General features: G+C 41.4%; 1 protein-coding gene across 3 annotated transcripts; it reads right to left on the reverse strand.

The window, feature by feature from the left end:
• Window positions 1–44,219: 44,219 nt before the first annotated feature.
• On the reverse strand, window positions 44,220–229,281 carry MIPEP (mitochondrial intermediate peptidase). 3 transcript variants are annotated; one of them, XR_002800956.2, is made up of 20 exons: window positions 228,967–229,276; window positions 225,641–225,814; window positions 222,186–222,274; window positions 219,373–219,459; window positions 211,649–211,712; window positions 206,974–207,156; window positions 206,261–206,417; window positions 201,738–201,786; window positions 200,217–200,277; window positions 195,590–195,642; window positions 159,246–159,399; window positions 157,483–157,560; window positions 155,709–155,913; window positions 154,179–154,288; window positions 115,221–115,295; window positions 112,096–112,215; window positions 71,980–72,101; window positions 68,820–68,893; window positions 67,334–67,497; window positions 44,220–44,477 (listed from the first exon to the last, which is right to left on the reverse strand). XR_002800956.2 is itself a non-coding variant. In XM_023621392.2 (19 exons), exons 1-19 carry the CDS (start codon window positions 229,153–229,155, stop codon window positions 44,380–44,382), a joined length of 2,142 nt encoding a protein of 713 aa, XP_023477160.1. In that variant the 5' UTR covers window positions 229,156–229,169; the 3' UTR covers window positions 44,220–44,379. The 3 variants fall into 3 exon arrangements, 2 of the variants coding, with proteins under 2 accessions (XP_023477160.1, XP_070096200.1); XM_023621392.2 differs by lacking the exon at window positions 67,334–67,497 and having other exon boundaries at window positions 228,967–229,169; XM_070240099.1 differs by lacking the exons at window positions 67,334–67,497; window positions 68,820–68,893 and having other exon boundaries at window positions 228,967–229,281.
• Window positions 229,282–231,693: the final 2,412 nt, after the last annotated feature.

Below are 231,693 nucleotides of genomic sequence, written 5' to 3' on the forward strand. Positions count from 1 at the left end.
AGAGGAGATTTTGGGTTTCATGACCATATTGTGCCGAGTGAAGACAAAGGATTGTTCCAACAGAGCAAAGGACTCCTTGCTTCACCTTACAGCTCTGGTCTAGAGCTGGAAGGGACTGCAGCAACTGTCTGGTCTAGCAGTTTTAGCATGGTGATCCATGGAGTCCCAGAGTTCTGAGGAGGCTGCCCCAGGGAGCGAGAGAGAGGCCTGGGGAGGGGCAACATGGCGGCTCTTGGCCTTCCTCTAAACACAGGACCATTAACCTCTTCACTTTGTAAATGGAGATACGTGGACCTAGAGGATCCCAACTTCATCCCTATTCCGGCTCCAAATCCACAGCTCTTCCTCCTACTCCAGTCTGAATTTCATCCTAAATTCCTATCTTTTCGGTTAGTGGAGAAGCATCAAGTTCCAGACTACCACGGCCCATGGCCTTTCTGATATGATTGTGGTATGATTATGTACCTCCTTCTCCGACCCTGCGTGCCTGGCCAACCCAGTGTTAAGTCCCGACTCCTTAGCAGAACACTTAAGACTCTTTGTGATCTGGCCCCCGTTCACCAGCTCAGCTTGGTCTCCCTCAGTCTCCTGCTCCATCTCAATCTCTCACCCCTCCCCACTCCATATGTGCTGTGCTCAGCCCGCAGCACCTTCATCAAGCTCTCGCCTCCTGGTCTCCTCGGGGAGTCCAAGTCTCAAATCATAGACTAATCTCCATGTAAAGTTTTCCCTAAACTCTTTGCACAGTCTACAACCTTCTCCTCCCTAAGGGGCCCACTGTTCCACCTGTACTCGAGCACTTGGTGTATTATTTCATGATGGTTTGTGTGCATGTCCTTCTCACTAGGCTGCGAGCACGGAGTTTGCCTCTCTATTTTTATATTTTTAGCCTAGAATAGTGCTTGGCACATAATGGGTATTTATTTACCCAACACTTATTACTGTATATAAATATTTGTCTAATTAATATGTATTAGTTATAAATGTTAATTATTCATATAAATATCTATTTATTGCATATACATGTAAATAAATATATTTATTTACATCTACTGAATGAATAAATGACTCTCAGATCCCTCAAAGCCCCATGGTTCTTAGAATAAGTTACAAACCCTTTATCCTGGCCTTCAAGGTCCCTCCTGATCCAGTCCCTGTCCCTCTGTCAATCATCTTGTGCTGCTCCTCCCCTGACCCCCCTCTCCTATACCCCTGGGCATTTGCACTTGCTCTTCGCTTGGACTGTGAAGGCTGACTCAGTCTCATCCAGGGACTTCAGGTCAGGGGCACCTGCAAGAATCTTTCCCTGTCTGCCCCTTAAAACGCATGCGCCCCTGTTACAGCCCCACCAGCTAATTTACTTTCTTCACAGTGCTCAGCATTTTTTAACGTATAACGTTTACGTACTTGTCTATTCATCATCTGCTTCTTGATATAATGATTAAGTGCAAAATAGGGAAGAACGTTGTCTTATTCATCATTAAACTCCAAGGCTGGAATGTTACATGGCACATGGCGAGGCCTAATGAGCATTTGTTGGTCTGTGTCTACACGAGCTGGGGCAGCGGGCGGTGTATTGAGTTATTGGCTCACTGTGGCCCCATCGAGTCCTGACGTATTCATTTCCAACCTTTATTCACATTTTCTGAAGTCAGTTCAGCATCAGACTAGACAACGTGTTGTCTCACTTATGTTTGAGGATGACAGAGTGACCTGTCGGACTCGTGGGGATTTTCCCTGGAAGAGCTGTGCAACCCTGTCAGTGTTACTTAGCCTCTCTGAGCACCAGGTTCCTCTACTACCAAAGAGAGACAATAACTGTCCCTACCTCCCAGTAGAGTTGTGAGAATGAAATAAGAACTTAACGCACAAAAGCCCGGATGCCATACGGAAAAGTTCAACAACCTCCCATTATTATTGCACATATTTTTCCAGGATCCCAATGACGATAGCCCACATGTCCAAGAAGGGAGGCAATGGCTTGATGAAAATGGGCACTAAGACACAAACAAAGAGACCAGATTCTAATCCGAGTTCTGCCACCAGCCAGCCAAGTGACCTTGGGCACCTCACTTCTGTGGATCTCACTTTTCTTTATTCTACAAAATAAAGAAATCAGATTCCATAATCTCTTTCAGGCCCTGGGTTCTGCCCCCTGAAATTCTGGGGGTGGGGACTCTGATGCGCCACACACGGGGTGACACACGCCATCCCTGCTCGCGCCCGCCCTACTCACCCTCCACACCCGTCATGTCCCCATCTGCAGCAATTTCCAGTTCAAACCCCAGGATCGCATCCTCCTTTTATAGTTACTCCAGGAACACAGCGGGAACTGGCTGTGACGCCCCCGCCAACTCTTTCTGGATGCTGCCGGAGCAGAAACACTCCAGGTTCCTATAAAACGTTCACAGACTACAGAATGCCAGCGCTGCCGTGGCTCCTGGGGAGTCATCTCATCTTTTTTTCCCTCTCTCAAAAATGTCTGTCCATCAACAGATGAGTGGATAAACAGCATGTGGTACATACATTCGATGGTATATAGTTCAGCCTTAAAAAGGAAGGAAATTCTCACACATACTACAACATGGCTGAATCTTAAAGACATTATGCTAAGTGAAACAAACCAGTCACAAAAGGACAAATACTGTATGATTCCACTCACATAAAATACACTGAGAGCAGGCAGATTCAGAGGGACAGACAGGAGAATAGAGGTTTCCAGGGGCTGGAGAGAGGGGCATGCGGAGTTAGTGTTTAATGGGCGCAGAGTTGCTGTTGGGGAAGATGAAAAAGTTGTGGGTATAGACGGCAGTGACGGTAACACAACATTGCAAATATATTTAATGCCTCTGAACTGCAAACTTACAAATGACTAAAATGGTAAATTTTATTTTATGTATATTTTACCACACCAAATTTTTTTTAATGCAGTCTATTATCTAAATCAGGACTCCCTGGGGCCCAGCCCAAACCATCTGACTCTCCGGGCCGCCCTGGAAGCTGCGCATCAAACAAGCTGTCCAGGTGATTCTAATAAATCTGAAGCTTGGGGACTGCTCACCCAAGCCTCTCGTTTTAAAGATGGGAAGACAGAGTCCAAAGGCCTGCCCACTCCACCTAAAGCCGTGCAGCTGCGGGGAGTGGGAGTGGTACCAGACTCCCAGCGTGTGGTCTCCGAAGGGCACTTTTTGAAACACCTCCCCAAGATGCATGGATTTGTGGACAGGGCTCCACCAAGGAGCAAGACGAACGGCAGGAAAGGCCTGCAGACGAGAGGTGGTGGTGCCTCGCTCCGTGTGGCCGCTTAGCAGGATCGCTGTGCAGGTGCTCCCTTGCCATTGGCCGGCGGGAGCCACCATGCAGCTCCGGACACGTGAAGGACAGTCTCTTCCAGCTTCTGGTGCTTGGTCTCCACCCAGGGTGGCCACAGTACATTGGAAAGTGAGCCGGGGCGCCAGGGCTGCGGCCGAGCTCCGCCATCTCCCGCAGGGGCTGACCTGGCCACCAGGGCGCGAGAAAGAGCAGAGGGGCCACCCTGCTCTCAGCAGCTCCCTGTGCATCCATCCCATGTCCCCTTCCTCCCAGGGTCAATTTACTGAGCGCTGTGGGGACCAGATTCAGGCTTCCCGGGGTCCAACATGCATTTTGCCTCCAGAATTCCTTCCTTTTTGTTTTTTTTGAGGAAGATTAGCCCTGAGCTGACATCTGCTGCCAATCGTCCTCTTTTTGCTGAGGAAGACTGGCCTGGAGCTCACATCCATGCCCATCTTCCTCTACTTTATATGTGGGACGCCTACCACGGCATGGCTTGCCAAGTGGTGCCATGTCCACACCCGGCATCCGAACAGGTGAACCCCGAGCCGCCAAAGCGGAATGTGCGAACTTAACCGCTGTGCTGGGCTGGCCCCAGAATTCCTTAAGACCCACTGCCGGCCAATCTTGGAGGGAGGCAGGGTCACGAAGGGTTCCAAAGGGGTCCCGGTTCCCGGGAAGACAAAGAGTCCAGCAGTGGAGGATAAGCATGTCCGTACAGGGCAGGTCCTTTAGTGACCCAGTGAGATCCTGTGTCCCGCCCTCAGGCAGGGTTGCCCTAGCCCAGCCCTAGTGATAGAAAAAGACAGCTTTTCCATTCTGTTCACAGTCACTCGTGTGTGGCCACTGCTTCGTTGTCTGATTACTCTGCCAGGTCTGTGCTGTGCTCTGAGGTTCAGAGGAGGTAAGAGCGCTTTGAGGCAGAGGGCAAGGGGTGGTCATCCAGCAGAGTGGACAGGTGGTGGCCTAGGAAATGGGCGTGGCTTGGACTCAAACAGAGCAGGGTCAAGGGCAGGCTGCGCCCCTCACCTGATGCAGTGATCTGAGCAAGACATTTAACTTCTCTGAGTTTTTTCACTTGTAGCAAAATATACACAACATACAACTTCCCATTTTAACCATTTGAAGTGTACAGTTCCAGGATATTAAGTACATTCACACTGTTGTACGACCGTCACCAGCATCCTTTCTCCGTCCCATCTGAAACCCTGAATCTATGAAACTCCCCATCCTTCCTCCCTCCAGCCCCTGGCAACAACCATTCTTTCTGTCTCTATGAATTTAAGTACCTCGTATAAACAGAATCATACAGGGTTTGTCTTTTTGTGTCTGGTTTGTTTCACTGAGCATACTGTCCGCAGGGTTCATCCATGGTGTAGCATGTGTCCGACTTTCATCTTGAGCCTTTTTAACTACTTCTGTGCAAAATGGTGATGATTTATAACTCTCCAGAGGACTATAGTAAGAATCAGAAATAAAATACGTAAAGCTCTGTCACAGAGCAGGTGCTCAGTAAGTGAAAGATGTTATTTCTACCTTTATTGCCAGTGTAATGGGGGGTGGGAGGAATCTGCAAAATGGAAAGAGCCAGACCTGCCTGTCATTCTGGGGCTGGGAGGTTTGGGGAGTAACTTAGGGAGCTGCCCACAGTCACACGGAGGTGGGGAGAGCACGGCCAGGCTGTGGTTTGGGGGCTTGGCCTCGTCCTTTCCAGGCCACGTGTGTAGGGTAGCAAGGAGTGGAAGGGAGGCAGGGTACGTTTCATTCCCGAGTCTGTGGTGGTTTTCCAAGACTGCTGCCAAAACTCCTCTGGGCCAGCCTGGAGACAAAGGGCCCCCAGGTGTTGAATGCAGAGACGCAGAAGTGCGGAGGTGAAGACAGCAGCAGCGAGAGGCCGCAGCTCCGCGGGCTGAGGGGGGAAGTGGCAGAGGCTTCCCAGGGGAATCTCCCAGTACCTGGCATCTAGGAAGGAAATGACAGCAACGAAAGGCCACTGCCTTTGGGTGGGCTGTGGGTGCCAGGCCAGCAGATGTGGAGGAAGCAGCAAGGGGCAGAGGCACAGGCAGCAGAGGCGACAGCAACTAGGAAATAGGGTGTTTGCTGTGATCCCCGTGTTCTGTGGGGAGCCTGGATTCTACCAGCTGCTGGTGGAAAGCTAGCTACACGCCCTTGGGGCATGGAGATTGGCTTGGGAAAATGAGTTACTGGGAAGAACCCAGACAGCCAGGAGTGCAGCAGCACCTGCCTCACCCCAAGAGGAGGCTCTGCCTAGGCTAATATCTAGAAAGGTCTATTTGCAGGATCAGAGGAGCCTCTGATGAAAGAACCAAGGGAAAAAGGGACCAGACATGACAATCTGAGAAAGACAAACATGACGCCCTCCTGCCCTGTCTGCCCCCAGAATGTCTCACAAGAGAAAAGCAGCTGCCACAAGCAAGAAGCAGCAGACACAAGAGAGGGCAGGGCCGCATCTCCAAGAGCTCGCCTTCATGCAGCCAGTCTGGAGGAGAACATGGAACCAACCTTGTTAGATCACTAAAGATATCAAAGGAGAAACTTTCACATTATGGGAAAGTGAAACAAGCAGATTTGGAAAATAAATAGAACTTCTAAAAATGTAAAATATAATAATTGAAATTTAAAACTCAATAGCTAAAAAGCAGAAGAGATATAATTAAAAAGAAAATTCGTGGACTGGAAACTAAATCTGAGGAAATGGAAGGGATGCGTGATAGAATTGTGAAAGATAAAATGAGAAAGTCTAATATATATCTAATAGGAGTTCCAGAAAGAAGCAGTGGAGCCGATGAGAGAAAGAAGCTATTCAGAGACCGTTTTCCAGGACCAGGTGTGTCTATCGACAGTGCTGCCCCTTGACGCCAGCAAGCAGGGCCCTGCCCTCAGGGAGCCCCATGCTCTGGAGGCCTGCCTTGAATTTCCTCCATCTCCCTCAAAGGCGAGGATGGGGCAGGGCTGGCAGGGTTTAGGCAGGGGGCCCAGAGCCTGGAACAAGGCTTGTGTGGACCACGGTCCTATTCCTCCCCTTCCAAGCCCTCTCTGACTCTCTAGCTAATGGGGACAGATGCTCCAAAGGTCTTCAAGCCTCACCCCTGTGGGTTGTCCTGGGGGCCTGGAGCCGAGCGCTGGCCCCAGGGAGGCAGTCTGGTGAGTGGATCACTTCCATTGGCCAAAGCAGAACTTCTTTCTTGGGATCACATGTGATTGAGCTGCCAAAATGATGCTGACACACTGATATTGTTGACTCGTGATTTATACAGACAAGGACCCCACAAAACATGTTTGCTCAGAACACCACACATCCTATCATTTATCAGTGATAACAAATAGCCATGAGTAAAACCATTAATGTGAGCCTGCAGACCATAAACAACAGAAAATATCTTTAAAGCGATTCAGATGAAAAACACTGCCAGGAAGGGCTCCCTGGCCTGGAGCCTCCCGCACAATGGCGGGCTTTGGAACAGCGCTTTCAAAATGCAGAAGGAAACTGTCAGCCTAGAATTCTGTATCCAGATAAAGTCTCATTTAGATGTGAGGGTCAAATAAAGACACCTAAGACAAAGACAGAATTTACCACTCCTGGAGGCTCACTGAGGAACCAAAGATTCTTATTCAAGAAGAAAGAAATTGGGGCTGGCCCCGTGGTGGGGTGGTTAAGTTCATACACTCCGCTTCGGTGGCCAAGGTTTTCACTGGTTTGGATCCTGGGCGTGGACATGTCATCACTCATCAGGACACGCTGAGGCGGCATCCCACATGCCACAACTAGAAGGATCCACAACTGAAATATACAACTATGTACTGGGGAGATTTGGGGAGAAAAAGCAGATAAAAAAAAAAGAGACTGGCAACAGTTGTCAGCTCAGATGTCAATCTTTAAGAAAAAAAAAAGAAAAAGAACAAGACATTAACCTGGATGGAAAGACTAAGGTGAAAGAAGCAATGGGGAAGAAATAACGAAAATAAATATCTGTGCAAATCAATACAAATTTGCCATATAAAATAACAATGATAATTATGGCCGAAGGGGGTTTGAAAACAAAGTGGATGTTTATTCTCTTGATTTTAGGGAGGTGTGTACACATGTTAAAATCTGTCAAACCTTGTACTTTAAGTGTGTCAATATTATTCTGGCCAATGTACCTCAATAGAGCTGTTTAAGAAAAGAAGCGAAAGTGGAACTAAAACTTCTCCACAGTCATAACAGGAAAGACGGGGGCAGGAGGTCGAAGTGAAAGTTTCTAAGGCCTTCCTGTGTTTGAGAGGAGAGTTGAAGATGTGAACACTAGACTTTGCCAAGCCTAGTATTCATTTAAAATTTAAGTGTAACCCATTAAAAGAAAAGAGAGAGATCCCGTAAGTCCAAAGGGAAAAATTTGTAATAAAGAAGACTAAAAAATTTCTTTCTTTTGGAAAACTGAAAAGAAGGCAGGAATGAGAGAAAAAGGATGGTAAATAGAAAAGGCGAAATAACATTATTAATATCTTAATAACCACAGTTAGTATAAATTGTCTAAATTCAACATTAAAATGCAAAGACTATTGGATTAAATAAAAAACAAAAACTAATTATGGATTTTGTATTTCACAAGAGACATACCTAGGGGCCGGCCCCGTGGCCTAGTGGTTAAGTTCACGTGCTCCACTGCGGTGGCCCAGAGTTTCGCTGGTTCGGATCCTGGGCGTGGACATGTCATCGCTCATCAGGCCACGCTGAGGTGGCGTCCCACGTAAATATACAACTATATACTGGGGGGATTAAAAAAAGAGAGAGAGAGACATACCTAAAACAAAAGAATGAAAGAATGATTAAAGATACAGATAGGAAAAATATCCAGGCAAATACTGCTCTGACAAAAGCTGGGATCGCTGTATTAATAGGAGACCAAGGGAACTTTAGGTTGTGAAAGAGGATCATTGTATAATCATGAAAAACAACAGGAAAATATAGCAATGTATGAACCTAATAGCAGAGGCTCAGATATATAAGTAGGCAAATAAAATATGGACAAAATATATAATACGGGCAGGATTACACAGTGAAGTTGATTAACTGACTTTCACAGTGGGAGATTTTTAACACATTTCTCACGATAGATTCAATGAAGCGCCATCAAAACCCTGATAGTTTTTAATGGAACTTGATTGTGCTGACGCTAAACTTTTTCTGGAAGAGCAAAGGGTCAAGAATAGCCAAGACTTTTCTGAAGATGAATAAAGTAGAGCACTTACCAGATCTCAAGATGCTCTAAAGAGAAAATAACTAGGACAGTCCAGTATGAGCACAAGAGAAGCCAGTCACCAGTACACGATAGTGTGATGCGTGACAGGTGGCACTGCAGGTCCAGGGCGCTGGACAGGGGGTATCTGTATGAAAAGTTCAAATAAAGCTGGGAACCTGGCTCATGCCATGCACGAAAATAAATGCCCTGTGAATTAAAGAGCTCGATGTTCAAAGCAAAACTTGAAACTTTTAGGATAAAATCTATTTCAGCACTGGGTGGAGAAAGATTTCTTTAACAAGACATAAAAAAACACAAACTGTGAAGGAGAAGATTGACAAATTTGACTACATTCAACTTTAAAACTTCTCTATGACAAAAGCCACCAGATGCAAGTTGATAAGCCAAACCACAGACAGGGAGATGTGTGCAAAACGCGCAGCCAATAAAGGACTGATGTCCTGACGGATGAGAAAAGAAAAGTATGCTCTTAAGATGGTCAATATATTTACTTCTCAAGAAAAAGGCGGGATAGAGGGTTGGGGTGGAGGTGGAGCCTGGCTGAAACTGATTTCTTTAAAGACATCTGAAGCAACTATAGAAAAATATGAACATCTACTTACTCTCAGGTGTGATTGTAGAGGTGTCTACTAGCCTGTTACTGTCTATATGTTTACCATGTATTAAGAGAGGATACAGGAGATGCTTTGGGAAATGAGTAAGGAATGGGCAACTTTAGGGAGCAAAGACACAAATTAGTGTTTGAGCATCTTTACCATGAAGCCAACTATCTTTGTAAGCTGACTGTCTGTGTCCCCACCTTTTCAATCATCATCTAATGCTCATGGGGAATCCCCCGGCCCAAAGGTGCTCTGTGAGTGCAAGAAAACGAGTGTGCGTCACGTGTAGTTTGAACAACAGAACCAGTCAAGCTGCGAGCAGGGTGAGGAAACCCATAGTGACATAATTAGTCATTATGTTGTGTCTAGAGCTTAGGCCCATGGGTTATGAGCAATGCTTGCTGCTCCTAAGGACCCAGTACCCCAGACTCGAGCAGGCTGTGGTCGGAGGCGCCTCACGGAGCTGCCCGCCCGGCCCCAGAAGCTGCTCCTTCCCAGAGGCGTTTGGAGAAGCAGCCACAGGCACCCCTGGGGGCTCGATTGGCCACACTCATTGGAGTCCCTCAGTGACAGCCTGTTGGAAGGTCACTGAGCAGGGAGCGGGAAGCCTTCGCCCTGAGGTTAAGGCCAGGACCCAGGCCTGGGAGGGGTCCCTGTCCCGGGAGAGGCCCACACCCACTGCCTCAGCGCTTAGCACCGAGACTCCATGCACATGGGCGTGGCGGGCCGAGCCTTCTTGGGGAAACGTGTTCTAAAGCGTGTGGGGAAAAACAGTTGTTTGTTTCATTGGTTTGTTCTGGTTTTCATTTGATTTTTACTGTGGAGGATAACCTGGGGAACATCCAGAGAAAGCCTGCTGATGACACTCATAAGCTCGGTTCCTGGCATGGCTTTAGCAGGGCCTGGGCAGGAGTTGCCGTCCCTATCACTTGCAGTGTTCCCATCCTCCCAGCGGGAGGGCGTGGGGCTGTGGAGCACCTGCTCAGACATGGTGACCAAGCCAGTTGTATCTTGGAAGTCACCTGAATTGCCTGCGGGTGCCTTTTCCCACTGACTGATCCCTCCAGGCCCCCGGTGCTGGTGTCCTAGGGACGGTGCCAGTGTCCTGGGGCCGCCTGGGTCGGGAAAGCCCAGGAGCCCTCTGGCCCTGTGGAAGCTGTTAAGCCGGCAGTGCGCAGCTGCTTTCAGCAGGTAAGCTGGGTGATTACTCTGATCCCAGTCGTCCTGGGGCGAGGTGAGGCGAGGAAGAAGTCTTCTTTGTTGTGGCTTCTTTGAGGGCCTTCGGTTCGCGTTCCTGTGAAGTCCCTCCAAGCAACAGGCCACACGTGCTCGCTCCCCCTCCCTCCCCCTGCTCTGCTCGCTGAAGTGCAGAGTGCCACCTGCAGCCCCCTCCCTCAGACCCGGCTGCATTTTCTCATCAGGGCCAGCCTCCAGGGGGAGGAGCAGGCAGGGGCAGGCAGGGCCGCCATTCCAGCCTCACAGCAGCACTCTCTGTGGGAGGGGGCAACGACTTCCGGCTGAGTCTAGGCCTGGGTGCTGACAAGCCTGCCTGGCCTTGCCTGGGCCACACAGCTATTCCGATGGTGTCCTGTGATCAGGGGTGGCTTCAAGACTGTGCGACCCGTGAGTCACACGGCCCTGTGTTCATGGAGGGGCGAGGACCGTGCCTGGTTCATGCTCTGCCGCTGTCACCCTCTTGAAACTCTTAGTAATGTTTCCAACAAGGGACCCCACATTTTCATTTTGAATTGTAACCCCAGGGGGGTAGAAGCATTTTCATCTGAATGGTACAACTGGGGGAATGACCAGACCAGGGGAGACGGAGGGAGGGGTAGGAAGGAGATGGAATGAAGTGGTGCTCTGCTGGGACGAGCTGAAACTTCACTTCCTCTTCTGCCCTCTCCTCCCCCTGCGTCAGCCCTCCCTGCGTCCCCCAGCTCAAAATGCCTGGCATGCCTACTGGACCCCGTGTCTGGAAGGGTGTTAGACAGCCCTGTCTGCTGAGCCCAGGGGACAAGGAACGGACACCACTGCCTCTGGTTTCACTGTGTTTGAAGCATTTCAAATCACTGTAACCTGAAAATGAAGACGAAACCTCCATCAGAATTCCAGATACAACCTAATGTGGGAAAACCTAACGCCTTCTGAAGAATAGCAACAATGTCTGGGACGGCCTCAGAGAGGCTGGGCGATGCTCGGAGATTAAGAACCGGATGGCGTTTGTAATGCTCTGAGCTTTGAGGTCCAGGTTATCTTGAGAAGGCTTAACTGGTGCCTCCACCTTCTCTGACTGTGGATTTATGATAACTGCAGTTTTGGAGAAGGTTCGGCTCCGTCTTTACTTCCTGTGCTTTACAGACAAAGGGGCTCTGACGGCCAGCTCGGGGAGCAGGGGTAGGAGAATTGGGGCAACCTCCAAAGATTGGTTGAGGGCACACTAGAATCCTGCCCCTTTCTCAGCCCTTACAATACCTCAGTTCTTTCTTTCTCAAACATTTAGAGGCTGGAAAAGCAGCACTTTCAGGAAAGTTTAGCATTTTGAAAAATCTACCCCATTCCTTGAAAATCCACCTCGTTCTATGAGCCGCAGTCAGGTGGGGTGGGGTGAGGTGCTCTGCCTGGCCCACTTAGACCTACAGAGTGAAAGGACCTTATAGATCGTGAAGTCCTGAGTATAAATATGTCAGTAGGGGAAAGTGAGACACAGAGAGGAGAACAACTGACTGAGGGCCGTGCCTGTCATCATTATCGTCACCACAACCCACCAGCATAGTCATGAAGGGCTTAACCAGTGCCGAGACAGCCTCGGCCCCTTCCCCTGCGGGGCCAGCGCAGGCAGCAGGCAGGGGGGTGCAGCAAGAAGTGTCAGCGGTGGAGGGATTCAGCTCAAATGGCCCCACAGCTGAGACCCCTCCCCGCGGTTACTCACTGCCAAGACGGTGGATTCTGAAGCTGTCAGTGTAAGGTGGGACAGAGGCCCGAGTCAGGTGGCATGTGGAAACCATCTACAAGTGAACCATTTTCAGAGTCTGAGATGAGATGTGTGGAGATCAAATAAGTTTTGAGGATCAGGAACGCCGGTTGTAACCCTGTTCATTTGCAATTTAGAGCATGCTCCTAAACCCAAATAACTCTCCAGATACTGAGACAAACGGTTGACAAGGAACAGAAGGAAAGAATATTACTGAGAACAATGTCCGAAGGGCTGGAGTCGAAGCCAGAAGACGTTGACAGAGTCTCAATGTATTAAGGATCCCATTTTACAAGGGTTGGACTTGAGCCCTTCTGGACTGAACAATCCCCATTTTATTTTTAAAGATCATGCAGGAAGAGAATCCCCCCCAGCCCCGGGAAATCCTTCTTTGTCCCCCATCCCATGCCTCAGGATTAACCATTGAGAAGCTTTATCTGAAATCCAATGCAAACCCTTCTTCTAGCGCTAACCCATTTACGTCATGTAAAAAGACGGAAGATGGAGCTAATCTCTGTTCTCTGTGTAGTAACGCCTCCCCCGTGAGAAGGACACAGGGAGGTCAGAGCGTCTGTTTCCCCGTTAAGCAGGCCCAGTTACTTTGTGTTTTCATCACAGACCGCATCTCTGAGTCTATCCATCAACTGCCACGGTGGGCCCTGGTTGGCAGGACCTGCAGTCACTGAACAAGCGGCACTTTCTGAGGCGGGAGGGGAAGGCGGGATGCCACTGGTTCCAGGGCGATGTTAATTCTCTTTGACATTGCTCGCTGTTGAGAAGACTGGGATAGGCAGCTGTCCATTAAGTGAAACTAAATAAGCCTCCCGCTCAAGGATGAGAATAGGATATGAATAGCAAGAGGCGACAATTAAGGGCAGTAAATAAAAGGAGGTCAAAGGAGGCCCAACGTGGAAACAATCCAAGCGATTACACTAAGGAGGACAAGAATCCCAAACACAGTTATTAATGGCAAGGAGATAAAGGATTTGGAAAATACAAACCCTGACGGAAACCTCAGGGGAATGAAAAAAGGCCAACAAATTATAAGTGAGCTTGTAATGTGATACAACTGAAGCAACCACACGAAACACAAGTCATTCTGAATTGCATAGTTGCGGTATCGAGTCATGGACCAAGGAAGAGCCAGCTCTCTCCAGAGCCCCAGAGCCCACATCCAGGGCCCTCGGACAGGAGAGACTAGGCGAGATGGAGGGAACTGGAAAGAATGCAACCACAAAGGGCAAGGAGTGGGAGGGATGGGTTTGGAGCAGAATAACCAGCAGGGATTGTGCAAGAGGTGACTAACAGCAGCGGGGACCACGCACCAGGGCCCGAGAGGCCTGCCCAGGGGACAGCAGGTCAACCAGCTGGGGTGGCCACAGGGGGCTGGGAGGCAGCCCCATGAAGATACCCAAAGGCCATGGGACCATTGGCTGGAATGGCTCTTCTATGTGTGTTGGAGGCCAAGCAGCCTCACAACCCCTGATGGGGTCTGCACAGCAGCTGTGGCTGCAAACCCGCTAAGAGCCTTGGGTGTGCTCCGTGGAGAAGGGACTGCGGATGTTCCTTTCCAGACAGCCGCTGCCAGGACACCGTCAAAGGCTGCAGTTCTCAAGGACTCACTCCCGTTCCCACTTTGACTCCCAAAGCCCCTGACTTTTGTGAGGCTGCGTGACGGAGACCGTTTCTCGCTGGTTGCCCTCCCACCACGCATGGCCTTTCTATAATTTCTTGTGGTCTATTTTCTGCCCATGTTTTCACAAAAAGCCAAGAGAAAAGCTGAAAGCAGTGAAAGACAGAGGGGACAACAAAAAGAGGTGCAAAGAGGGTGGGGAGCCCCTTGGGCAGGGGGCCAGGGCACAGGGGCCGCCATGGGCCCAGAGCAGCACAGGAAGCTGGTGGAGAGCCATGTGGGAGGACAGCCCGGCCATCCAGGCCTCGAGGGCTCCGGGGGAAGAGCCAGCTGCCCCCAGCAGCCTCCCCGGCATCCGCCAGCAGGCTGAAGGCAGGCAGCCCTCCCCCGGGGCCTGTGCCCCGTCTCAGCCAGAAGCAGCTGAAAGGCCCCAGCTGTCTGTTCACAGTAGCCTCTCCTGCCCCCAGCGAATGAACGGCCCTGAGCCCCACGGGCCCAGCCGCGCTAGTCTCAAAGCGCACAGATGAACAGTGCGAGCCTCAGCAGGCACATGGCAAAGGGAAGATGGAAGGAAAGCCAAGTGCGAGCACTGAGGCGGGAAGGGAGACTCTGAGCAGGGACGGAAGAAGCCGCTCAAGCCAGCAGGGAAGATGCCTCTCCCATACAGAGGGAGAGGCACGCAGGCTCCTGCAGAAGGAGCGGGTCTGGCCAGACAGGGGCAGGGCGGAGGGCAGCTGAGGCGAGGGCCAGCTCTGCAAGGCATGAAGGGTGACGTGGTGAGGAAGGCGGGACACTGGAGTCACTTTGTCTGGACTGGAAGCTGGGTGACCTTGGGCAAGCTACTTAACTCTGTGCCTCAGTTTCCTCATCTGTAAATAAGGATGAAAAACAGTAGCTACGCCCCAGGGTTGTTCTGAGTGTTAATGTATGTGAAGCTCTGAGAACCCCGTCTGGCGCAACAAAAGCACTCTTTAATACGAGTGGTTGCCTTTTTGTCCTGTGATGGGAGAACCTGGAGAAATTAGGATGACTGAGCAGGACAGGGAGACGGTGAGCTCGGCAGCAGCGCAGCTGGAAGGGGATTGAGGGCGGGCGAGGCCGGGGAAGGGCACTGCGGGCTGGCACAAGGAGAGTGAGAAGAGAAATAGCCTCTGCTTCTTATTTTATAGATTTAAAAATACATTGCTTTTGGGCTGGCCCCTGGTCGAGTGGTTAAGTTTGCGTGCTCTGCTTTGGCGGCCCAGGGTTTCGCTGGTTCGGATCCCAGGTGCAGACATGGCACCGCTCATCAGGCCATGCTGAAGCGGCGTCCCACACAGCACAGCCAGAGACACTCACAACTAGAATATACAACTATGTACTGGGGGGCTTTGGGGAGAAGAAGAAAAAAAAAAGGGAAAGATTGGCAACAGATGTTAGCTCAGGTGCCAATCTTAAAAGAAAAAAAAGTGGTTAAAAATACATTACTTTTTTCTTCATTATATTTGAAATCATTTTCCAATTACATGACCTACAAAACTAAAATTAAAACACACTGGTATTTTTATATTGCATAATTCAAGAGCTGTAGGAAGCCATTGCTTAAACATGTATTTACTTGTGGCCAAAAGAACAAACAGAAAACAAACGTCAGAGTTTAATTATTTGGCTCAAAAAATACATAATGCTGGGGCAGCTTAAGGAGAAAAAATGAGTTCTACAAAAATAGGTTCCCCCAGATGGTAAATGAGTAATCAAAGCAAAAATGTTGCCGTCTGAGAGTGGACGAGTCCCTCAGCTGAGTGCACGGCCCGCGTCCACTGCCAGCCCGCTCCACCCGGGTCCCAGAGGAGCATGCAGGGCCGGGCGGGGTGCACCATCAAAAGGATGCCAATTCCCAAATCAGGCAAAATCTCAGTAAACCTCTTGGATAATGAGGAGGATGCTGATCTTTAAATTAATTTATAATACATTCACCCGTGCTTCTTAAAAATATATACATCCCTTCCCAAAAAGCTACATTTCTACTAGTGCGGGATTGAGGGTTGAGCAGCCGTGTGTTCTGGGCCTCAGTGGGGGGGACACGACCCTCTCTCTTCCCAGCTCTCCTCGAAGGAGCAGGAGAGCAGGTGGGACCGGGTCTCAGTGGGTCCACGCATCCCGGGAGCAGTCAGTACCTGTTCAAAGTCCTCCACCTTCCTCTGACGCCCTGCCCGGCGCGGTGACCCCTGGTGGGCCCGCCTGGCTCTCTCTCTTTACTCTCCAACGCGCATGGCCCCTCCTCTCTTCCATGCATTCCGGAAGCTAAGATTTGGGTTGAGGCTGGGAAAGAGGAGTCCCCATCAGGCCTCAAGCCTTAGTCACACGCTTCAGCCTGGTTTCCAAGGAGCTTTGAAGCCCAACAAGCAATTACGTGCTACTTTGGTTTACTGGGGCATCACGTTTTGGGCGAAGGCCTCCTTTCTGGAGTTCCTGCTCAGAGATGGCTGGGTCAGAGCCGGATGCAGCATTCCTGCGACCACGGCCGCAGAGCCTCTTGATACCATCAGAACCGCCCAAGCCCAAGCCCACCCAGCAGTGGCAGGTCTGCGGTCACAGCCGGGCCCTGCAGTGCTGGATGGTGCCCCCTCCATCGCCTCGTTGCTGATGATGGGGACATGAGAAGGACCCAGCCAACGCCCGGAGAACCGGCCGCGACCACCGCCAGGCACCCTTGTTCCCCGGCCTCGCTCCATCTTCACTTGACTTTCAGCAAACCACATGCTTCCTTCACAGACCCAGAGAATGTGCTCCTGCTCCCTGGTGATGGTGCCATCCGCTGGGCCTCCTGTGATGTGGGAGCCAAACCACAGGCTCTCTCTTGGGCAGAGACTGATTAAGATGAGTGAAGTGTTTCGAACGTGAGAACAGTGATACAACAGACGTCAAGGCCTGGGAATGGGAGCTCTTGCCACAGGCCCAGGACGGCCTTTGCTCAACTCCCGCCAAGTCTCCAGCTGGTCAACAAAGAAGCAGCGTGACCAGGCCCATGAATGCCTGCACGGCCTCCTGAAAGATTTATGTGAACTTCGGGCCTCCCCTGTACCACTTTCCACTTCATAAAAATTATAAGCTGCTTTATCAGGCGATGCCTGGAAATTCTTGAGGCCTCTTAAATGCTGAGGTTTGGAGAAGTGACTCCGGTGGCAGGAGGTTTCTGAACGACTAATCATCAAGTTGGCAATTTCCGGGCAAAATGCTGGAGGTGCTACCACCTTCGAGGTAGGATGCCACCGAGAAGGATCCCTCCTTTGACTGCAGCCACTGAAACGTAAAGAGTTAAAAACTACCCGAGGTCGGGAAATTCTACACTCCATTCCAGCAGCAGCCTCCCCTGCCCACACATTCCCACTAACCAGCCGGCAGCAGGCTGAAGGGCTGCCAGAGCCCACTTGAAAGAGAGTGGTTAGCTCTGTGCTCCTAGAACTGCAAGTCTGCAAATGCAAAGCCTTTGATAAATATTTGACATGCAGCCCCGGCATCCCTCCCCCTCGCTCGGGGCCTGGAGGAAGTGCAGGGCGCCTGGGTCTCCTGGGGTGAAGGGGCAGCTCCTTGCCACAGTGTCCTCGACATAGGCCGGCTGTGCCCGTGGCCAGGGCCCCCAGCGACCTCTGCACCATGACATTCCAGAGGCTGAAGATACTTCTCAACACACATGCACGGCCAGCGCGCGTGGAGCAGTCACCCAGCGCCTGGCTCTGGGCAGGGAATTGAAGGAGACTGGGTCACCCGGCGATGGCTTTCTGCTGAAGGCCCATGATGCCCGAGGCGGCTGTAAGGCTGGGGATACAGTGACAAACACAGCAGCACTTCCTCACCAAGGCGTCACGCTGTGAGTGAGGGAGACATTGGCAAGTCATCCAGGAAAGGACAGCTGGGTGGCCTTTGGCGCCGGCGAGGGCTGTGGAGGAAACACCGCAGCGATGGTGTGGAGGGAGGACGGCCACGTGAGCAGGGTGCTGGCGGTGCCGGCGAGCAGGTGCTGAGCCTGCAGCTGACACCCGCTGGAAGCGGTCACTTGGAAGTATTGGGCAGAGCCTTTCAAGAGCTTCAGAAGGGAAGCAAGAAAGGTCCTAAGACATGTGATTGGAGCCCCAGGAGCCGAGGGCGAGACAGCGAGAGCCGGCTCCGAGGGAAGGACAGTGCTCCAAGCTCGGATCTGTTTCTCCCGCGCTCTGGGTCCCACACCGGGCAGCACCATAATTGTGAGTGATCACGTCCCATTTTACGGATGAAGGAGCCTGGTGGAGAGAGGCGGGAGGTGAATCGCTAAGGGCCGCCTACCTCACTGAGCTGAGCCAGATTCCAACCCAGGTCTACTTGTCACAAAAATCCACGCTCTTGCCCGTGTGCTGCCCTCAGAAGACCTCAGACAACCCCGACTTCTGGTCAGACGAACCCAGCAGATGCGAGCCCCGTCGTGATGCAACAATGGCAGGGGCCTGGGTGAACCTGGAGCAGGTGGCTCTGGTGGGAGCAAGTCAGGGGAAGCGTCCAGGAGGACGGGAACCCAACGTGGAGCCCAAACGTTGGGAGGGATGAGTTGTGCGCCAGGAGGTGGGGAACAACCCGTTCTTCGGGATGAAACCCCGATCTGCAGCGTTTGCCCATCTGCGTGGCATAAACTCTCACGCGTGGCCAATTGCAAGTTACCAAGGTGATGCCACTGAAGATGGAGTTGGAAGAGCTGCACACAATTGGCTCTTGGGAGCTGATCCAGGCCAGGTCCAGCTCACCAGTGGGAGGGAGATGCCCCTTTCAGAGGCTACAGAGTGTAGAGGTGAAGAGCATGGACTCTACGGCTGGATGGACTGGGTTCAAATCGCAGCTCTTGTGTTTATTAGCTGTGTGATCTTGGATAAATAACCCAACCTCTCTGTGCCTCAGTTTATCCCCCGGAACAGTACCTACCTCAAGACTGTTATGAGGACTGAGTTTATATTCTTTAAAGTGTTTAGAAAAGACCCAGCACGTAGTAAGTGATATTTAAATGTTTTCCAAATAAAATACAGAAGAAAGAGGAGCATAGTGGTCTGAGTTCATGTTATGGTAAATTTCTAGGTCCAAGGACCAATTCACAAAGAGGTCCTTATGTTATAAAGGCAGCAGAATGTCAGACAATAGAAAGTGTGAAAGGAAACCTTTTGTTTTTTGCTGCTTAAAATATAGTGTTATGGGGGAGGGCACAAATGGGGAAGTGGTGTACCCACAACATGACTAACAAAAATGTACAACTGAAATCTCACAAGGTTGTAATCTATCATAACATTAATAAAAAATATATATATACTGTTAGTATTTAGCAGAGTTTAGTGCTTTAAGACAGTCATCTCCCACCCTCAGAGGGCCAGGCTCTTTTCTACCTCAGAGCCTTTGCACATGCTGTTCCCTCTGCCCTTCCCCAGGCATACCATGGCCCTTCTACTGCCCTCTGTTAAGTCACTTTACCGATGCAGCTGCCTCAGACCACCCAACTTTAAATTGCCTTCCTCCCACATCCCATATTCCCCTCTCCTTTTTTCCCATAGGAGTTGTTACCTTTTAACCTGTTACTTGTTTGTTTTATTTTCTGTCATTTGCTACTAGAATGGAAGTGCCCTGTGACTAGAGAGTTCTGGCTGTTTTGTTCACTCCTCTGTCCCTGGTGCCTCAGACGTACCCAGTGCTCAGCAGGCACTTGGTAACTCTTTGTGAAATGAGTGGAGGAATACGTCTCTCTGGGCTCAGCTAAATTCTCCACTATTAACTTCACAATAATCATGCCAAATTGCACTCAAACTTCAGCTACAAATTTTAGTTGAATTTTAACTCAAAAATCAAGGTGATTCAGGGGCCAGCCCTGTGGCCTAGTGGTTAAAGTTCAGCATGCCCCACTTTGGCGGCCTAGGTTCAGTTCCCAGGCACAGACCTACACCATTTGTTGGCAGCTATGCTGAGGCAGCAACCCACATACGAAAATAGAGGAAGACTGGCACAGATGTTAGCTCAGGGTGAATCTTCCTCAAGCAAAAGAAAGAGGGAGATTGGCAACAGATGTTAGTTCAGGGTGAATCTTCCTCAGCAAAAAAAATAAGAAAAAGAAAAGAAAATCAAGGCAGTTCACTAAGACTCATCAATAAGATTGCCATCATGTGATGTGCCATGACTTCAACCCAGATAGCCCTCCATCTGTGTGCAGTTGCTTCTTTGAACATTTTCATCTCACAGGCTTTTCTTCATGCTCACCGCTCTAGCTGGACATGGGCGACTGATGATCAGGCACTGAGTAAATACATTTTCTTTAATTTTTAAAGGTTGATTCTGAAACTCTAGTTTTACACACAAGGGACCCGAATCCATACAGACAATTAAATACATTACATTACAAATAAATTACAAATAAAATTACAAGTAAAATACAAATAAATTACATACAAGTTTGCATACAGGGGACCTGGATCTATCTGAGGTGCCACAGCTAGTGAATGGCTGATCCAGGAAATTGCCCGGATCTATCGAACCCTAAACCTGTGTTTCTCTGCTGTGTCTGGTGCCTCCAAGCGTAAGGTCCAGCTTCCTCGGTTCCTTATTGATTGTACTTCTTTTCTTCTACAATAAAGTAGAGTCGATATATTCAATGTAACGATGTATTCAAAGCCCAACGTGGTTCTCCTCCAGGAAATGATACGTTTTAGGCATCATATCAGTAAATTAATTAGATATATGTCACTTTCCTATTTTCTCCCATTTTTCATAGACCTCGGGGTCTTTTGGTCTTAGCGTTTTTTCATTTGTCTGCTTTTCCCGCTGGTTTGTCTATCTCTGTCATTTATCTAGGGTAACTGCGTGAGATGCACGGTCCCAGGAAGTCGTGTGCAGTGATGGGCAATGCGGTAGCGTTCTCACGGCACTTTCATCTGAAGGTAAGTGAAACTCCCTAACGTTCATTCATTCATTCATTCATTCAACCAAGTTCTGTTGAATGCCAGCTGTGTGCCAGACACTGTGTTAAATACAAGAGACACAAAGACATGGTCCTTGTCCTCAGAAGAGTGTTCTCTATAGTAGGAGACGTGTGTGTAAAGAATTTAATGACATATGGTACAAAGTTCTGCAGATTCTCCAAGTCATCAAATTAATAACAAGTGGTAATTACTTACCGTGGAGGTGATCTAGCTTTTCTGCAGCAGAGTCCTCAGGCGATCAGAACCTCTGCCTCTGAGATACCAGGAAGGCTTACACACACACACACACACACACGTTGAGCAGTAGTAGAGAGACTGAATCAGGATTTCATTTAATCCATCAAATGATGTGCACATTCACATCTGTGTGCACACGCTTCCTACTACCACATCCTTCAGGTGTTCACAGTGTCTATAATATAAACACTGTGGTTACTGCCATCAGACATCTGTGAGCTCTGATGGACTCTTTCAGTAACAGCCATGATTAATTCACAATCATCTTAACTCACCCATGACTTCCCGGGAAGTCAGGCTCACACTCTCCGGGTGCATTTCAGAATGCTCTTGCAAGATTTGCATAGCATAACACAATAGGCAAATTTAAAAACCATGATCTGAATAGACAGTATATCTACCTGCTTAAAATTTTAGGACACTCTTATCCTGAGGTCTGTCCTGGCACATTTGGACACCAACTGGATGCCATGAGCCAGTGACCTGTAGATCTATAGCTAGTGATCTCTGCATTGGTTGGGAGGCTGACCACATAACCTCAAATATTCCAAACAATTCAAGAGTTCCAGGAATCCCTAAAATATGGCTGAATGGGCATGTTTTGCAAAGTTTAGGCAGGAAGAGCCTGCCCTTCTCCCTTATCTTCTCGCCAGAACATCCAGGGGCCCCTGTCATCACCACTACCGTGCTTGGCTGCAAAGGGACCCTGAACCAACCCCTCTACAGGCCTTTAATTCCGAAAACTATCTCTTTTGTGCTTGACAAGCCAACAGGGTTGGGTTTTTTTGAAGAGTTACCTAGAAACTAAAGTAAATTAAAAAGTGATAAAATATTCATGTGTGACAAAATTATATATGAAGGAGGAGAAACTACACAATAACAGGGTTTAGCTGGGATGAAGCTTGGCCTGAAATCGTCCTACTGCATTCAGAGCTGGTAGACTCTTTAATAGTTTTCAGAAAACTTCTAGTCCGATTTCCTTGTATGGGGACTTGATAACCCCATGGGTCCTCTAGGATTTGCCTTAACAGTACCCTCCCCAACTCCCACCCCAGGACTTGGGCCTCCTCTCTTCGCTCTCTGATTGGTTTCTATAAATCCTCCCTCTCCCATCATCCAGAACTCTCCACTCTGACTGGTGTCCCACACCCAGTCAAGCTGGTTGTCAGGACTGTCCAGCCCCTCGGTCGTAGCTGGCGTCTAGTCTGGACCCCTCAGCAGCACTGGAGGTGGCGTGAGCCTTACAGAGACCTTCTCCCTCACCCGCCGCCTTCAGCTTTCAGAAGCCAACTCATCCCTCACCCTGAACCAAATATACCCCGCCTCAGTCCACCACTAAGTCACGATGTCCTCCCTGACGCTCACACCATTTGCAGGGCAGACGAAGGCATCTGCCTCGTTCTGAGCTCACTGAAGGAGTGCAGCCCCCAGCTCCGACCGTCAGCGCCCCTCCTCTCCCTTGGCTCTTTCTGTTTTTGTTTTCGTTTTTATTTTTGAGGAAGGTTAGCCTTGAGCTAACTGCTGCCAATCCTTCTCTTTTTGCTGAGAAAGACTGGCCCTGAGCTAACATCCGTGCCCATCTTCCTCCACTTTACATGTGGGACGCCTACCTCAGCATGGCTTGCCAAGAGGTGCTATGTCCTCACCCGGGATCCCAACCGGCGAACCCCAGGCCACCACAGCGGGAGGTGCGAACTTAACTGCTGCGCCACCGGCCGGCACCCCCTGGGCTCTTTCTGATGGCTCATTTCACAGGGGAACGCCGCATCCTTCCTTCAGTACCTTCAGTACATCCTTATAGTCCATGATAATTCGATACATGTTAGAATCACATCCACACACACACTGTCCCACAGTGGGGGAGGGTCTGTGCGTTTCCGCATAGGGAGATTTCCGAAAGTGCCAGCTCACAAGTGGTTTGTGTAAAATGAACATAGCAGAGGGTGAAACAATGTTCCAGTAACAAGACATAAAGACTTTTCTTAGGGGAATGGCATGAAAGTGAGACAGTAAATTCAAGCTTGTAAGCTTGTAAAAATTAATAATTTAATAATCTTTTCATTATGGCCTTACAAATCATTGGAAAATAGCAAAAATGTGTATTATCCTTAAAGCTGCTGCCCTAAGAAATCTGCTAGCCATTTGTCACATTTCTTCCCTTCTCCTTAAATGCAGACGCTAAGGAGCTGCCAAAGTGAGTTAGAGACACAAGAGGACAAACGCTGTATGATTCCATTTAGGCGAGGTTCCTAAAGTAGGCAGACTCACAGACACAAAGTAGAACGGGGTCTCCAGGGCCCGGGGGAGGGGGCCCGGGGAGTCAGCGTTTATGAGTCAGGAGTCTCAGTTTGGGAAGATGAAAAGTTCTGGAGATGGACGGTGTGATGGTTGCACAACAGTATGAATGTGCTTAATGCCACAGAACTGTGCACTGAAAAATGGTTAAAATGGTAAATTTCATGTTATGTATATTTTACCACAATTTTTAAAGAGTGAGAAAATTGAACGCTCAGAACTCAGAAGTGTTCTCTTCAAATGAACCATCTATTTTACTGCAACTTAACAGACGAGTAAGACGTGCTGGGTGAGGGAGAAACGAAGTGGATGGCCAGGTGTGCGATGTTGCACCTTCACAGTTGGCCTTTTGAACGTCCTCTCTGGGAAACAACCGGAGAAAATACTGACCACGTGCACGTGTGGCCGCTCTTGGACGCCGCGAGGGCGCGGTATCGGGGTGCTCTCCTCCGCTGACCCCGGGCCTGCGAGGGCCGAGCAGAGCGCACCGCCCCAACACCGAATGGTGCCTGTTTGCACGTGTGCTTCACGAAAGGTTATTTCTCCTTAGCTGTCATTTTTCTCCTATTCCACAACATTCATCTCAAGGTAAGGCATATTTGGCAACTTTGTTTTTTAAAGAAATCTGACTACCTTACGTGGAGAATTTCACCCCAAATCTCTTTGAGGGGAAGAAAAAGTTGATATATTTTCATTATGGGGTTATATTTGAGTTGTCTAAGCCCAGTTACATATAAATAGTAACGGTTAATACATTTATTTCTGGAGCACTGATTGCGTCCGTGGGAAATATCCACCATCAGGAAAATCTGTTTACATTGGAACACTCACCATTTTGTACGCAGAGTGCCTTGAGTTTCACTAACCATGAAAAACCTCCCCTTCTTTTAATGAAGTAATAATTCAAATCAGAATGTTATCACCGGGGCCGGCCCTGTGGCCTCATGGTTAAGTTCATGTGCTCCGGTTCGGTGGCCCAGGGCTTCGCCGGTTCGGATCCTGGGCGCGGACACAGCACTGCTCATCAGGCCATGCTGAGACCGTGTCCCACACAGCAGAGCCAGAGGCGCTCACAACTGGAATACACAACTATGTTCTGGCGGGCTTTGGGGAGAAGAAGAAAAAGATTGGCAACAGATGTTAGCTCAGGTGCCAGTCTTTGAAAAAAAAAAGAATATTATCACCTTAGAAAAAAGAGTCCCTTCCATATACTATGAGGCAGTGTCTGTGACACCACATTAATTTTCTTGGAAGGGACATCTTATAAGTGACAATGTGGTTGTCAACATGTGTGTGTGTGTGAAAAAATCCTGCTTCGAATGGAGTAAAGCCGGCCCAGTGCGCTCTCTCTTTCAATTCCAGCGTCAAACACTGGAGTCAAAATAATTTTCAGTGTTATGGATAATGTGATTTAAGAATATAAGTTAAACTTTTAAAGTAAGCTTTGTGAGCTTTTCTTTTAACTGCGGTCTTTTGATTGTTTAGAAGTAAAACAGTTTAGAGAAAGAAATTATGGATAAAAGCCACAGTAAATGTAAAATATGAGGTGATACAGGGGCCGGCCTGCTAGCGCAGGCGCAGTGGTTAAGTGCACACGTTCCACTTCTCAGTGGCCCGGGGTCGCCGGTTCAGATCCCGGGTGCGGAGATGGCACTGCTTGGCACGCCATGCTGCGGCAGGTGTCCCACGTATGGGCACAGATGTGAGCTCAGGGCCAGTCTTCCTCAGCAAAAGAGGAGGATTGGCAGCAGTTAGCTCAAGGCGAATCTTCTTCATCCCGCTCCACCGGGGCCAGTGGGGTCCGGCCACTTGGTGAGTTGTCTGCTGTAGGCTCTGCCTGAGGTGGGATCTTCCCAAGGTCTGAACAGAGGGACGGGTCGCCAGGCCCGCTTTGCCGCTCGATGTGAGTGACACCTCCCAGGGTAGCCTTAATTAGGAATAAGGTGAGTTTGGTTCTCCACTGGCTGCCTTCGCTCTCGATTGATCTGGGCAGGAAAGATGGGTGTTCCTTGCTGGTCTCTCTCAAAGATCCTCAAAAAACATTCAGCAGAATCCTGTGTTGCCATTAAAACTGGTATAGAAAAACACTTATGATTCAAATGGCCATATTTTAAAGCAAAAAGCCAGTTAAAAAACAATATGTAATACACAGCCAAGAAAACTGGGTGGGGGGGTACCAATACATTGTGGTTATTTTCTTCTTGCTGATTTTGCATTCTCTAATTTTTTTACACAAATTTGTGTAGTTTTGAAAAATAAGAATAAAATCTATGTTTAACAAATGACTCTGCTCAACCATAATCTCCTCGCGCTCCTCCTGACTCCCTGGCCCCCCAGCCCTCACCTGCCAGCCCTCACCTGCCGTGCAGAAGGAAATTCTCCTACCTCGCTGTCTAAGACTCATTTACTTAGGGGCCTCTTTCCCGCTAGACTGTGAGCTCCTTGGGGCTGGGACACTGTCTTATCCATCTCTGTGACCACAGCAGCCAGCAGGGCATTTGGCTCATAAATGGTGCTCAGTTGATGTTTGTCTCATGTGCTGGTGAGCAGAAGGATAAATGACATTTAATAAAGTTCCCATCCCCCGAACGGCGGTGACAGGGGAATGGGGAGCAGCTAGCTCTTCTTCAAGGCTGAAGAAAGGGAGGTGGGCCGGAAGCAGGAGGAGGAATGAGCTCTTTTCAGTGGCAAGAGGCGGCATGCTGCTGACGGGGCTGCTGCGAGGGAAGGCAGACGCTCCTGTCAGCCGTCTCGGGCAGATGTGCCTTTGCCTTGGGCAGGGAGTGGCCTGGGCGAACTTGGGAAGGCCTCTCCATCCTATGAGTCCAAGGTTGGGTAAGAGAGACTTTCCTGCTCATCACGCCCACAGCGCCACCCCTCACCGCTGAGTGCCGCCTCTTACCCAGCGGGCAGGTGTCCCGGGGAATGAAGATGTTGCGGGCTGCTTGGACTGATCTCTCTGGAATCCCGAAACCTTTTGGCTCCACCACTCCCAGGCTCTGGGGGCTGAATATCTTTGCCTCAGCGCTACAGAAGAGCAGCTGAGCAGGACAGCTGTCCATTCTCGTAGACCCTGGCTTCTGAGCGCACACAGCCCTTGCACTGGGCCTCTGCTCCACAAAGCCTGCGTTTCCCTCAGTGTAACTGCCCTCCTTCCTGCTCAGACCTCATGCTTCCAGCTGGGCTGCCTACCTCTGCCTCCCAGGCGGACATGTGACCCAGACCTCACGTGATCCTCACGTGACCCACACGCACACCAGAGCCAGGAACTCCTCCAGCTACAGCGCTTGGCTCAGCGGTGAGTGTGTGACCAAGGCTGGTCCAATCAGAATCAACCCAGGGGCTCACTAGAGTTATGCGGAGGTGGTCTTCTCTCCCCACTGTGGTTCAAACTGCAGGACTGGGACCTACAGCTGCTGATGCTCTCTTTGAGAGAGAGAGAGAGAGTAACAGAGAAGTGAAAACTACAGGACATAGATTGTTTGGAAAGTACAGAATTTGGAGATTGGTAATTACTTTTTATTGGCTTTTTGGTCTTGGACAAAGTTAAATTGTGTAAGGGTATTCTTGGTTAATAATGATAATTATTGGGCCGGCCCCAGGGCCCAGTGGTTAAGTTCGCACACTCTACTTTAGCGGCCAGGGGTTCGCCTGTTCGGATCCTGGGCGCAGACCTACACACTGCTCATCAACTCATGCTGTGGTGGCATCACACGTAGAAGAACTAGAATGACCTACAACTAGGATATACAACTGTATACTGGGGCTTCAGGGAGAAAAAAAGAAAAAGAGAGGAAGATTGGCAACAGATGTTAGCCCAGGCCCAATCTTCCTCACCAAAAAAAGTATACTTAAAAAAAAATAAAAATGATAATTATCATGCAGTGCTTAAGTGAGGATCAGATAAACTAACGTACATGGAACACAATGTAAATTGTAAAAAGCCATTTTCTTAAAAGTTAATTTTCATTGCAAGGAAAAACCGAAAGGGAGAAGAAGAAATTGCAAAGAGTTGAGACCAAGAGACCAGTTTTTTCCCCCAGCACTTAGCATAGGGCCTAATGCATAGCAGGATACACAAAATTAATTAATGTTTATTAAATGAATGCATGTGAGGCAGAAGGATCATTGCAGAAGAACAATGCTTTCTCTGAAAACCATTTCATGCAAATGTGATGTGATTGTTCGCGGTTTCTGTGGGGGCTGTGGAAACATGCTGTTCAGCTCTTCAAGAGAATCTGCCACAGGGATTATAGGTGACTGACAGCCCCAGTTGCTAAGCCTTGGGGTCCACCACAGTGTTCCAGGCCAGGCTCCTTCTGGGCTCCTCCTGGGCTGTGTGTGGTGAGGGTACTACTGCCGGACCATTTCTTTTTTTAATTTTTAACAGCTTAATTGAGATATAATTCGTATACCACAAAATTCACTCATTTAAAGTGCATAATTCAATGGTTTTCAATATATTCACAGAGTTGTGCAGCCATCACCACTATCTAATTCTAGATTTTCATCATCTCTAAAAGAAATCCCTTACCTCTTAGCACTCACTGCCCATTTTCTCCACCTCTGGCCCTAGGCAACCACTAATCTACTTTCAGTCTCTATAGATTTGTCTGCTCTGCATATTTTACACAGTTGGAATCTCATAATTTGTGATCTCTCACTTAGCGTGATGTTTTCAAGGTTCATCCATGTTGTAGCATGTAACAATACTTTGTTTCTTTTTACTGCTGAATAATAATTCCTTTGTATGGATATACTACTTTTGTTTATCCATGCATCTGTTGATGAACTGTGGGTTGTTTCCACTTGTCGGCTATTATGAATAAAGTTTCTATGAACATCTATGTACAAATTTTGGGGTAGACATATTTCACAAATACATATGAATGGGTTATATGCATATATATTCCTATTTTAACATATGAATAGTCAATATATTTAATATGTTAAATATATTCATATTTCATTTCTCTGGGGTGTATACCTAGGAGTGGAATTTTTAAGTCATATGATAACTCTATGTCTAACTTTTTGAGTAACTACCAAACTGTCATCCATTTCACATTTCCATCAGTAACGTGTGAGGGTTCCAGTTTCTCCACATCCTCATCAACACTTGTTATTGTCTGTCTTTTTTCTAGCCATCTTGGTGGGTGTAAAGTGGTATGTCATTGTGGTTTTGATTTACATTTCCCTAATGATCAGTGATGTTGAGCATCTTTTCATGTGCTTATGGCTATTTGTATATCTTCTTTGGAGAAATGTCTATTCAGATCCTTTGTCCATTTTCTAATTGTTGTCTGTCCTTTTATTGTTGAGTTATAAAGTTCTTCATATAGCTGAAACAAGTCCCCTATCACAAATTGGATTTGCAAATTTTTTTTCCCATTATGTGGGTTGTCTTTCCGCTTTCTTGATGATATAATTTGCAGCAAAATTGAAAAACTTTAAATTTTGATCATGTCCAATTTATCTACTTTTTCTTTTGTCACTTATGCTTTGGATGTCACATCCAAGAAACCATTACTTAGCCCAAGGTCATAAAAATTTATACCTATGTTTATATTTTTAGCTCCAACGTTCAGGCTTATAATCCATTTTGAGTGAATTTTTGTATATGGTCTGAGGTTGAGGTCAAACTTCATTATTTTGTGTGTGGATTTCCAGCTCTTCCTGAACCATTTGTTGAAAAGACTGTTCTCTCCCCCATTGAATTTTCTTGGCACTCTTGTCAAAAATTAATTGACTATAAATGTAGAGCTTTATTTCTGGACTCTCAATTCTATTCCATTGGGCTACATCTCTGTCCTTATGCCAGTCCTACACTGTCGTGATTACTGTAGCTTTGTGGTAAGTTTTGAAATTGGAAAGTGTGAACCCGCTGACTTTGTTTCCTTTCAAGGTGTTTCTGGCTATTTAGAATCCCTTACATTTCCATATGAATGCTGGGTAATTTCTGTGGGATGCAGAACCCCTCTGATGGGCAGTTTTGAATTGGGGACTCCCCACTGCCTGCCCAAAACTTTCTCAGAGCTCTGCGGAGTTGAGCCTCTTCTTGCCTGTTGTTCCCTCCCTACCCCTCTCCTTTCACAGGTGTCAGACCTGCCTCAGTGTCTAAAGGCTCTCCCTGCCCACTTCTGCTACCTCCTGTTCATCCTTCATGGAAATTTCCCCCAATAAATCTCCTGTACATCTAATCCTGTCTTGACATCTGCTTCTCAGAGGACCTCAGCTTCCTAAGCTCAGAGTTTCTTAAACCCATTCCAAACCTGTTTGGTATACTTGGAGATAAAACAATTAACTAAGGAAGGCAAATTTCAACTTTTAGAAGACACTCCTTCTTTTAAGAGATAGGAGCCCAGGTTCCTCTTCATAAAGAGAGTAAACAGATTCAGCTCTGAATGTGCTCACCTGTAGTCGTTCAACAGTGAGAGATGAAATGGCCAATTTCTTGGGTGGAGATGAAATATGTCTTTTTGGCTACTTTTCACTTGATCACCCAAAACCATGTGACATGACAGTTCTTCCTTGTGGTCTCACCCAGTTTGATTCTAGATTTAGCTTACTTGCAGCCCAAAGCATGCTGACCTCTGTTGGCAGTCCTTGGGTGCCTGTGAGACATCCTAACGGTATCTTGTAAGAAATCAACCACTTTACTTAACCTAGTTCAAGTTTGCATTCTCTCATTTCAATCAAGAGAGTAAACAAACAAATGTTCATGTTTCTAAAAATCCTGTAGGAAGAAGATAAATTGACAGAGTTATTTTGCATAGCAAGAAAAAAACCAATCTTCATTCTAATTTTCTCTATATGACAATATTTCATCTATCTCTGAAGATGTAAAGATTAAATAAAAAGTGTTTATGTAGACATTAAAAAGAAAATTTGAGGGATGTAGGAAATATGAGCATTAATATGCACTAGGAACTTTTAGGAAGTCACAATTTCATAACAAAATGGAAATGTTTACTCAATCGGGAAAGCATACAGAAACAATTGCACTTCCAATCAAACATTATCTTTTTTAAAAAAATTATTTTATTATAGGGATGAGCATAGCTGCCTTCTAAACATTATCTTTGGAAGCCTATCACCCACATGAGTAAGGAAAGAAAGTAAAGCTATCTGCCAGACTCAGGAAGAAAACTGTTATGGCAAAAGATCATTGAGCAAGAACTTGCTAATCACCAGTGAAGCTTCGCTGAAGATGCAGCCTGCTGGACTCCCACGGATAAGATGCTCCATTAGTCGCTGGGTAAATAAAGACGAAAGGATGGATACACGTCCTGGCTTCAGTTTGTCACAGTGTAGTGAGGAGATAAATATCGATAAAGTATAATTACAGATTTATTTTTTTTTAATGGCTTTATTGAGATATAAAGCCTGTGTAGTGTATAATTACCCTGTAAAGTGTATAATTCAATGATTTTTTAGGTATATTGCATTATAAACTTTTAAAAATTGTGGTGAAATATTTATGACATAAATTTAGCTATTTTAAGTGTGAAATTCAGTGGCATTAATTTATATTCAACCATCACCACTAGCTATTTCCAAAACTTTTTCACCTGAAACAGGAACTCTATAACCATCGAGCAATAATTTCTCCATTACTCCACCCACAGCCCCTGGTAACCTCTACACTAATTTTTGTCTGTATGAATTTGCCTATTCTAGATATTTCATATAAGTGGAATCATACAGTATTTGTCTTTTTTGCCTGGCTTCTTTCACTTAGCTTAATGTTTTTGAGGTTCATCCATGTTGTAGCATGTGTCAGAACTTCATTCCTTTTTATGGGTGAATGATGTTCCATTATATGGATATACTACATTTTGTTTATCCGTTTATCACTTGATAGACAGTTGGGTTGTTTCCACCTTTTGGTTATTGTCAATAATGCTGTAATGAACATTGGTGTACAAATATCAATTTGAGTTCCTGCTTTCAGTTCATTTGGCTATATACTTAGGAGGGGAATTGCTAGGTCATATGGTAATCCTGTGTTTAGTTCTCTGAGGAACATCATTACAAGTTTCTGATAATGCAGAATTAGGAATTTGACTCAACACTCCCAGAGAAGACAATTTTTAGAGGGGTGAGCTTGGGCACTCACAGTGTCTTCACCCTGGAAGTGTTTGCCAATCTGGAAAGGACAGCTATCAGATTGAACTGCACTTCTGACAGCCCTGCAGGGCCATCCCAAGGAGTAAGGGTAAACTAGAGGTATGGGTAACTACCCCTCTGCTTTAGTATTGGATGCTGAAGGGGGTAAGAGAGAACTAGAAGTAAAGTAGCTCTTGCATGGACTGCAGCCCAGTTTTGAGTGTTCCATGTTGCCCAGAAAAATCACTAGTCCTGGGGCTGGAAGGATGTGATCCAGATTACTCATGCTTTGTGTGCTTTCTAGAGAAAGATGACATCATCATGGACCTCAAATTACTCCTAGAAATAATTTTGCAAATACCTCCTCCAGTACTCAATGAAAGATAAACAAGCGTATATGAACAAGAACCAGAGAAACAACAGATACTAGAATTATCAGACAAAACTGCAGAGAAACTATGTTTACCATATGCAAGAAGATAAGAGCCAAGTTTGAAATTTTCAGGAGGAAATTGGAAACTATTAAAAATGCCATTGCAAATTGTAAAAAAGAACCGAAAACAAATTCCAGAACTGAAAACATAAAATAATTAAGAACTTGGATAGATTTAATAGCATACTAGATACAACTGAAGATAGAAGTGGTAAATTGAAAGATAGACCAGGTAGAAACTACTTAGAATGAAGCAAGGATAGACAAAGGATGGGAAAAAAGAGAAGGGAAGGTAAGAGACATAAAGGACATAGTGAGAAGGTCTAAGACACATTTAATTGGAGTCTTAGAAGGACACTGGCCAAAACAATATCTGAAGAGATAATGACTCAGAATTTTCCAAAACAGATGAAAAAATAATTAATCCACAGATCTTAATAAATTTCAAGCCGTCCAAGTAATAAATAACAAATAAAATAAATGAATCTACAGCTAGATATATAGTAGTGCAACTACAGAAAAACAAAGAGAAAAATCTTAAAAAGAGCCAGGCAGGAGGGAATAAAAACAGATCACTTTCAAAGGAGCAAGATTCAGACTGACAACTGACTTTCCAATAGCAACAATGGAAGCCAAAAGCTAGTGGCATGGTACAGTTAAAGTGATGAAAGAAAATAACCGCTAACAGAATTCTGTACCTAGTGAAAGTATGCTTTTAAAATGAAATGAGACATTCTCTTAATAAAACATTGGAAAAAATAAATAATAAAATAAAGACTTCATAAATAAATGAAAACTGAGAGAATCTTCAGCAGACCCACATTAAAGGAAATTCTAGAGGTGACCTTCAATCCCACGTGGAAAGTGAGAGGTGCAGGAAAGAATAAGGAGCAATCAAATGGTAAACATGTGCTTGACTCTTAATGAATACCAACTATATGAGTAATAAAAAATTATGTATATGTATATGTACACATACATACACAACAGAGAATATATAGTTTCCAAACTAACAGAGGAAATAATACAAAATGAAATAATAAAATAATTAATGCAATAATAAAAAATATTAATAAAAGAATGCAAGAAAGGAGAGAAAAGAAAACATTAAATAGGTAAAACAAACAGAAGTCATATAGCCAGATGATTGATTTAAACAGAAGTGAATGAGTATTTTACATGAAATATATATGAACTAAGTGATCCAGTTAAAAGACAAAGAATATCAGAATGAGAAACAGTATACTGTGTATAAAAGACACACCAAAGATTTAAGGGTAGAGTAAAAGAATGGAAAATATATCATGAAAACATTAATCAAAAGAAAACTTGTATAGCTACAATAAATCAGGAAAAAGAGATTTTAAGCTAAAAGGTATAACTAGAGGTAAAGAGAATCACATCACAATGATAAAAAACTTTAATTTACCAGGAAGCTACAGGGATCTTAAATTTGTTTGTAGTTAGCAATATTGCCTCAAAATCTATAAAGCAAAAACTGACCAAATTACAATGATAAATAGATAAACTGACAACTATGGCAAGAGATTTTTAACACATCTTTCAGTACTTGGTGGAATAAGCAGGCAAAAGATAAAGAAAATGGACAATGCCCCTAGCAACTACAAAGTACACCTTGTTTCCAACCACATAGAGCATGTTTACAATATTGACCACTTACGGGGCCAGGAAGAGGTCTCAGTACATTTCAAAGACTGAAACGTTACAGAATATGTTCTCTGACCACAATGCAGTAAAGATTCACTTCTAAATAACCCATTAGACTACATTAAATTCTATTTTGAACTGAAGGATAATGAATAATGAAAATACTTCTACAAGTGAAAACTTCTGGGATGTAATTACAGCAGTACTTAGAAGAAAGCTATAGCCTTAAATGCATATCTTAGGAAGAAGAAAGGCTGAGAATTAAAAATTAATGAGGGAGGCATCCACCCAAGACCAAAAAAAGAACAGCAGAATGATCATAAGCAAAGTTGAAGAAAATAACAAATAGATCAGAAATTCATCAAAAGAAAACAAACACAAAAAAGGAGGATCAACAAAACTTACAGGTTGTTCTTGGAAGATTAACAAGATTGATAAATTTCTGCTGAGACTAATTAAGAAGAAAGAAGATGCACACAAACAAAATAAGTTAATTATTACATGATTTATGTGTTTCTTAAAAAACACATACAATCTGCAAAATTGATTTGAAGAGATTGCAAAAATTGAAAAAGCCCAGAAAAATGGCACAGCTTGTGAGAAAATAGGTTGGAGCAGAAACTCAAAGCCTAGGCATCGACTACTAACAAAGTGAATAGATAATGAGCATCACAGGAGGGGCCTTGGACAGCCCAGACAGGCCATCTCAGTGGAGCCAACGTGCACAGACACAGTCAGGCAGAAGCGCTGCCCAAGGGCACAGAGACAGGGAGGGTGGAGCAAGGAGGAAGGATGACCTGACATCAGCTGGAGAGGGGGATCCCTTATCTTCATTTCCTTAATAGAGAGGCTCTTTCTCAGTGAGCTGAGGGCTTTTTCCTTTTCTGCTGATGGTTATAATTCAGCTCCCACTACTCTGGATCCCTTTGCCTAGAAAAAGATCGCTCAAGAGACAGCCCAACATCCACATTAGTTGTTATCGTTCTCCCATTTTCCAAGCATGTGTGACCAAATTTGTGCTATGAAAACACATATTGCTGCTGAACAGACTGTTGAGAATGAAAATGAGGACATCGCTAGAGTTCTGCAGACATCATAAGGGTATTATGAACAATCTTATGCCAATGTATTGTGATATGCTCAGCATCAAAGCTCTCACAGGTTCCTTGGCTTCCAGGCTTAGCTGGGACACAGCAATCACCACCCACCATTCCCAGGCCAGTTTTAACATTCATCCAGCTGCTGGATCCCTGCAGGATCAGCAAACTCTCATCAAGGCTTCTGGGCATAAGTGGGTCCCAGGTCGAAATCCTAAGCGAAACTCCCAAGGGTATTATTTTCACCTTTGTCTCCCCCACTCTGGCTGCCTCTGCCCCTCAGTCACTTCCATCCATCCCTTCCCCTTTGGGGCTAAGCGAACATGAATTCCTCAATGAGTTTAGGCTTTAACAAGCAAGAGCCAGGTAAGGGGTTACCTTCTTGTGCTTGACAGTCTTCTTACAATGAAGAAGAACAAGACAAATTTATATCCAGTAAATTTCCCTTCTGTTTTATAACTGAACTACATATAAAGTACAATGGAGTATGGTAAATCTCTTATGTATTTTTGGCAGAGCCTTGTACTCAAAATTTTAATCAGTAAGGAACAGCTAAAATAATTTAGAGAAGCATTGAAAAGAGCTTGCACTATATCCTAAAAATTAGCAGAGTATTTTTCTTTCATAAGACTCGGGTCTCATAATTGAGAAGTGCAGAGATGCTGTTCAAAATGGTGATCTTCATTGTCAACTCATAAGGAGCAGGCACGTGAGCTAATCCATCCTTCCTCCCCGTGCAGGACTCCCTTCTGAAGCAGCCATGGTAGATGATCGTCAGCTTCTGCTCGAAGATTTCCAGAGACGGGGGCTCATTACTTTATCAGAATCCCTGTCCCATTGATAGCAGCTCAAGATATTAGCAAGATATTCCTTATACTGAGTCAAAACTAGACAGCCTCTATGCCTTTAGGCCATTGAGAGTCTGAGGGAGGCCTGGGGAGCGGAGGGGAGGGCACTGCAGCCCGGGCAGGGGTATAATCCTAGGGAAAGGGCTGGTATGGGACAGGAAGATCAAGGGGAGTTTCTGCTTCAGAAATTCAGTGACTGAGAAGATGGTGCTGCCTTTAACAGAAACAGGGCATTTAATGCTACCTGTGTTTGGATAATGAGGGCTTCAAGGAAGAGGAAAGACTTCTCATGTAAAAAGTCTGGCTATCTAAAAGCTTCTGCATGTGTTCTGTGTGCGACTGAGGTACCACCAATGAGATGCACTTCTGTGAGATTAGAAGGTCAAGTGTGGTGGAAGCCGCCTTCCTGCCCCCTCCTGCCTGGTTTCTGCTGGCACGCAGGATGGTGTGTGTGTGTGGTTAGCATCAGCTTTCTTGCGTCCGTGTTCCATCCTGTAGGCTGTCGAGGGGCAGCTGTGTTGGTGGCAGCACCGTGTTTTTGGCTTCCTGATCTCTAGATCTCATTTGCGGGCACATCTTCTTGAATGCCCAGCTCCAGTGGCAGTGTTAGAGATAGTAGTGGCCAAGCATCCGGGAGTCTTTCCAGCAAGTTTGAAGGCATCTTCTTAGTGACCGAATGTTTGTGTTCCCCCAAAAACTCGTCTGTTGAAGCTCTAATCCAATCTGATGGTATTTGGAGGTGGCTTTTGGGAGGTAATTAACTTATGAGAGTGGAGCCCCCATGATGGGATTAATGCCCTTATAAGAAGAGGCCAGAGAGCTAGCTGCTCTCTGCTGTGTGAAGACACGTGAGAAGGTGGCCGTCCTCAAAGCAGGAAGAGAGCCCTCAGCAGAACCCAACCACACTGACACCCTGACCTCAGAGGTCCAGCCTCCAGAACTGTGAGAAATAAATGTCTGTTGTGTAAGCCACCCAGTCTATGATGTGTTATGGCAGCCTGAGCTCACTAAGACACATCTAATGCTCTGAATCAATCCTTTCCTGCTTGAGATGCTCCGAGTGGGTTCTGCTTCCTTCCCTGAGCCCTGGGGCACAGTGTGTACCCCCATTTGATGGTGGGAGGGAGAAGAGAACCAGTGCCAGAGTCAGAAACACTGCTCCCAAGAAGAAACAGAAAATGTGTCATGCAGGAGGGGTCTGTCAACAAGTGTCAAATGCAGCAGAAAAAGAAGGGAAGACGTGAATGAAGACAAAGCAGGTGTGGCGACTTGAGAGCCACCGTGGAGAACTTGTCTCACTGAGGGGCAGAAACCCGGCTGCAGACAGGACGCAGGGAACCGGAAGTAGAGGCCGCCAGTGCTCGCCCAGGAGGTTCCTGAGAAGGGAGCGAGGACAGTTCAGGGGGCGCGGGGGACGGATGCAGTGTCTGACTGGGATGGGAGAGTAGAGCAATGACAACTTACACTTGTCACAAATTAAACCTACTTAATCAAGGCTATTTGAAACCCAATAGCCTTAGAAATTTATAAAATAAGAACATCACTTAAATCTCCCTTAAAATGAGCATCTTTTAATCTGCAGGGGAAATGAACATAAAATAATCTGCTTAGTTTTGAGCCTCCCTAGTTCTTCTGGGCAGTGGCTCACGTCTTTTATTTTGGAACCCTTTGCCAGTTCATCCTGCAGGAATGGACTTTCTCACTTCAAAATGGATGCAGGCAAACCCATCAAACGCACATGCTGAGACTTCTTTTCAGTTACTCTTCTGATTCTCACCTGTCACCTCAAGATCTTCCTGAAGACTCACTTCCCCTTAAACACCTTGTCTGGCTCGCAACATCACACTAAAATTCCCAGCCCCGGTGGCCTAGTGGTTAGTTCAGTGCACTCCACTTCAGCAGGCTGGGTTCGATTCCCAGGCACAGACCTACACCACCCGTCAGTGGCCATGCTGTGGCAGCAGCCCACATACAAAATAGGGGAAGACTGGCAACGGATGCTAGCTCAGGGCGAATCTTCCTCAGCAAAAAAAAACTACATTCCCTGGGCTCCTCAGCACCTACTGATGACAGGTAGCAACTAGAGCACAGGGGTCAGATTTTATTCAACCTTGTACCTGTAGCACCCAGCATGTGCTACATAAAAAACAAGCAGTAATTCCATTTTGTTCCATCTCTGAACAAAGACCAACTGTATTGAGAATCCACACACTGAGAGGCATGAACAAGACAAACACACGCCACAGAGGTCACACTTTGTGCCGCACACGTTCCTGTGTGCTCCTTCTAAGTGATTCCAGGAGCTCAGCTACTGTCTGCCCCCTAGTGACCGTGTGATGTGTCCATCGCCCCAGCAGGGTGTTACTGTTCTCACATAAGGAGTCCAATTAATGTCTCCTGGGGAACATGACCTCCCCCAGGCCTTTGACCTGGCGGGAGCTACAGGTCTTGCCGAGTATTCCAACGTGATGTTTGATGTGGAACCAGAGACCTGCTGGCCCCCGGTGGTAAGGGTATGGCCCCCTCCCTGAAGATGTGCTGCTCCAGGCAACATTCTTTTACCTTTGGATTCATCACTCTGAAAGCACTGCGGGCAACTGTATTAGCACGTGTTGTCTTAGTGGTTCAGGCTCCTATGACGAAATACCAGAGTGGGTGGCGGATAAGCAACCGAAAGCTATTTTGCTGGGTCCTGGAGGCGGGAGGTCCCAGATGAGGGTACCGGCATGGTGGAGTGAGGGCCCCCGCCTGGGCTGCAGACTCCCGGGTGTATCATGACACGGTGGAGGCTCTTTTATAAGGGCGCTAATCCCATTCACGAGGGTTCCGCCCTCGTGACTCAATCAACTCCCACAGGCCCCATCTCCTAAGACCATCATCTTGGGCGTTAGGATTTAACATATTAATTCTGGAGGGACACAAACATTCAACCCAAAGCACATGTTATGGCTCTTTTTTTCCAACCTGAAAAGTAAAGGGACTTTGAGAGCACACAGCGAGCCGTAAGCGTGCCAGTAGAGAGCCATCTGTGGTACAGAACCGGCTTGTTTCATAAACAATCTGCAGACAATGAGAGCACTATTAGAAACACGTTGTGCTACAGGCAGTCGTTTACACTGCTTATCTTTAATCTTCCTCAGCAGTCGTCTGTGCACATTTACGATCTTTGCTCTCAATCCACATGCTTTTCCTCCACCGTAACAGCTTGTTAGCCCGAGTCCTGCCTCTTCTACCGCGTCTCGCTGTCTCTTACATCTGAGCGTTCCTGCTGGACGCAGTCGTCCTGGGCAAGAAGAGGGTCGCCCAGCGCGGGAGCCTCGTGGAGGGAGCCGCGCTGCCCGCCGCTCAGCGGCTGCCCCTGGATCGGCGCTGAGCACTCGGCGCTGAGCACTCGTGTACGCGCTTCATTCCTACTCGATTCTCTTTAACCTCGGATGCCTCTGCGGAAGCGGCTCTGGTTCAACCCTCCCTGGCGGCCCCCATTGGCTGTGCCAGCCAGCAGGGCCCCGACACGCGTCTCGTCAGGGGTCCCTTCCTGAGCCAGAACAACTGCAACAACCAGGCCTTCTTCTCCTCCAGCCTCTTTGTTCATCAAAGAAAGAAATCCTTCCACTAGCTGGGCATAGCCGTTACTAGAGACTGAATCTGAAAAGCAGTACTGAACAGATCTACACGCAATTTAGTACTTTTACTAAATTGAATACATTTTAATACATCGACCTTAAAACGTTTTTTAAGAGTTAAAAGCTCAAAACGGAGGTGTTTACAGCAGCCTGGCGTCAGCGCGCGTCCGGCCCGCTCCCGCGGCGCCCACGCAAGCTCCTCCTGCGCACGCGCGGCGAGACCCCTCGAACGCAAGCTCCCCGTGATGTTCAGGACGTCCGCTGCCTCGAGGCTCCCTTCTTCCTGCGGAATAGCGACCAATTCGCAACGGACTGGTAGCTCCGGATCAGACAGAGATCGCACAGCGCGCTCCGTCCCCGCACACGGCCTCTTCGGCCATCAGCCACGTCAGACAGCTCGAGTGGAGATTAACACAACAGGACCAAAGAGGTTTCTACACACATTCTAAGACAAGCATACGGCTCTGCCTGGGACTTCTCTGCCGAGGCTGGTTTGCTCCTGGTTTCCTCCATGCCTCTTCAATTGGGCTTGGCAAAATGGAGCTAAGATGAGCAGGACCTGCTCCTGGACTTACAGAGACAGGTGCATAACAAACAGGCCAAGTGCGACAGGACAGTAAGTGCCGACCACAGGGATGATGGAACAGGGAGGAGCGACTCAGCCCTTACAGGGTTTCTCCCTCAGCGCCTGGGGAGAACGGGCGCCACTAATCCACGTTGACTCACGAGGAGTGTGTGGGATAGAAGATGAGTCCGCTTTTGCAGGTTGACTTTGATGTGTCTTTAAGACATACGGGTAATGTAGACAGCTTGAAAAACACCTGGAATTCAGGACAAAGGTTCTAGAAACGGCATGCCACCTGACATCCCTGTGGCATCTCGATGCTCAGTGTCTGCACTGTGGAAGGGACGACATGGGACATGTGCCGTCCACTATTCTGGGGCCTGTGTAGGTCACATGCATTTTACATTCACGCAGTAGATGTGTTCCCTGGGTCTTTATGTATTAGCTACTTTTTATTCCTGAATCCTCTGTTATTTCACATTACAAAAAGCTCAGTTCTTCTTTCAAATGTAGGCAAGTTGGAGCCTCATGCTTTGCAAGGTGAATTAACCACACTGATACCATGAACTCACTTTTGAGTTAGTTTTCTAATTCACACCTACTATTTATTTCAAGATTTTGCTTAAGACCTGTTCCTCCTGGAAGCAGCTTCCCTACCTCTCTCGCAGAAGGAAGACTCCCCTCCACGTGATACCGCCACTTAGGCATTTGCTCAGAGTTGGCCTTCATGTCATCTCTCCAGTGTCACTCTAATGGGGATCGTTTCACTCACCCCAAAGAGCTGCTGTGAGGATAAAATATTTGAGAACATGGTGACTGTGGAGTGCAATTAACCTCAGACCAAGGCAGTGTAGTCCCCTAATGCATCTGGATTTCAGAAAGATACCCGACAAAGTCCTTCACGACTGTTTTGTAGATGCAACAGAGAAACGTTCCTGGAGAGTATCCATAATTGCTGGATGATCTTACTCAAAAGAGGCAGACTGAGCGATCTGTCCACCTGAAGGGCAGTGACTCATGGCTACCACAAGCTGGGTCTAGTTCTTGCTTCCCTGAATTTTTTTCTAAAATCAAGTTTCAGTCATGATTTAGATGAGCACATAGGTGGCATATCTACCTCATTCTGCCCCACCACTGCAGTTTGATACCAAGTTCTGTCAGTGAATATTCCAGAATGTCTGTTTCTACTCTCTCCATCCTTCCACCCAACACTGCCCTGATTCAAGCCGTCGTCTTTCCTGGCCTGATGTAACAGACTTCATATTTTATTTCATCCTCTATCTGTTCAGGGGCATCAGCTTCCTCAAGCAGAAAGCCAGTGAGTGACAGAAGGCCCTGCGGTCTGTGGGGGTCACGTAACCACTCAACACACTGTCTGTGTCTGAAGACACACCTACGAGCCTGCAGAAAACAGGCAGGACCTCTGAAGACTTGTATGAAGTGGAAAGGGCTGTGGACGAGGAGCCACCGGAGCCGGCACTGATCCTGCATCTGCCAGTGACCGGCCTGTCTGCCTCACTAGTCACATAGTTCATGACACCATCTGTCCTGCTAGCTCAGGTGATGACCATCGCACGGCTGTATGACAAGTTCTTTGGCAACTGAAAAATGCTAAATAAATGTCGAGCACTATTGTCATATTTTATCTCAATCACTTTTATCAAATCAGGCTAAAGCTTTGGTATTAATAAAGTGTTTGACTGTACAAATCATTCCCTGAATGTTTCAGAGACATTTTCTGAATTCGCTTATACCAGCCAAGCATTTCTTCCGAGTTGGAAAAATGCTTTAAATGTGCTGTCGTGATTATTAAACTTTTTGTAAGTTTTAAATTATTGTTAAAATTACCACATTACCTACTTCTAAAACTTTGGAAGTGGAAGAAGAAAGAAGAAAAATAAAAGGCCCGACTATCAACAGTAAAGACAACCACATTAACATCTTATTATCCTCAAGTTCTTTCTCTACATTATTTTTTTAGTGTTTACGGAGTCCTAAGTACTTTAAATTGGATTTTTGGAAGCTGGTGGTAAGTAAATCATAATACAGGAGAGCATTTTCCCAGAGGAACTGCTCTGTGCTTATGGGTTTATTCCTATCCTAAGGAAAAGCACTCATAATAAAATAACTTGCTATTATGATTTATCCAGCTGTTACTGTGAAAAGAGGCAATGACCGCTCTGCATTCTTAGAAGTTCCTTAGCGATCTCCTTTGCTTTGATGCTTGGTCTAAATTACTTATTCTTTTAGCAATTTTTAAACAAGGCTACAAAGCTGAGATGTTTCCTGAGCCCTCGTCTATCTGAGAAAGCCATTTTACATCTCGGCCTTTATCTCAAAACTTTTTCCCATTGTCCATTGGCTTTTAATGACAATGAATAATTGCATTCTGGGATCACAATAATTTGTGTTCCTTTGTATGTAAGCTCAATGCTTTTAGCAGTTATTTCCTAATGTTCTGAAAAATGTCATCAAGAGGTACTCCAAAAAAGGGGTGGCTCCTATAATCAAATATGTTTGGGAAACATCAGGTCACATATGCAATGCTAACCATGCCTTGTGATTGCAGAATTGCTAACGTGCACACTGGCCTTTCCCAAATGCATTCAACAACAGGAGCCTTTAGAGTCCATGGAACACTAAGGAACAGTTCCTGGGAAGCGCTCTGCAAAGCCCAGTTTGCGATATGGTGGCTTATAATTTTAGTTATATTTAAACTCTGAAAAGAAAAGACAGATTATGTCTAGGCAGGGGTCTCTTTTCACTGTTTTGTTTGTTCTGGTCTAGAATGCAGGATTCTCCCTCTTTTCTTTTCTTTTCTTTTTATTTTTTTATTTTTTTATTTTTAAAGATTTTATTTTTTCCTTTTTCTCCCCAAAGCCCCCCGGTACATAGTTGTGTATTCTTCGTTGTGGGTTCCTCTAGTTGTGGCATGTGGGACGCTGCCTCAGCGTGGTCTGACGAGCAGTGTCATGTCCGCGCCCAGGATTCGAACCGACGAAACACTGGGCCGCCTGCAGCGGAGCGCGCGAACTTAACCACTCGGCCACGGGGCCAGCCCCTCCCTCTTTTCTTTTTTAAAAATTGTGGTAAAATATACATAACATAAAATTTACCAGTTTTAACCATTGTCAAATGTATAGTTCAGCGGCATTAAGTACATTCACATTATTGGGCAACCGTCAAGGATTTTCCTTTAAATTGCACTCATGTCTTCTTTTCAGCTCAAAAACGTTTCCTTAAATTCACTGAACGCCACGTACTCACCGAGCACGTACCATGTGCCGGGCACTGTTCTGAGCCCGGGGACAGCGGAGGACACGAGCATTTGTTTTGTTCTTGCTCTTGCTCGACTGTCCGGATTCCCCGTCAGGATTCCGTCATCCGGAGGAGCCGGCTCTCTGCTCCGGCTCCCTTGCCATCAGCTCTAGCCCTGTCCCTTTCACCTCATGCTGAGACGTTTCTCAAGTTTGTCATCAACAGTTTTGTTCTTTTCTGCTTTGATAATGTTTTAAATCATTGTACTGTGTTTCAGTTTCTCCGCATTTCTTTCTTTTTCTACTTTTTTAGCTTAATCCTATTATCCCTTTATTTCTGCTTATTCTTTCTTTATGGCTTTCAGCTTCACAAATACCATGTTTTCTCAAATCTCACTAAGAATACCAGAGAGTTTTTCTACAATGTGATTTAGTTCCTTTTAAAAATAATTTTCCAAATTATCATCTTCTAGGTGACCTTTCCCTTTCCTTTTTCTGAGAAATGTTTGCACAAAGGTTCCATACAGATTTTCCTGCTTACTCACCGTCACCTGAAAAGGGGTTGATAGAGGCCCAAGAGTGTCTTTGTGAATAGGTTGGACGTGTCTTAGTTTTGGGGATTTTTAATTTAGTCTTTTAGGAACATCATTAGTCATTTAGTGAAAAGCAGGAAGAGGATGCTAGCAAATGCCTTTTTAAACTAAAGTCTGTAATTAAATTCTTGACTTTGATGGTGGGAGAAACACATTAAATAATTCCTTTCCTGTTATTAACACACAATGATACGGTACGCAGTAATGTAAAGCAGATGGGTTCCGGATAGAGACAGACACAGTCTGAAGCCCAGTTTCCTTACTTATCAGTTGCTGGATCTTGGCACATCACTTATTAACCGCACCTGCACCTGTTTCTGTACATTCACAGTCAAGCCAGACAAGTGTGAGTTCAGGTTCCCTCTGTTCTGAGTCCATCTGTGTGGTGCCTGAGCACTCAGAAAAACCCAGTGCAGTCAATTACGCATACTTTGGAAACCGTACTTGGTCTCTCGGTCACTGTGACTGACTACTCCAAGTGCCTTCTCAAAGCCTAGTACAGTGGTCTTTAGGCATGGCAATCATTCAAAAGAACTATCTGTGTAATCCTTCTGAAGACTGCTTCAAACCAAAAATAATTTTGCTTTTAATTAAGTCTTTAATTTAACCATTTAAAGATCAATGGAAAGGGGAAAAGGCCAACCGGAGTGTGGCTGGACTAAGGAAATGCTCAGCCCTTAAGTCTAGTTTCTACTAGCTCACTGAGTAGATCTGCATAGGTCCAAGAATCAGCCAACAGGCTAAAAGCCAGCATAATTAAAACAAATTATTTATTCCAAGTTCTATCAGTTTAAGGTTTTTCAGAAGTTATTACAGAAGTGAATATTGAAATCAGGAACGAGTGTTCACAGCTGTATTTACAACAAAGTTAATATCCACATGACCTTGATTTAAAAGATTCGAGGTGTTTCCATCATTCGGAATCCATGAGGAAAGTTTCGAAGTCCAGATCCAAGTCAGAAACGAGGGCACTTACAAAGTCATCAACAGAAGGACACTTCTGAAGCATACCTGCAAACAGAGGAAAGATCAGCCACCACTCACCGGCAGACACCAAGGAGGGACAAAAGCACACACTCACATCTGCGCACCAGGGGAACAGTCCAGCTTTCTGAAACAAGAACTTGCCTCCATAACCTGACTACAAGAACATTACAAACGTCATGGGCAGGGTGTGGGCCCTGAAGCTATTAATGATTTCAATGCATTTTCACTATCTAATCAACACAGACAGCACAGAGATTTAGGCCCAAACATGTTTCCCGAGGGTTTTCCTTTGCAGGTATCCCCATATACTTGGAGTGATGTTAGAAGACTGATTGGTTATCTTCGACTGGGTTGATGCAGAATTTACCATGTTTAATTACTTATCAAGTTTTATCATCAAGTTCTATACACTTTAAAATCATTCAAATGTTAATTCTCTTGCAGAAATCTTATGTCAGAGTCAAGTCATTGCTTTCTTCCAGATTCTCCCGTGTTGGAGAACTCCTAGCTTTGCAACTTTCTAATTGTATAACATGGAAGTCACTTAAAACCCCTGATACTAAAATTTCCTCATCTAATATACAAGGTTGCTACAAAGGTAAAACTAGGAGACGTTTTGGAAAGCAACAAGGCACTGTGTCTAGCATATATAAACAATTCAATGAAAAGCTGAATTTATCTCCATTCTTCCCTCCAAAGAAGCCAAAGACAAAGATTCGAGCAATCCACTTTGTTGCCTCGACTTATATTCTTGGCAGATGATGCTAACTCACAGGTTGACCAGGGCTATATACGTTGGCATTTAATTTGGGGGATGGATCCCAACACTGAGATATTAAGAGATTGCCAGAATTCTTTGTTACCCTCTAAACCTTTAATGCAACTCAAGTAACATGTATTGAGTATTTGCTGTGTGTAAAGGATCAGGCCAGGTCATGAGCATTCAAAGACAAACAGGCTAAGGTACAATATGAGAGTGAGCAGGACACAATCACAAAAGTACACTGTGGGGAAATGCATACCCAGATGGGGGAAAAACTAATCTTGACTCCTACTGCATACCATACATAAAAATTAATGTGAGATGGGCATGGACCTAAGTATAAAGCTAAGATTATAAAGTGTCTAGAAGAAAATATAGAATATATTTGAGACTTTGAGGTAGGCAAAGGTTTCTTAAGACACAGAAAGCAATAACCATAAAAGAAAAAAAAATGGATATACTAGATTTCACCAAAATTAAAAACTTGCACTCTTTAAAAGAAACCATTAAGAAAATGAATAGGTAAATGACAGGAAGGGAGCATATATTCACATAATATATGTTTCACATAGGACTCATATCCAGAATATATAAAGGACTCCTTCAACTCATCGTCAACATATTTTGAAGAATTAAAAATGGACAAAGATTTGAGCAGACCTTTCACAAAAGAAGACATCCAAATAAACACACACAACTAATAGGCACTGAGAAGACACTCAACATCATTGCCATCTGGGAAAAGAAAACTAAAACAACGAGACACCACAATACACTCACCAGAATGGCTAAAATTACGAAGACTGACAACACCAAATGTAGGCAAGGCTGTGGGCAACCTGAATTGTCATACATCAGTGGTGAAATGATACAACCGCTTCAGAAAAACGTCTAGCAGTTCCTTATAAAACTAAGCTCACTTACCCTATGACATAGCAATTTCCTCCTAGGTATTACCCAAGATAAATAAAAGCATGTCAACAAAGAAAAGGACCTTACGACACCAAACTGGAAACAACACAAGTTCCCATCAACAGGATACAGATAAACAGATGAGGTAAACTCATAAAATGGAATACTACTCATAACAAAAAGGAACAACCTACTGACACCTGTGGCGACATGGATGGATCTCAAGAATGGTGCACCGAATGCAAGATGCCTTACCCAAAAGAGCACATAGTGTTTGACTACATTTATATGAAGTTCAAAAATGGGCCAAACTAATCTATGGTGAAAAAAATCATAACAGTGGTTCCTTTGGGACAGGAGATGGCAACTGACTGAGAAGGGACACAAGGGAACTTTCTGCTGTGATGGTAATTAGTGTTCTCTATCTGGGTAGTGATATGTGTTACAAAGGTGTATACACGCATCAAAATTCATCGAATGGTACATTAAACATTTCTGCATTTTGCTGTATATAAATTTTACCAAAAAAAGAAAACAAATATTGAACTCTAGTTAATGCTACGCATGCAAAAGCATTGGGGTAAAATGTACTGATGTCTGCAACTTGCTTTGGAAAAAAATATATACGATGGATTGATGGGTGGACAGAGAAATGGACAGATGGATATGTTAAAAAGCAAACAGAGCAAAACGTTAACTGTAGAATCTAAATGACAAGTACATGAGTGTTTACTGTATTACTCATTCAACTTGTCTGAATATTTGAAAATTTTCACCATAAAATGTTTGGGAAAAACTAAACTGTGGATGTTGCTAGCACACAAAATGCAGTCAGTGGAAGAAGTGAGAGGAAAACGAATTCCAATGGAGGGATTCAGATGGCTTCACGGAGGGATGGGATCTGAGTAGAAACTTAAAAGATGGGGAAGATTTAGGTTCAAATTAGGCCCCTTCAGGGGGAGAGGACGATATAAGAAAGGCACAAAGGTGGGGAAATTCAAAACATATGTAGGCCACTAAGGGTGGAGGAGACTCTGGGAGAGGAAGATGTGGGAAGACTGAGGCTTGGAGCCAGGGTGACTGGGAATGGGGGGGTAACCGAGCCGGAGCGCAGGAGGAAAACCAGGAGCCCACCATGTTTAGCTGCGGGGCAGGCTCCAGGTGCAGGCGCCCAGGCTTCTCCAGTCAGCAGGGAGAATGCAGAGTCAAGGGGCTGGGCCCTGGACTGGACACGTGGTCGCGGTCATTCTCATCAGGCAGGGCGACCATGTGGGAAACAGACCACAGTGGTTTGTATGGTGGACATAAACACAGTAGCATCTCCAAACACGTACTTGTAAGCTACTTAGGAGACCTGAAGTAGTTGAGAACAATAAGAATATTGCAATATTTTCAACTGCAGACCAAAATATTTTCATCCTCATTTAAGTTCAAGTTCAAAATCTCCATCTGAGGGAATATCTGAGAAAGAAGGAGCAACTAATGGAAGAGAATTTCATTTCTATGTTTTTATTTGCAAAACTAAACTTCAAAACACAATTTTCTTTTTATAGTAAAATAATCTCTACGGATGAAAGAAGGCCTCTCCTCTGGTCCAGCTGTATCACTAATGATAGAAATGTTGAGTCTTTGATGATTGCCAAAGTAGCACATTTCACATCAGATCTTCTAGATGCAGGCTAGTACTTAAGCAGATGCAGTCTGATTAACAAATCAGGTTTCATGCATCCCTCTGTGCCAGGTTTCTTTCTGATGCAGAGAACAGTTGTAGGGAAAACATTTAAACATGGCTTTCAATGAAAGGTGTTAACCTATTACACCATTTTCTTCCTTTTAATATTTGAAACATTCTATAATTAAATGGCTGGTTGTTTATAATTAAATGACTAGAACTGTCTGAAGGTAGAACCCATTTATTTAGAGCCGACCTATTCAGTCAAGCACGGCCCTCCTGTCCCTTTGAAGTGGTTCATTTCAACTCAACAAACGGCCAATGTAAACACGCCCTTCTCTGTCCTCGCAGACGGACGGAACTAGCACGCGTCCCTCGCCAATTTCCCTTCTTCAGCCCTTCCTGCAGCTCAGAGAGCGGCGACTGTGGCAACAGCAAGAGAAAAACATATACACTTATGGTATTTTTAAATAAATTTGATCAGAACTGAGCAGTTTGGTAATTTTAGATGTTATGTGATTGCTAAAGATCAAAGTTCAAAAAGAAGGAATCAGGACCTGAAGGGATAAAGAACAGTTGGCGGGGCGGGAATTCTCTTGGTATGTTGTTACGGTGTCCTCACTTTAATTAGATTGAAATGTTTTGCAAGTGTCAACATGAACTAACCTCTACACAGAGAATTAAAAGAAAAATACAATGTTTTCAGGCAATTCCACATATCAGAAAAATTGAAGTTGGCTTTTATATTTATGTATACTCAAAAAAATTCCAGGAGCTCTTTGATTTTTAAAAAAAAGCTGACAAAGATGTCCCCTTTGTCTTCAAGTCTTAATCCTCAAAGGGTGGTGATTAGACTTGCAATTTCTTAGGAGCTCTGGGGAACCAGGCTGGAGCCATTATGTCCATAAGTAAGTAGAGTTTACAAATTCCATATTGGAAACATATTTCACTGTGGAAATCACCTAAATTAAGGGGGGAAATGGACTGATTTTGCCAAAAGGACTGAAACAAAAAAATGGCAACTCAAAAGAGAAAAGTGTCGATGGCAATTAAGAAAGACAAAATTGCATTAGGACACACATTGTACATATTAGTTCATAAAACTGAAAACAAGTAGTTGAGTTTCATCTCCCTATCCCACTCAGAGGAATAGAGCATATATAATGAGTAGTTAAAGAATGATGATTTAATTTATTTTTCTCCTCATTTTACATGAGAGGTAAATGGGCTAATAAAAGTTGGTACAAGCTAGAACATTTTCGTCTCGACTACTCTGTTCAAACTAGCACGTTTCATAACTTTGAAGTACTAGGGCAATTATTCCAGGCCTGACTAGAATAAACTATGATATCAAAAGGATTCCAAGACCGACTCTTGCAGCAGTGAAGGTTTCCACACCGTACTACGTGCTATTCTCTCCAGGGACTGCTGAAACAGAGCTGGAAATAACGTGAGGGTAAAGACCCCAGGCACGAGGACCTGACCCACGGACAGCTGGTCTAGAAAGGGTTCATAGGAAAGACTGCCACCAACACAAATGACAAAGCGGTAATGGCAGCTATCTGTTGGGTTTACTGTGTGCCAGGCACTGTGCTAAGAGTGTTAACTCATCTGAGCCTTGAAACACACCTGTGAGGAACATGGCCTACATAAAAGAAAATGGAGCATGAGAGGTCACACAACTCTTAGGTTTTTTGTTGAACCCTGGCAGTCTGGTTCCAGAGCCCATGTTCTTAAAGCGCTGTGATATACTGCCTCATGCCCGAGAATTCTGTAAAGTAATTCACATTCTAGAAAGGTCCAGATTTAAACATCAGCATCCTGGATATGACAAAACCCAAATGTGTGTAGAAATTCTGGAAAAAAAAAAGTCTAATAGCTTCCTGATGTCACCCATGGCTAGATGGACCCAACGTATTATTTGTCCCTTTATTGCCTTGAAGACAGAGCCAAAATGTCCACTGCTTTTTGGACCATTCTGTTTCCTACTCTGGAGCAGGCACACTTCATGAGCCGTCTCAGCTATGTACCTATCCCAGAGGCAAAGAACGGAGAAAAGTGGGAGCAGTCTGCTGAAAAGGCAGGAGCTGGTCCTGACAAATGGCTCTGCCCAGCCATGACTGGGACAGGCAGTCGTGTCACGACCAGAACCCTCTTCCTCTTAGGGCACAATGCTTGGCCACGCATGGCTGCTGCTGGAGTTCTCTAGGCATGACACTGGGAGAAAAAAGTGCCTAAGAGTTTTGCACTTAAGGATGTTTTCTGGGTGGACTCCAAGTATCTGTGGTAACCCCCTGCAAACAGAAGCCCTTACACGTTTAAGGGGCTCCTAACTGTGCATATTGCTATGCTTTTGCCAAGAAAAAATTCTGTCAGCCCGAGGACGAGTTCAACACGTGTACTGAGCTGCAGGTCCACGCCCTGTTATTCTGTAATTAATATATAATCTAACCAGACCTTCACTGGAATATCAACATACTCTTGCATGAACTCTTTAACCTCTTGAGTACCCGTCTGGATGTAAAACTAATACAATTATTTGAAAACATGACTGAAAGCAACTGGTTGGCAGTCTGGTTATGTCTCTAAGCCAGCCTGGCAAAGCTGGAGTCTTGTTCTGGCCCCTTTACCAAGCGCCTGGGGTGAAATGGTCTGCGTATCACTTGATTTTGAGAATACAGGGGATTATTGCGGCAATTAAAAAACAGAATTATTTTAAGCCTTAGAAGAGAAGTAGAATAGTTCCATCTCCTCTTAGAGTCCATTTCATATATTGCTTAACACCAACCAAGGGTGTCCAATCAAAGAAAACTATGGCAGTGTGACATCAAGGACAGTGAGAGCCAAGAAGGGTGGATGAAGTACCTAGAAATAGGATCTTTGTAAGGGTTTTCTTTCAATCATTCATTCATTCACTCACTCATTTATTCTATCTGTAACTGAGTGCCTAAGTGAATTTCAGGTGGGCAAAAGGATCAGTATTATTTACCAGGAAGACACTATGTATAAAAATTACTAAGACTCGGTCTTATGGAAAGGCGTGATCTTGTGCTTCTAGGGGTGGATCTCCCAGACCAACATCAAGGGTATCACCTGGGAACCTGCTAGAAGTCCAAATCTCTGGTCCCTGCCCCAGGCCTAATGCTTCAGGCACTGGGCCCAGCCATCAGTGCTGTAATAAGCCCCCCTGGGGATTCCAGCGGGCGGTGAGAACCACCGCTCAGAAGGACTGAGGGGACTGATCCACGTGGAGAAACGAGACGAGGTTCTTCTCAACTGGTAATTACAACTTGAGAAATGCTGAGCAAGAAAGATGTACAGATTTTCTATTTAATTAAACTAAAAAATACATGTTTCTTAAGTCAAATAGGAAACAATGTTAAGAAATAAAAGTAGGATTTGTTTGGGACACTGTTCAAGATTATAATTACCAAGCCCCAAGAGAGACGACACAGCTGGCCGGAAAAGCACCTAGAAGGATCAAGCGGATTTGGCATGAAAATAGCCGTACAATCCGAGGAGGAGGGGAGGCGGCCAGAAGGGGAGCTGACACAGCCACGGTGCTGACAGGAAGGGGCTGACACTGGGGCTGGGGACGCGCTCAGCCTCCCGGACGGAGGCGTGCTTCGGAGGTCAGCAACAGTACTGTTACTTCAAAAAAGCAGCAGAGTATATTTTGATTACTAGAAACCCCCGGGAAACAGCGCTTTGTGTTTATCGATTATCCACTCTTCAGTGAGGAAAGCTCAGAAACACATCCTAGAAGTTGCTTTCACGTGGCAATCCTGCCTGCTCTGAGCTTGAGAACTACAGTCAGACCTCAGCCAGGTCGGAGCCCAGCGCGAGCCCAGGAGGAGCCCCTTTTCCAGGGAAGAGACCAGAAAGTCATTCCAGGCGCGGGCGGTCTGCGCAAGCGGGGTCTTCCTGGGGGATTCTTAGTGGATGGGGGGATGGACGGTGCTGAGGTATCGACTCCCCACAGACTTGGCACGCGCCCTCCTTCAGGGTTCTGACCGGACATCCCCTCTGGCTGCCAAGCTCCCGACACTACAGTGAGCAGGACCATACCCACGCCTTCCTCCACTGAAGACAGAAAGCCTGTCTTCCCACTCATGAAAAATAAGATGCACCGAGCACCTGTGTGCCAAGCACTGCATGCTGGGGACACCAGGCACGCAGATATGAGTGAGACACGATTTCTGTTCTCGAGAAGTTCATCATTTGGGGAGAAAACCATGGAAATGCATAATTGTTTATGAAGAACATCAGTGTATATAAGGTACAGAGATGGTGCAAAAGAGAGAGCGGTTGATTAACTGCCGTGGGGGGGCCCTCAGGAGACTTTGTGATCCCCTGCTGCCGGGAGGCCAAGAGTCTCTGTGTGAGTGAGAACCATGCACGGCTGCTGAGCCACAGATGGAGGTTGGCTTACAACCAGGCCCGGGAACAGTGGAGACAGACTGAGGGAGGAAAGACTCCCGGATATGGCTTGCTTGTGCCACCCAGCACCCATTTCCTTCTGGTTAGAGGACTGATTTTACTATAGAGCAGGGGTTCTCAACTGGGGGCAGCTGTGCCCCCCAGGGGACATTTGGCAATGCTGGAGACACTCTGGCCGTCACAGTGGGGGAGTGCTCCTGGTGTCTAGTGGGCGGAGGCCAAGGACGCTGCGGACGCCCTCCCATATGCAGGCAGGCACCTGCTGTCGTCCCGGTAGGTGCAGCCTCCTGGAGCTGCTGGCCCAGCCAGGCCAGCCAGTGCGCTCTTCCTGGAAGTTGCATCTGGAGTGCAATGATCAAAGGTCTGAAGGTGAGTGGAATAGATTCCTCCTGGCACCAGCACCTGAAGGACACATCTGTTTCTTCCCCCGACCCCTGAAGCTGCTCTTTCTGAGCACAGGTTTGACTTCTCCCTTTGATTCTGTGGCCGCCTCCACATCGTTCCAAAAAATTCCTTTTCTCCTTGCTAAGTCTAAGGTGGTTCTATTTCTTTAAGAAGATTCTTAGTTGATAAAAAGATCAGTTCACAAGTTATTAAAAGGGATTTAGTGACGCCAAGGAGACGGTGACATTTTTGTCTGATTAAGGATCAACTTTCTAGACCCAGAATTTGGACTAGAAGGGTTTTTTTTGTTTGTTTGTTTTTTAATTTAAGTGACTGTGTGTTTCCTCAGAGTCATAAAGTCCGGATGATAGACAAGCAAGCTTAATGTCAGATTTCCTCCCTCCCAGCTGACTGAGGAATTAAGGAGAGTGGTCCTGGCCATAGAGGGGAAAAGAGTATTTCGCTGCCTCCCAGTCGTGGCCAGGCTGTGGAGGGTGACGGGAGGTGTAGAAAGAAGCAGGGCGGAACTGTCTCAGCAGCTGGTGGAATCAAGGAGGGAAACGCCTTTCTGTCTGTGGGTTTAGGACGTGCAATGGGAGTTCATGGACTGGGTGTGTGTCCTAGGCTGTCCAGGAGGGATGTCCGGGGTCTCCATATTTGGGGGTGAGGGAGACGTAGTCCCAACACCTATCAGGACTGGCCAGGCGTTCAAAGCCTAAGATGCCAGGGGACAAATACCGGGCCAGCTCTTTTAAAATCAGAGCTAAAAGCCAGTCATACTGTTACATTTCAGACACAGCACTGGTATTTGGTTTAAACTAAGGTCAGTCAGGTTTATATTCAAGGCCTGCAGGTATCATTAGTTAGTGGACAGTCTGATGGACCAAGAAGAACCTTAGGTTCCAAAAAGGACATGGCCTGGGGGCCCCCTACAGCAACAACAGCCTGAGCTATAAAAACCAGAGTAGTTACAGCCTCAGGAGCACGATGCAGGGAGGACTGTAGGCTGAACGGAACATTACCTGGCTCAGAATAGCATTTTATAACTTAAAATGTCAGTCTAATTCTCCTCTTCTGACAATTCAAAAGTTTTCCTTTGAAGGGTTGCCAAGGAGGAATAGAGAGGAAAGATACATCCTTCCTTTCCTAAACCAAAGGTTAGATGCCTCTAAAGAAGGTACTATATCCTGACGGTTAGAGCAAGGGTTTGGTCAGCGATGACCCTGAGTTAACCAACAGATTATGGGGCTTCAGACCAGTCACTGAACCTCCTAAGTCTCATTTCTGCTAGAAGCAATCTGAGCAAAGGTAAAATGTTAGAGTGAAGTAAAATGTTCGAAGATCATTAAACTGGCACAATGTCGTCTACTTTGCTAGATTGTTATAAGGATTAAGTGAGAGTATTTAACACATGGAAAATGCTCCATAACTGGTAACAACAGTGAGATCCAAAGGTTTATGAAAACCTACTGCCTAGTCCAAGAGCTGAAGGATGAAGTTGCCTTTTTTTTTTGCAAGTGCTGAATTCCAAAACATTGGTCTATGATTAAGTATTTAGGATATTATCATCACACTCACAATCACAAGCTAATTACCCAGTTAATGAATCACTGCTTGTTTTACTTTGCTCTACTTTTCCCCATCTGCTTTTTATGAGATGACTGTTTATCTACTGAAAGAAGGAAACAAAAGATGTAACTGAAATCAACCCATTTTTCTACCTGTTAGCAGCTGTGATAAAGGTTTATCCAGAAGACATCACTGGGATGACGGAAAAGTTCTGGAAATGGATAGTGGTGATGGTTATACAAGATTGTTAATGGACGACATTGAGAATGCCACTAAACTGTACATTTAAACATGGTTAAAAAGGTAAATTTTATGTTATATATATACTTTACCACAATTAAAAAGAAAGAGAGACCAAAAGTACTAAGATAGATTTGATTTGTCCAGATATTCTGCTATGTTATTATTAACCCCGTCCTGTGTTAGCAAACATAACAATAACTGGGATATATCAAAAAGCAGATTATCTATACAGATTTGGAATGAGTGAGAAGGCGTGTCTGCATATTCCCAATACCACTATCAATTCTAAAACCCATCATAACAGTTAATGGCTTTTTATGCTGAAATAATTATATGTGCTAAACTCAGCTCAGACTGATTAAGAATTATAGTACAAACAGCAGTTTGGAAAGTCCAAAGTGAATTTTATGAGATCAGAACCCTCACTGCAGACCTGTCTCTCCCAAGCCTGGGGCAACCATATGGCTCACCTTCTCTACTTTGAAGTTCCTCTCTGCACAAGGCTGTGGTTGCCCACACCTTTTTCTAAAGGTGGATTCCCACTACCTGCAATCAGTTCCTGGGAAGATGAGGATATCAGCCAAAAAGTGAAATTCCTTCCCTCCTTTGAACTGAAAAAACTCTATTGCCCCCTAAGCTGGGTTAGTATCTTCGCGGTTCAAACCTGAGGCTCTGTCTCTGGGGTCACGGACTGGACTGAAGCAGAGTGTGTGAGCTGCCCACTAGACAGAAGCTGATCCAGCGAGTGGAGCCCCACACACACGCTGTTTACAAATTAGTGTATTTTAATTTTATCGTCAGATTTAATAACTCCATTTACAATTACATTTCTGGGTTACAAAACATTTTGCCTTTTGAAGCTCAATGTCTTTCTTAAACAAACACACCCGCACATTAAACATGTATACACCCTCTTAAAAAAATCAGTGCATTCACAAAAGGAGGTCTTAGCCTTGAGAACGCAGGTGCTCTCTTCCATTTCTTTTTTCCCGAAAGCTCTCAAGTATTTCAGAGGCTACGCTGAGTAAATACCCAAACAAACCAAAGATTAGGGATTCTATTTACTTGGCTATTATTCTGGGTTGCCATTTCCCTCTATTATTGAGACTGTGTCATAATCCTGGAGACGCTAAACTCTAAACCTGATTCCATGACATGCTTTCCTCATGTATTCCTGGTAGGTTGTGCAAGAAAAGTTTTCTGCCGAGTGTGTTGTAAAGTACCAAACGTACTCTGCCTTCACGCACTCTCATTCAACAACTCTTATTTTGCTATAAAACCCCTTTACTATATGTCAGGCAATTGACAACTTATCAATTCTAGTTAGATATGCACCTTTCAGATTTGTCCCCATGATATCTTGCTCTAAGAACTCAACAATATCTTCTTTGAACATCAACGTGTTCACGAAAAGGCAACTCAGTTACCAAAAATTATAAGAGCAGGAGGTAAAATACAGTGGAATACGAAGGCACTATTTCCAAAGCAAAAGCGTCCTGGTATAACCCGAAAAAGGAGGTTAAGAGATTACCAGTCCACACAAGGCGAGCTGCAGTGCCTGGACCTGAATCCTGGTTCTACTGGTTGTCCCTGTGTGGCCTCCGCACTAAGCGCTGCCGCGCCCCTTGGCCGTTTAGAGAGCGCAGGGAGGGAACCATCCACCTGGGCAAGGGCCGCCAGGACCTGGCACCGCACCCCGCTCCAGCACTCGCAGGAGTCTCATCATTGTTATTACTGCTACCACTGCTCTCCCTCCTGTCCCTTCAACTCTAGAAAGACAAACGCAGGAGAAGTTGGTGAATAGCCAACCTGAGGTATTATTCACCCTAGGAAACCAGCAGATAAGGCTCTTGCAGCATTTTAATAAAATTCCAAAGTGAAAAAGCACGTGCATGAAAAGGAAGATAAAAATGAATGTGGTGCTGAAATTCCAATTATTCTGAGTGTGTGATTTAAGATTTTAAGAACTTTCTAAACCTCTGTTTTGTTTAAACTGCCTGAAGGGAAAATATAAGTGGAGTTTAGCCGTCTTCCTGACCCTACGGCCTAATCAAACTAAACATACGTCGTACTGTAAGGAAAGAGATTAAAAAACTAAACATGTGTTACTTGACATACCCTAACTTATGTGACGGGGTGAAAAAGAACTTGATCATGTTATTTAAATATGTGAGAAGTGAGAACTCCGAGATTAAGGAGGGATTATTCTATTTTAAAAAATTTAATGTAAAGAACTATTAAGTAAAAAGGAAAATCAGGTTGAGGTATGATCATTCCTTAATTTAGTTTCATTATTAGTAATGTTACACAACAGTCAAAAGGGAAAAGTTTCTTTTAGAGATAGTTGAAAAGACTCAAATAAACACTAGAAGATACCTTGTGAATGATCTTCCAGGAAACAATCCAGTTAAACCAAGAGGAAATTTCCTGTCTCTGTGCTCTCCGGCAACATTTCAAACAAGAAACTAAAATCTGCTCTAAATCTCTACTGCTACTACTATTTTACCTTTCACTGGTATACTTTCTCAATGCAAATTCATCAGTGTATCCTCAGCATCAGTCCTGCCTGAGATTCTTCTGGCTTCTAATTTCCTCAGCCCTTTAAGCTCGATGCCACAGGGGGTCAAGCTAAGAATCCAGATCAAGAGCTTTGGGGAAATGACACCTGCTTTTCTAACCTGTTTTTAGCCCACTGCTGACAGCACACATTTGTAACCACATGTTAAGAACATGATCTTTAATGACCATCTTTAAAGAAGATTTTAATGATGTTTCCATTAAGCAATCAAAGAGCTAAAAGAATATTATCTACATTCTTTGTAGAAAGTACTGTACATTGACATAATCTAAAAATGGAAACAGTGGTATATTTCTTGGAATGAGTCTACTACAAGATACTTACTTGGGAAAAAAAAGCTCTCACACCTCAAATAAAGTCAAATTCCAGAGACATTATCTCAGATGGCTACACAAATGGGAGAGGGCTCCACCACATTCACACAGCAAGTAGCAAATGACAGCTTGCTGTTATTCAGAGAAAACTACCAAAGAAAGCACTACCCACCAAAAGTCAACAGCGACAAAAATGTTTGTCAAGAGTCTGTAGCTCCAAGAGGGGTCAGGTGGAGGGAGAGCTGTAAGCGGCAGATGCGCTGGGTACCCCGAGGGCTGCGGAGAGACAGCAGCTCAGGCCAATCCCGACTATGCCATGTAATAGCTTTGCACCACTGAGGAAGTTACGCAGCTTCTCCAGGCCTTGCTTTCCATTTATGGGAAATGGGGATAATGAATTAGCTGGATTAAGGATACTGTCTATGTCCACGTCTAGCACACTTTCATTATGTCATTGCCCTTGAACTTCCCTGTGTAGCGAATCTCCTTCCTACATGCCCTTTACAACAGATCCTCCGAAATCATTCAGGCAGGCCCTTCTGCTGCCCAGGCTGCAAGCAGAGGTGCTCTCCTCTGAGCACCAGGGGACAAGCAGGGAGCAGCCTTTCATCCAGCGGGGCCTCTGTGTAGCCCTTCTGCTCAGCTGCTCACAATCACTATGTACTCACCCTGTGCGCAGAAAGGCATTGTACTGAAATGAAAAGTGCCTAAACTATATATAACACGGTACATAATTGACAGGGTAAAAGTTAAAAGTCTGTTTAAAAGTTACTTTCCCAGAGGCTTTTCATCATCTTTTCTAGCAAAAATTATGTTGGTTGAATTTAGTCATTGGAACTTGACAAGAAAAACAATCCAAGGATAGTAGAACTTCCGGGTCAAGTTCAGCGGAAGAAAAGATCTATTATTTCCTGTTAAAGGCTGACTTCCTTTTACTGGTGTCAAGAGATCAAGATGCCTCGTGCTCTCTATTATCCTACATTGTAAAAATCATACAAAATGCTCCTCAGTTTCTAGGATGGTATTTTGCAGTTATCTGCCCGGTGTGTTAACAAAACACCATAACCCACAGGAATTACTTATTCTTGGTGTTCCAAAGTCAATTTATTTAGGAAATAAAAACACTGCCATTCTTTCCATGATGGCATTTCACTTAAAGGACCTACACACTTTCTGCTCTGTTTATCTGTATCTTTTAAATGCTGACCTTGTATTTTGGCTTTAGTTCTTTGCATTTCAAATTCTATTAATCTATCTGTTTACTTCAAAGTTTGACCTCTTCTTTTCTACTTATAAGCAAAGAACATGTGAGTAGCTCTTCAAAGGGCGGGTGCCTCTGATCTTCACAGAATGCCACCTGTCCTAGAAAGAGACTTCAGACACTTTGGTAATGGCATCTGATGAAAGCAGGCTGCAGGCTCCAAGACCTGCTGCCCATTAATGTACTAGGTATGTACAGAGGCTTCCTGAGGGGAGGCAGCCTGTCTTTTTACTTGGGTTTGTGCCCTCAGCATGTCACCTCCCCTCCTACTCACCCCCAGCTGCCTCATCTGGTCGTCCAATCGGTGTAGAGTGCTAAGGTAGCTGGCTGAGGAGAAGGCGGGTGACACCCAGGAGCCCTGAGGTCCCAAGGTCTTTTGTCTTGGTGCAGACCACATGGGCCTGGAGCGGGCACCTTTCTGCAGTCCACCTCCCAGAGGGGGCTCCTTTCTGTAATTCTCACAGAATGCTACACCTTCACATAAATGTAGGGTCTATATATTATTCTTATTTATTTATTTACGTGTCCCCGAAGTGCCTGGTTAGCAGTGAGTATTCAGTAAATATTTTCTAAGCATAAATGAATTAACATCATCAACTAACATAATATTTTTTTATTCTATCAGATTATTTATTGGTCATTAACCTAGGATATTAAAATAATACATCTTAACAAAAGACAGCATTCTGGACAGCTATTTCAACCTCAGGCTACAAAAGTGGTGTGGCTTGGGCTGGCCTTGTGGCCGAGTGGTTAAGTTCACACACTTTGCTTCAGTGGCCCACGGTTTCACCGATTTGGACCCTGGATGCAGACCTAGCACCGCTCATCAAGCCATGCTGAGGTGGCGTCCCACATAGCAGAGCCAGAAGGACCTACAACTAGAATATTTAACTATGTACTGGGGGGCTTTGGGGAGAAGAAAAAAAGAAAAGAAAAAGAAGATTGACAACAGATGTAGCTCAGGTGCCAATCTTTAAAAAAAAAAAAGTGGTGTGGCTGAAAACAAACGGTCCCAGAAGCCAAAACACAGGTGCCTGGGAGGAAGAGGAGCCATCAGGGGAAGTGTTGAAGGCCAAAGGCTTCGAGGACAGCTTGGTCCAAGGGAGAGTTTTGCCTAGAGTTGGCCCTGCTTTAATTAAGCCTCAAGAGTTGATTTACCTTATATAACAAAGCACACTACTGTCATAAATCAAGTTGCAGAATCTATCTTTGACCTCCTACAGTAGTGAAAGTGTTTTCCACTTTAATGTCCATTTCTTAAATAACTATTAATTTACCAGATTGACTTGGTCTTGCATTATGAGAATTATAAAACACAAGAAATGAGCTACCTTATTACCCATTGTAGAACACTGGTGACGTATAGTGTAATAAACACATGTGGTGTTTAGAGGAAGAGTTCTACAAAGAACACAAAACATCTCAGAGAGCCGAATGGATGGCGTTTGAGAGCCATGGCTTCCTCCCACCTGCTGCTGAGGCTTTTTCACCAAAAAGGATTGCAGCTGGTGAAGAAGGGGTCCTGAAGCGGGTGTGGTGGGGAGGAGGAAGCCCGAACAACCGGCAGGAGGACAAAGGCAAACCAGCTATCCAGAGAGACAGCAGACGTGATGAGAGGCAATCAGAGGGGAGGCGAGATACGCAGTGAGTGGAGACAGAGCGCCTCCACCAGATGTCTATTTCTATACCTTCACAATATGTATATTTCTGTTGAGTTTCATAAAAATATTTCGGCCCACAAAATACTTGGAAATATTTATGTGACATAATTTCAGAACAAGGTGAATAAAAACCTGTCCCCTTTCTAATAATCACCACTTTTTTTATGGCACAAGAAATATCTGGCCTTTTAAGTATATTTTAATATTTACACATTCAGTCACTCGACAATGTTTCTTGCCTGCCTGTGCACCAAGCCCCGTCATGGGTGCTGGATGCAGCAGGGACACACAGTCTGCCTCCTCTCACACAGCTGTTACTTTACTGGGGAGCAGAGACCACAAACCAGTGAAAGAACGATAGATGTTAAATTGTGCCAGGCAGAAGGTATGTGCTCTGGAGAAAGACAGGGCAGAGCAGAGAGTGACGGGGAAGGCCTCCCGACCACGGGAGGGAAACAAAGATGATCTGATTTATAAACTTTGGAGCAACCCATCAAAATTCATCTGAATGATTTACTTCCAACAGCACAGTTTTGTTTAGCATGCTAGTAGTTTTAAATCATCTTATCTTTTAACATTTAATATATCTGTGTGAGGGGTCTCCTTATAAGTCACTGACAAATGCAAAGACTCTCTGAGGTGGGCACTCGGAGCCACAGTGCATGTCCTCTGAGCAAGTCCTGGCATTTCTTTATACCGAGCCCCCACTCCCGGGGCACAGACATTGGCTAGGTCAGGCAGAACCTGTCATGAGTTAATGCTTATCTGTCGCTCGAAAATCCCACTTAATTAAAACAATGAAAAGCAAAGAGACATATTTTTAAAAATAAACCTAGGAATAACCATCAAAGCCTGCGTGTGTTTATTATTCTCATGAGGTGCTGGGCCGGCCTGCCTCACCACACAAGAGCAATATTTAGGGATTAACCAAATTGCATGACTAAATGTTAACTGCATGTTTTAAAACTGAAAGTAATAACTATGACTTATTTTTAGAGCTATAAAACAAGGTAAAATGCCTTTTCTGTTTAAGTTACTATGTATACGTTTTGACAATAGGGGATATCAATCAAGCTAGCGTCGAACGACTGTTTATGTAGCTCCCTTACTTCCAGCGTCAGCTGTCCCTCTGCTGACAGACAGGCATGAGTGCTCCTTGACTGCCATCATGTTTGTATTGTACAGGTAACACCAACAGCAAAGCTGCGTACTAAGCACATTTGGCCTCTTAGGTTAGTAATCAGATTATTAAAAAAAACCAAAGCATTAATGCTTGTTAGCTAAAGATGCTGTGTCAACAAGACATCAATCTTTCAAAGTAGATGAAATATTCTGGGTCAATTTGAATAATTGTGTCATCCTGTCGATTAGAGCTGTCTAAAACTGGGGGGAATCTGCCTGGTGACAAAGGGAGTTCCCCAGCACCCACCTGCTCAGGAAGAAGGGCTTCCTATGGCTAATTCAGCACAGAGCCCCTTTGGTAATTCAGAAATTGAATCCCCTTGACTTGGGAGCTTCTTACGCTGAGTTCCACTCAGTGGCTGAACTGTTTTAGGACAATGGGCCTAGTTCTTCAACGTTTCTATCAAGTTCTTTCTAATCCATCACCCTTCGGTGGTCAGCCACTGCTCCCCCTGCCGCATCAATGGGTCCCCAGGGCTCTCATGGCCATACAGCATGACTGTGTCTCCAGCCGCACGAGCAGGGACTGGGGAGTGGCCCCTGACACCCCTCTCACTCCCCTCCATCCGCATCAGTTCCCAGCCTGCGGCTCTTACTTCATGAATACTTCTTAAATCAGAAACCCTCCTTTTACCTGACTCTTCCAGGCATTCACCAGGATTACTGCCCACAACAAGGGGCCTATTCAAATCAGCCCTTACCCCGGCCCCTCCTCGGCAGTCAATGGATATTGTAAACCATAAATCTGATCTTGCCACTGACTGCCTTAAAAATACGATCTATGCTTTCTCATGGTCCGAGGATAAATGCCAAAACCCTTCACGGCAGCCACGAGCTCTGCATGAGCTGGCCCTGTTCGCCTCTCCAGCCTCGTGTTCCGCCAGTGGCCCTCCTCCAGTTACAGCTCTGTGCCTCTGCGTGCTTCCCCAAGGGACCTGGGACGGCTTCCAGAAGCAGGGAAACGTGGAAATGGAATGAGAGTGGCCGAACCGTGGGTGGCAGTGTCAGGAGCAAAATCTTAACCCAGGAGGCTTGTTTGTTTTTTACTTGTAATTTTAAGGTAGTTTTATATTTACTGAAAAAATGGGAAGCTAGCATAGAGTTCCCATACACTCCACACCCAGTCGGTCAGTTTCCTCCATGATTATCTTACATTGGTATGGCACATGCGTCACAACTAATTCACCAACATTGATTGATGCAGTATTATGACCTAAAGTCATAGTTTACTCAGATTTCCGGTTTTTATCTAATGTCCTTTTTCTGTTCTGGGGTCCCAGCCAGGATATCACACTGCGTGCAGCTGTCGTGGCTCCTCAGGCTCCTTGGGCTGTGACAGTTTCTCGCACTTCCCTTGGTTTTGATGACCTTGACAGTTTTGAGGCGTACTGGTGACGCATTTTGTTCTTTGCCACTCAATTTGGGTTTGTCTAATGGTTTTCTCACGATTAGACTGAGCTCATGGGTTTGGGAGGAAGACCACGGAGGGGAAGGCCCTTCTCATCGCATCATATCGAGGGCCCACGTTACCGACAGGACTCACCTCTGTTGAAGCTGACTGGAACTTGTCTCTAACTTTCCCCTTCCCTGCTGGACTCTTGGGAAAGAGTCACTCTCCACAGCCCACCCTCGGCGGGGGGAGTTATGTTCCACTTCCTCGACGAAGGAGTATCTACATCGATTGTTTGAAATTCTTCTGCATGGGAAATTTGTCTATTCGTCCCATTTATTTATTTATTCAATCATTTATACCAGTATGAACTCATGGATATATATCTTATACTGTGTTATATTCCAATACTTATTCCTTTGGCTGCTCAAACTGTTGCAACTTCGGCCATTGGGAACTCTCTCAGCGAGCGCTTGACTTCTTTGACTCACACACCCATCATTATGTCTGTTTCTCAGCACTTTCTTTCTTTATGGTGCTACAAGGTGCTCCAGGCTCCTACTGATACTCAGTCCTAGAATCAGCCATTTCTCCAAGAAGCTATGGTTCCTTTTAATGGAGAATGGCGTGAAGGCAAGATTTGGGCCTCGGGTGTGCTCACTGCTACTAGGGCCAAGAAGGTTTTTAAAGAAAAGAGTAGTTACCATTATAGGTTGTATTAATCTCCTTGGGGTATGGCGGTGACTTTATGGAATATAAACCACAATTCTCTAGTTTGTCTCTTGAACAAGAATAAGATGTAATAAGTTAGAAAATATGATATAGGATAATCACGGCAAAAATGAGCACGTTTTGAAAACCATAACGCTCTGCAGAAATGTAAGGTATTATGATTTTAATCGGATCTAGGTAAGGCCCTGTGGGCTCCTAGATTTTGAGTCCATGAGTCAGTCTGGCAACAGGAGAACAAACGGAAGGGAGTTTCACTGAGAACTGACTCGTTTATCTACTATTTCTTTTGTCTTATCTGATGTTTGGTCCTTTTTAAAACTCTGTCAAGTTATTACTTTGCATCTCTACTTGCACACTGCTTTTGGCCAGAGAGTCATAAAAATAAAGCTAACACTTTCTTTTCTGGAAAGGAGCACAGAAATAAAGTTGTTTAATATTTGAAAATAACCTCTTGGAATGCTGAAATCTTGGATGTTAACCTTTCCTTTCCCCCACAAAATTCTCTGCGCAAAGGTTGAGGGGCAAGAGCACAGGGAATGCTAGAACCAGAAGCAGAAACACAAAACTGATCTTGGCATCACACTTATTTGGCTGTGATGAGCATCTCTGTATCAGAATCACCAGGACTGGGGCCAGCCTGGTGGCGCAGCGGTTAAGTTCACACGTCCCGCTTTGGCAGCCTGGTGTTTGCCGGTTTGGATCCTGGGTGTAGACCTATGCACTGCTTGTCAAGCCGTGCTGTGGTAGGCGTCCCACATATAAAGTAGAGGAAGATGGGCACGGATGTTAGCTCAGGGCCAGTCTCCCTCAGCAAAAAGAGGAGGATTGGCAGCAGATGTTAGCTCAGGGCTAATCTTCCTCAAGAAAAAAATAAACAAAGAAGGAACCACCATGACTAAAAATGACGATAAACTGAGTTGACAGCTTGGCCACAAAAGTCTAAAGGGGCTTATATGAAAACAGAGAAAGGAAAATTTTACTGCTGAGCACTGGATGTTGGGCAGGCCTCTCCAATGTCAATGGGAATAGTTAGGATGTGACATTAGAAAAAAAACCTAGACTTTCAGATCACTAAAGCCTCAAGGCTCATGTCACTTGCATCTTCCACATTCTAAAGAGCAGCTCAATCTCAAGTCAGAATCTAAAGACCAACTGAGGACGACGTGGGAGTCAGCAGGAGAGTCAGCATGGAAACAGAATGAACTTTGACTAAGTTTCATTACCTACGAAAATGGGGGAAACATGACCTACGCTATAGGGGATTAAATGAGACAGCACAGCAGACAACACCTGGCACGTGGCAATTTTTCAATGTTAGGTGTTGTTTCTGGTTATTTAAAGATAAGTAAAATCTGAACCAAAACACTTAACAAAGGCCATTTACTCAAGAATTTTAAATAACATAAACCACTAAAAGATAAAGTGGTTTACAGAGGAAGAAATGCAACCTTGCGTGAGTAACTGATCTGTCATTTACAAACTGCTGAAATAACACAGCTTCGATCCCTAACAGCCATACAATTCCAGGCTCTGTTTGCTGTAGTGGGAACAGCTCTGCTTCCTGGCGGGTACACAGTTACTTCCTTGCTGCTCATGAGCCCTACTGCATGTTTATCTTTCTAGAACACCATACATTTTCTGACATGATTATAACAGGAGCTGAACTTTGATCATGTTCCTTAGCACAATCAAAACATATTCTAGTACATATTTTTAAAAATGGCAAAATGAATAAAAATACTGTATCATCATGGTTTATTTTAAGCAAAAGCTTTAAGTTCTCTTATTACTATGAAATGTGATACTTAACATAAACCAAAAGACATTGTTGGGGTATGGAATGAACAGCAGAAAAACTTAATATTGACAATTAGATATTTGAATTTGAATTGTCTTCAAATTTTGAATACAAAGAGTTCAACCTCACCCCAGAATTGTTGGCAATTAAGAAAGTTGGTTTCAGTCAGGTACGGCCATACTGTGCTTAGTGGAGTATTAAGCAACTGAATATTGTGCTTATAACATATATCTTAATACCTGGTATGAATGTGTTTAAAACTAGATAAGGACATAATTGCAATCTGTAATGCTCTGAATTTCTATCACATTGACTATATCAATTATATAACACACACCTTCTGAGACGACTGAAAAAGGAGCTAAGGAGAAGCAGATTAGAAAGACGCGTTCTGAATCAAATCACATTTTATCTCCATCAGGGAGATGAAGTGACTTTCGCAGCTAATTTACAGATAGTAAGTAGCAGAGCTAGTAACTGCAAATCCAATTCTATTGCACTATTTCACTTTCCTTCTCTGAGAAAGGAAATACTGTTTTAGCCACTATTTTGCTGTCTTCAAATGGTGTTTAAGAGTGTTGAGAGGGAAAAAGTACAGATTCTTGAAGAAAAGCTTTGGGGCTGCAACCTACTCTTTCTGCGAGGCTCCTCAGTGCAGGAGGAGTCAGCACAGAGAGTGGCTGCCTCGCAGGGACAGCAGGACCAAGAGGAGTGCTGTGTTCCCGGGGCTTCCTTTGACCGGTTCTGGCCACAGGGAGATGCGGGGTGGGGGAGAATGGGGACACGACTGGAAAAGACAAAGGGACTCAGAGCTAATGATGCTCGTTCTAAAAAAGGTAAGTAAGCTAAAAGTTCACCTGCATGGTACTTATTATCCAACAATCAAAAGCATTACATATTTGATTTCTTTGAATATGTACCATTCAAAGAGCATAAGCACAGTGCATAGGTATTCTGACTCTAAGGAATGGCCTGGAGTTAATTGGAAACATAAGTCTTCAGTAAGGAGGTTAATAAAGTTGTCATGTGGTCAGGGAGGTACATGATTTGAAGCTAAGGATTCTATTTCTTTACCTTTTTCTACTTAATATAATTTTTCACAAATACCTGGTAAATAGTTAAATAAAATACATACAGCACCTATAAAAAATTATATTTTCATAAAAGAATAATACCAACTAGATCATTTATGCTTTTATATCACAACTCTCAGTAATTTCGCCCATCAGTATTCCTAGGGGTACCCCAATGTTAAGGCTATAGCCATCATCTAAGACTGTCTTGTTTGGGATACAGGTTGGCCGCATATAAGAAACCGAGAAGCCACTGCCGGTCTTGGCTTACAACTCCAGCCCTATAAAGTGACAATAGGCATACCCTCTTTGCATGTCCCCCATTCATCTTTGACATGTAACAAATCATGTGAATTGGTAAGATCTGACAGAACAACATTAAGAAAAACATTAAAATTTAAAAGCAGAACTGTTCTATTATTGGTGTTAACTGAAATCTGAATACTTCAGCATCCCTGGTTGGAACCACAGTCTTGTTTTTCTCTCATCAGTGTGTGAATTTTAGTGTGAAAAATATTAAGTTTCTTAACACAAAAATTTTTCCTATAAAGAACAAGTTTTAGAGAGGTTTGCCACAACGTTCTTGGAAGCAAAGTAGAAAAATACACCAGCTGAAAGACAAACAGTGAAAAGGATTTAATTGTTTTCTTTTGATGGAACCATACGCAAGCTAATATTTACGTGCAAATAGCATGGAGACCCTGTCTCAAAAAGCATAAGCTAAGCACAGCTACTGGGAGAATATACCTAACAGAAAATCTACACGAGAAAGCAACCCTGGGGCATCTCTTCCATTCTCAACTCACAGTAGGCTGTATACACAGCACCATAAACTTTGAGCTAAAAAGTACATAATTTAAACTAGTAGTTGCTTACTATTATGAGCCAATTAATTTCACTTTTACCTGAGTCTATAACAGACCCTTAACTGGGTGTCCTGTACCACCAACGTGAAACAGCACAGACTACAGAAGAGCTTGGTCTCTGTTGCCAGAAGTCACAGGTTCGAATCCTGGCTCTTCTACTCACTGCCTCATGACATGGGCGGGCACCTGACCTGTTTCATCATCTGTAAAATGGGAATAACAATAATTCCTACCTCATAGGGTTGCTAGAAGATTAAATTAGTCAATGCATGAAAACCATTTAAAAAAGTTCCTGGATGTAGCAGAGTTCAATAAGGGCCAAGAGGGGTCAACTGGGAAGCTGGGGCAGCATCAGCATGCCTTCCTCATCTCAGGAGGACAACTCTGGGGCATGCTGCTCTGATGGGAGACCCAAGTGCCACTGGCAAAGGACAGCCGGGCTGGGCTACATAAAGTGCAGGATCTCCGGGCTGGCTGATTTGTTTTACAAGCTTGCTGTGGCATTGGGCCTGGATAAACACACCCTTCTGGAAAGGCTGATGGAAGGAATCTCCATGGGAGCAGGATTTTTGCATACGTTGTCTTTCAATGCTTCACCTTCACACTTATAATAGTGCCTGGCGACAAGTTAAGCTGAACAAATGAAGAGCTGAAGGAAAGATCTGGAGCTCTGCTAGAAAGGGCAATAGGTATTTGATGGAACAGATCTAAACAAGGAAACAGTTACAGCAGACCCATTACTATCAGGACCGACTACTACAAGGAGAACAATGTTTCTCTAATACCAGAAGTTATTTCCTAAATGCAGTCTTGATCAGACAGTCAGAGGGATCACCTGCAAGTATAAATGCTGATACACTGAGAAAGTCCAGTAATATCCACATCTTCCTTAAATATCTGTGAGAACATTTTATGCAAAGTCATGATGGTCAGGTCCATTTACAATTACATTTTCAGTGAAAATAATTAAATTAAAAAGTTACCTCCAAAATTACATAGGAAAACAAGCATTGTGATACCTCAAAGAAAAGATTTAATTAGGTTCTAATTTTTCAACAGGTAAAAAATCCAACTTGATGCCTTGGAATTCTAGCAAATGTATGGCTAAGCTTTCAGAGAAAGAAATTAAGGAATAAGAAATAAATGAGTTCTTTAGGCTAAAGAAATACATTGTGACCTATTAAAATCTAAAGGCAAACCCTCTGAGAATTTATGACAAATTTAACGATTTCCTATTAGAGTGTTAGTAACATTTTGAAATGTTATCCTGGCATTCTAAATAAATCACAGTAACTAAAGTTTAATTTGTTATTTGGGATACAATGAAATAGATGCTCAGAACAAAGTACACAGCTGAAGCATCATTGCTTTCAAACAAAAAACGTGTGTGGAGAAAACGTGAAACAGCTTTCATTATAGATGGTGCAAAAACATAACTCAAAGTGCCAATACTAGGACATATAACCCATAAAACCCTAAAAAAACAACGGATCACAGGAGAGTTCGCACTCGTTGCTTTGTTTACCTTGAACCATGAGCATGGGCTCCTTGCCCCCGCCGTGCGCCAGCATCTCCCTGCGGTAGCGCTCTCCTGCCGCCCTGGGGGGACAGGAGATTCTGTTACAGGCACCTGTGCACACAGCTGGCTTGGGCCCCATCACACTTGTCTCAGTGTGAAGCCACACTGATGTCACATTCAGAAAAGCTGCCACCACGAGACAACTGGCCCTTTATTATTTTCTTGCTTCTAAAAATCTAATTCTGATTTTTACTTATTCTAACAAGTAGAACCAGGTGTGATATATTTACTATAAAAGGATAACTATATTTTTAGCTTTATGTTTTGTAGCAAGCAAACTCTCTTCATAGAAAGGATTATTTAATGTATTATAGAATAAGTAAAAAATTATATTCTATTCTCCATCATCTTTAGGATTATTTTAAAAGTGTGATTTGAAATCATTTATGGCATTCTTTACTTTCATAAAAGAATCTGGGACGGCATCCAACAGAGAGAGAAAAATAGTACTCTGAAATAAGAGGGAAGGCAAAAAAGCTGGCAGGAGAGGGTTAATTAGACCAGGAGACCCTGGCTAAGGACAACAGCTAATGGAAGAGACAACTGACTCTCGCATGAACTGGTGGGGAGGACAAAGGGCGAAGAGCTCATTCTCACTGTGTGACGCTGTCAGCTGGATTCTATAAGGAACACTGTCTACAATACGTGAAGGCAGATCGTAAAGACTTCTGTTGTTGTTGTTGCTGTTGTTGAGGAAGATCTGCCCAGAACTAACATCTGTGCCAATCTTCCTCCACTTTGCATGTGGGTCACTGCCCACATGGTGACATCAAACAGGAATCTTGGTTACATCCTGAAGGAGCTCTATGGCAAAGTGTGCCAGGAAGCAGGAAACGTGGACAGAAAGCTGGGCCTTCTGGGAGATGAGGTGGCTGGGAGGCCCCACCTGACCTCTGGTCTGGGGGCTCAGCAAGCCCTCCCCGCCCGGCACGGAGCGCCCTCCCCTAAGTAAACTCCTGCTCTCAGGCCTCCAGCTGCTGGCCTGCCTCCGCTCCACGCTGCCTGGCGTCCTGATGAAGGGGGGCTTCCAGCCCAGGGATTCTTCAGATCTGAGATCAAGAAGGATCTTTTGACAGAGGTTAGGAATTTCCTAGTCCAATGAGTATTTTTACTAGCTTACTTTTACATGTCTATAAAAGTACGGCAACTACATGTCTAGGCAAGAATGCATACAAAACAAGATATAAATACTTGGAAATACATGTATTTAATAGTATGTGGTTTTCTAGTAAAGCATAGTTCCTTTAAACAAGATAATATTTTGCCTATTTTACAGAAATCTCCAGTAAAGAATTGTAATCCCCAAAATTGATTTACTGTGGTCAATTCTGGCTTTAGATCCTTTGAAAATAATAAAATCTGAAAAGCAGACCAAATGTCTGCAGTGTGCAAAGGGCAGAAGAGAAAATAACATGTGGGTGCCAGGCTGTAAAACATTTAAAAACTCTATGACATCACATTCGAGTTCAAAAGATTCTAGAACTGAATGTGACTATTAACTGCTGAGAAAATCCAAACTCATGTCAAGTTCTAGGGAAAGCTGAGGGGTGTGGAGGAGGCAGGAGGGAGCAGGGACTAGAATTCGAGACCTAGATGATAATCTTGGTCCAGTTTCTACCTGTGCAGCCCTAACAAATGCGCTGTCCTCTCTGAGCCTCACCACTGTGCCAAGGCTGCTGGGAAAGGAAAATGACACGCCATCTGGACACTCTAGGGCGCTCCAGAGTCTAAGCTGCCACTAATCACAAACCCTGAGAGCACTGAAGATAACAGTCACCAGCCACGGCTGCCTGAGAGGGATGTGGACATGTATTTATTTGTGTGAAGAGGAGAAAAATGTTTTAAACAACTATTAGACCAGATCCTCATTAGTGGTTTTCTTTCAAAGAAAGCTCCTTCTCAGGATCCACGAAACCGGACCTGACTTCCCCGTGATTCCCACTTTCAGAGGAGCCCGTGAGGAGCCTCACAAGGAGGCCCAGGCAGGGAGCAGCAGGAGCTCTCCCGTCCTCTGCCCAACAGGGCCTTCAAGATCCCGGGGAAAGGGGGCTGCCTGTCCCAGCCCCCAGCTCCTCCACGTCCTGCCTCCGCTGTCAGGCAGAGTGGGCATCACGTGTCCCTACAGGAAGCCACCTACCAGGACTTCCCCATGGAATCAGTCCAGGCTCACCACAGGCACCGGCTAATCTAACGGCATCCGCTCTGGGAGGGGCCAGGGGGTCCCCGCACACACACATTTGTGTAGTTTCTACTGAGAAAACTGCAATTGTGCTGTCTGAACCACTGACTATCCTGATGGGAGACATGGCAAGCGAGGCTGCTCAGGAGGGCCCTGGATGGCAGGCCGGATGGGCAATGCAGGGCGGGGCTCTGCAGCTACCCACTCCCTCAGTGGCCGCCAGTGCCCCCATGAAGGGGAGCTGTGGACAGAACGGTTGGCAGAGCCCTTCTTCAGACTGCCACCGTCTCCCATGGGGAGGACCTCCCCAGGGAAGAAACTGTCCTAAAGTCTGGCAGAGGGGGAACTTTCCAGAACAAACTGGATGCAACTGTCAATAAAGTTTCCAGTGGTACTGCTCCCAAATGAAAAATAGTAACAAGTCCTTTGTTGGGCAATAAAGAAGAAATAAGGTGTTCACGTGAGTGAAACTTCAGATGTTTGTGCTAAAAATAAGGACGCTTGTGAAAGTGACAGGAAGCACTGCGAGCAGCAGGGTACCAACAATAGGGGAGGCTGGGAAACGAAGAAAACCCGCAGGAGAGGCATGGAGACAAAGCAGTCGAGGCCCATTTCGTGCAAAGTGAAGAGCCCTCATGCGAGGGTCCCTGCGGGCAGACAGATGGCACACACCCTGGCCGGGGCGTGGGAGCGGGTGCTGTGGAAAGGAAGCCCAGGGCCCGACCTCTGTGAGCGGGAGGAGGCTCAGCCGGAGGCCCGGGGTGGTTTGGGCCGTGCTGAGAACGCCTCCTGGGGCCTGAGCTTCCCCAGGCTCAGGCTGTGCCCCGAGCTGCCGAGGTGCTCGGAGTCTGACTTTGGATGCAAGGGTGGGGGATTACTGAAGTTGAAGAAGGGGACATTTTATGAAGTCCCACTCCCTCTTATTACCTGTTAAAAGGATCCTGTAGAAAACATTCCTTCCAAACCATGGAAGCTACTGCCCTGGACATCAGGTAGGAGTAGTATTTGGCACCGTAGCCCACGAGGTGGCTGAACCGCAGCTGCCAGGCCTGCCAGGAGAGAAACACAGCACAGGAAACAACTAAGTCTCCATGTTTTCAGACATTTATGAGAACGCAATGGAAGCACGCAAGGAAATCTGCAAGTGTTTTAGTTTAAATTTCACTTTAGGGAGCCACATCACTCATTAATATTAATATTCTTTCATGTTTCATACAGTTATGGGCTGAGGTGTCCCCTCAAAATTTATATTGAGTCTTAACTCCCCAGTACCTCAAAATGTAACTATTTGGAGGTAGGGCCTTTAAAAGGTGATTCTGTTAAAATGAGGCCATTAGGGTGGGCCTTAATCCAAGAGGATTGGCATCCTTATAAGAAGAGGGACAGACAGCAGGCATGGGCCTGCACAGAGGAAAGACAGCAAGAAGCCGGCCACCTGTGAGCCACGGAGAAAGGCCTCTCCTGAGACCAGACCCAACACCTCACCGTTCTGTGCAAGTCCAGCACTGCCGGGGTTCATTTCCGTGGTAGCAGTGTGGAGAGGGCCACCCAGACGTGGCGGCAAGTGTGACCATGATGCACCAGGGCTGGACGTTCACCTCTATTCTAGCCTGCCGGGAACACCTGGCCATTGCAGCAGGAGAGGGCATTTCGGGTGGCACTGAGTGTGTCCTTTCTTTTTGAAGACCAAGGTGTAGGTATTATAAGAAAGGCCACGTGAGTTTTCATGGAAGAACACTCTTCCACTAAAAAGTTCTTTTGCTATGAATTCTCCATACTAAAAGCTGCAAACGTCTCCATTCCTTCCAGCTGGAAGGAGGAGGGTTATCCAAGTGCAAACGCACAAGCTGACCACAGTGCACTCACGGCAAGATGGCTACAACGAAAGCTTGGACTGCCAGAACCATCTGCAAGACATATTCATGACTTTAAAGCTTTTACGCTTCTGAGACAAATCTGACCTGCAATAACTACTGTCTTCTAATGTATGCTCTATCTGACATGAAAATTTTTTGAAAAAAATTAAAGCCTAAGTTTTCAAACTGAGATAATCATTATCTAATAAATCTTTTAACTCCCTGGAAAATAACATATAATTCTCATCACAAATCTATAAACTAGATAAGCAAATTCTACCTAACTGACTAAGAAACAAATATTAAAAAAATAAACGGTTCCTTGATCACAGTGGTGTGGCAAATTTCAGAACACACTCTAAGTCCTGTATCCAGCACACAGTGACTTTAACGATGACGTCGCAGTGCCAGTTACTCCCTGGGTGTGGTCATGCTTTAAGACAAACACTTTGCCTGGACTGGGCAAAGGAGCTGCTATAAAGGAAGGCATGCTGCAGCACTCACACTAATTTAGAACACGAACATCTCAGGAATATGATATGAATAATTATCCTCAATATCCACGCTCCCCTTTTTTCAAAAAGGATACGACTGGAAGTAAAGTGGGCGCCTTGTGAGTTGTGTCCTTTCCTCCTTGTGGTGGGCCACATCAGGCTATCTGTGAAGGGGAGACCCCAGCGATGGGGGAGCCACAAGCCAGGAGCGCGGTCTGTGACTCCACACGGCCGCCACCAGTGCTGTGCGGGTGTGCTTGCACAGCTGTTAGTTTGGGTCTGTTCCAGTAACAAGCCCTGGATCCTTCCTAATTCACCCCAGGCACAGGGGCTGCCACCGGGCAGCACCATAAAGACAGGAAGCACTGTAGTGCTGAGGCCCTAGGAGCTCAACTGTGGCCCCCTCCGGCCGGGAGAATGATCGCACTCTCCTGCCAGCAAGTACCCTCAGGGGACCGTGTGGGGCATGGGGAGGTAGAGACAGGCTTTCTACCCTGTTTATATTCAAGTGGTATTTAAACTGAAGGCAAATAGCCAAGGATCATCAAAGGGTCAAATTCCCTTACAACAAACTTTGAGTAAATTTTTAGTCAAAGGGGTGGGTCTTTTGGAGTGCATTTATAACACACACATAGTTCTGTATACTCCAGCATATTAAAAGAAGGGATCTATGTCAGTTTTTGTATGATGCTGGAATCTTAATGGACCACTGGTAATCTCTCTCATATAAAGGCACTGGGACGTGATGGTATATTTTGTAATGGAATACGGCCTGCTGCTTTGATTTGATTCTGTACTCCTACTGGCTCTCACGCTATCGATGATGTAAACCTCTCTCGGGGTGGAAGCCCCAAGACTGGCAGCACACAGCTAAGGGGCTCTGCCTGTGAAACTTTTTCTTCTTGGTATTCTGCCAAAACTAGTTTGGCAGCCTTTGCAGTACAGAGCAGAGCTTAATTTTGTTTAGATTCAAGCTGAATACAGTTTTATTTTGTCTTGAAAGCAGGCCTACTTCAATAGTGACAGTTGATTTGAGCTAAGAAATTTTAAGTTCCTTAGTTTCATCAACTTGTAACTGAGTTCTCACATAAACAGAGTAATAAAAATAAGACCTTTCAGAAGTGTAGAAAGAGACATCAGGATCTGTGCACTGCAGCTTCCCAAATTGCCACAGCATCCACCTTTCACCAACACCCCGAGCTGGGTACAGACATTCTGGCACAAGGCACACCTCCCTGTGTCTTGTTCTTTAATCACAGGTTTGAGTCCAGTACTACACCCTTTCCATACCTCAAGACATGCTAAATAAATTATACCCACCTGATACCTTTCATCAGTGGTTTATAAGTTTATGGCAGGCTAAGACCTACAATTCCACTGCTGCTTGACCACAAAGAGCTGAATTCCTGCTAATTCAATCTAATATTAAGTACTCGTTACCATTTCACTTATTCATCAGGAAAAAGAAAAGACAGCATTTCGTCTGACGCTCTGGAATTATGCTATCCTCTTCCTTTTAAACTGAAGTTTTCCTCTTCCTAAGGCACATCTGTCAGATGGACAAAAGTTTCCGCCCTTCCTTCAAAGTGTACTGTGTGGACCTGATCTTAAAAACAGAGGACTCAATTGCCTTTGCAGTTTCTCTTTTATTCTGACTAGAGGTGTAGATCTTCCAAGTCTAACACTATCCACAGGCATGGCTGTTAAAAACTTTTCTTGGGGTTGGCCCCGTGGGCAAGTGGTTAAAGTTCTATGTGCTCCATGTCGGCGGCCCAGGTTCACAGGTTCAGATCCTGGGTGTGGAACTACTCCACTCATCAGCCATGCTGTGGAGGTGACCCACATACAAAATGGAGGAAGACTGGCACGGATGTTAGCTCAGGGCTAATCTACTTCAAGCAAAAATAGAGGAAGATTGGCAACAGATGTTAGCTGAGGGTGACTCTTCCTCACCAAAAAACCCACAAGAACAAAAACAAAACTTTTCTTGAGTTAGATAATCTCAATGGTCCCATATGAAGTACAAAAACATGTAGCAGACAAAGCAGCCTGGTAGGAGCTCCTGGATACTGTGACTTGCTTTAGAGCTCAGCAAAGGGAACCCTTTGAGGATTCGTATTTGCTGTAGCCCTTTCCTAACCACAGGATTTTCCTCCAGCCAAATCAGAGCCAGGGCCAGAAATGGAAAGGCAGCAGAGTAGCTGGTTATTTAAGTGAAAAGAGCTGACAACAGCAACTCCATTTTGTACCCTGGACTCCATCTTGTTAAAAACACGAAACTATGCTGACCTTGCTGACCTGAGAAAAGGGAGTTATTTGCTCAGAAAGGACTTTCTGAAGGGCTATGCAAAAATATACTTTTTTCTAGTAATAACAAGATGTCCTTGAGTAAGCCAATGAGCTGAACATAAAGTGACCCTCCCTAGCAAATAACTGAGGTGGTTGTTCTGGGCTCTCCTTTTTGCTCATAAAAACTCCTGACTTTTACTCCTCAGGGGGACACTTTTCTGGCTGCTGTGGAACCTGTGTTCCCCGAACTGCAATTCTAAGACCCCAAAGAAATGCTCTCCTTTTGTTTTTTCTAAGTTGACACTTACTATCTATTTTCTGTTTCCAACCTAGAAGAGAGACTAGTGCAGAGTAAGCACTTATTAACTGTGTGTTAAATGTTGAATGACTGACCTAATCATTTCTCTTAATTATATTATCGAATAGCACATCATTTCGTCATTTCTAGTTGTATGTGTATAAATGCATTTAACTACAATTTACTTTAAAATAACCTTATTACTGGAACATTAGAAACTGCATGAGAACAGAAATGACACCCAGTGCTTCCTTAGTTTGTGTCATACTGAACTGAAATTTCCTTAAGAGCAAGGATTGCAATGCTGTGTCCATATCTAGACTCAGCACGACACCTGGAGCACAACAGAAATTCAACAGTTATCTGTTGGATGGATGGATGGATGGATGGACAGACGGACAGACACTATAGGATTCTTTCACAGTGATGTTCAATGTTACTGACAGATTGGACTTTTGACTGAGATGAGGAGGCCAGGAATAATATCTGAATCACAAACAAGAGGATATTAGAAAGCTAAAAACAAATTTTGCATCTCAGGCTATTAATAATACTTTTTTTAAAAAGAATTATTTGACTATATTATTTGATAGATGATTTAAGACTTCTGAGGCTAATTTTGGCACCAGATCTCCAGGTAGTGCTCCCTAGTGTGTGATTCAGTCTCCTCCAAGCTTCATAGACTCTAAATGGGCTGGCAATACTATACAAGCTCATAAAGGCCTATTGTTCAAAGTGTACCCATTGTAATCAGAATAACTAAAGGACAGCAAGATAGAAAGCAGCAAACGCCTGAGCTAGTCTTTGTGGACAGACTATTTTGACTTCTCACATTCTCCATGTACAATATTGTTGGTTTGTGGAACACCTATGATGATCCCAAATCACTGGCATCCAAAATTGCTTAACTATTTCACCCCAATGGAGAGCAGAAGGAGATATTCTCCTAACTGCCTTCTCATGTTCATATTCTCTCTCTCTTAATGTGTGTTTGTATATATTTTCCATGAATGAATATAAACTAGTATTTCTAATTTGATAAAATTCCCTATTGACATTTTACAAAAATCAAAAGGAAAAATTAAAAAATATCTTGAGACCAATGGAAATGAAAACACAACATACTAAAACTTATGGGATGTAGCAAAAGCAATTCTAAGAGGGGTGTTTATAGCAATAAATGCCTACATTAAGAAAAAAGAAAGATCTCAAATAAACAACCTAATTTAACACTTCAAAACATTAGAAAAAGAAGAACAAACTAAGCCCAAAGTTAGCAGAAGGAAGGAAATAACAAAGATCAGAGCAGAAATAAATGAAATAGAGACTAAAAAAAAAAAACAATAGAAAAGATCAATGAAACTAAGCTGTTTTTTTCCCAAAGATAAACAAAACAGACAAACCTTTAGTTACACTCACTAAGAAAAAGAGAGAGGGGGGGGAATCAAATTAACAAATTAGAAATGAAAAAGGATACAAGAGACACCAAAGAAATTCAAAGGATTGTAGGAGACTACTATGAAAATTATTTGCCAACAAATTCAACAACCTAGAGGAAATGGATCAATGCCTACCAACATACAATCTATCAAGACAATCATGAAGAAACAGAAAATATGAACAGACCAGTTACTAGGAAGCAGATTGAATCAGGAATCAAAAACCTCTGAACAAACAGAAGTCCAGGCTTCACTGGTGGATTCTATCAAACGTTTAAAGAAGAATTAACACCAACCCTTCTCTAACTCTTCCAGAAAACAGAAGAGAAGCAAACACTTCCAAACTCATTTTATGGGGCCAGCATTACCCTGATACCAAAACCAGAGAAGGATACTACAAGAAAAGAAAATTACAGACCAATGTGCCTGATGAACATAGATGCAAAAATCCTCACCAAAATATTAGCAAACTGAAGTCAACAATGCATTAAAAGGATCATACATCATACTCAAATGAGATTTATTCCAGGGATACAAGGATGATTCAACATCCACATATCAATCAATGTCATACACCATATTAATAAAATGAAGGAGAAAAATCATATGATCATCTCAATAGATGCAGATAAAGCATCTGACAAAATTCAACATCCTTTCATGATAAAAACTGTTAACAAACTTGGTATAGAGGGAATGTACTCCAACAGAATACAGGCCATATATGACAAGCCCACAGCTAACATCACACTCAGTGGTGAAAAACATAGTACTGAAAGTCCTAGCCAGAGCAATTAGGCAAGGGAAAAAAAGGCATATAAATCAGACAGGAAAAAGTAAAACTGTCTCTATTTGCAGATGACCTGATACTATACACAGAAAACCCTAAAGACTCCACCAAAAAAACTGTTAGAACTAAGCAACAAATTCAGTAAAGTTGCAGGATACAAAATCAAAATACAGAAATCAGTTGTGTTTCCATATACTAATAATGAACTATCAGAGAAATTAAGAAAACAATCCCATTTACAATGGCATTAGAAAGAATAAAATACCTAAGAATAAATTTAACTAAGAAGGTGAAAGATCTGTATACTGAAAACTATAAGACGGTGATGAAAGAAATTGAAGAAGATACAAATAAGTAGAAAGATATTCCATGCCCATGGATTGGAAGCATTAATATTGTTAAAATGTCCATACTACCTAAAGCATTCTACAGATTCAATGCAATCAATCCTTATCAAAATTTCAATGGCATTTCTTAGAGAAATAGAAAAAACAATCCCAAAATTTGTATGGAAATACAAAAGACCCTGAATAGCCAAAGCAATCTTGAGAAACAATAACAAAGCTGGAGGTATCATGCTCCCTGATTTCAAACTATATTACAAAGATATAATAATCAAAAAAGTATGGAATTGGCATAAATAGACAAATAGATCAATGCAACAGACTAGAAAGCCCAGAAATAAACCCACACATATATGGTCAATTAATTTATGACAAAGAACATACAACAGGGAAAGGATAGTCTCTTCAATTAATGGTGTTGGGAAAACTGGACAGCCACGTGCAAAAGAATGAAACTGAACCTCCATCTTAGAACACACACAAAAATTAACTAAAAATGGATTAAATAGTTGAACATAAGACCTGAAACCATAAAAGTCTTAGAAGAAAACATAGGGAAAGAGCTCCTTAATATTGACTTTTGCCAATGATTTTCAAATTTGACACCAAAAGCAAAGGCAAATAAACACGTGGGACTACATCAAACTAAAAAGCTTCTGCACAGCAAAGGAAACCAACAACAAAATGAAAAAGCAACCTACTGAATGGGAGAAAATATTTACAAATCATGTACCTGACAAGGAGTTATTATCCAAAATATATAAAAAACTCACACAATTCAATAAACAAAAATCCGATTAAAACTGGGCAGAGGATCTGAACAGACATATTTCCAAATGAGACATACAAACATCCAACAGGCTACATGAAAAGATACTCAACATCACTAATCACCAGGCAAGGGCAAATCAAAACCACAGTGAGATATCATCTTACACTTGTTAGAATGGCTACCATCAAAAAGACTAGAGATAAAAAATGTTGGCGAGGATGTGGAAAAAAGGGGACCCTTGTACACTGTTGGTGGGAATATAACTTGGTACTGTCATTATGAAAAACAGTATGGAGATTCCTCAAAAAATGAAAAATAGAACTACCGTATGATCCAGCAATCCCACTTGAGGGTATTTATCTGAAGGAAACAAAAACATTCTTTCGAAAAGATACCTGCACCTCCTATATTCACCACAGCATTACTCACAATGGCTAAGACATGGAAACAACCTAAGTGTCCATCAACGGATGCATGGATAAAGGAAATGTCAGATGTACATACAATGGAATATTATTTGGCCATAAAAAATAAGGAAACCTTGTCATTTTCGACAACATGGATGAACCCAGAGGGCATTATGCTAAGTGAAATAAGCCAGACAGAGAAAGACAAATACTGTATGATCTCACTTATATGTGGAATCTAAAAGAAAAAGAAGTCGAACCCATAGAAACAGAGAGTGGAAAAGTGGTTGCCAGGGGCTGGGGGGTGGGGAAAAAGGGAGCAGTTGGTAAAAGTGTACAAACCTTCAGTTAGAAGATGAATAAGGTCTGAGGATCTAGTGTGTAACCATTGTGACTATAGTTGATAACACTGTATTGCAATAATTGAAATTTGCTAAGTGTAGAACTTAAATGGTCTCCCCAAAAAAAGGGTGATGGAGGTGTTAATTAATTCAATTAACTCCTTCAATCAAGGAGGTGGGTGTCTGCATACAATAAGAAAAAAACCAGGAAAGTGAACATGGAAAAAACATGACTGTCCTTTGTAGACAGAATTTGCTGCTCATGCATAAGAAGTAATGCAGAGCAGACAGTAACTTCTCAGTGGGGAAAACGAACCCAAGAGCAAGGGCATGACCCATGGACTCCACAGAGACGTGTGAGGGAGGCAAATGGGTGGAGAAGGGCTATCATCCGGCTGTGTGGGCAGAGGCTTCCTCAACTCTTACTTCATTCCTCCAGGGGCCTAGCTTATAGATTTATAAGCAGCATCTCCAACTTATCTTGGAGCAGGCAGACAGGATCCCTGTCCTGTAAGACAAAGGTGCAGTACGAACAGGGGAAGGACAAATGGAACCATGTCAGACAGGGCTTATCAACTTCGAGCATCAAACAGGCCAGAGAACCCTGGAATTTCTTCTTGGAACCCCTACCTGTTAGATGTCATCTCCTATCACTCTCTCCTCCTCACTCTGCTCTTCTACTGGTCAGAAAACACAATAGGTAAGCTCCTGCTCCTGCTCCTGCAAGTCCTGTCCTTGCTTTTCTCTCTGCCTCAGATACTCTATATGGCTCACTCCCCCACCTTCTGTTCAAAGTATACTTTACCAGCAAGGCCTTCTCTGACGATGAAAAAGGGCACTACCTCACTCAGTGCTGATGGTGGGCACAGTCGAGAGACTGACAGTGGGGTCCTCTCACCTTCAGTTTTACTGCTGCCCCCTTGCTCCCCAGCAGCTGGGCCCCCCGGCACTCCGCCTCCATCCTCATGGCAGTAGGGGCCTGCTCAGGGCCTGGCTCCCCACTCACCCATCCCCATGACGGAAGGCTGGCTGGTGAGCTCCCACTCCATGCCTTCTTACTCGGTCAGGGCCTGATTCTCCTGCCTGCGCCTTAGCCTCACCTTGCTGCCCTCTGGGGATGGATCTCCTTCATGTTGGACTAGAGTCCTTGGCTCAGGGCCACTTTGCCCCATCATAGTGACTGCCCCTACCCCTCTCCCCATTAATCTAATTGGTCAACACCTGGGATGATCATAGTGGAATGGCCGAGGGGAATGATTTAGGGAGATGGGGGATGAAAATACACTTTAATATTTTCAATTTACTATCCCAATTACAAATGAGTTTTCATCATGCCCTCAAAGTCTTTAAAGAGAAAACTGGGGAGGCTGTTCTTCCTTCTCTGAACTCCTAGAGCCCTTGACATCTCACCAGCAGCAAGGGCCTGCACTGCTATTGCAGATGCACACGTTCCTTTCCTCCTCAGTGAGGGGCAAGAAACACAATAGTTAAACATACGGGCTCAAAATTCAGCCATCTTTCCAAAGTTCACTGACCACCCACGGCATGCTGGACACTGCTAGAGAGAGCACTCATGGATGCGGCCCTCATGGCCACACAGTCTACTGAGGAGACAGACACTGAATAAAGGGTCACCTGGACAAGACTGCCACATGTGCATCCAGGCTCCACACTGACCAGCTGTACAACCATCACCAGATCCCATGACCTCTGTAAAGCCTCATCTTGAGCATGTGACCATGATAACGCCCACCTCACAGGACTGTGACTACGATGACACCCACCTCACAGGACTGTGACCACAATGACGCCCACCTCACAGGACTGTGACGTGGGTTAAACAAGAGAAAGCAAGGAAAAAGTTCACACTGTGCTGGCCGTCAGCGAGGGCTGTTTGTCAGCTGCTAACATAACCCTTTGAAAGCAGAACACCGTGCACCCCTTTCTATCTTGTGCCCAGCACACTATCCTCCATAAATATTCACAGAAACATGATAAAAAGAGTAGAAAAATTAGAACCAAATTACTGTAATTAATACACAATTGACATCTGTAAGTCTGAATTCTCTTTCTATAATTAGCTAGTTTCATTAATCACTAAAATTATAAAGAAGTCAACAAATAGGTAAAGGATAACTAATTTACTGACTACACACACACCTCTAAATTTCTGACATGATAAAACAAAATTAAGGGGCGGGTCCCATGGCGTAGTGGTTAAGTTCACGTGCTCCGCTTCACTGGCCCAGGGTTTCACCACTTTGGATCCTGGGTGTGGACATGGCACCGCTCATCAAGCCATGCTGAGGCGGCGTCCCACACAGCAGAGCCAGAAGGATCTACAACTAGAATATACAACTATATACTGGGGGGCTTTGGGGAGAAGAAGGAGAAGAAGAAAAAAAGGATTGGCAACAGATGTTAGCTCAGGTGCCAATCTTTAAAAAAATTTTAGGGGGCTGGCCGGTGGTGTGGCGGTTAAGTGTGCGCGTTCCACTTTGGTGGCCGAGGGTTCACTGGTTCAGAACCCAGGTGAGGACATGGCATCGCTTGACAAGCCATGCTGTGGTAGGCGTCCCACATACAAAGTAGAGGAAGATGGGCATGGATGTTAGCTCAGGGCCAGTCTTCCTCAGCAAGAAGAGGAGGATTGGCAGCAGATATTAGCTCAGGGCTAGTCTTCCTCAAAAAAAAAAAAATTTAAAAAAAGTTAAAATTGTTACTAACTTTCATTAATTTCTCATAGGATGAGATCAAAGTATATAGGTAATTCTGAAACATGCATGATTCAGGGGGGTTATTCTCTAACAGTCCTATTCTCCCATCCCTGGAATTTGTGAAATCTGGTGTCTGCACAGTGACATCTTTACTGAACTGGCTCTTACCCATTAACCCTTATCTAATAACTCTAAATGATATTCACTTTGCTTCCCTTGGTTTAAATAACTGCTCTTTTCCAAACATTTTCTAATTCGCATGGTGAAAGATTCCTCCAGATCATACTAAAAAGTACATCCTATTAACTTTCATTTATGTTGCTTAAGATGTACAAAAGTTAGATATAGCAATTAGGAAATAATGTCTCACTAAGGGTTATGCTCCTGGTAAGATGAAACAGAGTTAAGAAAGACGGTAAAAGACACTTTCACCTCCAGGAACACATAATAACCACGTTCCCCACCCCCTATGTAATACGTGAAGGCATTCCAGAAGTTTATTAAGTAACAGCATATGCTGAAGTGTAGCCCAGGGCTTGCGATACTATGTCATCTGTAGGTCATGTTACTACCTGTATTTTGTACAGAGTAACTGACAGAAATGAAATACGTGACTGATTCACTGAAATTACTAGAGTTGCCTGCTTTCTATCAACATGTCATCAAATCCTCCCTGAGCATCTCGTCTGAAGAATTTCCAAAATTCCTGATGCAACAGCTTTTAGCAATTTCTTACAAAAAAGAAACTGCTATAGATATGGTTGAAACATACGGAAAACCTGGGTAATGCCAAAGAGTACTCATTACCGCAATTCAAAAAAAGTGTTAGATCAAAATAATCAACACCATTAGTTAAAATTTGTAGTCACTATAAAAAAAGCAGCACCTAAGTATTATAACTCTTCATATAACAGTAGTATCATCTAGTATTATTTTACAAAGTTATAGTAATAGGAGCTATATGTTGGCTTTCTTCTCATATCTCCTAAATTTGAAAGTTCAAGGTGTGATCTTCACAAGGGTCAGCGGTGAGTGATGGCTTAAGGCTGAAATGAACTGATGCCTTATAGTTCCTTCTAAATGGACAGGTTACTAAGTTAAATCTCATTCCACATAACAATAGCCAGAACACCCCTTTGAGGTAGGCTGATCTGGAACTTGCATGGCAATTCAGTCTCCTCCTTCTTGGGAAGGAGCGGAGCCCGTCAACTGCGACCCCTCACAGCCCTCCCCTGCTTCAAGGCATTACGCCAGCATTCACTCTTTCTAAAAAAACTCAGATAAAATTCAAGTATCATAAAATCCACGCTTTTAAAGTGTACAATTCAATTATTATTAGTATATTCACAAAGTCGTGCAACCGTCATCACTATCTAATTCCAGAACATTTTCATCACCCCGAAAAGAAACCCCTTACTCGTTAGCAGTCGCTCTGCCTTTCCTCCTTCCCCCAGTCGCTGACAACCACTAAGCTACTTTGTCTCTATAGATTTGTCTATTCTGGACATTTCATATAAATGGAATCATACATAGGTGGCCTTTTGTGTTTGGCTTCATTTAGCATGATGTTTTCAAGAGTCATGTTGTAGCATAGGTACTTCATTCCTTTTTATGGCTAAATAACATTCCATTGTATGGATAACATTTGTTTATCCATTCTTCCAAATGTTGACTGAAAGATATTTGAGTTGTTTCCACTTTTTGGCTATTATGAATAATGCTACTGCTGCTATTAACATTCATGTACAAATTTTTGGGTGGACAAATGTTTTCAGTTCTGTTGAGTATATAGCTAGAAGTAGAATTGCTGGGTCATAGAGTGACTGTGTAACTTTTCAAGGAACTGCCTAACTATTTTCCAAAGCTGCTGCATCATTTTACACTCCCATCAGAAGTGTAAGAAGCTTCCAATTTCTCTACGTCTTTGCTAACACTTATTATTGTCTGTTTTTATTATATACATAGCAGTGGGAGTAAAGTAGTATATATCTCATTGTGCTTTTAATTTGCATTTCCCTAAGGACTAATGATGTTGAACATCTTTTCCTGTGCTAATTGGTCAACTGTGTATCTTCTTCAGAGAAATGTCTATTGAAATCCTTTGCTCATTTTTAATTTCGGTTGTTTTTTTTATTATTATTGGGTTGTAGGAGTTCTTTATGTATTCTGAAAATTAAACCCTCATTAGATATCTAGTCTCCCATTCTGTGAGCTGTCATTTCACTTTCCTGATAGTGTCCTTTGAATACAAATTTTAAAATTTCAATAAGTCCAAATTACCTTTTGTTTCTTCAGTTGCATATGCTTTAGGCATCAAATCTAAGAAACCACAGCTTCCTCCAAGGTGCAAATATTTACGCCTATGTTTCCGCCGAAGAATTTTCTAGCTTTAGCTCTCAAATTTAGGTCTTTGATCCGTTTTGAGTTAATTTTTGTATATGATGTTAGGCAGGAGTCCAACTTCACTCATTTGCCTGTGGATGTCCAGATGTCCCAGCACCACTCTTTTTGAAAACAAATTTTTCCCCATTGAGTTGTGTTGGCACCCTTGTGAAAAATCAGTTGACCATAAATATATGGGTTTATGTCTGGGATCTCAATTGTATTCCACTGAGCCATATGTATCCTTATTTTAGTACTACACAGTCTTTTCTCCCCCGGCTTTATTGAGATATAATTGACATATAATATAGTGTAAGTTTAAGGTGTACAATGTGTTGATTTGATACACATATATTGCAAAATGATTACCACTCTGGTGTTAGCTAACACCTCCATCACGTCACATGATTGCATTAGCAACTTTCAAGTATATAATACAGTGTTATTAATTGTAATTACCATGCTGTGAAATAGATGCCCAGAACTTATTCATCTTACAACTGGAAGATGACCAACTCTTTGACTAAGGTCTCCCCATTTCTCCCACACCCCTTGCCTCAGATAACCACTATTCTACTCTCTGTTTCTATGAGTCAGGCTTTTTTGGATTCCACATATAACTGATATATTTAGTATTTGTCCTTTTCTGCCTGACTTATTTCCCTTAGCACAATGGCCTCAAGGTTCATTCAAATTGTCACAAATGGCAGGATTTCCTTCTCTCTCGTGGTTGAATAATATTCCATTACATATACTACATTTTCTTTATCCATTCATCCATTGAGAGACACTTAGGTTGTTTCCACATCTTGCTTATGGTGGATAATAATGCAATGAACATGGGAGTACAGATATCTATTCAAGATCCTGTTTTCATTTCCTTTGGATATATACTCAGAAGCCAGATTGCTAGATCATATGGTAGTTCTATTTTTAACTTTTTGAGGAACTCCATACTGTTTTCCATAGTGGCTGCACCAAGTTACATTCCCTCCAACACTGCACAAGGGTTCCCTTTTCTCCACGTCCTTAGCAACACTTGTTTTCTCTTGTGTTTTGGATGACAGCCATTCTAACAGGCGTGAGGTGATCTCTTTGTGGTTTTAATTTCCATTTACCTGACAACTAGCGATGTCAAGCACCTTTTAATGTACTTGTTGGTCATTTATATGTGTCCTTTGGGAAAATGTATATTCAAATCTTCTGTCCATATTTTAATTGGATTGTCTGTTTTTTTTTGCTATTGAGTTGTATGGGTTCTTTATGTATTTTGGATACTAATCCATTATCAGATATATGATTTGCCAACATTTTCTCCCATTTTGTAGGTTGCCTTTTCATTTTGTTGACTGTCTCTTTTGCTGTGCAGAAGCTTTTTAGTTTGATATAGTCTCACTTATTAATTTTTGCTTTTGGTGTCAAATCCAAAAAATCACTGCCAACACTAATGTCAAGGAGCTTTTCCTTTTGTTTTCTTCTAGGAGTTTTATGGTTTTAGCTCCTACATTTAAGTCTTTAATCCAATTCAAGTCAATTTCTGCGAATGTTGTAAGATAGGGGTCCAAACTGGTTATCCACTTTTCCCAGCATCACTTATTGAAGAGGCTATCCTTTCTCCATTGAATATTCTTGGCCCCCTTGGCAAATATTAGTTGACCACACATGCAGAGGTTTATCTCTGGGCTCACATTGGTCTATGTGTCTGTTTTTATGCCAGCACCATGTTTTTTAAATTACTATAGCTTTGTAGTATAGTTTGAAATCAGAAAGTGTGATGCCTCCAGCTTTGTTGTTCTTTCTCAGGATTGCTTTGGCTATTTAGAGCCATTGGAATTTTAATAGGAATTGCACTGAATCTATACACAGCTTTGGGTAGTATGGACATTTTAACAATATTAGTTCTTTCAATCTATGAACATGGGATGTCTTTCCATTTGTTTGTGTTGTCTTCAATTTCTTTCATCAAGGTCTTATAGTTTTTAGTGTACAGATCTTTTACCTCCTTGGTTAAATTCATGCCTAGGTATTTTATTTTATTTGATGCAACTGTAAATGGGATTGTTTTCTTAATTTCTCTTTCTGATAGGTCATTATTATTGTATAGAAATGCAAATAATTTTTGCATATTGATTTTGTATCCCACAACTTAACTGAATTTGTTGATTAGTTCTAACAGTTTTTTTGTAGTCTTTAGGGTTTTCTATATATAATATCATGTCATCTGTAAGTAGGGACAGTTTTACTTCTTTCTTTCCAATTTGGATGCCTTTTATTACTTTTTCTTGCCTAATTGCTCTGGCTAGGACTTCTAGTACTATGTTGAATAAAAGTGATGAGAGCACTCATTCTTGTCTTATTCCTGACCTCAGAGGAAATGCTTTGAGTTTTTCACTGGTGAGTATGATGTTAGCTGTGGGCTTGTCACATATGGCTTTTATTATGTTGCTGCTAGAGGGGCTAGCTGCAGGTCAGCACAGTGCTGCAGGCCAGTGACAGAAGACAGGGCCTGATCTGGGCCCACAAGCAGCTTTCGGGGCCCTGGCTATTGGCGTGTTCTGCAATGCTGGCTGTGGGTTTTTCCTAGATGCTCTTTATCAGGTTGAGGATCAGCAACGACTCTTGATTCTTTATCCTCGGTTACTGTCAATCAATCCTCAAGTCCTGACAATTTTATCTCAATATATTTCTTCTATTTTTTTCCTTATCTGCATGCCTATCCACAATGCTCGGATTTAGACCCTCACCATCTCTTGCTTGGACTATAAGACCTTTAGGGCAGGATCTATGTGCATATATATTTTCTGTGACCAAAAAAGTTGCATTCATTAACCAAAATCAAGATGCTATGGAACAGAAAGAAGCAGCAGCAGTTACTGGCAGTAAAAATATACTTGTGGAAATCAAAAACCAAAACTAAAACCAACCAAACCAAAAACAGTAGGAAGAGTAGGAAGAAAAAAATACAAAAGTAATCTCCCAGAATATAACATAAAGCAAAAGCACAGTAGGAATACCTGAAGGAAAGAACGGAGAAATGGGATGGAGGGACTTCAGCTCTGCAGCAGGACGGACTCGATATTCTGAACAACGCTGTAAAGGAAACAACTAAAACGCTAGATAAAATATGTTTTAAAAAAGACTTTGTGAATGCATTGCTGAGATCAGAGAGAATAAAATATTATCAAAATGATCAAGTAGATAATTGTTACAAATCAAAATTGATGTTTTTAAGTATGTGGTCAAATTCACTATACTTTTATATTTGTTTTCATCTATTACTTGGATAGAGTCTTTCCTGTCTGCCTCCAGTGTCTGTACCCTCCCAATCATCCCCCATATTGAAACCCTATCTTTCCCCTACAGCTTGTATCTGCTGAAGTCAGTACTCTGCTCACAAACTTCAAACCTCGAAGGTCTCCCCATTCCCTCTAGGATCATGTATAAGCCTCTGCATAGACATAAAGGACTCTTCACTATTGATCCTCATCTCATTTTCAACCGTGGACAACAGCTCCTCCTCCCGTACCAAGCTCCCTATCGTCAAGCAACCCTAGACTAACGTACTCTCTGAGCACCTCCTATCACACTTGACTTGTCCCTCTTTCCCTTCTCCTGACACTGGCTCAAGCTGGGGTAGAATCTGAATGAGAAATGACTAAGTCCAGATAAAGTGTCATTTCTGACTCCACAAGGCAAAATTAAACACGTCTCGATCTACTAGAGAATTCTCACAGTGCTGCATTCTGTCATTTTCACACTGTCTTATACATGGACATACCCATCTTTCCTAAAAGACAATGCCTGTCAAGTGAATTAACATCCATGAGGAGAAATGGGGGTGCTGGGATTAAATAAGAGTTGTATTTTTATTTCTAAATTATCTAGTTGTAAAACACCTCTGTCTGAAAACGGTTCTATTGTTGACTTGGGAAAGAAAGGTAGAACAAGCAAAATAATGGGACAAGGAAAGTTAACACGGTGTTTTCAAACTGTCGGGCCATGATTTACTAGCGGAGTATGAAATCAATACAGTAGGCTTTGACTAGTATTTAAAAATAAAAAAACAAAATGGAAAATATTGGAGCACATGGTGCATAGGGTGACTTTTAGTCTGTGGTACTTCTGTTTCAGTTTTAAACACACACACACACACACACACACACCCCTAAACGTACATAAACATATTTGTATAACAGATCGTAATATAATGCATTTCTTACCGTGAGTTTGGTCAAAATGCTTGAAAGTCAATGAGTTAACAGTTCAAGGACACAGATGAGAAAATCAGTGCTACTATAAGTAGAAAGAAAAGCCAAGGATATAACAGCAGATAAAAGAGCTTACGATGGGTGATCTCATAGCATGTACTGGATTTTACCCGACAGAGAAGTAGATTACAAAGAAAGAAACAGCCTCTGTAGCTCTCTACATTTAGCACTTTAAAATATTTGTGTTTTTCTAACATTGTAATAATTAGAATGCAGGTTCTCTAATCACGCGCCAGTCTCTAGTGATTCAGCTCCTACTGGTTCCGTCTTCACAATGCTCGTGAAATCTGGTTATCATCTAACAGAACAAAAGGAGTTGTGGGTTGTAAGATTAAACTCATGAACCAGTTTTAGCTAAAACCATTCTGAGATATACCGCCTCGGAAGATAAAAGACAGCAAATTTCAGAAGTAATCACAATGAGCAAATACAGGAATGTAACAGTAATTCAGATTACTGAGTTAGTAGTATGGTAGCAACGTTCATTTCCTGGATTTGACAACGTACCACGGTTCTGTAGGATATTATCGCTGGGGAGGCTGGGTGAAGGGCATACGAGAACTGTTTCGTAACTTATGAATAAACTATTTCAAAATAAGAGGTTATCAAAAATAATTAGGATTAAAGTGTTTTGTGGATTCCTAGTATCAGTGCCCTAGGCTAATTGAGATTACTCCACCACAGTGAGCGTGCTTGTTACTCACTCGCTCCGGAGACAAACCAGCTTAGAGCTGAGCTCTCTTACTTCAAATAAGCCAGCGCAGCAGCATTTGGTACTACTCTGCCTTCTTTCAACACCACGCTTTTCTAAACTAAGCTGTGGCCGCATAGTATTCTCCAAAATCTTTTTGTGTATTTCTTTATTCACTTTAATTTAAATTCAATAGAGGACTGGTTCAACATTTTAGAGGATATACTAAGTTTTAAGAGGGAAAACGAGTTAGAAAAAGTGGTTATGAAATAAATGTAAACCATCATTTGATTTATAGACCTCCACTGCTTTCATTTAAAGGACTTAGCACTGTGAAAGGGTTGTTTAGACTGTACTTTGGCTTAAGTGGAAAGAAGTTATGCTGAAATTGTATAAATCATTTCAAATATTGTTTGCTTTTAGCTTTTAAGTGTCTGAGTTTTTCTAAATGTTCTGAGAAAGTTTGGTTCACTTTTCACTCTCCATAAATCAGCAAGTGTTTCAAAGCTTCCCTGAGACAGAGAAAAATATACACATGTGAAAAGAATGATTGCATCATCACTAAGGATCTGAAGATAATGTATATTAGAGAAAGCAACTAACCGGGTGCTCACTTTTATAATTATTAAATATATACATTACAAATCGAGATGTGTAAAAGACACCAAGATAAACTACTCTCATATATTAATAACCACATGTGGTCACAGAAAGCAGCTAGAGGGGCACAAATCTGTCATAGCGGTACTCAAGCAAGTAGCCAAGCGCATTATTACGGGGAGCTCTGGTGGCCTGGCAAATGGCTGTCCCTCAGGAGCAGGGGTCAGCCTCAAAGTCACTGACTAAAGAATGCTGAACACAGAGATTCCCATCCATTTTAATGTATTAGTTTGCTTTTCCTCCTCTCACCCATCCTACATGCAACTGATGAAATTATCATCCCCACACACATCTTTATCATTTAACCCCCCCCTTTTCAATAACCATTTATTATACTGACAATACTACTACTACTATTGAATATTTGTTTTGTGTTTACTATGTGTCAGGCATTGGGCTGAGTGCTTTTGACATATATTATTTCATTCAATCCTTACAATAACCATATGGGTTCAATGCCACCATCTTACAGAGGAAGATCTGATACTCAAGACTCAGTCCAGGTCATCTGATGCTCGAGCTCTGCACTCTACATTACTCCTATGTTATCTATCACGTACAGTCGACCTCCCCCTCCTCAGAGGAGCCTATGTTGCTCTTGTTGTTACTCCCCTACACAGAACTTCAGCTTCATACAACCTGTTTCCACACATAACTTTCTCTTGTCTTTGTAATTTGAATATGTGACTCTTTATGCCGGAATGTTCTCTTCTCTCAAACACATACACCAGCCCTCTTTCAGAGATCAAACCAGAAACATTCCATTAATACCATAATCAAAACAAGGATGCTCAACTTCTCTATTGTTAGTTAGCATTATTTTGGAATTTCAAGCCACTGAACCAGTCAAGGACATGTGGAAACGTATAAATATTAGAAAAGGGCAGCAAAAAATATTATTTACATATGTTGCGAGATATAGGATATATATATATATAGGTTAAATATACGTATAGAGATAGACAGATATATCTGGAAAATCCCTAAAATCTAGTAAATAAGTATCAAAAACACTAAGTGTTCATTGAAAATGCCAGCCACAAAATCAATAAACCAAAATAAATAACTCTATGTACCAATAATAATCAGCTAGAAAAAGGGTAGAGGAAGGAATATATACCCATTCACAACAGCAAAAAAACAAGAAATCATAAAACAGGAACACATTTAACAAGATGCATGAGGAACTTACAAGAAGAACGTTATAAATATATGATAGTGTGATAGGAATAGGTAGATAAAGGGAATAGTGGAGGAAAGGCATCTGTGTTAAAAGCACAACCAACCATCACACACACACAAAAAACCCTCCACAAATGATGATCCAGCCTGGGCAAGAACCCCTGAAATGGAAAGCTTAGAAATAAATCTTTCTATAGATGAAAACCTAGCATCTCACAAAGGAAGCCTTTTCAAATCAGTAGGGAAAACCGGCTTATTCAAAAACAAAGGAGAAAAAAGCTGGTTCCAAATCTCATACCTTATATCACCGTGAATTTAAATAATCTAAGATTAAAGAGTGAAAAATAAAACCGTAAGAGTGCTAGAAGAAAATATGGGCAAAATTTAAATACTCTTAGGCTAGGAAATTCTTTTTAAGCATGATAGTAAACTTGAAAAAAAGATTTAACTTTTAATTAAATCTGTCAGATTTAAACCACCACCATTAAGCAAACTAACAAAAATAAAACCTTCTGAATGTTAAAAAATCATAAAAGAAGTTGAAAAATAACAAAATGGGGGAAATACTTATAACAAAAAGGATAAAAAGGTTAACATCCCTATAAAAATCAATAACAAAAGATGAACATAAACATGGGAAAATGAAAAAAACAGGCAATTCATCTCCTATTCTCCATACAGATGGTAATATATCATAGGGGAAGATGTTCATTTTACTAATAAAAGAATTGCAAGCAAAAATCTTACACTATTTGTGGTCTATTGGATTGGCAAAAATTAAAATCAAATCAGCAATCAGGATTGTCCATGGAAAACTATCTGGATTTCAGCATTGCAACTGGAATATAAACCGAGCACTTCTTTTAGCCCAGCAGTCCCACTCCTGGGAATTTAACTTAAGGATAGAGGGGTCAAGTTCACAGAGACATACCCATTCACAGGGTTATTTGCACTCCTCCTGTCACGCTGAAAAATAGGCTCAGAACCTGGAACAAGAGTTGGGGCGAGGAGAATAGGGTTCTGGGGCAGAGTTCTGCAGCAAGAGAAGGAATGTGAGCACCAGGTGGGGCCTGGGAAAACAAACTAGGGATAAGGCCACAGCTTGCGATGCAGATAAGTGTCAAGCATCCTGTCCACTCTGCACAAAGTATCAAGACATTGTGCCTGGCACACAATAATAAAGGCCCCTGGAAAATGTGTGATAAACAAAAATGAACCAAGTCTAAGCTATATTTCACGGAGGATTGAGCTTAATCCTAGTAAGAGACGTATGAGACTTTCAGATGATTTGGGAAAGCAAGGGACTCACATTCCATAGTCAGTTTTGAATTAATTCATCTTCATTTATTAAGGTATGTATAAGTTTCATCCAGGCAAAGACACATTTTCTCTTTCCTCTATGCTCTCTGCCATGGCATTTCCACACAGTGCTCTGCAATGAAAAACTGCTCAGTGTTATGAAGAGCCTGATTATCACCCCAAAAGCTCTCTCTTTCAGGATGCATCTTTTCTGAAGCAGGACAGTTCACATTCTCAATCTCCAAGATCACTTAAAGAAGAGAGGGAAAGTTCTTCAGCACTAGGGGAGCGAATTTCACATCCAGAACTAAAACCATGGGGAAGGGGAATTTCTCCTCTGAACCTAATTTAAGCTTAGTTCTGCTCCTTCATCTCAGCTGGGCTGACCAGGCATAGAAAGGGCCCATATGATCATTGTCATTTCAATTATTGTTACCTTTTTAATGATGCAGAGAGAATTGGATGCCCCTGTCACTGGAAGCCAACTGAAGGTGTGTGGGGGTGTATGTGTATGTGTTTTTATCCTGCTGATTTTACAAGGAATATATGCTCATTATAGAAAATTGGAATATAAACATAAATATAAAGAAGAAAATGAAGCTCACTCCTAATGTATGACTGTGTGATAAAAATTTGTCAATACTTTAAAGTTCTCTTCAGTCTGTTTTCAGAAGATGAAATCACACTATCTACAAATTTATAGCTGTTTTCACAATCCTGATTTTAAGAATTGTTTTTAAACATTAATTGCTGTACATTATTTCATCACATGGATTGTACTAGTCAGGATATGCTATGATGCAATAACACAAAACTTATGATCTCTGTGGCTTCAAACAACAAAGATTTGTTCCTTGAGCAGACGACACGTCCCTCTCAGGTCAGCACGCTCTTCCCTCATCTACAGCACTGAGTCACACACACTTTTAGGGTCTCTGCCACCTGGAATGACGTTCGTTGCTGGGCCCAGGGGAAGGAAAAGCGGACAAGTTCACAGGAGCTCTTAAAGGCTGCAGCCTAGCAAAGACACATATCACTTCTGCTCCATTTCTTTGGTCAAATTAAGTCACAGGGTCACAACTACCTGCATGGAACAAGGAAGGGCAATTCTACCAGGTGCCAGAGAGAGAAGTGGAATGTTAGAGAAGAGGCCTGATGACAACCACATGGGCAGGCCACAGTCTGCAGGCACGCTACAGTTTGCTTAACCATTCCTTCAATGTTGGACTCTTTCCAATTTTTTGTAACTGTAGTGATTATCAGGTATAAAGTTTTATTTGGTTTTCTATTTATTTCTTTAGAATAAATTCTTTAGAATAAATTCCTAAATGTTACATTATTGGCTTAAGAACTTGGAAAGCTCTTCATGTTCTTGATCCCTCTTGCCAAACCAATTTATCCTCCTATGAACACATATAAAAATATCTATCTCAGTGTATCAATACTGGCACCACTATGTTGTCTTTTTATTAAATCTTTATTAATTTGGTAAGTGAATGTTGTTTCACTGTTATTTCAATTTGCATATTTCTGTGTGCTAGGAAAGTCAGACAATTTTTCGTATACACATACATAAATCATTTACATTTTCCTCTTTTGTGACTGTTTTTATCTTTGTCCATTTTCTGATGGGGGAGTATTGAGATCTGTTGTTATTCTTCAGTTGTTCTTGTTGTATTTGTATAAGTTCTTTATGCAGTAACAATGTAAACCATTTGTCATAAATGCTACAATTTTTAAACATCAGTTTGTGAGCCTGTGAATTTTATTCATGTTTTCTGAGAGAAATTCAAATTTTTGTGATCAAATCTATTACTGTTTTCATTTGCGATTTCTTCCATTTCTTTTTAACTTACTATCCTTCCCTAAATGACAGAGATATTTGCCTATATGTGCCATCTTTTAATAAATTATGTTTTTCTATTTGTTTACACTATCTGGAATTTATTTCATGACAGTAAATTAGTATAACAAAGAGAACTCTAGTCCAAAAGTCAGGCAACATGTATACTAACTGTGCCTATGACACCTTAGGTAAATTACTTAATCCTCACTCTATTCTGTTCCTATAACATAATTCCAAAGTTTGGAAAGCTTCTTAGCTTCAGTACAAAACTGAATGGGGATCCTGGCCTCTGCCACTACCCAGAGTATCAGGAACAAATAAATAAACAAATACTGTACTTCTATTTTGCAAACTAATGTGAAATCATGTCTCACTTTCCATGCCCTTCTCTTCAACTCCCAGTCTCTCCAGTATGATTGGTTTTGAGCTCTCCTCATCCAACTCCCACACGCTCTAAGGGAGACCCACCCTCCACTGGCCTCCATCTGCAGATGTCAGGTGGGAGGCCCAGGGCACTGGGTGCTCTGCCAGGACTCTCACCCTCCCTCTGCCCAGCCCTCACAGCTCCACCACCATTATTTGTCTTAAGACCACCTGCCCTATTTAAATCAGTTACCATACGAAGCTCTGGTCTCCCAACAGCTTGTTGAATCCCATTTTCTGACCTCTTCTTTCTCCTCCCCATCTTCCACTGAGCTTTCTGGAATTCAGTTGTCAGCAAAATCACCTGTATTTTCATCTGCCTTCTCTGAATGTTCCCTTCACTTTTTTGTTCTGACAAAAACTTGGGTCTCTACTGAGAATCCTCCTCCCCTGGCAATCTTTTCCAATCCCTCATATCACGGGGCTTGGAGGTGGGGCAGGTGCTTTCTGTTTGTCACTGCCAGTTCTAGGCCATCCTCCCTTCCTCCTCCTTAAGGATATTCCAACTTCGATTTTCCTGAGAGTGGCCTAGGACAAACTGTTACCCTTCACTCTGCAGTCACTAGCTGGGATGTCCGTCATTCCCACTCATTCTTTGAAGAGTTTCACTTCTGCTCTACTTTCACTCTCACCAACGTTACTCCTATTATAATTCTGATGATATTGATGACCCTATAGCTAATCTCTCAAAGGCCCCTTGTAGTAGAAAGAATAATGCCCCTCCCCCAAAGATGTGATGCCCTAATTTCTGGAACCTGTGGATGCTACCTTACATGACAAAAGGAACTTTGCAGATGTAAATTAAAGATCTTGAGGAGATTACCCTGGGGCATCTGGGTGGAACCTAAATGTAATCACAAGGGTCCTTAGAGAGAGAGGCAAGAAGGTCAAAGAGGCAAAGTGATGTGTGAGGGAAGCAGAGATTGGAGTGATGTGACGGGGAGCCAAGGAACACTGTCGGGCTCTAGAAGCTGGAAGATGCAGGAATGGATTCTCTCCTGGAGCCTCCAGAAGGAACAAGCCTTGCTGCCACATTGAATTTAGCTCCTTAAGACTAATTTTGGATGTCTGGCCTCAAGAACTGTAAGAGAATAAATATTCTGCTGTTTTAAGCCACTAAATTTGTAGTAGTTTATGATGAGGATTTTTGGCTGGTTAATTTTAAAAACTGCAGATGAGAAGCAGGCTCTGAGGACTGGAATTTTCTTGCCCTTGGAGAGATATTTGCATTTGTGAAGGAAGAGGGGATGACCTTGTAGGGACCTGAAATTGGCCACCCCAGGATACGTCTCTTTGGCATCGGGATTGTTTGGGGCTGATTGCTTTTGATAAACTGGGACACGGAAGGAGGCTCTGAGGAATGGAACTTGCCCTTGTTGGGACACATTTACATTTGTAAGGTAAATCTCTATCTGTAAAAGGTGCCTCCCTCTCTGTACCAGGAAGAAGAAGAGAGATGACCTTGTCCCTAGAAACTCTTAATGGGGAAGGCAAGAACTTAAGTTGGTTGCTGTCTGGCAATCTCATGTAACTGATTTAGGGTGGTGGCTTCTGACCTTTACTTAAACCGGTTTGATTCTTGTCTAAAAGTCATGGGATCACCCAATGACCAGACCCACCTGCACTGATACCATTTTAACTTTTTTTCATGTTCTTTGCTTTGTCTTGTAAAGAGATGACTCACATACCCATGCCTTATAAAATTAGCCTAACCCTCAACTCGGGGGCAGCAGCAGCGGCTCTGCCTGCCCATAGGTCCTGTCCCCATGCCAGCGGGGGCAGCAGAAGCGGCAGCAGCAGTGGCTCCTCCTGCCTGTGGGCCCTGTCCCCACGCAGCAGCCTGACTGCCCATGGGTCCTGTCCCCATGCCGGCAGCAGCAGCTCTGCCTGCCCATGGGTCCTGTCCCCATGGTATTCCACACTATTCTCTAAATAAAAGAGCACTACTGCCAGATCTTGAGAGTCCAAGAAATCTTTCTTTCGACTCCTAGGCTCACCGACCCCGCATCATTTCATTATAGCAACAATAGAAAACTAATACATATACTCTGGCTTCTTGATTCTTTGACCTTGTTTTCCTTTAGTGCTACTGTCCTTGGCCCTAACTCAGTCTCTCACTTCCATGGTTACAACCTGGACCTCGTCACTACTATAACTGAAACCACCCCACATTACCAACTTCAAGTTATTACTCCTTTCCTCAACTATCACCTCCTATCTTTTCCACTCACTCTCTCTAGTACCTTCTCTCAAACCCCAATGGGACCTCAAAATCCATTCATCCTAACAACTGCTCCCCATGCTTCAGCTCCCTCATGTGCTCCCTGTTCTCTTCACCCAAGTACATCCCACAGTCAGTCATTCTAATGCTTTTTTTGCGTACACCCTCAAGTCCATTGCCATACTTGCATCACCATACTCATTTGGCAAAACCACAGCTCTGGTTAAAGCTTGGCACCTGTACCTGCACAGGAGAATATTGCTGGGAAAAGCATATAACCATCTCGATGGCTCTTATTTCAAATTAGTGGCATTCACCTCAAGTGGGCCCTTAATGCTGTTCAGCAGCAAATCACAGATCTCACTCCACTGACTCTCCCGTTCTCAGGAATGACCACTTTATACGTCTCCTCTTTCCTCAATACCAGCACCACCTTCCCTCTCACTCTCAGCTGGTGACTATGCTTCCTATTTCACTGAACAAAGCAAGCTGAAGGGAACTTCCACAATCACACCTACCCAGTACCTGTATCTTTGCTCACATGCCCTACAGATGACTGTATTCCCAGCAGGGGCTAACCCCTCTGCATAGACAAAAGATCCCATCCTCTCTCACCCACCCCAGCCATTTTTCCATTGCTTACCTGCATCATCAATTTTTCAGTCTTAATAGAGCTTTCCCATTAGCCTACACATGTTATTTCTCTCATTAAAAACCAAAATGAAATCAATCAAACAAAAAAACACCTCTCTTTATCCTGCACTCCCTCCAAGTCCAATTTCTCTCCTTTTCTCACAAGAAAACACGAGTTACCTATAAGCACTGCCTCCAATTCCTCTCCCTCCATTTTCTCTTGAAACTCACTCCACTTAGTCTCTGCTCCCACCACTCCACTTAAACTGTACTCATCCAGGTCACCCATGACCTTCACATTGTTAAACCCAATGACTGATTCTCAGTCCTCAACTCACTTGACCTAAAGGTACCATTTGACACATCACTCACTCACTCCTCCTTGAAACACTTTCTTCAATTGGTTTCCAGAACATCATGCTGTCTTACTCTTTCCTCTTACTTTATTGGTTTCTAGCTCTCATTCTCCTCTGTTGGTTCTTTCTCATTTCCCAGTCTTCCAAATGACGGCCCAGGGCTCATCTTTCAGACATATCTTTTTCCATTTCTACTCACTCTTAAGGGTGATCTCACCCAAAACCTTGGCTTTAGATACAATCTGTGTGTGGATAACCCCAAACTGATATCTCCAGCAAAGACAGTTCTTCCAAACTTTAGAATTGTATATCCACCTGCGTACATGACATTTTCTCTTGTTTGTCTAACAGATGTCTCAAACTTAGTATTTCTGAAAACTGATCTCCTGATCACCCTTAGGGACCTACTCTTCCCACAGTCTTCTCCCTCTTAAGGGCTACACCACCGTTTTGGCTGCTCAGGCCGAAATATTTGCAATCACTCTTGATTCTGCTCCTTTTCTTACACTCCGCATTCAATCTGTTAGTCCTCTGCTTGAAACCCTCCAATGGCTTCCTATTTCACCCAGATTAGAGCCAAAATCCTTACACAAAGGGGACATTCATGTGGCCTATAAACATATGAAAAAGTGCCCAGTGTCATTAGTCATGAGCAAAGTACAAATTAAACCACAGTGAGATAATGCTCCACACCCCCAGTATGGCTGAAGTTAAAGCCAATTACTGGACAGGATGTGGAGCAAATGATACATGCAAACATTGCTAGTTGGCATGTAACTCACCAGAACTACTCTAAAAAACCATTTGGCAACAGCTACATTAAAACTAAACAAAAGAATACCCCATTCTCTCCTGGGTGTACACTCAACAGAAACGAATGCTTACATCCCCCAAAAGACATACACAAGAATAATCATAGGAACTTTATTCAAAATAGCCCCAAACAAGAAATAACTCAAATGTCCACCAACAATGGAATGGATAAATAAGTTGTGGCTTATTAAAAATGGAATACTTTAAAGCAATGAAAAAGAACAGATTACTGAAGTACACAGGAAGATGGACAGATCTCACAAACGTAATATACAACAGAAACCAGACACAAAAGAGCACATACTGTATGAAGGCACTTCCATGAAGTTCAAAACAGGCAAAACAGTGGGTACCTTGTGGGAAGAGGGTACTGACTGAGAGGGGGTGGCGGGGCCTGCTGAGGTGCTGGAAATGTTATATATCTCCATGTGGGTGGTGGTTACACACGTATATACCTATATAAAATTTCATGGAGCTGTATATTAGGATTTGCGCACTTTATATAACTTATGCATCTGTGAAAAGATAAAAGAAAAAACTTCCATAAATATTTGTTGACCACCTACCATGTATAAGAAACTGTGTGGAGTCCTGGAGAAATAATGAACACATCAGAAAGGGGCCTTGCTCTTATGCAAGTTTCACTTCCACTGGGAAGACAGAAACTAATCAAACAACATTAAGAAATTATAAACTGGGAAGATCACTACGAAGGGAAAGACCTCAGTTCTATGAGAATGTATAACAGAGGAACGAGGTCTGGAGAAGTGCCATTTCTAGCAGAGGTGACGTGAGGAGAAAAGAGAGTGCTCCAGGCAGAAGGAAACAAGTGCCAAGAACGTGGAGAACTTGGTGCCAAAGGAAGCAGGGTGTGTTCAGCTGGATGCAGCTCGAGTGACCAACCACGCAGGAACTCGTGGGTAGCCAAGGTCTTTGACCTTTAACTCAAGAGCAATGGAAACAACTGGACGGTTTTAAGGAGCGGGGAGGCGTACCATAATCAAATTTGTATTTAGAAAGGATCTCACTGATAGCTGTGTGGATTTGACAGAAGAAAAAGAGATAAGAGAAGATTCATTAAGGGAGAATTGTAATCGTCCAGCCAAGAGTTAGCCCATGTGGAAGAAAAGGCAGGAAGAACAGTAAAGGAAGGGAGTTCCTGAGAACAGCAGATTTGATGTATCTTTCTATCTAACTGAAGTGATTCTATCTTCAAGTCAGTGTGTGAGAAACAAGAGTGGCACACGGTGCCTCCAGAGAGAGGGGCCAAGGGCCAGGAGGACTGGAGTAGGGGGGAGACGTCATACTGTAAACGCTTTACACCTTACGATTTTTAATCATGTGCATATATTACCTACTCAAAATACAACTAAAATGTAAAATTAACATTATTCAACTGGAGGCTTCCTTCTGTTGCTAATGTTGCCCTTGGAGTTCCAAAGGCATAAAGGTAAAAAGACACTGGTCCAAGCCCCTCTGGGTACTGTCACTCCAGGAATAATAGTGAGGTCCCAGTGTCCTGCTCACCACTCACATTCATGTGGATGAGAACGTGGTTTACCTTAGAGAATTACCAGAGAAAAAGCTTCCTGAAATGTAAACAGCTATAATCTAAAAGACACATGTGTATCATTTAAAATACCAAGTTTACCCGGTAAAGAAAGAATTTCCACTATCTTGGGTTTTTATTTCATTATATCTAGCCTATGTGAATTTGCAGGCAAAAAAAAGGTGTGGAACTATTTATGAAAACGAAGACAAAAATGAAAGTTGGTGACTTGGCTCAAAGGACTATATTATAAAAACAACTCAGGCAGTCATATAATTTCCTCATGTTTTAAATCAGTGAAATCTAGAGTTGCAGCTGTCCCACAAACTGAAACCATATAAATTTTTAGAAAATGAGTCAATCATGAGATTAAAGTTTCAATTTATAACACTTCTGTGTTTTAGTTACAAAGTCATAAATAAATCCAGCATGACAGAGAAGGTAAATATTTTCTCAGTTGTTTATGCAGTCAAAGAGGAAAGGAATTTAACATGCAATTAACCACTTAGCTTGTTCTAGATATGCACCATATGGTCTTGTATTTAAGGTAAAGAAGAAAATAAATATTGTTTTGTTTAATCTAACATTTGCTTAGCAACATCAAATGCTCCAGACTAGTGCAACCTGGGCTGTACCTTCCCTTCACAGAAGAGCTTTTCCATTTGTGCCAGAGCTGGGGCAGAGGAATAAGAGGAAAAAAAGAAAAGACTAAATATTTAGGAGGAATGAGGATTTTTATCAAATAATTTAAGCTAAATTCTCTAGAGACTGATGAACTTCTAACTACCCTGGCTCCAGTTCTATTGTTTAATAGATAGTATTTTTTTTACACAGTAAAAAAAGAGACTTTTATGCCATTCTTTGAATCAACATCTGAACAAGCTTGAGGTCAGAACAGCAAAGGTCAAAAGCAGACCTCAGATTTCTATAAAAAGAGTCCCACATGGTGTCACAGTTTCTCTTAGCAGCCTTTCTTTAAAAATAACTAATTGGAAAACATCTGATGGCCATTTTAATCTAGGTGGTAGAAATGATTTAATAAATACTATTTCTTATCTCCAAGTTTTACCAATTATTCTAAAATTAAACCTTTTAAAATAAAATCATTAACACTTGATGCTACATAAAATCAATAAGCCGTGATACAATTTTATATTAACAACTGAACTAAAATTGTGAAATCTCCTATGAAAAGCTTTGAAATTTACATTTAAAATTAAAAACATAAAAACAATTTTTAATCTGACTGAATACATAAACATCAGACATCTACATGAGTTTCTACATATATATACTCTCATGTATATATTTTGAAGAAAGAAGTTCTTCAAAACTTACTATCAAGTAAGCAGGAAAGAAAATAAATTCTAGTAGTAAGAAATCAAAGTCTTAACACCCAAACTGTGGGTAGCAAACGCTATTTTCTCATGGTGGGTTTATTTTTTCTGTTTATTTTTCTTCTTTTTGAGACTACTAAAAAAACAAAACAAAACTTCATAAAGTAAATATGGTAAGAATAGTCCCAAAATCTCTCTGCACTGTTCCACTGTCTTGATTTCATCCCCCTACTCCCACCCTTCCACATGGTTAAGAGGGCTGTTTGAAAGCTAATCTGGGATGAGCACACTACATAAACAACTGGGCTTACCAGTGGTTGCACTCCATCTCCCAGCTGGTGAATTAGCGGTTGCCTTCCTCTGCACATACAATCACGACAACAGCAATGTCAGCTTAAGAATGTGCTCTAAACACTGAGCAATTTCATGATGGGAAGTCTTCAAATTACACAGAAGTTGTACACTAAAACTGCATTTATTAGTCTGTTATTTGGAACTTCTGAACACACATCCAAAATAAATGTTCTATAAATGATGTTCCAAGCTACCATATAGTCAATGTAACCCTAAAAATAATAGAAAAGAACAGAATATTATACTGTTGTAATTGTAGTAGTAGAAACAGAAGAGAAAACAATACGTTAAAAAATTTTTTTTTGCTGGTACTTAAAAAAAGCGTTCCAATTAGAGCTTCTCCAATCACACCGGCTGAGGCAGTATTCACCCACTGCCGAGATATTCACAGGCATCTCTCCTTGGATATTCTATCATCATCTCAGACTAAACTCACCATCTTTGCACCCCCTACACCATAAAGCAGCTACCCCTCTTGTATTCCACATTTCATTGAATGCCATCCCTATCCTCACAGATGGCCCCGTTAAAACCATGGGTGTCATTCCCCACTCCTTCTCTTTTATCATCACCTTCCAACTTCTCAAACACCAAATACCCAGGTCTCTCTGATGGCTCACCTGAGCCTATAAACCACTCTTCTATTCTGTCTAGCCATCTTTTTTTTTTAACTTTTTATTGAGATTATGATAGTTTATAACCTTGTGAAATTTCAGTTGTACATTATTGTTTGTCAGTCGTGTTGTAGGTGCACCACTTCACCTTTTGTGCCCACCCCCATGCCCCCTTTCCCCTGGTAACCACTAATCTGTTCTCTTCTGTCTGCAAATTTAACTTCCACATATGAGTGGAGTCATACAGAGATTGTCTTTCTCTACCTGGCTTATTTCACGTAACATAATACCCTCAAGGTCCATCTGTGTTGCTGTGAATGGGACAATTTTATCTTTTTTTATGGCTGAGTAGTATTCCATTGTTTGTGTGTGTGTGTGTGTGTGTGTGTGTGTGTATACACACACACCATTATCTTCTTTATCCAATCATCAGTTGATGGGCATTAGGTTGCTTCCACATCTTGGCTATTGTAAATACTGCTGCAATGAACATAGGGGTGCATGGGACTTTTGGAATTGCTGATTTCAAGCTCTTTGGATAGATACTCAGTAGTGGGATGGCTGGGTCATATGGTGTTTCTATTTTTAATTTCTTGAGGAATCTCCATACTGTCTTCCATAGTGGCTGCACCAGGTTGCATTCCCACCAGCAGTGTATGAGAGTTCCTTTTTCTCCACAACCTCTCCAACATTTGCTACTTTTCGTTTTGGTTATTTTTAATTAGTGTAATTTTGATTTCTAGCCATCTTTTTTTCTTTTGTTTAACCTCCCAGTGTCTAGCCAGTGCTATGCCTCCACGAATGCTTGCTGATGCAAAGTCACCACGTTAGCAAAGGAGAGGAAGAATGCAGGAAAACAAAAGATACCTCTTCTGTCAATATTTCAGGTAAGAAGCCTACCTCCAGAAATTAAAACTAGTGTTGCAACATATCCTTTCTATCAGCTGTATTAAGCATTAGAATGTCTTAATCTCTCAGCTTTCAGGTTCTGTCCATCCGCTCACAACTCAGAGCAATTTGAGGAGATCAAGGAATATTTTGCTTAATAATGAAATGTTTGACAGGACAGCAAGACATAATGATAATTATGCATACACACTCTAAACAAGCCATTTCTGATAGAGGCTCCATGAGGGCAAGGATTTCGGTCTTGTTTTATTCACTACTCTATCCCCATCACCTAGAGAGTGTACAGTAGGTAGTAGGCAATTACTAAAAATATAACATATAAAAATACATTATAGGGGCTGGCCCGGTGGTGCAGTGGTTAAGTTTGCATGTTCTACTTCAGCAACCTGGGGTTTGCCAGTTTGGATCCTGGGTGCGGACATGGCACCACTTGTCAAGCCATGCTGTGGTAGGCGTGTCACATATAAAGAGAGGAAGATGGGCACGGATGTTGGCTCAGGGCCAGTCTTCCTCAGCAAAAAGAGGAGGATTGGCTGCAGATGTTAGCTCAGGGCTAAACTTCTTCTTCAAAAAAAAACACTGCAACTATATGGTTAAAAATAATTTATAAATGTTATCTATAATAATATAAATAATATAACTGAATTAATGTACAAATATATAAATCAGTATTTGGAAATAGTTTTTGTTGTTGTTTTTTTAAAGACTGGCCCTGAGCTAACATCTGTTGCCAATCTTTGTTTTTTCTTCTCACCAATGCCCCCCAGTACATAGTTGTATATTCTAGTTGTAGGTTCTTCTAGTTGTGGCATGTGGGACGCCGCCTCAGCATGGCCTGATGAGCAGTGCCAAGTGTGCGCCCAGGATCCAAACCAGAGAAACCCTGGGCTGCCGAAGCAGCGTGTGCGAACTTAACCGCTAGGCCACGAGGCTGGACCCTGGAAATAGTTTTCTTTATGCTAAATAACAAAGAAAAGGGTGTTTGCTCTTTGATGTGTCTAAATTTAGCAAAATTTTCAGCTGTTTGTTCTAATAACAGGGTAAGCTATAGACAATTACACTTAATATGAAATATATATATATAACTTCTCTATCACTACACATAATAGGAATAAGTCTCAATAGAAATCAGTCTCCAGGAGCAGCAGCCTTTCCAAAATGATGCCCCTTGAGCAGGCTGTAGCCAACCAGGTATGTCCCCAACAAGCCTGCAGCAGAAGTCCACCCAGAAAGACGCGCTGGTAAGCAGCATGCCCAGACCATATAAATGCCCATCTCCCCCACCTCCGGTAAACTGCAATAATTGGTGTGCCACTTTTAATCACTGAACCACTATAAAATGAGTTTGTTGCTGGATACAGAAATGAAGCCTAAACATGGAGTGAATACTATTCACATAAAACATGTCTTCTTTTCACATCTTTGTTGGTGTTTGCTCTAACAAGAATAATGACCAGATATCAACCGATCATTCAATCCCAGTAACTGCCTTCTTAAAACAATTCTTTTATTTTGGTTTTAAGCAATTTTTATACCATCAAGATAGTAAATTTTAAATTATGAATGGTCAAGAAAGACCATCTTCCCAGACATATTATTAGGCTATTTGCCGGAAGTGATGACTTACGGGTGCTCAGGATTTTCTTACTCTGTACACATTGCTGTTTTCCTGGGGGGGTGAGGGACAGAGCAGCTCTCAGTGCAGAGCACTTACTCAGAGAGCACTGTTGCTCCGAGAGCAGCGTGTGAGAGACACAGCTTTACCACCAATGGTCATCAACCTGCGAAATGTGTTCAAAACACTGCATCATCAACAAATCTTAAAAACCTGCAGTCTGTCAACAGAGTCAGTTCTTCATGCTTTCAACTTGAAAAATATTCATGAGGACAGAACTGGAGGATCATAAGGCTGAGAAAGGTTTCACCCCACCTTCTTGGATATGACTGTCTGCTTCAGAGAGGTGAGTGACAAAATAAAAATATAAACCTGGAATACTATAAAAATAAAAATACAGCACTTTCTACTCTCTGAATTAGAAACCGGGAAGATGCACCATCATTTAGAAAGAAAACATTCAGAGGAGAAGAGATGGCCATTAATATAAAAACAAAACTCCTAAGAGAAGTGGTAACAATCGAAGTCTAGTCTGGTCGCATATATTGTAAAATTGCCCTCTATTCACAACTGAGCAGGCACCTTTGGATTTCTAGCATCAAACTACTGTCAGATAGAATAGCAAGAAAAGTATAAATTAAATTTGTCTGTATATTATACAGATACTTTAGCACTCACATAAATATTAATAAATTGCTGATCTAGTAAGGCTATTTACTCACTTGAAAAATAAGCACCCACTATTTAGTGTGGAATATTGCTGGAGCCGCCCCTGTTCAATAGTTGCATAATGAAGTGTAAAATTTTCCAAAATATGACCTACATAGGGCTAGGTGCCTAGAAATAAATCATGAAGACTTCCACAGTTAATAAGTTTGGGAACAGAGCGCCTGTGACGCTCATTAGCACATCGCAGATTCTGAGCAGTCCTACAGTGGAGAAGCCCGTCTAACATTATTTAAACCAGGGCTGGGGGAGGGCAAAAGGGGTAAACGGGGACACTGTATGGTGACGGAAAGAAACTAGACTTTTGGTGGTGAACACGATGTAGTGTATACAAAAGTTGAAATATAACGGTGTACACTTAAAATTTATATAATGTTATAAACCAATATTATCTCAATTAAAAAAAAACCCACTATTTACACCAGTGGTTCTCCAACATAACTGATGGGACACTTTATTCCCAAGGTGAGTTATTAACACACTTAGAGAGATGCTAATATAGACAGATATATAATCATTGTCTAAAAGTTCACACCACATTACCTACAAATAATTTGAACAGACTCTATGAACATTACGAATATTCTGTAGGTTGTTGTTTAAATTATATTTTCCTTTTCTCATTGTTCAATTTCAGGGAATAAAATGATTCACTTGACATAAAACAGTTTCTGGAAATAAGTTTATAGGGCGAAAAGCTGTCACTCTTTTTGGTCAGCATGGGAAGACACTACAGTCACCCTCTACTCAACACTCATGTTAAAAACCGTGCTGCCATTCTTGATCCACATTTCTCACTCATCACCCCAACCTCCACATCCAGTCCACACCTGGCCTTATTGATTCCACCTTCTGCACTGTTCTCAAACCCATTTCAACCTTTCCTCCTCCATGGCCACCATCCTAGTTCAAGCCACCGTCAGCTTTGCCCAGGCACTTGAATAACTTCCCAACTGGTCTCCCCAAATCCATTCTTTACCACACACATTGCAGCCAAAATGACCTTTTAACATTTAGAAATATCTTCTACATTCCAAGAATATATTTCTACTAATAAGGAAGAAAGGATGACAAAATTATCAAAAACATACCTACTAATCAGTTTAAGAAATAAAATATTAGGACTTCTTGTTCCCATTCCTTGTTCCAGAGATAAGTATCATCCGAACTTTATGCTTATTACTCCTTTACTTTTTTCTTTTTTTTTTTTTTGTGAGGAAGATGGTCCCTGAGCTAACATCTGTGCCAATCTTCCTCTATTCATATACAGGACACCACCACAGTATGGCCTGGTGAGCAGTGTGTAGGCCCGTGCCCAGGATCTGAACCCGTGAACCCAGGGCTGCTGAAGCGGAGCATGTGAACCTAACCACTGCACCACCAGGCCAGACCCCTCCTTCAATTTTCTTCATAGTTCTACTACATATGTATATATCTATGATAATGTACTATTTAGTTTTGAATGATTTTGAACTTTATTATAAATGTACATAGTTTAATTCTTCTGAAACTCACCTTTTTTTTACTTTACATTATGCCTGTAAGTTTACCATCTGTATTCCTCAATTTCCACTGCTGAACAGTGTTCCAACTGACGAATATGCCACAAATTATTCATTTTCATGTTGACAATCACTTGGGTTCTTTCTAGAATGCTATCTCCCCCTTTTTTCCTATTTACAAACAGTGCTGTTACAAATCTTCCTGTTCTTAACACCTGGTATAACAGACAATGCTTTCTCCAGGTTACACATAGGAGTTAAATTGCTGGGCATAGGGTATGTCCATCTTCAACTCTAACAGATAATGCCCAATTGTTTTCCAAAGTGGTCACACCAAATGTGCACTTCTATCCACATGTGTAAGAGTGCCTGTGACTCCATACCCTTGTCAACACTGGGTCCTACCAGTTGTTTTACTTTTTGCCGAATTGGTGAGAGTCAAACAGTATGCTGATGTGGTCTGAATTTGCATTCCCTGATTAACATGCAGGTCATTATATGTGGCTTATTGCATGTCCATGTCTTTTGCCCCTTCAAAGCACTTTAAAAATATACCTCTTCCAAGATGGTACATTTTATGTAATGTGTGTGTGTGTGTTTTTTACCACAATAAAAATAACTAAATAAATAAAGGGAAAAAATACCCTTTTCCAGTTATAGGTGTTGAAAATCTCTTCCTCCGTAGCTTTTCTTTTCACTATTTTTTACATATTTTTTTGATGAACAGAAGATTTAAATTTTAATATAGTTGAATTTATCAGTCTTGTTTTATGCTTAATGCCTTTTACATTGTAAATAAGATATAGGATAGTCTGAGCAAGTATAAAAAGGGACTAACAGAAAGATATTCTTTTGCACTATCTTTTAAAAATATAAAGCTTCACTTCTCACATTTGGGTCTTTACCCCACCCTATTTTTGTGTGCAGTATGAGAACCGAGATGCAAGTTTCATCTTTTCGGTATGGATGATCAATTGCTACAGCATCGTTTAATGAACAGTCCCTTCTTTGCCCACAGAGCTACAGTGCCACCCAGCTTACGTTCAAGAGTCCATGAAGGTGTTGAGTCCGCCCCTGGACTCTCGCTTCCGCTCCACCGTTCTACTCATTCATCCCTCACCAGTGTTCCACTGTCTGAATTCCTGCAACTTCATGTGAATACTAATCGTGATTGGGCAGGTCTCTCCTCTTGCTGCTGCTATTCAGAATTGTCCTGGCCATCCTTGGGCCATCGCTCTTTCACATCAAATTCTATAATCAGCTTGTTAGGTTCAAACAAACAAACAGCATTACATTACAATAAATATAGATTAACTGGAGAAAAATTAATATTAATTTTAAATTAAAACTAAATCTTCCTATCTATAAATACGGTTCAGTTCTTCATCTATTTAGAATTTTGAAGATAAAGATAATACCCTTTTTTTTATAAGACTTTTTTTAGTAGGTACCTCATACTTTTTGTGGCTATAATGGTATCTTTAAATTTTTTTTCAGTTTGTTGATGGTAAACAGAGATGAAATTTTTATATATTGATTGCTTATCCAGAATAGTTGCTAACCTCTCATTAATTTTAATAATTTACCTGTAGATACTTCTGATTTTTCTCAGCAATCAATTATCTGCAAATAATGACAATTTTTATTCTTCCCTTCCAATGCTTCTATCTTTTCTTTTCCTTGTCTTATTACCCTGATGAATGTTGCGTTGAAGAATTCCAATGGTTTTATTCTTTATTTTTGTGGAAATATTTATTATAGGTTTAATGATGAGCTGCTAAATGAATGAGGATGTTCCAAAGTTTCCAGGTAGGAAGAATAGAATGTTTGTGCAAATTTAAACAAACTCTCAGACATTAAAAAAAAAAAAGACAAGACTTAAAACAAAGTCTTTCTTCTCTAACTGTAGCTATGCTTCTTCTAAAGGGCTCTTAAGACAACTTGTCCAAAGTGCTGCAGCTACCGACAATGAAGAGGGGAGACGATCTCAGTGAGAGACGAAGCTTTATATTTTCTCAAAAGAAACTAGGACAGGATAGTGGATTTAATAACATCATCCCTCTTTTTAATCAAAAATAATTTACTCATAGTTGATGGAGAATTTGTTTGCCACTGTTACCTTATTGTATATTTAGTTATTACATAGAGGAAAGCTAGATGGGAAGGAAGTTTGAGTTCTCTTCCGAAAGGAGGAGGAGCTAAATCTTCATAAGACTTAAAAGAAAGGCAGGGGCACGCCACTCAGCCAAAGGCAGCTCTGCGGCTTTAGGAAGCAGCCCAGGTCCTCCTCATCTGGGTCTTCCTATGACTTTACTACTTACTGGTTATGTTGTAACTATATGGAGTTTAAGTCACATCCATTTTAAAACCAAGCAAAGAAGAATATAAAATAAGCACAAAAACACACGCACACGGAAGCACATGAATCAGGCAAGGCTCCATAAACTGGAAAAAGCTATTAAAATCTAGGCAATTGCTATTATGATTTATTCCATTGATAAATAGTTATTATTTATGACTTATTGCTACAAATTTTAACTAATACAGATAATCCAGAGCTCAACAGTACACAGAATTAGAACAATAAATTATATATAAGGTCAAAACCAGGTAGAGAGTATGACTAGAATCATATATATGGAGATGATTAAGCTTCTAAGATGATCAGAACTGTTGATAAGGAATATTATGAAGATAAAATACCCTGTTACTTTACTTTTCTGGTAAATATGAACTATTTCCATGCACGTTTGAGTGTTAGGACCTGAAGATCTAGTGGACAAGTATAGTTTACTGATTAACTTAACTGCTCAGTATAACATGTGCTGGTATCCAATACTGTAACAAATAAAACCATTTATTTGGCATTTTACAGTTTACAGAGTACTTTCAAATTAGCTCTCTTTCTATCAGACTGGCTAAGCTAGCAGGATATAAACCCGGACCTACTGGTAGCCACCACATCGCCAGGTCAGGGCTGCCTGTCTGCGAATGAAATAAGTCCAGAGAAAAACAGAGCTAAGAAAGAGAAATATTTCTAACAATACTGTGTAAGAATCAACTAGATCCACTTCACCAGAAACCAGATAGAGCCCTACACCTCTCAGCCACGAGACTCAACAAACTTGCTCTCCTGCTGCAGCCAGGAGGAATCGGGTTCTGTCCCTTGGGGCTGAGTCCTGAGTAACGCGAGGCAGGCGCCTGGCGAAGTGCACCATCCTCCGAGCCTCCTCAGGGAGCTCGGAAGCAACGAACAAAGCACGACTGCAGGGGCTGGTTTTGAATTCCAACATGGCTACTCAGTAACTAAGTGATCTTAGGACACATAATATGTATGAGCCTCAATACAAGCCCCAAATATGGAGATATTGTTTAATTTATAGAATTGTTCTGAGAGTTAAATTAGAGATGTTTTTTTGCAAAGCTATTAGACAGAGTCTAGCCCCTAGAGCTCAATAAATGGTAGCAACACTCCTGCTCCTACCCTGACAGGGAACTAACCCCACGACAAGACATGGAAAACATCTGTTACAACCCCTGACATGAAAAAGGTACTCGATACATGTTAATTCTCTTTGCAATGAAATGATTAGGGACTGATAGTCACATTCACCTTATATTGCTTGCTAACCATTTTCTCATTATAGAAAAATAACAAAAAAGAATAGAGGCCTCCACTTTCCCATGAATCTAGAAAAACAATGCTAGCAGGGGGAAAATAAGCACATGTAAAAGGACGGTCAAAGACATTAAATGAGCCAGGTAATTTCTAGCATTTGCCCAAATGGAAATCTCAACATAAATGTGAGGATTTCAAGTTCTGTAAGAGGGAAGGTGATCACAACCGACTTACTCCGACAGATACACTAGCAGAACCATTCAACGGTACACAACAGCATCAAAATGCCAGACTCACGGTATTTGGAACGTATGGTAAGCCATAAAACTTCTCCTGTGTTTCCTTGAGAATGTCAGTGGTTGACTTCCTCAGGGGATGCTTCCCATGGTAGATTTGATCCAGAGTGGCATAAAAGACCTAGACAGACGAAAACATCCATTTAGTTTTGGTAGTCCATTCTTATCTAAGATGTGGTCAACCAAAGATGTTGTAAGTGCATCAGAATAATAATTATAAACCACAGTTGAAAATATTCACAAATATAAATGTATATGTGGCTTGAGATGTGTTTTGTACCACATGTAAGAACACGTTAATGATGAAAAGGAAAACTCAACCTTTTCATGATTAAAGATATTAAGGAATTTTGAACCTTATCCATAAGGTACTCCTTATGTACAATGTAGCATATTAGATTTGTGATCACAGAACTGGAATTTTGCTTATATATATAGGTAATATATATAGTTGGAAATATGAAAAAATAAAGTTACAACTTGTGACCCCCTGGATCTAACAAACACTGTTTGGTTTCTTCCTGGAACTCTGATATACCTTAAATGAGAGAAATGAAGTGATCAGAATCTTAGTTTTGTGATGAGAGGTGAAAGAAGATTAAATAGGTGGGGTGTGGTGAAGAAAGGAATAGCAATCTGATGTCTAGTGAGTACAGATGTTACAAAGAATCCTGGAGCAGCTGCTGGGGAGTCTGGAGCTGGGGCCAAGTCAGACCCCACACCTGGTGTCAGGAGATACAAAGGACACAGCTGCTGTGCAGGGGCAATTCTGGCTTAAGGAGGTGATCAGGAGAGAAGGATCCCTCACCTCTGAGTAGAGGATCTAGGGCATTGAAACATAAGAGGAGAACAAAGCACTAGAAAAAGTTTGAACATGAAATCTGCCACTTACACAGTTCTGAAAACTAAATTTTGCATAGGAAATCTAAAATAAAGATAAAGTGCTTTTTCACTGCAATATTTGACTTGAACATTAACATTGTTTGGAGTTCAGCTGAAGCAAGAAAGCAGAAAATACTATATTTTAAAGGAAGAATTCTGATATGCAATTATGATTCTGATACATATCTTTCTGATTAAAAAATGGAATTTGTAGAGAATGTGCAGCTGTTGACTTGAAAGAAGTGAGGATTAGCTTGGATAAAAGAAAAAATTTAAATGACCTCTAGCTTCTGGCTTCATGTAGATATGGAATTATGGTTCTAAATTATAAAGTCAAGTTTCAACCTTCCCTAGAAAAATACAGACATTTCCTAAATATAAATATTGCTTTACTCTAACTGGTAATCTAAACATATAGCTAAATACAGCTCTTTTAATTCTATATTCTATAATGAGTAACAATGCATAAAGATAATCAGAGAAGCCAAAATTACTCATCCATGTCTTATCTATATTCTAAAAGAATAAATTATTAGGAATTGAAACTCTTATTTCTAACCTCAACTGAGGTATTTTTTTGCCCCAATCTATAAACAAATCAGAATTCAAGAGTTCATTCCTTCAATTATGCCTTTCACAAATGAAATTATTTTTTTAAATAACAAAAACAGAGCAAAAGGTATTTCATGCACACATATTTCATGGTCGTTTTATGATAAACGAAACAATTCTAAAGCAATAAGCCTACCACCAACCTAGGAAGTCATGCATGCCTGGGACCAGGGCCCTCAGAGCCACAGAAAAATAGGAGTCTATTTTTAAAACAATGCACAACAACAAAAAAAGTTCACAATTCTTAAAACACTGTTTATACCCCTTTAGAAATCTGAAAAAATTCATTTCCTTTCCACCCACTGCACAAGGGGATAGCTGTATAAACTGAGAGCTGACACAGGCAGCTCTTCTGACAAGAGTCTCTCTCTCCCCCTCCCCCTCTCCCTCTCCCTCCCCCTCCCTCCCCCTCCCCCTCCCCTCTCCCTCCCCTCCCCCTCCCCCCCTCCCCCCCCTCCTCCTCCCCCTCCCTCCCCTCCCCCCTCCCCCTCCCCCTCCCTCCCTCTCTCCTTCTCCCCCTCCCTCTCTCCCTCTCCTTACCCCACCCTCTCTCCCTCTCCTTCCCCCTCCCTCTCTCCCTCTCCTTCTCCCTTCCTCTCTCCCTCTCCCTCCCCTTCTCTTTCAATCTCTCTCTCTCTACCTCCCTCAGGGGGTTATTGTTTTTGGAGGGTGGAAGGAGTGAAAGGTTGGTTTTCCATTTTATAAGGAAATCATTGGAACAACTGTTCCAAAAGAAAGCCCCAATACAGACTTTTAAAAGGTAGGACTTCTACTTTCACTGCAGAGTATCAGCAAATCAAAAGACTTTTGCCAAGGAATGCTAATTTTTTCAAATAATCCAGAAAGCCTTTTTAAGTTATATTGATATTAAGAGACACTAAATCATGTAAATCAAATGTCAATTCATGGTTTTGTCTATAGGGCGCATTTCCTTCACTAAAATATATATTTTAAGGTACAACAAAAACAGAGTTCCTTCATTACTTTCTAAGGACTGAACTTGAAAAACTATAAAGCAATTAAATAGTGGCTACACTTTTAAATAGGTAACTGGATCATTATAAAGTCAATATTGTCTGAGATGAAAGATGGGTGTTTAGGCTATGTTTATATAACTCTCAAGATCTGATGAAGAGTAAGAATCCCACAAACAATCTCAGTAATTACAAATAACCTAAACATCTGGGATCATGTAGACCTGACATCCAGATGGTTCATAAAATTTTTCTAGTTTTTATCTGGAAACCTGGAAAATTGGTTTTGAATACCATCTAAAACTAACAGCTATTACCATTTAAACTTCACATCTAAAAACACAAATTTTGGAAACAATACAAAGTGAATAAAAATATACAACTGGATTGCTGCAATGTATAATTTAGAAGCCATGTAACTTTTCCAAGCTTTGATTTTCCCCACTGACATGGGAGACAATGTTATTTAACATCTACTTTATAAGGACAGTGCAAGGACTGAATGAGTCAATTTTGGTCAAGTTCTTTGAACTCAGATGAAAGATGCTTTAGAAGCATAATTATTATAACAAATGTGTAGCACTGGAAAGAATTTAAAGCTATATATTTATTTTGAATAACTACTCTGAAATACTTCAGAACAAAGGTACATACATACCTGAAGCTGCATATCAGCTGCAGCACAAACCTTTTTAGATTCACAAAGACGAGACACCATATTTTTGGGCAGTGACTTGAAAAAAGAAAAGAATACACATGTGAGTAAATTGCTTAAGTCATCGTACTAAGTATTTACAAGGCAGGAAAGTTAAAAATAACACCAAATGAAAAGTTAATAATAGAATTTCATTATGGTTTGAAACTAACTTTGAAATATTTTAGTTGACAAGATAACAAAGGATAAAGATATTCCATTTAATTTCAAAAGTGGTAATTGTCAAACAGGAGTTTGTACGTGAAAATACAGCATTGTAGGGAACTAAGACGGTGGCAACGATCTTTAAAAATCTATTTAAAATCTTAATAAAAGTTAGTACTATTTCTATTCCTTCGTTGCCTGTGAAAGCCTGTTCAAGTGCTCTGTTGACTTTTAAGTGAATATAATAACTGATGATGGGAATAAAAGATTAAAATTTCAAGAAATAAATTATAATTCATGGTGTCAGCTAGTATTAAGGCTGAATTGATATCCTAACAAATAACTATGATAGCGAATTGCATTCTTTTATTTTACAAATAAATTGCAAAGCTTGGAAACTCAGTATAATATCCTATATGACTTAAGGCTTCCTCTAGGAGAGTAATTAAACCTAATCATATAACATCACATATTTTCTTAGAAATAAACTAATAATGTAGTTTAAGAGGTACTTAATCTTATTCTGCTTTAAAATCATTAATACTGATGTTTATTGAAGAAAGCTATCACTTTATACCACTCTATTTACAATTTATAAATTTATCCAAAAGCCCTTCTAAGGAAAAATACATTACATAATGAATGATAATGCGAGCAGTCCCTGGCACATCAGCAGATAATAAATATTTACAGAAGGAATGAATGAACACAAGAATGATCACTTAAAAATGGCTTCTTAAGTGAAAGACTACAGTAGTAGTACATAATGAAGGCTCAGACAACAAAGCCTTTTCTCTTTCTGCTTGGCTATAAGAAAAGCAAACTAGGCAAAAAAGACAATTTTAAAGAGTTAAAATATGGACCAAAGGAAGTTGTATACTGTAAATTCTGGTGCAAGTAAAAGGCCTGGGGCTTTCTGACACCAGGAGCACCCATCTTGCATAAAGAAAAATTTCCTCAAACAGGACTTTAAAAAGTCAAGATTTAATTAAGTCACGTATGCCAAGAGCTTGTATCAAAATGTTCAGGTTCCTTTAACCTCACTTTATATTTTACCTTCTTTTGATAGGACTTGTGCTACACTTGAATTTTTCATGCTTCACAAAGCTTTAATAGTTTTATTTTCATAAAAAAGAAGTATATGTGGAAAGATGGCATTTTCTTATTTATTCAACAAACAGTGAAAACTACTGTGGGTAAGCACTGCATTATGCACAAGGGACAGAAAATGGTGATCAGACAGGGGCCCTGGCCCATGAGCTTCACAGGCTGGCATCACCCATGTAGGCACGATTTTAAAAAGAGCTATGACTATAATGAGTGCTAAGAAGGAAGGCAGTGCAGGTTGGCCTGAAAGCTATAACCTAGAATGGCTTAACTGAGAAAATAGTGTAGAAGTGAGATTTGCAAAATGAACAGGCATTAACTAGACAAGGGAAGAATGGGCTGCAGGGACAAAGAAGTATTTCCACAGAAGAAATAGGATACGTAAAGGGCAGAAAAGAAGAGGGCCACTGGAGGAGGTGAAAGAGCAATGGGCAGGAAGCAGAGTTCTGGCCAGGCTGGAGAGGCAGGGAGGGGCCCAGGCCTAAAGATGCCTGGAGGGTGAGCCAAGAAAGGACACTGGTCTCCACCCTCAGACTCCACCTCTGTGGTAAGCCACTGGGGAGGTTGAAGCGAAAAAGTCACATGGTCCGATCGTTTTAAAAAGACTCCTTTGCCTACAGTGTAGACACTGGGTAGGAAGAAGGCAGGAATGGATCAGGAAAAAGCAGTTGGGAGGGTATAGTTAGTGGACCAGTGACACACACAACCTAAGCAACTGGCAGAGCGACGAGGGCAGAGGCACCATGAGAGAGGGCTGCAGCTGACTGGGAGGTGAGAGACACAGGACAGATGACTGTTTCCAGAAGTGTGAGTGACAAGCATGGAGAGGGTGAGGGTAGTAGCTGCAGTGGGAAGGAGGTGGAGGGAAAAGTTTTTGTTTCGGGTTGGGAAATGCTTAAGCAGACTTTAGAAATGCTGATGGTAAAAGTCCAAAGAGGTGACAAAAATTAGAGATGTAGGAAAGAGAAGAGACAATGAGAGCTTAAGGTTCCTGAGAAGGCAGGAGGACAAGCTGAGCAGACCACAGGTGAGAGGAGGTTCAGGTGTGGGGTTTCCATTTGATGTGTGCTCTCTGTGAGGTCAGAGAGGAAGCTGTTGAGAGGGAGTCGGACTGAGGATCAAGGAGGTTAGAGAAAGTTGTGCGGAAGGCCCATGGAGACTTACCCATTGAGAAGGGTAGAATCATCAACCCTGGGAGAGGCCTGTGATTGCAATCTGGCCTGGGGTGCAGGCAAAACTGAGCAGCCCCCTGCAGCACAGATGAGGAGGATGTGGGGAAGGGAAGGTGGATGAGGAGGAAAGTCAAGTCACAGAGGGAGAGGGAGACAACAGAAAGGCAAACAGCACAGAGCCCCTGCTGAAGGGGGAGCAGAGAAACAAGCAGCCCTAGAGGCCCACAATGGGGGCCCGGCATCTTCAAAAGGTTTCCTATTTCTGCTCTGTATTTCTGTCTTGATTTTGAAATGCCAAGAATTAGATCAAGATTCAAACTCAACATACCCTTTTCCACTGGGAAATAACTTGTTTATTTAGAGACCAATATCTCCAAGATTCATACCCATACAGGAATAGCAAACAATAAAGGGACAAATTTAATGAGGCTTAATTCTTTCCTTTCAAGTTTACAATAAAACAAAAGATGTAAACAAAAAGAGTATATAAGAACAAGGACAAGTGAAAATAGTTCATGAAAAACTATGTATTGAAAAAACACAGAGGAGGACATCTGTGACACAATGGAGTGAGCTGTTCCCTTCATCCCTACCCCTTAGAACTTCATTGATCATCGGAGGATACCCATATAGCATAAGAGGAAGCCTCAGAGACCCATGCTGCTATACGTCTAAAGGTGGATGAGCTGCTCCTGGGGAGATGGTGAAGATAGGTCTGGGCCCCTGGCAGCCCTGTGCACACATGTGACTGCTCTCCCAGCTGGAGCCTCCACAGTATCGCTGTGGGCCTGAGGGTGTGATTATGGGAAAAGGTGATGACAGTCCTCAGCCCAAGTGTGATTGCATTCCCATCCAATGGGAGAGCCCACAATACCAATGTGGTCCCAGGGAGTGGCCCAGGCTCAGACTTCCTGGGGAAGACCTGCCCACAAAGCACAACAGCAGGTGTGACCTGGAGGCAGCAGCAGATCTGCACACCCGTGCATACAATTTCCTGGCTACTGTGAATGCCCATGGTACTGCTACAGGTCAAAAGGTGGGAGCACATCTCGATGGGACTGTAGGAGAAGGTGGCAGCAGCCTTGAGCCCCTGCATGATCACTTTCCCGTACAGGGGGAGAGCCCGCAGTGGTGCTGTGATCCCAACGAGTGGCCCAGGCTTGACAGGCACAGGTTCCAGAGGTCACGGCAGGTTCAGAAAACACACCTCTTCCAACCCCCGCGGCAGCAGGAGGATCTGCGACGAGATACTACCACTATGCTTAGGCACAAATCCACCCCATCAAATAGTACAAAGAGGTATATTAATACTCCTGAACAGAAGAAGACAGACAAACACTCAGAAATCAATCCTGGGGGCAGAGAAATTTACAATCTAAATGACAGAGAATTAAAAACAGCTATCACAGGGGCTGCCCTGATGGTGCAGTGATTAAGTTTGCACATTCCACTTTGGCGGTTCAGGGTTCACAGGTACGGATCCCAGGCACAGACCTACACACCACTCACCAAGCCATGCTGTAGCAGCATCCCATATACAAAATAAAGGAAGATGAGCACTGATGTTGGCTCAGAGCTAATCTTCCTCAACAAAAAGAGGAAGATTGGGAACAGATGTTATCGCAGGGCCAATCTTCATGACCAGAAAAACTCAAAAACAAAAAGCAGCTATCATAAAACAACTCAATGACTCACACAAAAACTCAGAAGGACGTTCAATGAAATCAGAAATACAATGAACAAACAGGGGGACTTCTTTACAAACGAGATGAAAACTATAAGGAAAATCCAATCAGAATTGTTGGAGATAAAAAATACAATGATTCAGATAAAGAAAAACATGGAGTCCTTAAATAACAGAGCTGGCATTATGGAAGACAGAATTAGCAACTGAGAGGACATAAACGTAGAAATGCTTCAGATGGTGGAAGAGAGAGAACTAAGACTAAAAAGAAATTAAGAAATTCTCCAGGAAATGTATGACTCAGTCAAGAAATGCAACATAAGGATTTATAGGTATTCAAGAGGAAAAAGAGAGAGAGAAAAGAGCAGAGAGTTTGTTCAAAGAAATACTAGGTGAGAACTTCCCAAACCTGGGGAAGAAGCTGGAAGTACAAGTAAATGAAGCTAACAGAACTCCTAATTACATCAATGTAAAAAGACTTTCTCCAAGGCATACAGTCATAAAACTGGCAAAAGTCAATGACAAAGAAAAAACAGTAAGGGCAGCAAGGCAGAAGAAAACAACCGACAAAAGAACGCCTATCAGGCTGTCAGCAGATTTCTCAGCAGAAATGTTACAGGCTAGGAGAGTAGGGAATGACATATTCAAAATTCTGAAAGACAAAAACATTCAGCCAAGAATATTCTATCCAGCAAAAACATCCTACAGATATGATGCAGAAATAAAAGCTTTCCCAGGTAAACAAAAGTTGAGGGAGTTCATTGCCACTAGACCCCCCCCTCCCCAACAAGAAATGATCGAGAAGGCCCTCATACCTAGGAGGGGAAGGGGGAGAAGAAAGGGTTTACAAAGCCTTGAGCAAGGAGATAAGTAGATAGACAAAAATCAGAAAACTGCAGCTCTCTATCAGAACAGGTTAGCAAATACTTAATTGTAACATTAAAGATAAAGGGAAGGAAAACATCAAAAATAACCATAATCACTTCATTTTAACCACAAATTGGAATACAACACAAAATGGAGTAAGTTGTGACAACAATAATGTAGATGGGGAAAATATCTGCAAATTATATATATGACAACAGGTTAATCTCCAAAACGTATACAGAACTCATACACTCAACAACAAAAAACAAACAATCCGATCAAACAATGGGCAGAGGGGGCCGGCCCCATGGCTGAGTGGTTAAGTTCATGCACTCTGCTTTGGCGGCCCAGGGTTTTGCCAGTTTGGATCCTGGGCACAAACATGGCACCACTCATCAAGCCACACTGAGGTGGCATAGCCCACATGCCACAACTAGAAGGACCCATAACCAAAAACACACAACTATGTACCAGGGGGCTTTGGCAAGAAAAAGGAAAAATAAAATCTTTTAAAAAAAAAAAAAGGGGAGAGGATATGAACAGACATTTTTCAAAGAAGATATACAGATGACCAACAGGCACATGCAAAGATGTTCAACACAACTAATGATAGGGAAAGGCAAATCAAAAGAGTGGACGCTGCAGCTCACAGGTGCCCCAGATTCTGTGACTGAGCAGATGCAGTGGAAGCAGAAAAAACAGGTGTGGTTTGCTCCATTCCAGTCTCCCAGTAGGTCTGCCCTGCGTGCCTGCGAGTGGTCTCTGCAAAGGTAGAAAAAACAGGCGTGGCTTGCTCACTGCCCATCTCGCAGTGGATGCAGTGCATGCACCTCCTTCCCTTACCCCAACAGTGGCCAGGAGTTTCCAAAAGTGGGGACAGTATACAAAACTTGGATGTTCTCAGCTAGAGTGGAACAACCTGACCAGAGTTTTCAAAACTTACCAGCCAGCACCAGAGATCAGAGGCTTTGCAAGGGAACAGCAACAGTGACCTCTCCCTGCTTAGCCCTTACTTCCCCCCAGCAGTGGCAGCTGGAACCTGTGACCAGAGGTTTCAAGAGCCAACGCAGAACTGGTGACCCAGACCCCAGTGGCAGCACTCCTGAAAACACCTCCACCAGAAGTGAGGGATGCATATGGGTTCCCAGGTCCCGAGGACCCCCAGCAGTGACAGTAACACCCAAGAAGATAGCACCCTTTGCAGTGGTGCAACCTGCACCCCCAGACAACCCAGCAGCAGCAGGCCATGTGATGCAAAAGGCAGCAGCATCTGAGGCCATGCAGAGCCCATGAAGAGCCAGTGGAGGAACATGAGAGCCAGGAACCTCAGGAGCATTAGAAGTTCTCACAGCCTGGGCCCCAGCAGCAACACCTGAGACTGTAGCAACACTGTGGAACAGCAAGGCACCTCAGAGGCAAAACTGGCACAGGAGGGCACTGACAACTCTGGCAGAAGCACTGGAGGGTACAAAGTGGAGGCTCTCAAATACAACCATAAGCAGCTCAGAACCAAAGTAACCAAAGCCTTACCCAAATAAGAAAGGTGGTTACTACCACAAATGCACTGGAAGAGGATGAATTCATCAAACACCATGAAGAAATACATTAATGCAGTAGAACAGAGAGAGAATAACAACTCTTCAGAAACCAAGCTTGAAGTCACAGAAGATTACAATCTAACTAACAGAGAATTCAAACTAGCTGTCATAAAGAAGCTCAACACGTTACGAGAAAACTCAGAAAGACAGATAAATGAGCTCAGGAATTAAATTAATGAACAAAAGGAGTACTTCACCAAAGAGAGTGAAAGGCTAAAAAACAAAAAATAAATTCTGGAGATGAAGAACACAATTAATGAGATGAAAAATAATGTAGAAAGCATTAAAAATAGAGCAGACCACATGGAGGAGAGAATTAGTGAGGTTGAAGATAGAAACCTGGAAATGATTCAGGTGGAAGAGAGAGAACTAAGTTTTTTAAAAACAAAGAAACTCTTTGGGAAATATCTGAATCAATTAGGAAAAATAACTAAGAATGATACGTATCCCAGAAGGAGAAGGGAGTGAGAAAGGAGCAAAGAGCTTATTCAAAGAAGTAATAGCTGAGAAGTTCTGAAACCTGGGGAAAGAAATGGACATGCAAACACAGGAACCTAATAAAACTCCTAATTGCCTCAATGAAAAAGGATCTTCTCCAAGGGATATAATAGTAGAACTATCAAAAGTCAATGACAAAGGAAAAATATTAAGGGCAGCGAGACAGAAGAAAAGAATCTACAAAGGAACCCCCACCAGACTTTCAACAGGTTTCTCAGCAGAAACTCTAGAGGGTGCAAGAGTGGAATCATATATTCAAAATACTAAGAGACAGAAACCATCAGCCAAGAATACTCTATCCAGAGAAATTATCCTTCAGATATGATGGAGAAATAAAAGCTTTCCCAGACAAACAAAAGCTGATTTCATCACCAGTAGACTTGCCTTACAAGAAATTTCAGAAGGAGCCCTCCTACCTGAAACAAATAGGCCAAGGTTTACAAATCTTTGAGTAAGGAGATAAAACAGAATCAAAAGAGCAGCTCTATAACAGAAGATGTTAGTAAACTCTTAAGTATAACATAAAGGTTAAAGAGAAAGAAAGCATCAAAAATAACTATAACCACTTCAGTTTGGTCACAAACTCACAACACAAGAAAGAACAATTGTGATAACAAAAACATAAAAGGGGAAGAACAGGATGGAATCTGCATATGCTAATGGACATAAGAGGGTAGAAGGAAAAGGACTATCTCATTTATGAGATCTTTTAAACATACCTCATGGTGAACACAACACAAAAAACCAGAGCAAAGTCACAAATCATAAACAAAGAGAAAACTGAGAAAATCATCACAGGTAACCACAAAGTGGAAATGGCAGACAGAAATACAAGGAAAAAGAAACAATGGAAATATAGAACAACCAGAAAACAAAAAACAAAATGCAGCATTAAGCCCTATATATCAATAATCACTCTAAATGTAAATGGATTGGATTCACCAATCAAAAGATACAGAGTGGCGGATGGAATAAAAAACAAGACTGAACAACATGCTGCCTCCAGTAAACACACTTCAGCTCTAAGTACAAACACAGGCTCAGAGTGATGGGATGGAAGACGATACTTAAGGAAATTGTCAAGCAAAAGAAAGCAGGTGCAAGCTCTACTTATATCAGACAAAACATACTTCAAGAAAAAAAAGATGAAAAGAGACAAAGAAGGGCATTATATAATGACAAAAGGAACATTCCACCAAGAAGACATAACATTTATTAATATATGCATCTAACACAGTAGCACCAAAGTACAGAGAGCAACTAATAACAGATCTAAAGGGAGAAACCGACAACACAAAAATAGTAGGAGACTTCAACACCCCACTTATATCAAAGGATAGATCATCTAGAAAGAAAGTCAAAAAGTAAACAGTGGCCTTAAATGAAACACTAGACTAGATGGACTTAATAGATACATATACACAGAACATTCCATCTAAACCAGAGTATACATTCTTCTCAAGTGCACATGGAACATTTTCAAAGACAAATCATATGTTGGGAAACAAAGCAAGCCTCAATAAATTTAAGAATGAAATCACAGCAAGCATCTTTTCAGACTACAATGCTATGAAACTAGAATTCAACTCCAAGAAAAAAGCTGAAAAAGTCACAAATATGTGGAGACTAAACAACATGCTCCTGAACAACCAATGAATCAATGAAGAAACTAAAGGAGAAATCAAAAAATACCTGGAGAGGAGGCAGCCCGGTGGCAGAGCGGTTAAGTGTGCACGTTCCGCTTCTCAGCGGCCCAGCGTTCGCCGGTTTGGATTCTGGGTGTGGACATGGCACCGCTTGGCACGCCATGCTGTGGTAGGTATCCCACATATAAAGTAGAGGAAGATGGGCATGGATGTTAGCTCAGGGCCAGGCTTACTTGGCAAAAAGAGGAGGACTGGCAGTACTTAGCTCAGAGCTAATCTTCCTCAAAAAAAAAAAAAAATCTGGAGACAAATGAAATTAAAATACAACATACCAACACTTATGGGATGCAGCAAAAGTGGTACTAAAGAGGGACGTTTATAGTAATATAGGCCTACCTTAAAAAACAAGAAAAGTCTCAAATAAGCAAACCTACACTGTACCTAACAGAACTAGAAACAGGAGAACAAAGCCCCAAGTCATTAGAAGGAAGAAAATAAAATTCAGAGCAGAAATCAATGAAATAGAGATTAAAAAACAATAGAAAGGATTAATGAAACTAAGAGCTTGTGCTTTGAGAAGATAAACAAAACTGACAAGCCTTTGGCTAGAAACATTAAGAAAAAAAGAGAGAAGTCTTAAATAAATCAGAAACAAAAGAGGAGAAATTACAACAGATACCACAGAAACACAAAGAATTATAAGACAACACTATGAAAAACAACAAACTGGATAGCCTATAAGAAATGGATAAATTCCTAGAATCATACAGCCATCCAAAACTGAATCAAGAAGAAACAGACATTCAGAAAAATCAATCACTTGTGAGGAGATTGAATCAGTAATAAAAACATTGTAAATAACAAAAGTCCAGGACGAGAAATATTCTCTGGTGAATTCTACTAAACATGCAAAGATCTAACACCTATCCTTCTGAAACACTTCCAAAAAACTTAATAGGAAGAGATGCTGCTTCACTCATTTATAAACCCCAAATTACCACAATACCACAACAAGACAAGCATGACACAAAAAAGGGAAATGACAGGCCAGAACTGCTGATGAACGTAGATGCAAAAATCCTCAACAAAGTCAGGGAGTGATGTCAGCATCATGGCAGACTGAGCTTCACCAGTAATCTCTCATCTCCAACGTACAATGAAAAGGACATTCATACTCCAACACAGGACATTTGAACACAACACAAAAAATGTCAGAGAGACCCACGAAGCCATACGACGGAGGGTGGAGAGGCTGGAGCCCCCCTCGGAGGAGGTGGAACAGAGTAAGAGAAAACTTCGCTCCCTCCCCTAAAGACTGAGATCGGGAATCATGGGAGGCCTCTGAGAGGGAAGGAACAGGGGAGTGGATGTTCGTTTACAGGAACATCAAGGACTCCCTAGGGCCTTTGCAGCCTAGAGGGAAGCCCTCTATCCCGGGGAAGCTCTCACGGCAGGTGACCTTATCAAGCCAACACCCCAGGAGAGCAGATAGAAAGAGCAGAGCAAGAAAACTGCAAGAACAAACAGGAAAAAGCAGCCCTCCCCCAACCTGCCTAGCAGGCTCCACTGCCTGGGATTCTGGAGGAACACAGAGGGGTCAGAACATGTCGTCTTGACTCCCACCCACTGGGGATTGGTGGTAACTACAATCAAACAAAACCAGGATACTAAAAAATAGAGCCACTCCCTCAAGTAATATCAAACATTATATTAGATTTCCAGACCAGAGAGAAAACGACAAGCACCCAGAAATCAGTCCTGAGGACCTGAGGACACAAACATATGTAATCTAAATGAGAAAGAATTCAAAAGAGCTATCATCAAAATACTCAACGAGGTAAAAGAGAATGTAGAGAAACAATTCAATGAGTTCAGGAGCTACTTCACAAAAAAGACTGAAACTATAAAGAATCAAGCAGAAATATTAGAGATGAAAGACACAATGAATGAGATAAAACAAAATATGGATTCCCTGAAGGCCTGAATGGACATCATAGAGGAGTGTATCAGCATAATCGAAGACAGACATGTTGAAATGCTCCAGATAGAGAAATAATATTAAAAAGAAATGAAGAAACTCTCCGAGAACTATCCAACTCAATGAGGAAATGCAACATAAGAATTATTGATATTCAAGAAGGAGAAGAGGAGAATGGAGCAGAAAGCTTGTTCAAAAAAATAATGGCAGAGAATTTCCCAAACCTAGGGAAGAAGATGGAAATCCATGTGGAAGAGATTATCAGATCTCCTAAATATGTCAATGTAAAAAGACCTACTGAAGGCATATAGTACTGAAACTGGCAAAAGTGAATGACAAAGAAAGAATTACTAAGGGCAGCAAGGCAGAAGAAAACAACTTACAAAGGAACCCCTATCAGGCTTTCAGCAGATTTTTCTGCAGAAACCGTAAAGGCCAGGAGAAACTGGAATGACATATTCAAATCTTGGAAGGACAAAAAGTTTCAACCAAGAATATTCTATCCAGTGAAAACATCCTTCAGATATGATGGAGAAATAAAAACTTTCCCAGACAAACATAAGCTAAGGGAGTCTGTAGCTACGAGACCTCCCCTACAAGAAATCCTCAAGAAGACCCTCCTACCTGGGAAAAAAAAAAGGGGAGAAAGGGGTTATAAAGCATGGAGTAAGGAGATAAATAGCTAGACAGAATCAGAGGAGGACAGCAAATACTCAAGTATAGCATTAAAGACAAAGGGAAGGAAAACACCAAAAACAAAGATAATCTTGTCATTTTAACCACAAAGTTAAAACACAAAGTAGAATAAGATATGAGAAAAACAACTTAGGAGGAGAAAAGAGACTGAATTGGTTTAGTCTAAGGAAATAAGAGGCCATCAGAAAATGGACTACCTTATCTATGAGATTTTGAATACAAACCTCATGGTAACCACTAAACAAAAAAGCAGAACAGAGACACAAATAATAAATAAGGAGAAACCAAAGAAACACAACCTAAGAAACTACATAACTCAACTGGTAGACCAAAATACACAGGACGAGAAAGAAAGGGAATGCAGGAGAATGGGAAAACGAGTGATAAAATGGCAGCATTAAGCCCTCATATATCAATAATCATCCTAAACGTAAATGGATTAAATTCTCCAATAAAAAGACAGAGTGGTGAGATGGATTAAAGAACAAGACCCAACAATACATTGCCTCCAGGAAACACATCTCGGCTCCAATGATAAACACAGGCTCAGAGTGAAGGGATGGAAGATGATACTCAAAGCCAATGGCAAACAAAAGAATGCAGGGGTCACTATACTTATATCAGACAAAGTAGACTTCAAGATAAGACAGGTAAAGAGAGACAAAGAGGGGCAGTATATAATGATGAAAGGGACACTTCATCAAGAAGAAATAACACTTGTAAACATCTATGCACCCAACACAGGAGCACCAAAATATATAAAGCAACTATTAGCAAACCTAAAAGAAGATATTAATAATAACACAATAATAGTTGGGGACCTCAATACTCCACTCACATCAATGGATAGATCATCCAGACAGAAAATCCAGAAGGAAACAGTGGAATTAAGTGAAAAGCTAGACCAACTGGACTTAATAGACATATGTAGAACACTCCATCCAGAATATACATTCTTCTCAAGTGTGCATGGAACATTCTCAAGGACAGACTATTTGCTGGCAAACAAGGCAAGCCTCAATAAATCTAAGAAGATTGAAATAATAACAAGCATCTTTTCTGAACACAATGCTATAAAGCTAGGAATTAATTATGAGAAAAAAGCTGAGAAAGAGACAAAGACGTGGAGACTAAACAACATGCCATTGAACAACCAATGGATCATGGAAGAAATTAAAGGAGAAATCAAAAAATATCTGGAGACAAATGAAAATTATAACATACCATGCCAACTCATATGGGATGCAGCAAAAGCCACACTAAGAGAGAAATTCAAGGTAATACAGGCTCACCTTAACAAGAAACATCCCAAATAAGCAATCTCAAACTACACCTAACTGAATTAGAAAAAGAACAAACAAAGCCCAAAGTCAGCAGAAGGAGAGAAATAATAAAAATCAGAGCAGAAATAAATGCAATTGAAACAAAAAAGGCAGTACAAAGGATCAATGAAACAAAGAGCCGGTTCTTTGAGAAGATAAACAAAATGGACAAACCCCTAGCCAGACTTAAAAAGCAAAAAAAGAGAGAAAGCTCAGATAAATACAATTAGAAGTAAAAGAGGAGAAATAACAATGGATACCACGGAAATACAATGGATTATAAGAGAATACTACAAAAAACTATATGGCCACATTGGACAACCTAGAGAAAATGCATAAATTCTTAGACTCTTAGAACCTCCCAAAGCTGAATCAAGAAGAAATAGAGAATCTGAACAGACCAATCACAAGTATAGAGATTGAAACAGTAATCAAAAGCATCCCAAAGAATAAAAGCCCAGGACCAGACAGCTTTCCTGGGGAATTCTACCAAACTTTCAGAGAGGATTTAATACCTATCCTTCTCAAGCTATTCCAAAAAATCAGGGAAGATGGAACACTCCGTATCACATTCTATGAAGCCAACATCACCCTGATACCAAAGGCTGACAAGGACAACACAAAAAAGGGAAACTATAGGCCAATATTGCTGATGAACATAGATGCAGAAATGCTCAATAAAATATTGGCAACCTGAATACAGCAATACATCAAAAAGATCATACATCATGATCAAGTGGGATTTATACCAGGGACACAGGGATGGTTCAACATCTGCAAATCAATCAATGTGATACACCACATTAACAAAATGAGGAATAAAAACCACATGATCATCTCAATAGATGCAGAGAAGGCATTTGACAAGATCCAACAGACATTTATGATAAAAACTCTTAACAAAATGGGGATAGAAGGAAAATACCTCAACATAATAAAAGCCATATATGACAAACCCACAGCCAACATCAGACTCAATGTGGAAAAACTGAATGCCATCCCTCTGAGAACAGGAACAGGGCAAAATATACAGATGGCCAATAAACACATGAAAAGATGTTCAACATCTCTAATCATCAGGGAAATGCAAATCAAAACTACACTAAGATACCACCTTATGCCTGTTAAAATGGCTATAATCACTAAGACTAAAAATAACAAATGTTGGAGAGGGTGTGGAGAGAAGGGAACCCTCATACACTGCTGGTGGGAATGCAAATTGGTGCAGCCACTGTGGAAAACAGTACGGAGATTCCTCAAAAAACTAAAAATAGAACTACCATATGACCCAGCTATCCCAGTACTGGGTATCTACCCAAACAACTTGAAGTCAACAATCCAAAGTAACATATGTACTCCTATGTTCATTGCAGCACTATTCACAACAGCCAAGACATGGAAGCAACCCAAGTGCCCACCAACTGATGATTGGATAAAGAAGGTGTGGTGTATATATACAATGGAATACTACTCAGCCAGAAAAAAAGGCAAATTCATCCCATTTGCAACAACATGGAAGGACCTGGATGGAATTATGCTAAGCAAAATAAGTCAGACTGAGAAAGAGAAACACCACATGACTTCACTCATATGTGGAAATATGAACAAACTCATGGACAAAGAACACAGTTCAGTGGTTACCAGGGGAAGGGGGGTAGGGGGTGGGCACAGGGGGTGAAGGGGAGCACTTACGTGGCGACAGTCAAGAAATAACGTACAACTGAAATTTCACAATGATGTAAACTATTATGAACTCAAAAAGAAATTTAAAAAATCCTCAACAAATATTCACAGATCAAATATAACAATACATTAAAAGGATCACACACGACCATCAAGTGGGATTTATTCCAGGGACGTAGGGATGGTTCAATATCTGCAAATCAACCAATGTGATACACAACATTAACAAAATGAAGAATAAAAATCACATGAACATCTCAATAGCTGAAGAGAAAGCATGTGACAAGATCCAACACCCATTTATAAGAAAAACTCTCAATCAAATGGGGATAGAAGGAAAGTACCTCAACATGATAAAGGCCGTATGTGACACACACAGCCGACATCATACTCAACAGTGAAAAAGTGAAAGCCATCCCTCTGAGAACAGGAACAAGACAAGTATGCCTACTTTTGCCACTCTTACTCAATACAGTACAAGAAGTTTTAGCCAGAGCAATTAGGCAAAAAAATAAATACACAGAAAGAAAGAAAAGGGATCCACACTGGAAAGGAAGAAGTAAAGCTGTCTCTGTGTGCGTACGACACGATTCTATATAGAAAACCCTAAAGACTCAACAAAACCTACTAAAAACCATCAGTGAACGCAGCAAAGATGCAGGGCACAAAATCAACATACAAAAATCAGTTGCATTTCTACACATTAACAACAAACTAGCGGAAAGAGAAGTCAACAATACAATCCCATTTACAATCACAACAAAAAGAAAAAATATCTAGGAACAAATTTAACCAAGCAGGTGAATGACCTATAGACTGAAAACTATTAAATGTTATTGAAAGAAATCAAAGAAGACATAAAGAAATGGAAAGATATCCCATGTTCATGGAGTGGAAAGATAAACATAGTTAAACTGTCCATATTCCCTACAGCAATCTACAGAGTCAATGCAATCCCAATCAGAATCCCAAAGACATTCTTCTAGGAAACAGAACAAAGAATCCTAAAATTTATACGGAACAACAAAAGACCCTGAATGGCCAAAGCTATCCTGAGAAAAAAGAACAAAGTTGGAGGTATCACACTCTTTGAATTCAAAATATACTACAAAGCAATAATAATCAAAACAGCATGGTACTGGCAGAAAAACAGACACACAGACCAATGGAACAGAACTGAGAGCCCAGAAATGAAACTGCACATCTATGGACAGCTAACCTTTGGGATCCAAGAACATACAATGGAGAAAGGAAAGTCTCTTCAATAATCGTGTTTGGAAAACTGGACAGCCTCACGCAAAAGAAGGAAAGTAGACCATTATATTACACCATACACAAAAATTAACTCAAAATGGATTAAGGACTTGAATGCAAGACCTGAAACCATACAAGTCCTAGAAGAAAATATAGGCAGTATGCTCTTTGACATCGGTCTTAGTAGTATCTTTTTGAATACCATGTCTAGTAAGGCAAGGGAAACAAAAGAAAAAATAAACAAATGGGACTACATCAGACTAAAAAGCTTCTGCAAGGAAAAGGAAACCACCAACAAAACAAAAAGACCACCCATCAACTGAGAGAAAATATTTCCAAATCATATATCCGACAAGGGGTTAATTTGCAAAATATATAAAGAACTCACACAACTCTATAACAAAAAAGTGAACAACCCGATCAAAAAATGGGCAGAGGATACAAACAGGACTTTTTCCAAAGAAAATATACCAAAGGCCAAGAGGCACATGAAAAGATGTTCAATATCACTAATTATTAGAGAAATGAAAATCAAAACTGCAATGACATATCACCTCATACCTGTCAGAATGGCTACGATTAACAAGATAAGAAATAACAAGTGTTGGAGAGGATGTGGAGAAAAGGGAACTCTAATATACTGCTGGTGGGAATGCAAACTAGTGTGGCCACTACAGAAAAGAGTATGGAGATTTCTCAAAAAATTAAAAACAGAAATACCATATGATTCAGCTACTCCAGTACTGGCTATTTATCCAAAGAACATGAAATCAATAAGCCAAAAAGATTTATGCACCCCTATGTTTATCACAGCATTATTCACAATACCCCAAAACGTGGAAGCAACCCAAGTGCTCATCAACAGATAAATGGATAAAGAAAATGTGGTATATAAGCACAAGAGAATACTACTCAGCCATAAAAAAGACAAAATTGTGCCATTTGGGACAACATGGATGGACCTTGATGGTATTATGTTAAGCGAAATAAGTCAGAGAAAGACAAATACCATTTAATTTCACTCATATGTGGAAGACAAACAGAGCATAGATAAACAGATTAGTGGTTACCAGGGGAAATGAGGGTGGGAGGAGCATGAAAGGGGTAAAGGGGCACATATGTATGGTGATGGATGAAAACTAGACTACTGATTGTGAACAATACAGTCTATACAAAAACTGAAATATAATAATGTACACCTGAAATTTAAACAATGTTATAAGCCAATATGAATGTTATAAGGCTCAACAAAATAAGTGAAAAAAACCCCAAAACACATTTGCTACTATAGTTACATAAAATGTTACTACTGGGGGAAATGAGTACCATTACTGGTGAAGGTTACATGGGACCTCTGTATTATTTTTTGCAACTTTTTGTGAATCTATAATTATTTCAAAATAAAAAGATAAGTAAAAAAAAACTTCCCCAAATAATGTATTCTAGCATTCTAGGACTACTATACATATTGTAGTGAATTCAAAGTACATTTACCAAAAATATACAGAAACGTAACTAGCAGGTAAGTACTATCCTAGTTGAATAGTTCAAAGACTCACTAATCCATCAAATCACAAATTAAACAGTACATCTATATTATGTGTGGCATATATACGAAAACAGATGTTCTTTTATTTTTTAATCGAGTTTAGTTGTTAGTCAACTTGAATTAATAAATGCATTTCAGCTCTTGGAATGATGTTATATATTTATTACCTTAGAAAGTACTTCCTTTTTTTACTTAAAAGAATAAAAGATAAAATAAAACAAATTTAAAAACCATACAAACTGATTTTCTTTTCAAATTATATGTAAGTTTTTAAAAATAATATTTAGAAGTTAAATCTTAAACTTCAAATTAGAAGAATGTTTCCTAATCAAGATTTTCTTCTGTAAATATCTCTTTACCAACCAGTCATGATAACCAATATTGAAATAATTCAGTGTTTGCTGTCATTCCAAAAGTGGTTATATCTACAGAGTAGCACAGATGTTTCATATAATTGTCTCCGAAAGTCAAGACACTCACATCTGATATAATGAAGAAACAGAATGAATACAGTCTTGCGTCGCTTAACGATGGGGATACGTTCTGGGAAATGTGTTGTTAGGCAGGTTGCTGCTGTGTGAGCATCACAGAGTTCACTTACACGAACCTAGATGGTACAGCCCACTGCACACCTACGCTATGGTACTAATCTTATGGGACCACCATCAAATACGCGGTCTGTCAGCGACCGAAACATCATAATGCCACACATGACGTACATCCAAACTGACAGGTAATGAGCAACTATATATAAATTAAGATGCATTTAAAACACCTGCGCCTCAAACAATATTGTAATTACTTTTCATTATATTAAAATGAAAATTTACCGAAGTCCATGGCACTAAAAATAATAACTCTTTCACCACATAATCAACTGCATGTTTCACCAGATACTACTTTCATCTTCATAATTTCCAAAGTCAAAAAAATACTCCCTTCCACTTATCACTAAATCTATCCCAACAATGACATGTAACTCTCAGTCCTCCTTAGGATCCGGACACTGCCATATTTATTGAAGCTTAGAAAGAATCCTATCAGCATACTAACAATACTGTAAGCCAAGAATAAATTCCAGATTAACTAATTATGGTAAAGAATGATCGTGCAAGAAATAGCATGCCTGGAGAGCTGTTTTGGGCCTTTCAGGCTGCTTCCAGCATCCTTAACTTCTGCCTGCTGAAACGGCTGCTTCACGTCATCCCACAAAGCCAGAACTATCACTCCTTCCAGGAACCCTTCTTCTTGGACCCAGTGGAAGAGAACAGAGAGCATGGTCTGCCTTAAACCAACCTGTCTGAACCTGAAACTCCCATTATTATGCTTCAGTTGGGTGTCAAAGAAAGAGCAAAGGTTCTGGAATCAGACAAAACTAAGTTTGAATCCTAACTATGCCACTTAACCAGTGTAGTAGCGTCATGTCGGGGAATTTACTGAACTTCTCTAAGCCACATTTTCCTCATTTGCAAAATGTCACTATTATCTTTTTGCAGAATTAGGTAAGAATTAAACAAGATACTGTATTTAAAAAACTTATTTTGTCAGGTCTAACACAGAGTAGATGCTGAATAAGTGGTAGCTAATATTATTTACTCTTACAACTGTCCTACATAATATAATAATCATTGACTGTGACAAATTTTATTTACATTTTACCGTTTTATTACATATGCTGTAAATATGGTCTGGTTTAGACTTATAAACCCTTAGGAGACAGGAATTATAGGTAAACAGTTCTCTCTCTGTAGCATCTAATACTCAAGTTCTTAATAAGGAAATGTACTTTCAGAGTTTCCTGTTTATATTTCTATTCAATTATAAAATAACCGAATATGCTTAATGGAACACAGGTGCCTCCTCAAATGACCCAGCTTTAGAAGAGGATACACGGGGATTACATTTAGAAGAACAATGAAATTTTCTAAAGTGTTATTAGTTTATCTTCCATATTTCAATATTTACCATAAAACTTTGTCATTAACTCACATATTGAAAATACTTTTCTTTCACTTTAAGTAGAATTGATTATCAAACAGTAAGCCAGCTCTTCATCTGCAGGTCCAGTTCATATTTAGAAAAGATTGGTACTAATCAGAAAATCTTCCCTTTCTAATGATATTTTAACCAATGTACCTCATGCTGTGGATCTTGATGGTTCAAACTTTCATAGTCTGATAAGAAGTCTGCTGTAATTTCTATCTCTGTTCCTCTCTCTCTTTTGTTCTCCGGCTGCCTGCAAGGTGTTCTCTCTATCTTTGGTTTCTGTAGTTTGACTACAATGTATCTAGGTGAGTGTTTTGTTATTCATCTTGCTTGGGGTTCTCTAAGTTTCTTCAATCTCTGGCTTGATTTTCATCATTTTTGGCAAATTCTCAGCCATTATCCCTTCAAATATTTTTTATGCCTTGTTATCTCTCTCTTCTCCTTTGTGGAACTCCAACTGAATATATGCTATGCTGTTTGATGTTGGCCGAACGTTCTTGATGCTCCTTTTGTCCCTGCCCACCACTCTTTTTCCCCCTTTGTATTTCAGTTTGGATAATTTCTATTGACCTATCTTTACGTTCAGAGTTCACTGCTTCTTTCCTGAGCCCTAAGGTGTACTAATGAGGCCCTCAAAGGAACTCTTCATATATGATACCATGGCATTGCTTCTTGCATTTCCATCTGAGTGATTTCCATAGTTTCCATCTCTCCTCCCCAACTGTTCATACATGTTGTCCACCTTTTCCATGATATCCTTTAACAGAGCTATTTAAACCCCTGTCTGATAGTTATTTTAAAGTTATTTTAGTTATTGGTTATTTTAAAGTCCCTGAGTCTGATTCTATTTCTTTCTTTGAGCAGGGAGGCAGGGCTTTGTGCCTGGAGGCCTGCCACACTGAGGGAGGCCCTGTGTGGTCGCCCACCCCACGCCCATTAGTTCCCATGAGCACCTGTGAAGGCCGACAGAAAAGAGCCGACAAGTGAATGCAAATTCCGCCCTGTATGTCAGGTCCCTCCACTATTCCAGACTGACAGGAAAAGCCCACACTGGTCTCCAGTAATTTGTTAAAGTGCTATCTGATTTCTCCTCACCCCCTTGCACGGCAGCCAGCCCTTGTGCACATGCTTTGCCAGAGGTGAGCCAGTCTGCGCCTCCTTGGACTCAGATGACTTGATGGTCCTGTGACCTCAACTTTCTTGTGATCTCAAGAAAAGTTAGAATTTTATCTATCTTTTTCCTGTAGTTAGCTTGGAAGCAGCAATCTTTCCAGCTTTCCACATCCCCAACAGTTCAGACTCATCAGCAGCACCATTTGGGCTTTCAGCTTCCAAAGGGAAAAAAAAGGCAGAAAAGCTTTGTAAAGGGTGAACTACTCGGTTAAGTCAGGAATCAGACATCATTAAGGGTTATTCGGAAGAAACTTGCAATGCATCAGCATGTGTGATAAGACAGTTTATTTTAATACTGTCAAGAAGGCATCTATGAACACCAGTTAGTGGGTTTAAGCCAAAAGACAGTTCACTCAACAAATATTCACTGACTGCCCATTATGCGGCAGGCACAGTTGATACATCAGTGAACAAAATAGATAGAAATCCCCGTTCTCAAGGAACTTATATTCTAGGAGACCTTGGTACTTTTTAAAAAATTACCACTGGGGGAAAAAAAGACATTTTTCAGTATTTCAGTTCCTATAGGCTTCAGGAATAAAAGGACGAGGGTTTAAGCACTATCTCCTTTGGGCTGACCAAAAAGATCACACCGCTAGTTACAATGCCATTTACATAGGTGATCTTTACTCATTTACATTCATGTGTGAGCTCTGCACCTTATATTTAAACAACAGAAGGTAGTTGGCAAACAGTGAATTAGAGCTGGATATGCATATAACTCACATTCCTCTTCTTCCAAAGAAAATGAACCAATAAAATACACAAATGCATCATCTCAGTATGTGCTAAAAGCACCAACCAATTATTCATCCATTCATTCAACAAATTCTTAGTACAAGGCACCATTCTAGGCACCATGGGAAGAAAAAAGACAAAACACCATCTCCTGCCCTGATAAGAATCACAATTCTGATCCCTGCTTCACACAGGGAAGTTTGTGATGTATGACTTAGTTGTGCATTTTCAATTTATTTAGATACTCCTCACAGTTTAATATTGCAATTAAGGTATACTGCCACTTGATGGTAAAAGTAACCCTTTGCAAAATGTGTTCTATTAATATTCCAACAAGTTCCTCACAAAAAAGCATTAGTAGTGGTAATAAAAATTTCAGTCAATATTAACGTTAAGTACATGTATCTAACATGTAATTAGTATATAATAAATAGATGAAGTTAGAGATAGGGGACATGAAGGTGGGAAAATAAATTGAGGTTAAGCACATAAACATATGTGTCTTACAGTTTCATTCAACTTACACAGGTGGGCCATACATTTAGCTCTAGTCAGAGATGGAAACTCAATGATGCCTCATCCTAACTGCTATGAGTACAGGTCCAGATCCTTTATCTGGAATTCCATAATCCAGAAAGCTCTGAAGACTGAAAGTTTTTCACAAATTCTACACAAACACATGTAAAGGCAAAACTGACCTGAACAAATGTGAGGTTTGCAAAGTATTTATCCCACTTTGTGAACATGTAGAAATATGAATTCCTTTGACTACACAGTACTCTACCAGAACCCATTTATTTTTTTTAAATGAAAATATACAAAATATAAACCATTTTACTTTTCGAAAATTCTCAATTCAAAAACATCTAATCTTGAAGTTTTAGATAGAGAACTATGAATGTCTACATGGCATATATCTTTGCCTGAGATACAGAGAGAATTTTTCACTTAAGACAAAACAGACAAAAATAACAAATCTTTTCACTCAAAGTGTTCCACAAACAGCATTTGGTAAATCTCTTCCTTAAGAGGCTTATAGGAGTATCATTAAAAATGGGTCAAGTAGTGGGGCCAGCCTGGTGGAGCAACTGTTAAGTCTGCGTGCTCTGCTTCAGCAGCCTGATGTTCACCAGTTCAGATCCCAGGCGTGGACCTATGCACCACTCATCAAGCCATGCTGTGGCAGGCATCCCACATATAAAACAGAAGAAGATGGGCATGGATGTTAGCTCAGGGCCAATCTTCCTCAGCAAAGAAAAGAAAAGAAAAGAGGAGGAGTGACAGCAGATGTTAGCTCAGGGCTAATCTTCCTCAGAAAAAAAGATTAAGTAGCTAAGTAAGTATGAGAGACTCTTCCTATACATCTTTATTTTGTATCTGTGGAATCCAACTGGGTCTGAAGTTACTTGATGCTGGCCGACTCCCATGCCTGTGTTTCCTCAGTGGAGGCCCTGTCTTGTGGTAGAAGATACAGCAATAAAAGCAGGTCAGATTTGTCCACAAGATTCCCACAAAGTAAATTCCCTTTCTAAGGATTCTCAATTCACATGAGCATTGAGAGTTATGAGTAGTCCTAGCTTCCTTAAGTATAGAAACCTATTTAACTTCTACACTCATTTCCACTCAATTATTTGAGCACAGAATATGTTTCCACTCCATAATATATCTTTATATTACCAGGTGATTTAATATATACGACACTAGTTGGAAAATAATTTGTGAAAGAAATTAAATGTAAACTTTCACTAATAAAAGAAAACTTCTTAAAGAAATAAATGTCCAAATACAGTTGTATCACTCTTGCTAATCTTTTAAACTCCTTTCCAATCCCAAACGTCTCCACTGTCTTTCGAAGGCTCCTTTCCAGCTCTTCAGCTCCCGCCTGGCCACTCTGCTCTCCAGGGCCAGCAGCCTCCCCGGTTTCTCTGGGACTCGCCTCAGGCCGCCTTGGCTGCTTCCTCAGCCCCACCACTTCAGTGCCCTGGTCGGAGTGGCCATTCCTACCTGACACAAGCTGCTGGGGCTAATGAAGGAGAACACACTCATGTGATTTTCGTCACAGCCAGGGGACAGGTGGGCAGCAAGCCAGAGCGACGGTTTCTCTAGTCTGCTCACTGCATTAGTTTGTCCTGAAGCTCCTTCTGACTTCTCTGTTCCAAACCACCTGCTGTTCTCCGCCAAGCCACAGACAGAAGACACAGCCAGCCTCCGACAACGAGGCCACGCTAAAAATGCCAAATAATACCAGCCCAAACCCCACGTTTCTCTCCTGCAAAATTCTTTTTCCACAGTGAAAAGAGGAAGATTTCCACTTGGCTCTTTTCCGGGTATCTCCTAGTATCAATATTGATTTCACGGAGCCCTTTCTCTTAAATGCAATACTACATCTAGTTACAAACCCTCAACAAAGCGTAGTAATCTGCAACCCTTACAGACTCTCTTAGGACAGAAATGGTTTTCTGAAACAATCTGTATCCTTTAACAAGCGCAGACCATTTTGAACAAGGTTTGAGAACATTAATCCAAATGTATTTCAAAATAATATTTACTGAATGAACTTATATTTTAGATAATTCCGCCCTTGGCTGAGCTCCTTTCATAAAAATGCGTGGAAGAGCTGCCGTCCCTGCAGAAGCCCAAGGGGCTGGAGCAGGCCTGCTTTGATGCTGGCTGACTCGGTGTGTACTGAGGGGCGGCCCTGCTGGTGGGAGAAGACAGAGCAGTAAGATGAGGTCGGGTTCGTCAGGGAGACCCGCCCCGCTCATCTTTGCAAAGCACCCCACTGTGTGCAAGGCACCCTACTAAGCAGCTGGGTGACACAATGAATCCTTCTTGATCCTGATACCAGGAACGAGAAAAAGAATGCATGCTGAAATTAATAATGCAAGGAAAAATGCCCCAACCACCACAAAAGAGGTACAGATAAAGCAAGGGAGGAATTTAGAAGACAGCAATTATTTAAAGTGTCAAAGGCAATCACTCTAACAATTAATTATGCCTCTTGTACTATTATAGTGGTAGTATTTCTATTTCAAAGATTCACCCTAGCTATAAAATGTAGAAAGACATTGTGGGTTTTTTCTCCCCACTGATAAAGAGGAAAATGGTAAAATTGTGGTTTCTACAATTGGAACATAAAACGCCAGTAATTAGCTACAGTGACCTACTTTATTTTAACAATTCAATATGAATTTTTCCGTAATTATCTTTGGTCTCTATTTAAAAACAAAAATGCTGTTTGTCTCTGAAGAGTTGAGATCTGGCTTTGTATGACTGCAACAACGTCTAACAGTGCAGCCTGTCTAACAGTACATGCGCCAGATCCCATAAACCACCAAGATCCGACTTAGGTCTCGGAGCAGCAGTAGGCTACACGGCCCCACCCCCAAGGCTCGCTGTGTGAATGGCAGTTCCTAGTTCCAGTATTTAGTTAATTTATCCATCCTATGTCCACTGATGCATCTGGTGGCTTAAATTTAAATTTCCGGAGCCCAACCAGACTCTCTGAGGTGCAGTCAGCCATTGTGCTGTGAAAGGCCCCTCTAAAGCCCCTCGGAGTGGGAGCTCCCTGCCTCCTGTGCACCCAGGGCGCACGGCTACGCTAGAGCCCACGCCCAGCACAAACTCTTTCATTTTTTTTTAAATGCCGGAACAGAATTATGGTTAAAAAGAGGAGATGAAAGACTATAAACTCAATTTTTCTGTCAAGAAGGTAAAGTCTGGTTTCCTGCTTAGAATTAAAATACGAATTATAAGACCAATAATTGCCCAACTATATGAAGCCTAAAGCAAGTAGAGCCCAGCAGCATCAGCATGATCTGGGAGCTGGTTGGAAATACAAATTCCCAGGCTGCTCCACACCCGCTGACTAGACCCCACATTTTAACCAGACCCCCAGGTGATTCTACGCATGTTAAATTTTAAGATGCTCTGACTTAGAAAAACATAATTATCACAATGACTTGAAAAACAAAGGTGAGCAAAACGAAATTATCCTAACTTTACAAGCAAAAGAACCATCCGTAAGAAGGCAGCACCGCGTGCAAGGCAGACTGCACATTTCCTAGCACTCCTCGTTTGCTTGGTGACAGCAGGCAAGTCTCTCTGTATCCTGTGTCCTCACTTGTAAAATGAAGATAAAAACACTGCCGCAAAAAAATTAGTAGGAAGATTCAATGAGGTAACAGTTATTCAACCAAACTGTGAAAAGTATTAACTAATTGGAAAAAATTCAAGTCCCTGCATTGAACACATTTGTCTCTCTAAACGCTGTCACAGGAGGGTGAGCACACATGCCAGAGGGCCTGACAGCCTCGGGTCAGGACTGCCGTCTCTAACAATAGATACCCCTCTTCCTTCTTGAAAGTATCAAGAAGGAAGGACAACACCTTCCCTTGTCGCCCTAGTAACAACTGTCTCGAGAGCTTCATGTGGGTGCTCACTGTCAGCTGTCCACAGCCTATGCACGCTGCCCTCCAAAGGGAGCAAGCTGTTCACTGTGTTCTTGGCATAAATATAAGTGGCAGAATTTGCTGACCATACACAAGAACAAAAATATTAAAATAACGATAGCTTTTCTATTATATTAAGAAAGCAATTTTTGGAAGATTTTAGAAATATCATCAAAAATGCAAGTGCTTTAGCAAACCTGGCATTACTTGAATTCTCTAAATGTTTCCCCATAAACTTAACTTATAAGCACATAACCTCATAAATTTCCCAGACATTTTCTATCACTTCACAATCTCACAAGTCTAATTTAAATAACATTATGTTAAAAGTTTGGCATCAAATTCTTACAGAGCCAAGTCACTGTGATAAAATATCTTGTTTTATTTATCACCACTTAGAAAATTTATTATGGTAGAAGATGCATAAATACTGAAAGTTAAGACATTTTCTGGTACAAATCCCTGTTATGGTAATAATTCAACTCCTGCAGCAGAGAACTCCTACCATCAATATCCCCCGGGAACATGCTGGATTTGATGCTATAAACTTGTTGAGACATGGTCATCCAAAACAAGAACAGCCTTCAGAGGCAGAAAGCCAAGCACCAAAGCTGTCCAGTCAGCAGCTTCAATCTCGCAGCTTGATCCCATACCACCCCAGCACTCAATCTCTGCGCACGTCTATAACGGGAAAACAACCGGATTCAGCCTGTCTCAACCAGCCTGTTTTGCTATTAGCTAGAAATCCAAATGGCACATAATCAATATGTGTTAGTGGGGTTTTCCAACAAACTAAGATGATCCAAGATGAAAGAACCTTTAGAAATGCTTACATCTATTATCACAAACTCACCAATGGCCTCAGGGAACAGAAGTCACATGGCTTCCAGTTCTACAGGGTTCAACAAATGTTTAGACATTTTAATGTGTGGTGAAGTCTATTTGCCATTTTTTCTTTAAAAAATTCTAATAACACCATGTTCACAGTTTGCATACATTATTAAGTTTGACAGATAAGAATTCTTGAGATAATTTTGGAGGTATTAATTCTTAATTTTTCTTTTATACAAAAGAGCAGAGAAGACTCAGACAAGTTCAGTGACTGATCTGAGGTCCCCTGTGCGTGGTGCTGGGGCCGGGGTCAGAGCCGGCTCTGCCTCCCAGTTCAACACTCTTGTCTAGACATAATTGAGAAGCACCAAAGTTGAAAATAAGGAAAGTTTCAAAACAGCTTAAATCTGCCAAAACTAATCTAGTTCTCGTTGCACTATAATTTTTACCTTCAATCCTTATTCATATCTCCTGAAAAAGAATGACAAGATTTATTACAAGTCAGTATGTCTCCTTGGAAATAGATCTTAAGCAATTTTAGCCTTGGGCTGACTTTCACAAACTAAGGCAACAAGCTAAATCTTCTAATGATGCAGCACAGAACAGTCCTAAAATGAAAGCACTGGAATTTTACTGTTCTAAAAATAACACTTACAATGGAAATGGGTCTGCTCTTTCATGAGCCATAATGTGTAAGAAGTATAAGGCATTTGCTACCATGTTAAGGGACTTTTAACCAGGAAACACTGGAAAAAGGAAACATTCACAATGCCATAATATTGATTTGAGCAATTCTGACAGAACTTTAAGGAAATTCTGATGTGAAACTAATAGGTCCACTAAGACCCATGTTACTACTGTGTGACCCCTGGCAAATTACTACCTGTCTGAGCCTCAGTTTCCATAAAGTGTAGATAACTATGTACCTACTTCATACACTGCTAGACAGAATTAAATAAGCAAAAAAATATATAAAATTGCAAATGTTAATTTCTGTTATTTACTATTTGATAAATATTTTGTGAGAAAGATAACTAGAGCAACAAACATTTTAGTGCAGCGGCTAGTGGACAAAATTATACAAAAAATGTAGGTTTTCTCAAAAATCAATTGACTATATTTGGTGATTAGCAATATGGCTAAGGTTGCAAGATTATCAGAAAAAAACAGACTTTAAAGACAAGAAGCATTATGAAGATTAAGAGGATAATACATGAGGAAGAAAGGAATAGTTCATCAGGAAGATATAACAACTCTACACATTTATGCATTCTCTCAAAATACACAGAACAAAAATGGATGGGAAAATTTTTATGGCAATAAAAACACTTGGTATGATACCACAATGAAGGACACACGTCATTACACATTTGTGCAAACTCACAGTGTGTACAGCAGCAAGAGTAAACCCTCACGTAAACTACGAACTTTGGGTGATACTGACAGGTCAGTGCAGGTTCATCAGTCATAACAAATGTACCACTCTGGTGGGGGATGTTGATAATGCGGAAGGCTCTCCATGTGTGGGGCAGGGGTTATATAGGAAATCTCTCTATCTTCCCCTCAATTTTGCCATGACCATAAAACTGCTCTAAATAAATAAAGTCTTAATAATTTTAAAAATTGGATAGAACTAAGGGGAAAAAATTACACATTCATCATCTTAGAGGAAGACTTTCACGTCTCAATTTTTGCTAGGTCAAAAAAATTAGTAATATATCAAAAATCTAAACAATACGATTATAAGGTTGACTTAACAGACTTGTATGAAACCCCAGACCCAACAATTACAAAATATACAATGTACTCAAGCACAAATAGAACATTTCCAAAACGCTGATGACACACTAAGACATAAAATAAATATCAACAACCTGCAAAGAATCAATACTGGTTAGACTAATCAATTAGATGTCAATTAGAAAAAGATAAATAACTCCCCCACAAAGGTTTAAAATTTTTAAACTACACTTCTAACAACTTGTTGGCCAAACAGGAAATTATAATGGAAATTAGCAACGTTAGAAATATTTCGAATTAAAATTGTAGCATGTAGCTAAAGCACTGAATCACACAAAGTAAAATTATAGCATTAAAATTTAAATGCATATGATGGATAAGACTGAAATTAATTAGCTAAGAAATTACCTTAAGAATTTGGGGGGAAAAAACAAAGAAGGAGGAAGGAAAGCATAATAATAAAAACAGAAACTAATGAACTAAAACAAACAAAATAAAGAGGGAAAAAGAATTAGCATTAGTTCTTTGAAAATACTAATAATATAGAGAAATTTCTGCCAAAATTAATAGAAAAAAATGAAAGAACAATATTAGGAATGAAAAGGACATAACTACAGATTTAGTAGGATTTGAAGGATAAAAGAATGCTATAAATAACTTTATGCCAATAAACCTGAAAACTTGGATTAAATAGATAAATTTCTAGAAAATGACAACTTAGCAAAGCTTACTTAAGAAGAAAAGAAGGCCTGAAGATTCCTATGACTATTAAGGAATTAGTCATTTAAAAAATCTTCCCACAGAGAAAATAACAGACCTGAACGGTTTTATAGATGAATTCTGACAAAGTTTCAAGGAACAGATTATTACAATTTTAGAAAAGTGCTTGTAAGGAAAAGAAGGAGCATTCAAGAACTCATTTTATGAAATGGTATACACTTAACGTCAATACCAGCAAAGAACAAGAGGACAAAGAAAAATCACAAGCCAATACCTCTTACAAGTACAGACGCAAAAATCCTCTATATACAAAATATTAGCAAACTGAAGCCAGCGTTGTATTAAAAAAATAGTAAGTTAGGACCAAGGTCATTTAACCCTGGAATGGTGGCTTGACATTTAACATCAACATTCATTATATTAAGAGATTAAAGAAAAAGAACAACTCAATTATTTGAAAAGATGCAGAAAAAAATCTGATAAAATGTAATGCTCATTAATGATGTTTTTAAAAAACTTGGCAGACTCAAAATAGGAAAGAATTTCCTTTTCCTGATATGTCCACCAAACCTATAACAAATATCTTTCTTATGGTAAAACACTATAAACAGTTCCTTTAAAAATCAGGATAAAGGCGAATAATGGCCATATCACACCTTCTATTCAACATTGTACTGGAGGTTCTAGTAAGTCGAGCAGAGCAAGAAAAAGAAATAAAAGACATACAAATCATACAAACAGGAAGGGAAAAATAAAACTGTCATTATCTACAAGAGAAGTCCGACTGAAAAACTTTACAAATTCTGTAGATATTAGAATTAATAAGACAGTTTAACAAGGTTGCAGAAAATAAGATCTATGTCCATAAAAGGATAAATTGCACTTTTAAACACCAGCAACAATTAGCAAATACAATTTTTTTAAATATACATCTACATATTACCAAAAAGGTACGGCATCTAGGACTAAGTCTAAGAAAAGTTAAGCAAGACTCTTGGGAAGAAAACTTTAACATTTTATTAGAAGACTTTTTAAAAGACCTAACAAATGGTGAGATATGTCATATTCATGGATTGGATGATTTATTATTAAGAGAGAGAAATTCTCCCCAAATTGATGCACAGATTTAATGTGATCCCAATCAAACTCTCATCAGAGTTTTTCAAGAAAATAGATAAGTTGATTCTAAAATGTATACAAAAGAATACAATGGCCCAAGAATAGACAAGAAATTTTTGAAGAACAAATAAAGGAAGACTTATCCTATCAGATATCAAGACTTAATAGAAAGCACGGCATTCGTACCAAGACAGACCACCCTAAACAATGGAATAAAAGAGAAATTCCATGAACAGACTGTTGTATGTATACGGGTACTTGGTATAGGACAGACCCCTGGAGAGAGAAGAAATGGTGCCGGACCATTGGTCATTCAGAGAAGACAGGAACCTGGATTTCCACCTTACACTAAATACAAAGAGAATTTCCAACTTGATCAAAGATCTAAAGATAAAGGAAAAACATTAAAAATTTTAGAAGAAAAACAGAAGAATATAACTTCTAGGGAAACAAAAGTTATTAAAATAAGATATAAAAAGCATTAACTATAAAAAAGACTGCTAAATTCAACAATATTAAGATGAAGGAATTAAATCCATCAAAAGATACTATAAAGTAAGTGAAAAGACAAGCCACAAACCGAGAGAAGACATTTGCCTAACAAAGGATTACTATTCCAACATATCAAGAGACCTGAGAAATCAGTAAGAAAAAGGCAAATGCCAAAAAGGAAAATGAGCATAAGACAAACAGGCATTTGACAGAAGAGAAAACAAAAACACATAATGAAAACACAAAAAGATGTTCGACCTTAGAAGTCCTCAGGGAACGCTGCTGCATTAGGGTCACAACAGCCTCCCCCCTCATAACCACAAAGCTGGCCACACCAGAACTCCTGACAAGGACAAACGTTGATGAGGACGTGGTGCAATGGAAACCACTGCTAAGAGGAGTACAAATCAGCACAAACATTTTGAAAAACAATTTGGCATGTGAAATAAGTCAGAGAAAATACTGTATGATCTCATTTATATGTGGAATCTTAAAAAAAGAACAAAACAAAACAAAAACAAACTCGTAGATATAGAGAACAGATTGGTGGTTGCCAGAGGTTGGAGGTGCAGGGTGGCTGAAATGAATGAAGGGGGTCAAAAGGTACAAGCTTCTAGTTATAAGATAAACAAGTCCGGGGGCTGCAATGTACAGCATGGTGACTACAGTTAACAATACTATACTGTATATTTGAAAGTTGCTAAGAGAGTATTAAAGTTCATATCACAAGAAAAAAATTGTAACTAAGTGTGGTGACTGATGTTAACTAAACTTACTGTAGTAATCATTTTGCAATGTATACATGTATCAAATCATTAAGTCGCACACCTAAAATGAATACAATGTTATACATCAATTATATCTCAATTAAAAGAAAACAACTTGGCATTATCTCATAAACTTGAAGAGGTGCATACCTTACACCAGCAATTACCCAGCAACTCCAACGTTGCACATGAATATAAGGACAAAAGTATAAAAATGTTCATAGCAGAATCATGGAAACTAGTAAAAACCTGGAAGAATCCACGTGCCCAACGACACAAGAATGAGTACATAAATTATGGAATTTCATGCTGAATTGAAAGTAAATATACTGCACCTACATGCAACGCTGATGAATCTTAGGCATATAATAACTGCAGAAAGCAAATCACAGAAGATTATCAACAGTATAATAACATTTTGTGAAAAGAAAACAAAAACTAAACACTGCACAAGAACAAAACTAAACATTCTACTTCTGAGGAATAAATAAACCATGTGGCAAAATCTATTTTTAAGCCACAAACTAATAAGAATTCAGGACAGTCCTTACCTCTGGAGAGGCGCTTACAGAAATGCTTTACTTTTTAAGTTGGGTGGTGGTTTCACAGCTGTTTATTCTACAAATATTATTTTGCAACATTAAATATTAAATAATTTTATTACTTTTAGAAGTAGCTCCTTTCTGATCATTTATGAGAAGAAACTACTGAACTGAAATCAGCTTTATTATAATTCCCCCTAACAGTTCCTAGTAATATTGTTTTTTTCTGCAATGACATAGAACAAATGCACTCTGTTCCTTTACATGATATCCTTCAAATATTACATGAAAGACTGAAGCTTCTTTCTTCTACTGTAAAAACCTATTTTCTTACACCATTCCCACTATGAAGCCGTTTCCAATTTACACTAATGCAGAGCCTCTTCTCAGAACGCTTTCTAGTTCACGATGACACCGTAAAACATGGTGTCCCACAAAACACTTTGTACATATGGAAACGCACTGGGGCTGGCAGCGCTGCTCCAAGCAACATGCTGAGGGCAAAGGGTATCTACTGTGGGAAAAGGTGGGGACATTGCCAGTGCATGTGGGAGGAGGGGGGCTGGAGGTCATTAGTTGGAAACTGAGGAAGTGGGGACAAAAGAAGACAGAGGCTGACACTGCTGAAGGGAAATAGGGTGGTACGATATTGTGATATAATACGTACATATTTGGTCTTCATCTCTGGGTTCCTGGCACAGAGCTTGTAAAACCTTTGTAATTTCCTGAGTGGCAGGAGTGAGAGAAGCACATTTTGTTATTCATAATAAGTCCCTTTCGACCCCAGCAGAGATTATACTAATGAGGTGGCTCCTGGAGGATGGGGGCCGGCTGCCAAAGGAACAAACCATATGATGAGAGGCTGGGGATGGGAGGGGGCTGGAGACTGACTGACATCAATGGACAATAACTTAAGCAATCATGCCCACGTCCCTACATAATGAAGCCTCCATAAAAACCCGCAACTAAGGGGTCTGGAGAGCCTCTAGGCTGGCAAACACACGGAGGTGCTGGGAGGGTGGTGCAGCTGGAGAGGGCGTGGAAACTCTGTGCTTCTTCCTGAGTTCCACTCTTTATAATAAACTTGTAATCTAGTGAGTAAACTGTTTTCCTGGATTCTGTGAGCTATTCTTGCAATTTACGGAAGGTGAGGAGGGAGTCGAGGGACCCTCCACTTTATACAGAAGCACAGGCGACAACTTGGACTTTCGACTGGCCTCTGAAGGGGGGCAAGTCTTGTGGGACTGAGCTCTTAACCGTAGGGTCTGTGCAAACTCCAAGCAATTAGTAATTGAATTAGCAATTAGAATGGAGTTAAACTGGAGGACACTCAGTTGGTGTCTGTCAAGCACTGGAGAATTTGGTTGGTGTGGGGAAAACACTCACACATTTGGTGTTTGAAGTGTGGAATGTAGAGGAAACAATTTTTTCTTTTAGGTGGGTAATCAAGCACCAGGTCTACTCAGGAGCTTGGCTAATTCAATTCAGTTATATATAGCTACAGAGGCCTGGGGAAAATTCAATCTGAGCAAGCTGAGAACTTTAGAGATGCAAAGTAGAAGTATGAGATGTGCTCATTTTTAGAAATCCACCTAAAACTTGTGAACAGATCAAAAATCTAGGGCAGAGACAAAAAAATCCTGCCCCTTTTAGGAGTAAATATCTACAGGTAGTGAGAGAAAGAAGAGAAAACTCTGGGTACTCCAAATAATCTGAGTGTCAGGGACAGCCTAGCTTCCCTACAGGGTGTTCAGGGATAGGGGTCAAGGGTCAGGCTTTCAGACTGCATGACAGAAGTGCTTAGTATTTTCAACTTTGGTGTAGTGGCTAAAACTATCTTATTTCTGTGAATCTAAGAACTCAATAATTGTAAAAAGAAAAAGAAAGCACCTGTCGGAGGCCAGCCCTCTGGCATAGTGCTTAGCCCCCTGGCATAGTGGTTAAGTTCAGTGTGCTCCACTTCCGCAGCCCAGGTTCATGGGTTCAGATCCTGGACACAGACCTATACCACTTGTCAGCCACGTTGTGGTGGCGATCCACATATAAAGTAGAGGAAGATTGGCACAGATGTTTGCACAGGGCTAATCTTCCTCAGCAAAAAAAAAAAAAAAAAAAAAGGCACCTGTGATTTTCTAACAAATGAGGAGCAGGACACACTACACCATCAGACATAGAGAGCTAACGAGAGATTGAGAGATTCCATTTTCAGAATTTTTAAAATATGAAAAAAAAAATTGCACCATCCATTAAAAGTAACTAAAAATGAATCAAAGACCCAAATGTAAGACTGAAAACTATAAAGTTCTTAGAAGAAAACACAGGAGAAAAGCTTCATGACATTGGATTTGATAATGATTTCTCAGATATTTCTTCAGATATATCAAAAGCACAGGCAACAACAACAAAAAAGTAGATAAATTAGACACATTCACATTAAAAACTCCTGTGCACCAAAGGACACAATCAACAGAGTAAAAAGGGAACCCACAGGAGAAAAAATATGTGAACTCATCTATGTGATAAGAGATTAATAATGAGACTGTATAAAGAACTTCTACAACTCAACAACCAAAAAACAAACAATCCAATTGAAAACTGGGCACAGGAGTCGAATTGACATTTCTCTAAAGACGACACACAAATGGTCAATATGCATATAAAGAGATGCTCAAGAATACTAGTCATTATGTAAATGCAAATCAAACCACAATAGGATACTACCTCACACTCCTTAGGATGGCTACTATCAAAAAAATCAGAAAATAACAAGTATTGGCAAGGATGTGGAGAAACTGGAACCTTGAGCACTGCTGGTGGGAGCTGAAATGATGCAGCTGCTGTGGAAAATAGTACGGTGGTTCCTCAAAAAATTAAAAACAGAATTACTATATGATCCAGCAATCCCACATCAAAAGAACTGAAAGCAGGGTCTCCAACAGATATTTCTACACCCGTGTTCATATTCACAGAAGCAGTACTGCAGATGGTCAAAAGGTGGAAGTAATCCAAGTGCCCATCAACGGATGAGTAGATAAACAAAATGTGGTATATCCACACAATGGAATATATTCAGCCTTAGAAACGAAGTAAATTCTGACACATGCTACTACATGGATGAACCTTGAAGACATTATGTTAAGTGAAATAAGCCAGTCACAGAAGGACAAATACTGTATGATTCCAGTTGTATTAGGCACCTAGAGCGGTCAAATGCATAGAGACAGAAAGTAGAATGGTGGTTGCCAGGGGTCGTGGGGAGGGGAAATGAGTTACCGCTTAAACGGGTACATAGTTTCAGTTTTGCAAGATGAAGAGTTCTGTGGATAGACGGTGGCGGTGGAAGCACAACAATGAGAAAGTACTTAATACTAACAGCACTGAATGGTCCACTGAAGGCATGGTTAAGATAGGAAACTTGATGGTATGTGTATTTTACCACAACTAAAAGTAAACTGCACCTTGCAATGTTTAAGGGAGGACAAGGATCATGCTTCTAGAAGTAGGGCCTCCTGCAGATAATTTTGTGCTCATTGGGAACAACAGGAAAGGGTAGGCTGGAGGCCTGAACCAATAACACTGAGAAGAGAGACAATAACTTTTGGTTTCCTAGACACCACAGGCCCCTAATGCAGCCTAAGACTGAATGAGATTTATAGGGAAAGTCCAGCAGACGGTTGGTTCATGTTAAGTTTATTATGTCTAAAAATCTGGGATTTTTTCATATGAACTGCTACCAAGCATGTACTCCTTCTATACTCGTGCTATTGATTTTAAGATTAATTTACAATAAATTCCACTTCAGCTTTGATGTAGCTTGTCAAGACAGTTTTGAATCTCAAATAAGCACCTCTGGTATGTTATCTGACAGCTGAACGGCACCTGCAAATCTGATAAGTATACTTCTAATTCCTCTACCACAAGGAATTCATTGGCTGTGCTACGCTCAAGTGCAGATAAGATACCGGTAGGCTTAGTCAGTCACCATATATTATCCTTACTCTGAGAGCTCTCTGGAATACGGCATACAATGGTAAAAAAAATCCTTTCCTGATATACAGCAGGATAGGAAATAAGCATGAAAATGCAACCCTGTTATTCTTCTTATGGGCTTTAATGTTATTTATTTACAAAGACTTAGATTTTAGGGAATTAACTCCTTGTCCTGGAGGCTAGACCTGTCCTTAAAATGAAAACATCAAGCCATGTGGTGTCTTAATTAGTAACAAGAAGAGGCAAGCCCTTTGTGAAACTCAAAGCATTTACACGTCTCTTGCCTTCTGGCACTCTTTCCATTCTCCATGGAATCACGAAATTATTTTAAATTCTGTAGAAATTGTGTCTGCAAACCCTTTAGTCCATTGGACATGTCTTCTGAGTCTGAACCTTGAATTAATTCAAAGCAGTTTATTGCTTTCTTCCTATCTCATCTAGTTTAAAGTATATATTTGGACTTAATATTGTTTTCTTGAAACTATCTTGTTCAAAACTGGTTCTTCTTACTGAAGAATTTAGTAATAAAATAGGAATTGTCCTTTTTTGGGAAAACACACCACCCTCCAAACAGTGGCTCTAGCCCTTCTTTGCTCTTCTGATGTTTGTGTAAACAGATGATAATATTTTAAAAACCGACCTTAGTATGTGCGGTGAATTTCACTTTCTGCTGTAAGCGTGACTCTGCCAGGCTCGCGAGGCTCTCTTGCAGCCCTCCTTCCCTGTGTGCGGCCCACTCACAGCTTGTGTTCAGATCTCTTAAGAATCAAAGCTCCCTACAGTCCTTTCCTGGTGATGCCTCCTGCTTTTCTCTCCTGAGCAATTTCTAGTCTCCCTATTCTTCAACTGCCATCTCTACGCCAATTATTCCCGCACATCTGCAACATCTATTTGATTCTGAATTTCCGACTTGAACTACTAACGGCCACATAAACAACAATGATACTCATCAATATATCAAACAAAGAACTGTGTCTGACCTCCTCACACTCGGCCCTCTTCCGAGTCCTCTCATGGAGCCTCCATCTTTGACTGCTCCCTACTCCGTTCTCCTGTCACCTAACTAGCCTCAAGTCCTTCCAATCACGTCTCCAGCAGATCTTCAAGTCTGCTTCTCCCAGCCCCCACCGCCACCACCTTGTTCTGGTGCTCCCTTCAGTGGCACAAAGGGCCGAGCAAGGCCACAAGTTCAAAGGCGGAATCCAGGGAAGCTGTCTGCCAAAGGCAAATGAGAACACGGGTTGGGGCAGAGTTGTATGAGAGCCAGCGGCCACACGGACTAGACCCAACTCCAAGAGGAACTGTGATGGCAAAGCCCAGTATAAACAACGCCCAGAAAAATCACTACAGTCACAAAAGGTGATCTAGAAAATGAGCTGGGATTAAAAGGTGTCCATGGGCAAGAGGAGTGCAGAGACTGGTGGCAAATTCTAGAAACAAGAAACTTCCAGTGTCTCTTTGTCTCTCCCTCCCTTCCTCTACCTGTTCTTGCCATTGTCTCAGCTTCTCCATGCCTCGGTATGGGCTCTTCTTTCTGGCTTTAGCGCCACCCTAGTTCTCCTGAATTTAAAGCCACGAGCCCTGGAATGTTGCCTCATTTATTCTTGGCTGTTTCCGGAATGCTGAGAACAGCGCCTCAGCACTGTATAAAATATAATATAAACTCAGTAACTATTTCCTAACTGCAGGACCTACATATGTTCTTAGTGAGTCCTCAATAAAAATATTTTAATGAGATAGATGAAGGCTCCTGAGAGCTGACACGCAAACTGCAAGCCATATTTTTTTCAAGACCTAGTTCCTCCAGCACTTCCTGTATGAAAGCCTCGCCCAACACCCGGGCACAGCCAGCGGTCTCTCCTTTATGGTCCCACAGAGCACTGTGCTGTGGTTCTGCTCCAACGTGCCTCACGTTCTGCTGCCGCTGAGGGTGGGCAGGGGAGCGGTTACAAAAGAAGGAATTTCATCAGGTCTTCCTAATCATTCCCAAACCCAAAATGTGGAGCCATGGATGGATAACGTTATTATTTGATGGGTTATGTGCTTCTATGTTATTGGGCTGAGTCTACATAATTCCCAGAGCAATTCTTTGAGGGTTAATAGACAGGTAGCTAGTTGGACCTCAAATATGTCTATTTTGTCATCTTAATAACTGAATTAAATTATGACGAAGACTAACTCAGATGAGCTATCCAGAAACTCATCCATTATTCTACAGTTGGCAGTAATAGATAAAATCAAGCAAAAAAAAAGACCAAATCACAGTATGTATCTGGAGACATAATCAGAAAAAGAGTCACAAATCAAGGTGGTTTTGGCCCTTCTTTTTTTCATTCTATTCATTGCTTCATTTTAGTGCTTTTTATGTACTAGGCATAATTCTAAGTGCTGAGGATTCAAAAGTGAATATGGTTTTACATCTGCACTCAGTAGATGCAGCCTAAGGGGGAAAACACTACCTAGTGTAGTATTATATCATCAAAGTTCTGAGAGAAGGGGAGAGTATGTTTTCCAAAGTACATGTGGACCGCAAACTGCATGATGCTGACAGCCAGCTCACAGCTAACTCACTGTCAGGTGTCTCTCACTTTAACACGACTTTACAGAATTTATAAGTCTTTAAAATTATAACACATTCTTTAAACCTCAGCCCCAAATTAGGAATTTTCAGACTTAGCATGATACAGACGCTAAGCATATTGGGAAAACATGGCAATATAGTTCAGTTTTATGAAAGAACATATAAATTCAGACCAAGAGAGCAAATATTCAGAAGCATAAAGGAAAGAAGAAAGAGCTAAGGATTTCTGAAGTGAGGCAGGCATGAAGACCTGTGCTACTGGAAGCTCATCTCTTCATGTGGGAAAGAGGAACAGAGTGCTTTCCTCAGGGATGGCTGTGAGGACTAAACGGCATATTACTTGGTATATAACGAAAGGCAGCTATTTGTCAACACATGACTATATGCTATGACTATGATGCTACAGACTGGTAAACAAAGAAAGGGAATCAGAAAAAAAAACAGTAGAAGGATTCTGGCTCTGAAAGAGGGTGACAGAGTTCTGAAGAAGGACTAAGTTCTACACCATCCAGCAGGTCACAAAAGCCAACCCCACCACTCAAAGGACGGTACTACACTATGAGCTTTCCCTACCTGGCCGGTTTGATAATGCCTGGCAAACTGGTTAACCACTCGATAATCATTTGCAAAGTACTCCATCAGAATAGAAGGAACCTCAGCAAAGTCAGTGGGGCACCTGGTCCCTGAAATGAAGGAAAAAGAAAAAAGCTGGCATCGACATATTTATCTTACTTTTTATGTACTCTTTTAAAACTTTTATTTGTACTTCTAATGAACTATGATAAGTTCTAATTCATTAAATCAATATTTTACTTCTATAAAATTATTGCACATGTTTTCAGAACAGTTTATTATAATCCTATATATTTTCCTATATAGCAAAAGAAAAACAAACTATTTGCACAGCTGGATAAAAGCCCTTGTAGAGCGACAGCTCACACCCTGCAAACAGACTGCCCTCAGCTGTGTGGGGCCATGCACGGACCACACACTGAAACATTCTTATCAGTAATATGGCACTCGTGTTTAACTCACTGAATTCTACCACCAAACGTGCTTATCCTTCATTTGTTTGAAAAGTACTTTATTTTATCCACTGATTGCTTCTGGTAACAAAGTCAATCCTCAATGCAGAAAAGCAATATTTTAAACTCAAAATTATTTAAAGCAACAAATCCTGTAAGAACTCTTTGGTGACATTTTATGATTCTGTCCCACTCACCTACAGTCTTCTCAAACATCTCCTCCTCCCCCAAAATACTGTGCATATAAAGTTAGTTAACAAATACTAAATGCCAATTTACTGGGTGGTCTAAAGCTGACCATATACAATAGTGAGCTTAAGACGTAGACGTGACAACTAAGAGGAAAGTCTACAATAGTATCAAATATGGCCACAGCTCAGCATGAAAAACTATAATTTTATACCGGGGAAAGTATAAGAAAAATAAAAAGTAGCTTATTTTTTCAACATGCCTTAGTAGGTTTTCTAACTGATTTTGGATAAAAAGAGACAACATTTATTTACTTACTCACTCACTAACGCTGTGCTAGGTATCTAGGAGATGCATATTTATTCACCCACACATATGGCCACAAACTTAAATCCCATATAAAACATGATAAAATGTAAAATGGTACAAACTCAAAAGACAGACAACTGAGACTTATTTCTCAGTGAGAACTGTTAGCAAGAAAGGAAAAAAATGTAAAGAGGATCAGGTTGCAAAACAATGGCAGGACAAGATAAGCAATCTGCAATAAATGACCACAGGACATTATTAAATGATCAAATTTTCTAAATAAAAAGCTTTCTTTGGGGCCAGCCCAGTGGTGTAGTGGTTAAGGTCACGTGCTCTGCTTTGGTGGCCTGGGGTTTGTAGGTTTGGATCCCAAGAGCAGACCTACACACCGCTCATCAAGCCATGCTGTGGTGGTGACCCACATACAAAGTAGAGGAAGATTGGCAGAGATGTTAGCTCAGCGACAATCTTCCTCACCAAAAAAAAAAAAAGAAAAAGAAAAAGGCTTTTTTCTAATTTAAAACGAAATATATGTTTTTAAAGGACTGTATTAGATAAAAGTCTCCTCTGCGTGGCTTACCAGTGACGTGTTGATAACGGGTACGTCCCAGCATAGAATGCATGGCATGTCCCATTTCATGGAAAAGATTTTCCATCATTCCAGGAGTTAATAAAGTTGGTAAATTCCTTGAGGAATGAGGAAGATTGAGCATAAGAACTACAACTGGGAGTTGATAGTCTCCATCTTCCTTTAATCTGCCTCCACGGATTGTAAAGTGGCAATCCTTTAAGAATCAGAAAACACAATATGAGAAGAAAGTATTACATAATCTAAAAGATAAAATAACCTTAGTGAATATAAAATTATACCTAAATGTGTGAGTTCAAATTTCCATTCTTCTTCTATTTAGTTATAGACACATTTTCCAATACTTTATTGTGCTAAAATTTTACTTTTTTTAAAACACCGAGAATACATTGAGCTGGATGAACTCGCTCATTCATTTCAAAAATATGTATTGAGCTGATGCTATAACAGATGCTGGAAACACATCATCAAAAAGCTTAGACCCACGCCCTCAAGATGTTCACAAGCAAGCGGGAAGGGGTAGACATCGAGCTACTGGAGGGAAGGACACTCATATTTACTGAACTGCTTCTACGTGTCAGGCAAACAACTAGGAGACACTTTCCACACCTATTACCTTCACCTCTTGGAAGTGATGAACTCTAGACCATCATAAAGCAAGGAATCTGGAGTAACCTCTGTAACAGGCTGAGATTCACACAGATATTATTACTAATTCTTCACAATAACCCTATGAGGCAGGTATCTTATTTTTCACATGAGAAAATTGAAACTGAGTCTTGGAAATATTAAGTCATGTGTCTGAGGACACACAACTTGGATTGCTGCACCTCGGATCTGAACCCGGGCTGAGCACTAGGAGCCAGGGCTCCCAATCACAAACCTGGACTCTCCACCAGCCATTCAAGCAAAGACGAAGAACACAGAACTTGGAGTCCAACGCCCTAGACTCTGGCACCACCTTCAACACCTACTGGCCAAACCCTCCTGGAAGCTGGTTTGCCTCTATGAGCCTCATCTCCACCTTGTCAAATCCCAGATCAGTTGCACAGATTTTTTAAGCTCACATCTATTAAGATGCTTTGGAAATTGTGAATGACTTTTCAAATAGGAGGTACCATTATTTCTGTTATAACTTAAAACCTGAACCCTTGGCATTTCCCATCAAATTACCCGAAACTGCTGAAGCTGACTGACTGGCAAACCTGGTACACAGCTAAAGGAAAAGACCCTCATGTATTCCACACGAGGAGCAAACTGGTGGTTGATGAGGCTTCCATATGGACCTACCTTCTGTAATGCTAAACTAGGCCCACCGCCAAGTATGGAAAGTAGCTATGAGCTGGGGCTCTAGTCAGAATGTTTGGCTTCATATCCTAGCACTTCTGGCTGTGCGATCTGGGTAAGTAACTTAACCTCCCTGGCCTCAGTTTCCTCATAATGTTAGTGCCTACTCAAAAGGCTGAGGTGAACATTCAAAGATGTGATGTATACAGAGGGCTGGCCCGTAAGAGGGCCTCCTAAAATGTCAGCTACCATCATTATTATCAGGACCAGATGAAAGTGACAGATACAGATTGATGTAACTATTTTCATAACCTTTGTTATCTTTAAATTCCATCCTAACTTCAAATTTGCATACTTAGTAACTATCATTAATGCCTTTTAAATATAAGGGAACTGCAAAAATGACATAGAAAGTTCACATTAATACAAATTGACTGCTATCACTTCTAGAGAGACAAGTTTGTAAATAAAGCTTCACCTGATGTGGTTTGTCTGCTCGCTGAAAAAAATCACAGTAAATGTACCCCAGCAATCCTTCAGATTCATGAACGACAGCCTAGAAAAAAAATTTAAATTTAGTGGTGAATGAGGCTATCAGAAACTCCAAAAGTGAAAAAAATCCCTAACACAAGAATTTGTATATAAAACATCCTCAGCTACAAATATAAACATTTTATTACTTCTTACATTCCATATTATCTCAAGATAGACTCCACTTTTTCCTCAACCTGCTTTGCTCCATCTCTCAGATGATTTTAAACTGGAAACTCCGTCCAGGAGAGGAGACCCTCCCCGTTCCGGCCCTTCATCTGACTGCCAGTCTCAGCAACGCCTCTCCCAAACACGGCTCTTCAGACCGCCGCAAACCACCCAAAAGAATCGGGAATAAGTGCTGGCTTGACAACTTTAGCAACAAACTGGTTTCTCCTTCAAATCTTAGAATGTAATGATATATGCCCATACAAATTATAACCCTCAAATACAGAAACAACAAAAGGGAGCTTCTGGCTCCAGCTGAAGAGCAGCAATATCATTGTTCATTCCCGTTTCCCCGTCGGGCCTGTAGAAGAGGCACGGCTTACAGGAGAGAGCTCAACCACTAGTCTCCCTCTTGCCCTCTTTGTCTTTTCACAACTTGAGGATTCTGCCAAAGAGAACCTCAATTTTATGCTTCAAAACTTCTTGCAAGCATATATTCATTAATTGAACAAACATCTACTAAGAACCTACTCGGTGCTAACAACTGTTCAAGGCATCTGGGATACAGCAGTGAACAACACTGGCAAACAGTGCTGCCCGATGGGCTCGCCTCCTGCGGTGGGGGAGACCTCAAAATCACTCGCATTTTGTCCTTTCACTCTTCTGCTACCAGTTTTGCTTTTCACTGTATCTACACATTTTATCAATCTCTATCATTTTTTAAAGTACATAATATACAAATAGATACTTCGGTAATTAAGCGCAGTGATGAAATGTGCTCCCATTCAATTCTTTCAATTTCACCACGACACCTATTCTATTCTCACAAAACTTAGGCAAGGGACAATGAGCTAGCTTTCATTTCTTGAAATACAGTGAAAAGAATCGTGTGGTAAGCCTATAAGCAAAAAAGCAAAACAACAACAACACAAAGGCTTTGCGATAAACACATGGGTCAGTAAGTCCTCAAACTCTTATCAGGAAAACACAAAAATATTCACATCTCAAATAAAGTGGGCCCTAACAGGAGAAGGACGTAACTAGGCTTGAACTTACCATCAAAGAAGCCAAATCAGAACACAGGATCTAAATTAAAATCTGACGCAAATATAAGCTCCTACAGGACAGGAAAGGGATTGAAGGAAAGGAAAACTGACTAATGCAATGGGTTCTGGAATTAACCAACAGGGACACTGAGCACTGCAGAAATATGAAAAGTAGAGACAAATTTTCCTTCAACTAGAATTTGTCAACATACGAAGACTCAACTTTCTACCAAGTTCCTTGAAAAATTGTTCTCGGAGAACCAACTCTGCCGTTATACGTTTACATCAATTTCAGGCAACAACTGATCTTAGAGGAAAATGTGTCTTTTATACAGTGTCCTAAATCTGAAGCAGTGATTTGGCTTCTCTGTGAGACAGGAACGAGGTGAGAGACGCTCCATCAGGGCCAAGCTAACCTCAGACGAGACTGTTGTGAACTCAACCAGCAAACCCAAGAGAGAAAGCGATGCAACTAGACGCCAACAGGGATGCTTACCAGTTTCCGAACATCTTCACACCACACCTCTCCTTTTGCAGGCTGCTCTGCATATAACGAAATCCCTAACAGTTTGTTAAACAAAATATTCAGGCCTTCCATGCATGCTCCAAGGGAGAAAAATGGGCAATATAAACTGGGCTCAATATTATACCTAAGAGAGAGAAAAGATGTTCACAGCATTTTTGTTTACTTCAATTTCATAAGGTAAATTCAGTTAACTTTTCATTTAAAATTTGGGCCACAGTAGCTAAAAAAGGACTGAAAACATAAAGATTTATCTCTACCTTCTGAAGGATTTTCAGACTCAGTCTTCCTCAGAAGTACAGCAGTCTATTACTGGTAGTAAGAGTAATACTAGTAATTAAAGTAGACATACTAGTCCCCAATCTTCATCTCTCCCAGGTTACTTACTCTTTCACTGACTCAATTAAGCACCCTGCCTCAATTACCCACACGGCACACATTCCTTTACGCCTACTTCTATGCAAAGTCTGACCATTTCGAGCTATAACAGTACACCTCACTTCACGAAATGTGTTATATTCTAAAAAGCTGTGACTCGTATCACATAAATATTAAACAAATCCAAGTCCTGAGGCACACTAAGTGAATCTAAAGTTCACACCCAGTAAATTATGTTAATGGAAAAATCTCTGTAATATAAACAATTGGATCTTATCTGTTTTGTAGTTATATATCTTAAACGAAGGATAACAGACTGCTAAGTTAATTGTTCTTCATGCAGAAACAACTCTTTCATGTCCTATTCCAACAGAGACCAAAGTACATCCAGAATATGTGATGGGAACGTTCACTTTTGAGTTTTTAAGTCAGGCCAAACTTTATAACCACAGCTAGAAAGAACGGCTGTAGAATAACAGTAGATATTTAATCTATTTCCACTTTCTGGGATTAACAAATATATACAAACTTATATATACAATATATACAAACTTATGCTTATTACTAAATGAGTGATAGGATTTTGTGAGTGAGCATAAATTGCACCACAAATGAGATTTTGGCTACAGAAATCTACAAGTTTACAACCTAAATTTCTGATCAATTTTTCATAAAAACAGAACCTCACTGTTGAAAGAGACATTAGTGGTCCGGCGCCCTCACTCATGGATTCATTCACTTATGCAGGCTGTCGACTAACCTGCTGGATTTGGAGGTAAGGAATGAGAAGAGAGTCGGTGTCTGAGGAGCTCAGAGTGAAGAAGGCAGAGAAGGGAACTGACCACACGGTGTCTGCCGAGCCTAGAGCAGTGGGCACAGAGTAGCTGCTCAAGAGACACTGAGGGACGAGTGAACGCACACTCATGGTGGGACAGCAAGAGAGTGCGAGACAACTTTACATGCAGAGTGGGGTGGGAACAGGAGGTGGTCACAGAAAAGAAAAGAAAAAGGAGGCTACGGGGCAGGGCGAGGATGAGGGATGAGAGAAGGGAGGAATAATCAGGGAATTCCAGGGAGAGGCAACAGCATAAGGACAGTATGAAGTCATGAAACAGCCTGGTAACTTCTAGTAACCACGTGGTTAAATATGAGAGTTCACGGTGGAGGGGATAAACAGGAAAGAGTGGGAGAGGAGTCTGGACACAAGTGGGCAGGGTCCGGAGAAGTGGGGGCCTGGTACACAAACCTCAGGAATTGGGATTTTATACTGTAGGCACGTGGTCTCTCAACTTTTTGATCATACACCCCCATCAATAAAATAACTTGTGAGTATTCAACCTTAATATATTTATAAATTATATGCATGTGCTATTGTTCTACTACATTTCAAAACCAAAAGAAGGGACACTTTTATAAGTTGAGATAAGGAAAAATCAACCTAAACAGAATTTCTAATATTTTATGTCCATACCCTCAATGGACTGCTCACAGATTGAGAGACATGGGAGACAGCTTCTGTAGGCAACAGAGCAATGTGATGCTTTCTGTAACACCATGGGGTTGGCAGCATGGAGGATGGAACGCAGGAGAGGCAGGGAGCACAGACAGTAAACTAATAAGGGTCTGAATGAGGGCAAGAGCAGTGTGGTCAAGGACAAGGAGGCAGATTTGAATTTCTTTTTCTCTGAGATGAAAAAGTTTTGGGACTGTGTGAGTGACTAGATTTGGAGGGTGAGTGAGAAAGAATGGTCTAGAATAATACACAGGGTTCTGGCTTCAGCAAATGGGTTGATACAATGGCAGAGTCATTTAATCAGAGCAATGAACACAAAAAAAGGAAGAGAGTGTGGGTGTGTTGTGGGAGAAGAAAGGAGGGTGTGGTGCATTACAGGAGAAAGACTGAGGGACCACAGAAAATAAATTCTGTCTTGGAGACACTGACTTGGAGGTGCCCATAAGATGTGACACTCAGGATGTTATGATGGAGGAGACTCCATCGTCTGGGTATGTGTAAAAGCTGGAGAAGGAGATGGGGTCACTGGGGGAGGGGGAGGCAGGGTGAAAAGTGGGTCAAGAGCAGATCCCTGAAGTTCCCGTTGAAGGAGCGGAAAGGCAGACAGAGAAGAAAAGTTACAGCACTAGAGAAGCCAAAGAAAGGGAGATATCGTGGAAAGGGGGAGAAAATGCATTGAAAAACAGGAAATAATTGATGCTTCCGGTTTCTGGTCTGGCATGTAAGGAGCCTAGAAGGTACTGATCCATCCTAATAACAAGTAAAAAGCTGAACAAACTGAAAATCAACAAGTCTTCTTAGATCCAGCAAAGAATTGAGATCACAGAGCAAACTGCTGCTCCCCAAATTGGAAAGACAGGCAGGCAGATACAGAGAATCACAATTCACAGGATTCTACAGTGGAAAGTAGTGGCAAGGCAGCAAAATTTAAACTACAATTGACAAACTGCTGGAAGCTTAGTGTGGACAAGTCTGAGAGTTAAAAACTCCAGGGAGGCCCAGTTTACGGGGGGAGTCCCCACACTCTTATGAGTTTTACCTGCAGAAGCCTTACCATGGTCTCACAGTGAAGATAGAGAAAAACTGTCGCATGCTTCCACAGGGGAAGGGAAAAGTTGCCATTATGAAAGACACATATGCTAGAGCATTCTGTTATTCTTAATAAGGCCTGCCCTCAAAAGACACTATCTTACCAGAGCCTAACCTACCTGGAGGAAGAGAAATACCAACTGGAGCCCCCTTAGCCTCCTGTCTCATCAAAGCAGGGAAGGGAAACCTGAAAAGCATTGTGAAAGCCACAGCCCATGGGCACATGCTCATTAACAGGCTGCAAACTAATAATAGGACTTCTCCCTGCACACACCGCCACCACATCAACAGGGCTCCTGCATAATAAAGGGAGAATACAACTGCGAGAACTGTACGTCTCAGACCTTATTTTAGTGGAAGTCTCCAGAGAAACTCAAAGACAACAGGAGAGCTAAAAAAGGACACCAGAGGTAAGTTTAGCCTCCAAATCAACAGCTACTGCAAAAAGTACACACAGCCTAAACCCTAGCCAGACACAGAACCTCACACTAAAGCCCTATTTATCTCAGTTCCTTTTACCCAGTACATCACGCCAAACACTCAACAGAAAGTCATGCTAAAAGACAAAAAACATAGTTTGAAGAGACAGAACAAGCATCAGAACCAGATTCAGATATGTCAGAAATTTTGGAATTATCAGATTGGGAATTTAAAACAACTATGATTAATAACGCTAAGGGCTCTAAAAGAATAAGTAGAAAACACACAAGAATTTATGGGTAACGTAAGCAGAGAGATGGAAACTCTCAAAAAGAATCAAAAGGAAATCCTAGAAATCAGAAGCATTTAACAGAAATGAAGAATGCCTTTGATGGGCTCATCCATACAGTGGATACAGCCAAGGAAAGACTCAGTCAGCTTGAAGAAATGTCAATAGAAACTTCCAAAACTGAAATGCAAAGAGTAAAAAGAATCAAAAAGACAGAAGAGAATACCCAAAGAAGTATGGGACAATTACAATTACAAAAGGCGTAATGTACACATAACAAGAATACCAAAGGAGAAGAGAGAAAGAAGGGAACGTAAGAAATATTTGAAATAATAATGGCTGAGAACTTTCCAGATTAAAGACAAGTACTAAATCACAGATCAGAGAACACCAAGAAGGAAAAATACAACAGAAAAAAATACACACACACACACACACACACACACACACACACACTAAGGCATGTCATTTTTAAATACAACAGAAAAAAATACACACACACACACACACACACACACACACACAAGGCATATCATTTTTAAACTGCAGAAAATCCAAGACAAAGAAAAACTCTTCAAAGAAGCCCGAAGAAAAAATATGACCTTACCTATAGCAGAGAAGGATGAGAATTACATCAGACTTTTCTTCAGAAACCACACAGGCAAGAAGAATGTGGGGTGAAATACGTAAAGGTTGAAATGAAAAACCACAAACTTAGAATTCTGTATCCAACAAAATGATCCTTCAAAAGTGGAGAAATAAAGACTTTCTCAGACAAAAAGTGAGGAAATTTCTCATTAGTAGACCTGACTTGCAAGAAATGTTAAAAGAAGTTCTTTAGCAAGAAAGTAAATGAGATAGGCCAGAAACTTGATCTACATAAAGAAAGGAAGAGTGTTACAGAGAGAAATAAAGATATAAAAAATCTTTTTTTTCTTATTCTTAAATGACCCAACAGATAAGTTTGTTCAAAATAATAATAGCAACAATGTATTCAGTGATTACAGTTCATGGATAAGCAAAATGCATGACAGCAATGGTATAAGGGATTGAAAAGAAGAATTGGGAAAACTCTGTTATAAGGCACTTGCACTCCCCATGAAGCAGCATAGTATTATGTGAAAGTGGACTTAGATTACTTGTAAATGTATACTGTGAACTTTAGGGCAACTACTTAAAAAGATTAAAAAAGAGAGGAGAAAAACTGGAATCATACGAAATAATTAAAACCATAAAAGGCAGAAAAAGAGTGGAAGACAAAAAAAATACAAAGAAAAAAGAAACTAAGAATAAGGGCAATGATTAGAAAACAGCAACATATATGATAGATATTAATTCACTTCTATCAGTAATCACTTGAAACATCAATGGTCTAAATACAACAATTGAAAGACAGAGAATGTCACAGTGGATTAAACAAATAAGATCCAACTATATGCTGTCTATAAGAAATCCACTTTAAATATAAAGACACAGATAGATTAAATGTAAAGGAATGGAAGCTATACAATGTTAATCAAAAGAAAGCTGGAGTAGCTACATTAATTTCAGTCAGAGAAGACTTCAGAGAATGAAAGTTATCTGGGATGAAGGGGGCATTACATAACGATAAAGGAGTCAGGTCTCCAAGAAGTCAGAACAATTCCTAATGCGTACGCACCTAACACAGAGCATCAAAACATGTGAGGCAAAAACTGACAGAACTGTTAGGAGAAATGGATGAATCTACTACTATAGTCGAAGAGTTCAACATCCCTCTATCAGAAACGGACAGATCCAGCAGTGAGGACGAAGTTGAACTCAACAGCACCGTCAATCAACTGGACACAATTGACATCTGGAGACTGCTGCATCTAACTACAGCTTTCTACTCAAGGTCACATGCAACATTCACTAAGACAGACCATATTCTGGGAAATAAAATACATCTTAACAAATTTAAAAGAATAGAAAACATACACTGTATGCTCTCAGAACACAATGGGATTAATCTAGAAACCAGTAAGAGGAAGATAGGTGGAAAATCCTAAAATATTTAAGATTAAACAACATACTCCTAAATAACACATGGGTAAAAGAAGTCTCAAGAGAAATTTTTAAATTTTTAAGTATTTGAACAAAATGAAAATACAACTTACCAAAATTTGCAGGCTGCAGTGAAAGCAGTGCTTAGAGGGACATTTATAGGAATGAATACATATATTAGAAAAGAAGAAAGATCTAAAGTCCATGATCCAAGCTTCTATTTTAGGAAGCTAGAAAAACAAGAGCAAATTAAATCCAAAGTAACAAGAAGAAGAAAAATTTTTTAATTAGACCAGTAGTCAATGAAACTCAATACAGGGAATCAATAGAAAAAAAAAATCAATGAAATCAAAAGCTGGGTTCTTAAAAATAGCAAGAAAATTTACAAACCTTTAACCACGTTAACTAAAAAAGAGAGAGACAGAAGACAAATTATTAATCTCAGAAATGAAAGAGGGAATATGACTAATGATCCAATAGGCACTAAAAGGATAATAAAGGAATATTATGAACAACTCTAAAGTCACAAATTTGCTAACCTAGATGAAAAAGATCAATTCCTGGAAAGACACAATCTACCAAAACTCATCCAAGAAGAAATAGATAATAAGCACAGGCCCATATCTATTAAAGAAGTTGAATCAATAATTAATAATCTTCCAAAACAGAAAGTACCAGACCTAGATGGATTCAGTGCTGAATCTACCAACATTTAAGGAAGAAATCATAGCAACTCTCCACAATCTCTTCCAGAATATGTAAGCAAAGGGATTACTTTCTAACTTATTCTGTGAGGCCAGCATACCCTAATACCAAAACCAAAAAAATAGCAAGAAAGGAAAACTACAAACTAGTATCTAATGAACATGGCTGCAAAAATGTTTTCCCAAGAAAATATTAGCACATCAAAACAATGTATAAAAACAATTATATACCATGATCAAGTGGGATTTATTCCAGGTATGCAAACTAGTTCAACATTTGAAAACCAATTAATGTAATCTATCATATCAACAGACTAAAAAAGAAAAATCATATGGGCATTTCAATAAATTCAGAAAAAGCATTTGAAAAATCCAACATCCATTCACATAAAAACCCTCAGCAAACTAGGAATAGAGGGGAACTTCCTCAACTTGATAAGAACATCTACATAAAACCTACACTAATATCATACTTAATGGTGAGAAACTAGATGTTTTCCTGCTAAGATCAGGAACAAGGCATGGATGTCCCTTCTCACAACTCCTTTTCACGTCGTGCTGGAAGACCTAGCTAATGGAATAAGACAAAGAAAAGGAAACAACAGTTACAGAGATTGGGAAGAAAGAAATAAAACTGTCTTTGTTTTCAAACGATGTGATTACCTATGTAGAAAATCCCAAAGAAATGACCAAGAAACTCCTGGAAGTAATGAGCGATTATATCAAGGTTGCAGGATACAAGGTTAATATACAAAAGTCAATTGCTTTCTTATATACCAGCAACAAAAAATGGAAATTTGAAATTAGAAAACAATATCATTTACATTAACAACCCCGCCCCCAGAAATATTTAGATATAAATCTTTAAAAGATCTACCTGAGGAAAAATACAAAACTCTGACGAAAGAAATCAAAGATCTAGATAAATGGAGAGTTATTCTATTTTCATGGATACAAAGATTCACTATTGCTAAGACGTCAGTTTTCAATGCAATCAGAGTCCCAGCAAGTTATCCTGTGGATATCGACAAACTGATTCTGAAGTTTATATGGAGAGGCAAAAGACCCAGAACAGCTAACACGTACTGGAGAAGAACAAAGTCAGAGGACCGTCACTGTCTGACTTTAAGACCTACTATAAAGCTATAGTAATCAAGACAGTGTAGAATTAGCAAAGGAATAGATAAATAGATCAATGGATCAGACTAGAGAGCCCAGGAATAAACACCCAAAATACAGGCCACTGATCTCTGACAAAGGAGCAAAGACAATTAAATGGAGAAAGGACAGTCTTTTCAAAAAGTGGTACTGAAACAAATGGACATCCACAAGCGAAGAAAATGAATCTAGATACACACCTTACACCTCCCACAAAAATTAACTCAAAATGGATCACAGACCTAAATATAAAACACAAAACTACGAAACTCCTGGATAGTAACAGGAGGAAATTGAAGTGACAGTGGATTTGGCAATGACTTTCTAGATACAACTCGAAAACCATAATCCATGAAAAAAAAATCAATAAATTGCACTTCATTAAAATGAAAAACTTCTGCTCTGAAAAAGACACTGTTAAAAGAATGAAAAGTCAAGCTATAGACTAAGAAAAAAATCTTTGCAAAATACATATCTGATTAAAAACTGGTATTCAAAACACAAAAAGAACTCTTAAAATTCAGCAGCAAGAAAACAAATAACTAAAAAGTGAACAAAAAATCTGCACAGACCCCTCACCAAAGAAGATATACAGATGACAAGCAAGCATATGAAATGATGCTCCACATCATACGTCATCAGGGAAACGCAAATTATTCGAATGGCCCAGATCCAAAGCACTGACAAAAGCAAGTGCTGAAAAGGACGTGGAGCAGCAGGAGCGCTCACTCACTGCTGGTGGGAACACAAAATGGAACAGCCACTTCAGAACACATTTTGGCAGTTTCTTTCAAAACTAAACACATTCTTACCATACAATCCAGCAATCACACTCCTAGGTATTAATCAAATGAGTTGAAAAATTTATGTCCACATAAAAAATTGCACAAGAATGTTTATAACAGCTTTATTCATAATTGCCCAAATTTGGAAGCAACCAAGATGTCTTTCAGTAAATGAATAAACAAACTGTGGTACAGCCATACAATGAAATATTAGCACTAAAAAGAAATGAGCTATCAAGCCACAAAAAGACACAGAGGAACCTTAGATGCATATGACTAAGTGAAAGAAGCCAATCTGAAAAAGCTACATACTGTATGATTCCTACTATATGACATTCTAGAAAAGGCAAAACTATGGAGACAGTAAAAAAACCCAGTGTTTGCCAGGGTCTGGAGGGAGGGAGCGGAGGGAGCCTGGATGAACAGGCGGAACACAGGAAATTTTTACAGCAGTGAAACTACTCTGTATAAGCTATGAGGGTGGATACCTGCCATTACACATTTGTCAAAATCCATAGAATGTATAACCCAGAGGGAACCCTAATGTAAACTATGGACTTTAACTAATAATATTGTCTCATCAACTGTAACAAATGTACCACACTAATGAAAGATGCTAACAATAGGGAAACCTGTGAGGGAGTAGAGGGGATTTATGCAAATTCTCTGTACTTCCATCAATTTTTCTATAAACCTAAAACTTCTCTGAAAATTAGTCTATTCATTTTTTTAAAAAGCCAATAGGGCCACTGTTAAGAAACCACACTTGGGAGAGGCTTGCTTTTAGCCTTCTTCCAAAGAGCCAGAGCAACCATAAGTCTGGGCTTAATTTGCCTCTACTAATGAGGCAGTACCTTTCTGAGTATTCGACCTGATATTCCACAAGTTATCAGGTTGTTCCAATATGATGGGAATACGAGTAAGCCAAGGCCCTGTGTGACAATGACTGTCCTCCGGCTCCTTTCATATGGTTCTTGTCTCACATTTCTTCACGTCAATGCTCTGAACAGGATTCAGCTGAAGACTCAAGAGGGACCCTCTTCCAATTTCCAGAGCTCTCTCTATGTAGCTCTGTGCTCTGTTATTCTGTCCTGTGGACTGCAGCCTTCTCGGCCTCCGCGGGCTCCCAGCCCTCAGGGAGACCACCATGAGCCACTTGCAGCCCCCATCCCAGGGCTGTAATATGGAAGTTCCTCCAAGAAGTAGGCTGGGGCAACTGCAGGGGTCTCTCGTCTGTTTCCCCTCTTTCCAGGATCACTGTCTTACACTGACAGTTCTCCTATGTCTGACAATCAGTCTCAGACTGTGACCGGGAACCAGGCAAGGAAAAGGTTACTGAGAATCTGATCAATAACTAACATGGAGTGTCAAATGTTCTCCAGACAAGGAGAAAACTAAATGTGCTGTTTTCCAGAGGTTGATGTCCCACTTTTGCAGATGTGCCATCCTACGTGAAACTTACATGGTTGCACAAGACCCCTGCAGTTTGCTCCAGTTCTAAGTGTTCAAAAGTTACCATGGACCCGTCAAGTAAAGACATGTTCCTTGAACTTGTTATGTAATGGCATGTTGCACTGAACTCGTTAAGTAATAGTACCTTGAACTTGTCATGCAGTGGCCTGCACATGTGCCCTGACTGGGCCCAGTTGTTATACGGTGGTAAGACACCCTCTGCACTGTGGTGTAGAAAGTCTCCACCTGCACTAGGCTCTGGGGACACTGCTTTGGGGGCTATCCTTAGTGTTCTCCACTGCTTGTTCAAGCAATAAACCTTTCTTCACCCACTTCAGCCTTGGTTGTGCTTTTCCGCTCCAAACTCACCAAGAGACAAACCCACCGAGTTCGGTTACAATATATCTTATCAGATTGTTTTTAGTTGTGTATGCAGGAGGGTAAATTTGGTTCCTGTTACTCAAGCTTGGTCAGAACTCTCTTAGTATTTGATTTTAGGACACTTGATATTCAAAGTGAACAAAAAACACATACTTTCCTAGGGTGTAAAAAAGGGGAAGTAATCAAGGATTGCAAGGCTAATGCCTGTCCAGTGGAGTCACCCAGAGCTTTCACAGGCAGCAGAGGAGGAATCAGAACGTGGAATTGATACCATTCAAGGAAAAGAAGTGACCCCAGGAGTTCAGAGGAACTGGCTGGGTCTGGAAGAACAGATAAACTGGCAGAGCCGGGTTCCAGAAGATGTTTCTGAGCAGCAGAGGCAAACCGGAAGGATGCTAGACTTAGAAGCAAAGGGACATGAGCAGCAGCGTCACCATAATCTCCTGCAGGAGGGGCTTCTCCTTCTACCCAGGTTGCCTTTATGTGCTTCACCTGGGTGTGAGTTTGGGTAGGAAGTGCCTTTTTCCAGAATGTGTATAGTTTTTACTATGTGTGATGAAGCATATTCTTGAAATTTAAGGAATGGGAAAAAGAGTGTATAGATCTGGAAGATGAAAGAGTGCTGATTCAGAGCACGAGGTTGGAACTAGCAGGCATGAGTGCGAAACGCGACTCTACCACTTACTGCATGATCCTGAGCAAACTACTTCCTTCACTGTGCTTCGGTTTGGGATAATAACCACACCTGCCTCATGTGGTTGCTGCAGAGTTCAAATGAGGTACTATACATCAAGTTCTTAGAAAAGTGAACATAGTAAACACTCAATAAATATTAGTTATGCTGATGAGGAAGAGGGAGAAAAGGAAGAGAAGAAGAAGGAGAAGGAGCTCGGCAGCACCATCTGCACACTGCTCTACCCATTACAGAACCCTCTTCCTTATGGGAAAGCCTTTCCAGGTGGTTCAAGCAGCACTGACCACTTATACACCCCACCAGTTGCAGCCACATGCTCAGAACCTCAGCCCGGACAAAATGAGTATTCCTGTACTCCTGGCTGCAAATGTTTCTAAACTCTACCCCTAGATTTTTCAGTTTTGTGAATCAATGAATTCTCTCTTCTGCTTAAGTTTGTTTGAGCTGGGTTTGTACCAATAATAACTGAAATGGTCCTAAGTAATATATTAGCTATCATTTGAATTTAATGGCTTTAAAAATGACCCTTCTTTAGGCCAACAGTACATATTTTCAGATTAGAATTAACATCATGGGGCCAGCCCAGTGGTGTAGTGGTTAAGTTTGCACATTCCACTTTCGCAGCCTGGGGTTAGCTGGTTCGAATCCCAGGCACAGACCTATGCACCGCTTGGCAAGCCATGCTGTGGCAGGCATCCCACAGATAAAGTAGAGGAAGATGGGCAAGGATGTTAGCTCAGGGCCAGTCTTCCTCAGCGAAAAGAGGAGGATTGGTGGCAAATGTTAGCTCAGGGCTAATCTTCCCGGAAAAAAAAAAAACAATTAACATAAGGTCTATGGGTAATTAGAAGATCCCTTTTTGGGAGCTGACACCCTTATCTCATCAGCCCTCAAAACAAACTTGTTTAAGTGAATAAAAGAACATTAAAGCAGAACTTAGTTTTGTGAAAAACAATTAATTCACTTATCTTATGATACTAAATCAGGCCAGACTGACCTTAAAGTATAAAATCAAAAGGTCAAGTTCAAACCACAAACAGAACATGAACAAATAGAAATAAAAATAGAAATAGAAATAAAAATTAACCACAAACACGAATGCTAGACAATTTGATTTAAAATACAATTCACTTTTTTTGTTTTTGTTTTTGTTTTTGTTTTGAGGACGATTAGCCCTCAGCTAACATTCACTACCAATTCTCTCTTGTTGCTGAGGAAGATTCACCCTGAGCTAACATCTGTGCCCATCTTCCTCTATTTTATACGTGGGACATTGCCACAGCATGGCTTGATAAGCGGTGCATAGGTCCATGCCTGGGATCTGAACCTGCAAACCCTGGGCCGCCGAAGCGGAGCAGGCAACCTTAACCGCTATGCTACTGGGCCAGCCCAGGCAATTCACTTTTTTTATTGCCAGATAATAAAAATCAATACAAAAGTAAAAGAGAATAGAGGATTTTGGGATGATGCCAGGTAGGAAGCACCAGGAATGTCTCCCCACCTAGACAACAACTGCACGGCAGAATCGGTCTGATGTAACTATCTTGGAACTTCCACATCTTAGAAGGTGTGGAGGGTAAATTGCGGTCAATTTCAGCTCTTAGCACAGTAGCAGCTATCCATCTACCACCCCCAGCCACATGGCAGGCAGCTGTGCACGTGTTCCTGAAGCAGCCTGCACACAGCTTGGAGGACTAGGGTAGGCAAAAATGACTCTGTCCCCCAAATACTGGAGATCTGTGCTCTGACTGCTGATTGCGGCTTCTGATCACGGGGGTACAGACAAAGAGGCCGCGAGCCAGCACTGTTGCACCTCCTCCCACTGTTGCCCAGTTCCTCCCCTCCAGCTCTAGTTACTTCCAGGAGATATAAAACACCAGAGCCCTTTTTCACTCCTTCATTTTTCAAGTTTCTTCTTTCAGGGGCCAGACATTAAACACCAGGACATTCAAAACAACAGCATCTATGAGGAAAATTAGAAAGTGACTGCACATATCCAGGTAAGGGCTTAGAAAAGACCTAAGGAGACATTAAGTTTACGCTTCAGGCTGATCCTCAGCACAAAGACAGCCTACAACCATCAATAACAAAAAAAGCAACCCTGGGGAGGGGGACAACCTGATTTCCAGAATTACCACATGATTATTCAAATATCCACTGTTAACAAAAAAATCGCAAGGCATGCAAAGAAACAGGAAAGTCTGGGCCAGTGAAAGGAAAAAAATAATTGAATAGAATCTTTCCCTAAAAATGACTTAATGGCAGACATATTAGACAAAGAATTTAAAACAACAGTCTTAAAGATGCTAAAGAACTCAAGGAAGATGTGGAAAAGTCAAGACAATGATGTGTGAACAAAATGGAAATATCAGTGAAGAGATAGAAAACCTAAAAAGAAACCAAAAAGCAATTCTGAAGCTGAGAAGTACAATAACTGAAATGAAAAATTCACTACAGGGAGTCAAAGGCAGATTTGAGCAGGCAGAAGAAAGAATCAGTAAATTTGAAGACATAAAAATAGAAATTATAGAGGCTGAGGAACAGAAAGAAAAAAGACTGAAGAAAAGTGAACAGAGCCTAGAGACTTATGGAACATTATAAAAAGAACCAACATATACATCATGGGAGTCCCAGAAGAAGAGAGAGAAAGAGGGGCAGAGAAAATATCTGAAGAAATAATGGCAGAAAACTTCCCAAATTTTAAGATAGACATAAATATAAACATCCAAGAAGCTCAACAAACTTCAAGAAAGGTGAATTCAGAGACCCATACCAAGACACATTATGAGGAAACTTTCAAAAGCCAAAGACAAAGAGTAAATCCTGAAAGCAGCAAGAGAGAAGTGAAACATCATATACAAGAGCTCTTCAATAAGATTTCCAGAAGATTTCTCACCAGAAACTGTGGGGGCCTGAAGACAATGGCCTGATGTATTCAAAGTGCAAAAAAGAAAAAAACTCAGCCAAGAATCCTGTAGCCTGAAAAACTGTCCTTTAAAAGGGAGGGAGAAATGAAGACAGTCCCAGATACACAACAGCTGAGAGAGTTCATGACTTGCCTGCGAGAAATGCTCAAGGGAGCCCGGAAGGGTGAAACGAAAGGGCGCTAGACAGTAGCTTGAAACTGTACAAAGAAACAAAGATCTCAGTAAAGGCATGGATAATTATAAAAACTAGTATTATTGTAACAAAGGTTTGTAACTTTGTAAATAAAGGTATGCTTTCTACATAATTTAAGAGACCAATGCATTTAAATAAAAAAAAAAATTATTAATGTAAAACCTAGTATTATTGTAACTTTGGTTTGTAATTCTAAAACTTGTTTTCTGCATTGTTTAGGAGACCGATGCAGTTGAAAGAATTATTAGTTTATGTTTTGGGGCACACAATGTAAAAAGATGTAATTTTGTAACATCAACAACCTAAAGGGGAAGGGACAGAACTGTAAAGGCTCGAGTTTTTGTATGTTATTAAAGTTAAGAGGCTATAAATTAAAATTAGTGTTATAATTTTAGAAGGTTAAATGTAATCCCCATGACAATCACAAAGAAAACCGCTATAGAATATACAAAAAAGAAAATTAAGAAGGAAATTAAACATGTCACTACAAAAAATCAACTAAGCACAAAAGAAGACAGGAATGCAGTCACTGAAGAAATAAAAAGCTATAAGTCATAGAGAAAACAAATAGGAAAATGACAGAAGTCCCTCTTTATCAGTAATTACTTTAAATGTAAATGTGTTGAACTTTCCAATCAAAACACAAAGATTGGCAGAATAGATAAAAAACACATGATCCAACTATACACTATCTACAAGACACTCCCTTGAGATCTCAAGGCACAAAGGTTGAAAGTGAAAAGTTGGAAAAAGATATTCCATGGAAATAGTAATCAAAAGAAAGCAGGAGTGGCTATACTAATAGGAAACAAAATAGACTTTAAATCAAAAAAGGTCAGAAGAGGGGCTGGCCCTGTGGCCGAGTGGCTGGGTTTGCATGCTCAGCTTCAGCGGCCCAGGGTTTTGACAGTTTGAATTCTGGGTGCAGACATGGTGCCACTCATCAGGCCATGCTGAGGTGGCGTCCTGCATGCCATGACTGGAAGGACCCACAACTAAAAGATACATAACTATGTACCAGGGGGCTTTGGGAGAAAAAGGAAAAAAATAAAATCTTTAAAAAAAAAAGTTAGAAGAAACAAAGAAGGGCATAATATGTTAATAAAAGGTTCAATACTGCAAGAAAATACAATTAAAAACATTTACACAATGACAGACTATCAAAATACAGGAAGCAGAAACTGACAGAAATGCAGGGAGAAATACAAGTTCTACGATAATAGTTGGAGACTTCAATACCCCACTCACAATAATGGACGGAACAACCAGACAATAAGATAGATAAGGAAATAGAGGACTGAACATAATAAATCAACTAGAACTAACAGCCATATTGAGAATATTCCACCCAACAGCAGCAGCATACACATTCTTCTTAAGTGCACATGGAACATTTTCTGGAATAGACCATATGTTAGGCCACACATTAAGTCTCAGTAGATTTAAAAAGATAGATATCATACAAAGCATCTTCTCAGACCACAACAGGATGATGTTGGAAATCAATAATGTGAAACAAAACTTGAAAATTCACAAAATTTTGGAAATTAACAAATTTTTAAACAATCAATGGATCAAAGGAGAAAACACAAACAAAATTAGAAAATACTTAGACACGAATGAAAACAAAACACATTAAAACTTATGGGATGCAGCAAAAGTGCTGCTAAGGGAGAAATGTACAGCTATAAATGCTTATCTTAAAAAAAAATCTCAAATCAACAACCTAAGTTTACAACTTAAGGAACTAGAAAAAGAAGAACAAAGTAAACCCAAAAGTAGAAGAAAGAAGGAATTAATAAAGATGAGAGCAGAGATACATGAAATTGAGAACAGAAAAACAATAGAGAAAATGAGTGAAATCAAAAGTTGGTTCTTTGTGAAAATCAACAAAATTAACAAACTTTTAACAAGACAGACTAACAAAAAAAGAGAGAAGACTCAAATTACTAAAATCAGAGATGAGAGTGGGGACATTACTGATTCTACAGAAATGAAAAAAGTTAGGGGCCCACCCCATGGCCTAGTGGTTAAGTTCACGCACTCTGCTTCTGTGGCCCAGGTTCACAGGTTCAGATCCCAGATGCAGACCTACACCATTTGTTGGCCATGCTGTGGCAGCAAACCAATACAAAATAGAGGAAAATTGGCACAGCTGTTAGCTCAGGGCCAATCTCCCTCAAGCAAAAAGAAAAGCACTGGCAACAGATGTTAGCTCAGGGTGAATCTTCCTCAGCAAAAAACCCCAAAAAACACAACAAAAAAATTATAAGAGAGTACTATGAACAACTGTACACCAAAAAATTGCATAACCTACAGAAATGGACAAATTCCTAGAAATACAAAAGCTACCAAAAGTAAATCATGAAGAAATAGATAATCTGAATAAATCTATAAATAGTCAAGAGATTGCATCAGTAATCAAAAATCTTCCAACAAAGAAAAGCCCTGAACCTGATGGCTTCATTGGTGAATTTTACCAAACATTTAAAAAAGAACTAATACCAATCCTTCTCAAACTTTTCCAAAAAACTGAAGAGGAGGGAACACTTCCTAACTCATTCTATGAGGCCAACATCACCCTGATCCCAAAGCCAGACAAAGACATTATAAGACAAGAAAATTACAGGCCAATATTCCTGATGAACATAGAAGCAAAAATTCTCAACACAATATTAGAAAACCAAATTCAACAGTACACTAAAAGGATCATACACCATGAATGACCAAGAGAGATTTATTCCAGGAATGCAAGGATGGTTCAACACACAAAAATCAAGCAACATAATATGCCCTATCAACAAAATGAAGGAAAAAAACACATTATCATCCCAACTGATGAAGAAAAAGCACTTCACAAAATTCAACACTCTTTCATGATAAAAACACTGAACTAATAGGAATACAAGGAAACTACCTCCACAAAATAAAAGCCATATATGAAAAACCCACAGCAAACATAATACTCAATGATGAAAGACTGAAAGCTTTTCCTCTAAGATCAGGAAGAAGGCAAGGGTGGGTGCTTTCACCACTTCTATTCAACACGGTACTAGAAGTTCTAGCCAGAGTAATTAGGCAAGAAAAGGAAATAAAAGGCATCCAAATTGGAAAGGGAGAAGTAAATTAATTTTTTTTGTAGATGATATAATCCTATACGCAGAAAATCCTAAAGATTCCACAAAAAAAGTGTTAGAACTAATAAATGAATTCAGCAAAGTAGCAGGAAACAAAATCAACACACAAAAATCAGTTGCATTTCTATATACGAACAATGAACAATCTGAGAAGAAATTACAAAAGCAATTCCATTTACTATAGCATCAAAAACAATAAAAATACTTAGGAATTAACTTAACCAAGGAGGTGAAAGACTTGTACAATTAAAACTACAAAACATTGCTGAAAGAAATTAAAGACATAAATAAATAGAAATGCATCCATGTTCATAGATTATAAGACTTAATATTATTAAAATGTCAATTACCCAAAGCGATCTACAGATTCAATGCAATCACTATCAAAATCCCAATGGCATCTTTTGCAGAAATAGAAAATCCCATCCTAAAATTCATTTGGAATCTCAAGACACGCCAAATAGCCAAAACAATCTTGAAAAAGAACAAAACTAGAGGACTCACACTTCCTATTTTAAAACCTATTAGAAAGCTACAGTAATCAAAATAGTATGGTATTGGCATAAAGACAGACATACAGGCCAAGGGAATAGAACAGAGAGCCCAGAAATAAACCCTTGTATAGTCAAATCATTTTTAATAAGGGTGCCAAGACCACTCACTGCAGAAAGGGACAGTCTTTTCAACAATTAGTGCTGGGAAAACTGGATAACTACATGAAAAGAAGGAAGCTAGACTTTTACATAACACCATATGCAAAAACTAATTCAAAATGGATCAAATTAACTTAAAATGGATTATAAATATAAGCCCTAAAACAACAAAACTCTTAGAAGAATATACAGGACAAAAGTTTCATGCTGTTGGATTTGCCAATGATTTCTTGTATTTGCCACCAAAGGGACAGGCAGCAAAATTAAAAACAGACAAATTGGACTTCATGAAAATTGAAAGATTTTGTACATCAAGAGACATTATTCAGAGAGTAAAAAGGCAACCCAAAGAATGCAGGAAAATATTTGCAAATCATTTATCTGATAAGGGATTAATATCTAGAATATATAGGGAACTCCTAAAACTCAACAACAAAAAAACAAACAAATTCAAAAATCGGCAAAGGACTTGAATTGACATTTCCCCAAAGAAGATACAGGAATGGCCAATAAGCACGTGAAAAGATGCTTAAATCAACATTTGCATTAGGGAAATGCAAATCAAAACTACAATGAGATACCACCTCACACCCATTCAGATGACTACTATCAAAAAAAACAGAAAACAATGAGTGCTGGTAAGGATATGGAGAAATTGGAAGCCTTATGCACTATTGGTGGGAATGTAAAATGGTATAGCTGTGAAAAACAGCAGGGAGGCTCTTCAAAAAATTCTTAAAAAAGGAATTACCATATGACCCAGCAATTCCACTTCTGAGTATATACCCAAAAGAACTGAAAGCAGGGTCTCAGAAAGAGATATATTTGTATACTCATGTTCATAGCAGCACTATTTACAATAGCTAAAACATGTAAGCAACCCAATTGTCCATCCACCACTGAATGGATAACACACACACACACACACACACACACACACACAGAGGAATATTATTCAGCCCTAAAAAGGAAGGGAATTCTGCAGTATGCTACAGCATTGATGAATCTTGAGGATATTATGCTAAGCGAAACAAGCCAGTCACAAAAAGACAAATACCACATGATTCCACTTATATGAGGTACTCAGAGTAGTCAAATTCACAGAGACAAAAACTGCACACTTAAAAGTGGTTAAGACAGCATATTTTGTTATGTGTATTTTAATTCAATTAAGAAAAAGAAAAAGAGGAACAAAAGTAAATATAAGAAAATAAAAAGAACCCTTACATCTTAAAATTAAACCTTTTCAGACTATAATAGACATGTAACTTATTTGACTATGGTTACCAAAAAGAAATACAGTAAAGCTAACAACAACGTAGCCTATCCAAAACCTAAAAATATTTGTTGTCTTACCGAGTGCCCATGACACCCACATGTGATAAGCAGGCAAAATTCAAGGAGAGAATTAAGCTTGGAGAAAAAAATTTAAGTATAGAATATAAGTTTATGTAATATTCTACATATGACTTCAACTCTGCATAACTTAAATAAAATTATTATAAATGCTGAAAAGCAAATGGTATTAATTTGAAATGATTAAGAACAAATGTATTATAAAGTAATAGAAACTCCCTGCTTTTTTTAAGAAAAAAACCTCAATAATATCTCCTGGCTCACGATTCGCACCATCCAGAGGTAACTACTGTTAACCATTTCTTGTGTATCCCGATTCTGTTTGTGTGAAAAGGTTTACATGTGTGTGTATATACATATACAGAAATACATACAGATTTATATATCTTTCTACACAAACAGAATCATACCATTCATACTACCCTGCAAGTTCCTTTCTTAACAAAGACCTAATTTGAAATACCATCCCTTAGGGTACAGAAAGCTCTAGCTCATTCTCTCTCAGGGCTGCAGCCACCCATGACAAGCATGTGCCGTGCCTTCTTCAGCACGTCTCCTACCCTGATGTGTGTGGCCAGGGGAGGCGGCCAGGGAGAGCCAGCACCTTTCACTGGAGTATCCTATCAGTGACGTGGTTTGGGACTGCCCACACATGGTGATAATAAAAGGAGCCCAGACTTTTCATCATGTTTTTACTGATTTTAACTTCTCTGCAGAAAACACACCCAGAGCTAACCTCCCTGAGTTGGTCTGCCTCTGCTCCCAGTGAGTCAGCTGGTTGCCAGTGTTTCTCTGCCACAAACAACACTGTGGTGGGCACCCCGTCACACCCACGCTAGCCTATCTGTAGGATAGATCACAGAAATGACACATCATGGCAAAGAGTATGAGATTTTAAATTTTTAAATAATCCTTTAAAATCATCCTCCAAGGGGCTGGCCTGGTGGCTTGGTGGTTAAGTTCACGTGCTCTGCTTTGGTGACCTAGGGTTTGCGGGTTCAGAGCCTGGTGCAGACCTCTGCACCACTCATCAAGCCATGCTGCGGCGGCATCCCACATACGAAACAGAGGAAGATTAGCACAGATGTTAGCTCAGCGACAATTCTCCTCAAGCAAAAAGAGGGAGACTGGCAACAGATGTTAGCTCAGGGCCAGTCTTCCTCAAGCAAAAAGAGGAAGATTGGCAACAGATGTTAGCTCAGGGACAATCTTCCTCACCAAAAAAAAAAGAAAAGAAAATCACCTTCCAAAAAACCCCTGTATTACTTTACATTCCCATCAACTGTGTATGAAAGTGCCTCACTTAGTGCCCTCCTCTCGACAATGTAATTCTACTATGTTCTTTTTAATGCTTCCTTTATTTTTTTCTTTGGCTCTGTGGGCTGCATTTTCTTTTTCTTTCTGGTAATTCGGTGTGTTTATAGTCTGTTTTTATTTCCCGGGTAGTTATCTCTATCACTTTTTAAAACAACCGTTTATTTACTGTTTTGTCAACTTTAGATAGTACCTATTGGTTCCTGCTGTCACATCATCACATCTCCTGTTTCACTCTCCTGATCCGTTCTATTGTTATACATAGATGTAGAGTAGACATACTCATGGTCTTTCATTAATTTTACGAGGTGCCAGGAAGGAGAGTAGAGCTAAAGGCCTTTGTTTTGCCACCATTTACTGGATATCTCCAAGAATGCACAAATGTGGGAGCAGCCGCCATTAGGAACTGGGAAAAAGGGGAGAGAAATAAAGAAATGCTGTGCTGTTGAAAGATGATTCCAGCAGTAGTAACCAGAACAGAGTGTAGAATGCAAAGATTCATGATTGCATGATGGCAAGTGAAGTTTCAATATTGCAAATATGTCTACTTTCCCTAAATGTAATTTACAAGATGAAAAGTTATCCCAAAGTCACAACGATGATGGCAATTAACATTCAGTGAATGCTCGCTATGACACTGGGTTAAGCCCTTTATATGTATCTCATTTAGTAGCAAAAACAATCCTACAAGGTAATATTGTTACCCCCAAGTTACCAAGAAGAAAAGAAAGGTTGACATGAGGTAAGTAATCTTCCCAAGGTAAAAGGCAGTAAGTAGAAGGGCTGAGGTTTTCTTTTTAACTAGATGATAATGGATGTGAGTTGAAAAAAAAATGATCCTGAACATAACTGAGGGCCTGTTTTTGTTTAGACTAAGAACTCAACTGTTTTTCACAAGTATGTGTTCCAAGTTAAAGTACTAAAGGAAACACTCTACTTGTCTCCTTTATTCTTACTCACATTTCCCGAAATACTTTCATGAGTGAGAGGAGAGAGGAGCCACTGATCATCCTCGGGGCCTCAGAACCGTGAGTTCACTCCTGAGGCTTCACAACGGCGAAGGAAGAGATTGAGAATTGCCAGTTTAGAGAAGAGAACTAAACAGAGAAATGAGTGAGAAATGGGAAAGTGGAGAAGAAGGAGTTGAGGGTATGCACTGAAGAAAGAATTTTAGGAAACAAGAAATGGTAATCAATGTCAACAACTTTGGATGTTAGGGGTGTTGAGGACTAAAGCAAGTTACTGAATTTTATGATTGGCAGGTGGCTGATAACTTGGAAAGATCAGTCTGATAGACTGACAGGGCTATTAATCAAACTGTAGAGATTACAAAGAAGCAGCATCCACTATAGACTACTGTTAGGGGTGGTTTCGAAGGGAAAAATGAGAGAGGAGCATGGGAGGGGTAATTATTGTGCTTCATGAGGAGGGATATCTGAGCGCCCTGCAGGCAAAGGGGAGAAGCTAACAGAAGAGAAGAGACTGATGACATAATAAAGTTAGCACAATTGATGAAGCAACACGTGTAACGGTTTGACATGACATTACATTTGCACAGTGCTTTACAATCTGCAAAGCACTTTCACATCACGAGTCTCCCGTATTCCTTACATAATTCTGTGAGACAGGTGGAGCAAGAATTATTACTTAATTTTACTTGAGGAAACTGAGGCTCAGAGAGGCTTGTGACAATCCAAGGCAGTCAGGAGGAGAGACCTGGGTTTGACGTTCAACTCCTGGCTCTGTGTCCTATGGGGTCTGGTCTGTGCTCTGAGCAAGCTATTTGGCTTTTCTAGGCCACCATTTCCTCACCAGGAAAAGGGGGATAATACTTCCCAGGCTCCAGTGATGGTCAGATAAATACATGCAAGGAAGCTGGCACACAGCCTGGAGAAAAGGAGGCACCCCATAAATTACAGCAACACCATGAAGAAGCTTGAGTCAAGGCAGTAAACATGCATCAGTCATCTACTCTGCGTCTGCTATCTCCTATGTGCTATGCCAGTGGCCATCCAAGACACAGCTCAGGATGCGGCCACTGCCCCTGCTTGGGCAAAGCTGAAGGGCAGGGGCAATCCTCACGTCTGGTGCTCCCGGCTCAAAAGAGGCCTGCGGCTACAGCACCAGACTCGTCCGAGTTTGCCAGTGAAGGCTGCTCGCAGCTCCTTCGCCCACAACTTTCTTATCTGCATAGATACTACATAAGAACTTTTTTTCCTATCATCTAAAGACCTCAAACAACAGAAAAGTGTAGAGGCAACATGCAGAACCTTACGGCATATCAGAGCCACAACCCAACATAAACATAGTAAAATTTAAGTGTATTTGGAGGATTTTGTTTCATTGCCATCCCTTTCATCACCTCAAACTCTTTTACAGTTTTACAAGAGAGTTTTACTGCTATTTTTAATAAAGATGTTTCACTGATTTGACTCTGGAAATAAGAAATCTCTAGAATACTTCGATTCCTCTTCCTCAGAAAGAAATAGGAAGAAAATTATTATTCATCGTAGTTGCTAAATGAAGATCAATAAATGCTCTGCTATTTCTTCTAGTTAAAAATATGCCACATATAGGTTTATAAATTTTCAATTTTCAAAGAACTAGAACACATTGTGACAAAATGGTATAAATTAGGTCTTTCTTATTAAGAACAATAGAATTTATCAATATCTCAAAATCCTCATCAGGAACACTAATTGTCATTGAAATAAGTACAGAAATATTAGTCAATGAGAGATTTTCAACTGAAGAAGTGTTTGTTGTAATTTGAGTTCTTTTTAAAAAAAATCAGTGTATCACCGTATTTACGAAGCATACTCTATGAGTCAGACTTATATTTCAATCCCGGATGCATCTGGAATTAAGGTAAAGAAAGAACTTGGACATTACTTCCAAAAATCTTGCCACTGAACCTAGTAAAAATATATAACATAATTACATACGGTCAATGAATCTAGGTTGAAACTGTGAGTAAACAGGCTTCGGTCTCATCCTGTTCTATTCAATCAGAGCAAGTGTAAGAGAGAACATCTGCACCAAGTGGCAGTGCTTACAGAGGCCCACTGCAGGAGGCACGAGACAGCGTGCCCGAGAACACGTGTGGGCCAGGGCAAGCGCTCGCTTGAAAAGAGCAGCTTATGTGACAATATCGTCAGAGGACTATTTTTAACTTTATCAAAAGAAAATGAAACAGAATGTTCTGGCATCAGGGATGATCGTCTAAGCACGATTATAATGCGGTAGCTAGATGGCATTTTGAAATGTTTAGTCTTAAAAGCCACAGGAGAGCTACTGTTTTATCTGGTTAAATAGAGGTAAGGTAGCAATAAAAGAACTGAATGATACCAGAAACCTGTTTACCTTTCAGGTAATTACATTGTACTGAAAATAATGGAGACCTCTTTTCTCTGTTTTATAAAGAATCAGCCACTGCCAGTCTGGTTCTATCCTGACTTCTGAAGCTTTGCCAGCAGAACCGCGCCAGCCAAACTTCCTGGTAATCAGGGAGTAATTTTCCTTAATGGTGCAGATTGGCTAGAGTTCACTGGAAATTGCAGTTAACGTGAATCAGAACTAAGTTAACAAATACAGTACAATTTCATCATCACCCTAGAGAAGCAGGAAAGTGAACTGGCAGGCCTGACTTTAGAGAGAGGATGATAATATTACACAAACGTGGCACCAGGTGACAGAACCCCCGTGCCAGAGGCTCGAGCTAAATCTTAGGAGAGCAGTGACAGTCCCTCATCCAGTTTCTTAAATTTTATCAATATATGAAGTTAAATAGCCATATCTGAAATGCAATAATAAGACAGAATAACCAAAAATAATGAGCAGGGGGAGGGGTATAACATCCAGCTTAAAGGAATTACAGGAATAGAGGAACCAGCGAAATGACACCACAAGCAACTGGAGAAATCCAAAAGCTTGGAAATTCTGTAGGACAAACGGCCTGGTCTCTTCAACAAGCTGGTAACATAAAAAAGGTGGGGGTGGGGCAAGAGCACAACATGTGGAGAAGTGCTGTGGAGTAACACAGAGTCAGAAAAAGCACATGCAGCGGGTCAGCCTGCTTTGGATCCTGGTTCCAACAAGCTCACTGGGAAAAAACAGATCTGCTACTATCAAGGAAATGTGAATATAGATGATGCCAACAAATCGCTGTGAACTTTACTAGGTAACAATGGTACTGGGGTTATGTAAGAAAATACCTGTATTTTTTAGAGATACATAATAAATATGTAAGAGTGAGATGACGTGAGGTCTAGGACTTACTTTAGCACACTTTAGTAATAACAAGAAGGAAGGAAAAAAGAAAAGAAAAAAGAGATAAAGCAATATGGCAAAATCTTGATATTCAATCTGGGAGATGAATACACAGGGGTTACTTATATTAGTCCTTCTACTTCTGTTTATTTTGCAAGTTTTCATAATAAACGTTAATTTTTTTTAAAAAATTGAAAGCACCAAATTCACTACACATATACTGACAAATAAAGTATACAATTTCACATATCAAACAGAAGTCTTTGTTATCTTGAAACACCACAATGCCATCCTTCTGTGAGAACCCAATGTTTTCCGGATAGTTTAAAACACAAAACAGTCCTACGTCATTCTGTGAATGCTCTTGAGATTTTAAGACTACACCTTAGCAAGGAAAAGACGATCCTGAATCCCACTTTCCATAGACAGACCAGCACCAAAACAAATGAAAGGTGATTCGCTGAAACTCATTACTGGCAGAAAAGAACGTCCCCAAGCATCAAAAACAAACCAAAACACTGGAAAGATACATTAGACACCTTGAAAATGATTATTTCTAGGGGGCAAGGGCAGGGAGATCAAAATCTCTCAGTGACTACTTTTTAATGTTGTTTTTATTTTTTTTATTTCTTTTTTTTAAAGATTGGCACCTGAGCTAACAACTGTTCCCAATCTTCTTCTTTTTTTTTCTTTTGCTTGTTTTCCCCAAATCCCCCCAGTACATAGTTGTATATTTTAGTTGTGCATGTGGGACGCCATCTCAACATGGCCTGATGAGCGGTGCCATGTCCGCACCCAGGATATGAACCATGGAAACCCTGGGCCACCGAAGTGGAGCGTGCAAACTTAACCACTCGGCCATGGGGCTGGCCCCTGATTTTTTTGAACTATATAAATGTATTGCCTACTTGAAAATAAAATGTAATTTTAAATAATTTCATATGTACTTTACATAATTTAAAGAATTACTTCTACTCTTCCATGAAGAATCTAACACTAAAACTTGAAAAAGAAAAGAATTAGCTGCTGTGTAAGATTTACCATCAGTCACTTATGCCACTATTTTCTGCAATACACCTTTGGTAGTTTTAAAACACATTAATTTCTTGTCTTACTTCTAATAGGTTCTTTCTTTTCTTTAGGTGGACATTTAAGAAACTTGAAATAAATCTGAAGTATTTAACATAAAAGGAAAGAAAGTCCCTGGGGTTAACTTGAAGAAAAGCTCAAATCAAGGAAATCCCCTTCTATCTTTCATTTCATGTCAAACTACATATTTAAGTCTCAACTTGAAAGTGAAGGAATTTAACAAGGATTTAGAAATCTTCACTCTGTTCCACTCTTCTAACCTCAAACCCAAACTGTTCTGTTTTCCCTGTCTTTTCTCACCCATTACCTGTGCTTTTCAGCCTACTCTTGTCAGTCAAGATTACTGACACCTCATACCAAAACTCAATCAACTGCCTTTTAAGCCACTTAAAACAGATGTTTAAAACCCCCAATTCTTACAATCCCATCTGAAGCATTTCTGCATCTTTTTTCCTGGTCCTTTCACTGAGTTACTAGCCAAAAAATAAACTAGTGTTGAAACTTTAAATAAACTAAAGCCCCTTGTGGATATCAGGTGGGTGACACTGGTCCCCGAATAGTTGGTGATTTCTTTCTTACTCAAGGAACCAACAAGCCTGGTGGAAACCTCCGTCAACAGACGAGCATCACAAAGACCTCGAGGGTCACACTGCTTTAACAAACCTGACAGATGAAAAATGTCAAGCACAAAAAGACGATATTCTCCTTACAAAAAAATGTATCGCTGGATTGCTTTTAATAAGGATTTCCAATTACTGGTTTACACACAGGCTTGAACAATGGCTATCAACTAACATGTATTCACTCAGAGCCCAGAGTGTATGTTTCGCATTTAACTGCAAAGAGAAGAAATATGGCAAACTTTGTGTTTAAGAGCTTTAAGAAGACATGGCTGAAGGGGGTGGAGCAAAATGGCGGGGTGAGCTGACCCGGGATTCTCTCCCCTCCAAAATACAACAAAAGATTAGAAGAACTGAATTTCAGAGAATAAACATAATGCCAGCTCGTTAGAGACCTACAATACCAAGAAGGCGGAGATCATAACCTTGCTTACACCCTCGGAGGCGCTGGAACGGTAGGAGAGAACATCGCTCCCTCCCCTAGAGTCTGCGATGGCTGCGGCGTGGGTCGGGAAGGAGCTGGGGAGGGGCCGCGCGACCGGGGGATCATCCAGGACTCCTGCCGCTGGTTCAGTGGAGACCCGCTGACGGGGGGGAAAGCTTCCGTCCATGGGGACCCCATAAATCAAGGCCTTGGGAAACCAGAGAACAGAACTGATCTGAACCCAGACCGGTGCCTGTGAGTAACAGCCCCTCCCCCCCCCCCCAGCAAAGCCAGTGGGCGCAGCCATCTTGCCCCGAAGGCGGAGAGCTAACACGCCGCTCTCGACCCCCATCTAGTGGCGACAGGCTGTAACTGCAACTGAATTCTACCACCATGAGAAAAAACCGCTCCTCTACCATCCAGCAATTTATAAAAGCCCCAGACCAGAAGGAAAACAATAAAAACATAGAATTAAGTCCTGAGGACTTGGAATTAGGTAAACTAAGTGATAATGAGTTCAGAGCAGCTATAATCAAAAAACTCAATGAGGTAGAGAGAAAGAGAGAGAAACAAGCCGAGTTCTGGAGTTACTTCACAAAAGAGATTGAAATCATAAAGAAGAATCAAACAGAATTACTTGAGATGAAAAACACAATGGACCAGATAAAACAGAATACGGATTCCCTGAATGCCCATGTAGACAACATAGAGGAGAAAATTAGCATAATCGAAGATAGACAGGCTGAATGGCGCCAGACAGAGGAAGAAAGAGAACTAAGAATTTAAAAAAATGAAGAAAATCTCCGAGAGGTAATGGATTCAATGAGGAGTAAGAACATAAGGATCATAGGAATTCCCGAGAACATGGAAAAGGAAAATGGAGCAGAAAGTGTGCTTAACGAAATTATTGAAGAGAACTTCCCAAATCTAGGGATCGACGGAGAAATGTGTGTAGAGGAGGGTTTTAGATCTCCTAGATTTGTCAATGTAAAAAGACCCACCGCAAGGCACATAATAGTAAAGTTGGCAAAAAGGAAAGATAAGGAAAGAATACTCGGGGAAGTAAGAAAAAAAAAGAATAACCTATAAAGGAGCCCCTATCAGACTGTCAGCGGATTTCTCTACAGAAACCCTACAAGCTAGGAGAGAATGGAGTGACATATTCAAAGCTTTAAAGGATAAAAATCCTCAGCCAAGAATACTCTATCCAGCAAGAATTTCCTTCAGATATGAGGTAGAAATCAAATCTTTACCAGACAAAGAAAAGTTAAGGGAATTTGAAACTAAAAGCCCTCCATTACAAGATATCCTCAAGAAGGCTCTCATACCTGAAAAAAGAAAAAAGGGAGAAAGGGGACACAATCCACAGACTAGGGAGACCGATGGATAGAACCAGAACAGGATAGCAAATATTCAATTATAGCATTAGGGTAAAGGTAAGGAAACTACCAAAACAAGGACGATCTTAGCACTCTAACTACCAATTAATAAGATGAGTTGGAATAAAAAATGAAAATAATTATTTAGGAGGGGAAGAGCAAAGGGTCTAAATCAGTATTGGTCAAGTAAGTAAGAGACCACCAGAGAATAGACTATATTATACACAAGATTCTAATTACAAACTTCAAGGTAGACACTAAAATAAAGTACAGAACAGAGTCACAAATGATAAATAAGGAAAAATCTAAGAAACCCAGCATAAGAAATTGCAGTATTAAATGGGTAGTCTAAAGCAAACAGGAAAAGAAACGCAGGAAAACAAGATAATGAGCGACAGATTAACAGCACTAAGTCCACATGCATCAATAATTACTCTCAATGTGAATGGACTGAACTCTCCAATAAAAAGACACAGAGTGGCAAAATGGATTAAAAAACACGATCCAACAATTTGTTGCCTCCAGGAAACACACCTCAGCCCCAAGGACAAACACAGACTCAGGGTGAAGGGGTGGAGGACAATACTTCAAGCTAATAGCAAGGAAAAAAAGGCAGGTGTTGCAATTCTCATATCAGACCAAGTGGATTTCAAAATAAGACAGGTAAAGAGAGACACAAAGGGACAATATATAATGATCAAAGGGACACTTCATCACGAAGAAATAACGCTTATAAATATCTATGCACCCAACACAGGAGCACCAAGATTCATAAAGCAACTATTGACAGACGTAAAGGAAGATGTTAAAAACAATACAATAATAGTAGGGGACCTCAACACCCCACTCACATCAATGGACAGATCAACCAGACAGAAAATGAACAAGGAAATAGTGGAGCTAAATGAAAAACTAAAACAATTGGACTTAATAGGCATATATAGATCACTTCACCCTGAAAGAGCTGAATACACATTCTTCTCAAGTGCACATAGAACATTCTCTAGGATAGACCATATGTTGGGAAACAAGGCAAGCCTCTACAAATTTAAAAAAATTGAAATAATAACAAGTATCTTCTCCAATCATAGTGCTATAAGGCTAGAAATTAATTACAAGAAAAAAGCTGAGAAAGGCACAAAGATGTGGAGACTAAACAACACACTACTGAACAAGCAATGGATCACTGAAGAAATTAAAGAAGAAATAAAAAAATACTGGGAAACAAATGAAAATGATAGCATACCATACCAGCTCATATGGGATACAGCAAAAGCTGTATTAAGAGGAAAATTCACTGCAATACAAGCACATCTTAACAAACAAGAAAAATCCCAAATAAGCAACCTTAAAGCACACCTAAGTGAACTAGAGAAAAAAAGAACAAATGAAGCCCAAAGTCAGCAGAAGGAGAGAAATAATAAAAATCAGAGCAGAAATAAATACTATTGAAACGAAAAAGGCAGTAGAAAGGATCAATGAGACAAAGAACTGGTTTTTTGAGAAGATAAATAAAATTGACAAACCACTAGCCAGACTTACAAAGAAAAAAAGGGAGAAAGCTCAAATAAACAAAATCAGAAATGAGCGAGGAGAAATAACAACAGACTCTGCAGAAATACAACAGATTATAAGAGAATACTACAAAAAACTATATGCCAACAGAATGGATAACCTAGAGGAAATGGATAAATTCTTAGACTTCTACAATCTCCCAAAGCTCACTCAAGAAGAGGCAGACAATTTGAACAGACCAATCACAAGGAAAGAGATTGAAAGAGCAATCACAAACATCCCAAAGAATAAAACCCCAGGACCAGATGGCTTTCCTGGGGACTTCTACCAAACTTTCAGAGAGGATTTAATACCTATCCTTTTCAAGCTATTCCAAAAAATTAGGGAAGATGGAACACTTCCTAACACATTCTATGAGGCCAACATCACGCTGATACCAAAACCTGACAAGGACACCACGAAAAAAGAGAACTACAGGCCAATATCACTGATGAACATAGATGCAAAAATTCTAAACAAAATTTTGGCAACCAGAATTCAGCAATTCATCAAAAGAATCATACATCATGATCAGGTGGGATTCATACCAGGGACACAGGGATGGTTCAACATCCGCAAATCAATCAACGTGATACACCACATCAACAAACTGAGGAATAAAAACCACATGATCATCTCAATAAATGCAGAGAAGGCATTTGACAAGATCCAACAGCCATTTATGATAAAAACTCTGAACAAAATGGGCATAGAAGGAAACTACCTCAACATAATAAAGGCCATATACGACAAACCCATAGCCAACATCATACTCAATGGGCAAAAACTGAACGCCATCCCCCTGAAAACAGGAACGAGACAAGGATGCCCTCTATCACCACTCTTATTTAACATAGTACTGGAGGTCCTGGCCAGAGCAATCAGGCAACATAAAGGAATAAAAGGAATCCAAATAGGGAGGGAAGAAGTGAAACTCTCACTGTTTGCAGATGACATGATCTTATATATAGAAAACCCCAAAGAATCCATTGGAAAACTGTTAGAAGTAATCAACAACTACAGCAAAGTTTCAGGGTATAAAATCAATTTGCATAAATCAGTAGCATTTCTATACTCCAGTAATGAACCAACAGAAAAAGAACTCAAGAATACAATACCATTCACAATCGCAACAAAAAGAATAAAATACCTTGGGGTAAATTTAACTAAGGAAGTGAAGGACCTATATAATGAAAATTACAAGGCCTTTCTGAGAGAATTGGATGATGACATAAGGAGATAGAAAGACATTCTATGTACATGGATTGGAAGAATAAACATAGTTAAAATGTCCGTTCTACCTAAAGCAATCTACGGATTCAATGCCATCCCAATCAGAATCCCAATGACATTCTTTACAGAATTAGAACAAAGAATCCTAAAATTCATATGGGGCAACAAAAGACCCTGAATTGCTAAAGCAATCCTGAGAAAAAAGAACAAAGCTAGAGGTATTACAATCCCTGACTTCAAAACATACTACAAAGCTACAGTAATCAAAACAGCATGGTACTGGTACAAAAACAGGTGCACAGATCAATGGAACAGAATTGAAAGCCCAGAAATAAAACCACACATCTATGGACAGCTTATCTTTGACTAAGCAGCTGAGGGCATACAATGGAGAAAACAAAGTCTTTTCAACAAATGGTGCTGGGAAAACTGGAAAGCCACATGTAAAAGAATGAAAATTGACCATTCTTTTTCACCATTCACCAAAATAAACTCAAAATGGATGAAAGACCTAAAGGTGAGACCTGAAACCATAAGGCTTCTGGAAGAAAACGTAGGCAGTACACTCTTTGACATCAGTATTAAAAGGATCTTTTCGGACACCATGCCTTCTCAGAGAAGGGAAACAATAGAAAGAATAAACAAATGGGACTTCATCAGACTAAAGAGCTTCTTCAAGGCAAATGAAAACAGGATTGAAACAAAATAACAACCCACTAACTGGGAAAAAATATTTGCAAGTCATATATCTGACAAAGGCTTAATATCCATAATATATAAAGAACTCTAGCAACTCAACAACAAAACATCAAACAACCCAATCAAAAAATGGGCTGGAGACATGAACAGACATTTCTCCAAAGAAGATATAATGATGGCCAATAGGCACATGAAAAGATGCTGATCATCAGGGAAATGCAAATCAAAACTACACTAAGATATCACCTTACACCCGTTAGAATGACAAAAATATCTAAAACTAATAGCAACAAATGTTGGAGAGGTTGCGGAGAAAAAGGAACCCTCATACACTGCTGATGGGAATGCAAACTGGTGCAGCCGCTATGGAAAACAGTATGGAGATTCCTCAAAAAATTAAAAATAGAACTACCATACGATCCAGCCATCCCACTACTGGGTATTTATCCAAAGAGCTTGAAGTCAGCAATCCCAAAAGTCCTATGCACCCCAATGTTTATTGCAGCACTGTTTACAATAGCCAAGACGTGGAAGCAACTTAAGTGTCCAGCAACAGACGAATGGATAAAGAAGATGTGGTACATATATACAATGGAATACTAGTCAGCTGCAAAACAGAACAAAATCATTCCATTTGCAATAACATGGATGGACCTTGAGAGAATTATGTTAAGTGAAATAAGCCAGCAAGAGACGGATAATCTGTGTATGACTCCACTCATATGAGGAATTTAAAATTATGCACTAAGAACAGTTTAGTGGACACCAGGGGAAAGGTGGGGTGGGGGGTGGGCACAAAGGGTGAAGTGGTGCACCTACATGACTGACAAACATTAATGTACGACTGAAATTTCACAAGATTGTAACCTATCAATAACTCAATAAAAAAAAAAAAAAAGAAGACATGGCTGACGAAATACATTTAACAACATGACACAGAAGAACACGTGCTGAGAGGCCCAACGGTGTAGCAGGTAAGCTGCAAGCACGGTGGAGGTAGGAGCTGCACGCAGAGGCTGGCACAGACCCGGAGGCCTCGAGGACGCGGCAAAATTTCACAGATAAGACAGACAAGGAAGGCAAAGGCAACCCTATGAGCCACCAGACACAGGCTCCATCCCTGAGGCCAACAGGGGGACACCGGCTCCGTCTCTGAGGCCAACAGGGAGCGGGCTGGGGGCAGAGAGTCGAGTGTGGCTGACGTAAACTGGGGAGGGAGAGGAGTGGTGGGAGAGAACCAGAGGCAGGCCATACCCGACAAATAACTGCGGGGCTGTATGTATTTTTTGTTAAAGCAAAGTGGGTTGTGATAAGATCCTGGAAGATCTTGAGTGACAGCTCCAACTTTATTCTGAAGGCAGTGGTGATCTCATGACCTTGAAGAGGGAAGTGACCCAAAGTGAGCTGTCCTGCCACCTGGACAAAGGGTTCCTGGCTCTGGACACAGCGGTGCTGGGAAGCCCTGGCAGGATGGACAGCCCTGTTTCAGTATTCTTTGTCTATCATCCAAGCTTCTCCGATGAGCATTCAACAACTAATCTGATACACTGATTACACTTTAGACCAGTGTTTTCTCAGGGAGAAACCTCCACTGTTTAAGAACTTACCACTCCTTCAAAAGATTCCAGGAAACACTTAAAACTCATCTCTTAAAGTGAGCCATTCTCTAGAACAACATCCACAGACGGCCAGTTCCATACAATAATGTTATTTTAGTACTAATAATACAAAAACATCATCTCACTAATCCTGCCCTATGCTGCAGGGACTATTATAACCCCCATTTTAAAGATTTTTCCTTTTTCTCCCAAAGCCTCCCAGTACATAGTTGTGTATTTTTAGTTGTGGGTCCTTCTAGTTGTGGCATGTGGGACGCTGCCTCAGCATGGCCTGATGAGCGGTGCCATGTCCGCGCCCAGGATCCTAAGAGGCAAAACCCTGGGCCGCCACAGCAGAGTGCGAGAACTTAACCACTCGGCCACGGGGCCAGCCCCCAATATAACCCCCATTTTACAGACAACCTTGCTAAGAGGCTTGCAAAGGATAAGGAACTTTCCAAAGATCATGAAGAGCTGGCTTAGAGGAGGAGCCAGGACTTGCCCAGCCCGGCAGACTTCAGGGCACAGGCTCCCGGCCAAGCCGCCTCAGGCGTTCCCACTCCTTCCAGGGGCAGATTTGGACAATAAGACCCTGTCTCTGTGGCTGGTGTGGAGGTGTGAGAACTCACAATCTACTGGGGGCTCAAGAATCTCTAAGTGCTGACTCCAGGGTCGATCAGCAACATAAAGACTTCCCAAAGTTGTATTTTTGGCAGAAATGGAGGAGTCGCTATCCTTTATTCAACAGCTTTTGCTTAAGATCACTACCAAACTTCTCAGGGACCTCATACCCCTAAGTAAAGTATATACTTTAAATCCCCATTGATTCTATCTTTCCAAATCTTCAAATATTCATACGTTAATTTCTACAGAACCACCTTTCGGGCATGTTATCCTTACAGAGAACAGCTAAATGACAAAAATATCACTTAAATTTAAGGTTAAGGCATTAACTAATAACAGGGGGGCATGATACAGAGGAATACCACATAAAAATCACAGTAGCAAAAATTAGAAAGAAACAAATACATCTAATTTATATTACTTTTCCAATATCAAAAATCAAATAAAATATATAAATATGGAAAGCATTAGCAGGAGGAAGTATTTAGTGTTCCTTTTTGCCACTTCTTAACAGGCCAAGCAACCAAGTCAAATCTTTCTGTGAAAAATTTTAAAAGAGATATTACAGGGGCCGGCCCAGTGGCATAGCAGTTAAGTTCACACGTTGCGTTTTGGCGGCACAGGGTTCGCAGGTTTGGATACCCGGGTGCGGATGTGGCACTGCTTGTCAAGCCATGCTATGGCAGGCGTCCCACATATAAAGTGGAGGAGGATGCACATGGATGTTAGCTCAGGGCCAGTCTTCCTCAGCAAAAAAAAAAAAAAAAAAAAAAAAGAGGAAGATCAGCAGCAGATGTTAGCTCAGGGCTAATGTTCCTCCAAAAAGAAAAAAAAGAGATATTTTGTTATGCAACTATAGGGAGCAGGGTCTGAAGTTTTGCACTCATAAAACACCCTTTGTGAAACAATTATTTTATGTTAAGCTATACGTGTTCTAAGCACTTCCTGTTCACCATGATCAAAATATTACAGATTTTGAATAACAGTTTGTCCTTTCATCGAGAAGAAGATTGAAGCTGAATTTGGGATACAGGTATAAAAAATAGTAGCCGACAAAGCATTACTACCTAAAGGTCATGAGACAATTACGCTTTGTAAGTACGATTGGTTTTGGGAACAGAGACATAAAGGAGAAGCCAAAGAGGAGAAGAAGGGTGAGAACCAGGTGGGCAGCTCTTCTCACATTGACCAACCTTGGGGCGCGTCCTCCTGCCAGTGTAGAAAGGAGCGCGCAGTTACTGCCTTCTGCTTCTATGCCCAAGGCCCAAAGAAGGAATTAAACAAACGAGGTCTAGTTTTAGTGAGGCATTTGATGCCTGAATAATGCAGAGTAACAAAAAGTCTCTAAAGCTTCATACCAATCAAATAATATATTATCATCCTGATATACGCCAACTTGCTTAAATAATGAGGAAAAAGTAATAAAATTTTTATTTTCTTCCATTATCTGAACCAATCTTAACTCTCTTAGTTAAACTGCATATTTCAAAAGCGAACTATAACAGAAAAATGCTAACCATTTGTTAAAGGGTCGGATTCTGAGATTTTTTAAAATTCCTATTGTGCACATAAAGTTGCTTGGGACATAAACATTTTAAAATGTGTGCACTTTAAACACGGCTCCGTAGTTCTTAGGTTTACATACAAACGTAAAAATGACAGAAATAAGGTATATTTAGGGGGAAAAAAGTATCTATTACTCTGCCACAACATAACAAACACAGGAGAATACAGAAGCCAGACGAGTACGGCCATCAACTTAAGTTCCCTCAATCTTTTTTTCCATCCTTCCAGATGTGCCAATAACATGCTGACAATATGTTCAAACAAAAATGAGAAAACATAAGAAAATCTCTTAGCACCATGCCAACTATTACCTTATTCCTTCATTGGTTCAACAAATACTTGCTGAGCACCCACCCTGGGCCAGAAACGGGTACAACAAGGGTTCTAGCAAAGTCCCAGCCCCAAAATGCTCATGGTCCAGTAAGTGAACCTGGAAGCCACCCACGGGCAGGGGCAGAGGGGCCAGACTGTAGGCACCATGGGAAGACATCTAAAAGCTCTGGTTTTTTTAAATTGAGATATGATTGACAACAAAAGTTATAATCAAGGAAATGACATAAGCCATAGAGGAGGAGGCTTGTGGGGGAGGGTAAAGCGTGATTTTGAAATCCAGGTGAAAAAACACGTCAGCAGGTGCTGACCATGCCAGCAAAGGGCCTGAATTTGAGGGGATACAGGTTTGTAATGTGGGCAACTGAGTGAAGAGAGTAGTTGCATAATTAACATACAAACTGCTCAATAAATATTAGTTTCCCTCTTCCTTCTCATATATGAATATTTCTCAAAAAACTTACCTCTCTGCACGAATCACACCACTGTAGTAAGGAGGATCCCAAGGCATTAATTCCTACAATGGAATAATTCACTGTTATGAAAGTTACTGACTATTTCATAATTTTTATCAATTATGTAGCCTGTTTATAAAATGTAAACCTGTCTTATATCAGAAAACTTTTATGAAAACCCTAAAAATTCATGACTTGGCAGGAAATACCTGCCTCTTTATTTTGACTGCCCTGGAATCAATGAGTACAGAGGTATAAATAAGGCATAATCCCAGAATTTGGGGAAAAGGTAAACAAATGTCAGTCTAAAATGTAAACTAATAAAAGTCAACATTAATGGATTAAATCAGCCATGTTGAAATTTTTCCCAAAATGTAACCGATGTATTAATCCACGAAACATACTGCAGGTAAGATTAGGGCACTAAAGGTAAGATTAGAGTTCTTTCCAGATGTAAGCAAGAAGCTTAGGGTGGATCGCCAAAATGAAAGCAGCAATTTAAAACGTAACTAAGGCAGAATTAACTCTAATCTTGGCAAAGAAAATATGCTTTACAGAAGTATTGTAATAATAGTTGTTTTTGACAACTGGCACGGAATCCTGAAAGAAAGGAAGGCTTGACTACCTAAACGGATCATCCTCCCCACAAACGGTCCAGGTGACAAGAGTGGTTAAGAGACCAGGCTGTGAAGTGAGACTGCTTCGGTTCAAGTTCTCAAGCCACACGGGGTGTATGACTTGGAAAAGTTATTTCTGCTCGCCAATGCTTTTCCGTCTTCCTTCTACGCGCTTTGATCTCGCCCCGCTGCTCCTGAGCCCACGTCCTGTGACCTCCCCTCACTCACTCCACTCTGGCCACACTGGTCTCCTGGCTGTTCCTTGATCACACCAGGTGGGCTCCTGCCTCAGGCCTTGCATCTGCTGTTCTCTCTGCTTAGAATGCTCTTCCCTTCGGTATCTGCATGGCGTACGCCCTCACTTCTTCCAAGTCTCTGCTCAAGTGTCACCTTACCAGAGAAGTCTTTACTGATCACCCCATATAAAATAGCAACCCTCATCCCCTTTGCTCTGCATTATTTTCCCCTATAGCTCTTATCACCATATGACACAGCATACATTTATTCTTTTCATGTGTTTACTATGTGTTTCCTTCCCCTAGAAAGTAAGTTTCATGAGGGCAGGGATTTTGTTTGCATTTTTCCTATTATATCCTGGCACCCTGAACACTGCCTGGAACACAGTAGTCCCTCAATAGTTATTTGTTGAATGAGTCAACAGCATGTCCCAAACAGTATTGCTTAAAGCACTCAAACCATTCAACAGAAGACCCGACACTGAGTGAAAGCTCCATGAAGGTTGGCTTCTGTCCTTATTACCATTATCCTTTAAAATTTCAGGTTATACATTATCTCCTCGAACAACAAGGTGTTCTTTCTCATATCCCATACTTTTATCACAGAACGTAACTAACGTAAGGTACTTGTAGGTTTACTTTCTTTCTCCCCATGAGCTCCTGAAGAGCAGGGACAGCACCCCTGGAGCTCCAGCCCCTCGCTGTTCGTTTCTAGCACACGTTTCCTCCACCAGATGATCCTTTACTACCTGCCACATGCCAGACAGAGCACAGACTCTAATGAGACAAAAACAAACAGGATGTGATCCCTGTATCGAGGAGCTGGTCTCAGCAGTAGGAAGACAAGTGCCTCACCATCGGAGAACAGTTTGTCACGTCTATGATGTTGCACCATGTGAAACAGAGCCCATGAAAAGGGTATTTCAGTCACAGAGGAAGGCCAGGAAATGTCTGGAGGAGACAAAGCCTGAGTTGAGTTTTGAAGAATGGGAGCTCTTGGTCCAGATAAGAAAGAGGCAAAGACACTCGGGTGCGTGGTATTTATGAGCGACTGGAAGCTACCTGCCATAGTTGCTGGCACAGAAATATTAGTTAGAATTAAAAACTAAAAGAAAGGAAAGCAAAGCAAAAAGAAAGTGAAAAAAGCACACACGCATCATACAGGTTATTAGTAGGGAGCAAAGGACACTAACTTGGCTTATAGGGGCAGAAGATAAGGCTAGAGAAGCAGGCAGGGGCAAAATTATGAATGGCTTGGTGGGAAAAGCTAAGAAACAGGAAGGTAAATCTGACAATCACAGCAGGCCTTTGAAAAATTTTAAACAACAGAGTGACAAGATCAGATGTGCTTTTCGGAAAAATCCCTCTGGTGGCAATTCATTGGTTCATTTGTTCATACTTCAAATAAGTGCTGAGTACCTACTCTATGTCCAACACTGAGCTAGGCACACTGCTAAGCAGCCTGAAACCCAGGATGCCTTTGAAAGAAGCCAAAAGAAAAGGCTTGAAAACCAGTTTAGCAACTACAACTCGAATCTGGGCGAGAAGAAATAATGACCTCAACCAGGGCTGTGGCAACAGGCACGGAGAGCAGAGAATCCTCCTCAGGAAGAGTGCTCGGGAGGGCGGAATCTCCAGGACTTGACAAGTGACGATGGGGGGAGGGTGGGTGAGTCACCTGGAGGTCTCGTTAAAGCACAGACTGTGGGACTCGAGATACAGTGGGTCTCATGGGGGTTCAAGAGTTTGTATTTCTAATAGTTCCCAGGTGATGTTACTGCTTCTGGTCCAGGGAACACATTTGGAGAACCAGTGGCCTAGAGTTAGTCCAGGTTCTAGCTGGGGTAGTTCCAGTCACCAAAACAGGGACTTCATTAGAAGATTGGGTGTTTCACAAATATCCGCAGAACAACAATAAGCTATGCAAAATAATCAATAAGCTAAACAAAAATGTCCAGGGAGGACAGTTTCAAGTCATATTAGCGTTTAATGAATTAACTTTTGGCAACACACTTTACTTTTTCTGTTTCTATATTCACCAAACTAAATTCTGATTTATTATCTAGTTTCCTAAGTGGACCTACCTACCAAGCCAAAGTGTGCAGATGACTAATCCTAGTTACTCTGCCAAAATTAACAAAGTGACATGTTACTCTAGAAATAGGTGCATTTGACAGGATTAATCCACAGCAGTCCCCCTTATCCATGGGGGATATGTTCCAAGACCCCCAGCGGATGCCTGAAACTGTGGATAGTACCAAATCCCACACGTTTTTCCTATATATACACACCGATGATAAAGTTTAATTTATAAGTAGGCACAGTAAGAGATTAACAACAATAATTTAGGATAAAATAGAACACTTAAACAATATACGGTAACAGAAGTTACCGTAGATCTTAGCAACCCCAGTAGACAATATCTTTTCCTTATTAAGTTGAGAACTTTCACCTTTTCACTTAAAGGAAGCACTTTCCGGCTTCTCTTTGGCATATCTGAGTTGCCAGCATCACTACTCTTGCGCTTTGGAGCCATTACTAAGTAAAATAAGGGGCACTTGAACACAAGCACTGCAATACCGGAACAGTCCATCTGATAACCAAGATGGCTACTAAGTGACTAACGGGCGGGCAGCGTGCACAGTGTGGATACCCTGGACAAAGGGATGACTCCCGTCCCAGGCAAGATGGAGCCAGATGCAGCAAGATTTCATCATGCTACTCAGAACAGCTCACAATTTAAAACTTATGAATTGTTTATTTCTGGAATTTTCCATTTAATATTTTCGGACTTCAGTTGACCATGGGTAACTGAAACTGCAGAAAGCAAAACCGCAGCTAAGAGCGGACTACTGTATTTCTTATTGGTTGTATCTGGGAAGCCACGAAATAGCTTCTAACTCTGCAAGGTTCATCGCCCCTAAATCTTCCCTGTGGGTATGGCTCTGGCGGCTACCACCAAGTCAAGCCATCCCAACGACAGCACCTACAGAGGAATAGCGTCGACAACCCCAACAATCAAGCCATCCCAATGACAGCACCTACAGAGGAACAGTGTCAACAACCCCAGCAATCAAGCCATCCCAACGACAACACCCACAGAGGAATAGCATCAACAACCCCAGCAATCCTGCAGCACCTTGGAACCAAATGAGAACCAAGGCCCAACACCTGGAATCCCATCACGTTTCAGGGCTCCCCAATCACACGGGCAGCACCTTGGCCACAGGACACTTAGTCTGTACAGTAAGATCAAGTAATCATTTGGCCTCTTGACTGAAAACAACTTTTATGTGTTTTTAGGACAGGGTGTACCTTGCCAGTCAATATCAATCTACTTAACTGACCTCCATAAATTAGCAAACAAATGAGTGTTTGTTTACATCGATGGTTAAAATTACCACCTGCCACTCAACCCTCCACTGAGCCTCCTCAAAGCCTGCTTCAAACTGAGACGCCAACTTCCTACAGAATGGACACAGCCTTTGCATGAGTCTATATTAACATACTCTGTGTTACTCTACATTTATAGGTGTGTGTGTTTCTGTATTATGTCAACCAACCAACAAAAATACTGGATTTCCTGGAAATGTCAAACTGGGACGTATAGATCAAATATTTCAAGACTCTATTCACCAAGCCCAAGGATCAGAAACAAGATCACAAATGAGAAATAAGACTATATTCACCTTCAGCATATTGTAAGAAAGTTCCAGAGTCAAAAGATAATGACCTCAGATGACAGACTGTTTATAACAAAAATATTCCAACATTGTCACTTACAGAATTTTGAGGATTTAGTTTCATTTTCATCCCTCGTATCATCTCAAAATCTTTTACAGTTCTGTAAAACAGGTTTATCATTAATTGCTAGGACAAAATTTTAATGATTACATTATAAAAAACCAGTTTGCTTATGCTACTTCCCAATATTCATGATAAAATCAGTAATTTGTAGTGCAAATATAAACCAGTATTAATCCAAATTTACATGTGTTAGAAGAGACAGCAGTATATACATCAGTCAGTTACTGCAATTTCTACCTTAAAAAGCACCTTGGCAGATACATCTCTTGAAAATACTACAGCTTGGAAAAATTAGCCACGTTACAGAAACACGCAAGGTGCTAATCCACAGACTTGAAATCACTACTCTTTCCCAACCCTCAAAAAGCTAAGAGACTAATGTACTACTTTCTAGAAAAGAATATTAACAAAGAGTATGTTTAACACTGCTATTCATAATTCTTCCCCTTCAGAAAAACTCTAGCTGGGTGATAATCAAATATATGCTTAATATTTGTAGACTATGAAGTTTCTGTTAGAATTAACTCCTATATATTACTGTAAAAATCTAAAGACATTTGCTCAAAATATAATCTATAGCTACAGACAAGTAAAGAAAGAATACTAACACTTAACTAACCAAGTAGAATAAATTCTCAAATATGCACAACTAACACTTCCTCTTTATTATATCAAAGCCACAGCGGTTCACTAGATTAAAAGAATATTCTAGAATTTATAAATATAATCCAAATTAGAGAGGACTGAGTTCTAAGGCATGAGTTTATATTAGAAAATGGAAATTTGAGCTAAAATTTAACACAATGTAGTGAAAAGGGCAAATGAAATTTTAGACGGCAGTGTAAGAAAGAAATAAGAGCGCAGCACCCTCTTAACAAAGCATGACGTGCCTCCTCCTGGAACCCCAGGGCTCGGAAGGCTCCTGGAGCACCGCCCTCAACGCAGCACTGCAGCGTCCGAGTGAGGACAGTGACACGACCCGAGAGACGGGCAGTGGGCAGAGGGAAGGAGGGACATAACACGGGGACTCGTTACCGAGAGGGAAGAGTCCAGCCTGAAATTACAAAGGCTGAAGCAGAGCCTTCTTAAAATCAAAAACACAGATCAATTTACCACATTTGCGAGCCGCCTATATTTAGGCCAAAAGAAGAGAAATACTACTTTATGAACTTGTTATAAAATTAATGGTACAAGGTAAAATATATAGGTTCAAAAAGGTTTGGAAAAATTTTTTAAATACACATCACCTCAAGCTAATTAACTGGTTAATCATGGGGGATGGCTTACGCTTTCAAGACCGTCATCTTAGGAAGACAAGTATGTGCTTTCAAAGTATACCTCGTAGTTAATTTATTCTCTTGCTAAATAGTCCAAAGATCTGACCCAATATTCCAACATTTATATTCTTAATAGCTCACTTCTTAGTAATTTATAAATCGTCTTTTTTTAAAAAAAACTAAATGACACATACTCTAAAGAGAATAATAAAAAACTAACCTTTCAGAAAGCTTGTCAGACAGTTTCTCAAGGAACTCCATGACAGTCTCTAAAAGTGAAATCCAAAAGAAAGTATCTTTAATTACATAAAATAAAATGAACATACCTATTAAGATTATAATGTGATGATCATAACCTGTACTCTATCATGCCCTTAAAGTGAAGATTTTCAAAGGGAAGCAGGGTTGCTAACATTAAGTAGGCATACAATGAATATTTCTAGATGATGATGATGATCTCTTTATCAGAAAAACAAGTTAAACTGACATAGTAATAATCCAAAGCCTTAGATTATATCCCAAAACGAAAAGAGTTAATGGGAAGCTAAAGAAAAGAATTCAAAATTTCATACTGTTTCTATCTATTCACATGTATAAGAGAAAAAAATAAGTTTCATAGACATGCCTAATTTTTTATGAGTTTTAGAAAGACAGCCAGACTCTCATTTGTTCATAAAAATCAGTACAATTCAGGGGCCGGCATGGTAGTGTAGAGGTTAAGTTCATGTGCTCCGCTTCAGCGGCCTAGTGTTCACAGGTTCGGATCCCGGGCACGGACCTACACACCACTCACCAAGCCATGCTGTGGTGGTGTCCCACACAGAATAGAGAGAAACTGGCACAGTTGTTAGCTCAGGGACAATCTTCCTCAAGCAAAAAGAGAAAGATTGGCAACAGATGTTAGCTCAGGGACAACCTTCCTCACTAAAAAAAAAAAAAATCAGTACAATTTACAAAGATGATTCACTGAAAATTCAATTTTAAAAAATTAGTGTTTTCCTGGGTAACTATTTTTATTCTTACATACAGCTGCAGAATAATCTATTCTGGATCAATACCAAAAGAAAACACAACAAAATTAAAACATTAAAACTTTAAGCTCTGTTAGAATTTTTTTAAGCACTTAAAATACTTCAGCCGTAAGTCACTATATTTTACAAACCCATAAAGGCAACTTAGTGGAATTACCATTATTTCCCATGATGGGAAATTTTTCATGTGTATTTTTAAATTTAGCACCTTTTGCCATTGATTTATGTATATAGAGCTAGCATAAGCACTTCAGAGTTTGCCACAAACACTGTTTTTATATTTTCCAGATGATCTTTTATATGGTTTTAAGTTTCTTGCCCTCTTCAATTTAAGTTATCTTCTTTCTGAGTAAAATAAAAGGCTGACAGAAGCCCAGAGGTTAACCTAAACCAAGAAACCACAGGGTTTCTTGCCACTGTCAACACTTACCAAGCCCTGTACACAGTCATCTTAAAAAAGCGCCTCGTGTTCATGTTCCATGTTACATGGTATTAGGAATTTCAGAAAAGAACTGTTATTTAGTTAAAAATGAGATCTTATTTTAGGATGTCATACCAGCTACCATAAAGAACTGTTTTCAAATAAATCTCTGTGTATGCTTTTTATTTCTAAATAACCATTTTTTACTAACTTTCACCCGTTTTGTTTTTCTAGTATCTTATAAATGAAAAATCTACCTCAGTTAATGTACCTGGAAAACTGTCATATTAAAAAGAATGAGCTTGAAACCCTCTGAAAGCAAATACACGCCTCACTGGAAAATCATTTCCTAATTCACCTGCGCCATGAATGCCCACCTTACCCATACCTTCATCTAGCCCCTTTCCTGCCTTCCTCCCTCTCCCTGCTGAAAGCTCACCATTCCTTCACTGTGCATCTCAAGTTTCTCTTCCCTCTTAAAACATTCAACAGCCACATAAGCATCTGATAAACTTCACCAACTCCTAAAATCCTATGGCATTGTTCTGTCTATACTATGCATTTGCACTGAGAAGACATCAACCTGTATTACTATTTATCTTACATGTATATACGTAAGCTCCCCAACTAAATTATAAACTCCTCAAAGACACAGGTCACATCCTACGTGTCTATGCACACAACAGTCTTACTCCAAAATCTCACCATACTAAGCAGTTAGTGAGCAATGGACTTGCTGAGAATGATATCCAGCATTAGCCACTGCAGGCCCAGTGACCTCCAGTGCACAGTGCTCAAGCCAGTGGTCAGCCCCCTGCAGGCCCGGTGACCTCCAGTGCACACTGCTCAAGCCAGTGGTTAATCCCCGGCAGGCCCCGTGACCTCCAGTGCACACTGCTCAAGCCAGTGGTTAATCCCCGGCAGGCCCCGTGACCTCCAGTGCACAGTGCTCAAGCCAGTGGTTAATCCCCGGAAGGCCCCGTGACCTCCAGTGCACAGTGCTCAAGCCAGTGGTCAGCCCCCTGCAGGCCCGGTGACCTCCAGTGCACACTGCTCAAGCCAGTGGTCAGCCCCCTGCAGGCCCGGTGACCTCCAGTGCACACTGCTCAAGCCAGTGGTCAGTCCCCTGCAGGCCTGGTGACCTCTAGCGCATAGTGCTCAAGCCAATGGTCAATCCTCAACCTTCTTTATACTTCACCTGCCCTCAACTTTTGAGTTAGCTGATCACTCTCTTCTCCTTAAGACACTTTTTTCGCTCGGCTTCCAGGACCACACACTGTTCACTTTCCTCCCCTCTTAGTGGCTGCTCCTTCTTGGTGGCCTTTACTGAGTTTTCCTCATATCTCTAACCTCTTAAACTAGGAAGGTCCCAGAGCTCAGTCCTTGGACTTCTGTTCTTTAAATATACTCACTCGGTTGGCGATTTCACATAGTCTCATGACTTTAAATAAAGACCCAATTTATACTCCTGCTCAGAACCCTCTCCTCAATTCCACAGTTGTATATCTAACTGTCTACTCAACGTTGCCACCGAACACCAACTGGCCGCTCAAACTTAACTTGAACCCCACCAAGCTCCTGGTCCTCCCCATCTTAGCTAACAGTACCTCACTCTGTCTTTCCAGCTGTTCAGGTGGAAAACCTTGGCTCTCCCTTCAAAATGCTATACATCCAGAATCTGACCTCATCTTTCCACCACCACCAGCTTCGTCAAGCTGCCATCCTTCTCATGATTATTGCAAAATAGCTCCTAAATGGTCTCTCTTCCACCCTTGCCTCTCTGCAGTCTGTCTCAGTAACAGCAGTACATGATTTACCACTAAAACTTAAGTCAAACGATCACACTTCTCTGCTCAAACCCTCCCATGACTTCCCAGCTCACTGGAGGAAAGGCCCTACTTTAAAAAAAGAGTTTAACGGCTTCATGGAACAGGTGGGTTTTGAGCAGAGCACTGAAAAACTGGACAGGATTTTAAGAGACAGATTGGGAAGGGGGAGCTGTTCCCTATTCCGGGAACAACACGAGCGAAGGAACGAGTGTGATGGGCCCATGGCTCACCAGAGAGCCTGACAGGTCAAAGGAAACGGGCGTTTACAAAAGAGTGAGAAATAAGATAAGGTGGATTTAAGGAAACTTTGGAGAAGATACGAACATACTAGAGAGAGAAAGGATAAACATGGAAGGAATAAAGACAAGAGAGAACAAAGGATGTGATCTTCCTCTCCCACAGAGTTCATTTCCAGTGCTCCCCCATCTGTGAAAGGCATGTCTGCTCAGATGCACAACCAGAAACCAAGGGAATCCATCACTCCGGCTCCTCCTCAACACATCACCAAGTCTCATACCTGCAACCTCTAAAACGCATCCTGCATCTGCACAGCTCCACCATCACAGTCACCCTGCTGCTGACTCAGTGTCCAACTAGAGCTGTAACTTAATAAACGTCTTTGAAAAAACCTACTACATGTGTTCATATTATTGTTACCGTATAACATTTTCTCCCATACATTATAAATCATAAAGAACTCAACAGAACACAAGGCGAGCTTATCACAAACCCAAGGAAAGATGCTTTCCCCCACGCAGCACAAACCTTCCCACGCAGTATGCTTCCCCCTGAAAAGGAGGCTTATAGAACTATGGGTTTTTATATGACCTAGCCTATCTTAACCTTTATTTCAGCAGAAATATTGATCTTTCATCCACTCTCACACTAATTCTAACCAATTTGGTTAGATTGAGCACAGAAACTAGTTGAGATAAAATGAAAGTAATTTAAATTAGCACCAATGAAAATTTAAGTATGACTTACTCTCAACATGCACATGAAATAAAATAATTTGGTTGGACAGAATATATTCCAAATTATTAGCTCAATTTAAAAATTGTTTCTATCTAAAGATATAGAAAATCTCCACAAATGGGTCTCTGACTATATTAAAAATAGAACAGTAATTTATAAAATTTAAAATCAGAAGTTCCATTCCATAAAAATCTTATTTTGCCCTTAAAAGTTGGATCAACAAGGGGCTGGTCCCATGACGTAGTGGTTGAGTTTGGCACATTCCACTGCAGGGGTTCATGAGTTCGGTACCTGAGTTTGGATCCTGGGCAAAGACCTACACCACTTGTCAGCCATGCCGTGGCAGCATGCTACATACAAAATAGAGAAAGACTGGCACAGCTCAGGAACAATCTTCCTCAAGCAAAAAGAGAAGATTGGCAACAGATGTTAGCTCAGCATCAATGTTCCTCACCAAGAAAAAAAAAAGTTGGCTCAACAAGCTTACCTGGATTTTTAGCTATGGTTCCTTGGAGAGCTCTGTGGGAATATGTGGAATACCCTACTAACTTTGCCAGAAGGTCTCTGCTGCTGAGCAGTTCTTCCAAACATTTCAACTGATCGGCATTCGGATAAAGAAAGATTTTATAAGCAGCTTCTCGCACCTATATTTAAAAAGTAAGTGGTGAAAGACATAAATACCATGATACAAAGTCCCAGGCAGTAATAATAGAGGCTGATTCTCACCACTTTAGTCTGCAGGTGACCACTGCCTTAGAAATAAAATGATGGTTCACGCAGGTGTATAAGGCTTTCAGATTCATAAACTACTATGGGATACAACAACATACTTGACTGGAGTTCTCTGTCGTGGGGTATGGTGGGACAAAATTTTACCCAATGCATGTGCCAGAAAGTACACAGGTGCCATGAAGCACCTCCACCTGGGGAAAGGGAAGACTGCGTGCAGGAATCTTCTGAGCAGTCTAGACTGTTGATCACTGCTGTTATTTATCACACTTTAAAAATGAGACGTGCATAACTGAACCATTTTCATCATTCAAAACATTTATGGCATTAAAAATCCCACAGTTAAATTTTCAGGGCTTAGTAACACTAAAATATTTTTAAAGGTATGATTATACTATCACTGAATTTGGGGTTAAAACAGTGGTGACACACAGATGGGACCTGGACTATTAGAGAATGGAATACACATACCAAGTCATCTGGTGCTTCCGCATGCAGACCGTCAATCATAACATGATCTCCGGTGAATACAAAGTTATGATGAATGTGTGCTGGTAAAAGATGCTTCTCAATCTTGGTAGGAAAGTTGGTTCCCATGAGAAATGTACTACTCAAATCCAAGATTTTAACATTCAAGTCCACTGCTCTTTTACGCTGTATGTTGAGGGAATAAAAGTTATTTAAAGGCATTTGAAGTAATATTTCACAACTAACTTAATAGACAATCTATAAAGACGGCAAATCAACATATATAGCCGAATTATAATTTAATAAGCTATTAAAAATATTAAATGAAATGAATATTAAAAATATTGATTATGTCATAAATGTATTATAATAATATACTATGATGTTAATTCTATTTTTGATAGATATTTAATATCCTAACAAAAAGATTATCCTTATGGTTTTATAGTGTTTCTACACTTTAAGATTTACATAAATTCTAGAGTTCTATTTTATGTCTAGGTTATATAACTTACAATGATCTTTTGAAATTAACAACATTAGGGGGGCCGGCCTGGTGGTGTAGTGGTTAAGCTCATGTGCTCCACTTAGGTGGCCCAGCATTCGCCGGTTTGGATCCTGGGCTCAGCCCTACTACTGCTTATCAAGCCATACTGTGATGACATCCCACATGGAAGAGGCAGAAGGACTTACAACTAGGATATAGAACTACATAGTGGGGCTTTGGGGAGAAAGACAAAGGAAGATTGACAACAAATGTTAGCTCAGGGTCAATCTTCCTCACCAAAAAACCCCCAACAAAATCTCTTCAAGTGAGTCAGAGAATAGTGGGCTAGTTGAATATAGTCAACATGATGCTTAGAAGTATTTTTAGACTAAAAAACATGAATTTGAAGGGCAGATGAGAAAATATACTGAGTCTTATCCAGGCCGCCCCAAGAAGGGGCAGAGCTTTGGACTCTGGGCGGGAGCGGGCCCTGAGGGGTGGATAGCTGAGCGCTGTCTGCGAGCAGGACTCCCGGGGGTGAGAGTAACCCCCTCACTTCTTGAAAGTGAATCTGGGCAGGGCATCCCAGCCCCCACCACAGCTAAAGAACTTCTAAGTTTGGGGGATTTATATTTTTAATAAATGATCCACCTGTGTTCAAGAATCGTTTATTTTTCAGAAGGCTAAACATCTAATACATACATATTACTCAAACTTACTAATTTTTACCTACTTAATTTGTTGAGCAGTGTTAAAGTATTCCAATAAAATTATGAATTGGCCAGAAAAAATCTATAGATATACATATACTTAGTCTTAAAAGATCAGACTAAAAGGGTAGAGGGAAAGGAAAGTAACTAAAACAATTCTTCCCAAGACTGCAGCGAACAACCCAAAGGGGGAACTATACAAGTTCTGATTTTGCGTGTACTTGAGTGGCTATAACACGCCGGCAGAGAGTGGGGAGAAGAACTGGACTGCAGCCCGCAACGGCAGGACCCCGTCTTCCCACTCTCCTGGCACCTGTCAGGCCCTCGGAGAGTCAGTGATGATGACGTGGGTGGTGCTGGCACATCCACGTGGGTTTTATCTTGCAGACATACCTTTAGGAGACAGCCTCCTGAGAAAACGTGTATTACCAAAGGAGGTGCCGCAAGTGTTCTGGATGAAACATAAACTATAGTCCACGTAATCAGGTCTACTGGAGGACAAGGGGTGAATTTTCAGTTACTTGGTACTAAAAAAGCAGACAGGCATCTGGACCTGGGTTCATGACGGGCTTCAGGGGAAATCATATGCAAATCTTTCTGGGAAGGCGGTCAGCTGCTATTAACAGGTTCTAAACTATACTATGACCCTAAAAAACAATTAAGCAGCACTAACATTTTTTAAAACATAAACATGTAAGATGCAAATGTACACTTGATAAGATGTTGAAGAAAATTAAGTATATATTAATAACCAAAAATGTTTCAATATAGAAAATTCAAACTTCACAAGAAAAATCCGTTTTCAGATACTCCAAAGTCTTCATGGTACAGAGTTCTCTTTGCCTATTTTGTTTCTGACATAGCCATTTATCACCACCTAATGGTAACCAGTGGAATAACAAAAAAGATGAAAGATATCTGGAAATTACACTATAGTTCCAAAAATTTTCCTGGAAGTCTATACTAGGAAAAAGAAGGGATAAAATTCATTATTTCAAAGAATTTTTCACCTGTTAAAATCTCTAGAAAATTTTAAACCGGGTTTACTTTGTGCCTGCACCAATCTGCCAGGCATGTCATTTCATTCATTCTGAGATAATTAAACATGCAGCACACTGAACTCCAAGAACTCTTATGGAATTGTTGTTATTTATAAAGGATTGCTTAAAACAACATACTTCCATCAATTTTAAACTTTTAAGTTATATTCATATGAGACCTTAAAAATAAGAAATAACCTGGCAAAAACACAGAAAAAATATTGGCCTTTACACTTGTAGATTACGTTAGCGGGTTTGTTTCAAGACTTCTGTTTTAAAAAGTATACTGTGTCTTCCTTTTATCCCATCCTAGAGGGGCACTGAGAACAGACAGAGGAGTTACAAGAGAGGAATGCACAGGTTTCCTTTGCTTGCATCTTCAATGCTCATGGGTCCTCAGGGAGTTACTTGCTGCAAAGAGAAGCTGTCCTTGTAAGAACATGCATTTAGATAAAAGCAACAAGGCTAATGCTGGTGAAACCGACCTTGACTTGACACATATTACTTTTTCGTAAAGTTTCAAAAACACCTTTCATGAAGATTATATAAAATAATAAAACTATTCACCTAGATTCTCTCTTAGCAACCTTTCTCCTAAGATATTAAACTTGAGGAATATTAGCTGGCATTATGATGATTAATCATACATTCATTCAATATTTAACTGAGTCCAAAACTGGAAAAAACATGAACCGCACTCTCTGTCCTTGAGAAGCCTATAATTTAGATAAGCAAGGCAATACTAACAACAACAACAACAACTTCAATAAAAGGCACTTAAAGATAAATGCCAGACGCATGCAGGAAGTAAAATGCGAGTTCAGATGAAGACAAAATTCCACCGGGGGATTGAGAAAGCTTCACCCAAAGGCAGCAATCAAATCAATGCTTGACGGAAATGACTCCAGCAGAAAATCCACAGGCAGGACTAGCGGCGCGGGCTCTGGAGTCTGGCATACGTAACAGCCTCCTCCACCTGCTAGTTCTGTGAGCTTGGGTAAATCACACAACCTCTAGGTGCTTCAGTTTCTTCACGTATAAAACAGGAATAACAGTATCATCAGCCTCAACGCTGTTATGAAGATCTAATGAGAAATATATGCTTTAAACAGCAAATGCTTAATTGCTGTTAACTATAATGAGTGTCAGGAAGACAAAGACCTATAGGACAGACCAGGTGTTTGGTGATAAGGATCAAGATGAGCTGTTCTGGGGATGCAGAGAGATGCAGGAGAAGCTCTACAGACCAATCCAAGGACTTGGCCACTAATTTAGATAATTTAGATACGAAAGTACTGGGAATGGAAAAAGTACAAACTGACTCCAAAATCTTATTTGGGTGGCTCAGAGAATAGTGGTATCATTGATATAGAGAAGTAATAACTTGCGTGGAGAGGGGCAAATGTGTCCATTTTAAGCAAGGTGAGCTTACACACAGTCTATCAGCCTCGTGGACTGCTGGGAAGGCACATCCAGGCTCAGGGTTAGGTCAGGAGTCTAATGCTGGGCCCTTAAGGCCACATAAGCACAGTGCCATGTGAGCAGCTCCAGCGTTACTCAAACCCAGCATCGATCCAAATGATATTATCTATTATATGTGACATATATCCCCAAGACCCTGCCCCTACTGTCCAAGATACTCTGATAAATTAATCTCTATTAATAGGTAACTGGCTTTATACTATACTTATTGGGAGAAACACATTTATCTAAATAAAAAAGGATAACCATAATAGTCAAGGCTGTAGCCAAGTAGGGGAGATACTGTGGAGCAGATCTTTCAATGGTGGTAGAGTCACCCCTGCTACTCCAACCTTGAGCTTAATATTGAAATGAGGCACTCAGTTTCTTAGGATGTCATGTTCTAGAAAGAACAGTGGCCAGAATTAGAAGTCCTGGAAACTAAGGATGGGAACTTGAACAAACCACTTTGTTTTATTTGCAGATCTGTAAAACAAGGGGTCTGGACAATGTATAACATCCCTTCCATCTCAGTTCAAACACTGTATAACCCATGCTCACTGCTTCCAGAACAAAACTGTGTGGCTCTGTCAAAGACGTACACTATGAACACACACACTTACGTCAAGGTCTTAATGACATTCCCTGCACTTCCGCTTCCAGACCTTCATTTTCAAGGGCATCAGCTTTCCTACTCCCTTGCCTATCTTTCCTGACACTGTCCCTCTCGTCCTAACTCCAGGACATCTAAAACACCCAACTGTCTCAAGTAATCTTAATTTCGAATTATCGTGGATAATAGGCCAACTTCTAGACAGCACTACATTCAGATACAACCTATGGAAGAATTTTATAATATAAACAATCCAAGAGTTTTTATAATATGCAAATCCAAGCAATATACAAGGACTGCAACCAACAGAGACACCAACTAAATATTAGCAAAATAAGAGGAGTCAAAACAGAGAGGAAAGATTTACCTTTTCTTTGTCTAGATGGATTCCACTAATTTCAAAATCAAACATAAACAGTTCGGCCACTCGCCTATAAATAAAATGAGCCCCAGGTTAAAACAGGTAATAATAATTGTTAACAAAAATTAGTTTTTTGTTAAATAAATTGGTCTTTTTCAAACTTACTGTCGAAAAGCCAGATGTTTACACACACACACACACACACACACACGCACAATGTGTTTGAAGCCAGGAGCTTAACATCTCAGCAGTGAAGCACAATACCCAGCTGGCTGACTGGGTTTTAAGCCCTCCTGTGGATGACGTGGGACCGTAACATCAGGCTAACTGTACAATAAGCCTTAAATTGAACCAAAAGAATGACAATTACTCCAATGAGGCCAAATTTACCTGCTGCTTTTTTCCAAAGGAGGTAAACATCTTTTCAACTGTGCAACTGCCTTTCCTTCAAAAAATATCTGCTGCATCCTATATGCAATGTACCAGAGAAGTACTCACGGGATACACACATGCTGCCTGGTTGCAACTAGGTAAGCCTGTACATGTATAACTATATTTTATATCTAGCATATTTATTTACATTATTTATTTATATTTAGCATATTTATATTTATATTTAACAGAACTACACTCTAAGCTGCTTGTGGGTAAAGACTTAAGTATGTTCTGTAAGGCACGGTCCCATAAGGGGATAAACACTTTTGGAATGAATGAATACAAAAGATATAAACAGGGGTACAAATAAAGTGTTTGGGGACTTCGAAGAAGACCACCAATAATAGCCTTCGCCATGTCAGCAGTATGTAAAACATCACCTTTTATTCCCGCTTTTATTCACTATAAAAAAGCAGGCTCTTTATCAGCTTCAGTTCACCATCCTCTTCCCCTTGCACTAAATTTGCTTAAGACTTGTGAGGGAAGATTCCTCACTATTTCAAGAATTAGTACTAGTATGCTTTGTAAAGATCAACATTTTTTAATGATCATAAAATGCTTCTGCAAACTTAACAGGACCTGATTTCCCTAATCTTTCTCAATGTAATAATTTCATTAGAACAATAAAAAAACAACCACAATGAAAGTATTCTGGATAACAGCTCTTCAAACACACTAGAGTAAAAAAACCTAGTCCAGGAGATAACAGTCTAATATCACTCATAAATAAGTATGACTGATAAATACTGGGGGATCAGGAAACAAGAGTCTATCTCACAGAGCTTATATTCGTATGACTAAAATGTAAGATATAACTGCATATCACTATTTATTGGCATAGGAAAATTGCTCAATAAATGGCAGCTAATTATTTGGTGGTAAGGAGAAGAAAGATTAGAAAGAAATAGGCCAATTAACCAAAATAACCCCTCCTCTCCTTCCCTACTACCACCATCCTAGTCCAGGTTGCTGTCACCCTGGCCCTGGTATCCTGGAGCCACCCCTAACGGGCCACCTTGCCTCCAGTCCTGTCCCGCTGCAGGAATGACCTTTCCCAACATTGTAAGTCCTTGGCATGATTCACGGGACATCTCATGAAAGGCCCTATCCCCCACGGTGAGGTCTCTGATTTCTGTTCTCCCCCACCAGACAAATCAGGGGTCTCTGTGACGAGCTCCAACAGCATTTGTGATTTTCACTTCACACTTAATTAAAACAGAAATATGTGTTGGTTGAACACAGAATTTTAAAGAAAGGTTGCATTGAAGACATATGGTACAAAGTGGTGTGGTCGGAGCCCTTCACTGTCCTGGGTTATAAATGCTTCATTGGATAAGTATAGTAAGTAATGAGGGAGCAAAGAATAGCTTCGACCGATGTTTAAGTAAGTCAATATATGTACTGCAGAACATGAAAACACTCATGATTAGCTTTTCATGTAGGAGCTTATTCCTTTATTCATAGAGTACAAACCTGTGAAAGCCACCATGATAATTATTTATTTCAATTCCACCCAAATCCCAATAATTAAAAACATGAAACAGTTTATACTTGGACAGTTTCTCAAAGGCCTTCTGCATGAGATTTTCAGTTTTTCTTCCAACTAGCAGCAGCTCTCCAGAACCGCAAATTCTCTGACGCTGTGCCGGAAGCTGTTTCTTGGCTGATGAGATTTGTTTTCTTTCTCTTTAATCCCGCTGCATGCTGGGAACCAGCCTGCAGTGTAACACCTCTTTCTGTCAATAACGTTTTTTTTTTAAAAACTACTTTTCTGCTGGAATTAAGTTATTCAAATGTTTGATCTACTCTCCTGTCTTACCTTGACTTTTCATAATGGATATGTTTATTTTCCTGGTTATCGTGCCAATATACCCTGAATGAACAGAATTAAAGTTCTTCTAAAATTCTGAAAACTCAATACACCACGTTAATAATTTAGTCATTTACCTTCTTTCCTAAATAATGTAAAGTGCTTCACTCAAGCCCCTGAACTGTCCCCATTATCTCTATGTCACATCGACCTCCCTTCCTGAAAAACACACCACTCTCTTTTCTAGCAAAGGTATTTTCTGTTTGTTTTAATAAGAGAAAAGAAAGATAGCAAGGGTTGATAAATTGGGGGTGGGAATTTATTGTATAAGTTTAATGTATTATATAATATAGGTTTACCATATAACAGCTTTACTGTAGAAATGTATGAAAAAATTAAAATCACTAATCCCAAAGATAACCATTATTAAAATTCTTAAATTTCCTTCCAATCTACTTCCTTTTTTTGAAGGCTATGAAAGGCACGTCTAACTAAATAGATATGGTTAGAGAAGTCAGCACAGTGCCCAGCATAGCAGGCACCTGGAAAATGTTTGCTGGGTTTCTGAACACAGATAAGGGGTACTAAATTGATTCCCTCACTCTTAAACATCCATTGTCCCAGGGGGCCAGGCGGGCTGGGGGGGACACCCAAAGGGACCCTTGTCCTGAGAAGCACAGGCTGAGGCAGCATCTTTGGTCTCATGAAAATACTGTCTTGGTGGCAATTAACTTGTGGCTAACACCAACAACAACAAAGACCTTCTCTTGGCTTCATCCAACCTACTCTCAATATGTTACACTACTCATTGAGAATAACTGGGATTCTACACAGACTCTAGTACCCTGCTTTTTCTTGTAAAATTATATCATGAATGTTGACCATTTCTCTATATCTTTAAATATTCTTCAAAAACATGGTTTTTAATGTTTACATTGTTTCATCATATGGACTCAAAATGTTTTCATTTTTCCCACTCCTGTAAACCATGCTACGATAAAAATCCTTATTACATACATCTTTGTATCCTGGTCTGTTTCCTTAGGATAAATTCTAAGAAATTAAATTGATCAAAAAGCATGCACATTGAGTGCCAGCCTGATGGCCGAGTGGTTAGGTTTGCACACTCCACTTCAGTGGCCCAGGGTTTTGCTGGTTGGGATCCTAGGTGTGGAGATGCCACCACTCATCAGGCCATGCTGAGGCAGCGTCTCACAGGGCACAACCAGAAGAACCACAACTACAATATACAACTATGTACTGGGGGGCTTTCGGGAGAAGAAGAAAAATAAATAAAAATAAAAAATAGAGGCCAGCCTGGTGGCACAGCAGTTAAATTTGCACATTCCACTTCAGCAGCCCGGGGTTCGCCGGTTCGGATCCTGGGTGCAGACCTACACACTGCTTGTCAAGCCATGCTGTGACAGGTGTCCCACATAAAATAGAGGAAGACGGGCATGGATGTTAGCTCAGGGCCAGTCTTCCTCAGCAAAAAAGAGGAGGATTGGCAGCAGATGTTAGCTCAGGGCTAATCTTCCTCAAAAAAATAATAATAATAAAGTTAAAAAAAGAAAAAATAAAAAGATTGGTAACAGATGTCAGCTCAGGTGCCAATCTTTACAAAAAAAAAGAAGAAAAGTATGCACATTGATAATATACTACCAAATTGTCATCCAGAAAGATATGTCAGTTTACACTTAACTAGAGAGGACCCATCATCCCAAACCATTAAAACATTAATCTTACTGCATTTCAACCTTATTAGTTGATGGGTTCTTCGCTTTGTGCTATCTTTCTTTAATGGTGGTAGGTCCCATTTACTATATGCCAGATACCAAGAATGCATTTTACATGAATTGTTTCATTCAAACCTCATAATAATCCTATGAAGTACTTTTTTATTCTCCTCTTAGAGAGGTGAAAACTAAGGTGTGGAGAGCTACAGAGCCAATAACCAACCAACTCAGTGTAATTCCAGAGGCCCCATCTCCAGCCCCCCCTTCACGCTCATTACATTGTTATCAGCTTAATGGCCATCTGTTGCCATTCCATACTTTGTGAAATGAGAATTTCACAAGAGAATCCTTTACCCATTTTTCTATAAAGATTCACTTTTTTTCTCTTTTTAGTAATTTGCAAGGCCTCTTAACACAATAAATGTATTAATCCTTTATCATGTAAGTAACATTTGTCCCATTTGTGTATTCTGACTTTGACCGTGGAAAGGTTTTGGCATACCAAAGTTTGCAGTTTTTATATAATCAAATCAATCTTTTCTTTTGTGGTGTGACTTTAATGTTATGCTAAGAAAGACCTTCCAAATTCCAAGATTATTAGCACTTTTATAATTTCTTTTTTAAAAATATTTAAAGCTTTAATCAATCTACTTTTTTCCCAAAATAGCTGTCCACTGGCCTAACATTTTTTATTGAAAACCAAGACTTTGCTTATTGATATGACACTTCCACCACATACTAAACACAGTCATATATATTTGTGTCTGTGTCTGAAATTTCTCTATTCTTTCATTGATCTAATTGACTACTATAACTATAATGCACCTGTAAATACAATATTTTTATAGTATGTCTATCTAGTACAAGTCCCTCTTCAGGACTTTTCTTCCCAGATTTTTCCTGCCTACTTTGGCATATTTATTGTCTATGACTTCAAAATCATTTTAAGTAAGAAAAATATCTTTAGATATAGACTGATAACATTAAATTTACAGACCAGTACAGAACACTATTGAGCTTTCTTCTTTCTTATCTAAGGATACAGCATGTTTCTCTATTTAAATATCATCATCTTTCATGCGTCCCAGGTGTGTGTGTGTGCATCCTGAGGTTCCACAGTCTTTGCCTTGCTGAGTTTATTCCAACGTATATTACAGCTCTGTTGCTCTTGCGACTGGGACTTTCCTTTCATTATATTTTCTTTCTTTTTTTCTTTTTTTTTTTTTTTGAGAAAGATTAGCCCTGAGCTAACATTTGCTGCCAATCCTCCTCTTTTTGCTGAGGAAGACTGGCCCTGAGCTAACATCCATGCCCATCTTCCTCTACTTTATATGTGGGATGCCTACCACAGCATGGTGTGCCAAGCGGTGCCATGTTCGCACCCGGGATCCAAACCTGCAAACCCTGGGCCGCCGAAGCGGAACGTGTGCACTTAACCACTACGCCACCGGGCCGGCCCTCATTATATTTTCTGAAGAATGTGTTTGCTCTTTGCATACAAGAAAGCTCTTGATGGTTTTCAAAAACACCACGTAAAACAGGTTTCTTTATGCCTGGGATTCTCAGAGACTCTAATATACTAAAATTCTCAAAGGAGAAAAATACTTAATATGTCAGACTTCCAAACTTACTGACCAATGGGATCTTTCTCAGAATACTTTTGAATAGTTCATAGAACTAGCATTGCAAAGAATGCATCTAAGAATAAAATGATTATCTACTCAATTTACATGATTTTTTCTCTACATTAACTTGTCTTGACAAGGTAATTCATTAACCCTATATTCTTTGTTCTAGCCATTGTCTTACGCGCTACCATGTGCAAGGTTCTTTCTGGATTCTAGCCAACATTCTTGATGGTGTACAAGTGCCATGAAATTTCAATCATCGTTACTTTCACATTCTTGTTTCCTCTCACTTCCAAGTTACCTTTCCTTTCTAGAATACTCATACTCGGGGCTGGCCCGGTGGTGCAGTGGTTAAGTGCACACATTCCGCTTCTCGGTGGCCAGGGGTTTGCCAGTTCAAATCCTGGGTGCGGACATGGCACCGCTTGCCACGCCATGCTGTGGTAGGAATCCCACATATAAAGTAGAGGAAGATGGGCACGGATGTTAGCTCAGGGCCAGTCTTCCTCAGCAAAAAGAGGAGGATTGGCAGTAGTTAGCTCAGGGCTAATCTTCCTCAAAAAAAAAAATAGAATACTGATACTCTATCTTATTTTTCCCAGTATATTTATCATTTTACTATTTTAAAAATCCCATTGGGATTTTTGGGAACATCTAGAAATGTGGTATGTATTCTATTAGCACAAGTCCCCTATACTTAAATGGTCTGCTAGTCCACTACAATTTTTACACATTAAATATGGAAAAGTCAACTTTTAGTAAAGTCAGATTATGAATAACCTGTTGTTGCTAGTCAAAGTCAGAACTAGCTGAGTACAAATCTGGCACAATTTTGGCAGGCATTCAACTTTTACTTGTTTTGCTAATGAAGGCAATATAAAGCTCAGGCCTAAAATTATAATAAAGGTGAACTATTCTGATGGTACAGCTAGCTTTACTAGTGTCCTAAGTGCCAGGATCAATGAAGTGAAATAAGACCGAACCAATATCTGCACATCAGGCAGTCACGTGGAAATCATCCCTCAAAAACAGCCTCACTGTGCTATTCAGATAGCATGGAACCCGTTTACCAGATTAACACAGCTGACCCACCGTCCACCCATCCCTGCAGCATAGAGCTTCACATGGGTCAAAGCCACAAATGGAGACAGAAAGGAGAGAAGAAAGCAGGAGGAGGCAGAATCAAGGAGCTAAAGGAAGTGAGTATCCCATAAATAAAAGTAGATAAACAAGTACAGACAGGTTAAAAAAGTATTAATCTCTGTGCTACGAGACAAATAATACACAGTCAAGTTAATGACAAATCCTACTATACTTATTTTATAAATAAATAAATTTGAGCAGGGGCTGGCTGGAGGCATGGTGGTGCAGTTTGCACACTCTGCTTCAGCAACCCGGGGTTCATGGGTTCAGATCCAGCGTGAACCAACGCACTGCTCATCAACCCATGCTGTGGCAGCACCCCTTATACAAAACAGAGGAAGACTGGCACAGATGTTAGCTCTTCCTCACCGAAAAAATAAAAATAAATAAATAAATAATTTGAGCAAAGAAATATGATATCCAAAATCCTACATCAAATATTTTCTGCGTATTGACTTAGGAATTAGGCCTTTTCAATTCAGATTAATAAATGTCATCTAATGAACCAAAGCAAATCACTTCAAGGATCTTGACATCCACCCAGTAAATACAACCAATTTGCTTACATCTTCTGGTGGTATAATCATGGAATTTTAAGCATGAAGCTAAGTGTAAATACCAACTGTTTATAGGACTTCATTCCTTGGTGAAGCACCTACCACAGGCCTTGAACTGTTGTAGGCGCTGAGCATGCAGCAGTGAATAAAACAGACCAAGTCCCTGCCCTCAAGGAGCTTCCCGTCTAGCGAGGTGGGGAGATGATAAACAAATTAACAAACAGGTCAGACAATGCTGGAAGGGATCAGGACCAAGAAGAAAAAGCAAGCAGGATAAGAGGAAGGAGTGTGACCTGGTACAAATATCATGGAGAAGCTACCATTTGAAGGCTGCAAGGGCGGAAACGCGGGCTGGGGGGTGGGCATGGTCTCCTGTTCGCACTCTACTGTCACAATCACAAGGAATGAAACAATTGAGTACCTGGTTTCTGGATCAAGCGAATCCATGAGCTTTTCATCAGCTAGTAATTTTTGCAAACTTTGATACAATTCCACATTTGTGTTCAACCTAGAAAAATTACAAATGATAAAAATTAAATGATTTTCTAATACTTTCTTTTTAACTTTACATCAAGAGAATGATGTCAAATTCTGACATACACAGGTCCAGAGGCCACTGGGACTAGGACTCGCATAACCCTACTTAGCATAGGGACAGCAGTCGGCTAGGCAAAGCGTCAAGGTACTAACTGTTCCGAAGGGTAAAAGGATACATTTAAAGCAAGAGTCTGCAGCTGGGGCCAGAAGAGCAGACAGGAAAGAGGGGAGGGGAGGGGAGGAACATAACTCATGATTTGACCCCACTGCCACTGCGAACCACTCCCCACCAGCAACATGCTAAAGGCCATTATTTTTTAATAAAGGAGAGGCATGAGAACGGGAGGGAGGATAAACAAACGTGGAGACTGTAGTCCTGAATGGAGTATGTACCCTAGACCCGGGGCTACCTCTGATCATCCGGGTGAGCGCAGGCCCACACTGTGAGGAGAGCTCAGGGACACAGGCTTTGGAGCCACGCCCCAGGCTGCGCCACCAGCCCTACTCCTCCTGTGACCTCGGGCAAGTTACAGAACTCCTTCAGCTTGTCAGACCTCAGGTCGTCCAAGGGTCAAACAAGATGATGTGTATACAGTGCGCACTCCCCACCTGAATGGACGGAGCTGCTGTTAGGTGGCCGTACCAGCCTGCCCCAGGCCCCCAACCTGAGTACTGCTCTCAGCCTAACTCGGGGCACCGCTTCGGGCCCTCAGTCCTTCTTCTCTGGATGCCAAAAGCTCTGGCGCTCCCAGGGCTAAGCAGTGAGCTGCTTCTAGATGCAATCTGAGCCCCGTCTGGCGCATCCTCAGGGAAGGGCGCGGTTGTAAGAACCATTCACCAATTCCCACTCAGGGACTCAAGGATGGTCTGGTTCCCTGGTCAGCTCACAGTCAATAACCTGCAGTTTCATAGAAGGCGAAGGATTTCTGTTGCCGTGGTTCTCATGGGCCACCCCAAACACCAAGGGAACTGAGGCGGTCACCACCAACCAAAAAACTCTCAACAGGAAGGGCAGCAAAGTCACTGTGGGCGCTTCCTCCTCCGGGCCTGCTCACACCAGGAGCTACTCCACGAGGACGCCTACACTGCATCCTCTTCAGAAGTCTGAGCAAATCTCTCACATTGTTCTATGTTCTAAGACCCCAAGATAATGTCTATACTTTAAGTCTATATTCAGCATTAATTCTAAACAAACACATCTAATTTTAGGCTATTTTTCCACTACTGGAAAATAAATCAATTCTACACATGCACCTAAAAGATCACCTGAAGCAGTGAATATATGGCTCAGTGTGACTAAAGGAGAAAATGAGTCACAGGGCTTCGTGAGAACCGAGAGCACAGCTCCAGTGACGCCCTGCCAGCGGCTTCCTGAGCCGACCTTCCTGTCCCAGGCAGGCCTCAGGGCAGCAGCAGCAGAGTGCCATGAAGAACAGAAGACTGAAGTGCTCTCCAGTGAAGCGAGGACCTTGCACAGACACTCTTGACAACACTTCATTGCCAATTATGGTTTCCCATTGTCTTCCCACAAAATTAAGAGCCCATGTCCTTTAGACCAGAAGCATATCTAAATGCGGGCACGACACAGCCTTCAGGGCGCCTCAGGCAGGTGACCCTGCAGCTCTGAGTCAGTTCCTGGGGCGAGCTCTCCCCAGGCAACGCTGTTTCTCCCAAGGAGTCTCCCAGTCTCAGCCCATCATCATGCCCCGCATCCAGACTGTGCAGGGACCAGTTTATCCTCTTCGACGAGGTGATTTTTCAATGGCGATAAGAAAAACCACATGCATGGTCCCCAAAAGAGCAAACGGTGCTCAGTGGGGTACAAGCAGCACAGCCTGAAGCATCAGGTCCTCCGGGAAGCCTTGTCGGACTAGAGAAGCCACGCCCTCCTCCTCCAACCACCGGTTTGCGAGCTTCGGCCTCCAGCCATCCCACCAGACCCGAAGCCCACCCGCCAGGCCCGGCACTCTCACCTGCTCTGGATACACGCAGCGTGACCCACCCAAGCGCTTTGAACGCAGCGCTGTCCAAGTTATTAACAGGCGCGTTGGAGCTCTCATAAATGGCTTTAAATATTTAAATTCACTCAAAATCACTTTAACATAACTCACTTCATCACAGTCTCTGCCCTCTCGGATAGTTTTATGATCTCCCTAGACCCCCCATCCCAATCCACAGGGCTGCAAGACCCCTGTGTACAGACGCTGGCTTCTTGCCCTTGGCCCACAGCTGTCAGTGCAACTGCAATTTAATCACACGATCAGCTGGAGTCTCCAACTTGCCACTGAGACACCAAGCAAGACACCCTTAGTTCTTGTAAGCAATAACCATGATGACAAGGATACTGGATGTCTGCTATACACCTGACACCATTATCAGCACTCAATATTTATTATTTCATTTTCCTGAAAACAATTCTAAGAGGCAAATCATCTTATTATTCCACTTACAGACAAGGAAACTACGCGACAGAATAGATAAACAGCTAGCCCAGTCATACTGCAAGTGCAGGAAGCAGCGCGCGGTGGCCGCCCTGGCCTCGCCAACCCACCCCCCAGCCTGGGTAGCAGTGGCTGCAGCACACACGGGGCCCCCGCCTGCGGGGCGGGACAGGACAAGCCTCCAGACACACTTCCTAGAGCACAAACGCAGGAAACGTGTCACCCAACGCCGTAACGAAGGGGGAACGAAACATACTTCTCCACCACGGTGCCAATGCTTCTACAAGCTTCTTCCGCTGCCTCTCTGAATGCTGGCTCAGGATGAGCAATTTTCACAAAATCAGCCTAAGAGGAAAGACAAAACCAAGAGGGAATTTGATGGAAAGCTTTCTTCCAGGATCTGAGGGCAAAAATAAAAACCTGTGTTTTAAAATGTGCCATCTGGCTTGACCGATGCGTTTCCATTACTGACATTTTCCTACACTAGCAGGGCAAAGCGCTTCTTTCTGAACACTTATTAATTCTGTTAATCCTTGGAACCACGTTTGTTTCATTCCAGAGAAAACACTTTCACTAACCTTTAGAAAAGTTTTTCTCCTTCAAATAGCAACACCAAATGAATTCTTCCTAATTCTGTAGTTCTTTTAAAAAGCAGGCTCTTGCTTCAAATATTCTAAAACATTCTATCTTAAAAGTGCTCGCAACATGGTTCTCACGTTAGCCTGGCTCCAGAGAACTCCTAGAGGCTTTTCCTTTTTTAAAAATAGACACATATTATAGTTGCAAGACTAATTTAACTACATTCTAGCCCTCCTGCAGAAAACAACGGCACGTTCTCTCTGCAGCTCTTTGAGTAAACATGGATTCCCAGTCCCAGCCTAGACGGCACCCAGGTACCACCGCTACACCAGCCTTAGAATTGAACTGAGCCAGAATTCTTTTTTAAAAAAAATTAAATCATGTAAAACTAGATTTTAGTTTTCATGTTAATTGAAGCAAATTGCAAAAGAAAAAGGCAGGGAAACTAGAAAATACTATGTATTTTCTTCATTCTCTAAGAAGACAACATATGTGACTGCAACATGAAATAAAACCACCCAAGGTAAAATTTCCTAATTTTATTATCAAATAGTTTTTAATGTAAAAACATTTAAATCCATAGTGTGATACAATATGTGATGCAACAATAAAATACCATTAGTACTAAAGCACCTGAAAATGAGCTATAGGAAATTACAACAAATTCTATAAATTATTAATCTACATATTATAGGAAGTACAATAGTAAATTCAAAACCCCAGCCTACATTTTAAAACTCATTTGTCATAGTGATGAGGAAAACAATACTGTTACACAGCAACTGTATTAAAAAACCAGGGCCGGCCTGTGGCCAAGTGGTTGAGCTTGCCCACTCTGCTTCAGCGTCCCAGGGTTTCGCTGGTTTGGATCCTGGGCGCGGACATGGCACCGCTCATCAGGCCACGCTGAGTTGGTGTCCCACACGCCACAACTAGAAGGACCCACGACTAAAATATACAAACTATGTACTGGGGGGATTTGGGGAGAAAAAAGCAGAAAAGAAAAAAAAAGTTTGGCAATAGTTGTTAGCTCAGGTGCCAATCTTTAAAAAAAGGAAAAGACAAAATGACCACTTGGTGGGAAATACAGTTTATAAAACCAATGCTTTATAATAGTATTGATCATACTGGCAAATAAAATCTTAAAAGTTGAAAAAGGAAGAAGGTTCTTTGGATTTTTTTATCCAAAGACTTACCTACATAAATCACATTATAATTTTTTAATGATATTATTATACTTCATAAATATGAAAAACTTCAAAAATAGGACAGGCTGTGGGGCAGAGAAGTTAAAATCTTTTAGTGAAGAGCAAAAGCAAAACGTGGAAAATATCCTAAAATACTGCTTAATTAAGATGAAGGCTAAGACAACAGACAGTGAGGTCTGCGGTTTTTCACTGAAAAAGCCAACACTGGATCACACATAAATGAAACTCACTGACAAACACTTTCCTTTTCAGATTTCAGCGACACAATTAAGTGGAGAAGGTGTGAGACCTCCTTTGTGGCAGTACGTCTCCCGTATCTCCTCCATCATTCAAAGCATCTGCTACCCACCTACTGGAGGGACAGAATCAAGACCCAAAAAACCGAGAACTGACTCCAAGGAGCCCAAAACACATCTCACTTCACTCCTGGGAACAAACTTTTAAGATAAGACACTTTCTCAATTTCCTTAAAACTGAGAAGCTTATAGCGACTGGAAGATGATCTGAAAGGTATTACTCCCCAATTCACATGCACAGGAGGAAGGAAACTTCCTGAAAAAAGGAAAAAGCAAAGATGTGGAGGTGTTATGGCTGGGTAAAAGGAAGTCAGTCTCAAAAGGTAAATATGATTTCATTTCTCTGACATTTTAGAAAAGACAAACTACAGGGATGGAGAACAGAGGGGTAAGGTGCCAGAGGTAAGAGGTGAGGGGTGAGTGTGGCTGTAAGGAGAACTTGTTTGGGGTGATGGAACAGTTATGCACCCTGACTGTGGTGGGGGCTACATGAGTATATGAGTTAAAATTCATAGAACCATACCACCCTCTAAAAGAAGTAAATTTTACTGTATGATAATTTTAAAAATAAACTCTTTTTTAAAAGATGGGGAGGCTAACCAACTTGCCACCCTCTCGAGGCAAAGAAGACCTGCTCATCTGACCAGAGCAGCCAGCCAGCCCCTGCAAGGGTACAGAAGAGCAGGTAAGAGCATGAGTTCTGCAGCCACACTGCCTGGACTCAAAGCCCAGCTCCACCACTTACTGGCTAGGTGACCTTGGGCACGCCACTTCACCTCTTAGTGCCTTTCTTTCCTCGTCTGAAAGTGGAGACATGCTGAAAAAGTTAAATCACTTACTCCAGGTAAGGCTCTTACCAGGGACCTGGGCCCGGTAAGATCTAAAAAACGTCAACAGCGCCATGAAGTCAGAGACTGTGTCTTATTCAAGACTGCATTCCCAGTGGCTAGAACAGTGCCCGGCACATGGTGGGGCCTCAATATTGAATGAATCTAGGAAAAAAAGCTATATTAGCCCAATACCCAGTAGACAGGCTCACAAGCGATTGCAATCTTGGACTATGCGCACCACTAAAATCGCCTTCATGATGCAACTAATCGAGATGTGGGTTTCTCAGTCGGTGAAGAGACCCAGGTGCACTTCTATTGCAACTTTAAAATGGGGAGAAAAGGAAGCCTTTAATACAATTAGTTTGATGTCAAAACCTTATTTTTAATTAGAAAAGACATTCCTGAAAAGGTTTAGAAAAACCAGTTTTTCATAAGATTAATTTTATTGTAAAATTACAGATAAATGATCTATTAGAATTTTGGTAGAAGTTTTCATAAAAGAAGAATCCTTGTCAAATAAAGAATCTTTGCCATACAAGCAATCATTCTTTTATTATATATTACATGTATATTTTATTAAATGTACATATTAAAGTACAAGTTCTAAATATAACCTTGTCCTTTACGTTTTTTCCATTTCTAATGACATACTGCACTATAACAAATTACACCCAACAGCTCTCAAATAGTTCACGTTTTTAAGACTTTACAGTCTAATATTAAACCTAACCAACTCAGTGTACATTGCAATAGTCTGAAGGAGAGAGACAGCTTCAAGTCTTACAGCAAGCGTCTTACCAAGTCAGCCACCCGGCACAAGGAGTCGGAGAGCTCGTCAAAGATGAGCACGGTCTGCGGCCCGGGGGGCGTGCAGCGCGCACGCTCCACGAGCAAGTCCGTCTTTCTCAAGGCATTTTCTTGGGCAATACGAAATCCTTCTGGGGAACTGAGCTCGGGAACTCCAAAAAGACCCTGAAATTCAAAGAATAGTTCCAATTTGTAACTAAAAATATGATTTTTTGGTAGTAAGTATACTTTTTTCATAAAGGAAATCTTGGTTCTCATTGGTATATCATATAATTACACCACCTGCGATCACAGATAACACTTTGACATTCCCTACAAAATTCCACATAAATTAGACTAAAAATGTTTTAAAAACGTAATTTTTCTTCAATTTTTAATTAGTTTATAATAAACAGAAATAGAACGACACAGGTTCAAAATCCAGCTGTGTGACTAGTACAGAATCTAACTCATAAAGTGGTTACAAGGTTTAAATGAGATAACACGTGTTAAAAAACCATTTTAACAGTGCCTGGTACCCAAAAGCCTTTAACAGATGTTAGCTGTAATCCTTATTAGCTGTGGAAGCTTGGCCGAGTCCTCTCCCCTCCTAGGCCTAATTTTTCATCAGGCACAATGGGGACGGCCATATGTACCTCACAGCATGGGCACAGGTACTAGGTTAGAAAGCGTGTGTGAAGTCCTTAGGACACTGAGGGGTATCAAGTCAGGTCCAGTACACAGTACCAATTATCCCACAATTATAAAACAGGGAGGATGAGTTGATTATTGAGCACACAGATATTCTAGAAAGATTTAAAAAATATGTTGAACCAAGTCACAGGCTGAAACTGGCAGCAAATTTTATACTTTCCAAAAGCATTTGAATATCTTGATAAAGACAAAAATCACTACTCTGTTGAGAATAACCTTCTTCTTGTACCAGTTCAATCACACTTGTTATTGCACTCAGAAAGGAAGAAAACCCCCAAACATTTATCTTGCACCTACTGCACACGAATCAGCGTACTATATACTTTAGACAGGCTCTCTCGTTTAAATTACACAATCCTAGAAAAGGAATGATCACTCTCCTTTTACAAGTGAGGAAACACTCTTGAAGATGTTAAAAAAAATGTTCCAGGGGCCGGCCTGGTGGCATAGTGGTGAAGTTCGTCCACTCTGCTTCAGCAGTCCGGGGTTCATGGGTTTGGATCCCAGGCACGGGCCTACACACCACTCATCAGGCCATGGTGTGGCAGCGTCCCATGTGCAAAATGGAGGAAGACTGGCACAGATGTTAGTTCAGGCCTGATGTTCCTCACCAAAAAAATAAAACATCTGAGGTCATTAATTGCGGGAAAGAGAGAACTTGAACCTGCTCCATCTATCTCTAAAGCCCCCACTCTTTCCAGACTTCTGTACTGCAATTTATCTGTTTGGAAGTCTTCTCTTCTGAGAAGGTGAGCTCCTAGAGGTAGGAGCCCTGCACTTCATCTAACCAGCTGCCCAACAGTGCCTAACACGCTGAGGAACTCAGGAATGAAAGAAAGCAATGGACCGGATGCTTAACTTTGTAGATTAACTTTGTAGTTGCTGAACATGTTGATTTGGGAAATACCAAGAGGTAAAACTTTCAGGCCTGATAAGGCCTACTGCTTCTGCAAGAAGGGATGCAAGAAGTTTACTTTTTTTTTAAGATTTTTTTATTTTTTTCCTTTTTCTCCGCAAAGCCCCCCAGTACATAGTTGTATATTTTCAGTTGTGGGTCCTTCTAGTTGTAGCATGTGGGACACCACCATCAGCATGGCTTGTTGAGCAGTGCCATGTCCGTGCCCAGGATCTGAACCGGCGAAACCCTGGGCCACGAAAGCGGAGCACACAAACTTAACCACTTGGCCACGGGGCCAGCCCCTGTTAAATTCTTCTTAAAATATATTAAGAAGTTGAAGAAAATAAAGACAATTGGGGAAACAGTAGAACGGGGACCAAAAATAAATTTGATCTTTACAGTGATTTAACTTGATTCAAGTACACTGTTAATTTTCACTGCCCAGCACACCTCCCCACACGACTCCTGGGAATTCTAAACCTCAGGCTACCAGTTAAGGTAATGCTAAAAAACTACATAAACCTTTGGGGGGGAGTTTTCTTTGTTTTAGTCAAAAAACAATGCACATATTGGAAAATCTGATATCGGTACATAAAATCATGATGTACAAAAGAAAAATTAATAAAGCTAAAATTAGTTATAATTCATCCACCCAAAACCGAGCTTACTCTGTCTTTCTGCTCAGTACCTACAGGGTGTTCTTCTCATCCTCAAACCAACTACATTAATACCAACATTATTTACCCGTGTGGAAGTTGGTGTAGCAAATTTCATGCAAAAACAATTTTAAAACACAAAATGGTAATGACAGGGATAAAATAAGAAAACACATCATTAGGCTAACTGTAACCATATCCTAGACTCCTCTTTATAAGAAAGACAATGGCAGAAATAATGAAGAAATTAAAAAGGCAAAAATAAAAGCAACAACCTAAAGCGGACAAAATTCACAAATGCATAATAGAACAGGCAGCAGGTAAGTCCCCTTCAAGTTTGCCTTCCTTTCACCTTTAATTCCGTCATTCAATAAATATTACTAAATGCCAGGCACCATGCTGGGCGTGTGGATATAACAATAAACAGGAACCAAGGAATTCAGTGAGTGACTTCTTGGGGGAAGAAGTCACCGTGATCAACTCCATCGCACTGTATAGGAAATTAGACTGCTCTCAACAGCTCTGAGTTTTAGAAGAAAACAAAGCAAAAACAAAGCCCAAAGCTCTGGAAAAATTAATGGGATTTCGGGCATCAATGGAACTAATTACAAGACTGAAGGAAAGTGTGTCCTTGGAAAAAGACACTTGAAACCGCATGTGAACTCACAGGGCGAGGCCTCACATTGCACAAGTGTAGGGTTGGAGCAAAACTGAACTTCGGCGGGGATTGGGCTGAGCGTGAGGAGAGGGCGGGACCAGCAGGGGGAATCCACTGCCACCGCCAAGATGAACTACTTCAAGTTCTGTGGAGCAAGGGGCTCACGCTGAAGCGGGTCATGGGACCTACATTCTGGGGACAGGACCACTAAAGGCCCCTTCGCCCGCTTTAAAACAACCCCTCAAAGAGATCAAGGTCACCAAGACAGCAAACGACACGCTACTGTACCAAGTGGGTTCGCTGCCTGGCTCCTCCCAGACCCAAACGACCTTGCCCGCATCCCCGCTAGCCACGTGGAGAAGGGCCAGCTGATCTCGGGGGGCCAGGGGGTGCCCCCTCTCGCGCCGCTCACCCGGCGCTCGCCGAAGAGGTCCAGGCGGCGGCCCTGGGGCTTGACATTGAAGGCGGCGCCCACCGGGGACCAGCTGGTGCTGACCCCCCGGGCCCGGATCCCGGCTCCGAGACCGCCCAGGCCCGCTCGCCCCGGCCGCAGAGGCGCTGCCCGGGCGCGGAGGCCGCCCAGCCCTCGGGCGCACAGCATCGCGGTCCGGAGCAGCCCCTTCCCCCGGCACGAGGCCCGGCCCCGCACGGCCGCTCCGCCGGGGAGCACGCTCGCCGCGTTTCCAAGGCAGCGGCGCACGCCGCGCCACGTGACGCCCGCGCTTCCGGGTCGGCGCTACGGGTCCTCAGGACGTGGGCACGTCGGCGCCCCGAGAGCAAGAGCGGCGCCCCGCCGCCTTCTCGGCCGCCACTGCGGAGTCGCGCCCCCGTGTGCCTGGAGTCAGGAACGACCGAGGCTCGCCCTTGCCGGCCCCTTGACCGCGCGGGCGGGCGGGCGGACGCCCCTTGCGGGCCGAGCTCTCTCGGAGCGGCGCTGATGCTCCGGAGAAGGCGGCTGGCGGGCCCGCCGAGCGGCCGGCGCCCTCGGCCTGCCCTCCAGGAGATGGGCGAGGTCAGATGCACGGTGCCCGCCCAGAGCTCCGGCTGCGGGACCCGGGGGGCGGGGGCGCTGCGCCCCGGGAACGCCCTGCAGCAGGGCCGGCCCGCCCCGATGCCGGAGCTGCGGCTGGTGCGGCGGGACAGGAGCTCAGTGGACCTCCTTATTCCACGGCGAACCGCAGGCCGTGTCCTTAATGCCCGTTTCAGCGTTGCTTGTTGGGTTCGAGCAGTGCTGAGAGTCTTGAAAGCTCCAGAGAACCAGACGCGAAGGCCGAGTGGTCGTGCTGCCTATAGATACCTGCTAACCTCACGCCTCCCCCGCCAAACGATGTAGCTTTAAATGGAGTTTGTTTTCAGTTTAGCCTAGTAGGGAGAAAAAGCCCACATGATAATGATAAGTAACAATTAAAATTTAGTTAAGACATGTACCATTGTGTACCTATACAATTCTTTATAACTTAACTATAAATTCTATATTTCATTGTGTATATGTGGTAAGTTGTGATTTCATTTTCGACTGATTTTTTAATCAGAGATTTAAAATTATTTAAAATCTCCGAATTTCTAACTCCATGTTGATTAATATCGCATTTTCTGTAACCAGTTGCTTCTTAGGGCAGCCACGCCACATTGCTGACCGAATGCTTGTATAGCAGGTCCTTACAAAGATGTCAAATGTGTCATGTAAAAAAGAAAATTCATCAATATATTTGACAAAAGTGCTTATTTTATCATATTTTTTAAAAAAGAGTTCCAAACCTGAGAGCCTTTCTTTAGCCCAGAATGGTTTTTATGCCAGGACACCTAACCATTTTTAATGCAAGCATTTAACCCTTAAAACGTCCTCAGGGGATGATGACTTGTGCTAAATTAGAGAGCCTGGCAGAGTTAGACTTTTAAAGACTGCAGTCCAGGTGCACAGACAACTAATGAAAAAGAACCCCCAACGGCAGATGGGACACCTCTCCCCCACCACCACCGGGCAACTGTCTCTTTCTAAAGTCCTTTAAAACATGTTTTACATCTCATCTATATTTGCCCTGCAAAAAAAAAAAAAAAAATTATAAGAGCTTATCCTGTGTCCTGGGCATGAGTTACATTGTTTCCTTTATTCCTATCTCAGCCTATACAGTTGTGTTCCTAAATAGAAGGGAGTTAGCACAGGCATTGCCTCTATTCAAAGAAAACCAGACTTTACACTGGGGAAAATAGCTTGCATTATTACAATTCAAAGAAGCCAAAAGATAAGAACTCTGGCTCAGTAAATGAAATGATCAGTCACTCTGTCGCTGAGCAGAAGGGCAGCAAGGCAAGTGCAGGACCTGGGGTGCAAAACGGAAGGAGGCGCTCCCTCTCGGGTCAAGTGCATGAGTGTGAGCACCTGAGTGAGTGCCTCCTTAGACTGTGCGCCCTGGGTGCCTCACCTGCTTCACCCTAGTCCTGGCTCTGCTCTAGAAGGAGCATAAGTTAAGGAAGGCCGATAAGATACCTGTAAGCAGAAATTATTTCTGTCTGTTTCCAAAATTTTCCGTAACTACCAAGTACTTGTAAATATTTCACCTACTGCAGTGACCTGCATATAATGACAATTCTGAAAAACCCCATATTCCCAGGGAATGAAGATATCATTACAAGCGAGTTCACTCGGTTGGAGTGTGGATAGAATGGCTCTAAGTCCCAATTTCAAGTGGCACATCCTGTCAGATAGCACCTCCCAGGCTCTGGTTTGGAAAATGCTGTAGCTCGAATGTGTGCTGAGCTTGTGTCCTTTTCCTTCTTTATTAGTTGCTCTTAACTAAGAGAAAAGTGTATCAAGTTAACTTAGCCTCATGTAATACTTCCAGAATGTTAGAGTAGGGTTAGGACCATATGAAATTATTCAGTTCAACCACTATCGTGGAACAGGAGGCTGGGGCACAGAAAGGCTAAATAACGCCCCCAATTCAGATTCCTTCGTTGAGGCAGGAACAACAATCCATACATCTCAATTCTTAGTCTCGGGCTTTTTCCACTATAATCCTGCTGCCCTTCCCTTTGGACATAGATCACTTAAGATTCTTTTAGACAAAAGCAGTAGTGACAACAACAAAACCTGCATTAGACTGGTTTAAGCAAACAGAATTTGTTGGCTCACACAACA

Source organism: Equus caballus, chromosome 17, assembly GCF_041296265.1.
Source record: "Equus caballus isolate H_3958 breed thoroughbred chromosome 17, TB-T2T, whole genome shotgun sequence".
NCBI classification, from domain to species: Eukaryota; Metazoa; Chordata; class Mammalia; order Perissodactyla; family Equidae; genus Equus; species Equus caballus.

Bases quoted from the DNA above. Each gene is read 5' to 3' on its own strand.
- MIPEP (XM_023621392.2), bottom strand. From the start codon at position 229,155: ATGCTGTGCGCCCGAGGGCTGGGCGGCCTCCGCGCCCGGGCAGCGCCT. The intron at 115,296-154,178 runs GTAGGGAAAGCT...TCTTTTTTCAAG, and splicing joins GGCATTATCAAACCGGCCAG to TCACTGCCCAAAAATATGGT. The intron at 112,216-115,220 runs GTATGTATGTAC...TCGTCTGTCTAG, and splicing joins CAGCTGATATGCAGCTTCAG to GTCTTTTATGCCACTCTGGA.